General features: G+C 54.5%; 17 protein-coding genes, 1 long non-coding RNA gene and 2 other non-coding genes across 39 annotated transcripts; 11 read left to right on the forward strand and 9 right to left on the reverse strand.

Moving 5' to 3' along the window:
* Positions 1-5,053: 5,053 nt before the first annotated feature.
* Positions 5,054-6,447, reverse strand: LOC126648176 (uncharacterized). The gene is made up of 2 exons (XR_007630756.1): positions 6,306-6,447; positions 5,054-5,842 (listed from the first exon to the last, which is right to left on the reverse strand). It is a non-coding gene; the product is annotated as an uncharacterized LOC126648176 (long non-coding RNA).
* Positions 6,448-12,755: 6,308 nt separating this feature from the next.
* On the reverse strand, positions 12,756-25,904 carry GPN1 (GPN-loop GTPase 1). 2 transcript variants are annotated; one of them, XR_007630754.1, is made up of 14 exons: positions 25,739-25,904; positions 25,560-25,653; positions 24,743-24,782; positions 23,407-23,473; positions 22,635-22,672; positions 22,059-22,137; positions 21,864-21,958; positions 20,158-20,203; positions 17,975-18,121; positions 15,769-15,851; positions 15,245-15,284; positions 14,444-14,548; positions 13,864-13,974; positions 12,756-13,251 (listed from the first exon to the last, which is right to left on the reverse strand). XR_007630754.1 is itself a non-coding variant. In XM_050330890.1 (14 exons), exons 1-14 carry the CDS (start codon positions 25,826-25,828, stop codon positions 13,160-13,162), a joined length of 1,113 nt encoding a protein of 370 aa, XP_050186847.1. In that variant the 5' UTR covers positions 25,829-25,904; the 3' UTR covers positions 12,756-13,159. The 2 variants fall into 2 exon arrangements, 1 of the variants encoding a protein (XP_050186847.1); XM_050330890.1 differs by having other exon boundaries at positions 14,444-14,534.
* A 48-nt stretch (positions 25,905-25,952) lies between these two features.
* On the forward strand, positions 25,953-48,331 carry ZNF512 (zinc finger protein 512). The gene is made up of 15 exons (XM_050330889.1): positions 25,953-26,101; positions 28,946-29,004; positions 30,411-30,619; positions 32,014-32,103; positions 32,847-32,933; positions 35,631-35,714; positions 36,904-37,028; positions 37,394-37,480; positions 39,133-39,231; positions 39,607-39,774; positions 40,410-40,604; positions 41,266-41,367; positions 42,888-42,950; positions 43,454-43,552; positions 44,021-48,331. Exons 1-15 carry the CDS (start codon positions 26,081-26,083, stop codon positions 44,342-44,344), a joined length of 1,812 nt encoding a protein of 603 aa, XP_050186846.1. The 5' UTR covers positions 25,953-26,080; the 3' UTR covers positions 44,345-48,331.
* A 10,028-nt stretch (positions 48,332-58,359) lies between these two features.
* FNDC4 (fibronectin type III domain containing 4) lies at positions 58,360-69,430 on the forward strand. Of its 4 annotated transcripts, none has more exons than XM_050330931.1 (6): positions 58,360-58,528; positions 63,769-63,884; positions 64,388-64,592; positions 65,756-65,845; positions 67,060-67,193; positions 67,901-68,129. In XM_050330931.1, the coding sequence occupies exons 1-6, from the start codon at positions 58,456-58,458 to the stop codon at positions 68,093-68,095; spliced, it is 813 nt and encodes a 270-aa protein (XP_050186888.1). In that variant the 5' UTR covers positions 58,360-58,455; the 3' UTR covers positions 68,096-68,129. The 4 variants fall into 4 exon arrangements, with proteins under 4 accessions (XP_050186888.1, XP_050186885.1, XP_050186886.1 ...); XM_050330928.1 differs by lacking the exon at positions 67,901-68,129 and adding an exon at positions 68,146-69,430 and having other exon boundaries at positions 58,369-58,528; XM_050330929.1 differs by lacking the exon at positions 67,901-68,129 and adding an exon at positions 68,149-69,430 and having other exon boundaries at positions 58,369-58,528.
* A 1,455-nt stretch (positions 69,431-70,885) lies between these two features.
* LOC126648192 (low density lipoprotein receptor adapter protein 1-like) lies at positions 70,886-78,142 on the reverse strand. 3 transcript variants are annotated; one of them, XM_050330925.1, is made up of 9 exons: positions 77,959-78,142; positions 76,235-76,377; positions 75,615-75,727; positions 74,584-74,698; positions 74,128-74,200; positions 73,595-73,707; positions 72,595-72,644; positions 71,643-71,683; positions 70,886-71,483 (listed from the first exon to the last, which is right to left on the reverse strand). In XM_050330925.1, the coding sequence occupies exons 1-9, from the start codon at positions 78,041-78,043 to the stop codon at positions 71,326-71,328; spliced, it is 891 nt and encodes a 296-aa protein (XP_050186882.1). In that variant the 5' UTR covers positions 78,044-78,142; the 3' UTR covers positions 70,886-71,325. The 3 variants fall into 3 exon arrangements, with proteins under 3 accessions (XP_050186882.1, XP_050186880.1, XP_050186881.1); XM_050330923.1 differs by lacking the exon at positions 77,959-78,142 and having other exon boundaries at positions 76,235-77,543; XM_050330924.1 differs by lacking the exon at positions 77,959-78,142 and having other exon boundaries at positions 71,643-71,680; positions 76,235-77,540.
* Positions 78,143-78,205: 63 nt separating this feature from the next.
* Positions 78,206-113,460, forward strand: IFT172 (intraflagellar transport 172). 5 transcript variants are annotated; one of them, XM_050330917.1, is made up of 48 exons: positions 78,207-78,351; positions 78,469-78,612; positions 78,683-78,795; positions 79,283-79,322; positions 81,886-81,951; positions 82,330-82,409; positions 83,449-83,536; positions 84,373-84,587; positions 84,682-84,805; positions 85,982-86,077; positions 86,666-86,827; positions 88,411-88,464; positions 88,987-89,090; positions 89,743-89,828; positions 90,332-90,444; positions 92,730-92,897; positions 93,234-93,370; positions 94,185-94,292; positions 94,803-94,887; positions 95,216-95,308; positions 95,623-95,700; positions 96,088-96,336; positions 97,639-97,717; positions 98,116-98,236; positions 98,621-98,765; positions 98,840-98,929; positions 99,341-99,438; positions 99,666-99,801; positions 99,881-99,997; positions 100,558-100,700; positions 100,976-101,069; positions 101,321-101,385; positions 101,513-101,693; positions 102,210-102,319; positions 102,767-102,896; positions 103,453-103,551; positions 103,877-103,986; positions 104,445-104,508; positions 105,113-105,199; positions 107,034-107,150; positions 107,609-107,719; positions 108,481-108,600; positions 109,974-110,069; positions 110,749-110,808; positions 111,567-111,665; positions 112,009-112,162; positions 112,978-113,066; positions 113,298-113,460. In XM_050330917.1, exons 1-48 carry the CDS (start codon positions 78,313-78,315, stop codon positions 113,385-113,387), a joined length of 5,247 nt encoding a protein of 1,748 aa, XP_050186874.1. In that variant the 5' UTR covers positions 78,207-78,312; the 3' UTR covers positions 113,388-113,460. The 5 variants fall into 5 exon arrangements, 4 of the variants coding, with proteins under 4 accessions (XP_050186874.1, XP_050186875.1, XP_050186876.1 ...); XM_050330918.1 differs by having other exon boundaries at positions 102,767-102,848; XR_007630757.1 differs by lacking the exons at positions 112,978-113,066; positions 113,298-113,460 and having other exon boundaries at positions 78,206-78,351; positions 110,753-110,808; positions 112,009-112,056.
* A 240-nt stretch (positions 113,461-113,700) lies between these two features.
* Positions 113,701-116,154, reverse strand: KRTCAP3 (keratinocyte associated protein 3). 2 transcript variants are annotated; one of them, XR_007630758.1, is made up of 6 exons: positions 115,945-116,119; positions 115,813-115,872; positions 114,997-115,197; positions 114,706-114,886; positions 114,300-114,391; positions 113,701-114,120 (listed from the first exon to the last, which is right to left on the reverse strand). XR_007630758.1 is itself a non-coding variant. In XM_050330927.1 (6 exons), exons 1-5 carry the CDS (start codon positions 116,152-116,154, stop codon positions 114,308-114,310), a joined length of 690 nt encoding a protein of 229 aa, XP_050186884.1. In that variant the 3' UTR covers positions 113,701-114,120; positions 114,300-114,307. The 2 variants fall into 2 exon arrangements, 1 of the variants encoding a protein (XP_050186884.1); XM_050330927.1 differs by having other exon boundaries at positions 114,706-114,840; positions 115,945-116,154.
* Positions 116,155-116,241: 87 nt separating this feature from the next.
* On the reverse strand, positions 116,242-149,628 carry NRBP1 (nuclear receptor binding protein 1). 2 transcript variants are annotated; one of them, XM_050330921.1, is made up of 19 exons: positions 149,570-149,628; positions 149,147-149,369; positions 138,252-138,374; positions 137,759-137,860; positions 137,579-137,668; positions 137,076-137,116; positions 135,926-136,020; positions 132,075-132,098; positions 122,670-122,753; positions 122,352-122,410; positions 121,126-121,224; positions 120,919-121,051; positions 120,537-120,639; positions 118,271-118,321; positions 118,043-118,178; positions 117,904-117,957; positions 117,469-117,532; positions 117,311-117,366; positions 116,242-117,124 (listed from the first exon to the last, which is right to left on the reverse strand). In XM_050330921.1, exons 2-19 carry the CDS (start codon positions 149,351-149,353, stop codon positions 117,026-117,028), a joined length of 1,620 nt encoding a protein of 539 aa, XP_050186878.1. In that variant the 5' UTR covers positions 149,354-149,369; positions 149,570-149,628; the 3' UTR covers positions 116,242-117,025. The 2 variants fall into 2 exon arrangements, with proteins under 2 accessions (XP_050186878.1, XP_050186879.1); XM_050330922.1 differs by lacking the exon at positions 132,075-132,098.
* Positions 149,629-150,085: 457 nt separating this feature from the next.
* On the forward strand, positions 150,086-165,193 carry PPM1G (protein phosphatase, Mg2+/Mn2+ dependent 1G). Its single transcript, XM_050330894.1, has 10 exons — positions 150,086-150,326; positions 153,809-153,878; positions 158,795-158,880; positions 159,217-159,349; positions 160,677-161,146; positions 161,570-161,707; positions 162,478-162,712; positions 163,743-163,872; positions 163,987-164,089; positions 164,514-165,193. The coding sequence occupies exons 1-10, from the start codon at positions 150,207-150,209 to the stop codon at positions 164,706-164,708; spliced, it is 1,680 nt and encodes a 559-aa protein (XP_050186851.1). The 5' UTR covers positions 150,086-150,206; the 3' UTR covers positions 164,709-165,193.
* A 36-nt stretch (positions 165,194-165,229) lies between these two features.
* Positions 165,230-171,325, reverse strand: LOC126648175 (E3 ubiquitin-protein ligase RNF19B-like). 3 transcript variants are annotated; one of them, XR_007630755.1, is made up of 12 exons: positions 171,079-171,325; positions 170,779-170,867; positions 169,464-170,053; positions 168,919-169,109; positions 168,535-168,685; positions 168,078-168,240; positions 167,522-167,636; positions 167,264-167,398; positions 166,973-167,168; positions 166,592-166,857; positions 165,515-165,616; positions 165,230-165,377 (listed from the first exon to the last, which is right to left on the reverse strand). XR_007630755.1 is itself a non-coding variant. In XM_050330895.1 (10 exons), exons 3-10 carry the CDS (start codon positions 169,898-169,900, stop codon positions 166,698-166,700), a joined length of 1,548 nt encoding a protein of 515 aa, XP_050186852.1. In that variant the 5' UTR covers positions 169,901-170,053; positions 170,779-170,867; positions 171,079-171,325; the 3' UTR covers positions 166,499-166,697. The 3 variants fall into 3 exon arrangements, 2 of the variants coding, with proteins under 2 accessions (XP_050186852.1, XP_050186853.1); XM_050330895.1 differs by lacking the exons at positions 165,230-165,377; positions 165,515-165,616 and having other exon boundaries at positions 166,499-166,857; XM_050330896.1 differs by lacking the exons at positions 165,230-165,377; positions 165,515-165,616; positions 170,779-170,867; positions 171,079-171,325 and adding an exon at positions 170,513-170,574 and having other exon boundaries at positions 166,499-166,857.
* Positions 171,326-171,489: 164 nt separating this feature from the next.
* On the forward strand, positions 171,490-175,572 carry ZNF513 (zinc finger protein 513). Of its 3 annotated transcripts, none has more exons than XM_050330904.1 (3): positions 171,490-171,578; positions 173,677-174,270; positions 174,454-175,572. In XM_050330904.1, exons 1-3 carry the CDS (start codon positions 171,539-171,541, stop codon positions 175,203-175,205), a joined length of 1,386 nt encoding a protein of 461 aa, XP_050186861.1. In that variant the 5' UTR covers positions 171,490-171,538; the 3' UTR covers positions 175,206-175,572. The 3 variants fall into 3 exon arrangements, with proteins under 3 accessions (XP_050186861.1, XP_050186862.1, XP_050186859.1); XM_050330905.1 differs by having other exon boundaries at positions 171,524-171,740; XM_050330902.1 differs by having other exon boundaries at positions 171,527-171,740; positions 173,680-174,270.
* A 102-nt stretch (positions 175,573-175,674) lies between these two features.
* On the reverse strand, positions 175,675-182,142 carry SNX17 (sorting nexin 17). 2 transcript variants are annotated; one of them, XM_050330906.1, is made up of 15 exons: positions 181,982-182,142; positions 180,260-180,334; positions 179,934-180,051; positions 179,574-179,638; positions 179,388-179,498; positions 178,911-179,001; positions 178,649-178,736; positions 178,246-178,315; positions 178,036-178,128; positions 177,696-177,899; positions 177,267-177,389; positions 177,070-177,147; positions 176,802-176,876; positions 176,451-176,492; positions 175,675-176,362 (listed from the first exon to the last, which is right to left on the reverse strand). In XM_050330906.1, exons 1-15 carry the CDS (start codon positions 182,042-182,044, stop codon positions 176,243-176,245), a joined length of 1,416 nt encoding a protein of 471 aa, XP_050186863.1. In that variant the 5' UTR covers positions 182,045-182,142; the 3' UTR covers positions 175,675-176,242. The 2 variants fall into 2 exon arrangements, with proteins under 2 accessions (XP_050186863.1, XP_050186864.1); XM_050330907.1 differs by lacking the exon at positions 181,982-182,142 and having other exon boundaries at positions 180,160-180,279.
* A 261-nt stretch (positions 182,143-182,403) lies between these two features.
* On the forward strand, positions 182,404-187,046 carry EIF2B4 (eukaryotic translation initiation factor 2B subunit delta). 2 transcript variants are annotated; one of them, XM_050330913.1, is made up of 12 exons: positions 182,404-182,495; positions 182,596-182,835; positions 183,218-183,421; positions 183,619-183,701; positions 183,904-183,995; positions 184,326-184,440; positions 184,763-184,839; positions 185,012-185,114; positions 185,339-185,466; positions 186,138-186,318; positions 186,403-186,583; positions 186,800-187,046. In XM_050330913.1, exons 1-12 carry the CDS (start codon positions 182,480-182,482, stop codon positions 186,997-186,999), a joined length of 1,620 nt encoding a protein of 539 aa, XP_050186870.1. In that variant the 5' UTR covers positions 182,404-182,479; the 3' UTR covers positions 187,000-187,046. The 2 variants fall into 2 exon arrangements, with proteins under 2 accessions (XP_050186870.1, XP_050186871.1); XM_050330914.1 differs by having other exon boundaries at positions 183,221-183,421.
* Positions 187,047-187,758: 712 nt separating this feature from the next.
* Positions 187,759-187,922, forward strand: LOC126648195 (U1 spliceosomal RNA). Its single transcript, XR_007630759.1, has one exon. It is a non-coding gene; the product is annotated as a U1 spliceosomal RNA (small nuclear RNA).
* A 1,249-nt stretch (positions 187,923-189,171) lies between these two features.
* On the reverse strand, positions 189,172-189,335 carry LOC126648200 (U1 spliceosomal RNA). Its single transcript, XR_007630763.1, has one exon. It is a non-coding gene; the product is annotated as a U1 spliceosomal RNA (small nuclear RNA).
* Positions 189,336-189,658: 323 nt separating this feature from the next.
* On the forward strand, positions 189,659-198,766 carry GTF3C2 (general transcription factor IIIC subunit 2). The gene is given in 19 exon segments (XM_050330900.1): positions 189,659-189,844; positions 189,985-190,300; positions 191,031-191,334; positions 191,733-191,827; positions 192,158-192,235; positions 192,478-192,576; positions 192,721-192,948; positions 193,197-193,308; positions 193,395-193,512; positions 195,217-195,248; positions 195,462-195,591; positions 196,158-196,302; positions 196,522-196,683; positions 197,111-197,198; positions 197,342-197,470; positions 197,653-197,784; positions 197,987-198,094; positions 198,206-198,239; positions 198,242-198,766. Coding segments are annotated over 19 exon segments (2,559 nt in total). The 5' UTR covers positions 189,659-189,711; the 3' UTR covers positions 198,358-198,766.
* A 284-nt stretch (positions 198,767-199,050) lies between these two features.
* On the reverse strand, positions 199,051-202,856 carry SLC30A3 (solute carrier family 30 member 3). Its single transcript, XM_050330901.1, is given in 9 exon segments — positions 199,051-199,604; positions 199,682-199,816; positions 200,109-200,225; positions 200,228-200,330; positions 200,332-200,554; positions 201,003-201,156; positions 201,253-201,399; positions 201,469-201,638; positions 202,774-202,856. Coding segments are annotated over 9 exon segments (1,278 nt in total). The 3' UTR covers positions 199,051-199,458.
* Positions 202,857-204,226: 1,370 nt separating this feature from the next.
* LOC126648184 (uridine-cytidine kinase-like 1) lies at positions 204,227-214,210 on the forward strand. The gene is given in 15 exon segments (XM_050330908.1): positions 204,227-204,253; positions 204,256-204,478; positions 204,667-204,773; positions 204,980-205,150; positions 205,594-205,665; positions 205,922-206,111; positions 206,207-206,268; positions 206,548-206,564; positions 207,277-207,375; positions 212,270-212,363; positions 212,478-212,540; positions 212,628-212,750; positions 212,826-212,933; positions 213,012-213,168; positions 213,306-214,210. Coding segments are annotated over 15 exon segments (1,587 nt in total). The 3' UTR covers positions 213,380-214,210.
* A 486-nt stretch (positions 214,211-214,696) lies between these two features.
* DNAJC5G (DnaJ heat shock protein family (Hsp40) member C5 gamma) lies at positions 214,697-217,055 on the forward strand. Of its 2 annotated transcripts, none has more exons than XM_050330910.1 (4): positions 214,697-214,869; positions 215,133-215,346; positions 215,530-215,683; positions 216,924-217,055. In XM_050330910.1, exons 1-4 carry the CDS (start codon positions 214,757-214,759, stop codon positions 216,968-216,970), a joined length of 528 nt encoding a protein of 175 aa, XP_050186867.1. In that variant the 5' UTR covers positions 214,697-214,756; the 3' UTR covers positions 216,971-217,055. The 2 variants fall into 2 exon arrangements, with proteins under 2 accessions (XP_050186867.1, XP_050186866.1); XM_050330909.1 differs by lacking the exon at positions 216,924-217,055 and adding an exon at positions 216,254-216,876.
* Positions 217,056-217,834: 779 nt separating this feature from the next.
* Positions 217,835-221,426, forward strand: TRIM54 (tripartite motif containing 54). Its single transcript, XM_050330911.1, has 10 exons — positions 217,835-218,187; positions 218,591-218,763; positions 219,200-219,371; positions 219,449-219,544; positions 219,670-219,903; positions 220,143-220,165; positions 220,299-220,423; positions 220,745-220,846; positions 220,990-221,028; positions 221,240-221,426. The coding sequence occupies exons 1-10, from the start codon at positions 218,020-218,022 to the stop codon at positions 221,248-221,250; spliced, it is 1,143 nt and encodes a 380-aa protein (XP_050186868.1). The 5' UTR covers positions 217,835-218,019; the 3' UTR covers positions 221,251-221,426.
* The last annotated feature ends 1,206 nt before the right edge of the window (positions 221,427-222,632 follow it).

Below are 222,632 nucleotides of genomic sequence, written 5' to 3' on the forward strand. Positions count from 1 at the left end.
GACGGGTAGACCTGGTCTCCCTTTTTTTGACGGGTAGACCTGGTCTCTTTTTGCTCAGTGTCGCCGTCTTGTGGTTACCCTTGGTAATGCACCTCTGCAGGCCAAAAGGGACATCTTTTGGGCACGGAATGGACACTTTGGGGGCAAAAACCAGACCAATCGCTGCTCGACACCTAGGAAATTCCCAGCCTGGACAAAAGGCATTTCAAAACACACCTGCCAAATCAGCACCTTTTCTGCTTATTGCTCCCTTCATCTTTTCCCTACTTTCTGCTTTTTGGAGAGGACTATGCTTTGGCATGGCACACTTGGGCAATGTTGTCACTTTTCCCTAAGTGGGCAGAGACGTCAGGATCTGGCATTCCCTGGGGAATGGCCTCAGCTGCCCTTTGGCTCCTGCACACCCTCCTCTGCTGCAGCCTCCATGGGCTCTCATCCTGTGCTGCTCCTTGCACCCTCCTCCCTCCTCACGGACTCCAGCAGATTGAATTTAAGAAGGGTTGAATTTAAACTTCAAAAAGATGGAAGTGCCTTCTATCTCCTTACTGATCTCTATTTCCCCTCTTCTCCCAAAGTGGAGAAGAAAAAGGGCCCAGCTGACAGGGAGCAGTTGGCTTGATGGACAAGAGGCCATCAAAGTGCAGCCTGGGCTAAAGCAGTTGGACTGAAAAAACCTCCCTTCACTGCATAGTAGAGCAATATTTTGAGAGCCATCTTTTGTTGTCTAGTGACTTAACAGACCTATGGAGCAACAGTTAAGAGGCTGTTCTTTACTCCCACTGCAAAGTGACTGAATGTATTGCCCTGTTTTTTGAGGGGTAGACCTGTTCTCCTTTTTCTAGGTGGGTAGACCTGTTCTCCTTTTTCAATGGGTAGACCTGGTCTCCTTTTTTCAATGGGTAGACCTGTTCTCCTTTTTTAAACGGGTAGACCTGGTCTCCTTTTTCTATGGGTAGACCTGGTCTCCTTTTTTCAATGGGTAGACCTGGTCTCCTTTTTTTCAGCGGGTAGACCTGGTCTCCTTTTTTTCAGCGGGTAGACCTGGTCTCTAAGGCTTAGGTGTTTTTAAAACTTCTCTTGTGCCACCAAACCTGCTTCCCATCTCTCCTAGCTTTTGCCTCGCCTTGCCTTTAAAAAGCACACCCTCTCTTCCATCTTGCAACAGCAAAAACACTAAATGCTCCTCAACCACAATGCAATCCTAACGATGGCCACCGCCACCTCGCTATTCTGACACACCCAGCCAGCACCCCCAAGCCACCCATCGCATCTCAGTAGAGCACCACGGCCAGGACAATGCCAAGAGTGGCAACGGTAGCCCCACTGATGGCATTCATGCAGAGGGAGACATGCACAGAGGGACACCTTTGGCCTCATACAACCCATACTGAATTTCCTCCAAATCTCTTCCCCAACACCATCCGCTCGCTACACTGCACCAAACAACAGGCAGCAATAAACTTTGATGCCTTCAAAACAGCCAAGTTCTTGGACGCTTGCTATTTCCTTCCTCTTACTGTTCTTCTTCCTTCAGAAATTCTGCTCCTAGCCCAGTTATCACTACTGCCTCAAGCATGTCCCTCCCTGCTATTACCAGCACATTTACACAGGCAAGGAACTTAACAGCTCTTCTAAAGTTATCCAGGTGCCAATTACAGCCACAAAAGAAAAGCAAAAGGAAAAGAGGGCTCAGGCAGTCAGAGAGCTCTGCAGGTGGCACCAGGCAACATCACACTTGCTGAAACATGTCCTTTTGCACAGAGAAGGAAACAGGCCAATATTATGGCAAGTTGTGCCCTTCCCATAGTGCTGAAAAAAATCACACGCAGCATCGAGTAAGGCTCGAAGATAAGCTGGGATAAAAAATGGCAAAAGCACGCACACCAGGACATTCTCTTGCTTCCAAGGTAAGACCAATCATCCCTCTAGGAAAAGGGAAAGAGACAAGGGTTTATCAAGCAATGCATAACTTTGCAAGTCAGTTTAACAAGTACCAGCAGGGTTTGGGAACAGAGAAAACAAAACTCAGTGGGTTTAGTAGTTAAAAACTCAGTGTAAACCACTGTCTGGTTACAGCAGTAAGCTTCCCCCAGCAGTTTCAGGTGCTTTCCTTTGTAGCCCAGTCCCAAAGTAGAAACCCCTCTCGACTGCTCCTGAGAAAGGCAATTAATTGGAACTTTTGGTGCTCAGGAAAGCTAGTCCCTCCCCTAAGTCCTGGCTCACCCGCCCGAGCAACTATAGTGCTTATAACCCACCTCACTCCCTGCTTTGCATGTTCATCTCAATAAAAGAAACCTCCAAGCTCTTCCTCCAGTCCCAGTTGTATCTTCTCTGTACTCCCCCACCTGTTCATGTGCGCTGCTCCCCTCTCCTGCGCTGCTTCCCAGCACACAGCTCATCCCTCAGCCCCTTCCTTGAGCGATGATCCAGGGACCTCAGGTGCTTGCCCCGGCGAGACGCCCTCACCGCTACTCCTTGAAAGACTGCTCCCCCGCAGAAGCTCCCTACAAAAAGTGGCCCAGATAACCACTCAGCAGGGTCCACCCCTCGTCATCCTCACTGCCCACACCTGGGGCTGTCCCGCTCCTTTGTCATCCTCGCTGCCCACACCTGGGGCTGTCCCGCCCCTTTGTCATCCTCACTGTCCACAGCTGGGGCTGTCTCGCATAGGAGAGGACAGAAGGGTGCATGGAACCACAGGCGGCCGCGCGAGCCGGGGAAAGGGGCCGGCGCCAGCCGAGGGGCGCTGCCGGAGCGAGCAGGAGGCAGGGGCTGTTCTAAGCCGGGGCCCGGGACCTCCGCTGGCTCGTGGTGCTTCGCTCTGGGCTCTAGGGTTCTTCTGAGCTGGAGTTGGGTGCGGGTTTTGGGAGACTGCGCACACCCTCCCCTGAGTCACAGCTCCGCCCCAGCTCGCTGCACCCTGCTGCACTCCCCGCAGCCCTTGCTCACCTGCGTGGGGATTAGTGCCTCCTCTGCAGGTGGCAAATGTCTGTAAAGTGAATCGGGAAGCCACTGCCAGTCTTTCTTTTCCAGCCTTTTCTGCCCAGCACCGCAGTGGTTGAAAAGGAAACCAGAAAAACAGGACCCACCCTCCCCCCCCAAATCGCACCATGCCAAGTCCCAGCTTCTCCCTCTAAGCCCAGGCAGAGCCCGCCCACCGCCAGGCCCCGAGATCTGCAGCCCTCGGGCCCCACCGCGCCATCCGTGAGGTCACCCGGCCCCCCTGCACCGCCCTGGAACGCCCTCCCACTGCCGCACTCGAACACAAGGACCAAAGCCCTTTCCCCCCAGCACAGCCCGGTCCCTCCCCGGCAGCCTCGGCAGCGCGGGAAGGGCCGGGGGCTGCGGCAGCCCCCAACGACGGGCGGGGCGCACCGGGAGGGGCAGCGCAGGGCGGGGGCGGGTCCCGTGGCTGCGACCCCCACGGTGGAAGGAACTCCCAGGGCAGCCCCGTCCGGCACCGCCGCTGGCCCTGCTCAGCCACCGCCCCTCGCCTCGCCCACAGCTTTAACATTAAGCCAAGATTTAGTACAGAGCACCACAAGATGCTATCTGACCAACCTGATCTCCTTTTATGATCAGCTGACCTGCCTGGTGGACAAGGGGAAGGCTGTAGGTGTGGTCTATCTGGACTTCAGCAAAGCCTTTCACGCTGTCTCCCATAATATACTCCTGGAAAAGCTGGCAGCCCACGGCTTGGCCAGGTGCACTCTCTGCTGGGTTAAGAGCTGGCTGGAGGGCTGGGCCCAGAGAGTGTTGGTGGACGGGGCTGCATCCAGCTGGTGGCCGGACACCAGTGGTGTGCCCCAGGGATAAGTGCTGGGCCCAGTCCTGTTTAACATCTTTATGGATGATTTAGATGAGGGGATTGAGGCCATCATTAGCAAATTTGCAGATGACACTAAGTTAGGAGGGAGTGTCAATCTGCTGGAAGGCAGGAGGGCTCTGCAGAGGGATCTGGATAGACTGGAGAGTTGGGCTGATTCCAATGGGATGAAGTTCCACAAGGCCAAGGGCCGGGTCCTGCACTTTGGCCACAACAACCCCCTGCAGCGCTACAGGCTGGGCACAGAGTGGCTGGAGAGCAGCCAGGTAGAAAGGGATCTGTGGGTGCTGATCGACAGGAGGCTGAACATGAGCCAGCAGTGTGCCCAGGTGGCCAAGAAGGCCAATGGCATCCTGGCCTGCATCAAGAACAGTGCAGCCAGCAGGATGTGGGAAGTGATTCTTCCCCTGTACTCAGCACTGGTGAAGGGACTCGGGCACAAGTCCTATGAGGAGAGGCTGAGGGAGCTGGGGCTGCTTAGTCTGGAAAAGAGGAGGCTCAGGGGTGACCTCACCCCAATTCTGTCCCACCTCCCCGAGCTGGGCAGCTGAGGCCAAGGCTCACCTTCCTCCTGCCAATCACTGTCTCAGCACACCAAGGCCCATGCAGGGCAGCACTTGGGAAAACTTGGGAAAGGCAACAGGAAAATGGCAGTGCCTGTCAGAAAACGAGTGCCCACAAACACACCTTTCGGACAAATGAAATAACATCACTCTCCTCCAAGAAACACAGGCCAGGCAGGGCTCTCCAGCCCAGGGGAGAACAGGCACGAGAACTGCAGGGAACACAGGGAGACACAGGCAGGCATTGCCACTTATTCCCTGCAGCCCTTTCTGCACTTGGGGCTCCTGGCTCTTGATTTAGAAAGAACTGGGGGGGGAACAGCAGAGCAGGAGTGCCCCTCAAAAACAGGGGCCTTGGCACCTGGAGCATCAGAGGAGGGGAGACATGGAGGGGAGACATGGAGAGAGAACAGGAAAGGGGTTTGTTCAGGAACGGGCTGTATGTCCAGCAGTGATGGCAACTGCAAACACGGGATGCTGTGGGAATGCAGGGGGGGAGCACGGGCCTGGCTTGGATGGATCCCTTTGCCCTTTGCTCAGGGGCCTCAGCTCCACCCTCTGAGAGCAGCAGAGATCTGCTGCAGGGCAAGAGTTCATTTAGGCACAAGTCAGTGATGCAGCTGCTGGGCAAGGGGAGAGGAATGGAGAGGAACTGACACCAAAATCACACAATCACCACTTTATTGGGACATGATTGAGCTGCAACACAAATACATTCACAGCAGGCCAGGGCAAGAGGTGCACACAGGATCCCCAACACAGCAGCTGGGCTTGCAGGAACACCCTCTCCTCAAGTTATGGAGCCGGGGGCTGACAGTTGGGATCCATCCTGGGGGACTGGAGAGCACTCAGACATCAGGGCCGAGTCCTACCTGGGCACTGCAAGCAGTTCAGCCCCAGCAGCAGTGGGAGTTTCTGCCTCTCCCTCCAAGAGTATTTGGGACCCAACAGCTCAGTACAGTAGAATTTTATCTTCATGAATATTTTACAAAGTTGAGCTTCAGGAGAACTGAGGCACTTTTCCTTATTCCGTACTCTTCCAGTGCTGCACTTGCCCGGATCCTTTAGGCACGAGGAACCTTCTAGACTGCTCCAAACCTTCAGGGCCCACTTGTTCTTCTTGCCACAGTTAGACCAGCTCAGTGCGCCTGCAGAAAGAGAAAATTCAATGATTCTCTCTGAAACCAGAACCTCCCCTGCTTTGCTTCCCCATTCCATGTTTTGTTCCCTACACAACTGAGGCCACGTGGCAGCCAAGGAATCCAACCCAAGAACCTGCCAGGGAGCAGCCTCTGTGCCACAGCAACAGCATTCCAGGCCTGTCACTGCCAACCCTCCGCTTCTCCCAACAGCTCCAGTGGCACCAGAACTTGTCCTGAAGGCAGAAAGGCTCCTTTTGGGATCACGATGAGCTACCTATACTGTAGCACTGGAATTCCATCTCCTGGACAAGCTGGGAAAAGAAGGGAAGAAACCAGGACCTTAAAGGCAAATTAGGAGCACCTGTTCATCCAGCAGCAGCTCCAATAAAGGTACGGAGTCAACACCTCACCAAAGACACAGGACAGCAAGGGCCAACACGTTGTCTATCACTTCAGTTTTTAATTTATAAAGCCAAATTAAAGCAAAGCTTTTCAGACACTTGGGAAGACTCAATCCCCTTGTAACCAATTTGTGGGACTCATTCCCAGCCTCCTGAGGTTCATTTCCCACCTCACTTGTGGCTGCACTAGACCTGGTTACACACACACACACACACACACACACACACAGAGAAGGAGCTGCTGCAACTTGTCCAGTTTCCTGCTTCTCCTTGAAACTCCTCCAGCTCTTTGCCCAGCTCTCCAGGGTCCATTCCTTTGCCCACTGGACTTGTTCTCAGCCCCAGGGCTGCCAGGGCCACCCTGGGCTCTCACCTGCCCTCACACTGAGTGACCTTTCCCAGTCCCGAGTCCATCCGGCACTGACCGAGCTGCTGGGGGCTGCAGTTCTCCCTGCTCCTTCCCTCCCTCTGCTCCAGCGTTTTTTCCTGTGGGAAGAGGTGAATTAGTCTTTTTAACGACCCAACGGCCAGAGGTGGGGGAAAAACTATCAGCATTCCCTAAACACCTCCAGCACTTCCATATTCATCTGCGACCAGGGGCAACCTGAGCTAGGGGAAGGTGTCCCTGCTCAGGGAGTGGGGCTGGATGAGCTTTAAGGTCCCTTGCAACCCGAACCACTGCAGGATTCCATCACGATTCCACCATTTCTCCCTGCATTTGTTGTGCATCGCTTCCTCTCTAATTCAAATTCTCCAGTTTGGTCAGTCTGTTAAAGGAATAATTTTAAGGTTATTCTGGGAATAAAAAGGAAAGTGTAAAACCCACACGAATCATTCCTGCACCCATCAAATCCTTATTCATTGGGAGCACATTCCTTCCTCTCTGTCCTTGTTTTTTTTTTTCTCTTGGGAAACCTTATGGTCATAGATTTTTCCAAGAGAGACCTGGGATTACCAGGTTTACTCTGTAAGAAGCTAAGAACACGCGACGTCACGCATGTGGGTTCCAACATGCTAAGAACACGCAAGGTCATGGGTGTGACTTGAAGACGCTAAGAAAACGCCACGTCACGCGTGTGGGGTCTAACACGCTAAGAATGCGCAACATCACGCATGTCGGTCAAACACACTAAGAACACTCGACATCACGCGTGTGTATCAAACACAATAAGGACATGCAACGTCACGCGTCTGGGGTCAAACACGCTAATAGCACACGACGTCACGCGTGTGGCTCCAAAAGACTAAGAACACGCAACGTCACACGTGTGGGTCCAACGCACTAAGAACACGTGACATCACGCATGTGACTAAAACACGTTAAGAACACGCGACGTCACGCGTGTTATTTCAACACACTAAGAACATGCGACATCACGCATGTGGGTCCAGCACGCTAAGAACATGTGACGTCACGTGTGTAGCTAAAACACGCTAATAACACGCGACGTCATGCGTGGGACTGAAACACAGTAACAACACGCGACGTCACGCCTGTGGGTCCAACATGCTAAGAACACGCAACGTCATGCTTGTGGGCCCAGCATGTTAAGAATATGCAACGTCACGCGTGTTGTTCCAACACACTAAGAACACGTGACATCACGCGTGTGGGCATAACACGCTAAGAACACGCGACGTCACGCGTGTAACTCGAACACGCTAAGAACACGCGATGTGATGCGTGTGGCTCGAACACGCTAAGAACACGCGACGTCACACGTGTAGGTCCAACACGCTAAGAACACGCAACGTCACGCGTGTGCCTGAAACACACTAAGAACACATGACGTCACACGTGTGGCTCCAGCACGCTAAGAACATGCGACGTCACACGTGTGGCTCAACATGCTAAGAACGCGTGACGTCACACGTGTGGCTCGAACACCCTGAGAACACGCGGCATCACGCGTTTGGCTAAACACGCTAAGAACACGTGACGTGACGTGTGTGGTTTGAAGACGCTAAGAACACGCGACGTCACGCATGTGGGCCCAACACGCTAAGAACACACGATGTCACGCCAGTGGGCTAAACACACTAAGAACACGCGACGTCACGCGTGTGGCTCCAACACGCTAAGAACACGCGACGAGACGCGTGTGGGCCTAACACGCTAAGAACACACGACGTAACACGTGTGGCTCAAACACGCTAGGAAGACGCGACGTCACGCGTGTGGGCATAATACACTAAGAACACGTGACGTCAAGTGTGAGGCTCCAACATGCTATGAACCCATAACGTCACGTGTGAGGCTGAAACACGCTAAGAACACGCGACATCATGCGTGTGACTGAAATAAGCTAAGAACACGCGACATCACGCGTGTGGGTCCAACACGCTAAGAACACGCGACGTAACGCCTGTGACTGAATCACGCTAAGAACACGCGACATTATGCGTGTGTGTTTAACACACTAAGAACACGTGACGTCACGCGTTTGAATTAACACGCTAAGAACACGCAACGTCACGCGTGTGGGCATAACACGTTAAGAACACGTGACGTCACGCGTGTGGCTCCAACACGCTAAGAACACGCGACGTCACGCGTGTGGACCCAACACGCGACGTCACGCATGTGGGTCCAACACGCTAAGAACACGCGACGTCACGCGTGTGGGTCCAACAGGCTAAGAACACGCGACGTCACGCGTGAGGCTGAAACAAGCTAAGAACATGTGACGTCACGCGTGTAACTGAGACACGCAAAGAACAACCGACGTCACGCGGGTGGTTCAAACACGCTGAGAACACGCGGCGTCACGCGTGTGAGTCCAACAGGCTACGAGCACGTGTCGTCACGCATGTGGCTGAAACACGCTAAGAACATGCGACATCACATGTGTGATTCCAACACGTTAAGAACACGCGACGTCACGTGTGTGGCTCTAATACACTATGAACACGCAATGTCACGCGTGTGGTTCAAACATGCTAGGAACACGCGACGTCACGCGTGTGAGCTCAACACGCTAAGAACACGAGACATCATGCCTGTGGCTTTAACATGCTAAGAACACGCGACGTCACGCATTTGGGTCCAACACGCTAAGAACACGTGATGTCACGCATTTGAATTAACACGCTAAGAAGACGCAACGTCACACTTGTGGACATAACACGCTAAGAACACGCGACGTCACGCGTGTGGACCCAACACGCTAAGAACACGCAACATCACACGTGTGGGTCCAACACGCTAAGAACATGCGACATTACGCGTGTGCGCATAACATGCTAAGAACACGTGACGTCACAAGTGTGCCTCGAACACGCTAAGAACACGCGATGTCACGCGTGTGGACCCAACACGCTAAGAACACGCAACGTCACACGTGTGGGTCCAACACGCTAAGAACACGCGACGTCACGAGTGTGGCTCCAACACGCGAAGAAGTATTGCCAGCCAGTAGAAAGCATGGCGCCCGGAGTCGGAAGTGGGCGGGCCCGAACCGGAAGTGGTCACCGCAGCCCCCGCATACCCGGAAGTGGCCCCAGGAAGCCAAAAACCTGCTTTGTTTCCAACCGGAAGTGGTGCCAGCCGGCAGAAAGCATGGCGCCCGGAGCCGGAAGTGGGCGGGTCGGAGCCCCAGTGGGCGGGCCCGAACCGGAAGTGGCCCCCGATGCCCCCCCATACCCGGAAGTGGCCCCAGGGGGCCAAAAACCTGCTTGGTTTCCAACCGGAAGTGGTGCCAGCCGGCAGAAAGTATGGCGCCCAGAGCCAGAAGTGGGCGGGCTGGAGCCAGGAGTGGGCGGGACTGAACCGGAAGTGGCCCCCGCCGCCCCCCCATACTAGGAAGTGGCCCCAGGGGGTCAAAAACCGCATTGGTTTCCAACCGGAAGTGGTGCCAGCCGGCAGAAAGCATGGCGCCCAGCGTTTGAAATGGTCGGGGCAGAGCCGGAAGTGGGCGGGTCCGAACCGGAAGTGACCCCCGCCGCCCCCCCATACCCCGAAGTGGCCTCGGGGGGGCAAAAACCTGGGGTTTTTCCAACCGGAAGTGGTGCCAGCCGGCAGAAAGCATGGCGCCCGGAGCCGGAAATAGGCGGGCAGAAGCCGGAACCCCAGTGGGCGGACCCAAACCGGAAGTGGCCCCCGCGGCCCCCTCATACCCGGAAGTTGCCCCAGGGGGCCAAACACCTGCTTGGTTTCCAACCAGAAGTGGTGCCAGCCGGTAGAAAGCATGGCGCCCGGAGCCAGAAGTGGGCAGGCCGGAGCCAAAAGTGGGCGGGCCCGAACCGCAAGTGGCCCCCGCCGCCCCTCCATACCCGGAAGTGACCCCAGGGGGCCAAAAACCTGGGGTTTTTCCAACCGGAAGTGGTGCCAGCCGGCAGAAAGCATGGCGCCCGGAGCCGGAAGTGGGCGGGCCGGAGCCGGAAGTGGGCGGGCCTGAACCGGAAGTGGCCACCGCCGCCCCCTCATACCCAGAAGTGGTTCCAAGGGGCATAAAACCTGCTTTGTTTCCAACCGGAAGTGGTGCCAGCCAGCAGAAAGCATGGCGCCCAGAGCCAGAAGTGGGCGGGCCAGAGCTGGAAGTATGCGGGCCCAAACCGGAAGTGGCCCCCGCCGCCCCCCCATACCCAGAAGTGGCCCCAGGAGGCCAAAAACCTGGGTTTTTTCCAACCGGTAGTGGTGCCAGTTGGCAGAAAGCATGGCGCTCGGAGCCAGAAGTAGGTGCGCTCGAACTGGAAGTAACCCCCGCCACCCCCCCATACCCAGAAGAGGCCCCAGGGGTCCAAAAACCTGGGTTTTTTCCAACCGGAACTGGTGCCAGCCAGCAGAAAGCATGGCGCCCGGAGCCGGATGTGGCCCCAGGGGGCATAAAACCTGCTTTGTTTCCAACCGGAAGTGGTGCCAGCCAGCAGAAAGCATGGTTCCCAGAGCCGGAAGTGGGCGGGCCGGAGCCAGAAGTATGCGTGCTACTTCTCACCTAAACCTAAGCATAAAGCAGAGGCTAAGCCTAACTGTAACACAACCCTAAGCCTAAAGCCTAAGCCTAATCAAAACCCTAACCTTTAATTAATTAGGTAATTAAATAACTAAATAATCTGTGTACAGATGGGATTTGTTGGGGGCAGGTACAAAGACTTAATTAGGTAATTGATGACTAATTAATGCGTTATTAAGTAGTACTGCAGAGTGGAATGGGGTGTGGGTCATCTGCAATTGATTAGTTGCTGAAATGTGGAGCAGTAATTAGGTAATTAATTAGGCAATTACCTTGTTGCTTCATTGCTTCAACTGGTTAAATAGTAGGTTAATTTGTTATTTACTTATTTAGTTTATTAGTTAATGGGTCAATCAGTTAATTTCTTAATTGGCTAATTGGTTAAATACCTGATTGGTTAGATGGTTAATTGCTTATTTGGTTAATTGGTTAAGGACTTCATTGGTTAATTGGTTAATGATGTAACTGGATAATCGGTCAAGTACAGAATTGGATACTTATTTTATTGCTTGGCTAGTTATCTAGGTAATTAATTTCCATATAATTGCTTAGTAATTAGTTATTTGTCATTGTTGGTGTAGTTCTCTGGTTGTCCACAAGGTGGTGGGCTTTCACTGATTTTTCCTTTGCAGTTGGTTTTGTTTGCTAGGTGCACTGGCGCCCGTTGTTTTTTGTGTTGTAGGTCTCCCATTTTGTCGGTAGGTGGCAGTGTTCACCCCAAAATTTTCCTGCCGTTCCTATGTTTGGTCACTAGGTGGTAGTGCTGTTTGACAAAAAGTAATTCCATAATTACTGGGGGGAAAAAAACCCTCATTTGTTAATTGGGTAAGCAAGGTTAATTACTTCATTAGTGGAAAAAAATTCATTTGTCATTTAATTGATGAGTGAAAAACAATCAATTATTGGAAAATGTCATTAATTAATTGTTTGGTTGCACAATTGTCATTTTCTAGTGGATCTGTGTACAGTTGGGGTTTGTTGTGGGCAGGTGAAAAAATTATTAGTTAAATAAAGACTAATTAATAGGTTCCTAATTAGTACTGCAGAGCGGAAGGGGGTGTGGGCCACCTGCAATTGATTAGTTGCTGCCCTATGGAGCAGTTGTTAGGTAATTAATTAGGTAATTACTTAGTTGCTTCATTGCTTTAATTGGTTAATTCATCGGTTACTTACTAATTTACTCAGTTATTTAGTTCCCTAGTTAATTGGTTAATCAACATCCCAGTCTCGTATCAGGCCCACTCTCCAGTCCCATCACCGTCTCTTTGCAGTACGTCTCCAATACTTCCCCAGGTCCTCCCCAGTCCTATTCCAGACCCTGCAGTCCCTTTCCCAGTCCCAGCCCTCAGTCCCATCCCAGTTTCCTCCCCCGTGCCCCAGACCCCCCATGCCAGTGCCCTCAGTCCCTCCTCCAGGGCCATCCCAGTCCTTTTCCCAGTGCATTCCAGTCCCACTCGCCAGTCCCCTCCCCTATCCAGTCACAGTCCCCTCGCACTCCCTCCTCGGTCCCTCCAAAGGCCCTCCCCAGACCTATCCCGGTCCCTGCAGTCCCTTTCCCAGCGTCCCCAGTCCCATCCCAGTTCCTCTGTGTCCTCTTTCCTTGGCAGTAGCCTTTGGAGAAGATAGAAGAGGCATCCTGTAGGACAGCAAGGCCAGAGTGAGTGAGCAGAGGAGTGGCCTCAGGCTGGAGAGGGGCAAGAGAAAGGCTATGTGGGCAAAGGGACCTCCCTGTTTTCACCACGTAAGCTGCAGGATTGGAATATAATTAAGATGCATTTGCTGTGCATCCATATGGATAGGCTGCAAGCACAGGGGAAAAGTCTCACCTTAGAATGGTGACATGAAATCTCCTTCTATTAACCATCACGCAATTGTTAGTACATAAAATATATTTAATGAAAACCAAAACATCAAACAGTAGATCGATCAAGTTGTGCCCTGGCTGCAGCAGATGCCTGACTGCACTCGGTGAACAGAAGGTGCCACTGGGGACCAGCAAGTACTCTGGATGCTAATGCTGTCAGAGCTCAAAATCTAAGCTCTAAACAGATAGATCTGAAGAATTTGCAGGAAAAGGAACTGCTATCTGGTTCCTTCAGCTTCAGGAAGCCACAGTGGCAGATGGCCAAACGTGCAGTCGGCTATCAGAGGACTATCAGAGGAAGTTGTTCACAGATGAAAATCCTCATGCATGGTTCCATGCAAGTTTCTTTATGCTGTTCCTTCAGTTTAAACTCCATCACAAGTGATTCCAAACCTTCTGTTTCTGAAGGTCTCATTCATTCGGGTTGCTTCTCCTCTGGCATTTCATCCGCATGTCCTGCATAAAGTTTCTGAAGGCTGGTTCTTCATGACTCTCCTCAGTCACTGGGGGAAAAAAACGACAGTTCAGCACTATTGCAGTACTTGTTCTACTTGTGTTACTGAAAAAAAGCTAGAATCAGGATAGCCAAAGCAACATAGCAAGTCTATTTGATCTTCAACTACATTACAGGGCAAAGGAAATAGGTAATCCTACCTATCAATTGAACAGGGAAAGAATGAAGATTAAGTCTGTGAGCTATGTAAGAGAAAAATCACACTGTAAGAACTTAGAAGATTGCTCCAAGACCACAGTCACAGGAAAAGGGAAGAGAGCCAGGGGCAGAAACTGTAAGGCCAAAAAGATGATGAACACATCTGTGCATCAGTCAGGTTCAGAGGTCACTGCATGCCCCAAGCCTAAAAAGTTCTCTGGTTTATGTATGTTATACACCTATTAATTACTTGATTAGAAAATTTACAATTGAACTTTCACAAAGGTTACAGAGTGATATCCCTGGACTGATCATTGCAGCTGAGCTTCTGCTACAGATTCTGACATGTCAGGTGACTGAATGTTTGCTTGTTTTCTAGGCTCTCCTTACGGTCTGTCCAGGTAATGAAATATAGAGGGGATTTCTTGACTAGACAGGCAGCTTTTAGACCTCATTCCCTTACCTTCATGGTCAATGTCATCAGTATCACTCTCCCTCTCTTCTTCCTCTTCATCGAGAGTTCCTCGCGTTAGTATTAGCTCAGAGGGACCCATTGCAGAAGCATCAGCAGGTCCTTGAAGGGAACAGAAACGGCTGTACACAAACTAGCTTGCTAAAGGTAAGGAAGTGGGTGTACTGACAACTTCTATCTGCGTATAAACACAGCAATTAACACCTGCTCTAAAGGGACAGAAAGCTGCCTGTGGATCCCAGACACAGGAGAGACTCCATCAGCAAATACTCGCCTCGTATAGCCAACAGCAGAGCTTTCTCATATTCTGACTGTTTCACCTTTTCTAAAGTATTTCATTATTTCCAGTAGGTCCACTTTAGCTTTAGCTACACAGCAGGGTTTTTTCCAAACCTGTGACTGACACAGGAAGACCTAAGCGTGACCAATCCCACGGGAACTAAAGCCCCACTCCTCTAACATGGAGCTGCTTTCACACTTCAGCTATGAGGATGAAGCAGCACTGTATTACTTCACAAGGCAAACTCTTCAGAAAACTTCTGCAGTAAATTTTATCATCCTGGTGATGTACCTGCCAGTGTGCTGCCCTGCACACACACACTGCCCATGTCCTTCCACAAGTGTTCCAGCTGCTCTCTCTTTTGTTTATTTTGAGCTTCCTCCTGTAGATAAAGATCTACATGTGGATTTTGAGAACATGTAAAACATGAGTAGAAGAGAAACCTCACCCAAACCCAGCAGTCTGTCCCCCAGTCAGAGAGCAGAAGTCACTATGCAGGTCTTACATTTCAACTAAGGTTACACAGAACTTCTGACTAAGCATGGAAAGCAACCTCCAAGTATGATGGAATTCTAGGACATTTTCAGCAGCGCCAAGAAGCCAAACTCTGTGTAGCTGTGCCTGCAGAGATCTGTCATTTGGACAGCCAGGACTCAAGGTGAGCAGAGCTACTGATTTTGGCACTGCAATTCAGTCTTTGTTACTAAGTCAAATTAGTACTCTTCACTGGTGCAGGAAGATACAGGGATAGTCTCAACAAATCACTCTGGAAATTTATTTTTAAGAACTCTCTATCCATCTTAATGGAAGACACAATCTTATTTCCCAATCATTTTCTCACAATTAGCTCAAATATTAGCACTAAAACAGTGAATAACATCCGTTTTACAAAATCTTTATTTTTGTAAAGATATGCTCCACCACATCTAGAGGGAAAAAGGGAAATGGTGGACTCCTTCAGGACAGGAGTTTTCCCACAATGAGTACGACTAATAAAAGAAATGTTAGACCCTCTCAACATAAATGCAATTGTGTGCACAAAAGTGACTCCAAGACACACTGTTCAGGTGTACAGTGGCTAAAAACACTTACCAGCGTTTTTCTCAGGCGCTCGTATTCTGGACGATACTCTCTGAAAAGGTAAATAAAGAGAGTGCATTCAGTCTGAAAAACACATGATTAGTATTACATAAGGATCATCTTGGAGGCTTCTCTGTACCCCAAAAAAAGTTTTCTCTAGGCTTTCAGGTTTGAGAGACAGATCAGAAAGACTAACAGTACTTTTTCCCCCATATTTGGATTCTGAAACCAATGGATGCAAAATAAATGAACATACTTCATTAAAACAGCAACAATTCAAACCTTGGTATGGAATTACAAGAAAAAAATTACTTCACAGATCTGCTGGCACAGATAGCTTTTGCTTTTTCATGGAACAGCACAAAAATTCATTTCTGAATTTTCCTTTTTACTGCTGCTTTTTATGCTGATACTAAAAAGGTTAAACTACCTTGGCTATGGAAACTGTACAGTCCTTCAAATCAAAGGAGCAGACTCATGAATCAGTACCTTCAGGAAGTGGTCACTGGGTCAGGGACCAAAAGTTATCCCCTTACCTCTCATATTCATCTACAGCTTTAGAAAGCTGGATAAAAAACTCATCCAGTCCTGTGCCAAGCACTGCAGAAACACCAACCACCTGTAAAAGAAAACACACCAGAACTAGAAAGTAACTGAGCCAGGTTTTTAAAATAGAAAAAAAAAACAAAATGAAAACGAACAAACAATTCCCCACAACAACAATAAAAAATCAACACCACAAAAAAACCCACCACCAACAAATAACAACAAATCTAAATCTAACAATACCCATTTAACCAGCACAGTGGCCTAAGAGTGTGCAGTAACACTTCTGCTTCTGTCCATCCTGCTTTCAAATTCTTCCTCTACTTGCTGTTCACGTTTGTTACTTCTGGTTTTGGTTGTTGGTGATTTTCTGTTTGGTGAGTTGTTGGGGTATTTTGGGGGGTTTCTTTGGGGAAGGAGGTTTGTTTGGTATTTTTTAACACTACAGGGCAATTCAAAAGAAAGGTCAAGTCTTTCTGCTGTTTACTTGTTTATTGTTAACAACCCAAGTTCTCACTCTGCATCTAGGGTTATAAGTGGTTAGCAAGTATCAGTGTACTAGAATTAAAGAGCAAAACTGACAATAAGAACTGACCTTTTGGCTCCAAAATTGTCTTAATACTTTTTATTTAGCCAAAGCATGTTTAAAAGGTCCCCAGAACAGCAAGAGATGGAGAATTTAATCAGTTGCTATAATTCAAAATGCACATCTACTTTCTAATTTGAACTTATCTATCATTACATTTCAGGCCATTTGTTCTGCTTGTGTTAAATCAATTATCTAAAAATACCTTTAATTAAGACTATTACCAGCCAGAATCATATATCATCTAATGAAAATTCTCCCTCTTTTTCATATGCAAGAGAGTCTCAACTACTGACTTCCAAATGGAAGACCTTTCCCAACACAGCCTTGCATCTGATCATTAACACAGTAAATATGCAGACAGCTCTCCAAAGGATTTTAAGCATTAAGGCTAAGCACTGTGCCAATATATATAAATATTTATACTTTCCCTGCACTTAAGTACAAGCTGCCTTTTACTCTGTAATCCTCTTCATATGACCTGCTCTCCATCCAGTGCTCTAACAGTTCTGAGAGGCAGATAACTATGACCTGATCAGCATTTAAGGAACAGGAAGTACATAAGTTCTGTATAGGGGACCACTACAATCCCTTTTGAAATTCTGTGTATCACTCCACATAGAACACTTAGAATATTTTACAATACTTTTGGCTAAACTATCATTATCCAAATGAACGGAATCAATTCGTCCTTGTAATATCCACACAGCCAAGAAGGCCTGCTTTTTCTTTAGTAAAAGCTGATGACAAACAATCAGCTAAAACCTTCAGCACAGACTATGGGATCATTAACGGCCTCCAATGCATAGTGTTTTCAGAGCAACAATTAATTTGTCCTCTCAAAACCTGGTTGAGCGGAAGAACAATCTTCTTCTTGCACAAGCAAATCTAAAGGGTTTTTTTGTTCCTTTAATTGTTTTTGAGATTCTTTCCCTTCTTCCTATGTAGTAAATTGCCCAACTGTACTTGACACTTTCAGAACAAGGAAAATTACCTCAGATGGGAAATGCTGCAGCAAAGAACACTGCCTCTTACCAGCCTATCTTAGCCTTCACCTCACAATTAATCACAGTTCAATATTAGATTATTCAGGCTGCCACTCAGTGTGACAAGCCACTACAGTTCTTGTATGTTCAAATCAGCAAATCCTCAACACGGGTCATCAACAGATTACAGTTCAAAAGGGCAGTGCAAAGTCCCTTTACAGAAGGACAGAATGGTGGGGCTTGGACAATACCTCTGGAGATCATCTAGTCCAGTCTCTCCTGCTCAAAAAGCAGGATTAGGTAGAACAGGTTGCTCACGACTTCGCCTGAGCAAAAGGGTTTTAAGCATCTCCAAGGATGGAGACTCCACAATTTCTCTGGACCATCTGTTGCAGCGCAGAATTAGTAAAATTAATTTTTTTTCTCTTCTGTTTAAACATAGTTTCCTGTATTTCACCTTGTGTCTATTGCCTCTTATCCTTTCCCCATGCACCAGTGAACAGAGTCTGCCGCTCGCCTTCCTTACACCCTCCTACCGGGCATTTATACACACCAAAAATATTCTCCTTGAACTTTCTGTTCTCCAGGTTTTTATGAGAGGTAATAAAAAAGGAAGACATTTACCTTCAGTGAACTGTAAAATTCATCCAACACTAAACTCATAGAACGAGTCAGGTTACTGACATAGGAGGTCTCTTGATTCAGGGCATCCTGAAAAGTCTCAAAGTCCTGCATCCATTCCACTGCAAAGCTGTGGTCAATTATGTCAGTCTGGAAGGAGAAGGGAAAATATTCAGAAATAATAATCTTACCCTTAGGCTGTTAAGTAGACAAATAATTAAAAAAATCCATGTTAAATGTATTTTTGAAATGTTGATCTTTTAAAAATATTCAGCTCTGGTCTGAAGTTTTGCAAGTTCACTTTTTATCAAATCAACTATGTGAATACAGGAAGAGAAGACAAACAACCGCTACTCCAGATTTAGGAAAGCAACAGTTGTTTAAGGAAACAAGTGAAAGTCTAAAGCCTCCTATGGTTTTACTGGAAAGGGGCATCCAAAAATTGCATACTGTACAATGAAATTTAAGGTGTAAATAGTAGATCATATGATTGAGGCCAGACAAGAACAACCCTCATTGAAGATCCCAAGCTTTCCTGATTGCCTGGGGGCCAGGGGAGCGAGGGCCACTTCCATGCTGGGTAACAGCCCACGGGATCTTTATGAAAGTGAGCTGTGTTCTGGCCCAAAGAAGTTATAATCTAAACTCAGTGCAAGACAACTGAAACAAACAGGTGAGATGGTTCCACAATTTTACATGGATTCATATGAAAACAGTCTATTACAGAGTTTCATAAACATCTTGCCACGTGCATATCCACTCTTAGCACAATATGAGGTGCCTGAAACTCTGATATATTTCATTTCCCTCACCAATGGGAAGGAGGAAGATAAACTATTACCTAGCATTACTCAAGAGATTTGAGACAGAATTGAATCCACCAAGGGTCAAAGCCTGACTACTTAGAGTTACCTTGATTAAAGTCTGTAAATAAAATGAAATCCCCTCTACAAATGACTCTTTTTTCCCTCTCCAAATCTTAAAATTCTTTACGCCTATGGGTTTGTCACTGCACGTATATCCCAGTTCCCTGGAATTCTTCCATTCTTATCAAGAGTCAATTTTAAAAAATTAAATTTAACTAAATTTTGTTAAAAATTCTTCCAATGCTATTGGCTTTACTTTTTAGCAAAGGCTAAACCCGAGATCAAAATGAAGTTTAAAATTATGAATCCTAAGCCTCAGGCCTACCTTTCCTTACACACACAGTGCCACTTCTTTTAGTCTTTCAAAAAGTGTATTTTCTTAAGAGAGAATTGTTTTCCTACTTCATGCCTTTTTCTACATGAAAAAAAAGCTAGACAGCTTATTCTAATATTACTGTCTAGAGTTAGAAAGAAAACAGTGTAAAAGAACTTGCTCAGTAAGCAAGCAGATACCAAATATATGCATGGTTTGGGTCACTGGGCGGATGGGTGGAGCTGGAGCACAACAGACACTGATCCTACTCGGTTGGTGTGAGGAAAAATAGCCCAGTCAAGGCATGGCATATGTGTGCACACACAAAGCTTGCTTAGTTGGGGATACAAATACAGAGGATGCCTGTGGAGAGCAGTAACTCATACCAAAAATCTAATGGGATTCTTTTAATATCTGAAATTATTATGTTTAAAGATATAGCTGTTAAGCTCAAAAGCATTAAGGCTACAAGTTCCTTACACAACACTGGATGTGTATCCTTAGACTAGGTATCTGCTCTCTAGCAAATACTGCACCAAACATCTTTTTTAAGTTTTGCCTGCTACAACAGGTGGGACTCCACAGTCAAAACAGGCAGGTGTTACACCATTCCCACTGTGAGTCATTAGCCTGCTGTTGAGTGGAAATAATAAAGATAAGTATTCTGGGGAAACAGGGCACATAAGAGTAGATTGTGTCATGACCTTACCCTTTTTTTACAGAGTTACCTTTCCCCATAATCCAGGCTTAAGTTGCAAAACATGTTTCAAATTGTTAGCACACTTTCTGACTTGAATATTTGGGTGCAATTGCCCATCCCTGATTATTCTTGTTCATTTGGATACCAGATTAAAGACCCTTTTTAGATTCAGTTATCAGCCTGCAGCTCCCTCCCAGCCTCTCTTTTCTAGAAAAATCTATTATTGTGGTAAGACAAAGACACCACAGCAAAGAAGCTAAACAGAACAATGTCCCATGAGGACACAGAAACCAGAGCTTTAACTTACTTTGTTCATGACTACAATGAAAGGTAGCTTTGTCTTGTACAGGATACTGGGGGGAGACACAAAATACAAGTTTAATTTAAAATTTCCTAGAATAGAAAGCAATTTAAACATAAGGCAGACAATACTTGTGCAAAACTGAATACATTTGACTTCAAAAGATAATTATTTTCTTCTGCACCAAATAGAATGTAATTTTCCCCCAGGTCCTGCTTACAATCGTTGAACAAAATATTCTCCTCCAAGATGTAAGATATAAAATCTCCTACACATCCAGTTGAGTTTGGTTACCATTTTCTATGATGCTAAGATCACAGTTTTTAACTCTCTGTGCATTCTGCATTTGACTCAAACCTTAGGTTCTGAGAGATTATTTGTGAACTGAGTAATGAATTCACATAACACAGAACATCTATAAAGCAAAATTACTTTGACACAGGAGCTCACATATTCATTTCACTGTATATATTCTATGATCTTTTGCTCAAACTAATGTCAGAAAATGCAATATGTAGTAAAACACAGTTTGCACACTCCTTTCACAGTGATACAGCTCTTGACCTTGGTACAAGGTTTGGGAGGTTTTTTGAAAACAACATTTACCATGAATTATGACAACTCTAGCTATGTTGATGGTTCCATAGGTATTTAGTCTCTGGTGAAAGACATCAAAGAAAACAGATAAATTCATGTACGAAGAAGAAGACAATAAATCAAGAGCTCCATGCTATGCTGAACTCCAAGCAAATCTTGAAGAATTGCTTAAAAGTATCAACATTAAAAAAAAAAATACTTTGTATTTACAAGAAGGAGCTTAAACTAGCCTATCTTGATTCATCTTAGATAACTGGTTTTATGAGCAATAGGCAATATGTTAGAGCTAATATAACCAGCCTTCCTCAAGCAAAGGTCTCATGGATTATTTAATGCTTTCAGTGGAAGTTTTGACCCAATGGCCTCCAGATGTCCATTGGCACCTAAATTATTCTGCTTCTCCAATGGGAAAACCACTAAGAGAATAACCAAACCAGCAGACTAAGTGGATATGAGGCATCCAAGTCCACTCGCAAGCACACATCCAACCATACCCTGGGCTGCATCAAAGCCAGTGTGGGCAACAGGGTGAGGAAGATGATTCTCCCTTTGTACTCTGCTCTCATCCCACCCGGGGCACTGCGTCCACCTCTGGGAACCGCAGTAGATATGGACCTGTCAGAGTGGGCTCAGAGGAGGTCACGAAAACCATCACAGAACTAGAAGGCTTCTCCTATGGAGACAGGTCAGAGAGTTGGGGCTGTTCAGCCTGGAGAAGACTTCAGGGAAGTTTTACTGCAGCTTTCCAGTAAACAAAGGGGTTTATAAGAAAAATGGAGAGAGACTTTTTACCAAGGTTTGTAGTGATAGGACAAGGGATAATGGTTTTAAACTGAAAGGGACATACTGACAAAATTTTTCATGATGATAGTGGAGAGATACTAGAGCACACTGCACAGGGAAGCTGAGGTTGCCCCATCCCTGGAAGTGTTCAAGGCCAGGCTGGATGGGACTTGGAGCAACCTGGGATAGTGGAAGGTATCCCTGCCCACAGAAGAGAGGGTGCCCTTTAAAGGTCCCTTTCAAACCAAATCATTCTATGATTCCCCTCCAAAATAACTACCAAAGAGACACAGCAGTCAGAGCAGATGGACTGCATTTCCAACTTTTCCTACCTGCAGGCATACAGCATGTTGGACATAAAAGTGATAGGGTTAGTACTGCGAGAGGTGTCCATCACATAGACAACAACCGAAGGAAAAGAAGAAGCCTGGGAACACAAAGTAAAAGACAGTTTAATTAGGAGTACACTGATCAATAGCCAGGTCATTCACACAGCTTCACTGTTCAGTCATGTAAAAAGCACTTACCAAGGCCTCAGTTATGATGGTTCCTGATGCTGACCAGGTGAATACCTCAATTTGCCCTGGTGTGTCAATAATAACATACCTGGTAAGAAGTCACCCCAAACAACAAAAAGGGAAAATTAGTTAAGCATATGGGCCTGTTCTGACTAGATTACCACCAGCATTCAATAGCAAATTACATAACTATTCTGTTACAGAAAGAAAAGCTTCTCCCAAACAATGATTAGATTTATGGGCACACCTAAAGTTTCCTGTGAGAAATTTGTAATTAAGAAGTATGTACTATCTTGAGTTGAAGGCATCTTCAGAAGAACTAATTGCTGCCTATTTGAACAGTATGTGACAGAAAATGATAGTCTAATGGAAGACAAGAAAAGCAGAACTCTAATCAGCAGACTTTTCTTTGATCTATCCAAAGAAAGTCTAGTTTATCTGTTCTAATTCTATGCCCTTTTCTACACAAAACTTCTACCAAGGCTGAAAAAAACAACTAAAAAACATGGAGAGAAGCTTTTTAGAATTTCACATGATTTTCCCACGCTTATCCCAGAAAAGTAGAACTTGGTAGAATGTACTCACTTGGATGCATTTTGTCTTTTTTCAATAAACTTCATCACCTGATTGAGAAAGCAAAGTATACTTGGTATCTAGGCTCACAACAGGAAACCTTCATCTTCATTTCATAACAGAAACTACATTAACTTGCACAGCTGCAGGTGTGTATCAAAACATTAAAGTCTTTAAGCTTTTCAGAGTGTGAGAATGAGCTACTAAGGAAGGGTGAAAAATGCTCAGACTCTGCACAGGTCAAAGACAACCTTGATTTTGTCTGTGTTCTAGTACCTGGCTAAAGAAATGGTAGAACAACGGCAGTTGTTCCTTGCCTTTTCACTAAGAGATTATCTAGGTATGTGACATCAGTCCCCATACCAGAGCTGCTTTACTTTTATAATTTAGGAGGGCTGTCAATTGTCAAACTGAAATCAGGAAAACTTAGCCTGTTTCCAGAAGTGAGCTTCCCTGCTTCAAAACCAGAGCATTCATATGAAAGACTTTATAGTGAACATAGTGCAACAACAGTCCTATACAAAGACTAAAGAATGTTCTGTACATGTGACTGCTGAATTTTACTTTTAAAAAAAAGCTGAAAAACTGAAATCTCTCAAATGAAAGCTAATGTATTCTGACTGCATTGTTAGATGCAGGGTTCTGTAAGGAGAATAACTCCCCAGAAATATTAGAAGGCTAACCAAACACAGTGCCCTCTGAGAGTCCAGACAGACAAAACTGCACAGTCATCATAAGCACCCAGCACAGATCATAGGAACAGCACACAGAAACAACCTTGTACCTGGTCAAATCTTGTAGCAAAGAGATTGAGAGAGGTCACTATTCCACCATTTGGGCCTAGCCCATATCTGATGCTTCATTTAGGAAAGCAGATGGTTATGCAGACCCCAGAGGGCTTCTTTTTCAACTCTGACAACACCTGGCCATGTGCAATGCACACTGGATACCTTGAAGCAAGACACAAAACCCCCTAATAAAAAATTAAATCTTCTAAGTGATGCAGCAGCATAACAAATACAAAGTGTCTCTCTCTTACCCAAACAGGTGTCATTTACAGAAGGAAAAGGGGCTACATGGCTTCCCCTTGGCATTTTTGGTTTAACTGTGCAAGAACCAGCACTGACTCATCTGTACACACCGATTTATCAATCATTACTCTCAATATCCAGACATGAGGCCAGACCCTCCTTAGGCACTATTTAATGAAATACCAAAACTCCAGTAATGGTTAACAGACACAGTGAAACAAACAATGCACCTACATATCAATTAGAAACTTATATTTAGGATGTTTTGCTGGTAACCCCAAATCAAACAACAGCCAAAATCAAGAATCCTATTCCCCACCACCTTTATTCTTGTCTAAAATACTAAACTTAAGAGTCATACTTGTAAGTCAAATCCAAGCACTATGTTTTGTCTCCATCTGCACAAGCTATTACTTAGGATACCAAGGAGCTCCACAGCCCTCTGGAAGTGCAGTCACTCTAGTGTAATGTTACTGCGCTACAGTCATCGACCCTCTGTGAACAAGAGCCAATGTTCCAATGTCTCTGAGATTCAGAGAGACAACAGTGCTTCGATTACAGTCAGAATAGGCAAATAGGAATGTCCATATTTGCTAATAACATATAAAATGTGTCTTGTTAGAACATGGGAAAAGGCTGCTGGCTTCCACAAAAAATAAACAATACAAGTTCTCTGAAGGAACAAAAAAGAAAAAAAAAAGAAAAAAGAAAAAAAGAAAAAAAAAAAGGAAAAATATGTGGGCCGAGTACCTATTATTTGTAAAAACTTACTGTTAGGCAGAATAATTTTTAGCACAGGAGAAAATGACCTAAGGAGTATTAAATCTTGTTAAACACACGTTCCTAATGTCACATGTAAGAAATAGTCAAAACCTTTTGATCTTCATGCAACATTCTGCATTACTGCAACCCCCTCCACATCCTGAGATGGTTCTGTGCAGGGCCCAGAGTCAGACTCCATGATGCTTGTGGGTCCCTTCCAATTTGGTAGATTCTGTGATTCTGTGATTCATCGCAGTGTGCAGATAACAGACTATTTTCACAAAACTTGAGATTTCAAATATCATTATTTAGACACAAAAAGGATACTGTTTCATGACTTCTTTGTACTTCACGGTGTCCCTGATATCTAAGGGAGAAAGACACATAAGCAGTTTTCCAAACCCCAACTGGTCACCATCAGCTAACAAAGCACACCTATCTATCCGCATTACTAGAAACCCAGCACTGGAACAGATATTCCAATTATTACTCTGACATCAGTGAAACAACTTGCGTACCCACGCAGCTTTTCTTAGCCTCTGGAGAGGCAGGCTGACATACTTCACAAAATGTAATACATAGGATTGTGACAAACCTAGGAATTGGTATGCCCGGTGGAATAGCTAAACATAAGGTCTATTCTATTACTAAGATATTTTCCCTCAAATTTGTGTCTGTTAAAGTGCTTTAAAGCTGTTAGTTGGTAGCATATATGGCTACCACTATTGTGGATGTAGGGAACCGGATCAAATCTGCTAATACTTTCATCACTGACAAAGAAAAAACCTCCAGAACCCAAACACATCAAATCAGAGCAGATGATGTAAAAAACCATACAAATGTGAAGGAAGAACGCCTTTAATTCTAAAAATTCCCATGTTAAAGACTGTTTCAAGAAAGAAGTTAACACTAAAAAAAAAAAAAGCCCACAACCAAAAAAAACCACCACCATCTTCTTGTGTTAGAACTTGGAACGTCTTAAGGGCAACCCAGCCACACAGCTCACGTACCCGGCCCCGGTCCCTGGGACAGGAGCCAGTTCTGCCGCTACTGATGGCACTTGCTCTCTCTCGGAGGACTCCAGGCACACGCCGCCCCTCTGGCCGGGCCCACCCGCCCCCGCCCGGCCGGGCCCAGCGCTCACCGATGTTGGCGGGGAAGGGCAGGTCGTGCACGGCGGGGTCCAGATTGATCACGTACGGAGGGCAGCGCTGCCCGTGCAGGTGGGCGGCCAGGCACTGCGGGAACACGGGAGGTGTCAGGCCCGGCTGGGCAGACCCGGGGACCGCCGGCAGCTCCCCGCAGCCCCGCCCCGCCCCTCACCTGCACGAAGGTGGTTTTCCCGGAGCCGGCCATGCCCAGCACTAGCACACACACCGAGCTTCCCTCCGGGCCTCCCGGTGCCGCCGCCATCTTCCCAGCTCCCACGTGTGCTTCCGGGGCGCGGGGCGGTCGCTCCCCGGCCGTGACGCGCGGCCCCGGCTGTGGGCCTGCCGTGCGGTCCCGCGCAGCCTCCTGGCACTGCACGGCGCGGCGGGGCCTGGGGCGGGCGGCAGCACCGCGGCGGCGCTCGGGACGGCCGCGCCGCTCGGGAGGGCCGGCCGGAAGCGGCGAGCGGGATCGCGCGGGCGGGCGCAGCGCTGACGTGGCGGCGGCACCGGCACCATGCGGGGCGGCGGTGACTCGGTGAGTGCCTGCGGTTCTCCCGCAGGGGCCGCCGCCGGCTGCCTCGGAGAGTGCGGCCGGGCCGCGGGCCAGGGGCTGCCGCGAGATGGGCTCCGCCGCCAGGATGGCGGGAGCGGGCCGGCGCCCCCGAGGGTCTCGCTGGGCCCGGCTCTGGAGGGAGAGCGGCCCGGCCTGGCGCGAGGAGCGGCCCCGCTCTGTTCGCGGGCGGGCGGCGAGCGGGACCCGCTCCGGGCTGCCGGGGAGCGGCGGCGGCAGCGGCCCCTGTCCGCCCCAAGGCCGGGCCGCCCGGCCGGGCTCTGCTCGGCTCGGGGCTGACGCGGACTCGCAGCAGGGCGCTGCTGGTGCCAGGGCTCGCGCTGGGGCCCAAAGGCCTTCGCTGCAGGACAGTGCAGTTCAGGGAGCGTGCGGGTGGCGGTGGCAACGTGGCGCTGGACACTGAGCCCTCCCGCGCGTCCCGGGGACACTCGGGGCCCGCAGGACGCCCGGGGCTCCCACTGGCACCTCAGGACCCGCAGTTCCCGTGTTAGAATCCTCCCGTCGGGCAGTTCCTGTGCTGGGCTTAAGCACCGTCTGCCTGGGCTGGATGCTGGAGAGCAGCCCGTCTTCAGCAGCAACCGTGATCCAGCGCACTGGAAGGGCCCACAGCCCGAGGGCAGGCAGAGATCGCCACTCTCCAGCTTTCAGGCTCTGAGTCGCTGTTTCTCTTCCTCACCTGTGTAGGGGAGGTGGCTTTTTTGTTTTCCTTTTGTCCAGCCCTTGGGCATTCCTGCATATGTATTAGGTCTCTCTTAAGTGGAAAGTACACAGTATAAATGAAAAAACTTTCAGAACTGAATTTAAACACCAGTTTCTGTAGGTGTTTCCTTCATGGTTGCTGCTATCAGCTTCTCAGAAAGGAATGTCTGACAGATCGTCTGTACTCTCCTTTTTTATTGCAGATCCTTAACTGCCTCCAAAGTTCTGTGTACTAATCTTCACTTTTATGCAAATTTTTTTAGTTCTAAAAATCCCATGAATCTTAAAACATGTGCCACATTTCGGTCAATTTGGCTTTTCTAATGGTAGAATAGACCAGCTAATTTCAGCAGACTCTGCCTGCCTGTTTCTTCATTTTTATTGTTGTAACTTCATAGCCCTGATTTTTTCTGTCTGCTCCTCAGTGAGATTTCTCCACATTTCTCATTTCCATAACCTTTCCACGAGGAGCCTCTGGGGCTGGAGGCCCAAGGAGAGTCTGACACTCCATAGACACAGTTTTAAAAATTCCTCTAAATGTTTGTGTCAGTGCATGCTACTGAATTTGCTCGCTGGCAGTTGGAGTGTTGATCACATGCATCGCCTTTTTCCATAAAGAAGACATGTAATTTAGCAATATTTTCTTTTTCTTTTTTTTTTTTTTTTTATTCTTTTATTTTTGTTCTTCCAGTTTCTTAACCAGTTCATGTACATGGCAAAATACTACCTCTGTTCAGTAAATTACAGTTTCGGTTTTCATATGGTTCCATTGAGCAATGATTTTTAGTTTTTTAGTCTGTATAACCAAGATTTTTGTCCTGGGTTTCCAAATCAAGAATGACATTGAGTCATTATTAGCATTTGGAAGAATCTGATGATTAAATGCAAAGGGCAGCAGTGAATGGGGTGACATCAGATTGGCAACCTGTCACTGTTTTAAATTTAAACATAAATTAAAAAAAAAATAAAAATAAAACAAAAAATAACTGGGAGGGGCTGTTGACTCCCTCGAAGGCAGGGAAGCCCCACAGAGAGACCTCAACAAATTAGAGGGCTGGGCAATCTGAGGGCACTTTGTGTGTTCAGCTGGAGGAGACTGAGGGGAGACCTCATTGCAGTTACAACTTTCTTGGGAGGGGCAGGCACTGAGCTGTGCTCTGTGGGGACCAGGGACAGGACTCCAGGGAACGGCTGGAGCTGTTCCGGGAAGGTTTAGGTTGGATATTAGAAAAAGGTTCTTCACCCGGAGGGTGGTTGATCACTGGAACGGGCTCCCCAGGGCAGTGGGCACAGCACCAAGGCTGAGAGAGTTCAAGAGGCATTTGGAAAATATTCTCGGGCACATGGTGTGACTCTTGGGGAATGTCCTGTGCAGGCCTAGGAGTTGGACTCAATGATCCTTGTGGGTCCCTTCCAACTCGGCATATTCTGGGATTCTGGGAAACGATTGTCCACGCACTAGGAGCAACATAGAGCAAATAAGTTGTTCGCACTGAATTGGGAATGTGCATTTAGATAGGTCTATTAAATTACATGTCTTAATAGGAGCGTAACAAGTGGTAAGTGACAAAAAAAATCTTTGTTAAATAAGAAGGAGTCTGTGATGTGGATAAAGTGAACATCGGTGCAGCTGATGGAGTGTGGCAAAGTGAGATCAATGAAAAGAGCATGAAGGAGACTAGAGACAACATTTTTGGCAACATCCATGGTAAATGCAAGAATTAATTAAGGAAAAAATAAGCACTGTGTAAAAACTAACAAGTTAGGATCTAAAATGTCATCGTGTGATAGTCTAAGCAGAAAGTATGTGTGGCTGAATGTACTGGAGACAAAGAGCACTTCACCATGTGACACTGGAAGAGGAGGAATTGGCTTTCATATGAGAAGGGTGGAAGGGCTCATCCCTTCCAGTTCTAATTTAATTCCAGTTCTAATTCAGATGGATTTAGAAATATTAAGCACTTCCACTGTTGTGGAAAACAGTGGTTTCCTTTTCGAAGGATGGTATATACACATCTTCGATGTGCAGGTGATTGTGTTTGACTGGAAAGTTAAACATGCTGAAAGAAGACAATGATGATGCTCATGTGAATTGTTCTGTTTTGTTAGAATGCCAGAACTGGACATCACAGACAGCAGAAGGTCAAGAAGTCCTTGGAAAATAAAAAGTATGTGAATATTTCTTGTCTAGTTTGACTGAGGGCAAGAAAAAAACGAAGAGATTCTTACTGAAAAACTGTATCTGGTCTTTATATAACATTGTGAATTTTAAGAGCTGCAGCAGTTTTAGTTTGTGTGATATGAGTCTCAACTGACTCTGCTGTTTGGTTTATGGGAAAAGTGCTTTTCTGACACTTCAGTGTGTTTGTTTGGGTTTTTTTAAGGATTTTAATACTGTGAAGATAAATATTTTAAGTCCAAGGCCACATGGTCTTTCAAAATCTATATATTTTGGGTGTGATTGTAACTGAAAGGCTTTAATTTGAGAATTCGTCTCCCCATGCTTCTGCATTACCTCCTTAAATATAGTATATATTGATCTGACCTGGTACTGTCAGTGTCCCCCACTTAGTAATTCCTGAATTGATGGGTTAAAAGGTGAGCTCCACAGCTCAGGGAGAGTATTAATTGAATGGCCACCACAGTCATCACTCAAGTGATCTACTTATTTCAGTTTGTGAATTGTAGTAGCAAAGTGTTTCTGTTCTCTATTCTTTTGTCTTTACATTAATGGTATTTGCCCAGAGAATAGATACTCTGTGTTTCTTTACCACCTCATCAGTTTGCTGTTATGTACAGGAGTATAAATGTCCAGGCATGTCAAACCTGAGAAATATTTGAGAACAGTGAAACAAAGTTCTGTTTGATGTCTAGGAAAAAAATTCAATGCCACTGATTAATCTGAATTAGTCTTAATGTAGTTTGATTTGTGGGATATACTAGAAGGTTGTCTTCATTGCTGAAAAGTCTTGCTAGTTAAAATTCTTACTAGCATTAAGGCTTGTAATGGTGTAGTGACAGCCTTGACTCTGAGAACAGAGACTGAAGGAGATCTTGCCCTTTGTGGGATGAAAAATGTCTCTTTTGTAATGATGAGTTGCAGAAAAATTCTTATATTCTACATTGGTTGCTTAAAGATAAATGCATATTTTTAAATTGCGATTCACTTATGCCTGCTTCTAAAGTCGAAGGTTTGAGGTAGAAGGAATGTTTTTTCTGCTCCTCTGGAGCACTTACTAATGTCATTATCTAAAAGATGTACTTTAAAAAAATACCTTAAAGGTGTACTTTAGATTAAATTTAGATTATTAAAAAATACTTTAAAGATGTATTTTTTAAAGTACATAAAGATGTACTTAAAAAAAAAAAACAAAAACATTGAAGATGGTTTATCTTGGTGGTATTTTTCAGTTCCCAAAACACAGGAGATTCAATGAACTATGGGATGAATTTTTAGAATACTTGGGAAGATGAAAGGGGTGTTGTCTTTCAAGTTATTGTGATTGTGTGTGTGTATATGTCTGTATACAGATATGCGTTCATATACATAGGATTTCAACTTGGTGTTTTCCAGGTCTAAGCAATTTGAGGAGGTGGAAACTACTGCTCTGGGAGTGAACAGGAACTGTGATGACACAGGGAGCAACATTTCTTCTGCCTCACCGAAGGGCCCAGTGAATGGGAGCAGAGAGTCCAGAAGCAAGCGGACCATTCGCAGACCTGCTTACTGGCTGGAAATGAGAGGAGTGAAAAACAGTGTAAGCAAATCTCCAGGAAAAAAAGGTACTTATCACTGTTGGTTCAATATAAAATGTTCTCTCTGGTTCTTTTGTGAGAGATTAGTTTGCTTCTGAAAGATATGCTGCAGTTCAACCACAAATTCCAAGTTTCTTAGTGCTGCTCATGTATTAGAAGAAATTAACTTCTTCCGCTGCAGAAATATGGGTACAGTTGTCTGACATTACACAGTTCCTTTTGAGTGACTTGTCTATTAAAACTGATGATTCTGTGGCTAAACTCAATTTTATCTGTAGAAGAAGTATGTGAAAGAGTTATGCCAATCATGTCAGAAAAATGCTTTGAGAGATTTGAAAATAGAACCATCAACACTGATGTGCCAAAGGGGACCATTCAGCAGTAGCTGGGATTAGACACAGCTTTTGTGTTTTGTAGGCTGTTATTTTTTAAGGGTGTCTTTATTTCTTTTATTTCCTTCTGTCATTTATGATTTTCTGACTGGGAGTTGGGTCTTAAGTTGTTGTAGTATCATTCAGATTTCCTGGCCTAGGAGCTGTTTTCCAAACTTACTGTATGGCAGAGAGCCAAAACTTTGATCTGTTTTATTATTCATTCTTCTTATCTCTAAGTCAGAATCTGTATTCCATCCTGTTGCGGGGAGAGGCAAATCTGGTAGCTTGACAGAAACAAGATTGCTGCAGCTCCAGACCCCCAGGTCCAGCTGGTGGTGAGACTGAGCTTGTATCCTTGTAGGAATAAACGCAGACATAAAACATACATATACAGCAGCCACACAGATCAGCATTCACACAGACAGCACCAACAGCCTCCATCCTGTTCCCTCTCTGGCTGATCAGGATGAAGATGTGTTAGTGAGAGAAAAAGAAGGATATAAAAAAGTACATATAAAACAAGTACACATATATATGTGTATGTTTGTGTGTGCACACATGTGCAATGTGGATCTCTCCTGCAGCTGGACTTAAACGCTCAGTCTGCTCAGTACCTGGCCTTTGGATCCCGGTCTCCTCAGTTGCTGGTACATGGAGGTACTAGCCCCTGAGGCCCGCAGAGCTGTGCCAGGGGCGGGTGTAGACCTCGTTACAGACAGACTCACTCACAGAGTGGAGGTGAGGTTTTTATGACGTAACCTAGCACCTTCAGGGTCTCATCCCAAGGAGGCTTATTTTCCCAGACCATGCTGTGGCACTGCTTCTTCCGTATCTTCTGCGTCAGAGAATTGCAGGCTGTGGAGTGCCTAAATGTTGCTAAGTTAGAAGACTCTAACTCAATAGTTAGAGTCTAACTCACTGGTGTCCAAGTGCCTTACAAGAACTACTCTTTTTTTTAATCAAGTATTGAATCCAAGGGTAAGCTGGGGCAGCGTAGACTCAAAGGTTGAATACTGAGTCTGAAGCGTTTCTGTTCTTACTTATCAGGAGAAGTACTATTGAAAGGCAAGAGGAAATCTGAGCAAGGGGAAGGTGAAGATGTTGAAGAGTCTCCCAAGAAGAAGCAAAAACTTTGTGGTAATACAAATAACTTCTAATTCCTAACTACAAGCCTCCAGGTACTTCACACTTCTTTGCCCAAATGTCATCTTCTACAGTCTTCAAACTTTATTTTGAATTCTGGACTTTTTGTTCTAGGAGACTGTTGACTAGTGTCTGCTTTATGGTGAGAGATGATTGTTCTAATTTTAGTCTGTCTTAGAAGTCCAGCAAAGGGAGGGAGGAAGGCAAACAGGGGAAGTGTAGGCTTGGCTGCATCATTTCAGTTTCCCAAAAGATTATAGACTAAATAATCAGACAGATTACTTGTAAACATCTGGAGATTAGTGAGTAGATGACGACAGCAATATGGGTTTGTTAAGAAATCAAACCCAAACACTTTTCTTTTGCCACAGAGACGGAGGGGAGAAGTGCTTGATATCATAGGTCTTTCGTTCCTTCAAAAGGTTTGTCAATCAGTGGTTAGGTGCAAAAGGAGGTGTACAAGTGGTGAAAGTAGGAGCAGGTGACACAGGAGAAGTGTACATTTGCTGTCCAGTCATGCACGGATGAGATTAGGAAAGCCAAGGCCAACCTGTAGTTGAATCTTGGAAGGCATGTGAAAGGCAACAAGAAAGGGTTCTACAAGAACATGAACAGCAAAGGGAAGACTGGGGAAGCATGAGTGCGCTGCTCAGCAGAGCAGGAGAGCTGGTGACAAAGGACATGGAAAAAGCTGAGGTACTCAATGCTTCCTGTGCTTCAATCTTTATCTGTTACAGGAATCCTTCAGGAATCCCAAGAGCCTGAGACCAGACAGAGGGAAAGTCTGGAACAAGGAAGCCTTACACTCAGCAAAGGAGGACAAGGTTAGAGCACTTAAACTGGATTTATCAAATCATTTGCTGGCAGCCCTGGTTAAGGGGGATGGTCCCAGAGGGCTGGAGATCAGCCAGTGTGACACCCATCTACAGGAAGGGTCAGAAGGAGGATCCAGGGAACTACAGGCCTGTTGCTCTGATCTTAGTGTCAGGGAAGGTCATGGAGCAGATTATCTTGGGTACCATTATGTGGCACATCTGGGACAACCTGGTGATCAGGCCCAGACAGCATAGGTTTAGGAAAGGCAGGTCCTGCTTGACTAACCTGATGTGACAGGTTAAATAACCTGCTTGACTAACCTTCTGTGACAAGGTGATGCACTTCATAGATAAGGGAAAGACTGTGGACGTTATTTACCTGGACTTTATTAGACACCATTTCCCACATCATTCTTCTGGAGATGCTCATGGAGATGCAAACTGGCTACTCATGGCTTGGACAGGGACGCTCTTTGCTGGGTAGAAGGCTGGATGGACGGCCAGGCCCAGAGAGTCGTGGGGAATGGAGTGACATCCAGCTGGGGCTGGTCACCAGTGCTGTCCCCAGGGCTCAGGATTGGTCCAATGCGGTTTGATATCTTTATTGATGATCTGGACAAGGGGATTGAGTGCACCTTCAGCGAGTTCACAGATAACACCAAGAGGGCTCTGCAGAGGGATCTCAACAGGCTGGATCAATGGGCTGAGACTAACAGTGTGAGGTTCAATAAGGTAAGGTGCCGGGTCCTGCCCTTGAATCACCACAACTCCATGCAGCACTACAGGTTTGTGGCAGAGTGGTTGGAAAAGGACCTTGAGATATTGGTCAGCAGTAACTCAACATGATCCCAGGTGTGCCCAGGTGGGCATGAGGCCAGTGGCCCCTGGGCTGTCCCAACACTGCTGTGGCAGGAGAGCCAGGGCAGTGCCCATTCCTGTGCTGGCACTGCTGGGGCACCTCCAGTGCTGGGGCAGTTCTGGGCCCCTCAGACAAGAAACACATTGAAGGGCTGGAGTGTGTCCAGGGAAGGGAATGGAGCTGGGGGAGGGGCTGGAGCAGCTTGGGGGGGGGGCTCAGCCTGGAGAAAAGGAGGCTCAGGGGGGACCTTCTCACTCTCTGCAACTCCCTGACAGGAGTGGGGAGCCAGGGGGGATCGGACTCTGCTCCCAGGGAACAAGGGACAGGATGAGAGGGAACGGCATCAAGTTGCACCAGGCTTAGATGTGATATTTGGAACAGTTTTTTCCCCAAAAGGGCTGTCCAGGCCTGGCACAGCTGCCCAGGGCAGTGAAGGAGCCCTCATCCTTGGGCTTGAAAGCGGTGTGGATGAGGCACTTGGGGACATGGATTAGTGGTGGCCTTGGCAGTGCTGGGGAATAGTGGTCTTAAAGGGATTTTCCAACCTAAACAATTTATGATTCTAAGTCCCGTGGGGCCTGACAGGTTGCACTGAATGCTGAGAGCTGGCTGATGCCATCGTGAGGCCACTCTTGGCTGTCTTTGAAAGGTCGTGGTGACTGGGAGAGGTTCCTGAAGACTGGAAGAGAGCAAATATCACCCGTATCTTCAAGGACAGAAAGAAGGAAGATCTGGGGAACTACAGACCAGGCAACTTCACCACAGTTCCTGGGAAGGTGATGGAGAGATTCATCCTGGAAAGCATTTCCAAACACATGAAGGACAAGATGGGGATTTGAAGTAGTCAACATGGATTCGTGCTGGGCAAATCCTGTTTAATCAACCTGATAGCCATCTACAGTGAGGTCACTAGTGAAATAGTAGTATAAATTGATGGTTCTTTGTCACTGTAGAAGTGGAATCTGTCCCTAGATTCAGTTCTAACTATTGATTTTGTCACCAAGGACTTGAAACTATGTAGGCAGCACAAAGCTGAAAGAGGTGGCAAGTGTATCAGAGAAAAGGCTGAAAGTGAAAGTAGTCTTGAGATTAGGGAAACAATAAAAATAGAACAGAGAAGAGTGTGTAAAATTAAAGATTCTGTAGTTTGAGAAGAAATGCTATCATAGCTGTAAACCAAAGAACAGCCTCCCAGGAGTCAGTGCTTCAGAAGAGGATTTGAGATTTATAACAGATCAAAAGCTGAATAGGGAGCAGCAGTGTCATACTTGTTTTTAAAAAGGCAGATGTTAGACTGAGAACTTTGAGAGGAATATAGAGTTCTCAGACATGTGAAGTAATTCTGTTGCTCTACTGCAGGGTCACACATAGAGTGCTGTTTCCAGCAGCAGGCACTTCAGTTCAGGAAATGTGTGGTCCAGCTGAAGAGGTCAGGGAGATGAGAGTAAAAGGCATAACCCATGAGAAAATACTGAAACAGTAAGAGTTGAATCAGTAGAGAAATGGGACTTTCCGCTTGGTTGTCATTAGATGGGCTCAGTCAAACTGTGCACAGAGGATGTTTCAGTGTGAAGAGTTCCAATCTCCTGAGCTAGGTGTATGAAAAACCATACACCTACAAATATCTGGATGGGACTAATGCCTACCACTGTAAATAGCCATGGATTTAGAAGGGGAGTAGGAAACATAATCTTGAAATTCCTTTAAAAAAAAAAAATTGAACATTTCTGAATGAGTAACTTTGAGACAGCAAGCTAAATAGCAACCTTCCAGCAAAAAGATCTGCTTTTTTGTAACAAAACTAGCAGAACTAAGTCTTCTGGCCTGTTCTGTTTGTGTTAAAACAGGAGAAAAACAGCAAGCTGGAAGAAAACAAAACTCCAAAAGGAAAGGCCACTGTGTTCAGAAAGAGACAGAAACCTATGGCACAGGTAAGAACAAGAGACAGTTGCTCAGAATTGTTTGTAAAACAGCTGTGATTCTAGGATTTGAATCTGAGCAACAGCTTGTGTTTCTGGTGTTTGGTTCTTTGCTTTACTGTTGACAAGGAAGAGCTGGCTGCTGTCCTTCTGGCACCATGTCAGTACTGCAGAGCAGGACTGGAGGGACCGCACGCTGCCTGAGTGTAGTTCCACATGCTTTTGCCACTGCATAATGGATCAATGAATGGGGAATCATTTTTTTGAACTGAAGAAAAACCTGTTAAGATAGTTGCATTTAAAAACTCATAAAAATATCTATATTTTTTACTCAGCAGAATATGTTTGCAGGAAAAGGTCTGTAGCTGTTGCTGCCAGATCACCTTTTCCAGGAACCAGAGAGTCAAGCAGTCTGTCCTAGAAAAATAAAACTAGCCTTGACTCAGTGAGTGGAGACACTCAGTATCTGTAGTTCACAGCACTCATTAAACACCCCAGTTTTTTGCCAAGTGCTGTTTGATTCACAAACTTTTTGCTCCAGCCACCTGTGGAGGAACAGCCTTGGGCTGTTATTACTGGGAAAAGAGGAAAGCCTTTGAATCTTGTAATGGTATGAATTCAGGCGGATGGTGCTAAGACACTTTCTTCCCAGAACCAATTTCAGTAATTTATAATCCTTGTGGATTATGCCAAACTTTTGCTTGGCATTTCACAAAGAGGCCAGGAACTGGAAACCATGCCACACAGGGTGCTTTTCCCTGGCTGTTGACCTGGTGGTGCAGCTAAACATTCATAAAGATCCAGTTAGTAGAGAGAAACCATGGACTTTGCCTGAGACTGTTCAGTCACATCTGTGACTGCTTTTAGTGGGAAAACCCTTTTGCCAAAAGACAAGCTTACTCAGCATGCTAAAGTAATTGTGTAACAGAAATGAACAAATGAAAAATCTACCAGACAAGTGGAAGAACACTCCTAACAAGGGACTGGTAGGATTAAAGAGTTTTGTAAAATGCTCTTCCAGAAGGAGTGATGTATGCCTTGTCACATGACATACTTAAAGCTGCAGATGAGCTCCACCTACTGAAGCGTAACTGAGTTTGGTAGCATGTGACCTATTTCTTTCTAGAGTTCATTGTGCACATTGAAGGGAAAAAAAAAAATCTTGTGTTAACAGTTACATTCCAAATGGTGTGTTTGACAGGTAGTATGGAAGAGCAGTGGTCTTTGGAGATTCAGGACAAAGGCCGAGTTACCTGTCCCACATGCCGGGCTGTGGTGAGAAAGACTGTAGAAGGACTGAAGAAACATATGGCAAACTGCAGGCAGGTAAGAACACGAGAGATGAGCAATCGTTTCTTTACTGCTCTTTAGCTTACCAATAGAAATGCCTGCACACTGTTTTGTGTTGAATTTAAAACCAGTTTCATCTCATCATCATGTCCCTAAGCAAGAGTCCTTTATATATCTGTAAGAGGCTGTGCTTGGTGCTTCTTGCCCAGCCTTTTGCTGGAGGTTTATGGTAGTGACCAAAGGTGTAACTATTTCATTGTTCCACTAAATTTTAGACTCTGTAAAATCTGTTCTTAGAGGGCAGTTACTAGGTCCAAATAAATGTTATGCTCTCCTTCTCCCTTTCCCCAAAGTTTCCCACTGCTTTGATTAATTTCCGCAGTGTCCTTTTTTATTTCTAGGAAATGTTCACGTGTCATCAATGCGGGAAGCAGCTGAAGTCTTCAGCAGGGATGAAATACCATGTCATGGCAGACCATAACAATCAGGTAACACAACTGCTGTGCATCTGAAACTCCTACAGGAAGAACAGGCTTTTGTTCCTTCCCTGGTGCACACACAGAAACAGAACATGAGGTGTTTTTTTTTTTCAAATGTTGTAGCTATTCAAATCATCTGCCTATTATTTTTCCTGTGAGACTTGATATCTGAAAAACAGTAAAGTAGGGATGCCATATCGTAAAAAGAGGGGATGAGTTTCTCTTGTGGCTGGTAATAAGTCACGCATAAAAGGCATTCTCACTCAGAAAGGAAAAGATTGCTCATTAGGCTGCAGTTTTCAGTCCTTTGCTAGAAAGCAGGAGGTGTTGTTTTTTTTTTTACATCCAGAGCAGAGCAGACTAGATTTGAGTTCTTTACAACTTCAAAGGTAGAAGAGAAGAACTAGAAATTAATTCTTGTCTCTCTTTACTGTAAAAATACTAATGCTACAAACTACTTTTCCTCTTTGCTATTACTTTAAAGAAGGCAGTGTCTCCTGTTGTAGTAGTGAAGAATTAGAACTTTTGAAACAGTCGTTTGAAAGTTTAGATAAGGTTCAGATAATTCACAACTGTAATTTTTTATACAGTTTGCAGTACTACAGTTTCTGAACCTACAGCTGTATTAGTAAATGGTACAGGCCAGGGATCATATTCTGCATCTGAGGATTAGGTCTGTTGCTCAGTTCTAACTTTCTATTCAGTCTAAGTGTAATACTGGGTAGTGTAAGAAATAATATACAATAACCATCAGAGGAGAGAATGAAGAGCTTGAGCTGTAGTTTAGCACAGATGAATAAGTGTTACAAGCAGGCTTTAGTCAGGCTAAGTGGAAATACTAGGGTGAGTAAATGTTAAAGATGCATGATTTTCAGTCAGTTTACTCCTTTTAAAGATAATTCAGGTTTGGTTTAATCCCAGCCAGCAGCAAAGCCCCATGCAGCCATGAGCTCACTCCTCCACCTGCAGGATGGGGAAGATAATTAAAGAGTAAAAGTGACAAAACTCACGGGCTGAGATAAAAACAGTTCAATTGGTAAAGCAAAAGCCATGTACACAAGCAACGCAAAACAGGGAATTCATTCACCACTAGCCACAGGCACACAGGTGTTCAGCCGCCTCCAGGACCACGGGACTCCATCCCACGTCATAATGGCTTGGGACAACCAATGACATCGCTTCAAACACTGCTCCCCTTCCTCCTTACCCCAGTTTTATGTGCTGGGCATCATACCATGTGGTCTGGAATATCGTTGTGGCCAGCTGGGGTCAGCTGTTCCAGCTGTGTCCCTTCCGCTGCTTATGCACCCCTAGGCCGCTCACTGTCAGGGAGGTATGAGAAGCAGAAAAGACCTTGATGCTGTGCAATTGCTGCTCGGCACTGACAAAACCATTTCTACACTATCAGCCCTATTCTCAGCACAGATTCGAAACAGCCCCATACCAGGTGCTGCAAAGAAAACTCCATCCCAGCTGAAACTAGAACAGATATGGAAAGTGATCATTATAATAAATGCACGTCCATAAAATCTTAAGTTGCAGAGATTTAATTATTTTAGAAGCTTTCCTTCAGTAGAGTGTTTAGTAGTGAATTCCCTGTGAGAAGAACTGTAAATGGTGAGTATCATGTGTTTTCCATTCATTTTTCTGCTGTGCTTTAGCCAGTTGTGAAGGAGGGAGAGGAAGTGGATGAGCAGCTTGAGCGAGATCGCCTTCGGAAGGTTTTGAAGTGTATGGGAAAACTGAAGTGTACAAGGGAGGTAAGCTGCATTGTGCAAAGTGTGAATTAAACAGCAGTGGAGGCATGAACATAGAACAGGAGAGTGCTGTTGGGTATGCTTTGGTGCTGGCCAAAGCAAGATTTGTTTCAAGATCACAGCGATGCTTTTAGGACAGAGTGGCATAGAATCATAGAATAATTTGGATTAAAAGAGACCTTTAATGGTCACTTCAATGCCAATTCTTTGTTGCAGATTTTTTCTGTCTGAATAGACTAACATTAAAGTTTTCTACCTGCTTGTCTCTGTTCTGTCAGGAAAAGTGGTAGTACTTTGGTCAGTAAACTGTGTATACACTGGCCTTGTGGTCACTTGGAGAACGATATTCTTCCATGTATCTTTCTTCTGTGTTGACAGGGCTGCACAGGCACCTTCACTAGCATAATGGGATACCTGTATCATGTTAAAAAATGTGGGAAGGCTGCTTCCGAGCTGGAAAAAATGGCTATGAAGTGCCATCACTGTGAAAAAGCATACAGATCAAAGGCAGGACTTGTCTACCACCTCCGCTCTAAGCATGGGCCGGTGAGTGCATCTGCCCTGGTTATCAGGGGGCTGTGGGAGGACCTCAGACTTGAGACACACGTAAGCTTTTTTTTGTTCTTCTACTACTTTGGTGGGTAATTAACAGATCAAAAACCTTTGCATTTTCCTGTCTCTCTGGAGTACTTTGTCCTTTATACTTTCCTTCTACCAGCAGCTGTTGCTTTTCTGTGACTAGGATGAAGCTTTTAATAGTAAATTGGTGTGGCAGCAGTAAACTTTCCCTGACCTGACTTTTGCTCCATGGAAGAGTGATGCTAACATAACTTGTGAGATGCTTTTCTTTTGCTCTTAAAAAACCCACCATTGGAGCAGAACAGGCAGTGCTGTGCTTGTTGTCTGTGAGGGTTTTACAGTGAATGATGGGATACCTTTAAGACCAGTGACTGCATGAAACTTTCTGCTTGAACCTCACCACTGTGACCCCACTGTGACCCCCCTGAGCACATCTGGGGCTCTGTCTCACTAGTGGGATGCACTTCTGTCCTACATCTGTGACAGTGAACCACAGTTGCTGCAGCATTTTTATGAGGAATTGTTCAGAATATTCCCAGTGTTTAGTGTAACTGAAATAGGAACTAGTGTAGGAGGCTCATCTTTTTTGGCCTTCATTGCAGGTCACTTTCCTCCATGAGGAGAGTAGAACAGGGAACCTGATAGAAACGAAACAGGAACAAAACAACACAGGCAGAGTTCAGAGGAGATCTGCAAAGGTGGCAATCTACTATCTCCATGAACTGGCTGGAGAAGAGCTGGCCAAAGAGTGGCCCAAAAGGAAAGTTCTGCAGGACTTGATTCCAGATGACCGGAAGGTACAAGGCCTTAAAAATGTTTTATAGATTTGAGTTTTTACCTTCATGTCAGATGAGTCTTGTACTGGCTCCTGTCCAGTGTTTAGTGGTCCATGGAAAGCAGTGTATGTTGTGGGAGGGATTTGGTTTTGCTCTCTCTCATCTTAGATTACAGTACTGGTGCAGCAGCAATTACTGTGGTGTGTTTTGTCCAGGCAGGCTGTAATGACTGTAAAATCCTATTGCTGGAATTTTCAGTGGACACAAGGAACATGGGCATGATGTTGCTCATAAGTCGTAGGCTGCAGATCACTCCGACTGTGCTGTGATATTTCTACTTCAGCATTTCAGACTTCAGAATTTCCAGGATCATCTTTTAGGCTGCAAAGGAAACCTGAGGGAAAATGATGCTTTATGATTTCAGTGGGATAAGTACATTTAGAGGAATTGTTGTAGTCAAGGCTATGGGAAGTTTCAGATTCTGGTATTGGGGGGGGGGGGTTCCAGTTTCAGTTATGTTTCTAGGCAACCAGTGAGACAGGAAAACATTGGTTATTGAGATTTTGACAACTAGAGTAGAAGAAATAGCACTTCTGTCTCACAGTCTGGGAGAGGAAGAGGCATACCTGGCACTCTGTGTAGCCAGCATTGCTTCCAGCTCTCGATTCTGTCTCTATCTCAGCTGAAATACACTCGTCCTGGACTGCCCACGTTTAGTCAAGATGTGCTGTGCAAATGGAAAGCAGAGATAAAAATGTACCGAAGAGTCCACTGCCCAAATCAGGTAACCCTTAAGTGTTTCTGAAGCCTCAAAGGGGACAGATTTCAGGTCTCTGAGCCAACAGGCTTTCCACAACCTCGAAACTGCAGTTTGTCTCTCTATGGGAGACAAATCCTGCTCCATCTCAATATGATTGTTTAGTATAAACGCGACACTTGGGGATGTCAGGGCATGCTCTTTTTGCCCTTTGTATCCAAATGCCCTGTGAATGATCTTTTGGGAGTGTGTGCATTCACTTCAGAGCCAGTAAGCCAGTGTCAAACTGGTACAGCTTTTGCATCCAGCTGGGAGCTGGTCCATATGGAGGTTTGAGCATTGGAAAAAATGACAGGCCCCTGCCTTTCTAGCTAAATCTAACTGTAGAAGGGAGGAGTAGAGGGACTTTGTCTGGCACAACACTTAAGCTTTCTTCATTCCATTAGACCAGCTCTAGGCCCCATCCAGCCTGGCCTTGGACACTTCCAGGAATGGGCCAATCACAGCTTCTCTGAGCAACCTGTGCCAGGGCCTCATCACCCTCACAGGGAAGAATTTCTTCCCCATATCCCATCTAACCCTGCCCTCTGGCAGTGGGGAAACCATCCCCCCTTCTCCTGGCACTCCAAGCCCTTGTCCAAAGTCCCTCTCCAGTTCTCTTGGAGCCCTCTAGGCACTGGAAGGCTTAGTTTTTTACAAAACCATGCAGTAATCACCAGTCAGATCCCATGAGAACAAATGGCCCAGCTGGTGGAGGTGATGGTGGATGTGACTCTGTGATGCATGCTGTCGGAGAGCCAAAGGTCAGTGACAACTGCCCTCTGGGTTTGGTGTAGGGATGATGCCTTCCCCTTGCCCTACCCCACCCCAGCACTCTCTTCCCAATTATTAGGCTTGCATCCTTTCCAAGTATCAGAATTGCAGCACTATGTTGTGTGTGGAGCTGTCTCCAGAGAGCTGCTGTCCTGTATCACCAACCAGTAACTCAGTAGCTTGTCTTGCTCGTGCCTCCTGTTCAAGGACCTGGGCTGAGGGCTGAGCACAGTCTGGTACCCTAAGACTGATGCCTGAAACTCCCCATGGGACAGGCCTGTAAAGCTGCCCTTGAACTGAGACTGGCGATGTTGAGTGCTGTGCCCCTACTCTGTGCCACTAGAGACATAAGCAGCATGGGAGAGAGTACCTGCTCCTGTCTTGCACCTACCCCTCTTCTTTGTTTGAAATTGATCTCTGTTGCACTTTAGGCAAAAAGCAAACTTTCATTTTAGTCAAGCCTTTGATAGAGAGTGAGTGTAACTGTCACAGGAGTCTCTTTATTACGTCCAAAGGTGCTCAGAAACTGGAAAAACAAATATTAAGTTTACTGAAAACTTAACTCTTTCAATGGCCTTTTTGCCAGAAGCTTTCTGGCTTTGTAGGACTCCCTATCTCCCTTCCTTTACCTCTCTTAGCCCTTTTGGAATTATCTTCCAAACAATAAGACCTTGTGTAGGAAGTAGTGATTTCTTACTAGAATGTTGCTGATATGCTTTTTTTTATTGTTTCAGGGTTGTGAATCTGTGTACGGCAGCGTCTCAGGACTCAAATCTCACCTCGGCACATGTACCTTGGTTGGTAGCCTTCCTGTAACAGCCCTACTGTCCCTGTCCTTCTGATATATTGTTCAAGCTGTTGTCCTGCCATCTGCTAATCTGAGATCCTCACAAGTTCATAAAATCACAGAATGGTTTGGGTTGGAAGGGACCTTAAAGATCACCTCATTCCAACCCCAATTTGAGTGCTCCCCTATGTGCTAAGGAGGCTGCCATGGCAAACACCGCTTGGAAGCACCTTAATGGCATCCCTTGCAATGAAACGGCTGTCCTACCTGTAGATGCACAGCTGCAAGAGCTGTTTATCCAGATGCAGTGCTGGAGACCTTATGACATGTGCTTTGTGGGCACAGCGGGTCAATCATGTCAGTGTTCCTGGAGCTAAAGCTTTGTCTGGTATGAATGAGAGTTTCTAGTTTTAATTGGGTTCTATCTGAGCAAGATTCAAATGCAATATAGAGTTGTATCAGCTTCCTGGTCAGCAATAGTTGATGGGTTTTTTTGTTTTGTTTTGATGCCAGGGAGACTTTGTGGCTGGTAAATACAAGTGTCTGCTGTGTGAGAAGGAGTTCATTTCAGAGAGTGGGGTCAAGTACCACATCAACTCTGTGCATGCTGAGGTAAGGCAGGTGGAGTGGAACTTCAGACCCCAGGCTGTTGCAGGTGGGGAGAGTGTCTTGGAAAGGAAAAGCTCGGGGAGTGCCCTGTTTTATTTCTTTCCTTATTTAGTGTTGGGAACAGGATCCTAGACTGGAGTGGCCTTTGCTTAAACACAGCTGGTCTTATGTTCTGGGGAGCAGCTCTTGTGTTATGTCACATGCCTTGTCCCAGGCTGCTGCTGCTCACTTCAGCTCCACAGCACTTTCCAAGCCTTTAACCAGGCAATTGCCAAATCAAATCTGCATCCTTGAGACAGAGTGACACTTGAGACACATCAAAGAACACAGTGTTGTTAGGCAGCTGCCTTTCCAGATCTCACACTTCAGGAAAACTTGTCCCACAAGACAACTTTATTATAAGCCCTGATAGGCTTTATTTGGTATTTCCACCACCATCAGTACCAACCTGTTGCCTTCTAAACCCTGCAGGACTGGTTTGATATGAACACAATGACCACCAAAAGCTTTGAGAAGCTAATGAAAATCCGCCAAAGGGAAGAGCAGAGGAAGCAACGGAAGAAACGTCCTTTGACCAGGGGCAAAAAGAAGAAAGCTGGGACCCTGGCTACCAAGATGCTCCCCACTGCTGGAGTTGAAAAAATGAGGAAAAATAAGAGAGGTCGTCCACGGCGGGTGGACAATGAGAGTGCGAGCAGTGAGGAAGGGGCACCCCAAGTTGCACAGAGAGCTGAATTTCCGAAAACCAGCCGCAAGCGAAGTCGAAGCAAATCCCTAGAAGATGAGAAGGTGTAATTCTAAAGCTTTTCAATTACAAGCCCCACTTCTGTCCAGCTCATAACTCACAGCACTAATATAAGCAACTGGATGTCTTTGGGACTTGTGACTCAATTCTACTCGGTGACTTTGATATTGAAACTTTTGCCTCTGCTCAGTTGAGGGATTCAAACCAAAGCTGTGGTGCAGGGGCTGCCTCTTCTGGTGTAGCTCCCTTGGACAGTGGCACTAGCAGTGTGCCCGGTGTGATTCCTGCTCTGGTTACATCCCAGTCTCGGATTGGTCACATTAGTTGCTTGTTTAGTGGTTTCCAGTACAGCAGATGTCTGTTTTGTCATTTTCCTCAGATGGGTGAGATCAGGGTTCTTTTTCAGCTGTTCTCTCCATAAGGGACTGACTAGCACAATGTTTAGGTCTCTTCAAGGGGGAAATCCTTTGTTGCACACAATGCACACAAACTAAGCAGTGCTGTACAGAATGCAAAGGCTTTGGCTTGCCCTATCACTGTCCTGTCGTCAGCAAGGCTGCCACAAAAGAGCAGAGACCTTCCCAGTGTCTGCTGTAGCCTGTTGCACAAGGCTGTAATTCATGCACTGGTGTTTAGGCTCAGCACCAAACAGCAGCAGATGAGCACAGGTCTGCTTGGAAGGGATGGAACATCATTATTACCCTTGTCAGGTGCCCACTGTTCCGCTGGCATCTGTCTGCTATAATGCTGGGCATTAAAGATACGTAGAGAGTCTTCTAGTGCAGTGAGGAATAATTGCTCTCCAGCCCTTTAGAGATTCACTGGCCTTTCAGAGTCCCCAGTAAGTAATATCTTGAGATGGCCTTTGTGTGCCCTCTGAAGCCAACTTGTTTCAGACTCACCTGAGAAATGTACTCTAAGTCAATGCATACCTGCATGAGCAGCCTGCTAATGCTGGAACCAGGTTCCATGGAGCTGCCTTGCCAACGTGTGGTTCTTTGTTGTGCCCGTGCTTCCACAGTGTCCTTTTTTGCTACACTGCATATGCCACCTCCATTGTCTTAGATCACCTGTTTCTTTTCAGTACCACTTCCTCTGTGCTAATGAGGTATATTAGCAGTGGCTTCCCTGTGTAGAAGAGGCTAATAGAAGAAGGATCATCATTTTAAGTCATGTGTTGGCATTAACTCTGTATCATAAGGAATAATATCTTCCTGTGCTCCATAAATCATAGAATCATAGAGTGTTAAGGGATTGGAATGGACCTTAAAAATCATTTTATCTCCACCCACCCCAGCATGGTCAGGGACACCTCCCACTAGACTAGGTTGCTCAAGGCCTTATCCAGCCTGGCTTTGAACACTTTCAGGGTTGGGGCATCCACAGCCTCCCTGGGCAACCTGTTCCACTGTCTAAATGCAGCAGATGTCATAGAAGCTACCAAGAAGCAGCAGCACAGGCAGTGCTATTCTTTTTCAAAGAATGGATTCTCTAGAATTTCTGTTATCCAAAGACCCACTGTACCAGGAAATTGCAAAATGTGCACTGTCTGACAAAGTTGCTGCTGCTGAAATTCACAGAGAAGCAGGAAGCAGGTTTGTACATGTGTATTATTACCAGCATGATCACAGTGGCCCTTACGGGGGGGAGTGCTGTATGGCCGGGGTGGTCTCTAGAACTGCCTTTGGAACCAGATGCCACTGTGTTCAAGTGCTGCCCTGAAAGCAGACATGGCTGGACTCCGCAGGATGTGTAAGGTCTGCAGTGAGATGGGCAAGATCAGACGACAACAAAATAAAATGTCACCAGAATGCGGTTTCTTGTCTCTTTGGTGTGCGGTGGTCTTGGAACCGAACCTCCCTGCACAACCCACCCCACCCTGCCCCCGGGTTGTCCTGCATGCTGTGGTGCTGTTTGATTGTCTGCAGTTTCTCCTCAGAACTCCACGCATCCGTACTTTGAGCAAACATTCACTACTTTCCCACCCAGTACAATAAAGCTAGGAATTAAAGTAGGTTTTTCTTAGTGAATTTCAGTCTAGACTCCTATTTCCTGTCATTTGTAAGTGACTGACAAGGCCTCTCTAGACATGGATAATTCATGACCACCGGGATTTTGTAGTTAATTCAGTCACATATTCTCCTGCGTAATGTGGCATTTGGAAGAAAATCATTCTCCGACAATCCATCCGAGTCCATCAGCATTCCAACAGATTGTTTGCCGGATTGGCTCAGGCTGGTGTGAGGGGATGACATTGCTGTGCAGGACAGCCCGCTGCTTGTGAGGAGTGAGATCTGTCCAGGAGCACCTGTGTCCTGCCAGAGGGAGGCTAAGGCAGAGACCCAGGGAGACTGTGGCTATGATCCACTGCTCTGAGGACAAGCGATAAGTTACCAGAATCCCCTCCCTCATCTGCTGCCCAAGCTGTGGGAGATGCAGCCCAGGACACAGGGGTTTCTGGGCTGCTAGGGCATGTGGCCAGGTGATGTCCAATTTCGTTATCCCTAGGTCCTTGTCCGTCAGGCTGCTCTCTATCCATGGATTCCCCAGGTTCCTCTGGGTGACATCCTTTCCCTCCAGCAAATCAACGCCCCACGCAGCTTGGATGAAGACATTACATAAAGTGGGTAACACAGACACTGGAGGAAGACTGTCCACTGACCCAGCAAACTGGGCCTTGCTCTTACCAAAGAGATCCAACTCTGAGGGAGTCAGAAGTGATAAAAGGGACCAGCTAGTCACTCAATACTTGTTGCAGTGATTAATTGCACTAGAAATGCTGTGTCTTCTCATTTGAACTTGTTTTAATTTCAGCCTCTGTATCTGCCTGTACCACTCAGTTCTGGTAACTGAAATAATTTTATGGTATCAGAAATTTCTTCTTGCATATTTGTAGTCATAATTAACTCCATACATAATTTGCTGTATGAGCTTGAGAGGCTTGCTAGTCTCAGTCAAAAGAGGTTTTTCTCTTTTTCAATTTTTTTTTAATTGTTTATTGTTCTTTGCTGGCATTTTATATATTGATTGGTGCATTTTTGGCTTTTTAAGTCCAGAGACAGGAACCAGTTGCAGTATTCCGTAGCAATCTGGTTTATGTAAAATACAATGATAACATTGCTCTGCTCTCAGCAACCTCTTTTTGTCCTCCGCTCTCTCACTACACCACTTATATTCAGTTTTACCCTCTTAAATGCATTCTTCAGTTGTTCTGAAAATGCCTCTGGAGACCCATTTCTGTTGTTCCTAGAAACTCAAGTTAACAGGGTTTAAGGACCGCCACGATGAACTCATTCTGAAACACTGTGATGTACTGGAAGTGCTGAGGCCTGGACAAGAGGCCCTGACCCAGAGTTGACCTATAAGTGAACCTTCCAATCTAATGTTATATTTGGCCATGTATCTGCTTATTAGCCAAAATTCTGTATAACCCTTAGTAAAATATATAAGACTACACCTGTGTAAACATCTGTGCTTGTTATTAAGATATATTGCTATTTGCTTATTAGTGAAGATTTGCATCTGTTAATGAGATGTGAAGGTATCTACCTGTATTTAGAGACTAGTCAAGGCCACGGAAGTAGATAACTGGCCTCGTTCGACAGTAGATGGTCCAAACTGACTCCCTTGATTTCCTTTGAGCCCTGGCCAGGCTTTAGGTGAAAACCAAGGAATGAAGAGAGCCAGATATTTTCCACACTGAATAGTGACATCAGCTTGGTTGTTTACCAGTAAAAAAGCTGGACCCTCTCACAGCACAGAGAGAGCCCTCACCTGCGAATGGACGCGGTGCACAGGATTTCCCAGTTCCTGGGAGGGGTTCCCCAGCCCTTTGCTGCGCTCGGGGCTCCCCAGCGGATGATGCCGATTGTGGTAATGTATTAAAGGGTAACTGGTGAGGTGTCTTTCTTAATCACTATAGACACTCTATAGTGATGATTAGGTGCATTGCTAAGCTTGTCTTTTTATAATTCTTTGCTTCTTTTGTAATTTTTTGCTGTGTTGCACTGTAGTAAATTTATACAGTTATTTTTAAAGTTGGTGTCTCTGTTTCTTGTACTGACCCTTGTCCCCTGGCAAAACAGTACTTCACAGAATTACTCTAGCAGATGCCTTAATAACTGTATGTTCTGTAGAGCAACTTTTCCAGAAAGCTTGGTTACATAATCAATCTTTTCATTCTTTAATTTATCATCAGCTTTAATCTGCAGATTTTCTTTGCAATTGTTATATAATTTCATTAACATTCTTGATAAAGATGCCAAATAGCTGCAGACTCTGGGATTCTCTAGGACAAATCCTTATTTACAGTTATTTAATAACAAGCATTTAATGTGTTCCAGTGATGTTTGTTAACACATGGGGCCAAGAACAGGCCTTACAGAAATTTATGATGTCAACAGCTACTCTTACTAACATGGACTTGTAATTAATTTTAAAATAATGTTTACAGAAAACTGTTCTCTATGAAACCACATTGGTCAGTTCTTACTTACGATGTCCTTTAATGTCAATGGTTGGTGTGTCTGGGAGATATCAAAGTGATAAGCTGTACTTACACATCACACAGCTTGTAATTTTTAAAATACGGGCACAGTAGTTTTGCTTTGGGGTGTTGGGTTTTTGGGGTTTGTGGGTTTGGTTTTGGTTTTTTGAAGAGGAGAGAGAATACATTGTGGTTTTGGAGTTGTTTGGTGGTTTTGTTTTTTCTTAATCCTCAAGGATTTCCCCATTTTTCCAAGAATTGTTAAAAGTCATTAATAATTCAATAATTTTCGGGAAAGTACTTGCCATCCTTCCCTGCAAATTATGCAGTGCTGTAGCTTTAGAGATGTTTAAGCTGTTTTAATAATGAATTAAGAAGAAGAAGAATGTCCAAGAAAACGGAGCTGTTCTGTCAAGAGGAAACTGTGAAATAGGGTGCACCTTATGCAGAAACATCCACTGCAGTTTGTCATTCCTGCCTGCATGGAAAAGGGTGATGCTGAGCATGGCACCTGAGAATGAAATCAATGTACACCATGCAGTCAGCTCTATCGCTGTGTCGGGGTGGGGTACATCCCATTTGGTTTGGCATTCTCCTTTGGTAAGGGCACCACATCTGTGCCAGGCAAGCTCTTTCACTGCTTTGCTTCCCTTGCAGTGACATTACACGTAAGTGGGGTGTTTCCCTGTGCAGCTGCAGCTGTTTGGGAGCCTGGGACCAGCTCCTGGAGCAGTCTGGTCCTCGGTGCTTGCTCAGTGACCTCCATGGCGAGTGGAGGGTTAATGTCACACTGGGATGTTGTGTGACTGTGATGCTGATAATGAAACCAGCACTAAGCATGATGCTATTTCTCGAAGTGTTGCTTGACTCTGAAGGCTCTCTGTCTTCAAAATTAAGTAGGTCAATCTCATAATTAAAATACAGCAGGATTGACAATGGCATTGGGGGTTGGTGGTTATATTGGGAAGCTCTGCTGAGACATTAATTAGTACAGTGTCCCTTTTTATGCATGTTGTATCAGGTCCAAAACCCCATCTGAATTGTGCTCAAAGGTCGTCTAAATCAGAGGCTTTTGATTTCAAGTTGCATTTCAGAAGGTAACAAAAGCCAGGTAGTTATTCTTCAAACATAGCCTGCATTGAGCCACAGAGCCACCATAATCAGGACACAGTTCCAGTGATTGCTTGGGGAGACAGAGCCAAATTAAAGGTTAGGAAAATCACAGCCAGTGCTGTCAGCTTTCCCTCCAGCTCTTCCGCAAGGCCAGGGAGGCTCTTGTTCCTCTGCATGCTGCAGCAGGGTCCAGTCCCTGGATGTGCTGGGGTGGACAGAAGGGCCTGTCCCTCACCTGCCCTGGGCTGGCCCTGCTCCCTCTGGGGCAGCTACGGCCCAGGGCACTGCCACAGCCAGTCAGTGTTCCCTGCTGGCCTGGGCAAGGACAGGTGGTGCCTGTGGTGCCATTTTTGTGGACAGCTGCTTCACCTCATGGAAAGCAGAGAGTAGTCCATGCAGCAATAAGGGTTATAGGAAAGAAAAGGACTAATGTGCAAAGGAAGGACGTGAAAGGGCGACAGTCTTCATCTGTTTTAAGTACTTGGTAAACAGGTAAACCTCAAAAGAAGACATTTCTACGCATAGAATCATAGAATGGTTTGGGTTGGAAGGGACCTTAAATGTCACCTAGTCCAAGCCCTCACCATGAGCAGAGTCATCTTCTACTAGATCACATTGCTAAGAGCCCCATCCAACCTGATCTTGAATGCTTCCACGGACAGGGCACTCGCCTCTTCTCTGGGTAGCCTGTGTCAGTGTCTGACCACTCTCATTACAAAACACTTCTTCTTTATATCTAATCTAAATCAGCTCTGCTTCAGTTTAAACCATCATCCCTCGTTCTGTTGCAACATACCCTACTAAAAAGTCCCTCCCCACCTTTCTTGTAAGCTTCCTTTAGGCACTGGAAGGGGCTCTAAGGTCTCCCCAGAGCCCTCTCTTCTCCAGGCTACATGACCCCAGCTCTTGCAGCCTGTGTCCAGGATAGAGGGGTTCCAGCCCTCGGAGCATCTCCCTGGCCTCCTCTGGACTCGCTCCAGCAGCTCCACATCCTCAGTATTTCTCTTCATGCTGAGAACCTCGGAGCTGAATATCTTCGACCATTTTTTGCCAGAGCTAGAATTTCTAAAAGATTTTGAGAAGGTCCCACACCTCTTTAAAAAGTGAGCCTGCCATGCATTAAACAGGATAGTTGTCATGTTGGCATTTAGATGAAGCATTTGGAGGAGATGTTTGGATTTTCAGGGGAGTGAGGCCACTGGGGGAATCCCACAGGGATCCACATTAACGGTGGACTCTTCAAAATGTTACCCCCCATGATATAGGAAGCAAATGGGCAGGGACCAAGGCCAGGTTTGAGGATTACACTGAGCAGTAAAAATTAAAAGGTAATCACAAAGAAATGCTGAAGCATCTTAAAATGTTAAGTGGTTGGGAGGTGGAACTGCAGATGAATTTCAGTAGTATAAAATGAAAGGGCCCTGATATCCTCTGTATATTGCCCTTGCAGCCTTTCAAAGACGGATTGAATTGGTGTTTGAAATGGCGATATCCTGAAAGCCTACAGGAATACTTCATAACTTCTTATGCTGAAGTGAAGTCTTTCCTCTTCAAAACACCTTGCTGTCCTGCATCAAACACCATCCTTCGGGATAGACTCCAACCACCCTGGCCCTGGCCCCTGCCTCGGGACTGCTTCTATGCAGAGCAGAGGCAAATCAGGGAGGACACTTCCAGCCTACCAGCACTGGCCTCAGGCACTGCATCAGAGCCCACTGCCTGCTGTAGGGACACATCACATCCCTGACACAAGTGGGTGGCTCAAAGATCCAAGGCCAACCCACAGAGCCTCGTAAATCCTGCTCTTTCCAGACAGGGTGACTGGGTCCCTGACACCCAGCAAGGGAGTCTGGTCCCTGATGTCCTTGGCCAGCTCTCATCACCAGCTACTTTCATGCAAGGGCTACTCTAAGGCAGTCCCTGAGCAGGAGATGGAGGTTCTGTGGCACCACACCACTGCCATGCCTGGCACTTGCAGGTAGCCTCTCCACCGCATGGGCTGCCCAGTCAGCGCCTTGTCTCACTGTCCAATGTCCCTGACAGCTCCCTGCCCTAAACCAGGGAGATCCAGGCTTCGCACAGGTTTCCCCTCCTTCCTCGCCACCCTGGCTCTGCACGTGTCCCTGTGGAGCACTGCACAGAGGTGCAGGCAGATTCAGCACTGCGCTGAGCAGAGCTGTGTGGCAGAGCCAGGATGGTTGGCAGCCATGTACTCTCTCCTTTCTCTGGGAACTTCACCTCTGCTCCCAGATTACGGAAACAGCTGCGCAATCAGTGCAAGCAAACACAGAGAGCAGATCCCAGCATCAGCGATGTGTATGGTAAATTATTTTGGCCCTGTCAGAAGCAATGCCAGGGAGGATGTGTCAGGGGAAAGGTACCAGGACAGCCCTCAAGGTGGAGGGAGGAGGCTGGAAACCAAATTAGCATCCCCCAGTCTTGCACTGAGAGGAGCAACCAGCGCTGTTGTCCACGTGGGCCAGGCCAACACAGGCTCAAGTCCTACCCCAGACACAGAACAGACCATTCTGGTCTCTGCAGCAGCCATGCTGCATGCTTGGCAGCTGCCAGGCATTTAAAAAGAAGCTGTCAGCAGATCCCCCTCAGTCTCATAGTTTCTAGGCTACACAACCCAGGCTAATTTAGGCTTTCACCATAAGCTGCTTTTCCCGAAACTCCCTCTTAAGGATTGTGTATTGGGTTTGTGTGGCAAGGTTTTAGTAGGGGGGGGGGGGGGGGTGTTGCAGGGATGGCTTCTGTGAGAAGCTTCTAGAAGCGTCCCCATGTCTGAGAGAGCCAATGCCGACCAACCCCAAGATGAACCCACCACTGCAGCAGCCAGAAAGAGGAGTAAGAGTATGTAAGAGCAACAGCCCTGTAGCCCCCCAGGTCAGTGCAGAAAGAGTGGGAGGAGATGCTCCAAATGCCAGAACTGGGATGCCCTTGCAGCCCCTGGGGCAGCACATGGTGAGGCAGATGTGCCCCTGCAGCCCATGAGGGTCCAGGGGTAGAAGAGACCCACCTACAGCCCCTGGGGGTCTATGTGGGAGCAGAGACCACCTTCAACCCATGGAGAAGGTTGTGCAAGAGCAGAGGACCCTCCCCCTCAGGAGGAAGGAGCAGCAGAGACAAGGTATGATGAATTGACCCCATTCACTGTCCCCTGCACCACTGAGGGGGAGGAGGGAGAGAATTCAGGAGTGAAGTTAAGCCTGGGAAGGAGGGAGGGGTGTTGGGAAGATTTTAAGATTTGGTTTTACTTCTCATTACCCTACTTGATTTGATTGGTAATAAATTAAACTAATTTACCCAAATTCAGTCTGTTTTGCCCATGACAATAATTGGTGAGTGAGCTCTCCCCGTCCTTACCGCAACCCATAAGCGTTTCATTACATCTTGCCTCCCCCACTCTGTTGAGGGGGGAGCGAAGGGGCGGCTTTGATGGGCAGCCGGTGTCCAGCCAGGGTCACACCAGCACAGACTCCCAGGTGAATTTTCTCCCTCCCTGAAGCCCAAGCCCCTGGCTGGACACTGTTGCCTAAATGGCTGTGGGGAAAAAAAGACTCCAAGCCAAATTAGGTAGGAGATAAGATAAGGATACAAAAGTTTTAATGAGCCCCCAGGCTTTCTGGAATACCCCCAGCGCGCGCTCGGAATACAGATGTCCACAGTTTTTATAATGATTTTTGCCCAATCCCCGTCCTGTTACCACCCAGGTTCTGCCCCTGCCACGCCTCTTGGGAATTGGGTCTGGGGGCGTTTCGGGACCCCCTCTTCTTCATCTTCATCTTCCTCAGAGCACGTAATGTCCTTGGAGGCCTTCCAGAATTCTAGGCCTGAAGGTTGTTGGGTCTATGGCTATATCTTGTTCCGTAGGGTTAGGGTGTTCTTCTACAATTCTACCTTGAAAAAGAGACTAAACAGGCTATGGAATTTAGGGAATTGACAGGGGAATGGGTAACAGGGGTTTGAGCTGGTGTGTTAAGGGTAAAGGGATAATATGCTGCTACTCTAAAATCTACATTTACTACATAACTACTTCTAAGGTCTACAAAAATAAAAAAAAATTAAAACATCAAAACTCCAAGGTATCAACACCAAGCCCCAGAAGAGATACCAGCACTACCAGGAAGAATGTCAGGCATCAGAAGCAGACCAGGATTCTGGCAGGCTGTGTGCCCATTACAGAGGTCTATGACACTTCCTTTTGCGTGGCAGCTGGTCAATGCAGAGCAGCATTCACTTTGAGGTGCAGTGTTTGCCCAGTGCTCCTCATTGTCTTGCTGATGGGTGTTAGCTTTTCTGCCCCACATTCAGTGCGCTGTGCATTTATCTGAGCAGTAACAAATAAACTTCTTCCCCGGGGGTGGGCTTCGATATTGCCGCTCAGGAACTTCTATCAGTTGTGTGTTCACTAACCATGACAGTAATGGATACTTTTGCTACTGATAAACCTGTTAGATCCCTTTTCAGCTTCACCAGACTGAAAAGGTACAGCTTCGCTGCTTTCATGTAGTGTAAATGATCTGGGAAAGGGCTGAGTGGTAACACTGTTATCAATACATTGACACACAGGAAACCCACATTTCAAACACCAGATGGTGTCTAGTTGTCCCGTCTTAAAAGGATATAAAGAAATGATCAGCTGTGAAGGATGACCAGAGTCTGCCGTGTCGCAGATGGTGCAGTGCAGATACACAGCAAACTGTTATTAACTGTTTCTTACAATAGAAACTAGGAAGCGCCAGAAGAAATAATTGGGCATCTGGTCTAAATGCAACAGAATAAATTACTTTTCACGTTGCACATAATTACATGGCAGAACTCTCGACTTCACAATACCCTGTGATAATAAAAAATATAAATGTCACTTCTTGGGTGTACTGAATTCTCCAAATCCAATTTCGCAGCAGATGGTAAAAAAAATGCAATCACAAAATAAACACAAAAGGAGGATCAGGAATTATTAATGATTAGTGGACATTAATGATTAGCAGAGTGACTCTCAACATTTTATAAAGTTCATAAAGTCTCAAAGTGCTCATATCCGCAGCCTGGTCATGGGTCTGAGACCATTCCTAGGGCAACCGAGGACTTTCTTGTAGCAGCTTTATAGGAAATATCTGTGATTTGCTGTACCTTTGCCCTCCATTATTATTATCGCAGGGAATTAATGAATTCATTCCACCTCCACGGGGGAGAAATAGGATACAGAAGCCAGCACATGCACATGGCTGAGTAGACAGGATTGAACCCTCACAAAAACCCTGGATGTTTTCTTCCAGTGAACATGGCAACAGTTGATGTGGAGCAGCAGCCACGGCAACCCTGATGAGAAGACATGGTAGACAAGCATGGGACTGGTTGGGAGACAGGCTCTGGCAGCACCAGGGCAGGTCTCGCATGTGCACTCTCCCCAGCCCTCCTTTAGACCAGCCAGCAGCAAGCTGAAGGACAAAAGGCCACCTGAGTCACGGCAGCAGTTGCCAGCTGCTTCCATAGGCACAACCAGGTCACAGCTGGCCATGGGAGGCTCTGCAGCAGGAAAAGGGAACAGCCAGGATTTCAACCGGGACAGCACTGTTCTGCCACTCTCTAGGGGTAGACACAGGCAGAACTGGACCCATGTAGACTTGCTGTGTCAGAGAGAAGAATGGAGGACACAGAGATTTGCACAGACATTCCATAAACTTGCTGGTTTGGGGAAAATAATTCCACGAGTGTTGTGTCTCGTGAGAGGAACAGTCACAGAGGTCCAGGACCCAGCTATTGCAGGCCACGTCATGTTAATTCCTTTCATAAATCTGTGAATGCCACCTCACGCTAGTTAAAAGCTGACTAAAGTTCAGATTAGGGACAAAAAATCCACGCATACTTTGTGGGTTTCATTTAATCAATAACATTCATACACTACAAAGTATGGGGCAGATTCTGCACAGGCATATCATCAATCCAAACCTTTCCCAGCTCCAGAGTACCACGGACATAAACACAGAAGTCAATTCCAGAGGTGCTGGAAGCCCTTGCCAGTGTATTCAGTACTGGGCAGAGGAAGATGACAGCAGGGTGATGTGATGCAGATACAGGAGACTCCTGCACTGTGGTCAGGACATTCCCTTGCTGTCAGCACTTCTCCAAGAACCTCACATTTGCCTGGGGCAGGTTGGGACTCTGGGGCCTGCAGCCCAGGCTGAAGAGCTGAGGATGAGATCTCAAGCCCGCTGCTGGATTTCCCCACTGAATTCCAAGTACAAGGCACTGCACGACATATAATACAATTTAGATGTTTTAGTTCCTGGTTTGTGATTGCAAATTGAATTTTGCCCAGCCAAAACCCCAAACACTCAAATGATAATTGTGTATGGAAAGTTTGCTCTCTCAGCATTTATTATTAATAGACTGAACCCACAAATACAAATGTGTGTCCCCTTCTCCCAAAGCAGACCAGGCTTCTCCCTGTGCACACTTGCTGGGCTCACAGAATTGTCCTGAGTGGCACAAAATATCCTTCCCTGTGTCCAGCACAACTGATCCAGGGTGTGTGAAGCCCGGGAATGCCACTCAGCAAACACTGGTTGCCCAGGGGGGTCAGACACAAAATTTCTCAATCACAACATAATTCTCCTCCTGTCTGAGGAACAGGGCTACAGCCTGGAACCTGTCCTGTCCTAGGGAAAGGACATAAGAAACCAAAGCCCTTGGAAGTGGCTTTTGGGGGATGCAGAATAAACTGTCCCACAGTGCTAATGGACACCTGTTTCTGCTGTCAAAAAAACATCATTACCCACTGATACTTAAAATTGACAGTACTGAGCTTCCCAAATAACATCTTTTAAAAGTTGTCACGTCCTCTTTATCTGAGCACTCCTGTGCAGGCCAGAGCAATGCTGGGCAAGCCAGGGATCCTTGGTTGGTAGGAAAGGCAAGCCACAGAGCAGTTAACATTAACACCAACAGCTAACTCTGCATTAACCACGTGGTTCTCAGAGTGACCAAGTGAGAATGGGTCTTGCAGAGAAGGAACAACTGGCAATCTGTTCCTGTAAAACCTCTTGCAGTCACAATCTTGCAGTTGCCAGGTCTACTCTGGCTTTCCTGAAGTTCCCTCCCTAGCATGCAGATAGAGGGAGAAGGAGCCTTCCAACAGGATTCTACCAGGAAAGCAATAGCTGGCTCACCCTGCACCCTACCACTGTAGACTGCAGCAGCAGTGAAGTTCAGCACAGGAAGGGGGCAGGCTCCCGATGCATGACGAGTGTCTGATAAGCAGCATTAAACAACCTAAACGGGGCCATTTTGACCATTCAACCTTCCATGCAGCTGCAGAGTTAACATAAATCCTGCCAGGCTTCAATGTGCACTTGGTTGGAACTTGTCCATTGCACAAAGACACTGCAGATTAAATCCTTCCTCCAAGTACCCTGGTCTTCCACAGCTCTCCCCATAGCACAGACTGATTCTCCTATATCTAGGAAAGACCTCCTGAAGTAACCCGGATAGACTTTTAGGAGCCCCAGTGCACTGAACTATGCGTGTATGTGCCCACATCTACACACATGCAAGCACGGATGTACCTTTGCTGTGGGCTGACCTCATCCAGAGCATGGTCTAAGCTGCCATTCGGCTCCAGCTATGCTACGTGACCAGGACATTGCAGGCTGCAGCCAAGGACATCAGCTGGGCAGGGAGGAGTCTCAGGAGCCCCCAGGTCTGCCCAAAGCCACAGCTAGGCTGAGCCACCTTAGCAACCCCTTGGAACCATAGATTCCCACCAAGATTCTCTTTCCAGTCTGCGTTGCTCACAGAAAGTAGTAAATTACTTCTGCGAAGCAACAGAGGATGGTTTGAGTTCGTTTTCTTATTTCCCTACCACTTCACTAACCCAGCGCTGCCTCTCCTGGGAATGGGACACAGCCCATGCCTGTGCCTTCATGTGTGCATGGAGCAGCACCCCGGAGGGGCCAGAGCACCCCCAGCTGCAGAGGAGCTGTGGGACTGTGCTGCGGCACCAGATCTCATGTCGGCAGCTGTCAGTGCCCAGCAGCCGTGACGCCTGTGAGCCGATGGTGCTCACTAGGTGTGACCACGGCCCCACGGCGCAGGACACGTGCCTGACTGTGGAGCCTCCCGTGCTGAGGAGAGCGGCTGTTGGGAACTACTGGGAGTCCGGCACGGGGAGAGTGGGAGCTGGAAGTTACTGGGGGTGCAGCATGCAGCGGGGCACTGGGGGTTACTGGAGAACGATACCGGGAGCGGCGCTGGTGGCTCCGGGGCTCCGGCACGGGGTGCGGGCGCTACTGGCGGTCTGGGGAGGCAGCTCGGGGGGCGCTGCTGGTGATTTGGAGGTACGGCTCGGGGGGCCGGGGCGGCGCCGGCCGCTCGGGGGCACGGCTGGGAGGCGGCGCCGGAGTCGCTGCGGTGCCGCTCGGGGGCGGGCCGGGCCGGGCGGCCGTTCCGCCCCCCCGGCGCTGCGGCCGGGGCTCGGCCCCGCTCCGTCCCGCGGCGCAGGGAGCCGGGCCGGTGCCAGGGCTGCTGCCCGGCCCGGCCGCAGTCCCCACCGCCATGGCGCGCGTCTCGGCGCTGCTCAGCCCCGTCCTGGTGCTCTTCGGCTGCGACCTCTGCCTCGTGCGAGCCAGTAAGTGCGGCCGGGCCGGGAGGGCACCGGGACCACGCGTCGCTGCGGACCTGGCGCCCCCCGGGCGGGGGAAGCCTGCTGGGCGCCCGCCCCTACCGTGGGCTACGGCCCTCCCGGACTCTCCCGCCGGCCTTCCCCCAGTCCCCGGCGTGGCCTTGGCTGCGGACCCCAGGCACCCCTCGGGCACTCCCGTGACGCCGCGGCCCCCGAGTCCCCCGTGCCTTCGGCCGTGTCGTGTCCCCTCCCCGCGGGACGGCTGCGGCCGTGCTGCCCTTCCCGGGGGCTTCCGCCGCGGGCGCTCCGTGCCCCGGGGAGCGCGGCCCCCGCGTTCCATCCTGCCCCGAGGGAGCTCCTGCTCCGGGAGGAGACGCTCTGGGCTGCGGCCGGCCCCTCCTGACAGGGATCCTGTCCCTTCCTGCCGGTGTTCGCCGGGACACTGAGCTCAGTGCACCCGGGGCACCGCTGTCCTTGTGTCCCTTGACTCGCCGAAATGACTCGCTGTCAGCAGCCGCCTCCTGCTGTCAGTTTGCCCCTCGTCAGGTTACTGAGATATTAAATCGAATTGCGAGTGCCAGACGTGCTCTGCTACATTCTGCTGTGTTTTCCGTCTCCTTGCAAAATACGTGCTGACGGATTCAGGAAGAGATGCAGTCAGGGGTGTTAAAAAGGGGCCACTTATTTTTAGATGTGCAGTCTGGTGCTTACTCCCTGCTGCAGCAGTAAGTTGAGCAAACATCTGGGTGCCCTTGAGCAGTAGCCCCAAGGGCACGGACCGAGGGGCAGGGATGGTCCCCTCTCCGTGTCACAGCAGGATGGGGAGGGTGCCAGTGGAGCTGTGCCCCGTTCCTCTGCAGCACCACATCTGCCAGCATCCCTCATCAGGAGTATCTGTCCAGCCCCTTTGCTAACCCATGGAGCTGGGCTGTGTGGCAGATCTGGTCCCGTGCCCAGCTACCGACTGACCATCCCTCCCACTGCCCACCGGCCATCCCTCCCACTGTCCACCAGTCATCCCTCCCACTGCCCTCTAGCAATCCATCCCGGTGCCCAAATGTGGCTTCTGCACACAACCCAGGTCTTCCCACCCCTTAATCAGGCCCAAAAGGAGCACACTACTTGTACAGGCAGGACAACACCTGCACCAGGCTTTAAGTAAGTGACTGTGCTTTCTGTAGAATGCCCCTTTTGTAATACAGCTTTAATAGAAAGTGAAGCTGGACAACTTATAAATGATGCAGAATCATTAGTGGTTAATGCACTGAGCAAGGCTAAATAGTGGCACACTTTTCCCAGAGAGCCCAGCAGCATCTTGGCTTTATAGCCAGAATGTGGTTATCAGAGAGCATGTCTTTTTCGAGCCCTTGCATTCACAGATCTTTATGGCAACAGCTCTGGCATGAAGTTGCTCTGACCTCAGCTGCAGAGCTGGCTGGATGATGTTAGATGCCATGTGGGGATCATACACAAAGCTTTGTCCTTTGGAGGTCTTGTTGTAACACCTTTCAGTGAGGTCTCATCTTGCATATCATAGAATCCTGGAATGGTTTGGGTTGGAAAGGACCTTAAAGACTGTCTAATTCCACCCTCTCTGCCGTGAGCAAGGACACCTTCCATTAGACCAGGTTGTTCCAAGCCCCATCCAACCTGGCCTTCCTGGTCAGGGGCAGCCATAGCTTCTATGGGCAACCTGTGCCAGGGCCTCACCACCCTCACAGGCAAGTCTTTCTTCCCCATATCCCATCTCACCCTGCTCTCTGTCAGTGTGAAGCCATTCCCCTTTGTTCTGTCCCTCCAGGTAGGTCCTTGTCCAAAGTCCCTCTCCAGCTCTCCTGGAATCTTTAGGCAGTGGAAGGGGCTCTGAGGTTTCCCCAGAGCCTTCTCTCCAGGCTGAACAACTACAGCTCTCCCAGCCTGGCTGCAGAGCAGAGGTCATTTGGATCAAGCATTGCCCCATGTATCTAGGCTTAACTTCTCAGAATTTTCGACTTCTGAGGCTTCCTGTCTTGTCTTTTCCTGCCTGGAGTGCAGATCCTGTGTGCTCAGAAATGTATTTTCTGCAGTTCGCTCAGTCTCAAACTGACGAAGGAACACGGGTTTTTCCAACGCAGAACTGCAGCCTGGACACCAGGTCTCCTGTCACACAGGTTCAGGGCTGCTGGCCTGGAGGCTGCACCAGATGTGTTTGGGATGCATGAGGTGTGTCACACTGAGCCGTGTGCACTTTGGCTCTGCTGTGCCCCTGGTCCTCTCACCCTCCTGCTGCCAGTGAGTGATGTCCCTGCACAGGGCATGTGCAAGCTCTGGCTAAGTACAGCTGGAGCAGTTCTGTCAGCCCCAGGTGGACCCAGCAGCATGGCTTTTGGATCAGTGCAGTGCCTTTGTTCTCAAATAATCGAGTGACGGTTCCAGGGCTGTGTCTCAGCATCCCCAGCCTAAAAACCTGGGCTGGGCAGGCTGGCCTCCCTGCAGAAGCCTAGAAAATTCTTGTGCAGTGCTGGGAGCCTACTACAAGCTCCATCCACAAACTTCTGTGTCACAGAGATGTCAGACCCTGTCTTTAATTTCCTTACATACACTTAAAGGTTGAGAGTCCAGTTGCCCTCACTGCACATGTTCAGGACTTTTTTAATTCTGTTAGATGTAACAAGCCACCTAATTTATTGCTGTAGATGTATCCTGTGGAGCACCGTGTTCTGTTCTTGTCCCAAGGCCAGCTGGCAGGGTCTGGTCACATCCGTAGTATTAAGCTCACAAGTTCCAAAGAGGGGGATGCATCAGTGCTACCTGCCAGGAATGGTTTCTGGCTTGTGCTAGCTCCCAGGCCGCGCCCACGAGTCGTTTGGGCACATGCTGGCTCGTGTAGATCAGATCAGTTCTCAGATCAATCTCCACCACTAGATTCTTGAGCTGTTCTGACCCCACTATGTTTGCTAGCACAATGGTGCCAAAGGACAACTGTTCTTATGCCTGAAGGCCAGCAGAACCGTGCAGCCCCTCATACTCCCACACTTGGAAATGCCTGTGCTTGGTATAGCATGAGGGAGCATTTGTTTGCCAACTAACAGGATGCTGCCACAGCTGGGCTGTGAGCTGTGCAACTGACCTGACACTGGCCATGGCTGGGGTGGAAAACCAGACCAGGCCCAGCAGAAAAGGACTTGGGGGTGCTGGTCGACAGCAGCTGAACATGAGCCAACATGTCCCCAGGTGGGCAAGAAGGCCAAGGGCACACAGGCTTGTGTCAGCAATACTGTGGCCAGCAGGACCAGGGCAGTGACTGTCCCCCTGTGCTAGGCACTGGTGAGGCACCTTCAGTCCTGGGGATAGTTTTGGGCCCCTCACAACAAGAAAGAAAAGAAGTGTGTCCAAAGAAAGGCAATGGAGCTGGGAAAGGGCCTGGAGCACAAGTCTGATGAGGGAGCTGAGGGGGCTCAGCCTGGAGAAAAGGAGGCTCAGGGAGGACCTTCTTGCTCTCTACAATTCCCTGACAGGAGGGTGAAGCTAGGCCAGGGTCAGGATCTTCTCCCAGATAACTAGTGATAGGATAACAGAAAATGGCCTCAAGTTGCATCAGTTGGAGGTTCAGGTTGGATGTTAGGAACAATTTCTTCATTGAAAGAGTGGTTAAGCATTGGAACAGGGGGCACAGCGCAGTGATGAAGTCACCACCCCCAGAAGTGTTGAAGAAATGACCGGACATGGCACTTTGCAATACAGTTTAGTGGGCATGGGGTTATTTGGTCAAAAGTTGGAGTTGATGATCTTGGAGGTCTTTTTCAGCCTTAACGATTCTATGATTCCATCTGCAGGGAGCTCAGCTCCTGTGCCCACATACACCCTGGGCAGTGGCCAAGCCTGGGGCTGTGGCTTTGGTCAGCCTGTTTTGCCAATGGCGTGTGGGAAAGCAGAGTGCACAGATACAGACATGGCTCAGGGACTCCCTCTCATAGGCTAGTGATAAACCAGATCCCTGCTGGCAAAACTACAGAGAGGCATTCTTTGTGGGATAAAGGATGTTTGAGTGTATCTTTGAATCTTTTCCAGTTTTCCAGACTCCTGTTCTGAAAGAGAATCACAGGATCCTGTGATGTCCTTGTTCATGTTGTCTCCAGTGACCCTCTCTCCTGATGATGTGTCAAACTTCTGGAGACACACTCAGTCCCACGGTCTCTCTGAGAACAATTTTTCATGTTTTCTGTCTGTTTTAATTGCCCTTGGCAGACCACAATCCTGAATTTCTCAGAGTGGGAACCACACCCTTCTCCTGGTTTGATCTGGAGCTAGGTATTTTCAGATGTGAATGAATGCACTTAAATAGCTGACCTGCAGAAAACACCTTTCCTTGTCACTCTAACTGGGGTTGTTGGTGGTGTCACAGCTGACCTTTCTCTTGTTCTCAGGTGCCCTCTGGGGCACTTTTTCTATCTGTATGAATCACAGCCCTGACTTTGTGCTACACAGGCAGCTTGTAGAAGGACACTGACTTGTTTACGGGAGTGAGGACACACGAACAGCAGCCACAGTGTCTTTCATGTGCTGCTGTGTCTAATTTCAAGACAAAATTTGGCTTTGTGTGCAGGACTGTGTAGGATCCTACCGTGCTCTTAGTGCTGTGAAATCTCAAAAGTGATGATGGTCAGTCGGGTGTCAGGTCAGCTTTGTGCAGAACAGCAACGTCTGAGTGTTGCTGCCAGCTTTGCAGCCAGTGGCACTGCACTGCTGGGACAGCCAGCTCTGCCTTCAGCACTGGCCTTTCCTCCACACCCTGGAGCAAGGAGTAATGCCAGGCAGGGGAAATGGCCAGATTGAGTTGCAGAGTGTGTTTATTCCAAGCAGCCCCATTTTTCTGTCACAGTCAGTATATCATTGCTGTGTCTGGGCTGCTTCCTACGCAGTTCTGGGTGGTGTGCCAGGATTCGTGATGTGCCCATCCACAGGGCAGTCCCAGATCTCTGTGCCTGCACACTCCTCACACACCCAGTGGGCAGCTGCTTGCCAGCCCAGGGAGCACACGCATGTGTTGCTGCTGGCAGGGCTCAGCCTCATGCACCTGCTGTGCCACTCCTCTCCTGGGGACAGATTCACCAGGGAAGCTGCTCCTTGTAGCCCTGGCCAACATGTTGCCACAGGCAGGTGTTGGAGAGGCCCAATGGTGGTGTGCAGGGATGAGTGCCTGTTCTAAGACATCTTCCTTTGCCTCTTTTCTGTGCCTCGCCTTGCTCTGTGCCTGGCTCACCCAGACAGGCCACCGTCCCCTGTCAACGTGACTGTGACGCAGCTGAAGGCAAACTCTGCCACAGTCTCCTGGGACGTCCCAGAAGGAGACATGGTCATCGGCTATGCCATCCTACAGCAGGTATCCAGGCTCTGTCCCCAGGGGGCTGGGAACACTGATTACCAGCATGCTCCTATGTCAGCCCTTTTTCCGCAGCCTGAGGCTCCTCTGGTACCTGCCCAAGGGCACCTCTGCTGCTGAGCTGCCCTTGCCAGGGCACCCCATCTGAGCCATCCATCCTGGTGGAAGGCAGCAGACCGCAGGCTGCACGGGGGGTAGTCCCTCCAATGGCTTCCCTGTGATTTCTCTGGATAAAGATGTTGCTTCAGCCATGATATAACCCTTCTTTGCTTACTTGCTCCACCTGTGCCACCCTGGGTGATAGTGGCTTCTCCAGAGAGACACCTGGCCCTCAAACCATGCAGGGATGCTGCCTAACACAGTGCTGGCCAGCCTGGCCCACCCCAGGGTGGATGGTTGCCTGGGGAGGGAGGAGTGAGGGCAGCACAGCCCTGCAGCCAGGGGCCTGTGCCTGGTGCAGCCGGGAGCAGCCTCCAGAGGGTGACAGCTCTTCCCTCTGGCAGCGGCAGGACGGGCAGATGCAGCGCTTCATCCGGGAGGTGAACACCACCAACCGTGCCTGCGTGCTGTGGGACTTGGCAGAGGATGCCGACTACATCATCCAGGTGCAGAGCATCGGCCTGTACGGGGAGAGCCAGGCCAGCAAGCGAGTCCACTTCCGCACCCTGAAGGAGACCGACCGCCTGCCTTCCAACAGCTCCAACCAAGGTGAGCTCCTTCCGGCTTGTCCAGGCGCTGCTGGTGGGGCCACACCTAGAGGTCTCTACAGCAAACAAGCAGGGATTCAGCAGCCAGTGAGGAAGGTGCTGCCCTGAGCAGCAGGCTGGGGACACACAGGGTGTTACAGGCTGCTGCTGTGTCCGCTGTGGCCCTGATAATGTCCCCAAGCCCTGATTTGCAGCCCTCCTGTCCCAGGTCTTGGCACCTATTCAGCTCAGCAGACTGTGGCCAGCACAACTGCTGCCTGTAGGAAGCCAATACTGAGTGGGCTCTCAGATCATCCAGCCTGCAGGCAACCAAAGCAGAAATGACAGAGCCCCACGGTCTTCTTTCCAACTCATATCCCTGTTGCCTTGGAGTTGCCTACATGCTGGCCCATGAGAGATAATCCAAGAGATACCCAGAGAGGTCACAAGAGTCTGTCTCCAGCACTAAGTATGAGAGGGGGTCTTGAGTATGGTAGGGCAAGCAGATGGGTGACTTTCCTCAGAACTTTTCTGTTCAGCTGAGAGCCTTCCTGACCTGCCCTGACCCCTACATAGGGAGTGATCTCAGTGATTACTGGCATACATTGTGCAGTCCCTGGAGCCCCTGGTGGTCTAGTGGTAAGGGCGCAGCGCTGTCACCGCCGAGACCTGGGTTCGATTCCCGGTCAGGGCCACTCCCGGGCAGGTGGAGCTCGTTAGCCTTAAAGGCAACCCATCTACGTCCTAAGGACCTCGCTGCCATTGTCCAAGCTCGCTTGGCCCCGGCAGATGAACCTTAGGATTAAAGGGTGGGCTCAGTTCCGCGCACACTGTGTCTCACCTAAAAAATCCAATGCGCAGGCTGGAAGGTGTAAAGAGCTTCCCCGGATCTTCGCTCGCGAAGACTGGCCATTATTATTATTATTATTATATTTATTGTGCAGTCCCTATGTGAACCCAAACAAACTGTTGGAATGACTGACTGCCTTTGTAGCCAGGATAGTTTATCTGACACAGGAAAGCCATAGGATGTATGTCCTCTCCCCAGCCAGGATGCTATCTCACACCCATCCTTGTTTGGGGGAAGTGGGTTTCTCTCCTTTGGAGTTCCTCAGATCCTCAGATCCGTGTTGCTATGTGTGAGGGTATCTGTTGCCAGCCCTGCCTAGGATCTCTCCTCTGCAGGTGACATCACCATGGAAGGGCTGGACAAAGACCGGCAGCTGCAGACAGGCGAGATTATCATCATCGTGGCTGTGCTGCTCATGTGGGCAGGTGAGTGCCACAAGCAGCATTCTGGTGGGCTGGGGCAGAGGTGCAATCCAGGATACACAAAGAGGATGTGGCTCAAGACAGTGCAGAGGCACATTGATGTGGGTCTGGCATTCTTTCCAGTAAGTCCGCTGAGTCTCTGTAGGAAATGGAGCCAGTGGGGTAAAAGGAGCAACCACAGCCACTGCTCAGCTATCACGGCCTGAAGTATGTGGAAGAAGAGGAGACAGTGTGGGACACAGAATTACAGGGTGGGAGCATCGCACATGATGGTAACGAGAGTGTGTGTTGCTTGGGCCTTAGCTAGTGTGTCTGACATCTGATAACACTGCTGCACTGGCTGGTGCAGCTGTAAGGTAGGTGATGTGCTCCTGTACAGCATGATTAAAGATAGTGATCCAGCAGACAGCAGGTTGCCCTGGAAGCACGGGAGCCTAGGATGTAAGTCAGCTCCTGACTAGTCACATGCAGCTGCTGTGAATGGGAAGTCATTGGTCCCCTATTTCCTTCCCAGGAAAAGTGGATTTTGTAGTGGTATCTTGCAGGAATCTCTCCTTTTCCTGGCCTTGACACTTTTCTAGTGCACTGGAAGAAAATACAAGACAATATGGCACAGGTTGCTGTGTTAGAGTGCCAACATGGAGGAGCCCGGCCCACTCTGTGTGTGCCTGCATGTTATCACACACGCTGGAGTTTGACCAGCGCAGTCACAGCTGGGGGCATCGCTCCATACTCCTGTGTCCAGGGTCCCCAGGTGTGGGACATGCTGTGTGAGATGGGTGCTGCGAAACCATGGCAGGGTGACTGACTCCACAGACAGTTTGCATAGACAAAGCCAAGGGCTGTTTTTTGTGGGAGTCACAAGCACCGGCCCCGTAACTTTAGTGCCTTGCTGGAGATACTCCAAAACCCAGCCAGCTGCTCACTGACCTCACTGTCCCTCTCCAAGTGCCTGAGCATCTGCCCTTGCTGAGCACTGAGCATGTCCCATGTGCCCCAGTGGCCTCAGCCACTTCCATGCTTGTCTGCCCGAGGAGACTGGCCCAGCCCCACGTGCAGAGGTGCCTTGGGTGGTGGAGGCTGATACATGAGGGGTGTGGGTGTGCAGCACCCAGGGGAGCCCTGGGTGCCACTGCTCTACAGCTGGGATGCTGTAGGGAGGGGAGGCAGGCATGGCCAGTGCGAGGGAGTCCTTCATCCCATCTGTCTTTCGGCAGCGGTGATTGCCCTGTTCTGCAGACAGTATGACATCATCAAGGATAACGACTCCAACAACAACAAGGAGAAGACAAAGCCGTCCTCAGAGCACAGCACACCAGAGCGACCAAGCGGAGGGCTGCTGCGGAGCAAGGTGAGTGGGGAGGGCTAGCAGGAGGGATGGCGTGTGATGTCTGCTGGGGCTTGCGGCCTCCACAGGTTCTGAATCTCTCCAGAAACAGAAACACCCCAGCTTACGCTCTCACCCTGAAGACTGAGGGGTTTTAGGGTGCAGTGACTCCTGGTCTCTCTGGGGCACTGTGTGTGCCCCATGGGTGACTGTAGGAGAAACACTGGAAGAGACGACAGGATATGTCAGCTGGGATGGCTCTTACCTGCTCTGTTCTCTCACTGTAACAGACCCTTCACCATGCGCCTCCAAGGCTGCACCTCCCTGCACCAATGGACTGCTCTGGCTCCTGCCTGTTCAGGCAGGAGTGGACAGGCTGGGCAGCTGTTCCTGGGTTCCTGCACTGGTCTGTCACTGATTACTTTCTGCCTTCACCACAGCTTACTCCACATTATCACCACACGAGTCATTCCAGAGCCCCTTCCCCACCCTGATGGAGATGTGCCAGGCTGTGGATGGGAAGGGAGGAGTACCTTCATCTGGCTGTTCCCTCAGCACCTGACACTTCTCCCTTTGTTACCTACCAAAGACAGGGATTTATAACCCTGATGCTCTAATGGGACTGTGCATTAGGTTTTTGCTTGTGTTTCATCTGCCGCCTCCGTCAATGGTGGGAACTCCCTTCACTGTGTTGTCTGACTGCCCCACTGATTCCACATCTTGATTTCCAGCATATGTCAGAAGCAGAACCTTCCTGTTGGGATTTCAAGGCCCCAGTTCCCCTCCTCCAGATTTTCCAGCTTCTTGATTACTCCTTGCCAGAGATCCCTCCTCTTGGATCCCTACTGCAAACTGACCCTGTTCTGCTGAGTTCTGCTGGTCTTGGTGCCTGCTGTGGGCTTGGGGGGCTCTGCCAAGGGGTCTGATCCCAGAGGCACAGCAAAGCAGGGCCTTAAAGCAGATTTTTCTCTCATAGAAGAAATCTCCTTCGGTCAATATCATCGAGGTGTAAGTGCAGCACCAGCTCTGCGTCTGGGGTCCTGAGCGTCCTGCTAGAGCCAAAGCAGGCCTTGGAAGAAGAGGCAGCACCAGGCGCCCGGCCTGGAACTCAGCATGCAATGATCCACGTATCAGAACTCCCACTTTCCCGAGGGCACCTGTCTGGGGATGTGCATGGAGCCAGCTCCCAGCTGTGCATGCAGAGCATGGCTCTGCCCACCCCGCACGCCTGGCGCCGCTCCCTTGCCACTGCGGAGCACGAAGCTGAGAGCGGGTGGGGGGCCACACCACCGGCTGTGGGGGGAGCCGAGGGGGCAGTGCACTGGCCTGAGGGGTGGCCTCGTCCCTGTGCCCCGGCTCGGCCGAAGCCCTGGGTGCAGTCATGGCACCGGATGCCTGCCTGGTGTCAACCTGGGACAGACCTTGCTCTCAGCTGCCTGTCTGGGCTTGGGGGGCTGCCTGTGGGAGCTGCTCCCCTCTGGGCCCCAAGGCTGAGGGGATGGGGCAGTGCAGGCATTGCCCCAGTGCTGCCAGGGGAGCTGTGGCCAGGTGGCAGGAGTGTTTGTCTATGGGGCTGGGCCCAGTCAGCACAGGGGAAGAAGAGTGGATTGCTGCTGGAGAACAGGGCTCCACTGCACCCTGTCATGGTCATGCAGGGACTTTGAAGCCTCTCTACTACAGAGGACAAAGACACAAATGAGGATGAGAAGTGAGTGCTGGCTCAGTGCCTGGCCAGCCCGCAGAGCCTGCAGCCAGGGCAGGGATTGCTGGTGGGAGCCCCACAGAGCTGGGGGAGTGGGCAGTGCCAGGGCATGGCTGTGGCTGCCCTGTGTCCCCAGTAAGGGCTCAGTGCTGGCACATTCAGGCTGTTTATGGGAAGCTGCTGAGCACTCTGTGAGCAGCACAGTGCCTGTGCTGCCTGGAGGAGGCAATGTGGTGAGACCTGCAAGGTCTCAGTTGGAGGGAACAGGATGATACAAGGAGGCTATCTGCTGCCCTGGCTGCTGCTCTCCCTCCATGCCCTGCTCTGCAGCCTGCCATGTGCTGGCTCTGCAGCCCTGGACTCAAGCATCACAGGATCCAGCGTCTTCCAGGAATAAACCTCCCAATAAAAGCACTTTCAGGACTCTTCCTTCCAGGTGCTGCTCAGCTCCTGCTGTAGGACTAGGTGGGGAAGGGATGGGATAAGCGACTCCTGCGGCAGGGTCTTTTCAATAAAAGCATCCTGGCTCAAAGGCAGCATTGTACCTGCAAAGCTGCAAGTCCTGTGTGTGTCTGTGCACGTGTATGTGTACCAGTAGTTTTTGAATGCATGTGCCTGGCCCTTAGGAGAAGACCTCTTCCTACCCAAGGTCACCTTGCACCCCTCTGGCCCTTGAGGGAGAGCCAGCGCTGCATGCTGGGCCATGTCATGCTTCTGGACCAGTGGCAGACTGTCCCACTGAGGATGGCATCACAGCTGTGTCTCTGCAGAGAGCAGAGACATGCCGGCAGCAGGGCCAAGAAGGGGACAAGACCTGACCCTGACAGGCTGCTGGCTGGAGGGGCCTGTGCTGCTTCCTGCTCAGGTGAGGAAGGGGCAGTAGTGATGGGATGCAACTGCTGCTGGGCTGTACCCTGGGCTGCAGGGAGCATGGTCGCAGCTTCAGAGAGACAAACACCTTCTTTTGCCCACTGGCTTGTTTTTTAGGGTACATTAAAAAAATTAGGGCTGTCAGGGAAATACAAGAGTAGGCACACAAGAATCAAAGGATCATACTGCAGCTGAGATAAGGAGCCAGGGAAGGCACAAAACAATTGTCAAAATGCACTGGTTGGGGCCAAATAATAAAAGGAACACAAAGGTCTGACACTGAATGTAAAATCAGTGATGTGGTGGTGAAGCAAAAAAGACTTCCCCCATGTAAAAAAACTCCAAACCCCAAGCCACCTCTTCTTTCTCAGACCATGGCAGTGCAGGGAGGCAGGGAACTGCAGACATGAGTGCTGGAAGCAGAGGGCCTGACAATGACCTGCTGACTCTAACTACAGTTAGAGGTTGCTGTGTGCCCTCAGCTGAGGGAGGAAAGGCATGAGACCAGATTCAATATGCAAAACCCCAAGTGAGAAAAACAGCACACAGCTCCTGACTGACTCATGGCACCCCAAGCTTCCAAAGTGCCAGCCTTCCCATGGCACTCCAGGCCTCCCCAGTGCCAGCCTTCTCATGGTACCTGCCTGTGGCACTTGCTGGGAGACTGGCCCTGCCACCACGGCTGCAGCCAGTGATTGCTGCTTGACTGGGCTGTCAGTGCCAGCAGCCTGAGAAGGGGAGCAGTGTGTAGATGTGACAGGAACCCAGCAGTGAGGGCCTCAGCCAGAACATAGCTGCATGCTGTTACTTGACAGAGAGACCAGATGTCCTGATGGCTGCAGCCTCCTCTGCTCTGTCTGGGGAAGGAAACCAAGTGCATGGCTTGCCTGTGCAGAGCGCAGCTCGGGTACAGCATTCACAGCTGCTCAAGACACCAGAACAGCACAGCCTGGACAGCTCCTCTCAGGTCACAAGGGCACCCTCGGCCCCAGTGGACCTCAGCACAGGGGGAACAGCTCCCTCACGGCTTGCAGCTGAGGAAGACATGGGAGCTCCAGGCTCCATGAGCTTGGGGCACAGTGAGCCTCAACACACACAGTGCAGCAGACACATGGCACCTATCCAGCACTCAAACCTAAACAACAACAGTAAAAAACTCAGTTTATTTCTCTATAAAGGCAGAGCTTTTCTTTAAAAACCAGCTCGTTTCACTCACGAGAGGGTGTGGGGCTGAACTGCAGGGGCAAGGCCTTCCTCACACACTGCTCCAGGCCAAGAGCTATTGCTCCCTGAGGATGTGCACTGGTTGCATCCAGCAGGCTCAGAGCACTGTGTGGCCTGGGAGCAGGCAGAGTGAGGAGCACAGGTCCCCCAGCCTGAGCTGGGAGCACCTGCAGCTTTAGGCGGTTCATGCAGGCAGAGCAGGACAAGGAGCGGGTGTCACAGCCTGTGCATTCCATGGCAGTGGTGCCGGCAGCCCCCGTGCCCAGAGGGCAGTGCCAGGGCAGGGGCAGGCACTGGCTGGCCCGGGTGCAGGCACAGGGTGAATCCTGAGTGGCTGGTCCATTGTCGCAGAGATTTGGCTTAGCCCAGGGGAGTCTTGGGGCCAGCAGTCCTGGGGCCAGAGGTGGGGAGGTCTCCAACCCCTCCCAGCCCTGTCCAGCCGTCTGAGGAGTGCCCCAGGTGATAGCACAGTAGCTGCGCTGTAGGAGAGCGTGCTCGGGGCACAAGAGGTGTTAATTCTGAAAAGCAAGAGGAAGACATGGCGAACTGTGAGACATGAGGCTGGGAGCCCAGCACAGCCTGGGAGGGGAAGCAGACCTTCCCAGGTGAGCATCAACCCCCTCCCCCTGCAGAGGACATGTTGGGGGATGAGCCAGTGCAGCACTGAAGGAACTTACCTGCTGGGCTATGGGCTCCCCTCCCCAGCTCCTCCATGCTGCTTTGGAAGAAAACACAGCACCTATCATATCCCAGGCGTGGCCTCCCGAGAGACACTGCATGCTCCTGACCCCGCCAAGGCAGGCAGCATCAGGCACTGGGAGTGCAGAAGGCCTTAAGCCCATTTGCTACCAAACTCCCTCCCCAGACCTGCCTGTCCTGAGACTGCATAGCCACATCTCCTTCCCATTAGGAGCCCCCTGTCCAAAGGGCTGCCATTTCCTCAGGTTGCACACACAGCTCCCATCTGTGCATGCGCTGGTTCCTGGCTGGCACTAGCTCAGCCCAGGCTCAGCCATGTGGCACTGCCAGATCCCAGCTGGCTGGCACTGCCATGCACATGGAGAACAGCCACGATGAAACAGGCCTCTCACACTGCACTTCTGCAAAGACCTGCAGATTAATAGTCCACTGCTAGACTGGTTCCATCAGCTCCTCCCCAGCACAGGACGGACACCATCAAGCTCAGCCCACAGCCCCAGTCCATGCAAAAGTCAGCATGACCAAGCCTCCATCCTGGTCCAAGCCCCAGGGAAATCAGTCAGAGGAAGGGGACAATTCTGAGTCCCATCTGAGAGTCATGTATGGACAGGCTGGCATCAACAAAGAGTGGCAGAAACAGAACAAGAAACATCTCTGGGTGCACCCCGGGGGTCACCATCTGACCCCCATAGCTCCACTGCAAAAGCTGGACTGCAAGGTCTGTCCCTCCACAGCTCAGCCCCCTGTTCACTTGAGCTCTCAACTGACAGAGGCAGAGTGTGAAGCTTCTGCTTGGTCCCATTCAGCTCTCCTCCATGATCCCACCATGTCCATGGCCCCAGCAGCTCCCCTTGCATGGAGGAGAGAAAAGGAAACAAGACAGGGTGCATCAGAGAGATGTCTGAAAGGAAGAAGCAGCTCACCACCTACCCAGATAAGGTTTCACCGACATTATCATCTTCCTCCTCCTCTTCCTCCTCCTGGCAAGCAAACAAACAAAAAAAATATCGTGACACCTCCCTGCATGGGCAGGTCTCTGCCAGAAGTGAGGCTGGGCTGCTCAGAGCCTGTCTGGAGCAGCAGGGCAGTGCCTAGCCCCTTCACAAGACAGTCACTCACTCCCCCAGACACGGCACAAAAGATTCCCACAGTGGGAAAGACTTGGGAGTGCTGGACTGCCAGAACCCTCTGGGTTCAAGCACACAGGCACACAAGGAACAGACAGACCATGGCTCATCCCACATGCCCTCCAGCAGCAATGCCCCAGGTGCAGGTGGTGAGTAGGGACTACACTGACACAGCTGCTGACACAGCACACCTCTGCCCAGGGACAGTGGTGGGTGGGCACACCTTGCAGTGGGAGGGCAGGCAGAGACCACCGTGAGCAGGCTGCAAGTAGGTACAACCCCAAGCACTGCCAGGCTGGGCCTGCTCTGGAAGCATGAGGCCAAGGACCAAGCATCCAGAGTCTCCTGGGCAGGGACATAGTGAGACTGGCAACATGGCAATGCTGCAATTGCTGTGGCCATGAAGGAGATGCTGTGCAGATGGGCAGGGCTGAGCCTTAGCCCAGGCTGGCAGGATGGTGACCCAAGGGTCCTCTCGTTTAGAGGCAGCTCTCCCCCCTAACCATGACACCAGATGTGCAGCACGGGTCCAGCTCCCTGTGTGACAGGGCCAGCAGAACAGGGATGAGGCTGCAGCAGCGCTGTGCCTGACAGCAGAGCTTCTGGAGCAAAGAGCCCAAGGAACCGCACCTGCTGTGCGAGCACAGTGCTCTTCCTCACGTCACGCTGCCATGTGTGATGGGGGCTGTTCAGGTATCAACAGGGCCCTGGGAGGGCAGGAGGAAGGAGCTGCATAAGGATCACTCTGCTCCTGCCCTAATTCCAAACATCCTGGGCATGGGCCAGACTTGCACATACTGTACCCCAAACTGGTGTCTGAAGGGAGGGCTCCCCCGGGGGGCTGGCTCACGGGGTCTGCCGGGCTCACTGTTCTCCATGACACATGAAGGGAGAAAGGGCTGATCCTGCCTAGAGCCTGGGACAGGGCAAAAGCAGCAGAGTTAGTGCCTGTAACCTGGAAAAAGCCCAGCTGGGGATGTACAGGCAGGACTCTGGGTAAAGGACAGGGAATCCCCACTGTGCTGTGGGGAGGGTGCAAACAAGGGTGGGGGAATCACTGCTCAGGGCAAGTACCACTGGGCCCTGAGAAGGGCTACAGCTCAGCGATGCAGAGCAGTTCAGCATGAGGAGCAGGGATGCCTCCCACCCCACCCCAGCCAGAGATGGGGCAGTGGCAGAGAAACACAACCACAGGGACAACACTCTCCCTGCCTGGTGTATTTTACCAGCCAGGCAGCGAGCCAGCTCCCCTCCACACAGCCCAGGACAGGGTCCCAGAGCAGGGACCTTGATCCCAGGGTTATGCAGAGGGATACATTCGAGAAATTCCTCCTACCTGCATGTGTTGCTTCCCAGAGATCCAGAGCCATCTGGAAGGCCTGGGCCACAGTCAGAGTCACAGCCTGTGCCTAAATACATGAAGGAGAGGGAATGTCTGCTTCCATCTGGGCCCTCAAGCCAGGACAACCCCACTGCCATGAAATCCCAGACCCCCCCCAGCATCCCTCGCTGCCTTTTCCTGCAGAACATACAGATGAAAGGCCAGAGCTCACTGCTGTGTCTGTCTTCTCCTGGGGGACAGCCACTCCCAAGAGGAGACCCCCAGGAGCTGGGACAGGAAACTACCCTTTGCTCACTCCCTGTCACTGCAGCGCATGAGCACACCTGCTCCCTGGCTCCAAATCCAGCTGAGGTGCACAGAGGGAAGGGCCTTCCCTCACCAAAGGAGGAGAGGCAGGGCCTTGTTCCCACCCTTACCTCACAGAGCCAAGAGCAGAAGGGAAGTGCTTACAATCTTCTTCTTGGGTGAGAGGAAGGCATGGCACTCCAGTGCCCCACTCTCCTGGCTCTGGGCAACATAAGCGAAGACTTTGTTCTGCAGTTTGTCTGTTGTGCAGTAGGAGATCCTGTGGAGAGAGGAGCTGTCAGGGCACTCTGGGGCCCCAGCACTTCTGTTGCACTCCCAGCACATCAGCAAGCACTGCTGACAACCTGAGGCAGTCACCTGTCCGAGCTGGCCAGGCAGCCCAATCCCCTAGTAAGGGCCTAAGACTGCTTGGCACCTGCAGCAGGTAAGAGATCGCTGGATCCACAGGCATTCTCTCCTGCACCCACCTAACTGTGCTCCGTGGTCCTCTGATGCCCAGATCAGCCCAATGTGTGAACTCAAGCATTGAGACAAGGGGAGCACAGAAGGGTGGGTGACTGCTTCCAAGGACACAACTGGAGGCAAGGCAGAGGGATGGTCTGACCTGGCACATCAGTTCTGGTGCTGAGACCCAAATTTTACAGCAAAATGTACTGTCTCTGTTTCCCATCTAGTCACCAGCCTGCAGCCACCCTTCCCTCACACCCAGCACCCACAAACACCCAACCCAGCCAAAGGACAGCTGGCAGCAGGAAAAATCAACATCAGCTCTCACAGCAATTGCTTTTAGGCAGCCCAAATAAGCTGCAGTTTCTGGCATTCTGCAGCCAGAAGGGTAGTCCCAGCAGTGGTGGCAGACATACAGTCCTGTCCTAACTGTGAGGCTTTCCAACCACCAGCTTCGGCATCCTGCTGAATGCCAGAAGAGACATGTGGGGTGCAAGGAGATGACAGATAGGCAGATGAACTCAAGGCCATCCAGGACCCTGCCTACACTCAGGCCCCAGGCAGTGCTAGGAGCACAGCAGGGAGAGGGCACAGGCCTCAGGGAGCCAAAGGAAGACCTAAGCTTAAAGGTATTGCTGACAGAAGGCCTAGCCCTCCCTGGCTGCCCAACGTCCCATCAGTCTCCAGTTGGCAGCTGGCTGCTGGCTGTCCCCCCATGCCATGCCCACCTGTAGATAGAGACGTTCTCCACCATTTCCTTTGTGTCTGCATCCTGCAGTGAGATGCCCCTCGGAGACACTGTCAGAATCACCTTCTGGAACTTGCGAGCTCCCACCCGTGCCTGGCAGTGGAAAGACACTGGTAATCTCTGCAAACCTGGCAAGGGTCTTTACCTCACCTCCTTGCTGGAAGGAGTCCCCCACACTCTGTACAGTGTCACCCACTTGGACCCTTGCTGCAAAGGCTCCAGCAGTAGGGATGGGATAGCAGAGCCTGGAGATCAGGCGTGCCCTGCACAGAACACTCTTGGAATCTCTTCACACTGCTGCCATGCACATAGGAAGGGATAGATCCCATCTCCCCCAGTGCTTCACCCTCTCCTCCGTGCTGTGACAGGCACAGCTCTGTTCCCAGCTGAGTTCAGGTGTGGGAGCAGGTGGTGGGGGCTGTCCTACAGGAAGGCAGCTTCTCCACAGCACACAGGCAGAGACCAGCAGCCTCCTGCACACCACCCTGCTCCTGGGAAGGGCACAATGCCTGCAGCTCAGGGCTAGGACACGGACACTTCGGGGCATCCAGGGGCTGAGCTCTGACCCTGGAATAGCAGGGCCCCAGGGCTGGGTCTCACCGTGGCCACAATCCTGCGAATGGCGGCGGCAGCCATGTCTTCTCCTTTTGGTTTTTCTACCAGAGTCATGCCTAGATACTTCAGGGTGAAGCACATCCCCTCAAGCAGTGGCTCCTGCATATCGGCCCAGCTCTCAGGAAGCTCTGCAAAGACAAAATGCCATGGAAGCCATGTGCCAGCAGCCTCACAGCTAGTGCCTGCAGGGCCACCCCACCTTGTTGAAGCTTCAGAGCTCCCCACAGCAGTGCTGCTCCCTGATCTCAGCAGGACACTCTCCTGGCTCTGTGACACTCTCATAAGAGGAACAGAAGAAGAAGACAGTTCACCCTCAAAGCTTTAGTCCTCCAGCCCTGGACATGCAGGCTTTATCAGCACAGACAGACAGCTCCTGCATATCTGCACACAACTGAGGATGCTACAGTGCTCACTGCTGTCTGCACAAACCTTGTGTTCCTGGTTCTCATCTGTTTCGTTACAAATGAAATGTTCTCAGCGGTGCATTCATCTCACCCACCTGAGCTGCTGGCACACCTCAGAAGCAGCAGCAGTCACTGCCACTCAGATCAAAAACCCCAGGTTGCCCCAGTGTAAGCAAGCCAAACCCACTGGCAGCAGCAGGCTGCCAGGGCAGGGGCAGCTTGGCCAGCACTCGGGATCCAAGCTGCAGTAACTGGGAAACAACTGCACTTCAGAGATGCTGTGTTAAGAAAGAGCTGGGAATTGCCTCGGTATGTAATGTTCATGCTAAGCTAATACTTTTCAGGGTTATTTTCACCTCTTCCCTGGGATTAGCTCCCTGAGCATTACTGGCACACTTGCAGAAGGGTCCAATTCATAATTGGAATAATCTGAACCCACAGGGAAATCAGGAGACCTTATTTGCACAGCATATTCCTTCACAGGTGACAACTGCCAGGGAGCCTGCCTGGTGTCATGCAGGCACCGGTGACCTACACCCCAGTCAGAAAAGCCCTGTGTCACTCTGAACTCTGAGGACAGTCCATGCGTGCCAGGGTCAGCACTGCTGCTCCTGCAAAGTCTTTGGGCAGCTGTGACTGAGAACAGCCAGACACAGCCCCCCCTTGGCACGGGGCGCCTGAGGGGTCATGAAATCATGGAGTGGTTTGGGTGGGAAAGGACCTTAAAGCTCATCCAGTTCCACCCCCTGCCATGGGCAGGGACACCTTCCACTATCACAGGTTGCTCCAAGCCCCGTCCATCCTGGCCTCGAACACTTCCAGGGATGGGTCGGTGGCTCGGACAGCACGGACAGGCCTGGCACACTCGCTGCAGGCCGGGGAGGGCTCCGGTGCAGCCCAGCGCGTTCCAGCGCCTGCCGCGGCTGCCTGGGCCCGTCAGCCCCCGGCGCGGCAGCCTCGGTTGATAAGTGGCGGCAGTCAGGGGAGCGGGGTGGGGAGAGCTCGGCGAGCGGCCATAGCACTGCTGTGGCCCCGGCCCCGGCCCCGGGCTCTCCCGGCCCTCCAGCCCCTCGCCCCGCGGCTCCGCGTCCCGGCGCAGCCGCACCCGCACCGCTCCCTTCGGAGGGCAGCGGCCGCATCCGAGACCGACCTCGCCGAGCTGCGAGCTCCCCTCCCGGAGGGATGCCCGGTCCCTGCCCGCTCCCCCCCGAGCGGAGCGATGCCCGGCCCCTGTCCGCTCCGCTCCCGGAGCGATGCCCGCTCCCTGCCCGCTCCCTGCCCGGAGCGATGCCCTCCTGCACTCACTGCGCCGTCGGCGGAGCCCCAGGCCGTGCCGGGCGAGGCGCGGGCTCCGCAGCACGGCGCGCCCCGCCGCCCGCAGCGCCTCCATGGCGGAGCCCGAGCCCGAGCCCGAACCGGAGCCGGAGCCGGAGCCGGAGCCGAAGCCCGAGCCAAGCCCGAGCCCAGCCCAGCCCAGCCTTGCCGCTGTCGGTGGGGGGGTCGGTCCCCGCGGGCTCGGCGCGCTCGCGTCAGCGCGGCGCTGGCGCCGGGGTTGCGCGGCAACGGGGGTGGGCCGAAGCGGAGCCGGCGGCGGTAGCGGCAGCCAGGAGGGCCCGTGGGATCCTCCTGGCCCCGGCTTCGTTCCTGGAGTAGGGCGCGATGCAGCTGCGGCACGTGCGGACCCTGCTGGTCCCCCAGGTCGGGCTGGGCCGGCCGGGTCGGGCCAGGGGGAGCGGGCCGGGCCGGGCTGGGGAGGGCCGGGGGAGCGTGCCGGGCCCTCCGGCTGTGTGCCCGCTGAGCTGTGTGTGCCCGCAGGACGGGACGGCTCGGGTGACCTGCATGGCCTGGTCCGCCAGCAGCGCCCGGTTCGCCGTGTGCACCGCGGAGCGCGTGGTGCTGCTCTACGACGAGCAGGGCGAGCGGCGCGACAAGTTCTCCACCAAGCCGGCCGACGCCAAGGTGAGGGACCCGAGGCCGGACGGCGTCGGGGCTGCCGACCTTCCCCGGTTCACACCGACTCTCTCTGCAGTACGGCAGGAAGAGCTACGTGGTCAAGGGCATGGCCTTCTCCCCAGACTCCACTAAACTGGCCATCGGGCAGACGGACAACATTGTTTACGTGTACAGGATCGGCGAGGAGTGGTGAGTCTGTGGTGAGGTCCAGCACGCTCTGTCCCGCCCTGCTGTGTGCTCCCCGGGCCTGATCCTCTCCCTGGCACACTCAGCTGACTCGCAGGGAGTCATGCAGCCACGCTGTCCGTGGGGAACAACCGGTGAGGTTTCCTTGGCTCAGCCCCTCTGGAGCCCTGTCAGTGCACGCAGCCAGATGGCTGTCTTCCCCCGTGTCACAGATGTGTAGCTGTGGCACACACCTGCCCCATTGCAGCTCCATTTGCTGGCGTGAGTTGTGCTAAAGACACGGAAACGCAGATCACCAGAATTTTGGAAGCTCAAAAGTTTGGGTTCTTTTTGATGTTCTACCTAAAGTTGTGATACACAAGCAGCACGCAAAACTTCAGCAGCTTGTGTTGGCAGTACCAAAGCAGACTGCATACAAGCGGTGGAGTGACCAGAATGGGCAGTATTAACAGCCTTGCTGATAGTAATTTTTGTCTACCTTTTTCTGCAGGGGTGACAAGAAGGTGATATGCAACAAGTTCATCCAAACGGTGAGACCCAGGCTCCTGTTTGACTCCATTTTCTCCAGCATATGTAGGAAAAGACAAACTTGGCCAAACTGTACTTGATCTCCAAAAAATGCAGGTAGATCCTAAGAGAATCTCTACATTTTGAGGCATGTATTGCTTACCAAGCTTCAGAGGCTTCCTAATTCCTGGGTACAACACCACAGTTAATTGTTGAACGATCCGTGCAGTCAGTTACAAAACTTTGGGGACTACTTTAGGCATCAGCGGACAGAATATTTTAGGGGAATTGAAAGGGAAAACTGGAAAAGACTCAGCATCCAACTATTTTTCACAGGTTAGGAACTCTAAACCCCAGGAGTCCTTTTTAAACAAAATGTAAAGTGTACAGAATTCAAACTGTGCAGTTTCCACATGTTCAAGGACCTCAGGTTTGTGATTTCAGTCAAATTTGCTCCTTGACCACCTTCACGTTCTGCTGCTCTGGCTCTGCCTACCTCTGTTAGAGAGCAGTCTGCCCAGTTAGTGTGCCAAGGGTTGCCCTAAGTTCGGTCTGGAGAAGGCAAAGGTATTATGAAGTCCTTGCACAGAAAGCCATCTGACTACTTTTATGTTCAGAGGCAAAAGTCCAGCAGCTGCCTAAGGCTTTCCAGGCAAGTACCACCACACCAAGACACCCACATTCTTCGTGTCACCAAGGAAGTTCTCTGTTAGGTAGCAGGAATCCTTCTTGTCCAGATCCTCAGGAACATAGAGCTGCTCCTGGTGGAATTGCTGGCATTTCTGTGCCAGGCTTTCTCAAGCTGTCTCTCAGGAGAAGGACAGCCTCAGCCTGTGGGTTGAAAGCCTACATCTTGGAGTTGAGCCATGGCCCAGCTCTGTGGCCACTTTTAGGGTGTCTCAGGAGGCCCCCCAGCCTCTCTGAGTGCTCTCTTCTGGCTGTGGGAGGGGAGCTCTTGGAACTCTGTGGCTCGAGCAATAAGAAAGCTGCTGGTCAGCCTCTGTTTCTCTCTGGTTGAGCTTCTGAACTGGTTGGTCATGACACTGGAATAGAGTGTCATGAGGAAAAGAGAGCAAGAGGGGCTTGGTGTCCTTTTGTCCCTCTCCCGAACAGGGTGGTTATCGCAGGTGTGGACACCTGTAGCCTCTCTGGAGAGCCCTTTCCTTGTGTACTGCTGGCTGCCTGCTCTTCTGTCTAACAGCCTGGTGGGAGCCTGCTTGCCTCTCACAAGCTTGAATGCTGTGCACAGCATGCATACAAGTTTTTGTATTTTTAATGCAGCAATTCAGTGATTTTTTTTTCCTCTCATTCTCTCATTTCTCCATGCCTTTTCTACCATTTCTAACAAAATAAATCCTTTATTTTTTCTTGTGCTATATGTGTGGTTTTTTACCACTGTGTCCAGCTTTCTCCTGTTATTTCCAAATTTTTCATGTGTTCAGCCAATATGAGACATCATTTATTGTTCCCTTTCCCTCTTCTGCCACTAGGCATTCTTACACACCCAGTGATCATTGTGGCACTATTCAGCCCTGCTGGCAAGTCAGGCCTCCTGCTTGAGGGCTGGGACAAATGTGTGCAAGTGTGACTGCTTTGCAGAAGCAGAGAGTAAATTCCCACTTGTGAGACTTTTTCCCAAACTTTTGTTGTGTTAGACTGAAAACAAGAGTCTGCCAGATAATGAAGGAAATATACAGATTCCTGGGAAACAGTGGTAATGAAAATGGGTTTGGTCATTGGTTGTACCTCTTAATTATGAGCAGTTTGGGTACCATGGGACATTTTGTTGCCTGATTGTAGCTGTGTTTGCTGATATGAATGATCTGAGTGGGGATAGAAGGTGAAATGAGTACATGAGGGTGTAAATGTATCTAAAGCAGCCCCAGATGCTTAAGATGGGACAGAGGAGCCAGTGAGGCTGGTGCTAGTGGCACAGTGACGAACACCAGCCTTCTTACTGACTGGAGTTGTGCAGGGTAAATGTGAAGGGCTTTCGTTAGCTCTCTTGGCCCTCTCTTACAGTTGGGTTTTGCGGTTGGCTTTATTTATCCTGATCCCACCTCAGATTTTGGGAATACCTTTGGTTTGGATTTAGTAGTGTCTAATAACCATATTGCTTGTCAATGAAAAAATAAAGGCTATTTCTGATTCATCAAATGACGATCCAGCGTGCAAGTATTCTCATAGCTATTAGAGAAGCTGGCAGAGTCACATTATTTTTATGTTTTATACTTCTTGCAAAAAACCTTTTGAAACAGTAATGATTTTGTACGTTCAGCCACAGCACGTGGAAAACCACAGCCCCTGTTCAGTAAGTAATGCTCTCAGAAGAGCTCCATTCTGAACACATCGTATCACTTCGTTGCCCTCCCTTAACCCTCCTGAGCCCATTACTTTGCCCTAGCTCACTATTATGTAGTTAAGCTTCAGCGTGCAGGGCCTCAACCCTGCTGTAAGGTCTGCCAAATGCCCCATCTCTCCTGGTCTGAGTGGTGTCAGTGTTCATGAGCTGTCTTAGGTGGAAATGGGGCAGGAAGCTGAGTAGGATGGAGTTCCTAACCTCTCTTTTTACCTCCTCCTTGGCAGAGTGCCGTAACCTGCTTATTGTGGCCAGCGGAGAATGTCATTGTCTTTGGTCTTGCTGAAGGAAAGGTAGAGAAACTTGTTATTTGCCTGGGTTTTTTTTCCATACTGAGATTGCCAGGGCGTGCAAGCACCTGAGCTGTGCAGGCAAGAGCCATCAACATGTGGCACTGAGCATGGAATAGCAACAAAGAGATTACACTGTGCACTTGAATTTTCTGGTTCCCAGCTAGTCCTTGGAGGTTCTATTGGATCACTTGGTTCTTTTCCCAAGCCTTTCTAGAAATGTGGAAGTGTGACTCCAACTTTTCCACTTCTCCAACCTCCCAGAAGGCTTCCTGTGATTCCTGGTGCTGGTCATGGACTGGGAAACCTCTGGGAACGTTACACTGGGGAGGATCCACCTTCTGCAGACAGAAGCAACATTGATCAGATTCTCTCTCTCAGGTTCGTTTAGCAAATACAAAGAACAACAAGTCTTCCACCATTTATGGGACAGATTCCTACGTGGTCTCGCTAACTTCCAAGTGAGTATGGCATTGCTTTGGCTTGCCCTGCTTTGGCTTAGTGTCCTACCTGCTGCTGGCCTGGCATAACTGGTACCAGTATGGGAGGCTGCCAGTGTCCTTCTGCTGTCAGTTACTTGTCAAGATAATAACATCCTGTGCTCTCCAGAAGGAATCCCTTCCTAAAGTCTGGTATCTGGTTGTGCCACAGTGGCCTGTGCAGTTTGATTGCCCCTCAGGCACAGTTCAGGATGAAAGTCTCCCATCAGTTTCCTTACATACATTGATGTATTTTAATCTGTGACTTTATAAGGATTGCATTCATCAACTTCATCTATCTAATTACAAATGTTAATCAAGTTTAAGGGCTAAAAGAAAGGTAAAAATATTCCACCAGATAAAACTGTGATGGGACTGTAATTAGGAAAATATCCATGAAGTACATTAGGAATTAGGAAAATCCTCTAGCAGTGGGATTTTCACTAAATGGTGTCATTCTGGTGACAGATGTGTGATTTCTGGATTGTCACAGTGTCCATAGTGTTTGTATTTTGTCCTTGAATCTTGGAATCATCAAATACAAGACATTAACACTACAAATAATGGACTTAGGCATGTAGTGTTTGTCCAGATGTTTTTTTTCTATGCTATGTTTCTTTTCGGGGTTCCCAGTGTCACAATATACAGCCTCACTTCTGGAGCAGTTCCAGTGCAAGGGCTGTTTGATACACCTTGCTTCAAGAACTTGTGTGCAGAGTCACTATTCCACTTGAAGGTCACTCAGCCTCTCTGGGTTTTAGTAATACAGAAAGTTGGTTACTGTGATTTTACGTGATAAAGATACTTAACTGGCCAGTCTCCACTCTCTGTACTTTTGTCTGCTTTGTTTTTACAGACACTGGTACAGGTACTTGATATATGTTCTTCTTGTCTTTGGGGATGGTTCCTTTGATGAGGAACGTCAGCAGTGACCATGGGACTGGCTCCTATGGGCAGGGATATGAAAATAAAGGTGCAAATCTTACTGCAGCATTGCATCATCCTGTCTGTTTCTCTGCAGTGTGTCAGGGAAGGGAATCCTGTCTGGCCATGCAGATGGAACCATAGTGCGCTTCTTCTTTGATGATGAGGGCTCAGGTGAATCACAGGTATCAAAGATCCTTCTTCAATGAACAAAGTTCCTGTTTGCACAGCCTGCTCCCCAGCTTGAGAGCTCTGGAAAGGGATCAGGCTGTGGAGGGAGTGCAAGGCTGGAGAGGAACTACAGGCTGTGCTTGCTAGCAGAGGTTTTGGGAAGCACTGAAGGAGGCAGAACAGTGACTAGATGCTTTGGAATACACTGAAGGTGGTGGTAAGAGGGTGGTAAGTTACACTTTTGTGTATGAGGCATAAGGCTGTCCAGGTGTCTGAAAAGATCTGATGTTAAGTATCCAGGAGAACAATGCTTGAATAGGTAGGGTTCCAGGGAATAGCTATTGTCATCTCCATGCTGAGCAGTGTGTAGTTATTCCAGTTAACCCTGAATCTCAGCCTCACACTTTGTCTTTGGACACCCAGCATTCTGCTGAGCCTCCTGCTCCTCTGCCGAGAATCTCTCTGTGCTTCAAGTTGTGGTGAAGGGAATACTGTTCTCAGATCTCTTCTCTCCACCTGAAGCAATTTGAGCATGACTGCTTGCTGCTGTGATATGCTGAAGGCCCATCTATGCTCAGCTATTTTGGGAGTTCAATTCCAGTTTGGTTAATGGTATTGTTGTTCTTACTGATATCAGGAACCTTCTCTCACAGTTATATGAATGGCATAGTTGATACATCACTCGGTTCTGGTTTCTGTCTTCCTGCAGACTGGGGCAAGCGGACAAAGCTGCCCTCAAGAACTGGGCTTTACAGAAGGGCCCATACTGGTCTCACTGGGATAGCTGAGTACAGAGGCCAGGTTGGGGCTGGGGCCATTCAGGTATTCAGAGTGTTTTTGTCTGTTGTAGGGTAAGTTGGTGGTGCATCCCTGTCCTCCTTATGCCCTCGCCTGGGCTTCCAACAGCATTGTGGCTGCAGGATGTGACAAGAAGATTGTTGCTTATGGGAAGGAAGGCAATGTGATTCAAACCTTTGACTACAGCCGGGATTTGTCGGAGAAGGAATTCACCACTGCAGCCACCAGTCCTGGTGGTCAGTCCGTTGTCATTGGCAGCTATGACAGGTACCATGTACCTGATGGGGAAGTCTCCCCTTTATAATGCTTCTTTTGTCAGCTGTACACAGTTTACACCTCTGCTGTCTCCTTTCTCTCACAGGTTACGGGTTCTGAACTGGAGCCCACGCCGCAGTGCCTGGGAGGAAGGCAAGCCCAAAGAAATAGCTCACCTGTACACTATCACAGCTTTGGCGTGGAAGAGGGACGGCTCACGGATCTGTGCGGTTTGTACCATCAGTCAGCAACCCTGAGCCGTGAAGTCCCATACCAGGGACATCCCTGCAGCCTTACATGTGCTCATGCATGGAACAAAGTGGTGTGGTACTTTGTGGTGGGGAGGGCTTTGAGCAGGGTCATACTGTCACCTGAGGATGCAGTGCAGGTGATTGTGGTCACACCGTGTCCGGGGGTGCAAAACAGGTGATTTGGTCACACCGTGTCCAGGGGGTGCAGAGCAGGTGATGTGGTCACACCATGGCCTGGACAGAGACCAAGGCCTTGTGCCAGGGAACTGCTACAGTCAGGTGTGCAGACTGCAAAGCTGTGGAACCTCGTGGCCATTGATGTGATGGCTTACTGGCCACAACAGCCCTCCTCTTTTCCCATAAGTATGGTGAGGTCAACATATCTTCTCCAGAGCAGTCTCAGGAGCATTCTTTCCTCTGAGCACCTGTGAGATGCAGTATAAAGATGGAGCTGCTAATTACACTCTATGTTTCTGTGCTATGATTTCAGCTCAGTGTTGTCTTTCTTCTACTTTCAGCCATTGAGCCTTGATATGCCTTTCTCTACTAAGTTAAATAATTCTTTAAAACTCTTAATCTTTCTGCAAATTTTTCCTAAACACTTAAAATACTTTTCTCTAGTAGTTTTTGCATATTTTTGTGTTCAACAATCAAAAATCCTTGAAATATTTTTAGACCAAGAATTTTTGAATATGTGAATGAATACTTGTAGAAAAGGGAAGGGGGCTAAGGGATAGGAGATCAGTGAAAGGAATGGAGATGTTATGAAGAAAGAGATAAAGGTGAAAGGGGTCTGCTGGAAGGGAGGAGAGATTGGGAGGCTAGAGGAGGGACAAGTGGGAAACTGAGAAGGATAATGGGGAAAATGAGGATAAAGTTGATTTTTAACCCCTCCTTTCCCACATTCATGCCAGTGCTTGGTAATCTCTGTTTCCCTGAGAATGGATCAATCTTTCTGTTGTCTCAAGAAAGTCAGGGCTGATCCTCCTGCATCTGGGGGCTTGAGAAATGTTTCCCAGGACAGCCAGAACTCTTGGGTTTGTGTCTCTGATTTGTGTCTCTGATTTGTGTCTCTGATTCTCTTCATGTAAGCAGGGTCTGGAATATCTCTCCTTCACAGAGTTCACTGACCACGCAGTGTGTTTGTGTCCTCAGGGCACGCTGTGTGGAGGAGTTGAACAGTTTGACTGCTGCCTTCGCAGAAGCATTTACAAAAATAAATTTGAAATTACATATGTGGGACCAAGCCAGGTAAGAGAATATCAAATGAGGTATGAAATTCCTGATGGAAACTGGATGCTTGCTAGAACTAGACATGTTTAGAGTTCTGCACCTTCAGTCTGTTCATAGCTACTTGTTAGGATATTCCAGGCACAGGGCCAAGGCTGGCTGGGAATTGGCTAGGATCAAAGACCATGGAGTTTATTTCCTAGCTTGTGAATTTGTGTGAGGTACCTCCATGCCAAATGCAGACTTCTGAAGTGGTTTAATTTCAACCAAATTTACCTTGTTCAAAATGAGGCAGTAAGGGTGAGCTGGCAGCCTGGGCACCCCTCTGCAGTCAGGGGAGAGAGTGCAGGACTCTCCGAGGGGATCTTGTCCTTGGGGACCTGTGTAGGCCTCCAAGGTAGGCTAGTAACTTGTAAATGGCAGAAGTGAGAGTCCCACATTACTACAGCTGTCAAAGGAATGGTAAGGTTTCTTTGAAAAAGCAGAGTGAAATGATGTGAGGAGACATTTAAATATCCCAAGTATCATCTGCCTAATCTTTCATGGGACAAGAAGTCTGTGTTCTCCCTGGGTGTATGGCCTTATACTGCTTTTCTCCACTTTCTCTAGGTCATCGTGAAGAACCTCTCAACAGGAACTCGAGTTGTGCTGAAATCGCAGTATGGTTATGAGATCGATGAGGTGAAGATATTAGGAAAGGACAGGTATCTGGTGGCCCATACCTCAGATACATTGCTGCTGGGTGACATCAGCTCCAACAAGCTCAGTGAGGTATTGGGAAATCTGTGGCATTTCTTGAGTGTCCAGTGCTTGATTTCATAATTCAGAGGGTATGATTTCTTCATGGGAACAATACCTCTGTTTTCAAAGAATTGTAGAATCATTCAGTTTGGTGTTCTGATGCTTTACTATCCTCATGGAGAAGAGGCTTTTTCTCAAGTCTTGTTGGAATTTTGACTGCTGTTGTATGACCATTTCTCACCGTTTCATGGTGCATCTGCCAGAAAAAGCCTGGCATCATCTTATTAGAGGTTCCTTAAGCCTTCCCTTCTCTAGGCTGAAGAAGCCAAATTCCTTCAGCCTCTCTTTGCAGTGTAAGTACTTCAACCCTAAGCATCTTGATGGCAGTCTGGTGAACTTTCTCCAGTTTATCAGTCTTTCTTGTACAGGGAGGCCCCAAACTGGATGTTGTACATATGTACATTCCAGATGTGAATGTATGAATCTTACTGTGTTTTAAAAAATCAAAATAAAAAATCCCCTAGAATACCATTTGCACCTGCAGTCCCTGCAACTTTTGCCAGTGTCATTTCTGGTACCAAACAATTCAGACAAAGTTGTTCCTCCCCTGAACCTCACAGTGCACAGAGTACTGGGCCCCTGTGCCAACTCTGGAGAATGTGGGCAGTAGGCTAGTATCTGATAAAAGTAGTAAATAGGCTTCAAGGACATATTTGCTTTGTTCAGAGGTATCATATACTTTTAGTCAGACTACTGGTGTGCTAATCAGTCTCCCTGGGAGCAGAAGCTCTGACTACAGACTTGAGCTGGAGAATGTTGATACTTGGTAATGGAACGGAGATTCTGGACAGACTGAAACTTCCAGGTTTCTCAACATCTTACTACACAGAGTTTTTCTTTCAGTTGCACAGCTATACTCACTTCTCAGAAGGAACAGGATTCTGAGGTGTCCATTTGCCATCTTGCTGTTCACTGGAGTTTTGTTGGAGCAGTGGCTTGGAGCTCTTACTCCAGGAGGGAAGAGGGCAGCTGTAACTTTGGCTTTCAGTTTTCTGCTTCTCTGACCACTTGGCTGTTGTCATTACAGTACCAATTGTATTTTCCAGTGCTTTTCTCAAATTCTCAATCAGTTGTTCTCCCGCTGGCACAATACTGATCAGTCACTTCTTGCATGACCCCAAAAAAGAAAGGTTTCAGATACCTGTAGTGTGGAGATTCTGCTCCCACCAGAAGTAGCACTGATTCTGTGGAGAAGAATAATGGAGGCAAAGGGGCTGTTTTGCTCTTTTCTATAATAAAGATGATCTGGGGAAGGTGGAGAAGTGCCTGTGAAGGAGTGGGATAGAATTCCTCAGTCGCATAAAGGCCTCTTGTCCAGAAGGCATTAAGATACTACACAGAGAACTGGAGTTTGAAGCTGAAGTTAAAGAAAGGAGAGGAAAGTGTGGAATTTGCATGACTGACTGTGTTGACAGCTGAAGTGCTGGAACACGATCCCTTCTGCAGTGTTGCTGTTTGTTTTGGGAGGAAGGACAGTGCACCCCAGTGCCTGCAGCCTGGTCCTGGCCAGAGCTGCCAGCCTGTCAGCCTCACCCTGTGCCATTGCTTTGCAGGTGGCCTGGCAAGGATCTGGAGGGAATGAGAAGTTCTTCTTTGACAATGAGAACGTAAGTAGGATGGGACAGAATGTTCCTCGTGAAGGATGAGTAAAGCTGTATGTGCACTGGCTAGAGAACTGTCAACTGCATTTCTGGAAAACCCTGTTTCTCGGAAGTTTCCTGGACTTGTCCTCTCCATGCAGATCCCAGTCTGCTTCCTCCCTTGTAGTTGCATTTTTCTCATGCTAAGTACAGAACAAACTCCGTGTGTGGACTGACATGTTATATAAGTCATAACCCTGAAGGAGAGAGGAACAATAAAAGCAACAGCCGGAAAGGGTGTTAGGGATACAGAATACAGCTGTCAGGGGGCAGCTTGGCTCCTGCAGGACTGATAGGTCCAGAACTAAAATCCCCAGCCTTGAGAAAAAGCTGGCAGTTGCAACAGGAAGCCAAGGGCAGTTCCTTATACATCCCAGAGGGTTTGAATTTAGATGTGTGTTCCGCAGAGTTCTTTTCTACACTTCTCACTGGCAGGTGTGAGTCTTTACATGGCTTTTCTGTGAGAGTGTATTCCCCTCTCACTGTCAGGTCTGCATGATCTTTAACGCTGGAGAGCTGACGCTGGTGGAATATGGAAGCAATGACATGCTGGGGTCTGTCCGCACAGAGTTTGTGAACCCTCATCTTGTCAGGTAAGGGTTACACCTGCCTGTGTAGGCAGCACAGGAGTTGACTGAGGGTGAGCTCAGATATATAACCTTGGAAGTGTCCCACCGTAGAATGCAACCTCCAGACACTGGGAGCTGAGTAACCCATTTCTGACAGTGACCAGTCATGGGTTTAGTTGTCTGGCTATTGGTTGTCAAGTTTTAGAAGCATAAGAGGCTCTTTTCCTCTGATCCATACTTAGTGCATGGCTGTTGCTGAAGAGGGATGTCCTGTGCACATTCTCAGGCAGTTCTGCATCCAGCTGGTCCTGATACAGCATCATCAGGGACTCAGTTGCCAGCAGGACCTCCTCTGTCCCTCTGAAATTCCATACCCTGTTTTCTGATTTGGGAGGAGGGTGGGTCATGGGCTGGTCAGAGGTGCAAGCAATATTACTAATTTGCTGTTGGGGACCCCTGTTCCGGAGGGGCAGCCTCTAGGGGAAAGCCATGGGTCTGAAAAGTTTGTGCTCACTTGAGGCAGCTGTAGGTACTGGGCAAGAGTCACAGGTCAAGGAACTACCAGAGGCTCCATGTGCTTGGGGGAACTGTGGGGAAGTGTGGGAGGATCTGTGTGATTCAGATGTGAATTTTGAGAGTAGTGATGGTAATAGTCACCATTCCCTTGAAATTACAGTGTCCGTATCAACGAGAGGCGGCAGAGAGGCGTGGAGGAGAACAAGAGACTGGCTTACCTGATAGACATGAAGACTATAGCAACAGGTGATTGTAACTCTCCCTCACCTCCCCTTTATTTTACCAGCCTTCCTGATCCCTTTGCATTTCCTGTGCCACGCAGCGTATCCCTGAGGGTCCTCTGCATATTCCCTCTCCCAAGCAGCAGATGCCTGAAGTTCCCCTTTGCATTCCTTCTGCCTGGCAGCAGCCCACTGGAGACCAGGCTGTTCTGCTTTCGGCTGTAAGGACACAGCCGTGGGTATCCGTGGCTATGACCTGGACCCAGACTCTGCTCAGCGTGGCGAGCTTGCTGTGCTGCCTGCACTGCCCATGAGCTGTGTGTGCTCACAGACAGCGGGAGAGAGTTGCTGTTGAGAGGGCATCGAGATAAAATGTCACTGCTGTCCGGTTTTCATGTCACAGTGTGTTTGCCGGGGGTTTTCCCCTAATTAGGTCCCAGGTACCTGATTCCCACTGGACAGCATTGAATTTTCAACACTTTGGGGTACGTCAGGTACTTACACTGTTTCCTTTTCTTCCTTCCCAAGTGGACCTTGTTGGTGGCTACAGCACTGGCATGATCAGCCACGACAGCAAGATCGATTGGCTGGAGCTGAATGAAACAGGCCACAAACTGCTCTTCAGGGACAAGAAGATGAGGGTGAGGCGGGCACCTTGGGCCATGTGGCAGGATGGCGTGTCTGGGGAGAGGTAGAGACAGACATGCCTGAATGGAGGGAGGGAGGTGAGAAACACACCTGAAGTACTCGTGATTTTTTGACTGCTCCTTTGAGAAGGATTGGCTGTGTCCAGAGTGCGTGAGCTGGCAGTGTTGCATGTTTGGTCTTGAGTCATAGCTAATACTGAACTTAGTTGCTAGACATCTTGCTTCATCTCATCACAGCTGAAAAATGAAAATTGTAGATTCCTCTGCTGAACATATGTCTATGATATTCAAAAAGTCATGTCACTCGGGGGAAGCCCCAGGTGACTAGAAGAAGGGAAACATAGCGCCCATCTTTAAAAGGAGTGGAAAGGACTACTCTGGGAACTACTGATGTGGCAGCTTCACCCCTGTGCCTGGCAAGATCATGGAACAGACCCTCCTAGAAGCTGTAGTAAGGCACATGGAGAATAGGGAGGGGATTCTGGTCAGCCAGCACAGCCTCACCAGGGGCATGTCCTGTCTGACCAAACCAGTGGCCTTCTTTGATGGAGTGACTCCATCAGTGGACAAGGGAGAGGCTACAGATGTCACTTATCTGGACTTCTCTAAAGACTTTCACACGGTCCCCCGCGACATTCTTCTCCCCAAACTGAAGACAGACCATTAGACAGGCAAGGAACTGGGTGAACAGTGACATGCAGAAGGTGATGGCCAATGGCACAGAGTCACAAGCAGCATCACTGACCAGTGGTGCCCTCAGGGGTCCCTACTGGGACCAGTGTTATTGAATATCTTCATTAATGATGTAGACAAAGGGATTGAGTGCACCCTCAACAGATTTGCAGGTGACACCAAGCAGGTGCAGGTGACACTCCTGAAGGACGGGGCCATCCAGAGGGACTTGGACAAGCTGCAGACCTGGGCCCATGGGAATCTCATGAGATGTAACAAGGCCAAGTGCTGGTGCTGCACCTGGGCTTATCCCACAGCATGAGTAGCAGAGGAGGGGGGGGATCCTGCCCCTCTGCCCCTCAGCTGAGACTCCCCTGCAGAGCTGCCTCCAGCCCTGGGGAGCAACAGCACAAGGATGTGGAGCTGCTAGAGGGAGTCCAGAGGAGGCCACGGAGATACTCAGAGAGTTGGAACACCTCTTTTGTGAGGAAAGGCTGAGAGAATTGTGATTGTTCATCCTGGAGAAGAGAAGGCTCTGGAGAGACCGCAGAGCCCCTTCCAGTGCCTAAAGGGGCTCCAAGAGAGCTGGAGAGGGACTTTGTACAAGAGCCTGGACAGACAGGACAAGGGGGAATGGCTTCCCCCTGACAGAGTGCAGGGTTAGATGGGATATTTGGAAGAAATTCTTCTCTGTGAGGGTAGTGAGACCCTGGCACAGGTTGCCCAGAGAAGCTGTGGCTGCTCCATCCCTGGAAGTGTCCAAGACCAGGTTGGATGCGGCTTGGAGCAGCCTGGGATAGTGGAAAGTGTCCCTGCCTGTGGCAAGGGGTTAGAACAAGATGATCTTTAAGGTTCCTTCCAACCCAAACCATTCTAGGATTCTATGATTTCTCCAACCGTTTGGGAAAAACTGAAACAGGGACTTTATTGTTTTCTTTTGACAGGTGTGTCATAAGACTAGCAGAGTTCTGTCTTCTTTTTCTCATCTTTGCTAGATGAGGACAGTTATGACAAGGAACAGAGACATCCTATAGGACTTCTAAGTCACAAGACATCATATATCTTTGTTATGTCATGTGTCAGGTTACACCTTCCAAACTGTCAGGTTTGTTTCTGGGCAGTATATTCTACAAATAACCAACCTCTCACCTTACTGGCAGCAGTCCTTGCAATAAGACCATGCCTGGGATGGACAGTTCAGAGGAAGACCAAAAACCTCAGAGGAAGACCCTTCTTGGTCCCTCTGTTTCCATGAAGGACTTAGGAGCCCATCCTCCTGTCCCAGTTCTGCAGCTGAGAAGGAACTGAAGTAGCACGAGGCATATTCTGGTTTATATACATCTGTCCATGCCCTTACCTGGACATGTAAGGGAGGCAGGATCTGAGCATGCTGCTTAAAATGCTGCAAGGCTTTAAAAAGGTCTTAATTCCTGGCTAGAAATGTGTAAATAAGTATGGGATTTTAGGCTGCATGTCTTGGAGAAAGTCTGTTTCCTGATGGGTAGTGTGTGTCTACAAGATGCCTGCTCAGATGTTCCTGCAATGTTTGTGTGAGCTGGCAGCCAAGCCACGAGCCCAGTTGATCTGTTCTCCTCTGCCCCCTCCAGCTCCAGCTCTATGACATTGAAAGCAGCACCAAGACGACCATTCTGAACTATTGCTCCTACGTGCAGTGGGTCCCGGGTAGTGATGTGGTGGTGGCTCAGAACAGAAACAGCCTCTGCATTTGGTACAACATCGATGCTCCAGAGCGAGTCACCATGTTTCCTCTAAAGGTAAAACTTTGGAGGTTTTGATTGCCTCCTGCAGTTTCTGTTTCTTCTTGCTCATGTGTGTGGGATTAGTCAGGGTGGTATGGCAGGGGGAGACAGAAGGGAACTGCTAGATTCTCCTGGACAGAATATGAGCTCATGGATCAACTGCAGACATTCCTGGCAGAAGGTGGAGGCAGTTAATATAACAAGGAGCTGCTTCATGGTTCAGTCTGCTCAGTGTGAGCTCATTCAGCAGAACTGTGACTGGCAGTGCTGTGGTGGTGCTGCCCTCCCATCCCTGCTACCCCATGTACTTCAGGAGAGCACAGGAATACTGACAGCTGATACTCTTTCCAGGGGGATATCGTAGACTTGGAACGGAATGATGGAAAGACTGAAGTGATAGTATCTGAAGGGGTGAACACTGTGTCATACACCCTGGATGAAGGCCTCATAGAGTTTGGAACTGCTGTTGATGATGGGGATTATCACAGGTAAGGGCTACGTACACCAATGGGAATGGCAGGTAGCTCACGTCACATTCCACCTGGGAATCGGTAATCCACGAGTGGCAGCAGCATACAGCTTTCCATACAGAGCTGAACTCTAGGCTCTGAGAATGATGTTAGTGCCATGTCTGACTATAAAGAACGTCAGAGTCCTTCAGGAGTATGCATTCAATATTTACCTTCTCACAGCTTTGTGGTTTCAAACTCAGGGAGAGACTGATCCCATAGACACTGACAGGGATTTGCTGAAGGCAGTTGTCAGTTAACTGCAGTGAATAAGTGTGTCTGCAGAGCAGCCAGATGTGAAGTGGTGCTTGAGTGCTTCTATTACTGCCCTTCCAGGGATGGTGGCAGTGTCATGGAAACAGCCAGAAGCTGTGCAGAGTAAAAACTGACTGCCTGAAGCAGTGATGGCAGCCACCTGGGCCTTGCTGACACTTGTTATGTGGCTTTTAAAAGTGATCAGGGGAGAAACCTTCATGTGTTCCTAGCATTGTTACTGCTTGAGAGACTTCTTCACCAGGGACTTGCATCAGGCACAACATTTTGGACTTGTCCCACACTGCTACAGCCTTCTGCTGGTCATCTGTCTTAAGTATCTTAGCCCAGGTAGGGACCACCTAGGTCTCTAAATTTTCCTCTGCTCTGTCAGGCACTGTATTACACTGTTCTCTTCCGAACTGAGCACACCCAGCTTGCTTTGTCTTCAGTGCAGCTGTGGTTAGGAAGCTCCTGTCACAGCCTGGGATTTTCATCAGAGAGCTCTTCTGTAACTGAAAGTCTGCAACTCTGTCTCAAGGGCTACTGCATTTTTGGAGACACTGGAAATGTCGACAGAGACTGAAGCCATGTGGAAGACTCTCAGCAGACTGGCTTTGGAAGCGAGACAGCTGCACATTGCAGAGAGGTACATCACATCTTCCTGGCTTAAACACTGTCTTTGCTGAATCCCTCATAGAAACCAGAGTCCAACTAAAGATGTGACTCTGTGTGTGGCATGGAAGATTCACTGTGTTAGAGAGTTAAGTGTTGTCTATGCCAGGCCATGACTTGCCCTGTCATCCCAGACAGTAATGCCAGAACAGAGAGCGGGAAGACATCACTCCGTATCAGAAATGTTTGTTGATGTATATAAAGCAGTGTATAGCAAGGCCTCGGGGAGCTCAAAGAGATGAACAAACTCGAGGCAGCTCTGAAGCCTGCAGAGGTGAAACATGAGCCTTGGTCACGCCCATGGATTCTCCCATGGAGCAGGGCTAGAGGCCACATCTGAACATGAGTCTTGGCAAAATCCTTCTCTTGAAGCAGGGGTATCCCACCTCTCCCTGAGTCTGCTGCCCACGTTCTGATTTTCTCTTCTTGGTCCAAAAGTGGGCAACAAAACTCAGTTACTGACTAACTTTTTTGTCTTTTCCAGGTGTTTTGCAGCTCTGGGAAACATGGCAAAGGCTCGATTTCTGCATGAAACCAATGCCATTGCTGACAGGGCAGCTCAAGAGCATGTAAGTCAAGCTTTTCCTTCTCTCTAGGGCTGCAGTTTTCCTGAAAAAACTCGCATGCACAATATCTTCTGTGTCCATGCTCCCCAGTGTCATGCTACAGACTAGTACCTGGTCATGTAGAAACTCCTGACATCCTTCATCCATGCCCGCCAGGTCCCTCTCAGGGCTGGCCATTTCATGCTGCTCCTGGATTGTCACTGCTGGGATTCTCAGCTGTCTTTCATTTCCCTAATGACCCAGCCCTCACCTGCAGTGCAGTGCCCTCCATGTTCTATTCCAGAGCTTGTTCTTTCCCTCAGCAAACTGAGCTCGCTGCTGTTGTCTGCAGGGTGGGGATGGCACAGATTATTACCTGGTGCGGGCCCGCTTGGCCATGCTAGACAAGAACTACAAGCTGGCCGAGATGATCTTCCTGGAACAAGTGAGTAAAGGAACCAGGAGTAGAAAAGATTTAATTTTTTTTCTGAGCAGAGGGGGTTGTGTCCTGCTCTGTAAGAGGAACGGGAGATGTTGCTTGTTTCTGCAGTTTTTTGCCATGAAGTAGAGGGAGGTATTCCTTTTTCTAAGGTGTAGGATTACACTGAGATGCATGAGGAGGGTGAGGGAGGATGTATATCCATGTAAAGGAGATGGGACAATTTTTCAAGTGTTTTCTGCACATCTAACCCTGCCCACTTGGAGAGCTCTGAGGCAGTGTGTCTACTCCTAACCTGGATCCTTTACTTTGTGACACAGAATGCCACGGAGGAGGCCATGGACATGTACCAGGAGCTGCACATGTGGGATGAATGCATTGTGGTGGCCAAGGCCAAGGTACGGAATGTTGCTGCACTGGGCTGTGGGCTGAGATTGCTTGGTAAATCTTCTGTATGGGAGTCCATTCAGGTCTGGGTTCTCTTCACCTGCCCTACCTGGCTTCTGCTTAGAAGGGCTCCAAGTAGAAGGGAAGGTTGCCCTGGTGTAAGTACAGACCTGCGTGAATAATGAGGGAGAGAAGCTACTGAAATTGGTTTAGGAGTATCTGTGGCTTCAAAAAAGAACAGATATTGCCATGGTACACAGGCACTATCGTATTGTGGTTTCTGCTAACTGGGCAGCAAGGGGCCAGGTGCTATGACCAGATGTTCAGAACCTGCAGGACAAGCTGGACAGCACCTCCCCTTGCACAGGTCAACCAACCAGTGCTGCATTTCTCCACAGGGACACCCGATGCTGGAGAAGTTGCGTCGGGGTTACTACCAGTGGCTGCTGGATACCCAGCAGGAAGAGAAGGCTGGAGAGGTCCAAGAGGGACAGGGTGACTACCTGGCAGCCATCGGCTTATATCTGCGGGCAGGGCTGCCAGCCAAAGCAGCACGGCTGGCCATGAGTAGGGATGAGCTGCTCACCAATGAGGATGTCATTGATAGGATCTCCACGGCACTGATCAGAGGGGAACTGTATGAACAGGTGAGTGGCCCCTTCTCATTGGCTTCCTTCTTAGGGGCATCAGGGACAGTACCCCATCCTCTGCATCTGTGAGACACGGGGGGACTGGAAGGCAGCAGAACTAAATCTATCGATAAGTTTGCAGTTAACATTTATGAGGAAATCCTCACTGCATCCATTGTACATGGGTGAGGTCTAGAATCAGTGTTACTGATCAGGAAGAAGATCGCATCTCATGGGCAACATCTCTAGAATATCCTCTGAGCATTAGTAATTGTCAGGGAGGCCCCGGGAAGATGGGAACCAACAGGAACAGAGTTGTGAATCAAACAGAAAACTTGATATCAATGTGGAAATGTCAGTGCTTCCTCATAGCAGAATAAAAAATGATGGGGTAAGGGTAATCTAAATGGAAAACCTAAGGGAGGAAAACAGAGGAGGTTGAACACTATCTATAGAGCCATAAATATCATAAAGAAGGGACGTGATTATTCTCTGTGTCTAATAACACCAAAAATTGGTTAACTGCTTATTATTAGGGACCAGTTTTAAAACCAAGAGGTGTTTTTCCCACAGCACATAATCATGTTAATGTAAGAAAACAGTGCTGAGTCTGCCCAGTGTACAGCTCAGTATCCTGGCTAATGCCTCTGGCAGTGCTTAAGAAAGGAAAATGAAGAACAGAGCAGGCAAAATACAGGGTGGCATTTCCCCTAGGGTGCTTTCCTGGGGTCCAGCCGTTTGCAGGCTACAGTGTACCTGAACATTTTTATTTTTACGTGTCACCTTTTCTTAAACCTTCAGTTGAAAGAATAACTGTGGAGCTTGTAGCTACTCGGTGTCTGGTTACCAAAAGTATAAATGGTCCAGAAGTGATTAGATGAATCATGGAGGTAGAGTCTGTCAAAAGCCATTAAATATGGTGTTGTGAGGGCATCACAACACAAACTCAGGAAACTTCTACTGTGCAGGCTGTCAGAGATGGACAGATATAACGGAGGAAAGGGTGCTGTATGCTCACTGTGTTATTACAGTCTTTCTCTAGAGGTGTGCTCTTGCCACCATTCAAATTCTAAAGGGGATGAGCCTCTGGTCTGCCAGGATGTCTGTGCTGGGGTGGATTGGGAGAGAGGACAATGGTCTTAGCACCCATGCTCTTTCCTAGAAGTTCCTTAATCCCCATGCTCTTATTTAGTGGACAAGGCAAAGCTGGTGGGAGTGTCTGTGTGGTAGGACTGAAAAGCTCTGTATATGGGACTGGTAGGGCACGAAGGTGTGGGGAGGTGGTGGCTCTGGAAACTGGCAGCTTGTATTTGTCATTAGGCTGGAGACCTGTTCGAGAAGGTCAGGAACCTGCGCAAGGCTCTGGAATGCTACGGCAAGGGCAGTGCCTTCCTGAAAGGTACTGTGCTCAGTATGTTCCTCCCCTCCATCTCCAGCAGGAGCCTGGGTACTCTGGCCTGGTGGCAACATGAACTATTGCCCTGGAGCCCAGAGATGCCTGAATACTCTGAAGCTTCCACCTATCATTCTCTTCACTATGTGTATTTTCACATAGTTGTACTTGCACATGCAGTCCCAGAACAGTGTCCTGTTCCCAAGCCTTTGACCATACTGATTGCACCAGCATGGATTTGGTGCAGTTCTCCACAGGTCACGTTGCTGGATCACCCGTTGGAGCTGGAGTGGCTTAGACAGTCACCATTCCCCTCTCTCTGTGCCCCATCCAAGGCCCATGTTTGCCCCACAGTTCTGCTTCCTTGCTGGCCTGAGGGTGACAGCTCTCCTGTCCTCTTACAGCCGTGGAGCTGGCTCGCCTGGCATTCCCTGCAGAAGTTGTGAAGCTGGAGGAGGCCTGGGGAGACCATCTGGTGCAGCAGAAACAGCTGGATGCTGCTATTAACCATTACATCGAAGCCAGGTGGGGGCAGGGGAAGGCTATATAAGCAGCAGGATACTGGTAGGGGATGAAGTTGATATTGTTTGCCTCTATCAGCAGGGGGTTTGCCTGACTGAGCCCCCACTACGCTGCTTTGTAGTGCCCCCAGTGCTTGTGTGCACTCTGTGCTGGCACCAGCCATGGATATCTTCCCACATCCCTTCCAAGGTCTTTCAGCCCTGATTGCTCGTCCCTGCTGTCCTAGTTCGTTCATCCCCCTTAGCATTGCCACTTACTCAGACCCTTTTTGCTACTCTGAGCCAGGAAGCTGAGTCAAGCAGCAGAGCACTCTTGTTCTCCCTGGCAGAGCACAGCTGGAGGAGGTGGCTGCTGCCTGGCTCTAAAGAGTGATGGGTTTGATACTAGGTGCTCAGTTAAGGCCGTCGAGGCAGCCTTGGGAGCCCGGCAGTGGAAGAAGGCCATCTACATTTTGGACTTGCAGGACAAACAGACAGCAGCCAAATATTACCTCAAGATTGCCGAGCACTATGCAGCTTTACAGGAGTATCAGGTGAGGCCACAGACCACAGTTACCAGTACTCTGTGTGTCCTTTGAGAATGCTGAGTGTGGTCTTTTCCTGACAGGTTGCAGAGGAGCTGTACATTAAAGGAGGCCAGACCAAGGATGCCATTGACATGTACACGCAGGCTGGGCTCTGGGAACAGGCTCACAAGGTAGAGTCAGAAGCCAAAGCTTCTGGGGACCACACCCCACTTGGTGAGACGTGTCTTCTGTCAGGAGGTGGTGGTGCACAAGGCACCACCACCCGATCAACCAGCACTCTTCCCAAAGGATGCACGCAAGGCCATCCAGTAGCCAGCAAGAAAACTGTTCCCAGTATTCACATGTTGACCTTCTCTGTCTCACAGCCCCATGTGGGTGCACCTGTGACACAAATGGCCCTCTCCAAGAGCTGATCCTATGTGCTTTGATCAGAGTGACAAGTGACTACCCATTCTCTGCAGAGCATATAGCATGGATACCTGTTTGTCAGATGGGAAGGAAATTGGTTTTCTCCTTCTCCTTCATTGCCATATGTCAGGAAATTGCTGTGCAGTGTATTCCCTGTGTGTTCTTTTTGGCAGCTGGCAATCAAGTGTATGAGCCAGGAGGATGTGACTGTGCTGTACATAACTCAGGCCCAGGAGATGGAGAAGCAGGGCAAGTACAAAGAAGCAGAGAGGTGAGTGTCTTCCTTGGTACCTGTCTAGGACTGAGCCCTGAAAAAAAGGGTGTAATGAGGAGGAGCACTTTCCCAGGCTTGGAGTAGAATTTGGGACTGGGGTTTGGAAAGACCAGAGGAACTCTCTCCACACACAGAGACCTAAAGCTGATATTTCAGGATGCAGAGAGATTTCAGAGACTGGTCATGTCCTTGGCTGAGCCATTTGGATGTGCTTGTGTCCCCAGGCTGTACATCACTGTGAATGAACCTGATTTGGCCATCACCATGTACAAGAAGTGTAAGATGTACGATGAGATGGTTTGCCTAGTAGCCAAGTACCACAAGGACTTACTTGGAGATACTCACCTGCACCTGGGCAAGGTGAGTGCATCTCATGGCAGGGGATCAGCTAGGCCAAGCCCTGGCAAGAGCATCACGATCTCATTGCCTCTGACTGCAGGAACTGGAAGCAGAAGGGCGCTTGCAGGAGGCTGAGTATCACTACCTGGAAGCCAAGGACTGGAAGGCTACAGTGAACATGTACAGAGTGAATGACATGTGGGAAGAGGCATACAGGGTAATGATCATTCAGAGTTCCCCATCGGTGCAGGGGTCAGACTCTGGTTGCAGGATCCTGGTGGGAACTGCTTTGTGTCTCTTCACTGCAAGATCAGAACACTACCCAACCTCAGCACTGCCCCAGCCCTGGAGGCCTGTGGGCCTCCTGCTCTGCAGCATTGAAGCCCAAAAGCAGGGCTTGACCCTGGGCTCTGCAGCAGTGCCTTCTTCCAGGCACTGCTCTGCCCCTGACCACTGCATCTCCTTGTACCTCAGAGGTGTTGTTCTGGCTACAGCCGCCCTCAGCACTGCTCCCCTCGGTGTGGACATGGAGTGTGTCTGCTGCCCAAACAGTGGTGTGGGCTGTGCTGAGAAGGCAGCAGCTATTCTGCTCTGCCCTATATGCCTTTGTCTCACTCTCCCACTCGCCAGTCCAGTGGTGGCCACAGAAGGGTTCCTCCGGAGGGAACAGATGGTTTTGGTGCTCTCTCGTGTCAACAGGCATCACATGAGAGAGGCTCAGTCTGCTGAAGGTGAAATCGATGCACGTGACTCTTCCACTTCTTTTTCTTTGGACAGGTGGCCAAGGCACATGGGGGAGCAAACTCCCATAAGCATGTGGCCTATCTGTGGGCGAAGAGCCTGGGTGGAGAAGCAGCTGTGAAACTCCTCAGCAAATTTGGGCTTCTGGAAATGGCCATTGACCATGCAACTGACAGTGGGTATGCAGGTGCCTCTGCCCAACACTTCCCTGCCCTCTGCCTGACCTCAGGAAAAATGAGTGGCCCAAGATAACTCTGTGCACATGGTAGCTGCAGGGCCGGGATATGGCATGTCTTCTCACCCCACTATGCTTCACACAGGCATTCCAATCTCTTGACATATCCCACTTCCCATCCTCATACCAGTCTTGTGCTCTACTTGATGTCTTGCTCCTGATGAAGGCATGACCTCAGAGCAGAGTCCTGCCCTCACCCCATTTTCTCTTTCATTACAGGGTCTTTGAATTTGCTTTTGAACTGGCCCGCCTCTCCATGAAGCAGAAGATGCCAGACATCCACTTAAAGTATGCCATGTTCCTAGAAGATGAGGTAATTTCCCCCTTGAAATAGATGGGAGTTCTCTGGTCCCTCAGGTAACTGAGCAGCTGTCCCTGGACTGCTGCAGCTGGCACAGTTCTGGCTGCAGTCACTGCACATCCAAAGGGCTCCACAATGACAACCTCAAGTTCCACACACATCTTTGCTTCATAAACCCTTCCTGCCTCATGGTAAGTAGAGGAGGTCGTGTAATTGTATCAGGACAGGAAGGGCATGCAAGCAAATTCCTTCTTCTCTCCTAGGGCAAATTTGAGGAGGCTGAAGGAGAATTTATTAAAGCTGGGAAGCCCAAGGAAGCCGTGCTGATGTATGTGTCCTTCCACATCCTGGCCTACTGCATCTGCTCTCCCCACGTGATGCCAGCCTAGGTGCCTCTCCAGCATCGGGCTGCTCCGTGTCATGCCCCTTGTTACAGCTCATGTCGGTTCCCCCAGGTTTGTGCATAACCAGGACTGGGACGCGGCGCAGAGAGTGGCTGAGGCCCATGACCCAGACAGCGTGGCTGATGTGCTTGTTGGACAGGCGCAGTTTGCCTTTGAGCAGAGAGAGTTCCAGAAGGCAGAGGCCTTCCTCCTGCGAGCACAGAGACCTGAGCTGGCCATAAAGTACTACAAGGTGAGTGTAGTCTGTAGCAACATCATTGCCTTCCTCACTGGACAACAACATAGTTTGGATGGAGGAGTGAAATCCACCTCCCAGCTCTCTCTGTCAGCTCAGTAGCCAAAGAAAAACCATTTACTCGGGGTTCCTAGAGGAACTTATTTCTGGTCTGAAGACTGAACCAGTGGATTTCACAGCATAGCTTTGCTCTCTCACAGTTCCTATAAGAGGTGTCCTGCCAGAATGTGGGTGGTCCTCAGGGACAGCACAAGTGGGTGCATTCAGCGTCTAAGTACTCATTCCACAGAGATAGCTGGAACAGATGAACATGTTCCCCTGAGGTGTTTTGGATGAGTGGATAGACATAGGTGCCATTTTGGGGGAAGAAAGAATTGGATGGTGCTGCTGTGGTGGTTTCTTCCAGTGGGTTGTCTGATAAGATGACATAAGGAGCTAGATATGTTGTGTAATGCAGGAGTGTGGGGGATCCTGGTGAACTGGTGAAAACTTCTCCCCACTGTGCTTGTGCAGGAGGCCGGCATGTGGAGCGAGGCCCTGCGGATCTGCAAGGAATACATGCCTGGTCGGCTGGGAGAGCTGCAGGAGGAGTGTGGCAGGGAAGCTGGCAAGAAGGGCTCTAGGTAAGGAATACTGTGGTCAGGCTGCAGGAAACAGCCAGGCAGCTCTTCCTCGTGGCCGTAGTGCTGATGCCTTACAGCCTGATGGGATCTCTGATGGGAACCCTGATCCCCTTGTTTCCCTCTTGAGGGCTCTAGACTTCTTACTGCAGAGGTTTCCTATCATCCTTCCTCCCTGCTCTGGAGGTTTATTGCTGCTGTTTAAGGTCTCCCAGATGGCCTCTTGCCACATAGATATCTCCACGGTGTCCAGCCCTGCCAGTGCATCTCCCAGGGGTCCGCAGTCAGTTCTCTCCTCAGCACTCTGTGCGCTCTGCCACGTGCTCCGTTCTTGTCTGAGGGCCCTGGCTTACCTGTGCCATGCACGTCCCTGCCCACACCCTTACACACTGTCTAGAGGATCTCTGGCAGCATCCCAGCCCTGCTCACAGCCTGCATTCCTCCCTGCAGCGGAACCAAAGGGCTGCTGGAGCAGGCCCGGGAGTGGGAGCAGACTGGGGAATACGCCAGGGCAGTGGACTGCTACCTGAAGGTGCGGGATCCCAGCAACAGTGTCCTGGTGGAGAAGTGCTTGCTGAAGGTACCATCAGGGCCTGTGATTCCCTTCACTTGCTCTGCTGCCTGGGAGCTCTCCCACAGCCTGAGAGCACCTTACAGATTCCAATCACTGCAGGGCTGAAAGCCTTCCTAGCTTTCAGCTAGGAGCCATGATGGGCTGTGCTTACCCTGCACAGCGCTGACCCCCTTGCTCTGGCACCACTGCCTATGGCAGGCCAGTGCCTGTCTGTGCCCCCACAGCTTCCTGCACTGAAGAGCTGTACTTTATGCCTCAGCCCTTGCTAGAGGAGCACCTTCTTGCTCTGTCCCACCACTTTTTGTTGTGTTCATACTTCTCAAGCACATCTGTGTCCTCGTACCAACTTCAACAATTATGCCCTTGTTTGATCTTCTGTGTGTGAAAGTAGCTGGACTTTGCTTCTCTGACTTGCTGAAGTGAGCTGCCATTTCTTCTCCCCTTCCTCATAGTTCCAGTGCTCCCAACTTTCAGTCTTTTAGCTGGGACTGAGAACTTCCCCACTTTATGCCACTCTCCCATAGCTTTTATCATTTGTGCTGCTGACAGTTTCTCTTCACAGGCTGCTGAGTTGGCTGTGAAATTCTTGGGTCAGTCACAGAGCATGGAGGTGACACGGACTGTGGCTCCTCAGCTGGTGGCCATGAAGAAATACAGCATGGTGAGGGCTGGCTCTTGCCCCCAAACTGCTGGAGAAGTAGTGACTGACATAGGAAGGGAGAGCTCTATCCAAGGGAAGGAAGCCAAGTCACATCCTGGGGTGATGGGTGGATGGCTCTATCTGGAGTTAGGCAGTGCAGAGTCATGAAGGAGGGGAAGGAATGAAGTCCTGGAATAGTGTGAGAGAGGCACGCCTTGGGAGGAGGCAGGAAGGAGTGGGTTATCTTTTGGGAAGAGACTTTCTGTTGTGGCTGTGTGCTGGTCAGCACCAGCTTCAGCCTGGAATGCATGGACTGTCTCCCATGGGACTGTCTCTGACCCTCCAGGCAGCTGAACTCTACCTAAACTTGGACCTCATCCGAGAAGCTATTGATGCCTTCATTGAAGGGGAGGAATGGAGCAAAGCCAAGCATGTGGCCAAGGAGTTGGACCCCAAGTATGTCCTGAACTTTGCAAATTATACTCTTCCTGCTCCCTCTCCCACTCCCAGATGATCCCTTGTCCTGACTTTTCCTGTCCTACTGTCCCTAGCTTTCCTGAATTCTCCCCTCAGTGGTCTTCCCAGGCTCAACAGGGCACATTTTCCACAGCTAGCGTTCCCAAACCATGTACCATTCTGGCACTTTCCCATTGTCACACTTCCCGTGTTTCATCCCTATCCCTATCTCCCTTTCCCTTGTCATAATCCTGTGCATGCAGTTTCTTCCGAAAGCCCTGTGATCCCTTGTTCTCACACGTTATACTGTGAAGAGCTGCCTCGGCCCTTTCCTCCCCCTTCTACCTGTGTGCCAGCAACCCACCAGCAAGACACAGCACAGCTGGAAGTCCTCTGGTTCCAAGGCTGGATCCAGCCTCTGCACTGATGCAAGGTACAAGGATTCTTTCTACCCACAGGTCAGAGGAATATGTGGACCAGTGTTATAAAGAGTATTTAAAGAACCAAGGAAAGGTGGATTCGGTACGTATTTGGGATGGCTAGGGAGTGATGTCAGGACCTGTGCAGATCCTTGGGGCCTTTCTCATGGGGCTTTTGCCTGACTATGCCCACAGATGAGAAATCTGTATGTGCCTGTGAGCCATGGCTATTGCATACCAGACCATGGAATCACAGAAGGGTTTGGGTGGGAAGGGACCTTAATGCTCATCTCTTTCCACCTCCCTGCCATGGGCAGGGACACCTTGCCCTAGACCAGGTTGCTCCAGGCACACATTGCTGGATCATGTCCAGTCTTTTGCCCACCAGTACCCCCAAGTCCTTCTCCTCTGGGCTGCTCTCAGCCATTCTTCACCCAGGCTGTATCTGTGTGTGGGGTTGCTCTGACCCAAGTGCAACACCTTCACTTGGCCTTGTTGACCTTCATGAGGTTTGCACAGGCCCACCTCTGCAGCCTGTCCAGGTCTCTCTGGGCAGCAGATGGGTCACACTGGCTCTGTAAGTTCATGCCATGGAGGGGGAGGGATGCTGTGTCTGGGAAAAAAAGACACAGGTGAGCTGATGCCTGCCTGGATGTGAGCAGGAAGCCTGGCCTGCACAGTGAATTTACAGTTGTTTCCATCCCCAGCTGGTGGGAATCGATGTCATGGCTGCTCTGGATATATATGCAAAGCAGGAGCAGTGGGAGAAGTGCCTGGAAGTCGCAGCTAAGCAGGTGAGTGCCTGTGTGAACCCTCGGGGACAGGCCCAGGGCCCTGGCACCTTGGAGCAGGGACAGCTGGAGCGGGTGGGCAGTGGGTGGTGTGGAAGCACCACACCACTGTTCCCAACGTGGCCAGCCAGTCTGAATGGGGAAGTGTTAGAACCCAAAAGCATATTGTGTTTAAATTTTGTGATTAATGGAGCATTGGAAGAAGCTAAATGAGTTGTTTGGACTGGAAGTAATTGGTACCATGGAAACAGGAATTGTAGAAGAAAGCCTTCTTTCTCCATGTTCTGGAGAGCCCTGGTGTCAGTCAGAATGAGACATCTTTTTCAAGAAAGCAAATTTGACATTTTTTTTTCAGTTTTTCTGACCTAAAAGTAACAAAATTACCTGAGCAGGGTAATAAAAATGAAGAAAAGCAAAATGAAACTGTTTTACAGTACTCTTCCATGTCAGTAACAGGAGGAGAAAGCTCTCAACTACCCGGGATCTCCTCCAAGGGATGGTTTGTATTCAGTAGCTATTGATTGGTGATTGGTGATTGATTGGTTATTGATTCAATGGTTGTTGATAATGGACATAACCAAAGGGAGATGTTGATTCTTTGGAATGGGGTATTGGTTCAGATTGAATAACAGAGCGACCCTGGCAACGGCACCTGCCATTAGTAGAGACACCACAGTTTATCACTTGGGCCAGCACCGATGCCTTGGAAAAGCACTGGGAATGTCTGCGACTGTGGTTTTATAACTGTGGTTCCAGCAACCTGAGTTTGGATTCTACTAGAGCCAACTTGATTTCGCTTAGGCTTGGGCTTCTCTATGATGCAGATGGTCCCTATTGTAATTATTGTTCTCTTGGAGGCTCCTGTACTGATGTTCTGTTTATCAGGAGCGACAGGTGTTGATCTTTGTCCGCAAAAAATAACAGCACACCCCATTCCCTGAGAAAGGCTCCATCAGGTTATTTGTTGGCCAGGCAGCCCATGGTCACACTGAGCCCAAGGAGACGTTGGTCTGCTCTTAAGAGCATTAGCACCACCCTACTCTGTAACCCATTCAGAATATTATCACTTTGACTCAGCTGATCTACAGTGATCGTACAGCAATAATGTTACATTTATCAAAACAGCTCACATACCAGACTGAATCTTTACCCCAAATTGTGCTGAGCCTGGGTGTTCAAGTTCTAGCCATCTACTGGGGCACTGGTCTCTCTTCTGCACAGTATACTTGCTTCCATTGCTCAGTTTTTAACAGGGTTGCACATCTTGTGCCATTTTCTTCCTTACACTATATTTAAGCATGTATGAAGCAGGTCTTTCCTCACTTGAATTTCTGTGAGGCCAAGAGCAGTCCTCAGAAGTGTCTGTGGGGTCAGCACAAGTATGAGCAGTGCTCCAAGGATAGCTGGAGTCCTGGAGCTGTGACATTCTGTGAAAAATGGACTAGAACAGCCTTGTAAATGACAAACATCTGCACCAAGGGTTTTAGATAATTCTTCACTAGACTCAGGGCTGGCTTACAGTCAGTACCCATGGTGCCACACATAGAGTGCTGCATCCTTAAGGTGTTTGGCAGTATTTCTTTGGCAAGTGCTGAACAGCTGGAAAACAGCTGTATTTGCATGTGTGGGGGATCATCACAGCATCAGCTAGACAGGATTAAGGTGTCAGTAGGGTCCAAATCAAAACCCAGATGTGCTGTGGGCAGTCTGGCTCTGATTACCTGTCTCGCCCTTTGGGACTCAGGTGTGTGAGTGGATGCACACAGGGCTGAATCCGTCTCCACCAAGTCTTCAGTTCACGAGTCTCATGCTGCTGCTGTCTGTGTGTCTTCTCCAGAACTATAAAGTCCTGCACAAGTACGTCGCTCTCTATGCAACACACCTGATCCGGGAGGGCAGCTGGGATAAGGCCCTGCGCCTGTATGTCCACCATGGAGCACCTGCCAATCCACAGGTAATGAGGACAGCACAACATCCCAGTGTGAGCTGCCCCAGTGTGCTGGGATCTGCCACCTGAGTCAGGCTTCCAGTCAGAACTGGGACTGCCAACTGTTCAGCATGTCCAAGTCACTCCAGCCCTGTGGTGGATTCTTCCAGAGGGCTAAAGGCAATCTTCTGGCACATTCTCGACTTGAAGCATCTGGGGGGACTTGAGTGTTCGTGTTTGTTTTAAACACCTTGAGCACCAAGTTCAGAACGAAAGGAACCATTTGCCTCTCAGAGAGCACTGGCTGCAGGAAGCATCCTTCCATCCTTCCCATTCCCTGCCTTGTCCCCAGCACTCCTTGCAGCCAGCAACCTGCAATACTGCCACATCAGGAGCCATTCCCTCAGTCTGTGCCTGGCAGCAGGAGAGCTCCAGAGACACTGACTCCTGGTCTGGCTCCATCCACACTTCACTCTTTGTCGCAGAATTTCAACATTTACAAGCGTCTCTTTGTGGAGATGGTGAATGCCTCTGGCATGAACTGTGCCGAGGCGTACTCCAGCTGGGCTGACCTGCGGGATGTGCTCCTCAGTCTGGTGAGTGTGGCCATGACCAGTGCTGCCCATTCAGCTCCAGCCCTGGGGACTCCTGAGGGGTCAGGAAGAAGAATCGGTCTCTCACCGGGTGGCAAGGGCAGTGTTTTTAGAACACAAGCTCAGGGGAAAGAGATGGCAGTGTGGAGAGTAGGACAACAGGATCCTATGAAATGAACATGGCTGAGCAAGAGAAGGCAGAGAAGAAGGCAACCCTGCACTCAAGAGCAAATCTTGGCCCTTGCAGAGCTCTCTGTGTCACTGCATCATGGGAGCCTGTCATGACACGTCCAGTTCTCATCCTACACCCACATTCACCAGGCTGCGTGGGGAAAGCACAGAGCTACTGAGTCTGGAAAATACAAGTCTTCCCCATCTCCCCAGGGATGCTTAGAGCCTTCTACTCCTCATTCCTGTCCCAGAACACCTCAGCCAGAGCTCATGATTGCCTCATCTCTGTTTCTGTCCCACAAATACCCACCTCTAGCACAAACAAAATCAACAAATCCCCCGTTGTCCATCCAGACTCACCCCTGCTTCCAGTGCTGGCTGTTGTTGCAGTACTGATGACTATCCCTGGCTCCCACAGCCTCCTTCCTTCAACATGCTGTGGAACACAGAGCATCCAAGGCCCAGCCCTTTCCCAGTTCTAGAGGTGCCTGAATATTTCAGATCCCTCTCTCCCTGGGCTTCCCTGGTCTCAAGTGGATAAAGAATGCCCTTGTGTTCTCATGCCCTCAGTTACTCTCGTTTTCTCTTCTCAGTGTGAGAACTTAGTGAAGTCCAGCGAGGCAAACAGTTCAGCACACGAGGAGTTCGAGAGAATGCTGCTGATCTCCCACTACTGTGCCACCCGCTCTGCTGCGCAGAGCCTGAAGCAGCTGGTGAGGCTTTGAAGTTCCTTTGCCAGGTCACCACCCTGAGTGGGGAACCCTGAGGGGATGTGCAGGTTCAGGGATATCCATAGATTACTATTCCACTTAATGGAGCACTTATATATATCATGGATGCATGGGAATGGGACTGCAGCGATCTGGGAGCACACCACCAGCAGGTGAAACTGGAGATGGCCTTGTCTGCTTATAGTGGGAACTGCCCCAGCCATTGAGGCTGAGCTGTAAACTAGGGGAAAGTTGATCCATGTGTTTGGCATGACTTGTGAGAGCAAAGGCACCATAGAAAGTTAGGGATTCACAATAAATCTGGTCTTCCCACGAGAGGGATTGCTTCCTCTCTGCTTCCTGGGCTGTGAGAGCTGCTGGGCTTCACACGGTCTTGAGAGCAGCTCGTCTGCCCAGGGCTTTGGCAGGTACTGGCCCTGTGTGCTGGGCCTCTCAGAGGGCTTTGGGAGCTCACAAGCCTGGGGTGGAGGCCTCAAAAGTCTATTTTGGAGTCTTTTGTGGACTAGGATTTGTTGTGGACCACAACATGTAGCAGCCTTCCTGCTGAAGTCTTGATCCATGTGGGAGTGTGGAATTGTGCTAGAGGTCTGTATCAGTGTGGGTCTGGAGCTGTGATGGAGAAGGCTGTGAAAAGGAAAGGTTGTCACAGATAGGACCCCAGTGAAAGTCACAGGAGGAACTGGGGCCTCCCCATGGTTGTATGTGTGGATGTTGGGAGTCCAGAACCATGGTAGAAGCAAGAGCCAAGTCTGTACAGACCCCCCCAGCTGTGGAATGCTGAGGTGCTGGGCAGCATATTTGGGACCATGGAGGAGGGGTGGCCTTGATAGTTCTGGTGTGATTATGTGTATCTGGCAAGCAGTAAAGTGAAATCCCCCTTTAATTCCTCACCCCCACTCCAAAATTCTTACATAACTGAATACAAGAAAAAGCTAACTGGGACTGTGGCTGGAATAGGCTTCCTGGAGAGGCTGTAAAGTCTCCATCCCTTGAGACAATCAAAACCTGGCAGGCATGTTCCTGCCTCTGCTTTGACCAGGGCTGCGGCAGGACTTGTCAATCACCAGCAATCCCTTCCAACCTCACCTGTTCTGTGACTCAGATGAGGGGAATTTGGGGTTGGCTTCTACTGAAAAATAGGAATGTTCATCAACAGAAGAATTTCACCGTCAGGTGACAGTCCCATGTGTTCAGTAGTGAGGAAGTTGGGGTCAGAACTGAAGCTTTTGACCTGTTTCTTTCCTGTAGGGCACATGTGGATGCAGAGCCCCTGCCGTGAGTCTGGGGTGTTTTTTTTCTGGTCTGTTTTTTTCTGTGCCTAATTGTTGTGTCTTTCCTGTCCTCTGTGTCCACAGGACACCATGGCTGCCCAGCTGTCCATTTCCCTGCTGCGCTACACGGATCTGCTCCCTGCAGACAAGGCTTTCTATGAGGCTGGGGTAGCTGCCAAGGTAAGAGCTACCTGCCAGGAGAGCAGAGGAGGAGGCAGGGCACCCTGGGTTCAGAGATTCTCAGCTTTATCTTCCCAAATTCCCCCCTGGTTGCACTGGCAGCCAGATTCCAGCAGCTGTCCAGCCTCAGGCAGGGAGGACAGACCTCAGGCAGCCAACAGGACCTGCAGAGCCAGGGGTGGACAGAGGCCACGTTATGGCTCTGTTAGTGTGGCTGTGAGACTGCTCAGCTCTGCTCTGGGTCACCCAAGTGTCTGACAGTCTGCCCAGGTGACACATGGCGAGGACAGCAGCATGCCCTCACAGCCTGGACCTGGCTGTGCAATAATGGAATCATGGAATGGTTTGGGTGGGAAGGGACCTTAAAGCTCATCTCATCCCAACCTCTGCCATGGGTAGGGACACCTTTCACTAGACTAGGTTGCTCCAAGCCTCATCCAGCCTGTCCATAATGCCTGGCTGCATTGCCTGGGACAGCCTGTGGCCACGGGGCTGGTTGTCCCAGGGATGCATTCCTTGGGTATGGCGACCTGGGATGTGCAGTCTGTCCACTTCCTGTGCTGCAAGGGGGATGCTATCACACAAAGAGAGCCATGTCCTTCCCAGGCATGGCTCTGGGAGGAGAGCTGTGGCTGCGAGAATGAGCTGCCCAGTCTCACTCGGGGTTCCTCTGTACCAGGCAGTCAGCTGGGAGAACATGGCATTCATCTTCCTGAACCGCTTCCTGGACCTCTCAGACGTGCGTATGGTCTGCAGGGGGAGGGCTGTCCCACTAAAATGACAGTGAGCTGTAGGCCCACCACATACCCCCAGCCTGGGCAGGGCACTCCTGAGGCTCTTGTGTGGCAGCACGTTGGAGTTCATGCTGATGGAGAGCCTCAAACCCCACTCAGTGTGTGTGTGTGTGCACAGCACTGGGCACCCTCACACCACCTGTGGAAGGACCTGCCCTGGAGGGCACCTGCACAGCCCTGGGCATGCCAATGCCACCATGCACGTGGCAGCAAAGAGCATGGTGGCCTGACAGTTTAGGCCTGAAGTCCTTATGGCTGCAGGTGCTGTTACGGCTTTCAGGATGAGCTCACCTGAGTTGTTCCAAAGGAAAGAAAACTACCTAGGGGGTGGAGGCCACTGCCCAGTGCCTTGGCCACTGTGATATGAGACTTGGAACTTCCCTCAGCCCCTTCTTTGACCAGCAGATTGGTCATCAGAAACACCAAACCCAAGGGAGCAGACAGACCTCACTGTGCCACACTCCCAAGTGCTGTTGGCAGCTGCTAGGGGGAAACAAAAGCCCTGGATTACATCTTTCCTTTCTTTGAGGCCACCTGACAAGTTTGAGTAGGAGAGTGTCTGAGGGGCACTGCAGAGGGTGCCATGGATGCCAGGAGGGCCTGGTCAACAAAGTACAAACAGACAGGGGCATCCTCACCATGAATTGTACTGTGAGCTCTACAACTGGCATTGCCCAGTGCTCCACCACTTCTCCTTTCCCAGGCCATTGAAGAAGGGAACCTGGATTCCCTGGACCACTCCGATTTCCAGGGAACAGACATTCCTTTTGAAGTGCCACTTCCAGCCCAACAGCATGTGCCTGTGAGTGTCACCTGCATTCTCCAGCTCCTCTGAGCAGTGATGGTACTTCAGGGCCCTCTGAACAGGGACTGGAATGAGGCTGGGACAGTAGGGACTACTGGGGATGGAAACAGAGCCAGTCCTGGCCCTGCTCTGTGCCCCCCACCCCACTGCAAGCACACACACACACATTCTTTCCCATGCTCCCCAACATCCACACATGCACTCACCCTCTGCTGTGCAGCACCCATGTGTGTGTACATACCTGTGCACATCCTGCTATCCCCTGTGCTCCCTGGTGCTGCAGGGCTGCAGTCAGCAGCAGTGCAGCAATTCCAGGCCATGCACTGGCCTGTGCCTGCAGGAGGAGCAGCGGGAGGAGGTCAAGGACTGGGTGCTCACCATGTCCATGGACCAGCGGCTGGAGCAGGTGCTGCCACAGGACGAGCGCAACACGTATGAAGCCTCGCTGGTGGCAGCAGGAACCGGGGTGCATTCCCTGCCCTGCCTGCTCACAGGTAAGCTCCAGACCAGCTCACTCAGACAGGGGATGACGGTGCCATGCAGGGAGTAGCAACATGCTGCAGGGCAGGTCTGGGGGAGGATCCGGGCTGTGCTGTAGGAGGAGTGTGGCTGTGAGGAACCAGCTCTGCTGGAGGAGATAGAAGGACCCTTTAGTTACTGTGAGGGTGACTGAGCACTGGAACAGGTTGCACAGAAATTGTGGCATCTCCATCCTTTCCGACAGTCAAAAACCATCTGGACACAGTCCTGGGGTGGGGTGGCCCTGTCTGAGCAGTGGGTTGGACCGTACAGACCCCAGAGCCCTTCTGACCTCAGCCACTGTGTGTGATTCTGTGATGGCTCAGGCTGGCACAGCTCGCTGCCTGGGGACTCCAAGTATCCACAGATTCTTGTGCCCGGGTAGCACCTGGCCCTGCTCGGCCCTGATCTACAAAAGCTGTCACTTCTGGCAAGTTCTGTGCACTCTTCAGACAGCACTGGACTACAGTGCAGGATTTAAAAAAGGATCAGGGAAGGGAGAGCAGGGGTAAGCCACCAGGAACAGGCTTTAAAAATCAGGAGCTGGGTGCCATTGTTTGACCTACTCACTTGGGTGTCCTTGGCCAAGGGCAGTTCAGCCTTCATCTTCATTTGATCCTGCCACTTTAAGCACCCCTTCTTCATTCTGGTCTCTTGAAGCCTGAGGCAGTATCATCCCCCTCCACACTGTGCCATGGGGTAGCCCCAGCCATGGCAGAGGGAATGGATGCACCAGGTGGGGGTCTGCTGTGGGGCTCAGCTTGTTCTGAATGTGTCACTTTGTGCCCAGGATACCCTGTACTAAGAAACAAGATCGAGTTGAAGCCAGGCCGAGAAGTCAACAAGGATGCGTGGTACAAGTTCATGATGGCTGTCAAGGTGAGCCAGGACCCCGTGGGGCAGGGAGACAGGCTGTGGGTGTGGGTTCAACCCCTCTTGCTGATGATAGTCCTGCTAGGTGAGTCACTGTCCGGGGAAGGTTTATTGCACTCTCCCAATGTGCTGTTGGGTGGGGGTTAACAGCCCCAGCCCTGCCAGCCCCCAGGGTACTCTCGGGGCCCCCCAGGAGAGGGTCCCCTTGCCAGTGCCAAGACCTCTCTTATTCTGCAGACATCCCACAGCCCTGCTGGCCAGAATGTGATTGAGTTCCTCCGACGGTGGTGTGGGGGACTCCCGAGCACCAGCTTCTCATTCCAGTGAGCAGGACTACAGAAACTTTCAGGGCAGTTCTTCAGCACCCTCTCCTTCCACCCCCAATAAACGTGTATCTCAACCCTGCTGTGCTCCTGTTTGCCAGGATACTGAGCCCACAACACAGGCAGCTTCTGGGGCACAGGGCCATAAACCCTGTACATGACTCTAAACCTCCAGACCATGGCTCTGTCAACAATCCCTGTGTCTAGGGAGTGGCGAGCAGGGACACCGACTCTCCCAGCTGCTGCACAGTCCTTCCCTCAGCAGGCCAAGCTCCCAGCCAGCACTTGCCCAGAAGAGCCACTCACAGAAGCCAGTGTGGAAAGGAAAAGTTTATTTACTCAAGAAAGCCAGAGGCTCACACCAAAGGGATTCTTCACCTTCCCTGCCCTGCCTGAGCAAGGGCACAGCCAGCTGAGCTGCCCGCAGTGCCACCAGGACTTGGGCCCCAGCACCTCTGCTCACCCCAGTCACTGCTGACAGACGTGACTGCCGACAGAGCCTTCAGCATGCCAGGAAGGGCCTGGCAGCTTGGGGAAAGAAGGGGAGAGCGTCTGGGGCCCAAAGCATTTTCTGACCTGCAGTATCTGTGCCAAGTGGGGTGGTGGGGCTGGAGGAGAAGGAAGGCACACCCCTCGTCCCTGCAGCCCACCTTACCCACACCAACACCACAGCAGGGGCATGGTGCAGGTGTGATGTCACCTTGCTCTGGATCACAGCAGCTTCCCTGCAGCACCACCTAGGAAGGAAGGAGCACATGTAAGTGCAAGGCTATGCTGCAGGGCCCAGTATCACACTGATACCACTGGCCATGTGCTTGGGCAGAGGTGTTTTGAAAGGCTGGTGTGGGCAGGGGCCCTTTTGATGGCAGAGCCTGCACCCTGCTGTCCCCAAACACGGCCCATGCACTGCGCTCACCTCTCTAGCTAGGCACGAGACTCAGCCAGCCCTGCCAGGAGCTGCTGCCTCTCTCGGGGTGACCTCTCCATCACTGCACTTGGCCTGGCCAGCTACAGAGAAAAAAAAAAGGGGAAAAAAAAGAAGGGGAGGGTGGCAAGGGTGTGTGATGGGCAGTTTACACAAGGAAAGAACAAGACTGGTTCTCAGGGGCATGAAGAAGAGGGTCTGTCCACAACTACACAAGATGAAGGGGTACCGGTCTGGCACCCAGGCTGGCCAGAAAAGGTTCCAAGTCAGCGTGCCCCCTCCCCACTGCTGCACAGCCTGCTTGTTCCCAGCAGAACCCAGCACCTTCAAAATGCAGCACAAAGGCAGCAGCTGTGGGGCAGATAAAGGGAGACTGATCTGGCTCGATGGGGCCTACCTGCTCTTTGTCACAGCTGCGTGTACAGGGCCCAATGCCCCGGAAGACCAGGGCAACCAAACAGCACCTGCCCGAGAGCACGGCTTCCGCAGCTGCCAGCAGCAGGGAAGGGAACCAGAGGGCCAGGGCTGTGTCCTGTGGAGCAGGGTGTCATCAGAACGAGGGCACCACACCAGGCTGCCTGCATGCCAGGCAGCACAGGAGAGAAGAGGGAGAAATAAAATGAGAAGAAGCAGCAAGAGAAAGAGGCTGGATGGGAGGAGCGGGGTGTGTGGCAGCCCACAGACTCACATAGATGCGAGTGGTGTTGAAGGGACAGTCGTTGGTTGCGATGGCTGTGCGGGCGTCCGCAGGCAGCGCAGAACTGTTGCAGCCTCTGACCAGGTGTGTGCCCCGGCCGTGCACCGTGAGGGCAATGGCCAGTGCCAGCCCCACGCTACACGCGGTGGACAGGAGGCAGTTCAGCAGGGACACGCTCAGGAGGGTCCAGTGCTGCGGGCAGCAAGAACACCCGACTGGGGCTCGCCCAAGCTGGGGCAAATGCCAGGGCCGGGCACCCCCATCTCTGCAGAGCTGCTCCACAGGGTCACGGGCGTGCTGGGAACCCAGCAGACATTAGCTCCGAGAGAGCGCACACCATCCCTCTTGCCTCTTCCAGGACGGCTCATTGCCCGCGGATGAGCGTCTCTCACCTTTCACATCCTTCAGACCCTGTGAGCTCGGCGCCACCGGACGCCCCCTCCCACGGGCTCCGAGGGGGGCCCCGCACAGGCCCCGCTCGGCAGAGCGCTGGGACCCCTCCGCCGCAGCCCAACCCCGCGCCCCCCGCTCCGTGTCCGGCCACCCTGCGAGCCCATGACGGACCCCGACGCGGCTGCAGCTTCACCCACCGAGGCGCTCCTGCCCGAGGACGGTGCCCCCGCTTCTCCCGCCCTCCCCGGGCCGCCGGCGGGGCCGAGCCTGGCAGAGGCGACGCCCGCAGCCCCGGCAGCCGCCGCCGCCGAGGCGGAAGGAGCCCGCGGGGCCAAGGTCCAGGGGAGCGGCTGCCGACGAGGCAGGGCCGCGCCGAGGTCCCCAGCCCGCTCGGCCCCCCAGCCCCGCACTCACCAGGGCCGCCCGGGACAGGTTGTGCGACACCAGGATGGCGACGATGCCCGCGGCGATGCTCTGCGGGGAGACGCGCGCTCAACAGGGGCCGGGCAGGGCTCGCCGCCCCCCGCCCGGCCCGGCCGCGCTCACCAGCAGTCCCGAGCACACCGACACCACGTTGGCCGCCGCGTACTCGGGGGTGACGGCGCGGCGGGCGCCGGCCACGTGCCGCAGGACCGAGCCGTGCACGATGGCGCCCAGCACCAGGCTGCCGTGGCCCAGCACGATCAGCCCCAGCCCCGAGCGCATCAGGCGCCGCGGCTCCGCCAACACCCCCGGCCCCCGCCGTCCCCCGGCCATGGCCGCCGCCACCGCCGCCCTCGCGCCGCCCCGGGGCAGGGACGGGCGGCCCCGGCCCGCCCCGCCCGGAAAGAGGCGGCACTCGCGTATTTACAAAACAGTTTATTAAAAATAGGAAATGATAGAAATGAGATGCAGGAGCCGCCCTTCAGCCCCGCCACGCGCCGGGACGGGACGGGGCGACGAGGCTTTTGCAGCCCCCGCAGCCCCGGGAGCCCGCGGGGAGAGGGGGGAGGGCTGCAAGGGCCACGGGGCCGTCGCCCGGGGCCGACTCACGCCGCGGCCCGGGGCGGGCGCGAACCAGTAAACAAAGTGCAGCCGGGGCCGGGAGCGAAGCGCCGGGCAGCGTGGGGAGCCCAGCCACCCCCGGGCCCCGCGGCCCGGAAACGGGGAGAGTGACGGGGGGAGCAGAGGGGTGTGGGGCATAGGGGCTCACCCCTGCTTACCTTTAAATTAAAAAAAGGGGGAAAAAAACGGAAAAAAAAGAAAAAAAATGGAAAAAAAACCCCACAACAAAACAAAACAAAAAAACCCCCAAAACATTTCGGTGCTGTGCAAAAGACACTTTGTACAATTCAAACAGAACAAACTCCATGCACATGAGTGGGGCTGCAGAACACCCCGAGCCAGACCTCAGCTCTGCAGCATGATCTGGGCAAAATCCCAACAAAAACAGGGCTGGAAATAATACTGATGCGCAAAGTCCCCTTTAGAGGCGGGCAGGGAGGACTGTCACTGAGCCCAGCCACGGCACATGCAGGATGAGCTTCCAAGCACTGCAGCTGGGGTCTTGCGGATGCCCGACAGCGGTGGGCAGACACAGAGGGGTCGCAGGCAGCGAGGCCGCGCTGGCCGCCCGGGAGCCGTGGGGCTAAGATGACACAGTCACTGCCGTCAGGGATCCGTTCCGAGTGTAGTAGAACTTGCTAAACGCTTCTTCAAGTAAACAGGTGAGTCTGCTCTGGTCAGCCTGGGAAGAACAAGGACAAGGAGTAGGCCCAGTCCACTGCAAGCTGAGAGCTTGGCTGGAGCCCCCCAGGGCAGGGACATTGCTTATTCCTCCTGCCTCCCCCTCAGAAAAGGATTGATCTGGCATAAATCATTGAACTTTGAGAAATGAATACAGGCCTATAGCTCTATCTGAGCCCCTGCTTACCTCGCTGATGAATCCAAGCTGGACCAGTTCAGCCGCCAGCTCCTGGATGTTGTCATCTGCAACACAAGGAAGGGTGTCAGTCCTTGGTCCGAGCACACTGCTGGCCCCAGAGCACCTCACCATGGTCAGAAGGCTATTTACTGGGCTAAGGTACTTACTGGGCTGCAGGTCACAGCTCAAGTGTCGATTCAACTTGTCTTCCAGTTTCAGCAGCAGTGTCAGCTGCAGAGCACAGAAGTTCTCATGAAGGACTGCAGTCCTGCAGGCTGCCACAGCCAGCCCAAAGCATCCCCAGAAATGCCCCCCAGGATGGGATCCACCCCTCCAGAGCCCCACGGAGGGCTGACAGAGCAGCCTCAGCCAGTTTCGTCCTGAACCACAGCTGGCAGCACCATCCCACACAGGAAACCTGGGCCTGGGGGTGGGCTGAAGTCACAGGTCAGTGGCAGGCACAGCCCGAGTCAGGTTCTGGGTCCCAGCAGTGGCAGCTGCGGCAGCACAGGGTCCTCCCAGGTACCAGCAGCACATCAGAGCCATGAGCTCTGCACCGCTGCCCTGGTCCCCCCCCAGCTCAGCTAGAAGTGGGAACATACGTGGTGCTTCACCCCCTCCTCCACGGACTCAATGTTGCACTGCATCAGCACCACCTGGAACAGAGGCACAGACGCAGTGAGTGGCTGCCTGGCTCCCGTGCCTGGGGATGGGCCGGGGAATGGAGCCCCCAGCACTCACCTTGCGCGTCTCCACCTCGGCGGGCTCTGGGGTTGGGGTTTTCACTGATGGGGGAGCAATGGGAGATTTCGCCACAACCTGCTGAGGCTGCTGGGGCCGCGGCATCCCAAAAGCCGTGAGGGGGTAGATTCCATTCCTACAAGAAAGGAGCAGGGTCTGAGGTTATGGCTCTCTGAAATTTTTCCAGTCACACACAGTTAAAGGTGCCCTTTAAAAAAACCCTCTTACCTCACATCCTCCAGGAACTTGTCCAGCTCCAACGCCGGAGATTGTGAGAAGCTGCAAAACAAAACAAAACATCCTGAGAAGTTATCATAGAATCATAGAATTAACTGGGTTGGAAGAGACCTCCGAGATCATCAAGTCCAACCCTTGATCCAACCCCACTGTGATTACCAGATCATGGCACTCAGTGCCCCATCCAGCCTCATCTTAAAAACCTCCAGGGATGGTGAATCCACCACCTCTCTGGGCAGGCCATTCCAATGCCCGATCACTCTCTCTGTAAAGAACTTCTTTCTAATATCCAACCTAAACCTCCCATGGCAGAGCTTAAGCCTGTGCCCTCTTGTCCTACTGCTGATTGCCTGGGAGAAGAGACCGACCCCCACCCGGCTACAACCTCCTCTCAGGGAGTTGTAGAGAATGATGAGGTCACCTCTGAGCCTCCTCTTCTCCAGACTAAACAACCCCAGCTCCCTCAGCCTCTCCTCATAGGACTTGTGCTCGAGTCCCTTCCCCAGCCTCGTTGCTCTTCTCTGGACCTGCTCCAGCACCTCAATATCCTTCCTGAACTGAGGGGCCCAGAACTGAACACAATACTCAAGGTGTGGCCTCATCAGCGCTGATGTTATCTCACAATAACATCCACTCAGGTCTCTTGGGGTGCAGTTCCAAATCCCCATGTCCTGGGCTGTGTCTGTGGGCAGGATGGGTACGGACAGAGGCAGCCACACAATGGGACAGGCTCCAATCTTACCATAAGGACACAACTACCCATAGGAGCTAAAGACGAGGCGTTGGTTAGGGCAGAGCGGTCTCACTTCCTTGCAGAGCTGTCCAATGCACAGTTATTTGGAAGATGGCTTAGTGACACTGTTCCTGGCGAGGTGTTTCACAGACACCTGCCACACAGGCCCCTGGTTGCAATAAATACTTTGAATAGCCAAACCCCTGCCTCAAGGCTGCTCTGAAGCATTCCAGAGATGAGGCAGGGACTGCAAAGCTGCTCAAACACTGGCAGGATATCCACAGGCGCTTTGCTGTCCCACAGGTCTGGTGTGGGCTGCATACCTGTCTTGGCTCCCTGACCACTCTCCAGCCCTTCCCACACCCCCAGCAGCTGGGATTGTCCCATCCTCTAACATAGCAGTAGTTTTCAACAAAAGTTTTTTTCTGGCAGCTTGGGTTGCATGGCAGTCTGATGAACCACTCAGAAGTGATGCTCTCTGACATTTCAAGTCGTTGTGCTTCCTTTCCCTTTTCCAGCATCTCGGAGGTATGGCACTACCAAAAGCAAGTCCCAGGCTTGTCTACAGACAGCCAAACACACACAGACTGACATCCCATGTATGTAAAGGATCTCTCTTGCACAGCTTTGGTTGTTCATTTGTTGTCCTCCATTCTGAACCTTTATCAAAAACATTCCAAAGGGAATTCCATACTATGATTTCCTAGCACTACGACAACTGAAAGGTCAGTTTTTAGAAGGATCTCTACGGCTCAGAGAGGTGCTCAAACAGACAGAGCCGTTCTTCCTTGTCACCTCGGTTACTCTTGTTCAGCAGCTTAAGCATCCCAGAACTCTGGGCTCCCGTGGAAGTAGCCTGGGCTTTTCTTGGGAACACAGCACTCACATCTGAGCCTTTTCAGATAATCCCTCAACTTTGGGCTTTGTTGCCTAACAAAGGCAACATTGAGGTTTTGTTATCTAAAATCACTTTTTGGCACCCTACTGGCTCCATATGCACTGCAGTCACTTCCTCAGAGAGCCACCCCTACAGTGTAAGTGGTGCTGTGTGTCACTGACAGCTGCCCAAACTGTCTTTCCCTGTGCAGAGTGTGGAATAGGTTGCTCTGTTAGGAAAAAGCAGAGGAGCTCTTCCTCCAAGGTATTAAGACTTCATCTGACAAGGCTGTGATTGGTCTGAGCACCTTCCCCAACGGTTCAGCCGTGTTTCACTGAGGACTGTTCCAACTGCAGCATATTCACTTCCCACCCCTCCACTTGGGAAAAGATTCACACCTCAGCTGCATGGAATCTGCTCCCAGGACACAGGTGCAAGGTCTCCTCCCACCCAGGAGTCTCCCCAGAACTGTGTGTGCCCAGAGAGGCAGAGACTGCTCCTTCACCTCCAGCTCCCATTGGCTCCCTCAGTGGTGAAACACCACCCCTGAAGTGATGGGCAGAGTCCCAGGCAGACCCAGTGGGCTCAGCCCAGTGCCCCAGCAGTGCTGCCCTCAGCAGCCCCCAGAGCACAGCACAGGGACTCACATCATCTTGACTCCTTCCCTGTCCTCATGATTGATCTCTGCCAACACCGCGTTCATGTCGAGGTTTTTGGTCATTTCTTCTAAAGCATTTTCAGGAATCATATCTATTTTTTTTTAAAAAAGGAAAAAGAACAATTGCACTTCTGTTCCAGACTCAGAAAAGTAATGAAAAGCAGAGAGGTCTTGAGCTCTCTGATGCTCCTGGAGCAGGCTGGGCACCACAGTCCTCCCGGCCCTGCAGTGGCCACCACCGCACCCCACGGCTGGGTCCCTGCCCATGCAGAGCAGCAGGGAGGTGGGTTCCCAGCTGCACTGACAGCTTGGCAAAGCTCTGCAGGACACAGACTGATGAGGGGATGTGGCTCCCAGCGCTCTGTACTCACGCTGGTGCCCGATGATGCAGTGAGCAGCTAACAGCTTCAGCGACGGCACCTCGAACAGCGCCTGGTGGAACAGGAGCTCTCGGGCTGTGGGGCGCCTGCCAGGGTCCTGTTCCAGACACTTCTGAATGAACTCCTAAAGACAAAACCAGCATGAGACCACAAGCAATGCCTCCAGAGCAATGCAGGGCACCGACCCCCCTCACTCACCCGCTGCAGGGGGTCCTCCAACAGTTGGATGGCACTGTTGATGGCCTCCTGCGGCACATACGATGACTCCCCGTTCCCCTGGATCTCCAGCACCGCCATCTGCAAACAGAGCAGAGCATCAGACTCCACTAGGAATGACAGACTGCAGGGAAGAGAGCTCAAGGAGACCACTGTCAAGCATGAGATCACCACAGTCAAGCTGTTTGGGGCTATTTAAGGTCACAGTTTTGGAGAGAGAGAGCGAGTGGTACCTCATTATGACAGCTCGCTCCTAGCACCCCGACAGACTGCCAGGGAAACCCGAGAACTCTGACAGCAGCACCCTGGACACTAAGCGTCCCCATCCTGAACCTCATGATCCACTGGCCTGTCATTCTACTTGATAATTCCATCCTCTAATGAAGCAGTGCTGGATCACTGCCAGGATCTGACAGTGTCTCTCCTGGCTATGTGAATAACTCCATAGCACAGAACAAAAGCAACCACACAGCACATCCAGAACAGGCTCCAGCCAACACAGACAAGAATTCCCAGCTAGGAAAGGCTGGAAATTATTGCAGAGAAGGTCTTTAGACTCAAGTTTTGTTTCCCGAAAGTTGCGTCTTTCCACAGTTCTCTTCCTGCTTAGTTTATGAAATGTGCAGCGCAGGTTGAAAGTTCTTCGTGTTAGCTCTTTCTGACAATTCTTTCCAGAAAATATTCCTAGCAACAATTCCCATTTCCTGGACTTGGGCCTACTTACTGCAAGGACGGAGAAACCACAAAGCTGCTACAACCAGGTGTGTAGACTCACACTGACTACAACCAGCATCTCTATCAGATGGGCACAGGCTGGCCCAGAAAAAGGGATGGACTACAGCTGTCCTCTGCTCTGGACATCCCAGTAGGAACAGGCACTTCCCAGCTGGGAGCATTCATGGACATTATTTATATACAATTGGCAACAGTGACTGTTCCCACCAGCCAGTGGGTCAGACCTCAGGACTAGCCAAGACCCATATTCATTACCCGTTAGGAATTTCGGGAAGAACTACACATCACTGAGCCATTTACTTCTCAGTGAGGCACTTGGGGGAGCCTCCACAGGGATCCCTCCAAGGCAAAGTGCACTTGGTTCTGAAAACAACTTGTTACCAAGCTAACCCACCCATGGCCGCAGCTTCTCCAGAGCCATCTCCTTCCTCATATTTATCCTCTCTGTCCCACAGACCATGCTCCACACTCACCTCCAGTGCACACATCCCAAAGGAGTAGATGTCCACAGCAGTGGTGACGTTGGCAACTTCTGTAACACAGAAACAGTGCTGTTATCACTCAGTCCTGCACGCAGCAGCACCGCTCTGTGCCAGGCTGGGACAGTCCTGGAGCTTCTCTCTGCTCTGCTACCAAAGGACACAGGAGCTGAAACACTTCAGCAGGTAAATGGCTCAGAACTGTTAATGTGACACACAACAGGAGCCTGGAGCTGAGAACAAGGTGCAGAACTGCTTGGAAGCATCAGTAAAGCCAACAAACCCAGGCTTGCGGCCACAGCCGTGCCATACCTCCGTATTCCGGGGCAAAGAAGTGCAGGTTCTTCTGCTCCTCACGACAGGTCTTCACATGGTTGTTAATTGTGTCCGGTGCCACTAGAAGAAAGTCAGGAATGCTTAGGATACAGGAAACCATAGCCCATCCCTCATGAGATCCCAGGGAACACCTGCAACTCCAGGGATGTTGATGCCCAAAGAGGCAGGGCAGTGAAGTTAAGGTGGCTCTTCACAGCCCTCCTCTCCGACCACGTGCCCCAATACATTCCTGCACTGTCTCCTTGGGAGCTTAGCGTCACCCTCCAAGGGCAAACCAGGAGACCACAGCTGCTGCCTAGTGAGAAGACAAGCTGGGAACAACTCCCAGTTGAAGTGCCAAACTTCAATCAGATCTATAACATTTGTCATGAGCAACTCATCCAGAACAGCAGCCCGAGGAACATCTAGAGATGCCAAAGTCACTGTAATCAGTCCCCACCTCAGGGTTTTGGGAGGACAGATCTGCCAGGCAACTCTTACACTTATCAGAAAGACACTGGTGCCAGAGTGCCTCCAGACAAGACTTAAGCCAAGCTGCTGAAGTGGAGGGAGGTGGCCATCCTGACAGCAGAGGCCTCCCTGCAGCCAGCACCTCCACAAACCACTCAGAGCTATGGGGAGGGAATAACTTGCAGCCACAAGAACAGTGAGCAGAGCACAAGTATGGACCCCCACAAGAGATAAGCCTTGCGACAGGCACCTCTGCAGAGACTGCAAATAACCCTCTCAAACTAAGCAGCTGTCTCTGCCAGGGAGAAACACTGAGGTGGGCAGGGAGCACAGAGCCATCACCCATTTGAAGCTCTACTGTCACACTGGAATGTGCCCAGTCCCACAGTTTCAGGCCCATCTCCCACCTGGTCACCCTCTTGGGCAATCACAGTCAGTCCTGGTCTGTTACTGGTACAATGTGGGCTCACCCAGGACATGCCAAACTGCTTGTATTTTTCCACACCAAAGAGGATTCCCAGCTGAATGCGACCAGACTAGTTCCCAGTCTCAGAGGAAAGATTTTCTTTGGGCTGTAGTCAGACAAGAAGGACCACCCTCAGTAATTCAGCTCTGCCTTGCTGCAGGGCTCATACAAATCATCGTATCTGATTTGAGCACTGGAAGCAGAGCTTGCTCCAGTGGCCAGCCACTTCTTTCCCAAACAACCATTCACAAGTAGCTTACTGCTTTTTGTCCTTGTGCTAGCTCTGATTCTGGGAGCCCAGCAAGATGACTTAATTCCTAGTGCTCACCTGTTCCCAGACACCAGCAGGTCCTCTCACCTTCACATCCCCAAGCAGTGTAAGCTACGTTGTCTTTCTCCTAAGACCTGATCTGTTTTCCCAGTGACACTGACTGCTTTAGACAAGCTCTAGCCAGGGCCATGCACAATTACACCAGTTCTCTCTACTGGGGACTCTGTCTCAATGGATCCCAACACCCCCAACGTGGCAAGTAGCTCAAAACCCTCCCTCGAGTGGCCAGCAAACACCTGAACCTCCTCAGTTCTCAAATGATGAGCTCTGGACTTCTTTGCAGCTTTGTATTTCACACTCCTAAGTTACAACTGGAGTTTGTCCAGTCCTCTAATGTGTTCCTGTGCTGCTGGAGCCAACCCCTCCATGGGGCAGCCCCTACCCCATCACAACGCATCCGTTCAGCACCACCTTTAGTTCATGGAGCAAAGCACCCGTGGCTTGTCCAGCACACTGGGTTCTCATAGCAGGCCTTTTAAAGAGAGTATTTAAGGTTTCAGAAACCATTCTGTTCTAACATCAGATTTATACTGTTGTTTATGGGAATCCCTGATGTCTCTGTGAAGGATGCAGTGTACAGGAACTATCACACAGGTGTTTGTGATCCCTGCAGACATGGCAGAGGGACTCATGGGGGTGAAACACACAGTCTGGGGAGAATAAATAACCTATTTTCTGGATCTTCTACTCATTCTGCATTTCTTATCTGTACAATGGATTGTAAGAGGAAACACAAACCCAAACCTGACAACCCCATCCTGCCAAACGCAGAGCAGAACCAACCAAGGATAAAGTCTCCTTCCATGAGATGTTGTGATCAGTTTCATTTTTCAGTGTGCCTTTAAATCCTGTTACAAACATGTGTTGGATGGCAAGAGCCAGTCCACTATGCAGCCACTCTGTTCTTGGCTCCTGAGCCCATTTTAGGAGAGGGATGAAGCAGTAATCAGTCATAGACCAGAGTATCAACAGAAACCTCAGAGGTGATGGTGTGGTAACCGAGACACTCCCGTACCAGACAGGCAGGTAGAGTGGAAGCCCAGCAGCCTCCATCTATAATGGCTGGCTGGTCCTCATTAAGGACTTCATAACAAGCTCCTCTGCATCCAAGTCCTTCAGACCCTCTGCAGCAGCAGCAGCATTTCTGGAAAGAGCCAGGCTCACACTGTCTGTGGGAACCTCCAACTTGGACACATAGACAAGTAGCTCTGAATTTGCTGCCATGGGTCAGCCAGGGACCTGTCACCTCTGGTAGTCTGGTCCTTGTGCCTCCCAACTTGCTGATTCCCAGGGGACTGTTTTTCTGTCTGCCTTGTAGAGATTGGGTGCAGCTGGGTTTGATCAGCCACACTTGGCAAGGAATCTGTCTGTTCCAGAAGTTTTCCCAGCTCACGTGCTGATTGACTGAAGTGACAGGCATCACCTTGCTCTGTTATTGCAGAGCTGAGGCAGGGCAAGAGCAGAGCAATGGCATCAGACCCCCAAAATCTCCTGTGTGCCTCCGAGCCGAACAGGGACAGCCCTGCTCCATGTCACTGACAGCACAACTTGCTTCTGAGGTCAGCTGTGAAAAACTCCCTGCAGGCACGTTCAACACAGCAGGCAGAAGTGCTGATACACCTGTGACAGGATTTTAGATCCCAAAGAAACTTTGGGTCCAGTCTGGTCACTGTGGTATTGCAGGTCCATCACCTTAGTGCACAGGCCACTTAGCACTGACAAGGCTTTAGAGCTTCACCTAAGCCTACATTTTAAACCAGGCTCCTGACTGTACAAGGTAAGAACACACATCTGAAGGGACCTTTGACACAAGCTCTCCTACCTGACTCACCCACGGCTGCTACCTGTCACCTGCTGCTGGTCCACACTGTGAGAGATCAGATGGACCAGAGCTGAGGTTGGTTATGTTAAGCAAGACAAACAGTGAAGGTCACAAAGGAAAGCCATATCACCAACATTAACAACAAACATGTCTTTCTCAGCCACAAGAAGGTGATAAGGGGCAGACTGCAAGACGCACCCCCTTGGGACTGACCAGCCTGGTGGGGAATTAGCAAAAATGAATTTTAGAAAAAGGTTCAGCCAAATACGGTGTCTGTGCATGGGAGGTGTAGGAAGAGCACAGCAGAAGGCTGGACAAGCAACCTGCCTTTGGCAACCTGAACTCAGTCTGACAACAAAAGCATGAAGAAATATAATCATCATTCCTACAGGAACATGGAGAGCTGGTCAGACTTCTCAAATCCTCAAGGACAGGCAGAACTGGCCAGTGTGAGTGGATGGCTCGTCAGAGCACCCAGTAGTCGTCAGCAGTGCCAGGCAAGGACGCAGTGGTGGCATTCCTTCCCAGCTGTCCCCACGGCAGGTTTAGCAGAGTGCCTGGGGAACACAGCCCCTGGCCCTCCAGAACACTCCCCGCTGCAGAGGAGATTTCTCTCTTGTGTGGTGTCCAACTCACACCCGCCTTTGTTCTGCATTCAGCACTTCCTCCTTGCAGGCAGGAAAGACAGCCTGTGCCTCAGTTCTCCCCACAGCCCTCCCCACGGCTCTGCCTCATGGCCTGTCCCACAATCCCCCCCTACAGCTCTGCCTCATGGCCTGTCCCACAATCCCCCCCTACAGCTCTGCCTCATGGCCTGCAGCAGCCACTGAGCTGCTCAGGCTCCTTCAAGCGTGTGAGCTTGCTCCAAAGCAGAACACGATTCCACTCCTCAGCAAAGGGCTCAGTGCCCCGTCCAACAGACCTCAGCAGGCTCAGAAAGCACAGGGAGACCAGGTAACAGCAAGAAGGATCAACAAGTGACCTCTAAGATTGCCCCAGGCTTGCTGTACAATCCAGCACTAGTACGATTAACCACTGCAGTAGCATCACAGGCACTCCGAAATTATCAAGTGAACCCAAGACCATCTCTTTGCTTCTATAAAGGGGTGGCCACAAGGCCAGGAGAGGTACAAGGCCACATTATTATCCCCTGCACTCATATGCTTGAGACACTTTCACTCCTGCAAAAGGGTACAAGACTGCACAGCCCCATGACATTTCACAGCTCGCTTCCTCGGCACACAACAACGGCAAAAGCTTTTTTATTAGGGAGGGCAAGGCCTAGAAAATAAGGAACTAGGAAGCTGTTTGGAATAAAAAGAATCATACAGCCATCAGACAGAGAGTCCAACAGGAAAAGCAGTAGCAGATTTAAGCTGATCACAGAATACAAGCACCCTACAACCCTCAGATCTGTATCAGGGATTGCAAAATACTTGCAACACTGAGTCACCAGAAGCAACAGGATTTCATTACTTTTAACAGTTGAGTGTCATGAGCTGAAAGGGCAAATAGGTACAGCACATGAAAAGTTCACTACATACTGTTTCCAGAGCCAGGCAAATCCCCCCAAGCTGCTAACACACATGTCCACCCCTGCCACATCCACTGACACTGCTTCCCAGCAGGATAACCAACCTCTGTTGGTTCACTCCAGAGAAAACACTGCTGGAGCAGAACCACTGGTGCTGGCAACAGACAGCAGATGTCATACAAAACCTGGAGGATACCTCTCCATAGAAATTAATACAGAATCATAAAACAATGGCGTAGCTCATATGGGAAGGGATCTGTGGAGGTCACCTTGTCCAACCTCCCTGTTCCAGCAGGGACACCCAGAGCTGGTTGCTAAGAACCATGGTCTAGATGGCTTTTGGTAGCTCCAAGGATGGAGACTCCATCACTACCTTGGGTAACCCGTGCTTGTGCCACCACCACACTGAAGGGGGTGTCCCTGGTCCAGAAGGACCCTCTGGAATCCAGTCCATGCCATGGCCTCTGGTCCTGTCCCTGGGCACCCCTGGCTCACCTCCGGGCACCTCCCTGCAGGTGCCACAGCCACGGATCCCCCGAGCCCGCTCTGCTCCCGGCTGAGCAGCCCCGGCTGCCGCAGCCTTTGCCCAGCACAGACACTCCTGCCCTGCAGCACCACCGGGCCCTCCCAGCCCGTCTCTGTCCCTCGTGCCCTGGGGAGCCACAGCTGGGCCTGGTGCTCTGGGGTGGCCTCACCGGTGCCGAACAGAGGGCCAGGACCATCCCCTCCCTCCTCTGGCAATGCTTTGCCTAACACAGCCCAGGGCATCAGCAGCCACCACTGGGGCCAAGGCACATTCACTTGTGTGACTGTGCCACAAAGGGACATGATCACACTGTGCCATGTCTTGTGAAGCAGTGGGTGCTATTTTTATATTCAAGTAAAAGAGCACTCAGAGTTTTAACCTGACACGTTTGAATACATCCATTACCTGGAAGCAGAAAGTGGAAGTAGGCAGAGCAGAAAACACAAGAACAGATAAAGAGGAGCTGTAGGATTAGTACCTGTCAATCCTGGCTGCATGCAGGCTCTTAAGCAGGGACTTAAGAGCTTATTGGCATTTTATCTGGAAGAGTCCACAATACAACTTCATCCCAAAGTAGATCTGGAGATCTGAAATCTGCACCCAAAACCAAGTTTCATGTTCTACACCAGAGGAATGAAGGTCCCACCGACCATTCGAACCCTTGCTTGGGTTGCACCATCTGACTGCAATGTAGTATTGATACCAAAAAGATAAAAATCTTCACAAGAATAACATGTAATCAGAAAAACAAGAACTGACGTTCACTGAAATGCTACAGACTGAGCTACTCTGGAGGATTCCTCTATTCCCAAAAGACAGACATATACACTGTAAAACAAAGTCCTCAGAAACATAACTCTGAAAATGATCTTCTGTTGTGAGCAGCTCTGCTCCCCCAGAAATGGGGACTGAACCAGTATAAATGGCATTGCACTAAAATGCAACTAGAGCCCTCGAGTTTTAGAACTTCCAATTCAACTTTCCCAAGTTTCAAACTCCACGTCTGTGATTACTGTTGTTCCACAACATGCCAAAGGGACCTTGGGAGACTTAACCCACAGCAAAGCTCATCCCCGGAAGCAGGAGCCAGAGAACAAACACTGCTTGGCCCACACAGTTCCAGGCCTAAATCACAAACCTGCCCTGGTTGGGAGGGACCCCTTGAGAAGCCCCTGCTCAGGCAGGGTCAGCCACCACAGGCCACCTTTGCTCAGTTTGTGTTCAAAGTGATCTTTCCAGAACGGGCACAAAGAAGCCTCAAACTGCTGAGGTTCCCGAAGCCTTCAATCCAACTCCAAAAGGAGCAAACACCTGCAACTGCTGTGCTAATACCAAAATGGGTGAATGAAGACCTGGATGACTATAATCCGCGTCTCCTGACCCACTGGGAAAGCCACATAAAGGCAGAGAAAAAACAGAGCCCAGCAAAGCTGAGGCAGCAGTGCCTTGAATGCAACATAAAATTAACACTGACCTCAGAAAAGGGATGTTCCATAGCCTGGAGCACTAAACCGACACATTTAAACCTTTTAAAGTGTCCTATTTAACTGAAAATTACAACCAGTCTAGAAGATCATAGTTTCTGGTGTTTTCATGAGTGAGGTGACTCACAGCAGCACACAGAGCAAAGGAGGTAAGCACACAGAGCAAGAGCCAGCTTTTACACCTTCTGCAAAATAAAAATGAGTTTATTACCATCACAGCATAGTAGGAGGAACATCTTTGTAACAAGGCCATCAAGGCCACCAGCTCTTACCACTAAATCTGACTTTAAAAGCCCATCACTCCCCCAAACACACACTGAATCAGAGCATAGCAGTTAGTCAGGGGCAGCTGCAACTTCCAACACAAACCACAGACAGAACCCACAGGCTATCACTTACCCACGGCTGCTCCTCCTGCCCTGAGCTCTGTGCTTACACAGAAATCCAGGGCAGGTCTCTGGAACTGCTTCTGCCACTCCAGTAATCACAGCAGCAGCTAGAGCAGGAGATGCCTGTCCATTACAATTGAAATCAATCTCATTCTATTCCACCCAGTTTGTTCAACAGTTTCCCAAGAACAACACAAATGAGAAGCATCTTCATTTGGTGAGAGGCTTTTACACCACTGAGTCTCAAAGACAACACAGACCCACGGCAGATAAAGCCTTTAAATAAGAGAAAGCCCCCCCCAAAAAAGTAACCCGGATCCCACCTTGGACTTTCTGAAGCATTCTGGGCAAAAAAGCTCCACCTCAAACTATTTACCTGCCCAGTCTCATTCCCAGCAGCATCTATAGTCACAGACAAGCCTTGGGAACTGCCTTAGTTTGTCAAGTTTCCAAGGAACTGAAAATGTTCAGCTCGGAAGAGACATGCTTGATTCACACAGAAAACTGTACAGTAAAAAACTAAACTACATCAATTCATGTTACATCTTCCTAAATCAATGCCATCATGAGTGAAAAACTTTTCCATTTTTATGACAGATTTTTCTATGTCTGATGGTTTCAATTATCCATTATTTTTTCTCTAAACCACATGTCCCATAGTTGAAAAAATAAAAAAGCCAGATCTGAGATATCCCAGTAATCTCTTATTTCTACATTACCTAAGTGCCTCAGGTGTCTGTTAAGGATGTGGAAACCAGCATGACAAGTCTTTAAACACCAGGCAAGAAAATCCAAGGGAGTGAAGCGATGACTGAAATAAGCTTAGTTGTGAAAGCATGTCACTCACAGTCTCATTAGCTCGACGCTCAAGTGAAACAGGAGCCTTATATCCTACATTTAGTGTTTTCAAACCTAAATCACTGTTCAACGTCTAAGGCTTAAACAATGCCCAGCTCTCATATCAACAGTACGTTTGTGGTACAACAGTTAGAACAAGTTCACAAGGAACCAGCCAGGAAAGCTCAGTATTCCAAGGCCATCTGATGCTCAGTGTTCCAAGGTCAGCTCAGGGGAAGTACCACAGCGTCTCCTGGCACCTGCAGAGCGCTGGCTCAGGCTCCTCCTACCCTGCAAGAACCAGGGCCTTTGGTTCTGCTCTCAGAGGTGGCTTGATTTCAAAGGAATGGCTACCAGCCTTAAGCCTTGCTGCCCTCAGCATGACTGAACCCAGGCTCAGTCACATTCCCACTCCACAGGTTCGTTCCCAGATCAGTCTGCCTGCTGCTGCTCTGCCATCTTGCCTAGCCTGCAGCCATGCCCAGGAACACCTGCCCTCCTCAGGACTCAAGCAAGCCCTGACTACATCACCATCACCCTCAGCTACACAAGATCCCAGGTTCAGCTTTTTGGGGATCTGCTTTGCTGGGGATGCAGATGGCACGCCACGTTCTCCTGCCAACATGTGGAAGGCACAGAGCCCATCCGGTCAGGCCCTTCCCTCTCCAATGCTTCCAGCTGATGGTTGGTGGTTCCCAACTCAGTAGAAACAAACTCTAACATTGAGAACAACCCTGATGGCAAAAAATAAAATAATTATTTTACATGTAAACACAGTATTCTATGCAATAAGGGTACATATTGCAGCACTCGAATCCTTCTCTGGCCCCCACCAGCCCAATTCCCTCCTCATATGCACATATCTCCCCAAAACCAGAGCTTTATCTGGGATAACATCAATAGCCAAGCTTACTTCAACCGAGGGACTCGTTTGAGGTGGGAGGGCTCTGGCCATCAGGAGCCAGACACATTCACTGAAACATTCATCTTAAAACCAACACATCTAAGGAGTTCAAACTACAAGCAAGCAGTTGGACAGCCAAGCATACAGCGGGGCTAGTCCAGGGCTGGGGGCCAGCCAAGGCCAGCAGAGCAGCAGCAGGGAAGAGCCTAATGGACGTGGGAAGTTTAGCTGGGAAGAGCTCAGAACAAGGCATGGCTTGTTGACATGCGGGAGCCAGCATGCACAGGGCCCGTGGACTAGCACACGCTAAGAACATGGAGAGGGAGAGAACTAACCAACCAGGAGACTTCACAAAGGGCAGTGCTCCCTCTCTGTAAGGCTCTGGCCAAGAGCACAGGAACAGTTTGCATCCTGGCACAGAACACAAGCTCTCCAAGCAGGATGCACCTAAGCCAAACAGTTTTACATACAGCCTTATAGCAAGGGAACACTGTAAATAGATCAGTGTGTATGTTTGTGTGTAGATATACACACACACATATATATATATAAATATATATATACAGATACACACACAGATAAAATCATGTACATGACAAAAGTGGAGTCACATCACAGGAGTGGAGAAGTTTGCTCACCATTAGCAAATATCCTATGAAAGACTGTTGTAACAGAGCAGCCCGTGAGCGGGAAGTAAAACGAGATAAAGTCAATGAGTTGATGAACAGCAAAGCACTTACATCCATAGAGACAGCTGGGTCAGAGTCAGGGCACACAGGGACAGGACTGAGCACTGGGCCCTGCCTCCAGCCACCTCTTCAAAAGAAATTTACCTAAGGAACATCAGGGTTTCTACCTAAAAACCAGACTGGGCAGGAGAGACAAGGCACCTCTGACCAAGCAGAAGACTGTGGCTGACTCTGAGGCCAACAAGCTGGAAATTCTGTTCTTTCTGTGAGTGTCCTACAGTCCCTTAGCAAGCCCCACCCCACCCTTTCAGCATCTACATCCCAGCAGCTTCTCCTGGTCGTGGATCTCGGCAGCAGAACCCACCCTTATGCACCTGGCCATGCAATGCCACAGCAGAGCTAACACCCAGTAAGAGTCCTCGCCTCCTGGCCTGGAACTGAGGGCAGGCTCTGAGCAGACACAATGACATACTGAATGAGCCCTAGGTCAGGTGCAATGCAGACAGGAGACACACGCATTACCAGTGCCTGGAGGAGGCATGGGTGGGAAATCTGCACTGCACCCCACACAGTTCCCACTATGCTACACTGAGGTTTAACTCAGCACACGCTGATGCATTGCTGTGTCTCAGGGGCACCAGAGGACTCTCCAGTTTGAGGCCTCCCTTCTGCTGGGGCACTCCAAGAGCTGCTCAAAAGGGTTTTTAATTCAAACCCATCGCTTCTTTCCACCTGTGAATGGTTCTTACATTGCCAGTGAGAATTCCAGGAACACTTCCCAGCAATGCCAACACAAGCAGGCAGCAGCACTGGGCACCCTGTCTGAACACAGTGTTCTCCTCCCACTCAGAGCACCAGCAGCCCGTCCCACGAACACACCTGGCAGCATGTCCCCTCGTGAGACAGCACAGATACTCACAGAGGCACCATGGTGTTGCATGTGGGTTCTGTGGAAGAGAACATAGGACACAACCTGGACCTCTCACAAGGAATGTTTTCATCTGACCACAGCTCCACAAAGCAGCTGTCACATTCCAGTCTCTGGGAACACCAGTGGCAAGTTTAAGAGCCTTAGGTGTCTTTCCTATTCTCATCACAAGTTCTCCAAAGCTCCCCATTCATTTGAAGCTCTCCCTCCTTGAATCTATTAACTCTGCGCTTTATGGCACTGGAAAAAAAAGGTTAGTAAATGAATGGATTACGGATGGCTTTCGCATTTAAGCAGGATGCAAAATCTTCCCTCCTTCCCACTCCCTTTTTCTTCCCTAGCTGACCCTCACCACATAGAGATTTACACATAAAACAGAGAAACAGTGATCAGTCCAGCCAGCGTAGGTGCTACTGCATCCCAGGGAGCAGCAAGGAGCAAAGGGCTGCTCCCACACCTGAACAGGTGTCACAGCAACCAGTACCAATCATTTCCAACACGACACTGCTCCCCTGGCACTGCCTTCCCTAGAAGACAGCAGGATGTCCTGCAGTGCACACCAGCAGCTCCCTTAGCCCGGGTTTGTGCCCTGTATTCAGCAAGTATTCTCTCTTTGCCAAAGTCAAGGGGAGAGCAGCTTTGGGAGCAGCAGCCAGCATGGTGCTGGGGACAGAGCACCAAAGCGCAGATCACAGCGCATCAAATCCTTGTTCCCCGTAAATCCAGGGGAACTACTGCCCCACTGCAAACACAGGGAAGTGCTCAGATATCAGCCTGCTGTACAGAACAAGGACAGGAAGCAGCAAACATGGGCCTGGCATCATCAGTGACCCTGGAGTGACTGTCGCTCCAGGGCTTTAACACGAACCCAGCCTGTCTGGCACTGTGCAGGCAGCAGTGCTGGAGAGGAAAGCTCAAGCTCCAACACAACCACCATTGCTGGGGACACAGCTTTGCCTTTCCTGGTTGGGTAGGAATAGGAGTGCATCCTGCAGCATTGCCAACTCTAATTGCAGCCTCCACTGGAAATACAGCTTTACCATCTGGAGAATTCGTCTTCTGACCACAAGTCCAGTCGCCCTCACTTCCTTTTTTATTTAGGAAACCAGAATCTCCCAGATAAATCACTTCACTTCTGAACATGAGGTGAACCAGGCAGCCCAAAGCTGTGGAACAGAGGGGTTTGCTCAGGAACAGCTGTGCTTGAGCACTGCTGCAGCACAGTCACACTCCAGCACGTCCTACAGTTGTGACTACAGACACCCATTACTCCTGGCATGAGCCCACTGGGGTGACTGCCGGTCCCTCCCACTGTGCCTGATAGAACCAAAACTCTGTGGAACTGCAGTGAGCAAAGGTGTAACTGTGCTGAGGTCACCATTTGTGCCCCACACTCAAAGAGCCATCTTCCTTCTAGGCAGCCTCTGAACGGCACCGCTGGAGCCACACACTCGGTGAATGGCTCTCGTCTGACCTGTAGGACCTCCCTCTGGTGAAAGCCATGGCTCCAACACCAGCTCCATGGGTTTGGCTTTACACACAGTGCCAGCTGCCCCGCAGAATGAGGGCACCTGGATGATACTTCTAAACTAAGCTAGAAAAAGAAGATTTCTTGTGTCCTCAAGTCTACAGCAGACTTCCCATAAGCGGCCTGAACTGAATGCCAAGGAGCCAGCTGGGTTTGCCAGCATACAGGTACCAGATGTACACACTCTTGGAAATCTCTTCCACCTGGACAAAGTCAGGAAAAGACAATAAAGTGAATCCCATTATGACATCAGCCTGTGCAAAGGGCAAGTCCCCAAGTTCACAGGCAGGTTGGGAGGTGAGTGTGCCTCCTGCCATGACCCTGTCTCTCAGGTACAAGCAAGAATCTGAGGTTTGCTATGGAGAACAGAGACCCCGGTTCTGGAACAAAGGGATAACACAAGAGTTCTTTGATGGGAAGAAAAGTCAGAGGTCTGCAGCTGATGGAGAGGCTATTTTTGGATGACAAGTGAGGCAAATCATCCCTTCCCTGTACACTGCCCCATCAAACCAAAACTCATATAGAGAAAGGCTCCAGGAAGGCAAAGACCCACTCCTCAGGTCGAGAATACTTGCAGAAGTCAAACAACAGGTAGCAAAGCTGTCCCTTGAAAGGTCACGTCAAAGTGTGACACAACACATCCTGACTGCAGACAGATTTTTAGAGACATGGGCATAGAAAAGGTGGAAAAAACAGAGCATGCAAGGATGCACTGCACTGCCAGGAACATCACTGCTTATTTATGAAATAAACCATTTCATCACAGCATGGCTGCCTAAGCAGGGCATGTCTCTGCCAGCCAGGCTCAGGGTAGCCCAGCAGTCTGAAGCCAGGCCCAAGGGAGGGAGGATGCTGGGTGAGGATGCACGGACAAGCCACTCACTGCAGCCAGAGTCTGTCAGCTTGATTATAAACGTGGGTTGCTACAAGCAGCACTTGTCTGGCCTTAGTGGGCAGACAGCTACCCAGACAGCTCCCAAAGCTCCACAATGCTGGGAAGAGAACTCTGTGTGTATTAACATGAAAGACTGAGGAGCAGACGAACCCATGGATACTGTGCCTACAAAACTTCCAAGTTTCAGCACCATTTCCTGGGTCAGTCCCTTGAGACAAAAAGTTAAGGAAGGGGCTAAAACACAAACAGTACCTAATATCAGTCCTTCCTGCACCTGACAGGAGTTCAATCACCAGTAAATTCTACTCCCAGTCTCTGGCACACCTGATGTGGAGGCAGAGGAGTACATGTACACACATGCCTATCATGCCAGGGAACCTGGAAAGGAGTAGCCTTTTTCAGTCTGGGCAGTCTGTCTGATAGGCAGGGGCACCCCCAGCAAGCCTTACCTGACCCAATTTTGATCAGTCCGTTGTGCTGGATGAAGATGGTGTCGCAGGTCAGGTTTCCATGGATGATGGGGGGATCACAAGAGTGGAGGTAGCTGGACATGGAGAAGAGACCATTGGTCAAGAACTGCCAAGGCCTGGAATCCCCCCTTGACCCCTTCCCAATCTCAAGCAACATCAGAAGAGAATAGGAGAGCAAAGGGCACATGCCAGGGATTTACAACAGGGGGGGGGATATAATTCAGTGACTGTACATCAGCCTCTAGCTAGGAGAGAATCAGGAATATTGAGTAATTGTCTCTAACAATCAATCTTCAGAACATGGGAGAAAAAAGAAACCTTTCTCTGATCAGTTTCCAAGAAACTCAGGGTACCAGAGGTAAAGACACTATTTCATACACCTCAGTACTGCCAGGTGGGTGCTAAAAGGGTCACAATTATATATCAGAAATATCAGAGCCTTATTCTGGCCCTACTCACGGAGCACCAAAGAGGCACTTAGTGCTATATACACAGGACTGGGCATATCTGCCAGCAGGCACAAATAGCTTTTCAGAGATGAGGTCCCAGGTACACCCTGTTTTTGCACCTCATTCTGCCTCCGTTTAAGTTAGCAGCCAGCACAAATGAGGACGCTCAGCTCCCAGAAGTGTATTAGAACCCCAACTATTCACCAGCTGCTGTAATTTCACAAAACGGCACCAGAGTTTTGTCTACGGAGTGCAAGATGTGCTCTGCCATCTGGGTTATTGTTTTTCCAAGGCTCTTATTAGCTACTCACCAACTCTGGCTCAGGTGGAGGTTTTAAAACCCAAAACACATTCTACTCAGCTGCACTGCACTGAGATGGCTGCAGAAGATCTGCATCATCAAGAAATGTACAGACCCACACACACATCTAACACTATGCCTCAATATCCAGGAATCCACTGCCTGCCACAGGGCTGCAGCCTGCCAACGCTATGGAAGGTTTCCTCAGTCCTCTCACATGGAATTTCATTTCTCTGTCATCTCTGCAACATCCTCCTGGCTGTGGTGACACCTGGGTTATAAAGCTGGATACTCTGGAGAGCTCCCTGATGCTCAGCTCCCACACTCACTACCACATCATTCACAACTGCCGGGATCTCAAGGTCAGTACCCCACGTACCTGAGAGCAGAGAGGATCTGGGTACACCATCGCTTCCAGGCCTGCAGACACAGGAGGAAAAGGATAAAAATCATCCACAAGGAGCTGATCTGTAGTTCTGTGATTAATAGCCTGCTCATAGGAGGGAATACACGCTTCATTCTGTGGCACCTGAGCTTTAACCCAGTGCAGGTGTAAAGGATCAGCTCTCTCATGCTCAGCTTCGTTTCTACATATTCCCATAGGTCCAGAAACACACCTGTCCTCCTGAGTCCTCCCCTGCACAGACACCTTCCCTCTTTCCTGTGAGAGCCCATGGAGAGGGACATGCCTGTCACACCACATGTACGAAGCTGCAGAGCTGCTTGCAGCAAAGAACCGGCACAGAACTGCTGTCCCAGAGAATCTGCAGCTGAACTAGGCCACAGGGACACCAAGGAACTGCAGGCACGCTCTGCTGAAAGAGCTTTCCAGGAGCTGATGGCTTTCAGAGAATATGGGCATACACAAAAATAAAGAGTTACCTTTTCATTCATAGTTTTGTGGTTTTTCTTCGTCTTCTTCAGGAACTGTTTCAAACTCCCTGAAGACATGTACTCAGTGATGAAGATCACCTGTGGGGCAGCGTGAGACATTACCCTCTGCTTCACTAATTACCTACACAACACACAATGAGAACCCAACAGCCTGTTTGCTGCTCTTACCCTGGCCTTGTTCTCCTTCACATCAGCCCAGTATTTGTGGAACTTCACAATGTTCAGATGATCCAGCTGAATTAAGTTGTCAAACACCGCTTTAACTTTTTCCTTAACATCAGAAAGACAAAGACATGTCACATCAGAGACCACATCAACCCATATCACTCTTTCTCCTTGGGTCTTGATCCCCTTAAACGGAAATGTACATGTCAAGCTCCTATGCTAAGGATAGATGGAATCTCATTTCCTTCTGCACTGCACCTCAGCAGAGCGTGGTTTGATCATCAAATCTAAACAAACACAAGAGCCCATGGAAACAGCACAACAGTTTTCCAGTACATTTCCTGGACAGGCCAGGCTTCAGCCAAATTGGCTACACTAGGGCAGCACAGCACTCCAAACCCAGCCAATCATCCACACAAAAGGTCACCAGTACTCATAATCCCCACCTTGGTGCAAGATACGTTTCCACATTCTGCTGAGAAACACATCAACTTACTTCTTGAAGCTTAAAGTTCTTCCGCTCAGAAAACTGAACTTCATTCCAAACAACTTCCACACCTTCCTCCGTATCCATGGCCAGGTAGGCACTGTCGATCCCTGGGACATTACGCTGGTTCACCTGGAGGGGGGAAGGATGGAGAGAGGTGTGAGCTCTAAGCCAGCAAGACCAGACCACTGCCATGCCACCCTCGTGGGAGAATTATGAACTCTGGTCATTAGCTTTTAACTAAATGAGCATTCCAGGACAGGACTGTGCACATGTATCTCAGGATGGGGCATACCCAAAATGAGCCACCGTAGGCTGTGTGAGCAGCAAGTCCTGGGCATACCTGAGGGAAACCCTCTTGTGCACAAAAGCTGTTACTGGAGCAAAGCTGCGTTCTGCCAACAATACATTAGATTTTCATGTTTTAGGATACCTGTAGTTTATTCCACCACAAAAAACAACTCCAACCATAAAAAAGGGATACAGAAATGTCTCAAGAACTCAGATACAGCTTCACAGAGGAATCTTCTGAAAGGTGATGATATATGAAACTCAATCAAAGCAGAGAGGAACAAAGGGAAAGCTGCAGGTTCAGAACAGACATGGGAATCAATGACACAGTGGAAAATGCTACAGTAACTTCTTTAATTAATAAATGCAAACTCTGACCCAGCACAAGTACATCCACACCCAATACTAAATACAAAGATGAGCACTAAGAGAGCAGCAAGGTAAGGGGAGGGGATCAAGAGTTTAGAGCCCAGCATGAGAATGGTAATGGCTTTGGGAGGACATAATGCTGAAGGACTTGCAGAGATCTGAGATGAACCACATTCCCAACAGCAAATTTTCCATAACATCGTTTTTCCTCAGATATGTTGCAGCATCCAAAGATGTGCGCGGGCTCTCTCCTCCAACACCCAGAGCATTTGCTGTTCTGTGATGTGTTTGACAGGCACAGTCACAGACATAGTGAATGTCCCACTGCACCAGGCAATGTGTGGTGATAGAAGTGGATTCCCATCCCAAAGCACTTAGAGAGGACAAGAGGGTAGAATTTACCTTCTAATGGTCAAACAGCAACAATTACTGGTCCCATCCACTGGCCACACACCTAGAATCACTTCATAGAATCATATCCTGAGTTGGAAGGGACCCACAAGGATCATTGAAGTCCAGCTCCTGGCGCTGCACAGGACAAGCCCAAGAATCCCACCATGTGCTTGAGAGCAATGTCCAAATGCTCCTTGAACTCTGGCAGCCTTGGTGCTCATTACCAGGCTTGGCAGCTTTCAGCTGATCCAATTTCCCCCATGAGGTAACAGCTAACACAGAGATTTGCATGGCAAATCCCGACTCATTTTCCACTTCTATCACCTCTAAGTCCAGGTCATTTCACAGCTCTTCCTTCTCATACTGTTACCTTCTCTTCCCTCACTAGGGACCCCACCAGCATCCCATTTGATGGAAGCTTCTCACCATATATAAGAGATTCCTCAAAAACCCCTTCTCCCTTGGCAGCCACTTTCACACGATCAAATTTACCCAATTTCATCGTTCCAGCTGAACTGCTCTACCCCGTTCTACTCCTTCAGCAGCCCTACAACAAAGAGTGACAACCCACCAATACAAGTGAGGCTCTTTATGATCTCCCTGGGGAATCCAAAGAAGCCCGATGACATTCAATGCTCTGACACTGCAGGTGACACACTCCAGTGACAAATGACATTGAGCACGGTAAAACCAGAGTGATGCAGATTTCTTCAGCAACTGAGCAGTAAATGAGTATGACACAACCAGCTGCAAGGTGTGGCACAGGCAGGAATAAGGAATACAGGCCATAATTATATAAGGAGAGCCTGGGCTATGGAAAATAACTATTGAAAACCATCACAGGAGATGACAGCTATATATGAACCACCCTGCTCCCTTCCACCTGAGCCACCTGCATAACTGAGGGGTGAAAGAACTGAGTTTTGGTTTAATATGATGTTCACATTGATCTTAAAAACTTGATTTTTATATATATATATATATATACATACATATACACTGACACCAACATCTAAATACCAGGCCAGGCCTCTTATGTTTCATCATTAAAGAAAGTTGAAGGAATAGAGATAATTAAGGATAGAATACTTTTCCTTCAAACTGTAGTATAAGCAATATCTTAGGGATGACAGCAGTATAAATATGCTCACTACAATTACTAAAGCTGAATGACAAAAGGCTTTCACTTCAGCAATTTTAAACAAGCCCCAGGCAGCAGAAAGACAGGTGCGTGTGAGCCAGTGCAGGGAACAAGGAAACAGCCACCACACTGACACCCAGTGCCAGTTCATCCCTCTGGATTCTCTTCTTTCATCACGCTTGCTGCTTATTCACAGAAACATTAAGATTGGAAAAGACCTCCAAATCCCCAGTCCAACCATTAAAGGCCCTCTATTGAAAGGCCCCCAGCTTTACTGGATTAACTAAGTCCTCAGCTACTGGCAGCTAATCAAAATCTGCCCTGATAACACAGCCAGGGGCTGAGGACTCGCCACATCTCCCACTTCTGGCCAAGCTCAACAAGCGTAAGTTATTTCCATGACTCATAGGCAATATTCCAGGGCACCAGATATGACTCAAGACACCAAACCCAGCTGACATCACCGATGGCAATTCTCAGTTTCCGAGGAGATTCGACAGCTTGGGCAGAAGAGTAAAAGGGGAAAAATGCAGACAGACAACTGAAAGGCAATAACTGATTCCTCCTGGGTTCAGGTTGCCAAATCCCTGTTCCACATCCTCGTCCACATCCACATCCACATGCTCGGCGAAGCAGAATCCTAAGCCCTCACAAAAGCATGAAGATAATGTATCGCTCTGGTGTTTGTCCCAGACAGCCCACAGGCTAGGCAGCTTTTATACTCTGAGGGAGGAAGTGACCTGAGCCCAGCTTAGCCTGAATTTCCACAGCACGGCAAAGGAAGCAGCTCCATACCACAGAGGTACTAACACAGCTCTGTGTCTGTGTAAGCAAGAGGCAAGGAAACTCAAGAGAAATTCAAGTGAATTTAATTACTTAAAGGGGAGTGGGGAAAGTGGCATAACAGCTCTAAGGGGAAAAAGTCTGGAAGCTAAATCTCCCTTTGGCAGGTTATTTCAATTGTCCAATGCGTATGTTTTCTATAGCTCTCAAACATCTGGATATCTGTCACTGAAAGAACACATAGTTCACATGATCTGTCAATTAAACAATAAAACAAATACAGCCTAAGCCACAGGTGACAGTGATTATTTATAATCTAGAAAGAAAAGGTATAAAACCTGGAAAAAAGCCCACAATAACTAAAATATCAGTAAGGAATGGAATTGCACATTGAAGAGATGGGGAGTGGCAGCACATCAGGCTAGACCCTCACAAGAAGCCCCAGATCTGGTTCAGAGTAGCATGAATATGTTAATGAGTTTCCCTGGCCACCTGTTAAGGCCAGAGAAAAGGATCAAAGCTCTGTCCAACCAGCTGGAAAACTCCTTGGACCAGAGATAAGAGAACCCCAGAGCCAGCAGCTGGGCCATGTGGAGCTCAGCTTCTCCCTGAGCTGTGGGGAAACAAAAAGCAGCAAATTTACCATCAGCAACAGAACAAAAAGGGCTCTCTGGGATCTGAGGCTAATTCAGAGTGTAACACAATAAAGAATGCCAGATCCACTGCAGGAAAATGGAAAAGAAATCCAACAGAGCAAAGAAGCAATCCTACTTCAAGTTTTAATTAAACTCACACACTGGCCTTGGCAATTATAGTAGCAAAATGCTTGAAAGGCGTTAATTCAACAAGAAAATTAAAATAACCAGTGTAATATAATAGTGGCAAGGAAAGGAAGGTATTGATTATTACCACGGCTGTACAAACCAACTCACACAGCAACTAAAGTGTAAGGAGAAGACAATGTGACCATCAGCAATATAATAACTGGTTCTTCCAGACATGCTGCAACAAGTAACAAGATCAAACACATCTGCAAGAAGTTCATCTGTTAACAAAACAGGCACATCTGGACTATTTAAAGACAAGGTTAAAAGTCCTCCATGTGTTAGAGTTTGCCCTCGCTTGTAACATCACTGCCCTGCGCCAGCTCAGCAGATATCGTGCTGAGAGAAGAATCAGAACCTGACACACCTCTTCAGCACAGGCAGTGTGTGTCCCTGTCACCTCCCGCCGGTCCTGCTCCGCACTGGCCCACCCAGCTGGACCCCACTGGGAGCCAGGACATTCTGCACAGAGCCCAGGAGGGAGCCACAGCTCCTCTGCAGCAAAGGGGTGAGTTTTGAACCACAGCACTGTGTCACACAGACCACGCCAGGCCACCGTCCCGGAGGCTGTCGCCCAGTGGCCATCCAGCCTCTCCAAAAGCACTTGAACAGTTCTGGCTAAACAACACACCACAGCGCAGACCTCACTACAAATTCCCCCCCAGGCAGAAGATCAACAACTTTAAAAAACCACAAATGTATGACAGGAGTCAAGGTGCTCTGAACAGCAGCAGCAGTGCTCTGGATACAGAGTCCCTGAGGTTGGAAAAGCCCTCTCAGACCATCGAGTCCAACTGCTTCCCCAGCACTGCCAAGGCCACCACTAATCCATGTCCCCAAGGGCCACATCCACATGGCTTTTAAGTCCCTCCAGGGATGGGGACTGCAACCCCGCCATTGGCAGCTGTGCCATGGCCGCACAGCCCTTTTAAGGGAAGGAATTTTTCCTAATACCCAACCTGACCCTTCCCTGGCACACCTTGAGGCTGTTCCCTTTCCTCCTGTCCCTTGTTTCCCGGCAGCAGAGCCCAACCCCGCCCAGCTCCCCCCTCCTGTCAGGGAGTTGCAGAAAGCCAGAAGTCCCCCCTGAGCCTCCTTTTCTCCAGGCTGAGCCCCCCCAGCTCCCTCAGCCCCTCCTGCTGCTCCAGCCCCTTAACATCTCTCTTGTCATGAGGGGCCAGAACTGCATCCAGGATTTGAGGTGGGGTCCCACCAGTGCCGAGTATCCCACAGGAAGACAAGCATCATTCCTATCTAATGGATACCAGAAATGAACACAAATTGCCTACTGCAAGCCCAAAGGGAAGAGTACTCAGTTTCACTTGGTGCTTCAAAATAAACAAGCAATCCAGACAGGATAAACACCAAGTGAGCTATTCCCATTCTGCTCTAGTCCATCCTGCTCTTTTGTGAGACAGGCACTGAAGACCTGAAATGGGATTTTTCCTGAACACTGATAAGTAGAAACAGGATACAGCCATTTCTGTCATCCATGTTGCCATGGGATGCTTGAAAAAGCACCATGTTCCCATGGCTAACTTCGGTCTGTCTGTGCCTTTGTCCATCAGGATTTGCTGTGCAGCCTCCCCGCAGGCAGGACCTGGAGTCAGAGGCAGCACACGGCCTCTCCCCTCTGGTGGCCCAGCAGGAAGCCTCTTCCCAAGCCCGAGCCCCACCAAACCCATGGCAGCTCCCACGATACCTTGATCTCTGCCTGGGCTTCCCGAGGCAGGGCTGAGAGGCAGAGGGCCAACAAGGGAAGGTTTCAGTGCTGCTGCACAGGCCATGGTATTTTTAGAACAGCTCTGTAAGGAATGCAGAGCGAACCCCATCCCTCGGTCGCAGGCAGCTAGAGGGTGACCAGCACCTCCAGCCTCCCTGGAGCTCTGGGAAAGTGGCAGCCAGCTGCCCCTGCTCCCGCCACAGCCACACGGAGCGAGTGCCAGCTGTCTGTCACAGTCTGTGAGCAAGGACAGAACAGGGCTGTGACAAAGGCTCAGTCCCCTCTGCACCCTTAAGTGCCCCTCAGCTCATTCAGGCGCATCCCAAGGGTTCATTCCTTCCAGAAAGCCCCAACACAAGCCAATAAAAATGTTAAAAGGCTGCACATACTCCCTCTTCTGAGTATCTTCCCTATGGTCAAGAAACACCATAAAAACTACAGCATGGCATTAGTTTTCTCCACCAGCTGGAAAAAACCCAGGTCCATTGCCAAAGCCTGTCAGGGAGCTGGCACCTCTCCGAGCACCAGCTTGCTTGGAGAGTCTCTGCAGCCCATCTTCCTTCTAGCAGCAGAACCCAACACTCAGAGCACCTCAAAAGCCACCTTTCCCAAGAACAATGCCTCCCCTTCCCACACACAGAAACTCAGATGTGTGACAGGAAAAGACAAACTGGTGCTTATCTTCTACTATCTCAGTAAGTTACTGTCCAAGCACTGAAATCCAGCTGTAACACCCAGCCATCAACAGCTGGGAAGTGCCAATCCAAATGACAGCCAGGTCCTTCATAGGAAAAGAGAAGCAAACTAATGGCAGTGGTGCTACCTAAATTAATTTTCTGAACTTCCAGTAACAGTACCCAATGAAGAACAGCAAGACTGGACTAGGACACACTCACAGGCACAGCACATACTGCCTCAAACTCCGCTCCCCAAGTTTTGTACCTGATGTGACACCCAGGGCCACATGGAACTCCATCACCCTGTCCTAGTCCACACATCCCTGTAAGGGAAGCTTGGAAGGACTGCAGCTTTAATCTAGCTACTTGACAGTGGAAAACCCCAGAGACAAACCCAAGAATTAATTAGCATGGCAACCACTGCATGCACAGCCACACTGACACATGAGGTGTGTCCCCAGGGATGAGGCAGAAAGGAACCTCCTGATCTCAGCAGTCACTGCAGTGGTGCAGAACATGGAAAGTGCTCCAGCAGCTGAGCTTCCAAAGAGTCAATAACACATCAGGCACAGGACAAGACAGCCATGAGGTCACTGATGGCTATCAAGAACTGACACATCACCTACAGCCATCCCAAAAATGCCCCTCAACACTTTAGAATCTGTGGGACAGAAGCACAATCCCTGTACCCACTCTCAGCACAGGACGGTACAATCAACACCAGGGCAAGTTTCCAGGGAATGACACAAGGTTCTCCCGCTGTTCTTGAGCAGCCTGACATATCCTCTGGGAAAGGGCAAAAGTATTTAAGCAGAGACCAGTGCTCTTTCTCCCATTATCTTCCTTTTCTGCTCTACGTGCCAGGCTTCACATCCATGCAAAAACCCCTGTGCTGGGGAGCACAGCAGCACTTGAGGACAGCGACACCACTCCAGGCTGTGCCTCACGAGGAGCCTGTGGAAGGGGCAGCCAGGCCCACCCAGGCCTGTCCAGCCTTTTCCTGCTTCACCATGACAGACACGCTCACACACACCTCCAAAAGGGGATCCACTTGTGCCCACATCCACAGTGCAACGCAGATTCCCTCAACAGTACTGAAAGGGTTATTTACCAAAGCACATTACAAAGATGTCAGCAAAGTATTTCTTATAAAGTCTTGGCTCGTGCAGTCACATGGTATCTTCCTACGTAGAAAAGGTACAGAAAGAAGTGTGGTCAATAGGCAGCTATCACATCCAGGAGATTCCCACCTGGGAAAGGTTGAGCCTCTCCTGCTCACATGAGCTTGCCAAGCCAAACACCATAACACTGGGCTAAAAATAAAGATTCTGCTGTAGCAGAGCACAACTTTTCCTACAGTTATGTTGGGCCACTGTTGCATGTGACCTGTGTAGCTCCCAGGGACAGCAGTCACCAAGCTCTCAATTTCAGGTTCCCCATGAGCCAGCTGCAGGAAGCTAAACCTGACCTGTCAGTGTGGTGCTGCAATCCAGCTCTGTTAGGAAGTTTCTGTTCCTAAGAGGCACAGCAGATAATTCTGATGATATTTGGACAACCCAAGAAAAATAAGTTATGCGTGTATGCTGCCTACAAGAAGGGCATGGAGTGTCACAGGAGGACAACAGAAACAGAGAAGATGGTTTCTCAGGGAGAGTAGCCAGAAGGGAGCCAGGTGAGCACAGGCTGGAAGAGCCCATCAGCCTTGCGACCGCCCTGCCCTCGCGCCACGGAGCCTTGCCCTGTGCTTCTGCCATGGGACAAGATCCCCCTGTAAGGCCTCACTCGTGTGTGTGTCAGGACAGCAACCTGGGCCGTGGGCAAAATTCCAGAACGGGATTCGGCTCGGAATCCCAGGATGGGCTTTGCTCTCTCAGTACCCAGGCACACGCTCGCATTGGCCAAACTGCTGCCGACCAGCACTCGAGTCACTTTGGTCTCTTTCCTGCGTGTCGCGCCCCAGCTGCTCCTCTCCCCGGGCAGCCTTGTGCGCAGCACCACGTCCCCTTGGGGACCCCGTGTTTTAGGTTTATCAGAGGGCACGGTTCGGCCCAGGGCTGGCGCTAAACCGTGACCCTAAGGTGGCTGCGGCAGCTGCCGCTCGGCGGAGCCCGACACCGGCACGAGGGCGTGGCCAGCGCGGGCCGCAGCCAATGGGCGCCGCCGCCGGTGATGTAACGCTCCTCGCCACCTGCCATTGGCCGGCTCGGCGGCCCAGCAGGCCCCGCCCCGCCCCGCCCGCCCGGCACCGCCCCGGTCCCAATCCCAATCCCAGTCCCGGTCCCGGTCCCAGTCCCGGTCCCGGTCTTGGGGCGCTCGGGAGGGCCTGAGGCCGCTTTCCCCGGACCAGGAGCAGGCGGCCGGAACGTGTAGGGCCGGCACGGCCAGCGTAGGCCATCCCGCCGCCCCAAGACCGTTCCGGGACCGCCGGCGGGGTCTGCTGGTTTCGGTAAACAGACACCGACACTCTCCGGCTCACAGTCAGCTCGCTTCCCCCGGCTCACGAGCCCTCTCCGCACTGCCTGCACAGCCCCACCTCTGCTGCAGCGAGGTCATCACAAACAGTCGATGAGTAGTAAAATACAGTCTATTTTTTTTTTAAAGCGAGAAAAGGCCACTGCATTCCCAAGCACCGTGCTCAGGGCAAAGCGGGAAAGGGTACCCAGGGAGCAGCAGAGCACAGGCAGCACACAGTCACTCCGCGACCACACGCGCCCGTTCCTCTCCACGTTATCACATCTCGATGCTTCCATGGTGCCACCTAATCCAGCATCCAGGAGATACCGCCAGGGTAAAGGATGAGGATTGCATCACTGAGGAGAGGTCAGCACCTCCCTTTTCCACCCCCTCCCTGCGAGGGGTATCGAGTAAGAGCCTGTCCATGTGCTGCGCTGACCAGAAAAACCAGTGCAGAGAGGGCTGTCACACCTTCCTGGGATAAGGGGCACTTTGCTCTGGGATGCTCAGAAAGTAAAGCTGTTATTCAAATAAATTTCATGCTGGGACATCAGCAGTGGGAGAGTTTACTCCAGGGAGCAGATCAGTCCAAACGCTGGAGATGGCAAAGAGAGTCTGATGTCAGGCAGTTCAGGGAACAAAAGCCTCTCCGCAAGCTCAGGGCTCATCGAGCCACAAATTCACATGTGGAATCCTGAGACACACCAGGATTTCAGTGCAGGGTCACAGCAGTGTGTGTTGCTCACTCCCTGTCAGAGAGCAGTTGGTGCAGCCCTCACTGGTGAGCAGCAGCCCCGAGCTCACCCAGATCACCCAACAACGTATTCTGTGTCCCCAGCACCCATCCCTCAATCTACGGGTGGAGCAGAGCTCGGACCTCTATGGCAGCCTAAAGCCAAAAGCCGGTCATTTAGCCATGCCGAAATTTCAATGAACTTCTTGTGTCTGGCCCCTAATTTGTCTGCAGAGAGGGGAAGTGAAATCCAAAGAAAATACTAGAACCTCTCAAATCTTACCTGTCATTTAGGAGAGCACAGAAAAGTCTGGAAGGAAATTTCTCTTTCTGTGTCAAAATGATCGGTACCAGATAAAACACACTGAAATGACGACACAAACAAACCAGCTTTGTTCTCCAGCATGTACCAGTTCAGCACAGAGCACAAGATAAAGCACTTCAGGTAAGGAATATATTGTGAAGGGCAGAACCAGAGCTTCACATTGACACCCTCCCCTTGTAACTAATCTGCACAGCCTCACCAGAAAAGGTACACTCTGACTACACCATGCCAGGGCTCGGCTCACATTAACCCAAACCAGGACAGCCCTCAGCAAGCAAAGGTGAAAAACTGTGGGGAATCCCCGACCTTACTTTGACCTCCAAATTCACACTGGAACAAATGACTCTAGCCACCACCAGCGTTTGCACTGCCCATGTCTGCAGCGAGGGACAAAGAAGACAAACGCCCGTGCTCAGCACTTGTGCTGCAGCATGCTGTCTGTCAGAACCTGCCAGGGCTGCACAGCCTGCCCAGCCAGGGCAGGGGCACTGTGCCAGCACAGAGCAGCAACCAGTCTGTGCAGACAGCCCCCAGTAAGAAAAACAGGACCCAGCAACGAGTGGACAAAGGGAGAGGTCCCAAACAACGCGATCTAATCTCCTCGTGCCTTCACAGAGCACACTGCCAGCGCAAGCACCAAGCAGTGGGTGCAAGCAGGACAGGCCAAGAAATGAGCCTGTGTGAGCTGACTGTGCTTTATCCTCACTGCACAAGCCAAGGCAAACCAAAAGCAAGGATTCAAAAGCTGATAAGCCCGGGTAACTGGCTGCCTCGGCAGCAGGTACTGTCCACGCTGCCCAGCAAGTACCAAGGACTACGCAGCTATTGCTCTTCGCCATTCCCAGAGGGAAACATCCACGAAACGCGACGCACGCTGGAGTGCCGGAGCCACTCCCTACTCCACAGCAGCAACAGCTGGCCGCGCCACCGGCCTAGGCAGGCAAAGGCAGTACCAGCTGCGCTCCAGCCGGGACACTCCGGGCCCTAGGAACGGTGGCCCCTCGGCTGCCAAAGGGTCACCCACCTCCCTGCCTCCCGGAAGCGTGACGGACCCCCGACCCTGGGCCCGGCTGAGGCGGGGACAGGCGGCAGGAGGACCTGGCGGGGCGGGACAAGCGGCTGCCCGGGCCCGCGCGGCCCGGCCCGGTCCAACCCGCACTCCCGCCTCGGGAACCGGCCCCCGGCACTGACCTCCTCGCGCCGCTTCTGCCAGCGGCCGCACGGCGACTCTTCCAGAATCTCGGACTCGTCTTCGCTCTCCTCCTCCTCCTCCTCCTCCGGGGGCGCCGCGGAAGTCACCGGCGCAGACACCGAGGTCATCCCCGGGCCAGACGACGCGGGCTCCGGCTTGGGGTCGGAGCCGCTGCTCGGCACCTGCTTGGACTCGCCCTCCGACATGCTGCGGTCGCACACCCTGCGGGAAAGGCGCGGTCCGTGAGGCGCGGCGGGAGGCCAGGCCGGGCCCACCGGGCCGGACCGGGCCGGGCCGCGCCCGCCGGGCCTGTCAGCCAAGGCCACACCCCGGGCCCGCTGGCAGCACCCGGCCGAGCTGGCGGCGGGCGCGGCGGGGGGCAAAGGGCGGGGGCCGCGCACTTACGGGGGCCGCGCACTTACCGGGCCCGCGGCACCTCCCGGCCCCGAGCGCGTCCCCGCCGCAACCGCCGCGCTGCGTAACGCGCCGGGCGGGGCGGGGCCTCCGCGCAGCCAATCAGCGCCCGGAGCGCCGCGTCAGCGCCCGCCAATGGCCGGCGGGCGAGGCCCCTCGAGGAGCCGCACGGCAGGGGGCGCTCTGCGGGCCGGGCCGGGCAGCACCGCGAGGGGGCGGGGCCTGCCCGTGCGGCAGCCAATGGGAGCGCGAGGAAGGGCCGGCAGCGCCGCTGATTGATCGGAGGGCTCGGCCGAGCGCAGATAACGCGCCAGGTGCGCGCGAGCCCCTCGGGGGGGGAAAGGACGGGTCTGGCACCGGCCCCTGGGAGGCCGCGCGGCTTCAGCCGGTACCGAGTCCCTTATTCCCCTGAAGGAGCCGCAAGGCAGCTCGAAGCCAGCGGCGACCCGTGTGGGCTGTCCCGAGGCGGAGCGGGCCGCGGCGCCGCTCTGGCTGCGTCTCTATGGTTCGCGCTTCCGGCCGCCGCGCTTCCGGCCGCGCGACTTCCGGTCGCCGCCCGCCGGTGCGAGGTCCCGCCGCCCCCGCGCTCCGCCCGCGCCCCCGGGTCCGGTCCGGCCGCCGCCGACCGAGGCCGCCGCGGCCGCAATGGGCGCCTACTTGTCGCAGCCCAACACGGTGAAGAGCTCCGGGGACGGCGCCGGGCTCGGGCCGCGCCCGCTGCACTTCGGGTTCAGCGCCATGCAGGGATGGCGCGTCTCCATGGAGGTAAGGGGCTGAGGGCGCCGGGGCTGGCGGGGCGGCGGCATTCACCCCAGGGCCTCCTCAGGGGCCTGCGCCAACGGGCCCCGACGGTGAGGGGGCCTGGGGGCTGCCGGTCCCCCCCTCCCCCCGAGGGCGGGATTCTGCCTCTCCTGGTGCCGCCCCAGCCTTCCCCAAATGCCCCACGGCAGTCCCGGCTCCCGCGGGGAGAGCCCCCCCGCTTCGCGAGGGCAGGTACAGCTGGAGAAATCCCCTCGAGGAGTGAGGAATTCAGGGTAGAAAGCCGAGGGAAGGAGCGTTTAGTGCTTAGGGCAAAACACGGACTGAAAGCAAGGGGGAAATCCTGAGGGGAAATATCTGGGTTTCTCTTCTGAAAGAAATGTCAGTGTCTTGCTGTGCTCCTTCCCTGTTTTTATCTTTTTCTAGGAAGATTTGTAGGAGGAATTCTGCTGGCTGCTCTCAGTCTCCTGTAGCCAGTCCTGGCTTTGGTGGCCTTGGTGTGGGTGGAGGAGTTGCCCCCAAGCCCACCTGGCTGAGGATCCAGGCGCGTGCCCGCACTCCCCCATGCAGGAGGCTGCAGGAGCTGCCCTGTAAAGCTGCTGGTTGGTGCGAGGGCAGCGTGGGGCTGCCGACCTTGCAGGGCTGCGAGCCTCACACCCTCTGGGAGTACCTGCAGTGTGCTGGCTCGTTTTCCCTTCTGGGCAGCCAGCACACAGCTGAATTCAGTCAGGATTAACCCTGGTCTCTGCAGCCCCCCAAGTCTCCCCTCTCAGTGTCTGGTTCATGACCCTGTGGCTGCTCTCGGGGGTTCCTGAGCCTGTTGTCAGACATTTCCCCACTGCTGGAGTGGGGCAGCAGTACAGGTGACAAAACACTGACCAGATGTTTCCTCCCTTCTGCATGTGAACCCCTGAGCTCTGGTTCTCGGGGTAGAAGGTGCAGAACTGGTGCTTGTGCTCCTGGGAGACACTCAGAGTAGGTGTAGGTGTGTGCTGAGCAGGATGACAGCATAGATGCACTTGGCTGAGCTGGTCCCCTCCCAGTGACCCCTGCAGGGGGCAACTGGCGGCACAGGGACGTTCCTGGAGCACTGAGATGTAATCTCAAAAGCGATTAGTGCGTGTGCAAGCAGCTGAACACTGGCATGGCTCTGGCGTCCCCATGCCCAGAGCTGCAGCGTGTTCAGGAGCCAGCCTGGGATGAGGTTCTGACCTCACTTGCTCCAGGGCTGTGGCTGATACCTGTGCAGAGGCTGGACAGGGGCCTGGGCTGCAGCTGTGGATTCTACACTACCCAGTATCCCTGGCTTATCCCTGCTGGCAGAGGCAGTGCTGAGGCCCTTAGAGTGGTTCAGCTGAGTTGTCCCAAAAAATGAGCGGATGGCAGGAGCTGAACACACAACAGCTGAGCCGTCCTGCTGCGTTCTCTTGCATTCCAGTGCTCTGCGTTCCGCTCTCTGTCGCGTCTTGGTTTGTGTTTTTTCCTTTTCTTCACGTTTATTTACGCTTTTGCTTTTCTGCAAGGCTTGCAGAAAGTTCTACGCAAATGTTTGCGCTTAGGACTCTGGTTCTGTGTGTCAGTGAAGGCAGCCAGAGTGTGCAGGCGGGAGGGTACGGGCATTTTGGGTGGCAGAAACTCTGTAAAGGAACTTTTTGTTGCCTCTTAAGTTTTAGGAACTGCCAGTTGAGGCGGGTATACAGGACTCTGAAGAAATGCTATAACTTAATCCAGAGAGGTTGCTTTGGGAAGTTCTGTGAGCTCTTTCTCGCCCTGAAGTGCACAAGATCACGGTCACTCAGTCGCTGCAGTGAGCTGACCAGGGCTGGAGGCTGGGCTGGAGGCTGGTAACGGGCAGCAAACGTTGGTCTCGGTGCTCAGGGACGTTGGCAGTGCCAGGGCCTGGCTGTGCCCCACATGCAGAGCCACCAGCAGCTGTGCTTGGAGCAGGGCAGACGGGCAGGGCCAAGCTCCTGTGCCATGCATGGGACTCGCACAGGGCGGGGGCTGCTGCAGGGAGGGCTCACTGAGGGGGCAGAGCAGGCTGCAGTGGGGGCTTAGCAAGGGCAGCACGGATTGTTTTTGGTGCCACTGCTGGGTTTCCTACCCAGCAGCATTTGCATCTCTTTAATTACACCATTGTTTGGTCACCTGGGACTCATCCCAGTCACTGTGCTGTGAGTTTACAGTCTCACTGGCTTCTGTGGATGCTCAGAAAAGTGAGTATGGAAATGCTGGTTCTTGGTTTATCCTTGTTTTCTTTCGTGCTCTCTCCAGTGAGCTCTGCATTACCGTTCAGAGTAATTTTTTCATTTTGAACTCAGGTTGTCACTTGCCTGTTCAGACACTTTTCATTCCAGTGCCAGCAATCCATGCTGCATAAACCCAGACCCTCTGTGTTCCCATTTTCCTGAGCAGGGAATAGAGTTCTCTTTTTACAAGATTGTGGGACTCTGGAGGGCAAAGAGCCCTTATCCAAGAATTCCTGTATAAAAAACTAGAGGAGTTCAGTGGTTGCTGGGCTGTGATTGAGTGTAGCTCAGTGTGTGTGTAAATTCTGAGATACAGAGGGCAGTATGGACACATTCAGAGATTTAAGCCAGATGTTGGAGTGAGTACAGTGTTTTGGGACAGCTGTAGCACATTTAAGGTGATGAACCATCTCAAAGATCACACTGCTGAACATATCACAGGATGGTTCCTGAACACAAGGGTGGTGAGGTGGTGGGTGAGGGTTGGACTTGAAGGAGTGTCATGAGATGAGCTGGGCAGGCAGAAGGCTTAGGAGAAAGGTTCAGCCCATCTGTCTGTTCCAGGCTCTGCACTGAAATAGCCAAGGTGGGTTTGCTGATGTGTAGGTGAAGAGGCCAAGCACCTCTTCTGACTGTGAAATCGGTGTGCTGCCTCTCTCAAAGCCAGCTGTTCCACAGAGACCTTGTGGGGAGAAGGACTGAGCAGTGCCTGTGGCTCATGTGTGGTTGGCCTTTTGTGCTGGAGTGTCTGGAGATGGTAACAGAGCTGGGGAAGGGTCTGGAGGACAAGCCTGATGAGGAGCACCTGGAGGGTCTCAGTCTGGAGAAAAGGAGGCTCAGGGGGGACCTTCTCGCTCTCTGCAACTCCCTGACAGGACGGGGGAGCCGGGGAGGTTGGGCTCTGCTCCCAGGGAACAGGGACATGATGAGAGGGAATGGCCTCAAGCTGTGCTAGGGGAGGATGTCCGCAGGTTGGATATTGGGAACAGTTTCTTCATGGAAAGGTTTGTCTGGCTCTGGCCAGGCAGTGGTGGGGTCTCCATTCCTGGAGGGATTTAAAAGCCATGCAGATGGGGCACCTGGGGACGTGGGACAGCACTGTGGCCTTGGCAATGCTGGGGGAATGTTGGACTCAATGATCTCAGAGGGCTTTTCCAGCCCAAACAAATCTGTGGTTCAATGATTTTCTGTGGGTCTAATGCAATCCTTGTCATTCCAGACCTTTTCTCTCTCTTTCAGGATGCCCACAACTGCATTCCCGAGCTGGACAGTGAAACAGCCATGTTCTCCGTCTACGATGGACACGGAGGTAACTGTGCCTGCTCTGCTCTCTCCTGTCCTTCAGGGTGACCCCTCGGGGCTGTCCGTGCCTGCTGGGGCATCCATCTATCTCTAGGAATCCTACTCCTTCCTGGGAAGCGTTTTCTTTGAGAGAGATTGTCAGTGGAGGTTCTGACTGTTTCTTAGGGAGTCCTAGAAGGAGGGTCAGGGGCTGATCTGAAATTGAAATTAGATTTGCACTTCATCCTCTATGACTTTGGCTGTTTTCATGGTGGATATGCTGGGCAGGAGGGTCACAGAAGGAAAGGTGGTGAGAAAAACCACCTGAGATTGGACCAGAGGTTGAATGTAGGCAGTGTATTCTGGTGGTTGCCTCAGGAAAAAGTGGAAATCAGAACTGGAAGATCCATTCCCTGCTGAACCTGCCCAGCTCCCACTCCCCAGGTAAGGGTTCCCAAGCTGGAAGTTGCAGCCATTCCATCCTGGAGACATGTTGGAGCCTTCTTGATGAACTATCTCTTCATGAATTTGTTTAATTGCATTTTAAACAAGTTTCTATTTTTGGTGATTGTTTGCGTTGTGCATTTTGTATAGAATTATTTGAAAAAGATGTGATTAAATCTGCTGCCTGGTAATTTTGCTGCAATATCTCCAGCACATATGAGGAATGAGTGAGTAATCACTCCCTAAGCACTTTTCACTTTTACCATTTTGGACTTCAGGTCCTTTATTCCAGTCAGAGAAGCCTTGGGCTTGTCTCTGCTCATACAGCTGAATATTGCTATTAAATATCATTGCTAATATTACAGAATTCCTGCTGTTAAATCTTGCAAATTATTTTAGTTTGGATCATCCTAAGTGATCCATCGCATTTTAATAACCTCTTTTCCTGATAATTTATGTAGATGTTGGTCAACATCTCTTCAAGGAGCTCTCCCAGTGGCCCTCCTCCGTTCTGAAAACTGCTCCTGTCCAACCTCACTGCTTTTCCCGTGGCAGCAGTATGGGAAACATTTGATGATTTATTTGAAAGCCTTTTGAAAATCTGTATGGAGTAGATGAACTAAACTTCCTGTTTCCTCCTGGTCATTTACTCTGAAACACACTGGCCAGTTAGTGACCGTCCCTGCTGTGTATGTGTCCCTGAGCATTTAAAAGCCGTTGTAATACAATTTGTCCTGTTTGCTGTGTTCCCATGACAGCTCTGCTGCTCTGGAGTGTTGTGAGCCCAGTTCTCCCACTCTGAGGCACTTTAATGTGTTTTTGGTGTGGTTTAGTCTCATTTTTCTGATATGAAGCAGATTTCAGTGGAAGGTTACGCAGTGCTGTTCCATAATTTCCACTTGCCTTTAGACCTGAGATATCTAAAATTGCCAATTTGCAAGTTACAGCTTACGACCTTTTTTTGCAATAGTCCTTACTAAAAAGCTCAGCCTGAGTAGGCTGCTGGTGAGTAGCTCCTCCAAAGATGCTGTCTCAGGCTGTAGAATATATTTAATGCTCTTAAATTATTTTCCTCCTGAACTTCATCTTAGAGTGTGCAGAGATTAGGGTGGAGCAGTTACTGATATCCTGGAGAGCATGTTTGAGAACATGGGGGTGATGGGTTGGTGCTGAGAGGCAGAGAGTGACAAGGAAACACGATGTAGGGATTCAGCAGCTACTCACCTCAGTGCAGAAACTCAGAAACCGTTTGTGTATGTCAGGCAAAAATAAAGGTAAGGAATATCTACCATAAACAGGTCAAGAATGAGTAGTGTCAAACCCTCTGTTCTCCTCTGAGCTCAGTGTGTTGTTTTTTCAGCTGCCGAGAAGGTCTGTTCCATATGTGGGGTTTTAGAGAGCCTTTGGACACTCATGACATGTTAGTGTAGGACATGAAGGGGTGCGTTTGAGGATTTTAAATACAATAGGGAAGATTCAAGAGAGACATTAGGGAAAGGCATGGACTGGCATAGCATAGGCATGGCTTTCTAACTCGTATTTTAGGTTTCTAGTGGTTGAATCTCTATAACTCTTCCTGGACAAACCTTATCAGGAAAGATATGGATGTAGTTGAACCTGACTCTGAAGAACAGCTTTTGCACATCCCTACTGTTGTATGAGTTTATTGATATGTTAGTTATTTAAACAATTTCTCAGATCTCATGTACATTTTTTTGGGTGGGAACCTTGCTGAACTTTATTAGCTGCCAGTGCAAAAACTGAATTTAACTTCTCTTATATACCTTGCTTATCTCTCAGCTGAAACTCTCCAGTAAGCTTCCTGCTTCAAATGGGTTGGGAAAAGTTTTTATGATTGTGTTTTATTTGAAAAAAGGGTGAGTTCGAGTTTTTTTTTTTTTTCCTGTTAACTTTTTCCATTTCACTCAACAGTTTTTCTCTTACATTTCCCCACTGTGGACAAGCCTTCTAGTGTTTGAAAGATGCTGCTGGGTTGGTTTTTGCTTTCCCCTGCTTCCTTTTTATGTGCCCTGGTCTCTCTTCGCCCAGATCCTGCAGAATGATATTCGGGCACTCTGCCCCTTCAGTGGGGTTTCTGATCATTCTCTGTCACTGTCTCCTTTAAACTCTTCCTTCTAATAACTGTTTTCATTGACACTTTTCTTTGCATTGCTTCTGTGTCTTGGGCTTTATTTCTCTCTCTTTGCTATTTTCCATTTCACTATTTTTTTTAATAATTATTGTTATTATTACAGTTTTAACCTCCTCTGAACTCAAGACTTTCCTTCCTTTTGCCCTTCCAATCCTCTCTGCCGTACCATGAGGAGAGGTGTGTGGGCAAGTGGCTGGGCAGTGCTTAGTTGCCATCTGGGGTTAAACCATGAGAGTCCTTTCTTGGCACCCACCGTGGATCTGGAAGGGTTGGAGCTAATAGCGGATTCACCAGAGCATGTTAGAGGGGATTTATAGCTGGTAGCAGCTGCAGGTCACCAGAGTGGTTCAGCTGTTCCTGCTGTCAGTTTATCTGACCCTCACTGCGCTCTCTTTACCTGACCCACACTGTGATCTTTTTTGTGGTGTACGTGCTAAAGGCTGGTGTTGGCTCCTGCCTGTTGCTGAGCTGTGCAGTGATTAGTGGTGTTTGCCTGAGAGATCTGTTATTCAAACACTGACCTTGGGCCTAATCTGGCATTTGGGCTCTGAGGCCATCTCTGTCCTTCAGACCCATCTTATGGAGACAATTAACAATTATTTACCTTCCTCCAAAACGTTTTTGTGGAGGAAACACAGAATGGCCAAGGCCTCGCCACCCTCACAGAGGCAAGACTTTCTTCCTAATATCCCATTTAGCCCTCCCCTCTGTCAGTGTGAAGCCCTTCATCCTTGTCCTGTTGGTTGTCACAGGTCCTTTCCAGCATTCCTAGGTCAGACCCAGTCTGTGTTCCCTGGGTCTGTATCGTGGAATGTTTTGCAGTGCTTGTGTAGCAGCAGACATTTTGCTGTTTCTGTTCTCTGTCAATGACCACTTGATCCCTTTTCTGCAGGCACATTGGAAAAGTTCCTTGTCTGCTGTTTCTTTCTTTCTACCAAATCTCCCTGCCTCTCCGCTTCCCACTGTGTTCCCTCTGCCTCTCCCTTTGCTGAGCTGATACGGCTGCTGCTGCTGCTTTGCCCTCAATTCCCCTGCTCACCATTCCTTCACAGAGCCTTGCTCCTGCCTGCACAACTCCTCGTCATGCCCAGCTGCCTGCACAGCCTCTGCTGGGCTGGGAGAAGGGCAGGGAGTTGGGATATGCAGCGGCTGGTCCATCCTGTGAAAAACTGTGTGAAAACCATCTGTAACCTGAAGGAAAGCAGTACACGTGGCTCTGGCTGTACCCACATCCTCAGGGAAGCCCCAGGTGCAGGGAGGCTCTGTGGTGCTGTGTCCAGCCACTCATACTGCTGCTTCTTTGCCCTGTGACAGGGAAGGGCTGGTCCAGCACAGCCTCAAGGATGCCACTGGACCCTGTGGCGGGACCTGCAGCCTGCCCCGCTCCCCTCCCTCCTGTGTTGTCATTTCATTTGTTTCTCAGTTTCTAGCTCTTAACTTTTCTTTCTTGTGAATGTGAGCCATGTTCCTCTGTCCTACATCGTTCTTTGCCTCATATAAAAACCTCAGTGACTGGTTCAATCTCATACAACTCACACTACTCTTTCTGGTCCCCATTCAAGATAAAATAGAGACAGTCATGATCCCTCACTGTTGACTCTTTCTCCTCTCTTAGTAGCACCTCCATGAAGACAACAAATGCCTCCATGCCCTGTTCTCTATGTGAAACCATTAATTACTGAGCTGCAGAGGAAATTCTGGCTTTTAAAAATCTCTCAGCTGCTCTAGGGTGGGCACTTGGCTTGAGTTGTTGTTCCTCAGTCCCAGTTTATCCCTTGTGCTCTTGGCATGGTGTTCCTTCCAACTGCTGTTTGTTGTGCCGTGAACACACACACCCCTTCCTGTACCAAGGTGGCTGCCCCATCTCCTGAAAGGCTTATCTCAAGCTGTGGGATCCCATTGCTGTTGGTGTGGAACACACACTAGAGCACAGAGCACTTTTTACGTGCTCATTACATGTTGGTAACGCTCTGAGAGAGCCTACATTGATCAAAAGCTTCCCTTTTCTTCTGCTTGCACTGACGTGTGAAAATAGAGGTTTCCAGGTAGCCTGGGCCTAAAGAGTCGTTCTGAATATCACATTGGGCCTAAGCTCGCTCTCGGGAAGCTCACAGCATTGGCCACACCTGGTGGTTTGGAGCTCACTGAGGGTTGCCAGGGCCATCAGCATATTCCGCTGCCCCTGGGAAGGTGTGAGTGGGACCCCCAGAGTCAACTGCTGTGTTACTGTTCTGTGTCTGGGGCAGCTCTGGTTTGTGTCCTGGGATTTGCTTCCATAGTTCAGTTGCTCAAGAGCATGCTGTATCTGGGAGGATCAGCCTCTTTAAATGGTTTCTGCTCTTTTTCAGGAGAAGAAGTTGCCCTGTACTGTGCCAAGTACCTCCCTGAGATCATCAAAGATCAGAAGGCCTACAAGGAAGGCAAATTGCAAAAGGTAAGGAGCCAATTCTGCCCTGGAACGAGTGAGCACCAATGTGGGGAAAAGCCCTTGTGTCGGTACCCGATGCCGCTGTGCAGGTTGTCCGGGGAAGCGATGGAGGCTCCATCCTTGGAGCTGTTCAGAATCTGTCTGGATATGATCCTGGGCAATCAGCTCTGGGCGTCTCTGCTGGAGCAGGGGGTTGGATCAGCAGAATCCCAGAGGTCCCTGGCAGCTGCAGCCATGCTGTGATTCCATATGGTGTGCATGCTGGAGGAGACTGGATTGCACAGCATGGCAACGCTTCCATAGGGAAGCGGGGGCTGCCCACTCACGTCTGTTCACACGCAGGCCCTGGAAGATGCGTTCTTGGCCATTGATGCCAAGCTCACCACTGAGGAGGTGATTAAGGAGCTCTCCCAAATGGCCGGGCGGCCCCAAGATGATGAAGATGAGAAAGAGAAAGTTGCTGATGAAGATGATGGTGAGTAAGTCAGATGCCACTGAGCAGACAAGGCTGCAGCTCCAGGACAGGGACTGAGAGCAGCAGGGCCAGGTCTCCTTTGGCACAAGGTGTTCTGTCCCAGTTTCTCAGTTAAGTTTTGGCTGAGCTGACCTGCTGCCCCTCGGCACTGTCCATGGCTTTGGGCTGGTGCTGGGGGAGCCCAGATCCATTTGGGAGCTTAATGCTATATGGATAACAAACCAGCTTGTCACCATTTTCCATAGACCTTCCTCCACAGGGTGCAGGGTTGCAGGATGTGTAAGGAAGTCTGAACTGGGAAGTGGGCTTAGTTGTGGAAGGGAAATAACGTGGTGTGCAGCACTTGGTTTTCTCAGGCTGGTGGTAGCAGGTAGGACTGAAGTAGATTCTGGTCTCTTCACAAAAAAGGCAAGTGTTCCACCAGCAAGTGGTAGCCAGTCCCCAGAGCCAGGCAGGAGGTGATTCCTGGGGTGGAATCCTGTGCTGCTCTCGCTGAGTACCTTGTGACCAGCCTTGAGGCAGATGTAAGGCAATACCATCACCATGAACACTGTGTTGGTCTGGAAACACTGAGTTTGTTGAGCGTCATTCTCCAGCTGACAGAGATGAAGTAGGTGGTTGGTTGGGTTTTCTTTATTGTCCTGTGTTTTCAGGAGATTTTGGGATATGAGTATGTGTTTTCCTTTTGGGATTAAATAGCAAAGCAAACTATAACCAAGGGGATGTCAGTAGGGAAGTGGTGGTTATTGGCTTATGGTTAAGGGAAAGTCATCGCATTTTCTGCCTAGTCCCACTTGGGAGATGCTGTGGTAACTGCCCAAAGCTGTGCTTTCACCTGTTGCACCTGTCCAGGTAACAGCTGATGGATGGGGATCCCTGCAGTGTTTCTGGCCCATGGAGCAACTACTCTCTTCTTGTCCTGCAGCATTACTGACCAAACCTGCATGTGGAGGCAGCAAGTCTGCCTCCCCATGGCTCCCCAGGAGCCCGTGCTCGGGAAAGCGAGGCTCTACCCCCAGCCATGCAGCTGATGTAAAGGTTCTGTGCTGCTGTCAGTCAGCCAGCCAGGGAGCCCAGAGGCTGGGGCACTGGGAGGACTGCCAGGCTGCGCCGTGGTCAGAACTGTGGCCCTGCTGTTTTCATCCTGCTCACCTGCAGCACCTGGGACAGCACAGGCCTGGCTGTGTGCTCACAGTCAGCCTGGGGAGCCCTGCTGGAACTCTGCAGCAGCAGCCTTAGCCAGGGCAGCTCATCACTGGACCCAGCGTGGTGGGTATCCTGCTCTCTGAGCCTCTCTGTTCTCACCTCCTCTCCTTTCCATTTGCAGTGGATAATGAGGAAGCTGCTCTTCTGCACGAAGAAGCCACAATGACCATTGAGGAGCTTCTCACACGTTATGGACAAAACTGCACCAAGAACCTCAAAGCCAAGTCTGTAGCTGCAGCTGGGGATAACACTGCGGAGGGGACAGGCAAGCAGCATGACGGGGAGTCAAATATGAACGGAGAGGCTGACCCAGGGGAGCTTCCTGACCACAAGGAGAGGAAGAACGGGAAGCCAGATGAAGAAATCACGGGTATTTCCTCCACCTCAGACAAAGCCAGCGCTGGAGGCAACAGCCCTGCTCTGCAGAAGCCTGAACTAGGCAAAGGTGACGAGGCCGTCACCTCTTCTACTGGGGAGGCCGGGCCCTCCTGCTCCTCCACGGGAAAGCCCCAGCGCACAACCAAATCCAAATTTTTTGAGGACAGTGAGGATGAGTCAGATGAGGTTGAGGAAGAGGAGGAAGACAGTGAGGTAGGAAACAGCACTGGGACAGAGTGGCCTTCTGGCTGGGCAGAATGTATTGCTTACGGTGGTACTTGAGAAGAGCCCCTCACTCATCCTGGGTGTGTCCTAGGAGCAGGTGTTTCAGGCTGATCCTTTCAGGCCATCCCATGGGAATGTTTGGGATTGTTGAGATAACCCTGAAGGACACACACTCTCATCCTGCAGCAGCCATAGCCAATAGCCCTGGGTCCTGCTGCATGCACCATCCCTTCATCCACTGCTGTAGTGACACCAGCTGCTCTGGTTGTAGCCATCAGGTGTGGGGGACATGTGCCAGGTCACCTCACACCTCTGGGGGACCTGACCATCGGTCCCCAGGATGGAGAGACCTGTGGGGGGAGGGCACTGAGTGTCCTGTGCGACTCCTGTGGTATCACTCCTTTCTTGTAGGAGTGCAGTGAGGATGAGGATGGTTACAGCAGCGAAGAAGTAGAGAATGAAGATGATGAAGATGACACTGAAGAATTAGAGGAGGATGAGGATGAAGAGGAGGAAATGTTGTTACCAGGCATGGAGGGGAAAGAGGAGGTACACCCTGTTCTTGTGTTCTGCAGTGTAGTGTGGAGCCAGGGGCACTTGGGAGACTCAGTAAGAGGTTGTTCCTGCTCAGGTGGGGATAGAACACCCCATGTGCTCTCCTGGGGCTGAGAGAGCTGCCGACAGCCTGGGTTTGTGCAAAGGCTGAGGGAAGGGCCTGGATCCAGGCAGAAGGCTGAGGTAGATGAGGCTGATCCTGCTTCTGAGTGTGGGGTATGTGGAATTGCTGTGGGGCTGGTGTGGAGGGAGACCACGGGGCAGGAACAGATGGGCTCCACTGGCACTGCTGCTCCAGGGCACAGCATCGCTCCTCGCCAGGTCAGGGCTGCAGCTCCTTAGCCTGTGACAGTGCAGGCAGATGGGCCAGGGACCCAGAGGTCATGTAAAGGGGATGTGGCTTCCATGGTGCCAATTTCTCCCTTTGGGGAGATGGTCTGGCTTCCAGTGACAATCTGCTTGAGCTGGGCTGGGGCTGGATTCAGCATGTTAGAGTGGGGGGTATGGCAGGACATGTGGAACACCAGGCAATCCTCATCCACTGAGCTGCATGAAGCTGGAATGGAGTTGTTGGCTGACCCTGCCCCTCAGTGAACACCCTCCTGGTGTTTCACACTCCCTTGGGCTTTCTCCATCACTCTGTGTGTGCTCATGGGGTGAGATGCAGCACCCTGGGGTCTGGGACACAGCTGGAGCTGGCTCCCTTAGTGACCCAACATGGAGCCAGAGAAAGGAATCCCACCAAAATCCTGTGTCTCTTACAGCCCGGCTCGGACAGCGGGACCACCGCTGTCGTGGCGCTGATCCGGGGCAAGCAGCTGATCGTGGCCAACGCCGGGGACTCGCGCTGCGTCGTGTCGGAGGGCGGCAAGGCCGTCGACATGTCGTATGACCACAAGCCAGAGGATGAGGTGGAGCTGGCCAGGATAAAGAATGCTGGCGGCAAGGTCACCATGGACGGGAGGGTGAACGGCGGCCTCAACCTCTCCAGGGCCATCGGTGAGCAGGAGGGGGGATGCTGGCAGGCCTGGCCTCAGACAGCCGTGCTTCCAGCACTGCCAGCCACCAAGGTTATACAACAGTTTTTACCAGATGAGTAGAGTCTATTCTTTATAATTTCATGGGAGATTTCATGGGAGAAAATGGCCATGAAGCAATTGGACACCAGTGGAAAGCAGCACCTGGCACCTCCCAGGCTATTGTGCCAATAGCTGGGTTGTCAGAAACCAGCTCATGTAAACTGTCCCAAAACCAGACTGCTGTCTTTGGAAACAGGACTTTTCCTGCTCTCTGTCTGTTGAGGGACCTTGGTGTGTTGCTTCCTGGGGACCTGGCTTCGAGGCAGTTTAAACCACTTGGTCACCTGTACTTCTGCAGAAGGACCCAAACCACTGAAATTGTTATCCCAGGGTAAAGAGATAATAACATCTTTAGGATAGAGACATTATCTAGGGAGACACTGGCATTCCCACCTGCTATTTTGCAGTGGCCCCGGAAGTCCCTTTATAGGCTCTGATTTCCTGATAAACTGCTAGCTAGAGCTGAGGGTCAGTTTTCTCAAGTGAGCTTTGAATCAGAGTGAACCCTGGGATGGTTTGGATGGGATGGAACTTAAAGATCATCTTGTTCCAATCCCCACTGCCATGGGCAGTGACACCTTCCACTAGACCGGGTTGCTCCAAGCCCCATCCAGCCTGGTCCAGAACACTTCCAGGGCTGGGGCAGCCACAGCCTCTCCAGAGGTGACAGGTGCTGTGTGCTATTGGCCTGGTGTTGCCCCAGGAGGTGGGGAAGCAGCACTCGATTTGTGGTGAAGAGAGGCTGAGCTGGCCAAGGCCCGTCTTCCCTGGGCTAGCCAGAGCTGACACCTGGAACCTGGGGTGGTTCCTCTGCCTCATGGCCCACAGTGTGATCCTAGGCTGTGGGAGCACTGGCTGGATCCCACTGGGGCCTTGTGACAGGGCAGTGCTGCTCGCTGTGCAGGGCAGGCAGCACTGCCCGATCCCAGACATCCTCCTCCTCACTGCAGGGGATCACTTCTACAAGCGGAACAAGAACCTCCCTCCGGAAGAGCAGATGATCTCTGCCTTGCCTGACATCAAAGTGCTGACAATAAATGATGACCACGACTTCATGGTCATTGCCTGTGATGGAATCTGGTGAGTGTTGTGCCTCTGGGGTATCGCTTCTCTGGTCTTTCTCTGGAGCTGGGCCTGGGGAAGGCCTGTTGGACACTGGCATGTGTGCTCCCTTCTCACCTCTCTGCTCTGCAGGAATGTGATGAGCAGCCAGGAAGTGGTGGATTTCATCCAGTCCAAGATCACTCAAAAGGATGAGAACGGAGTCCTGCGGCCGCTCTCCTCCATTGTAGAAGAGGTAAAATCTGGAGCTCTGCTGTCTGTGCAGCAACACAGCATTTCTGTGTCCCAGGTCAGGGCCTGGCTCTGCCCTCCTGCTCCCTCACATGGGCTCATCCAGGACTGAGGGGTCTGCAGCTCATGGGCTACAATGGGCAGGAGCAGAAACACCTCTGCAATGGGACCCAGTTCCCTGAGCACCTGGGCCAGTGTCTGACCTCAGGGGTGCTGTCCAGCCGAAGGAGTTGCTGCCCACATTCAGAACCCTGGGGCTGCTGAGGTTATTTCTGTCCCTTCTCTGGTGGGAACAGCATTTAACCCATCCCACACAGCCCTGGCCTGGCAAACCTGAGCCACTGTCAGGTATTGGAGTGGGCCCGGTGCCTCGGAGTGGTCCCAGTGTGTGTCTGTGCTCTCTGCTGACCTGCCCCTTCCCTCCCCAGCTGCTGGATCAGTGCTTGGCTCCAGACACCTCAGGGGATGGCACCGGCTGCGATAACATGACCTGCATCATCATCAGCTTCAAACCCCGTAACACACACCCACCTGCTGAGAGCGGGAAGCGGAAACTGGGGGAGGCGGCAGCACCAGTGGAGGAGAACGGCGGGGACAGCACCAAGAAGGCCAAGCTGGAGTAGCAGGGCCTGCCCAGGGACTGGGCTGTGCTCACCAGACTCTCATTTCTTACCCATGCTGAACTCAAGACTCCAAGTCTTGTCCTTTTTTTAGCCTTAGCAGAGGCCTTGTTTGTCCGTGTCCTGGGTGGGGGGTGGGGGGCGGGTCTGGTTAGCGAGGGCATGTCGCACTGTTCATCCGTAACCATTCCAAAGAGGGAGCGAGGATGGAGCTGCGCCCGGGAGCACCACAGCACAGAGCCTTGTGGTGAGGAGGAGGATGTCCCCCCATTGTCTCCATATGGTTGTTGCCATTTCTGTGCCTGTGAATTTCTGTTTGGAGGGAAGAACTTTTTCACTGTTGAGATTTTTTTAATCTGCACCCAATTATTTAAGGCCCTTTCTGTTTTTATTTGTGAAACAATCTGGCGGTGGTGCTGCGGCCATGCCGTGTTCAGTTGTACACTTTCAATCAATACTTTTTTCAAACTAAAAGACTGGAAAACACAGCTGTGCTCCTGGTCCTTGGTTCTTTCCTGGAAGGGGAGATGAGGAAGGTGGGGGGGAAGGACATTTGTCCTTGGGGTCTTGGAGCACTGCCGGGCTTTGGCCTGTGGTTCCCGGTTCCCCCAGGATGAGGGATCCTGCTGAGGATTCTCAGAGCAGACACGAGCCTCTGGAGACAGTCTGTGTCTGAAGGAACAGGGGCACCAGTCACCCTACTGAGCTCACCTGCCCTCAGCAGGCAGCACCCATTGAGCTGCACCTTCTGACAAGGTGCAGCAAGGGACACCTCCCTGATGCACAGCTCGTACAAGGTGTGTCGATACCTGTGGCTGCTCCTGCAGGAGTGAAGTCCCTGGGCTGCAAAACACAGATGGAAAGGTGGGCTCTCCCTGTGCAGCAGAAAGAGCCACAGACCCGGCAAGCCACTGGAAAAGAAGAGCATCTGTGGTGAGCTGTTATTTTTTTTTTTTCTTTTTTCTTTTACACACAACTGGCCCCTTGGTGTCTGTTTCCTACACTGGCTCTTCCCCCTAGTCCCTCCTTCCCACAAAGCCTAGAGCAGTCCCACCTGCCCCAGGATCCCACAGGGAGCCACAAGCCCTGTGGGCAGCAGTCTGTTGCTGCTGGGGGGGCCCCCTGGTCTTCAGGGGCTCTGACCATCCTAAGGGCCCTGTGGCAGCTGGACTGGTGCCTCTGCTGGCTCTGCAGAGGTGATCAGGGCCCCTCCCTGCACAGCTCCTGGAAACCTGTGCTCTTCCATGTGACCTCCTCCTGGTGAGCTGCCAGGACAGAACCTGCCAGGCAGTCACAGCAAAACCCTGGAGTCTGTTCCCTGAGCAGCTGCAGCAGGTTAATGCAAACACCTGCAGCTCTAAGGGCCTTTGATGTGGCACAGGACCCACTACAGAGGGCAGAATTAGGATGTCGGGAAGAAATTGTTCCCTGTGAGGATGGTGAGGCCATTAGCAGTTTGCCCAGAGAAGCTGTGCCTGCCCCATCCCTGGAAGTGTCTAAGGCCAGGTTGGACAGGGCTTGGAGCAACCTGGGATAATGGAAGGTGTCACTGCCCATGGCAGGATGGCATAGATGAGCTTTAAGGTCCCTTCCAACCCAAACCCTTCTGGCATTCTGTTACTGCCCAACTTTGAGCAGTAAAATGTCCAGAAGCAGCTTTTTCTCCCCAGGATGCTGCAATGGGGTCAGAGTGGCCACAGGCAGGACCCCACTGCCTGAGACTCCACACCCCATGTGCTGGGTCCCCACCCACGGCCTGTGGCATTACCCCACTGTGCTGCAGGAGACAGACAAACCCTTGGAAAGCAGCTTTATTTCCCAGTGGTGCCTCTGGGGAGGGGGCAGTTGGGGCTGGCGCAGCAGTGCAGGATGTGGTCCACACTTACCAGGGACCCACCTCTTGGGGCTGGGAGTGCCCGCAGAGGGGGACTGGCTCTGCCACAGGAGAGCACTGGGCTTGTGTGCGGATCGAGGCTCTTCCTCTCAACCCTCTCACTCCACAGGGACACCCACAGAGCTACCCCTGTCACTGGTAGCTCCCAGGGAGTCCCCAGAGAGACTCTGTCCAGACAGGGCGCTGCTCAGGCTCTGCTGCCGGGCAGGACGCGGCACCGCTTCAACCGACACCTCCACCTCGATGGTGATGCCTTCCCTGTGGATGGACACCAGCCTGAGGGCAGCAGCCGGGAGGGGGACGGCACCTGTCCCTGCATGGGGCGGCTGTTCACAAGGGATGTGGCAGCCCCCAGTATGGCCACCCTGCTCACCTGTCGGAGGTGTCCTGGCCCTCGCTCAGCATGCTCCCCGCCAGTGCCACCGTGCTGGCTGACTGGCTGTCCCATGCTGGCCTGGGGCGCTGGCTGTGGCTGCTGCTGGGGAGGGAGGCGGTGGGGTCTGGGGTTCCGTCCTCACCTGGCCTGTGGCTGCGGTTTGGGCTGGGCAGCACCGACCACAGCTCATTCACTGAAGGAGGGAGACAGCACTGAGCACCCTGTTCCCAAGGACTGCTCCCTGCTGGAGCAGGGAGGGCATGGGCCAGGGCCAGGCATGGGACTCACACTTGGCCAGGTTCTCCAGCTCTACCATGCCAACGTCTCCAGATGTGCGGCCACCCCCACAGCCCCAGCGGCTCCGGCACAGTGACAGCACCACGGTCCCGTACACGTAGGTGAGCATCAGGGGCACACCGATACCTGGGGGTGGACAGGTAGTCACTGTCCAGCCCCAGTGCCCCTGGTCCCAGACATCCCCTGAGGCCACTCCCCAGCCCCACTGCTCAGTGCAGGGCAGCACCCTCGGCCCCAGCCTGCACTCACCCACGGTGATGGCTGTTATGATGGGGGACACAAAGAGAGAGAGAAGGACACTGCTGGTGACAGAGAGGCACTGCTGGCACCCTGACAGGCTGCTCCGCCGGCTCTGGCCCAGCACCTGCAGGGTAAGATAGATGAAGGGCTCTACAAAGACCTTGTGGCCTCTTCCCAGCCTGGCAGAGCTCTAGCTGCAACCTCAGCCACCCAGACACTCCTCCCTCTCCTCAGGGACAGGCAGCCATGACAGTATTGCCACCACAGCTCAGGTGTCCTTGCAAACCCTCCCTAGGCCCCCAGACCTCTTCTCCATTTCACCCACCCCAAACCCAACTCCCCACACTGAGCACACCTGCACGGGCGGAGAGTGCTGGGGAAAGCGGAGGGCCGTGGCAAGGAGGGGTTGTGGCCAGTCAGGGGTGGCATAGGGACGTGCTGAGGGCAGTTAGGGATGTGCTATGGGCAGCGGGGAGCACTGCAGGTCTGTCTAGGCCAGGGGCCATGGACTGCCAGGCTCGGCAGGGAGCAGGACCACAGCGATTCCTAGACCTCCTGCCAGTACCTTCCTACCCATGTAGATGGGGATCCCAATGGTAATGACAGGGACAGCAACGCCTGCGACGAGGGAGATGACCATGGGTGCACCCAGCACCATGCCCAGCTGCCACAGGATCCTCCGGGTCCGCGACCATGGCCTCTTCCCCCAGAAAGTACAGCCAGAGGGGCTGTGGGGACAGAGCAGGGCTGGGCCAAGGCGGAGACCAGCACAGCCCAGCCCTGTGCCGGGGGACACCCGTGGGCCCACGGGGGAGCAGACAGCCAGGTTCCCCCAACCCTGAGCTCCAGGTGCCTCCTGGGAATGCCAACAGCTGGCCTCAGCCCTGCCAGACCGAGTGGCACAGACCACCCTGCTCCCCCCAGCCAGCCCCAAACCTGGGGCCAGGCCTGCCTGCCCCCAGCCCAGTCCCCGAGCTCCTGGCAGGGCCCCCACTTGGGGCAGCCCCACAGCCCGCACTGACCTCAGGAAGTGCACGTCAGAGATCTCCCGCAGGCAGAGCCAGCAGAAGAGGCACCCGCAGACCGTGCAGTTCATGCGGTTGCAGCTCCCATCGTTGATCTTCATGATGAAGGCGCTGCAGCGGGGACAGACCTTGATGTCCTCAGCCTCAGCTGGGGGGGGGAGATGAGACAGGATGGGGGAGCAGGACAGGACACGCCCTGTCCCAGGCTCCCCAAGTCCCACGAGTGCCAGAGTGCCACACACCAGCCCGACTGGCACAGGGTCTACAACCCTGAGGCAGCCAGCAGCCCCGGCTCCAGCAGACCCGGAGGCAGGAGGCACAGAGGCACCCAACAGTGCCAGATCCCGGCCCTGCTGCTCCCATCCTGGGCCGGGGCCTCACCGTGGGCTGAGTCCTCGGGCTGGGTCAGCTGTGCTGTGGGGGTGGCCAGGCCAGAGGCCGGTGGCGCTGGCACACAGGGGCCATCGGGATGCCAGGGCTGCCGGCAGTGGTAGCAGAACTCGGTGCCACAGCCCTCGCGCCCGCAGGTGAGGCGGGGACACTCGGCACAGCCGTGGGCGAGGACAGCATAGCTGCGGGGAGAAGGGTCGGAGCTGGCACAGTGGCGGGGCAGTGGCAGGTCCCGGCCCCGCGCTGAGCTGGAGACACAGCCCCAGCTCGGGGGAGCCGGGACACGCCCTCATCAGCACGGACGGCTCCGCCCCGTCCAGCACCCGCAGCCCCGCGGTTCACGAGCTGCCCGGTGCAGCCAAGGACACCAGCCCTGGCAGACAGGCTCTGGGGCCCGACAGGGACCCGACACGTCCCTGCACAGCCCAGACCCACACGGGACCGAGTGACAAGGGACTGAGCCTGGGAAGGGCTCACAGGACGCCGCTGCAGTGGGCAGGGGGCCCACGCCGCTCCCTCACCGGGCCCGGCGGTACCTGCAGTCGGGCGCGGGGCACCAGCGGGTGCCGGGGTCGGCCACCAGCAGCCGCCGCAGCAGGAACTCCTCGTACTTGTCGCGGAGGGCGGGCTCCGGCAGCAGCCGGCGCACGTCGGCGGGGGGGAGCGCGGCGGGGCAGTGCGGGCACGACACCAGCACGCGGCTCTCGGTGATGGCCAGGCGCAGGTACTGCTCCAGGCAGGCCCGGCACGAGCGGTGGGCGCAGCAGGCCAGAGTGGGAAAGGCCTCGGGGGGCTGGGACAGCAGGCACAACGGACACTCCTCCAGCGAGCGGCCCTCGCCCGGGGACAGCGCCACGCGCGTCTCCTCGGCTTCCTCCGGCTCCGGCAGCGTCTCCTCCCGCACGGCCTGTGGCTCCCGCCTGAAGCAGCCCAGGAGCCAGCGGGGCCCGGGCACACGCGGGGGCCGCTCCATGGTGGCCCTCAGAGTGGCTGCCGGCTGCTGTCGGGCTACGGAGGGCAGCGGGGACGTGCCGGCCCCGGCGTGGCCCCCATGGCCTGGCTCCTACCTGGGCCTCCCCGCAGTTAGTGGTGGAACCATCCCCGGCTGCAGTCGGTGCCGCTCAGCCTGTAGAGGAACCGCTCCTGAGGGCAAGGCCCTGGGAACGGGTCCTCGGCACCCACGAGACCCCGACAGTGCCCCGCCGACGGGCCCCGGCCCGCCCTGCCCCACCCTGTCTCCTTCAGGTCAGCACCAAAGTGCAGAGGCACAGGACTCCCAAATCCCCGGGGTGGGGAAGACAGCAGCGCCACTGTGACAGCCAGATCCTGCAGGAGCAGTGACACACACCCCTCCCCGGCCCGGGGCTCTTCCCCAGCGTGACACACGGCTTTCCCCTGCAGTGCCAAGGGACCCAAAACCCCGTTCGGTGACCAGGAGCTAAGTTCCAGCAGGGAACCGAGCCTGCTTTCCCTCACTTGGAGCTCGGAGTCCATGGCCACACCACAACCCCTCCGCCAGCAGTGCCCGTCCCTCCCCTCGCTCCTTCCTCCTCTACACCCCAAAGCTGCCCCCTGCCCTCCCCACCTGGGCAGCATCGCTGCCTCCTCAGCGCTCCCGCAGCTCAGCCAGACGCGGAAGCGCCGGCACGGGAAGAGGGAGGGACCAGTGACCTCGGGGAAGACCAAGGAGTCCGATCACACCTGCCCTGCTGGCCCGAGCGCGGGGCTGCTCCTCCTCCCCCCCAGGGGATACAGCGATGCCCGGGAGCGGGCGAGGGCGGAGCTCGGAGAAACCGGGCTGACACGGGAGTTAAGTGGGGGAGAAGAGCGGGAGGCCGGCCGAGGCTGTACCTGTCAGCGGGGAATCATCGCTGGCGGCGCGGCACGGCCACGGCTCTCCCGGGACGGCCACAGCCCGACACATCCAGCGCCCCCGGGACCTGCAAAGGACCCCAGGGGTCCGTGAGGGGGCCGAGCCGCGGCTCACACAGCCGGGGCCAGTGCTGCGGGCGCGGACCGGGCACACCCACGGGGCCTCCGGGGCCGGTCGGAGCACGGCGGCACCGGGCACCCAGCGGCCCTTCGCCGCACGGGGCGAGACACAAAGCTCTGACCGCTCTGACCTCCCGGGGACACTGGCACGGGACTCACCAGGCTCTGCGCTCGGCGGCCAGCGGAGGAGGAGACGCAGCCGCCCTCGGCGGGGCACAGACACCGTCACCGCCCGCCTCGGACCCGGTCCCGGTCTCGGAGGCGCCCCCGCCTCCCGCCGCCCGGAAGGGGCGGAGCCGCCGCTGTCGCGCCCCGGTGCCCGCCCCCAGGGCCTCCCCGGCGGTCCCGCGGCCCGGCCCGGCGGTGCCGGTGCCGTTTGTGCCGTGCCCGCCAGGCCGGGACGGGACGGGACGGGGGGGACGGTGGCGGCTCCGCGCACGCGCCCGCCCTGCTTCCGGGTCGCGCGGCCGCTTCCGGCTCCGCCCCGCGCTCCCGAGGAAGCGGAAGCGGAAGTGTCCGGTCGAGGCGGGGCGGCGGTGGCCGCCCGGGCTGGCGGGGGCGGCTGGCGGGCCGCGGGCGGGCGGGCGGCGGGGCCGGGCCGGCGCCGGGGCCCGCCACGATGCCCCGGCGGAAGCAGAGCCACCCGCAGCCGGTGAAGGGTGAGTGCGCGGCGGGCCCGGGGGGCGGCGGCGGCCCGGCGGGGACCCGCGGCGCTCGGGGCGCTGCAGCGGACGCCGAGGACGGCACCGAGGAGACGGCGGGAGCGGCGCTGGTGCTGTCCGGGGACCTGCTGCTGGGCCGTGGCCAGAAGGGACCGCCAGGTGCGTGCGGCCCCCGCGGAGACGCGGCCCCGCTCCGGCAGCGCCGCCGGCGGGGATGCGGCCCGGCCCGGCCGCACCGGCCCCGCGTTCGGCGCATCCGGCAGCGCTCGCCCTGGCGGGGGCCCGCCCGGCGCGGACTCCGGCCGCGCTTCCCCTACAACGAGACGAGGCCCGGCCCCCGGCGGGGCCCTGGGTGGGCTCTGCCCTCTCGGCACCGACCCCCGAGCGCTCCCTACCGGAAAGGGTCCCGGGCACTGCGTGTCCCCGCGGCCGCTCTGGGGCCGGGCTCCTCCAGATGCGCTCCCCGCCCAGCCCCAGGCTCGGCTCTGCTGCCCACCCGGGAGCTGGGCCCGACCGCAGGGTCCCGTCCCGCCGCCCCCCTCAGCCCTGTGTGGGGCGCGGGGCGCTCCCAGCCCCGGGACCCCCGACCCGGTGCCCCGGGTTCGGGGCAGCCCCGGCCGAGGCAGCTGGAGGAGCGAGCGCTGCTCAGCTCCATGTAGCTGCCTCGCAGGGAGCAGCGGGAGCCTCACTCCTTGCCCCTGGCAGTGAGCGATGTGGGGACAGAACGGCAGGAGAAGGGAGTGTGGTGTGCCCAGCCCCGTGGCTGACCCCTTGCTTCCCCGAGGGCTGGGCCCTGCTCCCTGTGGCCGTGCCGAGCTCCCGCGCTGCTGCTGGTGGACGGGGGCTGTGCTTCCCTGCGCCGGGACAGCCGCTCGGCTGCTCTGGAGATGGGTGTTGCCAGGGCCCAAAGCTGCCGGGAATCCCTGTCCTCCCGCTCAGCCCCAGCCGGGAGCGGGAGCAGGACCTCAGGGCACACAGGCTGGACAGGCTGTCCCGCCTGGGCAGCACTGACACGGCTGCTTGGGAAGGTGCTCCAGGGATGCTGTGGCACTGCTGGGCTGAGGGGGCAGGGGGCTCCCTGGTGTGGGGCTGAGTTGAAGGGACAGGGGGGCCCTTGGCAAAGGGCTTGAGGCAGGGCTGAGGGTTCCCTGGCGGGATGCCCTGTTCTGGAGTCTGTTCTCCAGGCAGTCCTTGTGGAAGGGTCCCAGAGCCTGGAGGGACCGCCCATTCCACAGCATGGGTCAGCCTAACTTCTCTGCCTGCCTGGGGCTCTGGGAGCTTGACCCAGCAGGATGGGCAGCAGCAAGGGGATGGCCTAGGCCGCTTTCCAGGGCACAGGCAGCTGCTGGGTCTGACAGGCCCCAGGGCTGCAGGTCAGGAACAGGACAGGGCCAGCAGGACACGGCTTGTGGCTGGTAGTGGTGAGGCTTGGGCTGCATGTTGCTGCCCCTCCGGCCGTGAGCACCACTCTGGGGGTACATCTGGGACACAGGAGCTGCAGGAGGATGAGTCTGTCCCCAGCTGGGAAGTGCCCCCTGAAAGCCTGGCACAGCCTTTCCCCCCACTGCCATTGGACAGCAGTGCTGTGTGGGGCTGGAGAAGGCACTGCTTGGAGCATGGAGGGGGCTGGTGTTGGAGCCCCGTGGTGTCGGCCATGGGAGCATGACCAGCTGCCAACTGCGGGGCTGGGGCAGGGGCACAGCGAGGGGGGCACAGCTGGGGGCACCAGCTTTATAGGCACCCGGCTCTCCTACCTGGGTCGGGCTGCACCCACCACCTTCCCACCCACCAGGCCCAGCAGTGCCAGTGGGTGCTTGATCCACCACTGTCCCCTTGCCCTTTCTGGTGCCAGGGTCTTGGCCAGCCATGCAGAAGTGTCAGGGTTTCCTGAGGTGCCCAGGACAAGCCCTCAGCAGGGTGTTGGGGCAGACTGTGGCCATGAGGCTTCTCACTGCAGTGCGCAGTGCAGTGGGCTCCCACTGGGTGCCACAGGGTAGGTATAGCTGCCCAGACCCTTCTGAGACCAGGGCACAGGTGGAGGGGCTGTGCCCAGGCCAGCCTGGCTGACACCGCCCTATCCCCACGGTGTTCTCAGCAGACACGCTGGTGGGGAAGATCGCCATCCCAGCATACGCCCTGAGTGACGACGACTGCTCCTCCGGGTACCAGCAGCTGAGTGTGGAGAGCGACCCTGAGGAGGGGGGCGAGCCCGGCCCCGCCGCGCTGCCCTGCCGCCAGTGCGGGCTGCAGCTGGCTGCCAGCCTGGGCCAGAGCTGCCTGCAGTGCGCCGGCGCCGAGGGCGGCCGCAGCCAGCGCATCGTCTACTCCTGCCAGCTCTGCCCCTTCGCCTCCCACTACTCCAGCCACCTCAAGCGCCACATGAAGACACACAACGGGGAGAAGCCCTTCGCCTGCCCGCAGTGTGCCTACGCCTCTGCCCAGCTGGTGAACCTGACGCGGCACCTGCGCACGCACACCGGGGAGAAGCCGTACCGCTGTACGGGCTGCAGCTTCGCCTGCAGCAGCCTGGGCAACCTCAAACGCCACGAGCGGGTCCACAGCCAGGACAAGCCCTTCCAGTGCGCTGCCTGTGACTACCGCTGCAACCAGAGCCGCAACCTGAAGCGGCACATGCTTAGCCACCGCCTGCCCGAGGGCGAGGGTCCGCATCGGCGGGACAAGGACCCAGGTAAAAGTGGAGGGAAATGGGGATGGGGGGAGAGCAGCTGGGAGGACCCTGGGGCTGGGGCAGGGCACCAGTCCTGCCATCGAGCTGATGTCACATACTGCCAGGCTCCCCGGGGCTCCTCACAGAGCCAGTCTGCGCTGGTGCTGTGCCACCCTGCTCACAGCCCTGTCTGTCTGTCCACAGAGCCGCTGCTGCCGGAGCTGAGCCTGCACGTGGGCAGCGGCAGCGGCCCCTTCCTGCCTGGCTGTGCGCGGCTGCGGGGCGAGGAGGCAGCTGCGCTGCCCGAGCTGCTCTTCCCTTTCACGTGCCGCATGTGCGGGCTGGTGCTGGACGACGGCTTCGCGCAGGATGAGGGCCTGGCTGAGCAGGTCTGCGGGCGCTGCAGCCTGGCAGTGCTGGGCACCGAGCCGGGCGCCAGCCCCCGCAAGGGTGCCGGGGACAAGGGCTTTGCCTGCAGCCTCTGCCCCTTTGTCACCCATTACCCCAACCACTTGGCGCGGCACATGAAGACGCACAGCGGGGAGAAGCCCTTCGCCTGCCCGCTCTGCCCCTACGCCTCCGCCCACCTGGACAACCTGAAGCGGCACCAGCGTGTGCACACGGGCGAGAAGCCCTACAAGTGCCAGCTCTGCGACTACGCCTGTGGCAACCTGGCCAACCTCAAGCGTCATGGGCGCATCCACTCAGGCGACAAGCCCTTCCAGTGCAGCCTCTGCAGCTACAGCTGCAACCAGAGCATGAACCTGAAGCGGCACATGCTGCGGCACACGGGCGAGAAGCCCTTCCAGTGCCGAAACTGCTCCTACACCACTGGCCACTGGGACAATTACAAGCGCCACCAGAAGATCCACGGCCACACGGCCGAGAGCTGGGTGAACCCACGCAATGCCAAAGCCCTCCTGGCTCCCCCAGCTGTGGGCACGGCCCTGCCTTGAGACAGCACTTAGCCCAGTGGTAGGCCCGGGCTGCCTCTTCCCCTGCCCTCCCTGGGGGAGGGAGGACGGGCAGGAGACTGCAGGGGCGCAGGGCTGCCTTACGCCAGGGCCTCCAGCAGCTCTGTCCTGCCTGAGGAGGGTGAAGAGGACAGTGAAGCCACAACCGGCAGCTCAGGCGCCTGCCCCCACGGCAGCACTGCCATGCCCCCACCCACCCCACCTGCCTGTTCCTGCCTGCCGGAGCCTTCCTCTGCTGGGGTCTGGGGAAAGGGGGGGAGGGGAGGACAGGACTGGTTCCATGGCTGTTGCCATGCTGGTCGGTGTAATTTATATTGTGTATAAAAGCATTAAACAGTCACTTTTGTTATCTGCTCTTCTCCCTGGGGGCCTTGTTCTGTCACAGGGAAGGCAGCACAGGGCTGGCACGGGGAGGGTTGGGACAGCGGGCACCCCCCAACAAACAGCTCAGTACCAATCAGGATCCATTTTAATCATCGTTGCAGTGTGTAAACATCAGTTACTGTCCATTAATGCTCTGTCGGGCTGAGCAGCAGGAGATACGTGGTTACAAGCCTAGATTACACTGGCGTCTATGAGCGGGTTAGAGCGGGGGGCACGGCACGGAGCCCCCCGAGACAGCTTACTGCACTCTGTCTCGGAGCACAAACCTAAACGCTAATTTGGCATGGAGCCTGCCTGGGGCCGCTCAGAGCAGCCGCCCCCAGGCTGGGCCAGGCCCTCCCGGCTGGGGAAGGGTCAGCTCTCCCCCCTCCCATGCTGAGCCAGGCCCCACACCGCTGCTCCAGGGCTCTGCCCAGGTGTGCTGCTCGGGTCTCCCAGCTGGAGCCAGCAGTGGGAGGAGTTCAGCTGCCCCCACCCCAAAGGCAACTGTGGGCTGGGGGTGAGCTCCCAGCCCCAGGGAGCAGGGGAAGGTGGATGTAGCAGGTGAGAGGCACGTTGATTGCAACCTGGCTGCAGGTCGTACATTCCTCAGCAAAGGCCCTCACTCGGGCGGGGCTGTCCTGGGAAGGGGGTCACTACAGATCCTCATCGCCAATGCCCTCAAAGGCATAATTGCCGTGGAAGTCGTTAGCACCCACATCGTTAGCAGAGCTGGAGTGGCTGATCCCACGCAGGCTGACAGAGGTGAGCTTGCTCTGTGGAGAGGGGAGATGTTACAGAGGACCCTCCTAACTCCCCTTCCTGCTCAGCCTGAGGGCACTGGCACACTCACACACAACTCACCGAGAGTTTGGCCATGGGCTCCCGGGAGGCGTCGGGCGAGTCCTGTGGGGACGTGACAGTCAGGAGCTTAGGGCTGTAGGACACAGCATCCACCCATCCCACTACCCACCCTCCTGGGATGAGGCCAGGCCACTCCCCAGGGAGTCAGGCTCCCCCGATGTGAGTCCAGGACCTCCTTCCCTTCCCAGTCCTCTGGGAGCAGGGTACCACAGCCCTGCTGTCCTCTGGGTTTACCCTAGCCCTGCCAAGGGGACAGTGGCTTCTCTGGGGGCAGTGGACTCTGTTATCCAACACACGGCAGAGCCCATGGTCACACATGTGCTCTGCCCAGGCCCACGGGGCCCCACTCACCAGCAGAGGGGGCGACTTCACAGCTTGCTGGCTGTCGGAGCGCCTCAGGGCTCCGTTCACCCGCCGCCGAAACATCTGCAGGGAGGAGCTCGGTTCAGCTGCAGGGTCCCTGACCCTGGAGGCAGCTCCGGGGCTTAAAAGTGGCCCTGGGAATCTGTCTGCTGGCCCCATCCTGAGGGGAGCACTTGGGGCCCAGCCCAGACCCCAAAAAGTCACAGGGGCAGGTTGGGATCCCACCCTGGAAACACCATGCAGCCCCAGCTCTCACCTTGCGGATGCTGCCTCCAGACTTCTTCACCATTAGCTCATCCACCATGGACTGCAGGCAGATGCTCAGCATGATGGCCTGCAAGGGAGAGGTGTCACAGGGCTCCACACACCCCACACACTTCCCACACCCACACGAGGCCCAGACCGACCCTCTTCCCCACAGCCACTGCCAGACCAGCATCCAGGCAGTCCTACCTGTGGGCTGGTGATGGTGACCCACTGCAACCGGTCCTTGCTCATCAGGTACTCAAAGGCCAATTCCAGCTTCACCTCGGACTTCCCCGGGCTGCTCCCCGAGGGACCATTGCTCATCGGCACCTGCAAGGGCAAACGCTGAGGCTGGGAGCCTCCAGAGGGGAAGTGGCAGCTCCCTGGGCCCCAGTGCAGACCGAGGGCAGTGCTCAGTCAGGTGCCGACCAGCCTTCCACCACCATCAGCTCCCCTCTTGCCCCTTGAACGTCCTCACACCAATGATCCCCTCAGCCCCAAGGCACAACTCAGACCCTCCCCAGGCCTGCTGGGCTGGAAGCCGCCATCAGAGCCAGCACCTTTCCTGAGGAGAGGTGGCACAGCCACATCCCTCCAGCCCCCCCAGCCCCCCCCCGCTCCCCAAGCGTCACTTACCGAGGATGTGACCCGCCAGCAACGCATGCGCGTGACCTTGAAGCTGCCCTCCTTGATCTGCTCGTTCGGCAGCCGCACCTGGAAGTTGAGCTCATTGTTGCCGGCGCTGACGACGACATGGCAGCCCTTCTCTGGGAAGTCAGTGATGCAGGGGTCAAACTTGAGATAGCCGTAGTACTTGAGAGTCTGCGCCAGGCGGATGAACTGTGGGTAGATCCGGGGATGCTCAGCAGCCACCCGGGCCAGGAGCAGGTGACCAACCTGCCACCACACGTCACACGGGAGCGGGGCTGATGCAGCACCAGGACCGCTCCAGTCATGGCATCCTGCCCTCCCCTACCTCCTTCTTGGAGACTTTCTCCTGCAAGGACTTCAGCTGCCGGTGCTGTTCCTTGTTGACCACGATCCATCCGTGCTCGATGTCCGACACCGTCTACCAAGCAGCAGAGGCTGGTGAGCGGCTGGGCTCAGAGCCACCCGAGCCCACACACAGCCGTGGCTGAGGGGTGCAGTGCCCCTTGTCACCTGGCCGGGCCACACCGACCCTCACCTGCGCATAAAGCAAGTTCAACCCCACACGATGCTCCATCACATCATCATCATAGGCTGAGTCCCAGTAGCTGGAAGGGAACCACATGGATCAACCTATTCCCCAGCTCCTAACAGCGATGGGGAGAAAATCATCCTCCTGTGGGACGAGGCACTGGGCTGACTGTCTGGCCAGCTCCCCTGTAAGCATCGGTCACCGCACCCTGCTCCCCTCTAAACAGGCTGCCATGGGAAAGCAGAAATGGGCTGAGCCAAGCAGGGCAGCCCATGCCCCGGTGTAATAGCCAGGTGCGTCCCCGGAGGCCAAAGCACCCGTGGGCAGAAGTGGCAGGAGAGCAGGGTCCCTCTGCTGAACAGGGAGCCTCAGACAGCACCCCACTGCTGCCCCCCAGCCCCCCACTCACCTCTTGCGCAGGATGATCCGGAACTCGGGGTTGTGCAGGCTCGTGACTGACACGTACGGCAGCTCAAACTCCTGCAGCTTCCGCACGACTGTGGGGAAACACCAGCTCAGGAGTGGCTCAGGGCAGCAGTGCCTCCCAGACCCTTCAGCCAGGGCACCTGGCACAACCCGCTGGGCCTCCCACCCAGGGCAGGGTCCAAGCACACAGCCCTCACTTCGGGCAGGGCGCAGGGCAGACGTCCACTGCAGTGGGCTCTACTCACAGGAGAAAGCTCCATCCTTGGTCTCTCTCACTAGGAAGAGGCTGAAGTAGCCGACCAGGTCATCTGGCAGATCCAGCTTGGAGGCTACAGCCTGGGAGTGAGAGCAAGAGGTCACCACTTCCCGAGAGAGGTGGCACTCCTACATCCTGACCCTGCAGCTGGACCCAGCCCATGTGCTTTCTGGGGCCTCTCAACAGCAGGAAACCCGCACCTCTGCTGCCCTGAGGCCAGGCCTGGGGTGTCACTGCCACCAGGAAACAGCTGGGGGCCCCCTCAACATCAGTCTGGCCCCAGAGACACCCATCAACACATCCTTTCCAGCTCCTAGCTCTTCAGTCCCACCAAGTCAACCCTGCTCTGGGGTGGGGATGTGGCAGGGAGGGCCAGGGGGCTGCTGGGCTGCGAGAACCGCACACGTGGGAAACCACAGAATCCAGCAGGAGGAGCTGGTCACACCCAGCATGAGAGCTCTGGCACCTCAAGGACGTCCTCCGTCTGGTCCGAGGTGAGGATGGTGACCTTGACCTTCTGCCCATTGGAGAGCAGCACTTCCAGCACCACCTCCTCCGTAGGGATCTGCTGTGTCTCCTGAAGAGAGAAGCAGGAATGGCACCCCGGCCCCTTGGTGCAGCCTGAGGGCCTCGGCCCTGGCCCCACCCTCACCTGCTGGGCCTTGCGCAGGAAGCTGTTAAAGGTCTCGCTGCCTCCCAGCATTGGGTCCTGCCGCACTGTGGGAAGGGGAGCGAGGAATCAGGACTCCCATGAGAAGGGACAGGGACCCTCACCAGTGCCCAGCCCCTCTGCGCTCCTCGGTTTGCCCCCAGACTGTGCTGGGGCAGCCGGGGACCCCGTGCAGGGCAGGGGCTGGGACAGCAGCTGGCATCCCGAGGACAAGGCCAGCTAATGCCAGCGTGAGACACTGGGAGTGCCAAGATGGGCCCTGGTGAATGGAGCAGTTCAGGAGGAAGCCATGGGCAGTTCCCCAGTGCCCTGCACGACTGGGCTGGGGCAGGCCCAGCTTACCAGCCTGCATGTACTTCTCCAGCTGCTCCCGTCGCTGCTCCACCTCCGCCGGGGTGAGCGTGAAGATCTTCTTTGGGGGAAAGGCTGGGACCACGTTGGCGCCATACTCCTTCCTCAACTGGGAAAAGAGAAGAGTGCTGCGAGAACCTCCCTGGACGTGGTGGCTGCCCTGAGCCCCCACTACAGCTGATTCCCAGGGACCCAGCAAGGGGAGCAGAGAGCTCACCAGCATCCCTTATCCATGTGAGCAACCAGCAGTGTGCAAGAACCCAGCCTGGACATCACAGAGCAGGAGTGGGCAGAGCAGCTCCCCCCCTCTTCCCTACCTGCTCATGCAGCCCCAGGAGCTGGCTGTAGCGCACCCGGCAGTGCAACACCCCGTTCACGTGGATGTTGTAGGCCTGCAGGGAGAGATGCCAGTCAGATCCCAGCACATGCCGGATGGAGGGGGGCCAGGGTCTGCCCAGCTCGGGACACCTCAGGGAGCACCCACGAAGAGGTGATGCCCCTGAGGACCCTGCCGAGGGACAGATGGTCAAAACCATTCAGAAAGAATGAGGATATCCAAGAGATGTGTGTGCTGGACACCAGAAAGGCCCAACCCTCTGACTTCCCAGCTACAGGGAGTACAGAGCCATGCTGCAGCCCCACAGACATGAGTGTCCCCAAGCCAGCAGGCAAGGCCACCCCTCCTGGCTCCCAGGGCACCCCATGGAGCTGATCCCTGGCTGTGCCCCCTGGTGCCGCCTCTGCCCTGCTTCAGCTCCCTCTGACGCCACAGGCAGAGCAGAGTTCTGGCTGCAAAGCGCTCTGGGCCCAGCAACTCTGCAGCCCAGCTTCTGGCACCCCAGGCAACGTCCTCCCAGGGGACAGCACTGTCCCCTCAGCTCTTGCCGTCCCCAGAGCAGTGTTTGGGAGGATGAGAGGATGAACCTCCAGCAAGCCATGGCAGCCCAGCCTCCTGTGGCTACCCCCAGCGCCCTCCTGACTCTGAGTGCTGGGGCTGCCCAGGCTCACCAGAGGCACTGGCACAGCCACACTGTAGCTCACACTGGCACCTCCCAGCCCAAAGGCACCAGCTCGGTGGCTCAGGGTCCCTACCTGCACAGAGATCAGGGGAGACACTGGCAGTCCAGGCAGCACTCTCGCCTGCCCGACTCAGGGCCTTCTGCAGGGTCACAGCTCCTGCCCAGTCCCCAGTCTGCCCAAGAGGAGACCTCTCCCTGAGGTCTCCCCCTGCCTGAGAAGTCACAGTGACTGCCGAGGGCAAAGTGCAGGGGGTCATGGGGCCAAAACGCCTCGGGGGCTGCCTGGTCCTCCAGCCCTTGGGCAACCGCAGCTCTTGGATCGCCAAGTCCCTCAGTCACTGCTCACCACCGCGTCCGTGCCCTGACACCCCAACTCAGGCTCCCAAGGGGAATCCTCTGGAGAGGGATCTCGGCACCGGAGGGTCCCCGCAGGGCCGCGGAGCCCAGGGCTGCTGCCCACCTTGACGCCGAGAGCAGCGGCCAGGAGCCGCCGCCCACCCCCGGGGCTCTGTCCGCTATCGCCGGCCCCGGAGGGCGTCCAGGCACCCCGTGGCCGCCACCGCCCCGCAGCAGCGTACCCCGGCCCTGCTCCCGAGGTGCTCACGGCGCAGGGCAAGGAGCAAAACAGGAAGCCTGGACGGACGAGCGGGCGGGCCAGGATGAGCCTGGGCCGGGGATGGGACCGGACGGGGCCCGTGCGCGCTGCCGCCCCCACCCGCGGCGCCCCGGGCACGGCAAGGGCCGGGCACCGCCGGGGCGGCCCCAGGGACCCCCACACCCGATCCCGGGGCGCGGCGGGGCCCGATCCTCTCCCGGCCCCGGCACGGGGCGCAGGCCGGGGATGGCGGCGGGCCGGGGACTGCCCGCCTCGCCCGGCCCCGGCCCCGGTCCCGGTCCTGATGCCGAACCGCCACCGCGCCGGGACTGAGGGGTCGCACGGCCCCACCGGGGCCGCACCACACCCGGGCACGCCACCCGCTCTGCTCCGAGGCACGGCTCCGCTCCCCCGTCCCCGCTCACCACGTAGGCGGCGGCGCCGCCGTCCGCGGCGCGGGTCTCGGTCTCGGGGATGGAGAAGTGCATGGCCGGGCCGAGCGCGCCCCTTCTACCCGCCTCCCGCCGCCGCCATCTCGGGCCGGCGCTCCCCGCGATGGCGCGGCCGGCGGCACCGCCCGCCCCGGGGCCGCCCCGCTCCGCCCGCCCGGGGCCGCCCCGCCCGGCCCGCTCCGCCCCGCTCCGCCCGCCCGGGGCGGCCCCGCCGCGCCCCAGCGGCCGCGGAGCGCCCCCGCCGCGCGGGGCTGAGCGCGGGCCCGAAGGGGCCGAGCCCGCCGCGGGAGCCGCGGGGGCAGGACCGGGGGCGGGGCCGCAGGAGGGACCCCCGGGACCGAACCCGGGACCGACCGGCACCGCCCCGGCCGCGCAGTGGCGTCAGCGCGCGTCACGCGGGGGCGATGACGTCACGGGCGTCAGGCGGAGCAGCCTCCGGCCGGCAGGGGGCGCTGAGGGCGGAGACGCGCCATGGCGGAGCGGGAGTGTGAGTGCGGGACGGGGGCCGGAACCCTGGGACCGGCACCGGCACCTGGGACCGGCACCGGCACCTGGGGCCGGCAGCGCTCACGCTCTCCTCCTTCCAGGTGCGGGCCCCGAGGGAGCCCCGCCAGTGCCGGCGGGACCGGAGATGAGCCGGGCCGGGGCCGGTGCGGAGCCGGGGCCGCCTGACGGTGTGTGCCCTCAGGCCCCGGAGCTCTCCCGGGAGGAGAAGCTGCAGCTGCGGAAGGAGAAGAAGCAGCAGAAGAAGAAAAAGAGGAGTGAGAAGGGGCCGTCGGCCGAGCCCGCGGAGCTAGGGCCGTCCCCCGAGCCGGGGCAGCCGCGGGGTGAGCGCCGCTGTCCCCGCAGAGCCCCGGGCGGGGCTGCGCCGGGCCGGACCCGGTGGTCTCCCGGGCTGGCAGAGCCCTGGGTCCCGAGCGTCCTCCAGCGGGACCCTCGGGGCGTCTCCCCGCGCCGCAGCCCAGTCCCGGCCCTCGCGCCCCCGCACACCCGCGTTCCCGCAGGGACTGCGGGGCAGAGAGCCCCGTCCCCTCCCCGCGGGAGCGCGGGGCTGCCCGGCGGGCCCGTGTCGGCTGCGCGGGACTGCGAGGTGCTTGAGGGGCCTCTCCCAGGGCAGCCTCTGGCACAGAGGGCTCTCCCTGCCTCGCACTGGGCTGCGTCTCCCGGCGATGGAGGCTGGGCACAGACTCCCCCTTCCCTCTCCCGCAGCAGCCGCTCACCCCGCGTCCCCCTCGGCCGATGGCCCTAGCGACGGCAACAAGTCCGCGGCAGGCAAGAGCAAAGCGGAGCTGCGAGCAGAGCGCCGGGCCAAGCAGGAGGCTGAGCGGGCCCAGAAGCAGGCTAGGAAGGCAGAGCTGAGCCAGGCAGCCACTGCAGCCAAGCCCCGGCCAAGCCCCACCGAGCCCCAGTCCAGTAAGGCTGTGGTCACCACAGGGTGCAGAGCATGGGTGAGAGGGGAGGGAGGGTCTGGAGTGGGCACAGGCTGGGGCTGCCTGTGCAATCGGTATGTGGTGTGGGTCCTGCCTGTCCCTGGATGCTGCCCTGCCCTGCCTTCCCTGAATTTGGGGGTGCTCCAGGGCAATTTGGCCTCACCCCGGCTTTCCTCTCAGTGGTGAAGCGGCTGCCGGAGCATGTGCAGGTAGATGACCCCGCTGCCCAGAGGAAACTGGCGAAGAAGCTCGAGCGGCAGCAGGTAGGAGTAGGGCTGGGTGACAGGCTGCTTGCCTGGGGCAGCCGTGCTGTGGGGGCCAGGGGCGCACGTGGTGAGACTGGGACCTGCTCTCTGAGGGTAGAGGGGATCTCAGCGTGCCTTGAGCAAGTGCTGGGTGTGACTGGTGGCCCTGGAGTGAGCAGGGCTCTGGTGACACTGGCTGAGCCATCACACTGGGCTGCAGGTACCTCTGAGGCAGGACTATGGCACCAAAGTCAACCTGTTCTCCCACCTGCACCAGTACAGCAGGAAGAAGCCGTTGACGCAGCAGATGAGGTATGAGGCCTCCACAGCCCAGGCCCCTGGCAATGTTGGGCTCTGCTCTTACTGGCCTATTGGCCTGGCCTCAGAGAGATGGGGTGTCTTGGTCCTGCATGTGGGATAGGCCTGATAGGGTGGTGGGGGACTCTTTCACTTGCTTTGGGGAGTGGTGGCAGGGGCAGCCTGATGTCCTCCCTGTATAGTGAGTTTGGCCACAGGAAAAGGGGCCTGGCTCCTCAGGTCACTGCCAGCTCCCTTCCTTGGCTCTCCCTTGGGTGGTTGGGCTGGGGCCCAGCAATGGGTTGGTTATTTTGGGCTGCAGCTCCCTCCCACTGGTCCCTGCAGCATCCCGTCCACGGTGATCCACCCAGCAGTGGTGCGCCTCGGCCTCCAGTACTCCCAGGGCATCATCAATGGCTCCAATGCCCGTTGCATTGCGCTGCTGGAAGTCTTCAAACAGGTATGTGACCAGATACCTGTGCCTGCCACAATGCCCCTGCTGACCAGGTGTGTGTTCCTGTTCCCTGGCTGCTGAGGTTGTATTTGTACTCAGTCGTCATCAGCCTCTTCCTCTGGGTCGTGCCAGGGTTGGGCCCTGCTGGGGTCCTGTTCTAACACTGCTACTGCAGATTTGAGTTGCTGGGACACCCTTTGCTCCGCCGTGGCAGAGTGTCAGGCTATGCAGGACACACACACGTTTGGGCTGCAGCCCCTTGGGCAGGGTGGTCGTGTGCCCTACCCTGAGGTGCCCTGAGCTCATGCCCCCTTCCTTCTTGTGCCAGCTGATCCGGGATTACTCCACTCCCCCCAACGAGGAGCTGTCCCGGGACTTGGTGGCGAAGCTGAAGCCGCATATCAGGTGAGGGCTCCAGGTGCCAAAGCTCCACACTGTGGTCCATCAGTCACCTCTCTGGATAGGTGTCCATCCAAACTTCGGGTGACTTCCCAGCAGTTCTGCCTCCCTGCCCACCCTCCCTGTCCCTGTCTTAGCCCTCCAGGCTGCTCTGTAGCTAAGCCAGTTTCCTCTGCAGTTTCCTGAACCAGTGCCGGCCGCTCTCAGCCAGCATGGGCAACGCCATCAAGTTCCTTAAGAAGGAGATCTCGTGCCTGCCTGACACCCTGCGAGAGGAGGAGGTGAGTGGCCCTGATGAGCAGCAGGCTCTAGGCTTGGGATGGAGAGGCTGAATGGGGAGTGGGGTGGCATGCAGACTGGGAGCATGGGTGGGATGCAGACTGGGAATGGTGCTTCAGTGGAGTTGGAAGCTTGTTACTTTGGAGAAGAGACCAACCCCCACCTGGCTCCAACAGGGAGCTGCAGAGAGCAAGAAGGTCTGTATGAGATGTCTGTGTCTCCCCAGGCAAAGGAGAAGCTGCAGGACACAATTGACAAATACCTGCGGGAGAAGATTGTCCTGGCAGCTGAAGCCATCTCAAGGTCTGCCTTTGAGAAGATCAATGACAATGATGTGATCCTGGTGTACGGATGGTGAGCACAGAGCACGAGCAGCCAGGCCAGTGGGTGGGAGGAGGGAATGGAACAGCACGGAAGCGAGCATGAAAAGTGAGGCTGTGCTAGTCCTATGCAGGGCTTGGCTCTGTCCCATATGGTGCATCCAGAGTTGGGTTCCAAGAACCCCAGAGTCGCAGCTCCCTCCACCCAGGGCATTTGCAGAGCAGCTGTGGCTGTTCACTGGATTTTAAACGAACTGTAGCAAAGTCAAATCTTAGAAAGCAAAAATATGGGAGCTTATTCTTCCTTTGGGAGCCTGTGTCCCAGAAGTAGAGGTGGGAAAAGGAGCCAGAGACTGCTGGGGAAAGAGTCCAGGTGTGATGTGTGTCCTGGATGGAGGAAAGAGCGGAGGCAGGAGGCCAATGTGTGTGCCTGGAGCATTGGGAGAGGGAAATTGGGAGAGAGTTTGGAGAGGCAGAGGCTTCATGGTGGTCACAGATGGGGAGGTCAGCGCTGCTTCAGGGAGGGCTGAGACATCGCCTTTCCCAGGGATGGTTCCTTGTACAGAGGCAGGGAGAGGGGCCCTGGGAGCCATCGTGGCAGGAAGGTTCTGGATGGGGCAGCACTTGTGAGGGCGAGGGTGGATGTTGTGGCCAGGTGAGAGCCTGTCCTGGCGTGAGGGGGCAGCTCCTGATGGCGCCCATCAGCTCCTCCCTGGTGAACCGCACGCTGTGCGACGCCCACGCAAAGAAGGGCCGCGCGTTCCGCGTGGTCGTGGTGGACAGTCGGCCGCGCCTGGAGGGCCGGGAGACGCTGCGCCGGCTGGTGCGCCAGGGCATCCACTGCACCTACGTGATGATCAACGCCATCTCCTATGTGCTGCCTGAGGTGAGGGGTCGGGCTGCGGCCGGGCGCGGAGCGGGCTGCGGCACGATCAGAGGTACTGACAGATGCCCTGTGCTGCCCTGGCAGGTGTCCAAAGTGCTGCTGGGAGCCCATGCGCTCCTGGCCAATGGCTCTGTCATGTCCCGGGTGGGGACGTCACAGATTGCGCTGGTCTCCAAGGCCTACAACGTGCCCGTCCTGGTCTGCTGCGAGACCTACAAGTTCTGTGAGCGAGTGCAGACGGACTCTTTTGTCTCCAATGAGCTGGGTATGGCTTGTATCCCCTTCCTCCCACCTGGGACATCATCCCACTCCTTGCTGTGGACCACGACAGGCTGCTCTGCCTTGCCATTCCGCTTCCCGGGCGCGGGAACACCGCTCGTAGTCGGGGGGCCTGGCAGGCAGCAGCGGTGTGTGCTCCCAGGGCAAGATGGAGAGGTGCTATCCTTCCCCCTGATCCTGCAAGTTGCTTCTCTGTCCACAGATGACCCTGACGACCTGATTGTGCTCCGGAAGGGCCAGGCCCAGCTGGGGGGCTGGGCAGAGAACAAGGCGCTGCGCCTCCTCAACCTGGTCTATGACGTGACACCCCCAGACCTGGTGGATCTGGTCATCACGGACTTGGGCATGATCCCCTGCACCTCAGTGCCTGTGGTCCTGCGTGTCAAGAACGTGGATCAGTAGCCAGGGCAGCTGCATGGACAGTAATAAACCAGGCCCACAGTACCCTATGTATGCTGTTTGTTGTGGTGTGGCAGAGAGAGCCCTGGCACCGGTGTCATCACTGGGATAGCTCAGCTCCTTCCTTGGGGTGTGCTGGCCCCAGCCCTTTTCTTCCTGCTCCAGGCTGCAGCGCGGAAGGGTCTTTTTTGTCCCTGGGGCCCTCCTCTGGGAACTGGGAAAACAGGGACACTGTGGTGATGGCCCCTGGCTCAGCCTCCTCAGCTTTTGGCAGCCCGTCCGAGCTGGGCTACAGTGGAAGAGTCTGGGCCCCTCCTGCCGTGGCCAGTGGGGTCTTCACGCGGGGGGCCGGCGCGGCGGCGGACAATGCTCGGAGTAGTGAGGCCTTGGGGACCCTCGGTCGGTGCTGCCCCGGCACCGGGCACGGACCGCGTCCCGCCGGCAGCGGGGCCCGCGGCACCTCGGGGGCGGGGCCTGGCGGGGGGCGGGGCCATGCAAATCGCGTCTCAAACGGCGGAGCGGCTACGAGCGGCTTTCGGCGTGGGGCGTGTCCATGCAAATCAGTCCTGCCGCACGGGACGCCGGGACGCGGCCCCCTCTAAGACTCCGCGGCCACGCGCGTCCGCGGGCGCTGCGAGGGGCGGAGCCGTGCGGGCCGGTGGGGAACGCGAGGCTGGACGGGTGCGAGGCCGGGTCGGCGGTGAGCGTGTGTTAGGGGTGGGTGCGCGGTGCGGGGCCGGTGGGGGTTGGGTTGGACAACTCATACTTACCTGGCAGGGGAGACACCATGATCAGGCAGGTGGTTTTCCCAGGGCGAGGCTCATCCCTTGCACTCCGGGTGTGCTGACCCCTGCGATTTCCCCAAATGCGGGAAACTCGACTGCATAATTTGTGGTAGTGGGGGACTGCGTTCGCGCTCTCCCCTGATAATCGCGGTTCAAAGATAGTTTCATGGTTGAGGAAGGAGCAGCAGATTCCTGTCTCCGCAGTTCTCAGCGTTGATGTTCTCATATTGATTCCCCAGGTTACGAGGTCAACTTCGAGTCCTCGCGTCCCGGTTCGGCTCAGGCCAGCTCCGGCTCTCCCGGCCCCTCTCAACCATTCCGCACGAACCCGCGGTCGGGCCGTGGATCGCTGCTCTCCTTCCCGGTTCAAAGATAGATGTTACATCGCGGCAGGTAACGGGTGACCTGTCAATCTGTCGGTGTTCCAAGGTAGTACTCGGTTCCTGAGTGGAACTGAAGGGGACTCGTGCGGCCGCGGGGAGACAGCCGAGAGCCCGGTGCTGGACCGGGACGGGGCGAGGGACAGGGGAGCAGCAGGACTTGGGACCGCGAGTGTCAGGGGTGAAATCCGAAGGGGTGTGGGACCCTCTGGAAGGGCGGGAAGGCAGCGAGGGGAACCCAGTCCCGCTCCCGGTGTGAGGCTCGGGGTCCTGGGGCATCCCGGAATGCTCTCTCCGAACAGGCACTGCCGATGCCCGGGAGACGCATCCACATTCCCGGCTGGAACTGGCCAGCGGATCCCTAAGGGCGGGCTCTGGGCTGCCGCGTCTGGAGCCAGGATGATACCGGCCTGTCCCACCCCGTGTCTGCACATCCCGGGAACCACCCGCGGGAGTGAGTCCGCGCAGGGGGCGCGGCAATGCCGGTGCCGCTCCGTGAGCCCCGTCCGGATCACACCCGTCGGGTCCGTGAGCGCAAACGGACTTCCCGGGGGCGGGAATTGGACGCATCTTGTCCAAACACAAGTCGGACAAAGTCTCTCCCCCGCTCCGTCGCACTCGGGGGATCGACCCCAGTACTGCCGTCCGCCGCAGCCCGAGCGCGGGGTAGAGCCGGCGCCGCTTCTCGGTGGGAGAGGCGAGACCGTTCCAGTCCCGCAGGCTCCGCTTTCCTACCGCTCCCGCACGGAAAGAGCCCCGATCGGGACGGGCGGGTCCCTACGCCGGGGGCGAGACTTGCCCGGCGGGGCAGAGCCCGAATCCATCAGAGGGATCCCCAGGGTAGCACCTGGTCCTACAAGTGCCGGGACTGCGGAGTACGGGGGCTTCACGCGGTTTTGGGGGTAAGAAATCATCCGGGAATCTGCGGCCCCGGCCAAGAGCGGAGACAATAATACAGAGTAACTTTCGGTTACGACCTTTTCATGAATCTATCTTTGAACCGCGATTATCAGGGGAGAGCGCGAACGCAGTCCCCCACTACCACAAATTATGCAGTCGAGTTTCCCGCATTTGGGGAAATCGCAGGGGTCAGCACACCCGGAGTGCAAGGGATGAGCCTCGCCCTGGGAAAACCACCTGCCTGATCATGGTGTCTCCCCTGCCAGGTAAGTATGAGTTGTCCAACCCAACCCCCACCGGCCCCGCACCGCGCACCCACCCCTAACACACGCTCACCGCCGACCCGGCCTCGCACCCGTCCGGCCTCGCGTTCCCCACCGTCCCGCACGGCCCCGCCCCTCGCAGCGCCCGCGGACGCGCGTGGCCGCGGAGTCTTAGAGGGGGCCGCGTCCCGGCGTCCCGTGCGGCAGGGCTGATTTGCATGGACACGCCCCACAACGAACACCGCCCCTTCTGCTGCTCTAGAGATCTCCGTGGCCCCGCCCCGTTAGGGCACAGCTCCGTTACGTCATCATCCAGCGCCACTGGCGGTTCCGGTTCGGTGCTGGCGGCGCGGCCCCTCAGCGGGGCGGCGGCTCCGGGAGCCCCTGATGGCGTCAAGCGCCGCCCGCGGGCCGCGCTGCCGGGAGCGGAGCCGCCGAGGGCGGCTGCGACGGGCATTGAGCTCCGCCGGGCGCAGCCGGAGCCGTAGTGGGGAGCGGGAGGGTGAACAGCGAGCGCTCCGTATGTATCGGGGGTGGCGGGGCAGGGCGGCTCCTCGGGGCACGAAGCGGTGCCGCCGCGCCCGGTGCTGCGGGGCGTGCACCGAGACGTGCCGGGGAGTCCTGCAGGGGGTTGGCGCTGATTCCGGTGTTTCTGGACAGGGCAAGAGTCGCCGCCGGGAGATCCGGACTGTGACGGTGGAGGAGAAGCTGCCAAATCCCCGAAAAAACCCGTGCGGCCCCGAATCAACCGCGATGGGGCGGCGGAGGGGCGCGGCGAGACCTCTGCTAACGGGGCGGTGCCGTCCCCGGGGACTCCCGGGAAGCGCGGCGGGACAGGCAAGGCCGAGGTGCTGCTGCTGGAGCTGTCCCAGCCCCGGGAGCCCATCCGGGTGCAGAAGATGCTGGGGAGCAGCGAGGAGGGGGCCGGCCTGGATACCCCCCAGGGCGGGCGGCCCAAGAGGAGGGCAGCCAAAGTGTAAGTTGGGGTGGCAGTGGGGGTCGGGCACCTGGGGGAGAGCTGGGAGTGCTCACCTGGGGAAGAGAAGGCTCCAGGACACCTGAGAGCTCCTTCCAGGGCCTAAAGCAGCTCCAGGAGAGCTGGAGAGGGTCTTGGGACAAGGGCCTGGAGGGACAGGACAAGGGGAATGGCTTCCCACTGCCAGAGGACAGAGTTAGATGGGATTTTGGGAAGGAATTCTTGGCTGTGAGGGTGGTGAGGCCTTGGCTCAGGTTGCCCAGAGAAGCTGTGGCTGCCCCATCCCTGGAAGTGTCCAAGGCCACATTGGACAGAGCTTGGAGCAACCTGGGATGGTGGAAGGTGTTCCTGCCCATGGCAGGGTGTGGGATAAGAAGGTCTTTTCCAACCCAAACCATCCCCTGAATCCATGATTCCACAGCCTCTGCCTCCCCCAAGGGGTCTCGGTGTCTTCCCCGTGGGGCGTTGTCCTGCTTTGGTGGCCTGAACTGATTCCCCACAGGATGATCACTTCCCACTTTAAGGAATGTGTTTGCACCCAGGAGCACTGGCTCCAGGGCGTTGGGAGATTCCTTGGTTCCTGAGGAAGCAGGAGGAGGTTGCTGGGGGGCCCTGTGCTGGTGGGATGTGATTCAGCTGGAGCAGATTCCCCCCCAGCCCAGGGGCCGGAGGGGCAGGGCTGTCCCTGTGCTGCCCCGTGCTCAGCTCTGGACACTGTCCTGGCTCCCAGGGCTCTGCTGTACCTGCAGGAGCTGGCGGCGGAGCTGATGTCCGTGTGCCAGCCCTCTGCTCCCACTGAGGAGGCCCCAGAGCCAGAGCCCGAGCGCGTCCAGGGGAAGCGCCGGAGCCGGCGGAGGAAGGAGGAGGACACAGACAGCGACGACCCTGCCCGAGATGCCGACTTCGTGCCCTCGCAGGAGGTGCTGCAGGCGGAGGAGGAGGAGGAGGAAGGCAGTGATGTGATGCTCAGTGAGGCATCAGAGCCGGAGCTGGAGGCGTCCCGAGGGCACAGCGGGAGGACAGCGGCTGCAGGGGTGAGGGCAGGGGCTCTGCCTGGGCCCCTCAGCTGTGTCCCAGCACGAACAGCTCCGGGTGTGACAGCAGTGACAGGGGCAGGACAGCCCTGGGGCAGGACATGGGTGCCACAGGGCCACAGGCAATGGGGATGGGAGCAGGGACAGGTAATTTGGGAGAGGGAGCGGAGCCTGGGCTCCTGCTGGAGCACTGAGAGGTGGAGGTGGATCCTGGAGGGGTCCTGGCATCCTGGAAGTCCCTGCAGTGGGTCTCTGTGTCTTTAGCCCAGCATGGCATGGTGACAGTGGCTGGGGAGAGCCCTGTTCTTAGGGGCTGAGATGGTACTCTTTGGGATAGGTGGGTCCCCCCAGGCTCAGGGGACATCTGGGGCCTGCTCTGAGTCTGCTCTTGTTTCCAGAGATCCAAGTCCCAGTACCGAGGCCTCGCTCCCAACGGCTTCCCCAACTCCATCATGGCCCCAGTGGAGAAGAGCTCCAGCCTCACCTGCAGCCTGTGAGCAGGGGGTTGGGGGGCCCAGGGGGCCACGGGATGATCATTGGTGCCCTGGTACCGTCACTGGCACGGGCCCAAGGGCAGAGAAACCTTTGGGTGTTCCACTGGGATGGGGCAGGGCTGGGCCAGGGGCTGTGGGCAAGGGCAGGGGCTGTGCCACAGGCAGGGGGTGCTGGCTGTGCCGTGGGAGGGTGAGGGCAGGGGGTGCTGGCTGTGCCGTGGGGGAGGGTGAGGGCAGGGGGTGCTGGCTGTGCCGTGGGGAGGGTGAGGGCAGGGGGTGCTGGCTGTGCCAGGCAGGGGGCCGTGGTTGAGGCCTGTCACACACTGCAGGCGGGAGCAGAAGCACTCGCACTGGGAGTTCCCAGACTGGATCCCAGTGGCACACAGGTGGATGTGTCTCTCTGACAGGTACCGTTGGAGCAGAAGGAGAGGGAGTGGGACTGGGGGGAAGTGGGGCAGGTCCCAGCAGTGTGCAGAGTGAGTGAGCAAGTGGCCAAACCTTTGCTCCCACACCTCTCTGCTGTGGGCTTTGGGGGTCTCTTGGATTTGCCTGTGAAGCCTCCATAGCTGTGGGGGTCACACAGAGGCTGGGACAGTGCTGGGGTGACTCGGTGAGGGGCAGGGACGTGTCTCACCTTCTGCCTACACAGTGAGGCTGCCCCATACCTGCCAGCAGAGGAGGAGTCTCCCCTCTTCTCCATCCAGCGTGAGGGCATTGAGGACGATGGTGCCTTGTATAGGATAAACAGGTATGTGACAGTCCCCAGGCCCTGTGGGGCGGTGGCTGACCTGCCCAGGACTGGCAGTGGCCCCCAGGTTCATCCATGGGGCGGGCAGCTGGTCTGTGCTGCGCCCTGGGGTCCCAGCAGCCCTCATCCCTCTCCCGCTGTCAGGTTCAGCTCCCTGCAGCCCCACCCAGAGCGCCTGGACATCTCCTTCTTTGTGGGTGGCCCGGTGTGGGCGATGGAGTGGTGTCCGACCCCCGAGGGCTCGGCAGCCCCACAGTACGTGGCCGTGTCCTGCCACAGGAGCATGGAGGAGACGCACAGCGTGGCTGGGCTGCACACAGGCCCCACGCTCCTGCAGCTCTGGGACCTGGGTGCGCTGCAGCCAGAGCAGGGGTGAGTGGCAGGGCCTGGGGAAGGGGCCTGGGGAAGGGGCCAGGGGCTGCCCAGGGATGGGGCAGGGCCTGGACCTTGTGTCTCTCCATGGCTGAGTGGGTGGTGAGGCTGATCCTCTCCCAGAGCTGTGGCCTGAACCCCATGGGGGCTGTGCTGGTGGCCAGCTCTGCTACTGGCATGCACTTGTGTCTACTGGAGTTGCTGGGCAACAGCTGTCGTGTTCCTCATGGCCAGACCTGTGCCCGCAGCTCTCCTGACAAAGCCAGGCTGGCCTACGCCATCGCTGCTGACCACGGCTGTGTCTGGGACATGAAGTTCTGCCCCAGCGGGGCCTGGGAGCCGCCCACCACGGCCCGGATGGTGAGTGCTGCCCAAAGCACTCACCTTGGGTTCCCTGAGGGTCCTGAGGGGTGGCCTGAGGGCTGAGCCTGTCTGTCCTTCTCCAGCACCCGCAGATGAGCCGGCTGGGCCTGCTGGCTGCCGCCTTCTCAGACGGCAGGGTGGTGGTGTACGCCCTGCCCCACCCCGGGGCCCTGCACCGCGCCAAGGCAACCCAGGTAAAAGGTAGGAAGAGCTGCGCCGCCCAGTAGGGGCATCCTGGCCCTCCTCCCACTGTGCTGGGGTGGGCCTGCAAACCCTGGGGCTGGAGCTCCCCTGCCCACAGTAGCCCACTGTGCTGGGGAACTGCCGAGCAGGACCGTGTCCCAGCCCAGGAGCTGCATGATGGGGCAGTGAGCCCACCTTACCTCCAGGATTGGGGCCCTGCTGCCCCCAGCCTGGCATCTGGCACAGGGCACAGTGTGGGGGTCCAAGGCTGCTTTTTGGTGTCAGAGGATGTACAGTGCTGCTTTGGTTCAGTCCTGGGGACGCTGCAGCAGGCTGACTGGGACAGGGTTCGCAGGCAGCCCCCAAAGCTGGGGGCTCTTGGCAGTGTCGCTGTGGCTGTGGTGGGATGCAGCATATTGTGCAGCCACACAACGTCTCCCCAGCTATTCTCCACATCCCTGCTGGCCGCAGGGAGCATGTCCTGCTGCTGGAGCTGCTCCCTCCAGCCTGGCTGGGCCGGCTCAGACTAATGGTGCCTGTAATAGGCTGTGCCGGAGCCGGGCGGGATTGATGGCCAGCGCGTGCTGGCGGTGGGCGCTCAGCCGTGGCCGACAGCCTGCACGTCCACACTGACAGTGGGAAATGGGCTCCTGGTGCAGCTCCCAGCCCCCGCGGCACGTTGGCTCTGCCTGTGTCAGCCGCGGGCGGATGGGCCTCTGCCGCAGCGCCTGTGTGGCACCTCGTGGCAGGGGGGCCCCCCGGCTCCTGCCACCGGCTGGGGCCCAGCACATCGATAGCTGCAGCTGCACACACCATCCCTGTGCCTCACAGGCAGACTGGCGCTGATGCCCGGCCACGGGATCGGCGCCAGACTGCGGTGCTGAGCCCTGCCGGCAGCATCCAGGCTGGCGTGGCTATGCTGGCTGTCCCTGGGGCACCAGGGACCCACACCCGGTGTTCCTGCCTGGCAGAGCCCGGGACTGGTCTCTGCACCGTGTCCCAGCTGTCACAGCTGTGCTGGGGAAGGGGCATGGCTCCTCCATGCCTCCACCCACAGCTGCCACGCTCTGGGCTAGGACATGCCTGTCTGCTGCTTGCTGTGCCAAGGGACAGCCCCAGGCTTGGGGCAGGGGGACTGCAGGCCTGAGGGGTGTGGGACAGGGTCCTCACAGCATGCATGTCAGGTGTTGCTGGTGGGGGGGATTTTCTGGCAGATGGAGCTGGTGTGTGGGGGTCCCGTGGGCACCTCACTCTGAGCCGTTGGGCACAGGGTCTCTGCAGCCTTCCTTCCCCAGGAGTTCTGCCTGCTTCAGCCCCATCACCCCATGGAGCAGATGTCCTGCCTACATAGCCATTCCTTCCCTCCCCAGGGTGGTCACAGTCAGGTCTGGCCCTTGCATATTACCGTGTGCCCTTGACTTTGGTGCCAGTCATGGTGGGGTGGGGGCATGTCAGCCCTACCTCACCTTTGCCTGCAGTGCCTTTCAGTGGGCTGCTTCCTCCTGCACAGGCAAGCCTGGCTGGGGTCCTACCCCTGCTGGCTCTTGGGTTTGGTGCTCCATGTGCTCTGGTGCCTGCTGTGCTGAGGACACTGCTCTGGGTGGGTGGCAGGACAGGAACCAGGAGTCCTGGCCAAGGCCGTGGGGAGCTGCAATCCAGGCTCCAGGCAGGGAGCTCCCAGAAAACTGGTGCCTGCCCTGACCCCACTCTGCTCTCTTCTAGATGGGCCCCTCCACAAGCACCTTATCTGCAAGGTCAGTGTCCCCCACCATGGTGGTCCCTGTCGGGGCCAGCACCCAGCAAGCCCTCTGGCTGGTGCAGGTGGGAGAGTTGGGGGGGAGCCGGGGCACCTGCAGAGCATTGGATGGGCAGAGCAGAGCTGTGCTCCCACCCTGCCCATCCCAGCTCTCAGAGCATGGATGGCCTCAGTGCCAGGCTGTGACCCAGGGCTGTCCTTTGGCCCCCAGGTGCAGTGCATTGCCACGCTCCAGGTGGGCTCCATCCGGGCAGGGAATGCATCTGAGTGTGGGCAGTGCTTCAGCCTCTCCTGGATGCCCTCCAAGCCCCACCATCACCTGGCAGCAGGGTTTTATGACGGTGAGTCTTTCCTGCGTCCCACAGCAGCACTCGGAGAGCAGCCCTCGCCCTGGCAGACTCTGGAGCTCCCTCATCCTTGTCTGGGGCAGGGAACGGGGACCCCAGGGGTGAGGGATGGGGGGAGCAGCAGCCAGCAGTGGGCACTGTGCTGGAACCCCTGCCCATCCCTAGGGTGGGGGAAGGCTTCTCTGGGCTGACCACCGTCACCCTCACATACCTGTCAGCTCCAGAATATGGCTCTGGCCTAATCCACATCTGTTCAACTTACCTGGATGGAATTTTCTGCCAGCCTTCCAGTGATCTGCAGCTCTGTGCTGTCCTGCCAGGTCCTGCTGCCATTCTGTCCTGCTCTGAGCCCTGGTCCCAGCTCCCACCTGGCTGCTGTGTTCCACAGCTCCCACAGCCCTGCCCGTGCTGCTGCCAGGTCCTGCTACCATCCTGTCCTGCTTGGAGCCATAGCTCCAGCCTGGCTGGCGTATTCCACAGTCCTGCCTGTGCCACTGTCCATCCCACACTGCAGCACCTGTGCTCTCAGCAGCACCTCAGGGACACGGGTCTCTCCACAGGCACTGTGGCCATCTGGAACCTGCTCACCAAGTCCCTGCTGCAGTGTGTGCACCAGCCCGATGCCTCTGTCAAGCTTTACCCTTTCCAGTGCTTCCTGGCCCACGACCACGCGGTCCGGAGCATCGAGTGGTGCAAGGCCAACAGGTGAGGTGCTGCTAGGAGAGTGGCTCCCTCCTTCAGCGGGGCTTAGGAGGCCATGGTGCCAATGACTCTTGGCCCTCTGCAGCACTGGAGGGATTGGGTTGGGCTTTTTGTGGTGAGGGCAGTAGAGCCACTGGGGGACCCGGGCCACCTGGAGCCTGCACCAGGACAGGCCACCGCTCTGCGCTGGGCTCTCAGTGCTACCTTTCTCCTGCTTCTCAGCAACTTCCTGGTCACAGCAGGCAGTGACCGCAAGATCAAGTTCTGGGACCTGCGGCGGCTCTACGAGCCCATCAATAGCATCAAGCGGTTCCTGAGCACTGAGGTGGCCTGGCTGCTGCCCTACAACGGCATCACTGTGGCCCAGGACAACTGCTATGCCTCGTGAGTGCCGGGGTCCAACTCCACTGCTGGGGCCTGATTCAACCCCCCATGGGCCCCTCTGGCCTCCCCCTTCCTGGGACTGTCCAACTGTGCCGTGGCAAGGGCAGGCTCTGCTCGTGCTGGGTCACACCACAGCGGCACAGTGTGACGTCCCCTCTCCCATGCCATCCTGGGGCACAGGCAGGGTGGGCCAGGGGATAGCTAGCCCCTGGGCAGGGCAGCAGGGGTCCTGCTGAAAGGGTCTGGGGTCTTGGTGAGTTCTCAGTCTCCAGGAGCTGCCCTGAGCTGCCTCGTCACCCTGTGACATGCTGCTAGAGTAAGGGCGGCTCCCCGCCACCAGCATCTGGGGGGAGATGGGCTGTGCCTGGCTTGTGCAGTCCTGGTGGCAGCACAGAGCTCTGTCCTTAACCTGTCCCTTTCACCGCAGGTATGGGCTCTGCGGGATCCACTTCATCGACGCCGGGTACCTGGGCTTCAAGGCTTATTTCGTGGCCCCTCGCAAGGGCACTGTGTGGGTAAGGGCTGGTGTGGGGCCATTATGTCCCCGGGGGCAAGGTCAGCAGCAGCTGGGACCCAGGGCTCGTAGGTGGGGGTGGGTGACACTGCCTGGCTGGGGGTGGTGGGGACCCCCACACCCTCCAGCCCTCTGTCCCTGCAGAGCGTCTCTGGCTCGGACTGGCTGAACACAGTGGCTGCGGGTGACATCACCGGCGAGCTGGTGGCTGCGGTGCTGCCTGACCTGGCCATCAGCCCCCTTAATGTCAAGCGCTCCTTGGACCGCAGATTTGTAAGAGGCTGTTGTGTTTTGGGGTAGGGAGGGAGCCTGGCCCAGCACACGGGGAGCCAGGGAGGGAGGGGGCATGGGGAGAGCGTCCTGGGCCCCCCACACTGCTGATCCCTTGTGGCCCCTGCCTGCAGAGGAGCAGCAGGACCCCTACCCTGCCCTGAGCCCCTCTCTACACTACACAGCCAGTGTACAAAGCCAACCTGCTACCCTGCAGCCCTACCGGGCCCAAGGGCACTGAGCAGGCGCTGCCCAGGACCCGGTGCTACAGCGAGATGGTGGCCAGGAGCTACATCCAATTCCAGGACACAGACCTGGTAGGAGAGGGCAGGGTGCAGCTGGTGGTCCAGCCACATGAGTGGGGCCTGTGGGGCTGTGGCTGGGCTTTGGGGGTGGCAGGACCAAGAGACGCTGCTGGGGCATTGGGGCAGCACCTCACCTCTGGCAGAGCTGGGACCATGGTGCCTGCAGTGCTCCTGCCCCGGGCCCGCAGCCCAAGGTGGTGCCACCACTTTCCAGCGCAGCTTTCAGAACTTCCTGAGCCGGGAGCCCATGCGCAGGATGCACACACAGGAGGTGAAGGCAGAGCTGAGCCTCGACCGCCTGCAGCTGGAGGCCCTGCACAAGGTGAGGGGGCCAGGCCCAGCCCCAGCCCTAGCCCTGCAGCAGCAGCACTGCTGGGGGGCCCAAGATCCCGGTGCCTCAGCCCCTGCCTCCCAAATCCCCCTCTTCCCACAGGTGCGCTTCAGCCCCAACCTGGACTCGCAGGGCTGGCCTCCGGCGTGGACCACCGGCTGCTCCCAGAGTGCCAGGCCCGCTTCGCTTCCCTCTACAGGGATGTGCCTGGCAGCCCCAGCCCCCCCGAGTGCTCCCCACTGCCAGTGGAGTAGGGGGGTTGGTCCCTTGTGGTGCTCACCCTAGGCAGGGCCTGGGGCCAGCTGTGCTGGCCAGGGACTGTGGCCCCTCTTGGGGCTGCCTTCCTGCTGGGCCCCTGCTGTGGGAGGGCCGGCTGCTCCCAGCTGCTCCTGGGATCCTCCAGACACGTCTTCCGGACCCGGAAGGATTTGTCTGCACTGTTTGGCCTGAGCTGGGTGGGGGTGGTGGGACTGCCGCATGTACTGGGGTCGAGCTGTGGGTCTGACCCCACAGAAGTGCCCGTGGGCCCCACTGGCGTGGGGCTGTGCTTGCGCTCGCCTCTGGCCCCGCTCTGCTCCAAGGGGCAGGAAGCGGGCTGGGAGCTTTGGAATTGCTCACATTGAGCCTGTGTTCAGCTGTGCAGTAAAGGTGGTTGATTTTGTACAGCTGTGGAGGTGCCAGCAGTAGGGCAGCTGTGGCTGTGGCCATGACTGGGGGGGTCCAGTGCCAACCCCACCGTCCCCTTCCCTGTGCCCCTCTGGCTCCTGCGCCACTGCTGCTTCTCCAACACATTTATTGGCAGTGCTGACACTGCTGCTGGCACAGACAGGCAGATGGACACCAGCGGCACAGACACAACTCAGCAAGGGGGATGGATCAGGCCCTGGCACAGCAGCCAGCGGCGGGCTGAGCTCTGGGCTCTGGCTGCCCCAGCCCCCCGCACCTGGGGGTTGCAGCAGCTCCTCTGGCCTGCCCTCCCCAAGCCTGGGCAGCTGCAAAGGGGGTGATGGGGGCACAAGCATCTGGGTCCAAGGCGACATCTAGGGTCCCCCACAGGGGACACCTGTTCCTGCCAGGACAGCAGGGCTCCGTGGGGGTGGGTGGTGGGGCAGGATCCCCTTTCTTCAGAGGCTGTGGCACAGCGGTGAGTGGAGGATCCCAGGGAGCCCCTGTGCTGCTGGAGCCAGGCCATGTGTTCGTCCCACCCAGGACCGTGCACCGAGGGCATTGTTGCACTCCAGGGCTACACAGCAGTGGGGTGGGGACAGCAGGGGACAGCACCCCAAGCACTGGCCTGCTCCAGGGCAGGGGCGGCCAAGGCTAGGCCAGGCCCAGTGCAGCGGCAGGCAGGGGTCTCAAGCATGGGGGTCCTGGCAGTGGGGACAGGCTGCTGTCTCCTCCCGGTGCTGCTCTACTTGCACGGTGCAAGATGCGAAGCCAAACCTGCTCTGGAGCCGGGCAGTGACATCCCAGAGCACCATCTCAGGGTCGGCGCCAGCCTCTGGGGGCAGCAGGGCAGGGGTTCAGCCCAGGCATGGCCAGGGGGACCCCCGGCCGTGCCCTGTGCAGGTCACTCACCCACAGCTACGTGCACTGACACAGCAGGGTGGCTCGGCGTCAGCGCCCAGAGGTGCAGGTCATGGGCACTCTGCACCCCGCTGGCCTCCAGCAGCACCTCCTTCACCGCATCGAACTCGGTGCCCCGTGGTGTCCCTGCCAGCACCACCTGGTCACTGGGGGCCACCCTTGGCCTCCAGCCACAGCCCCCACCTGGACCAGGGCTCCTGGTGGGAGCTGCCAAGGCTGGGGACTTCCCCAGGGGGACTAAGCTGGGCACAGTGGGGCCAGCGTACCTGGAATGGGGAGGAAGGGCTGGGGATATTTGAGGGGCAAGGGAAGGACGGAGGAGTGGACTGGGGTGAGCAGAGGTGAGCTGCCTCATGGGCAAAGTGTTGCAGCAGCTGCAGCCCTGGGAGCCTCTGTGCCCCCCTCATTCACCACTCACCTTCCATGAGGACCCTGAAGACATCCCTGAGGATGGTGAAGGTGGAACCGAGGACAAAGACCGAGAAGAAAAGAGTGCTGATGGGGTCTGCAATCTTGCACTGAGGCTGCAGAGTGGGGTCAGTGTTAGGCTGGGGGGCAGAGCTGAGCTGGGCCCCTGGGGGTGTGGTCCCCAGGGCACCCTGCATGGGGCTGTGGGAGTTGCTCCTGCAGACAGTGCAGGTGGAGTCCAGCCTGGGCACCTTGAAGTAGATGATAGTGGCAGCCACGAGGACACCGACGCTCTGCAGCAGGTCACCAACCACGTGGACGAAGGCTGCCCGCACGCTGGTGCTGCCAGGCAGGGGGGCACGGCTGGGCTGGCACCCCCCAGAGCTCTCCAGCTGCTCATAGCCCACTGTGCCGTGGCCATGGCCGGCGGGGGACTGGTGCAGGATGTAGGCCATGCTGGGGAGAGCAGGGCTGGCTCAGTGCCGCATTGGCATGGGGCTCCACTGGTCCTGCCTTGCCCTGCACGGGCAAAGGGGGCACAGGCAGGCACAGCTGGGTCCCAGGACGGTGGAGGGGAGGGGGGCTGGAGGTACAGCACAGCCAAGGAAGCTGCAGCACTCCTGGGAGGTGCGTGGGACTGGGCAGGGATTTGGGCCCGGGGCTTGTGCCAGGGCTCAGAAGGTGCTGCTTGGGCGGCCAGGGGATGTGGGGCATGGGGATGTAAGCACGTGGACTTCAAGCTGCAAGCATAGGGAGGTAACAGAGAAGAGGAGGAGGCAGAACTTGGGGACGTAAGGCTGGCGCACAGGGGCAGAAGGGGACCAGGCTGGGGGTCTGGGGGTACCAGGGGCACGCATGGGGCAGGGCTCAGGCTGAAGGTGCGCAGGGGCCACGTGGGACATACACCAGGTTGACGCCAACGGCACAGGCGGATGTGGCCAGCATGGCTCGCGCCTCAATCTCGTAGTCGTTGCTGATGATGCGGGCGGCCGCCAGGTAGACGAGGGCCGCGGTCACAACCCAGATGGAGAGGACAGAGGCCAGCGCACCCAACACCTCTGTGGGACAGGAGCCCTAAGTGTCCACGCTGCCATGGGGGTGCCATGGAGCTGTGCCTCCCGTGGAGCCCGGCAGGGCTGTGCCCCTCGGCTCACCTGAGCGGTGCCAGCCGAAGGTCATGGTCTTGGTGGGTGGGCGGGTGGAGACCCAAAGGGAGAAGAGGCTCACGGACATACTGCCCACGTCCGTCAGCAGGTGGGCCGCGTCCGTCATGATGGCCAGGCTGTGCGCCAAGTACCCACCTGCGGGCAAAGAGCAGCTGGCACCCCTCGCCCTGCCGGCAGCCACCCGCCCCGCCTCGGCCCCCTTACCTATCACCTCCCCGACCATGAAGAGGCAGCAGACGGCGCAGGCGACTCTCAGCTGCCGGCTAGGGAGCCTGTCCCGCCCGGGGCTGGGGGCCGGGAGGCTGCAGCGGCAGTGGAGAGCTGAAGCCGGGTGAGGCGCCAGTGCAGGGTGGTCCTGGGAGCCTGTGAACAGACTGGGGGCGGGAGTCGCTGTTGGCCACACCGTCTCCCGTGCCCCTGCCTGGCACGCCGAGGGTCCCGCTACCACCCTGGGGTCCGCAGCCAGGCAATCGATGGGACACTGGCTGAACCCCCCCCCGGCGGGATGGGTAGCAAAGGGGCCGGCGGCGGCAGCAGGAGGCGGCGGCACGGGGCTCCCGCCGGGACTGGAGCCGGGGGCGGCGCGGGTACCCGCGGGGAGGTGCCAGCGGGACCGAGGTGTTGCGCCTGGAGCCGGACTATGGGACAGGGCATCGGTGCGGAGACGTGAGGCGTGGTAAAGGAGGCGGGGGCCGGGGCGCTGGTGCGTGGGGCAGCCGTGCGGGAGTGGCGACGGACAGCGAACCGGGCTAGGGGGGGTGATGAATGGACGGTACCGGTGTGGGCGGGTGATGGATGGACGGTACCGGTGTGCGTCGGTGACGTTTGGGCCCCGGTAGCTGCCGGACGGACATCCGAGGGGGGAGCGGGGCTGGCGCACGGAAGGGACTGGCTCCGCTTTAGCGGAGGTACCGGGAGCAAGGAGGGCGCGGGTGCCGGTGGCGGGGTGAGGGTGCCGGTGGCGGACGGTCAGGGCTGGCGCGGGGGCTGCGGAGGTGCTGATGTCCGTGTCGGATATATGAAGACACGGGGGCGGGCGGAGAGGGACGTGCCGAGGGTACCGGTGCCGGGAGGGAGGGAGCCGTGGGCTTGCGGGTGCCAAGGGAGCTGGGGACGACGGAGATGCAGGGGGTAATGGGGGAGCCGGTGCCGGCAGTGCGGGTGTGGGGGGACCCGGGGTTGCAACTGGGGGGGGATGATGGAGCTGGCGGTGCGAGGAATTGCCGGGAGCCCTGGGAGCTGATGGGGTGGCAGTGCCGGGGTGACGGGGGTGCCGGTGATGAAGGTGCTAGTGCCGGTCATGGGGATGTCGGGGCGCTGAGGTGCCGGTGGTGATGGAAGTGCCGGTGGTGACTGCGGTGCCGGACGTGCCGGAGCAATGAGGGTGCCAGTGATGGGGGTGCCGGTGATGCAGGTGCCGATGCCGGCGGTGCCGGAGGTAACAGTGATGGAATGACGGTGGTGAGGGTGATGGGGTACCGGGGCGATGGGTGCCGATGCCGGCAGTACCTCTTGAGGCGCAGGCTGCCGTCGGCGTGGCCGCCTCGCGGGCTGACCAGGCGGGCGTTCTCGGTGCCGGTCGGGGGCTCCATCCCGGGCGCGAGCGGCGCCGTGGGCACCGGGAACCGGCACCGTGGGCACCGGGCACTGGCACCGGCACAGCTGGGCCCCGCCCCCCGCCGTGGCCCCGCCCCCCCGCGGGGCTGCAGGACAGGGGGGGTCTTGCCCGCCGGTGCCGCCGTTCCGAACACCGGGGAGGGGCGTCCGGGGCGGGGTGCAGGGGGTTCTCGGGTGTGGGAGTCCAATGGATCTCCAGGCATATCCATATGCTGAGATACGTGGGAGCCGTGTGTAAGGGCGGGCTGCCTTCACGGGGGGGCTTTTGGGGGTAGGGCTCGGCCTCGCTTCTGTCCCTGGGCAGGTGGTGACACAACTGATCCCGGGAATCTTCTGAGCACGAGAGGGACAGGAAGGGCGCTGTCGTGCCTGACCACCCCATCACCTTCCGCGGTGAAATGCCGGAGCTGGTGCTCAAGGGGAACGAAGGGGACAGTGCCCACCCAGGCTTCAGGAATGCATTTGACGCTGCATCCCGTGGGATCCTCTGAGAGAAGCTGTGGGAGCGTGGGCTGGATGAGCCGCGAGGAGCAGTGAACACGGGCTGCACGGCTGAGACCAGAACAGGGTGGTCAGTGGCCGGTAATGACCAATGTATCGCAGGGTCAGTACTGGGTCCAGTCCCGTCTAACGCTGTCATTAGGGACCTGGAGGCCGGGCAGAGCACCCTGAGCACGGTGACAGGTGACACCCAGCAAGGAGGGGCGACTGCACCCGGCGGGGTGTTCTGCTCCATAGTGTGGAAGCACCGGAACGAGCTGGAGCGACTGCGGGCAGGAGCCTGGGGAGGGTCAGCACGGGGCAGTGGCCGGTCCTGCCCTGGGAGGAACCACTCCAGGACGGGCCGGGGACGCACGGCTGGGAAGCAGCTCCACAAAAAAGGCCCCGGGAGTCCTGCTGAACACCGAACTGACCACAAAACAGCAACAAGCCTTTGCTGCGAAGGCGTCGAGGGGCGTCCTGGGCTGATTTAGGCAAAATATTGCCAGAGACACGGGCAGGGGCTGGACCCTGGAACCTTTCCCGGGGCGGGGGTGCCACGGGCAGGGGCTGGACCTCGGCCCCCGGCGCGGGGGTGTCGCGGGTGGCGGGGGCGGGGATGGGGGTGCAGCCCCGGCGCGGGAGTGTCGCGGGTGGCCGGGGAAGGGGTGCAGCCCCGGCGCGGGGGTGTCGCGGGTGGCCGGGGCGGGGATGGAGATGCAGTCCCCGGCGCGGGGGTGTCGCGGGGGTGTCGCGGGTGGCCGGGGCGGGGTGTGTCCGTCCCAGGGCAGGGCCAGGGGCGGGGCCAGCCCGCGGGGCCGTGTGCAGCGCGGCCCGTCCGGCAGCCCCACGGCCCCGCGCGGCGATGGCGGCGGCGGGAGCGGAGGAGCGGCGGGGGCGCGGGGGGCGGCGGGGCCCGAGCGCAGCCCCGGCCCGCTGGGCTCGCTGCTCAGCCGGCTGCCGCTGGCGCCCGCCCCGGCCCCGCGGCGCCGCACCGCCAGCCAGTGCAAGCCGGAGCCGCCGCTGCTGCGCACCAGCAAGCGGACCATCTACACGGCCGGGCGGCCGCCCTGGTACAGCGAGACCGGCGCGCCCGTGGACGAGGCCTTTGTCATCGGTGAGCGGCGGGAGCGGGATGGGGAGGGGATACAGCCGGGGCCGGGGAGGGGATCGAGCTGCAGTCGGAAATTCTGGAGCTGGGCCCCGAGGCACGGCCGGGGAGGGGCTGGGACAGGGACAGAGCTGGAGCCGGATCCGGGGCCGTGACGGATCCGCGGCCCGGGCGGTGCCCCCCGTTCTCCGCAGGCCTGTGCGGCGGCAGCGCCTCGGGCAAGACCACGGTGGCGACTCGGATCATCGAGGCGCTGGACGTGCCCTGGGTCGTGCTTCTCTCCATGGACTCCTTCTACAAGGTGAGGGTGGGGGGTCCGGCGCGGCGCTGAGCGGTGCTGGGGCTCAGGGGTACAGCGTGGTGCTGAGAGCGGTGGTCGGGGCTCCAGTGCGGCCGTGGGCAGTTCTGGTTCCGGGGGTCCGGCGCGGCGCTGAGCGGCGCCCGTGCCTGGGGGTTGCACAGTGCTCAGGGATCCAGCGTGGCACTGAGTGGTGCTGATGCCTGCAGGTGCTGGATGAGGGGCAGCAGGCGCTGGCAGCCCGCAGCGACTACAACTTTGACCACCCCGATGCCTTCGACTTCGAGCTGCTCATCAGCGTCCTGCGCAAGCTGAAGAAGGGAAAGAGCGTGAAGGTGCCAGTGTATGACTTCACCACGCACAGCCGGCGCCGTGAGTGGGTGGGTGTCTTAGGGCCAGGCTGGGCCTGGGGGTCAGAGCCCCAGGCAGGGGAGCACCTCTGGGAGCTGGGAGAGTTAAGGGAGGGAGGGGCTGGGGATCATCAGGTGTGGGGGGCTCGTTCCAGGCTCATACTGGATGTGTAGAGACTGCAGGAGCATGGGAATGGATCTCAGAACAGGCTAGCAAAGAGTTTAGGGAGAGGCTCAGTGTGGAGGAAGGATGAGGCCTGAGGGGAAGGCATTGGGCAGAGGTTTGGGGTCTGGAGCCAGGCTCAGAGTCTGTGCTGGGCTGGAGTGTGGTGTGCAGGTGTGAGCAGGGACCCTGAGAGGTTGAGTAGTCCAGGATAGTTACGGAGAGTCCAGGGGTGTGAGGGAGTGCCTGTACTGGTGCTCCTGTGATGTATGAAGGGGACAGGATGAGCACAGCTCCTGTCTGCCTGCAGAAAACGGTGTACGGTGCCAATGTCATCGTGTTCGAAGGGATCCTGGCCTTCGCCAACAAGGAGCTGCTCAAGGTATTGCTGCCTGAGGCAGCCACTGGCCCAGCTCTGTGCTGGAGGGGACCTGTGGAGATGGGACAGGCTCTTGCCCTGGGTGCCACTGCAGCGGTGGGGGCTGTGGAGGGAGAGGTCACCGCGCTCGTTGGCAGAACACCCTGTGCCAGAAGCCCCGGGGGAGGTGACGCTGGGTGCCGTGGCTGGGCAGCCAAGGGGAACGAGGCAGGTGTGACCGGGGCTGCATAGGGCGTGCTCACCCCTCCCAGTTTTCTAGCTCCTGGACATGAAAGTGTTTGTGGACACGGACTCTGACATCCGGCTGGTGCGGCGACTGCAGCGCGACATCATGGAGCGCGGGCGTGACGTCGCGGGGGTCATCAAGCAGTACAACAAGTTTGTGAAGCCGGCCTTCGAGCAGTACATCGAGCCCACCGTGCAGGTCGCTGACATCGTGGTGCCCAGGGGTGAGGCCAGAGCTGATCCCACTGTTGAGAACGGGTGTCTTGGGGCAGGGGTGGGTCAGCATCTGTCCCACCTGGCTCCTCTGCTCCCCTCTCAGGTGGGGAAAACTTTGTGGCACTGGACCTCATCGTGCAGCACGTGCACAGCCAGCTGGAGAAGGTGAGCTGGGGCAAGGATCAGAAGAGTCCTGCATGTAGAGGGCAGGAGGGGGCTGTGCACAGCCCTGTGATCCTGGAGCACCGAGGGGGGCTCCGTGTCACGTCTCTCTTCTCAAAAGGCCTCAGCGCAGCTCTCAGGGCAGCAGAGCTGTGAGACGGGCACTGGGGAAGAGGGTGGGAGCTGGCCAGGCTGCCCATGGTGGCTGTGCTGGCCTGTGAGTGACTGACTGGGTGTCCTTGTGTCCCCCTGTGCTGCGCCGATGACCGTTCCACCACCCAGCGTGAGATCACAGTCAGGTACGTGGGACCTGCTGCACAGAGGGGCTGGTTCCGGGCTGGGGTGGGGGGCTGCTGGCACCTGCTGGATCCTGAATCCTGCCGCCTCCCCATCACCACTGGCAGACCTTTGCTGAGGTGCCCAAGTGTAGCTGCTCCTCGATGCTGCAGTGGCTGCTCTCAGCTCCCTGGGGCTTGTGTGGCCACAGCTGCGGGCTCTACATGAGCTGTCTCACACTGCGCCTGATGTATGCAGTCAGCTCTCCACCCTGCTCCTATCCCTGTCTGGAGAGGGGCTCCTGCCCCCAGTGCTGGGTTATCCTGGGCTGTTCGCTTCCACAGAAAGTGCCCTGCGTGCTCCATGTTCCCTGGGAGTTCATGTCTTCTCTCGATGGGACAGCCCTTGTCCCTTGGCACAGCCTGGTCCCAGGGTGTGTGGGATGGTCCTGCCACTGCAGAGCTGCTGCTTCTCGCACTGGCTGAGGCTGGTGCTGTGGAGGCTGCAGCAGCAGCATGTGTGATCTGGGAGATTCGCCCGGGTCTCTCTCTGCTACCTGGTACCAGACGTGGGTCATTCCTCAGGATCCAGGCGGGAAGACCATGTGCTTCCTGGTGACCAACCTGTGTAGAGAGGTCTTCTGAAGCCTTCTTTCAGCGGGGCCGTGTCCCTCAGAGGGCCCAGCGTGGTGGCTCTGCTTGTGCTACATGGCTCTGACCCGCTTTCTCTCTGCAGGGCAGCCCTGGCCTCTGCCCACCAAGGGCAGCCACTGCCGAAGACACTGAGCGTCCTGGAGAGCACACCGCAGGTGCGGGGCATGCACACCATCATCAGGTACGTCTCTGCCCCTCCTCCAGGCTGCTAGGTGGCATCACATCACAAGGCCTGAGGGGAATTTTCCTTCCCTTTGCTGCGGGAGGGTGTTGGCCTGGAGCAGAACAGCTGAGCTGGCCTTGGCCCACAGGCACATTTGCCCTGGGTGATGCCTGAGGCAAGGGCTGCCTTTTGCTACAAAGAGGGGACTGTTTGGCTCTTTCCTCACTGGAACACAGGCTGGTGACACAGGGCAGGGTGCCTCCTACCCCTCTCCCAGGGCACTTGAGTTTACACCTAGCTTACAGAAGGAATCTGGGCTGCTGCTTCCATGACTTCACCACCCCCTTGATCTTTTCATTCCTCTCTGATGCTCTTTTTCTCCAGGTGATAGTAGTGTTAGTGCAGGGTCAGGGCCTGGGTTCCATGGAACCACTGAGGGATTCCCTGTTGTTGTTGCTGCAGAATCTGGCAGTCCCAGTGTGTGTTTCTGCACAGCAGAGAGGAAATGCTGAGCTCAGCCGGGCCCTCCTGTGCACGCTGTGGTGGTGTGGCACCTTTGTGTTGGTTTGGAACCTCGTGTCCTTGTCAGAGATCTGGAGGTGATTGAGTGCACCTTCGTACATTCACAGATGAGACCAAGATGAGCGTGAGTGTGGATCTGCTGGAGGGCAGGAAGGCCCTGCAGAGGGATCTGGACAGGCTGGACTGATTGACTAAGAGCAGTGGTGTGAGGGTCAACAACGCAAAGTGCCAGGTCCTATAGTCCCTTAGGTCACCATAACCCCATGGAATGCTCCAGGCTGGGACAGAGGGGCTGGAAAGCTGGAAAAGGCCCTGGGGGTGCTGGTGGCAGCGGCTGGACACGATCCCGGCTGTGCCCAGGGGGGCACGAGGCCAATGGGGCACTGCTGTGTCACAGGGCCAGGGCAGTGCCCTCCCTGTGCTGGCACTGCTGGGGCACCCCCAGTGCTGGGGCAGGGCTGGCCCCTCACACCAGAGACACAGGGAGGGGCTGGAGAGTGGGCAGGGAAGGGAACGGAGCTGGGAAGGGGCTGGAGCAGCAGGAGTGGCTGAGGGAGCTGGGGGGGCTCAGCCTGGAGAAAAGGAGGCTCAGAGGAGACTGTGTCACTCTCTGCAACTCCCTGCCAGGAGGGGGGAGTCAGGGTCAGGCTCTGCTCCCAGGGAACAAGGGACAGGAGGAGAGGGAATACCCTCAAGCTCTGCCAGGGGAGGGTCAGGTTGGAAGTTAAGGAATATTTCCTCATGGAAAGGGCTGTCCAGCCCTGGCACAGCTGCTCAGGGCAGGGGTGGAGTCCCCATCCCTGGAGGGATTTAAAAGCCGTGTGGATGTGGCACCTGGGGACATGGTCAGTGGTAGCCTTTGCAGTGCTGAGGGAGTGTTTGGACTTGATGGTCGCAGAGAGCTTTTCCAACCCAAACAATTTATGCTGTTGTGATTCTTATGACCACATGCAGGCTGGGCACCGCCTTGTACATTCCTCTCCCTGCTCCTCCCTCCTGAGGGAAGCGCAGGCTCTGAGGTGGGTCACAGCAGTAGAACAGGTGATGTGGCACCACAAGCTGTGCCAGGCACAGCCCTGGCCAGGGCCCATGTCCCTCCCCCAGGCTGTGCCTCTGCCTTGTGCCACAACTGCCTGATGACCTTAATCTGCTGAGGCTCAGGGCTGTGTTGAGCTGCCTGGCAGGGGTTGGGCTGTTCCTGGGGCCTGTGGCACCGCTGGCCTCGAGTTCCTGTGCCGATGCCATGTGAGTGGAGCTGAGGGTGATGGTCTGAGCCCCTTCCAGATGGTAACTGAGAAAGGCTGTGTTTTCTGAGGGGTGTCAGTTTGGCCCATCCACTGCCTCCTCAGATCCTACTGGGGCTGGGGCAGTGCCATTCCCAAATCCCTGAGCCAAGGAGTTCTGCTGGGAGAAGTGCTTGTGCTAGGGGACAGGGAGGCAGCTCGTGTGAGACTTGTCAGCACTTGCTGGCCTCTGCATGACTTGGGTGCAGTGTAGGGCTGTGTCTGGTCCCCACGTGGGACTCTCTGCTCCCAAGCTGCTGCTCTTACCTGCTGCCCTTCTCCCGGTCTCCCGGAGAGTTGCAGGCTGGCGGGGACCAAACACACTTTTTGCCACACTTCCTGCAGCTCTGTGTGCAAGGTTACTGCATCCCAGCAGTCTTTATGCATCAAATCACACTATGGTTTGGGTGGGAGGGACCTTTAAGGGCCCCCTAGTCCAGCCCCTGCCATGGGCAGGGAACCTTCCACTAGACCAGGTTCCATCTGCCATGGTGCCACCGTCCCCACTCGCAGTGCTCGTGGAGTGCTGCTGCTCCCACCAGCACAGCCTTTCCGAGCGCCTTGAGGTGCCAAACCTGGGCCTGGATCACTGCAGAGTTGCGAGCCAGGATTCCCCTCCCTCCTTTTCCCATCCTGCCTTTCCCAGCGCATCTCCGTGAGACGCAGCCGGTCGATCCTGGCGTGCCAGGCTGCTGCCAGCCAGCACCGTTCCCTCTTGTTCCACACCAGAGGCTACTCGTGCTCCACCCGTCTGTCTGCTGGGAGGGTGTTGGTGGCAGCAGATGAGCAGCATCACAGCAGATCCAGGCTGGCATCCTGGGGGAGGTGCTTTCCAGAGCGATTTTCTGTTGTTGTGGAGGGGTGGAAACTGAAAATGAGCCTCGCACTAGGATAGCTGCACAGTTTGAGTCATGAGGCTGAGGATGGATGAGGTACGAAGGATGCGATGACAGGACAAGGGGCAATGGCTTTCCACTGCCAGAGGGCAGGTTAGAGGGGATATTGGGAAGAGATTCTTCCCTGTGAGGGTGATGAGGCTCTGGCACAGGTTGCTCAGAGAAGCTGCCCCATCCCTGGAAGTGTTCAAGGCAAGGTTGGATGGGATGTGGAGCAACCTGCGATAGTGGAAGGTGTCCCTGCCCACAGCAGGGGGCTGGAGCAAGATGACCTTTAAGGTCCCTCCTGACCCATACCATTCTGGGACTCTAGCCCATCCATGCCCAGGTTTCCTGGTGCCTGGCTGGGCCAGTTGGCTCTTGGCTGCAGACAATCCTGTTTGTGAGTGGAGCCAACTCAAGCTCCAGGCAGATGCTCCCAGTCCCTCTAGGCCATCCAGTGCCCTCCTGCTATCTCCTGAGTATGCCTGGGAAGGCTGAGGTCCTCAGGAGTGCCAGCTGTGGTGCTGCCATGCCCAGCTGCAGGCTCCCTGTGTGCCACAGTTCTTGTGCCCCCTCCACAGATGGGAGCAGTGTGTGCCCTCAGTGGGTGAGTGGACTGGTGTTGGGACAATGGTGTCCCCTTTGGGAATGCTCTGCCAGCTGAGGGGGTGGAATGGTGGCATTGGTGGAGTGATCCTGGTCCCCTGCTGCTGCCAGGGGTGTCTGGCTGCCCTCCCTCGCATGCCCCTTCCCCCTGTGTCACCGAAGCTGCTCGTGCCCTGGCTGAGGAGAATTTTCATAGTTGTCTGTGCCTCCACAGGAAAAGCAGCACGGTGGGGCCAGGGGTGCTCCCCCATCCCCAGAGGGACCTGTCTCTGCAGGAGCACTCTGGGTCCTGTCCCACCCAGTCAGGGCCGGCACAGCCGGTGCGGGGCTCAGCAGGGGCAGCTGCCTGTGACAGGAGAGGCTGCGTTGGAGGCAGGGCAGCTGCCAGGCTCGTGCTGCTCCCGAGTTGCTGTGGGTGTGTGTGTGGGTGCAGCCCATGCGTGAGTGCGTGCTGACAGCCCGTGCTGGGAGCCGTAGGCAGGGCGCCTGTTCCTTCCAGACCACAAGTTATTTTCTGCCTTCCAGCGGGGTGCCAGCTATGCCTGGGGATTTGGGAATGTCTGTGTCCATGGGCTGCCGTGGTCACTGCAGGTGCTTGCCCATGAGTGTCCCCGGAATGGCTGCAGGAACACCCGGGGACAGCAGTGACTGTTGGTCCTCCTTCGAGCGCCTCGGTGGGGCTGTCTGTCAGCCAGTGTCTGTCAGCTGTCTGTCACACCTTCTCAGAGGTGTGAGAAGCGGCAGATGATGTCTTAAAATGTAGAGTAAAAATATTCAATATCCTTCTGCCTTTTCTGGAGCATTGCCAGCTCCACCTCTTCCATCTGGGAACAAGCACATGTCTGTGGAGCTCCTTTGTCCTCACGTTCCCCTCAAGGCTGGTGGCCAAAGCGCTCCGGGTAGGAAAAGCCAGGTGCTTTCCCTCTGCTGTGGGATCGGTGCCCTGCACACAGGGCTGACTTAACCCCTCCTGAGGGAGGGGAGAGGTTTCCTGGGAATTGCAGCTCTGTGGCAGCTTTGTTCTAGTTTATGTTTGTTTTACTTCTCACTGCCCTCAGCTCATCCGGGCTGTGAGCAGGGCATGCCGGGTATGTCCATATCACCTGGTTCCTGGCAGTGCTTTATCTCTGACTTGGTACATAGAGGGAGGGGCTGGGGATGTGTTTAACCTTTTCCCGTCATCCAGCATGCCCAGCCACGGTGCACTCTGGTCTCTTCCTTGGTGAGATCCTGATCCATCCTGGCTCTGCTCCTGTTCCCCCCTGGACTCCCCAACACTCACGCATTGCTCCTGAGTTTCTGCTGCCCCAGGACCGCTGGTGCTGCCTGACCTGCTCCCATCCCTCATTCTCTCCCAGCTCTCTCCACTGTCTGTAGACAGTGTTGTGTCCCACTCCCAGGAGAACTGAGCCCCTCTCTTACTCCGTGGTCCCATCTAAGATAACAGCCAAGGCCTCTGAGTCCTGAAATGCTGGTGATCACTGACTGTGTCACCCCGAGAGGGCTCTGGTTCCCACAGACGGGGACTGCTCTCTCTGACGGATGGCCTCTGGAGCCCTACATGCCATCTGCAGGGAAATAGTGGTGTCTCTGCTCCCATCTCATGCATGTTCTTCCTCCCAGGAACAAGGACACAACCAGGGATGAATTCATCTTCTACTCCAAGCGCCTGATGCGGCTGCTGATTGAACATGCCCTGTCCTTCCTCCCACTTAAGGTAAGTGGCTGCTCTTGGGTGCAGCCACAGCCCCATCCCTGTTCCTCCTCCTGAGCCCCTGGGCCACGTGAGGCCTGGTTTCCCTCGCACTCCCTTGTGCTCCCCTTTCTGCAGTCGGTCACTGTGGAGACGCCCCAGGGCACAACATACGAGGGGAAACGGTTCCACAGGCAGCGGGTGAGACACGGTCCTGGCCCCCTGCTCCACATGAGCACACATCTGCACTGGGAGCGCCCAGCACATGTGTCGCTGCTCCTTCCCCAGATCACCGGCGTGTCCATCCTGCGAGCAGGAGAGACCATGGAGCAAGCCCTGACTGCCGTCTGCAAGGACATCCGCCTGGGCAAGATCCTCATCCAGACCAACCTGGACACAGGGGAGCCCGAGGTGAGCCCCGCTGCACTCTGGTACGTGGCCACACAGCACCAACGGGTCACCAACCGCCCCTCCTTCCCCCCCCAGCTCCACTACCTGCGCCTGCCCAAGGAGATCAGCGAGGACTACGTCATCCTCATGGACAGCACTGTATCCACGGGGGCTGCGGCCATGATGGCCGTGCGTGTCCTGCTGGTGAGGGGCCGGGGTGGCGGTGCGGGGATGTGGGACCCTCTGTGCCCAGCCAGGCTCTCAGAGTTCCGTGTGCCGCAGGATCACGACGTGCAGGAGGACAGGATCTTCCTGCTGTCACTGCTGATGGCAGAGATGGGGGTGCACTCTGTGGCCTATGCCTTTCCCCGTGTCCGCATCATCACCACCGCCGTGGACAAGCGGGTCAACGAGGAGTTCCACATCATCCCGGGCATCGGTGAGGGGGATGAGGGTGTGCTGTGCCTCACAGCCAGGCCCAGCACCCTGGAGGGAGCCCCACGGCCACACTGAGGGGACTCTATTGCATTGGGGCCGGTGCTACCATCCCCCTCACTCTGTCCCCTCCTCCTCCAGGTAACTTTGGGGACAGATACTTCGGCACTGATGGCCCCTCAGGCTGGTGTGAGAGTGACGGCGTGAACTGCTGAGCTGGTCAGCCACGGGGCCACTGGCCAGGCTGGCTGCAGGGCCGGCCCCTACCCCTGCCCCCTGTAGGGGCTCCATCCTGCCAGCCTGTGCCCATCTGGCTCTCAGGACCTGCAAAACAAGCGCCTCGCTGCTGGCCTCCCTCCACCCCAAAGGACCAATCCTCCCCAGGGAGGAGGAAGAGGAGGAGGAGGGAGGGATGACCTCTCATGCAGCCCAGGGAGAGGGGGCATTTCAGCACATTCCTTGCTCTCTGAGCCCTGCCTCTGGGACTCTGGTCAGCCGTGCCTCCAGAGGGAGTGGTGGTCTCCCCACAGCTGTGCCTGAGGGGCTGCTTACCCTCTCCCCAGGGGAGTGGGGGGACAGGGCCTGGTCCCCACTGAGCACTGGGTGAGCTTCGTGCCTGGAATCCGTATTTATTTGTATTTATTGTGGGCAGCCCCAGGCTCTCCAGCAGGACCCCCAACATCAGGGACTGGGACCTCATGGACCCACTCTCTCCCCGCCGATCCACACTCCATCCCTGCCAGTCCGCACTCCATCCCCACCCTGCGGCCTCGGGAGTAGGGGGGGTTGGCAACCAGCTGCTCTCCCGGTGGAGTCCCAGCCCCGGGGCGCAGAGCAGAGACGCTGTCCTGGGGGCAGCGAGGCATCCCCGGTGCTGCCCTTGTTGCTCAGGTTCTTCTTCCAAACGGCAGCGGCAGCCTCGCCCCACCCCGGCGGCAGCAGGAGGCTCCGGGGCCCTGGGGTCTGCCCGTGACCCCCAGCACGGTCCTGGGGCCCGGCCGTGCCGTTACCCCCCGCCTTCCTCCCTCCCGCTGCCCCAGCCGCCGTTTTGTATCAATAAAGGAGCAGCGCGACCCTCGTGTGCCGCCTCCTGCCGCCGCGGGGCCGTGAGCGGTGCACCGGTCTCCCCGTACCGGGCCAGGGGCAGTACAGGCGTCCCGGAGCCGGGCGGTGCGGGGTGTCTGGGGCCGAGGTGTCCGGGGCCGGGCCCGTGTCCCCGGTGCGGGGTATCCGGGGCCGGGGTGTCCGGATTCAGCCACAGCCACCACCGTGTCCCCGGTGCGGGGTATCCGGGGCCAGGGTGTCCGGATTCAGCCACAGCCACCACCGTGTCCCCGGTGCGGGGTGTCCGGGGCCGAGGTGTCCGGATTCAGCCACAGCCACCACCGTGTCCCCGGTGCGGGGTGTCCGGATTCAGCCACAGCCACCACCGTGTCCCCGGTGCGGGGTGTCCGGCCCGACCCTTGCCCTTCGTCCCGGGGCGCGGGCGGCGCCTGCGCAGAGCGGGCGGAAGCGGCGGCGGGCGCGGGCAGGGCTGGTGCGGGGCAGTCGGTGTCGCGTCCACTTCGACCCCCGGGGCCCTCGGCGCGGCCATGGCGGAGCCTCCGCGGCCGCAGCGGAAGCTGTCCCGGGTCGGGGAGAGCCTGTACCGCGTGCTGGGGCTGCAGAAGGGCAGCTCCCCCGAGGAGATCAAGAAGGCCTATCGGTACGGGGGGTATCCGGTGGGGTCTGGGGGAGGGGACCGGCCGGGGAGTCGTTCCGCGAGCCCCGGCGTGCGGGTCCGTCCCGGGAACGCGGCCGGGATCCCGCCCTGGTGGCCCTGGTCCCAGCCCGGGGGCCTGGGTCTGTCCCGGGGAGCGAGGCTGTGCTCCTGTCCCGGGGGTCCTGCTACCATCCCCGGGTTCTGGGTCTGTCCCGGGGAGCGAGGCCGTGACCCCATGCCGGGGGTCCCCCCGCCGCGCCCCGCAGGAAGCTGGCCCTGAAGTACCACCCGGACAAGAACCCCGATGACCCCGCGGCGGCCGAGCGGTTCAAGGAGATCAACAGCGCCCACGCCACGCTGAGCGACGCGGACAAGCGCCGCCTCTACGACCAGTACGGCTCCCTCGGCCTCTATGTGGCCGAGCAGTTCGGTGACGATGCCGTCCGGCACTACTTCCTCATGTCCAAGTGGTGGTTCCAGGTGAGCCAGCGTCATCCGGATCCATGGGCTCAGTGGGCCACCGTCTCTTCCAGCATGCCAGGGGCTCGGGTGGGCTCACAGGACCAGCATGTCAGGGACCAGGGGCTCAGGTGAGCTCACAGGACCAGCATGTCAGGGACCAGGGGCTCAGGTGAGCTCACGGTGCCTCTGTCCCTCCTGCAGGCGCTGGCACTGTGCTGCGGTGTCCTCACCTGCTGCTGCTGCTGCTGCTGCTGCTTCTTCTGCTGTGGGACATGCTGCCCGCCCAAGGAGGAAGAGTCCTACAAGTACGTGGACCCCAAGGACCTGGAGGCGCAGATGCGCGCAGAGGACAGTGGTGAGTCGGGCTGGGTTAGGCTGGAGCCCCAGTTGCTGGGACTGCCTGCATTTGATTTGTTGGGGACTCTAGGGTCTCCCCCTGTCACATCTCCCATGAGGGATGGAGCTTTGGCTCAGGGCTTGGGTCGGATTTAGCCACAGCCAGCCAGTCCTCGGTGTTTTCTGTGTGGGCTAGAGCAGGTGACAGTGACAGAGGGAGCCACTGCATGGCCCATGGGGATGCCTTCTCCTTCCCCATTTGCCCCTGGGCAAAGGCTCCCCTGAATAGGCCTGAGACTCAGAGACCCTACCTGTGCTCTCTGGGGCATGGAGCATGGGAAGAGCGGCCATGCTCCAGGCTGGCTCCGTTCTCTGGCACTGGCAATGCTGGTGTCGATGGGGCTGATGCTGGGTGACTGCCACAGGTTTCTGTGGGGTGGGGGCACTGCCACAGGGCTCTGTGCTGGCCACGGGTGTGGGAACTCTGGGCTGTGGGAGCCCTCGCAGGGGTGTGGGGACATCCCAGATTCCTACTTGCTGGCACCACGAGGTGGGGCTGAGCCACTGATCTGCAGCTCTTCCTTTCCAGATCCGCAAATCCCTGTTGTGGCACAGCCCCCGCCTGCCAGCACAGAGCCACTGCCAGCTGCCAGCACCAGGACTGATGCCTGAGGCTGACCCTGTCCCACTGGCTTCCCCAGGACTCAGGGCATGGATCCTTCTTTAGGACTGTCACTTTCTGGGACCCCAGTCCCGCCCGCTGGGCTTGCTCTCCAGCCCCAGCAGGGATAGAATCTCAGGTTAATTTGGCCAGCATCAATGCAGAGGCTCCTGGGCCCCTGCTCGAGCTCCGGGGTGATGCCCCTGCATCCCAGCACTGGTGGTGGTGGTGGCCCAGAGCCCGCACTGCTGCGACCCCCCCAGTGCCTCGCCTGCTGCCGTGCCCTGCCCGGCACTGAGCACAAGCAGAGAGCGCTCTGGGCCCGGCTCCGTAGCTCACGCAGGGCAGCCGAGCGTGTCGGAGACCATTAGCACTGTAACCTCTGGGGCTGGGCTGAGCCCGCTCCCCGCCCACAGGACCCTCCCAATGGCTGCTGGGTGCCAAACACTGCTGTGGGGTCAGAGTGCTGTTGTCTGTACCCCTTTCCTCTGCCCTCTGGGCTCATCTTCTGGGTTTTGTGGGCACCATTAAAGACTGACGGGAGGGGAGTACGCGTCTGCCTGGGCTAATCTGGGACTGCTGGAATGCTCCTCAACAGGATATGCCTCTGCCTGGCCCTGCCTGTGCTGGGTGCTGTGCCCATGAGTCCCATGGGGTGGTGAGCTGAATGGGGTATGGAGTAGGCAGGTCATGTCCTGAGTGGGGTGAGTGTCAGTTGTGTCCTGCCACCCACCTGTCCTACCTCGAAGCACTCTGTGTGCCCTGCTGCTGGCTCCCATAGGCTTTTCTCTTCCCTCTCCTTGCTGCTGTAGTCCTGGAGCCCTGCTCCCCACTGCCTGGCCAGGCCCCCTGCTCCTACCCTGACCTCTGGGGAGCTGTGACAGCCGTGGAGGTCCAGGGCTGTCAGGGAGGGGGCTGAGGGGGACACAGTGAGCCCCTCGCCCTTTCCTCCTACTCTGGTCACCACCTCTATCTGCAGCTGCATGGGCTCTGTCTCACCCCCTAAATATAGCCAGGGTTCCAGGGTGAGTGCAGACGGAGGGGCCCTGGCACCAGCATTGCCACTCTGCTGACACTGGGCCTGAGCTGTGGGGTCTGGGGGATCCCAACCTCCCCTGGCCCAGCCGCTTGCAGGAGGGGGCACCCCCACACACACTGACATGACTCCCAGTCCCACTCTGCCTGGACCCTGCTCCCCTCCATCTCTGTGGCCCCAGCACCAGCCAGCCCTGGTCCCCTGGGACCTCATCCTCCCCAGGTGGGAGGCAGCAGGGGAGGCCCTGCTGCTCACCCAGCGCACTTGGAGTTGCCTGGGCTGAGGGCTCTGGGATGGGATGGGGTGGGATGGGCACGGTGGAGAGGGTTGCTGGTCCCTGGGGTTCAACCAGTCCGGAGCTCAGCCCATCCCAGGACCTCAGCTGGTCCCCGGGGATCAGCCGGTTCCGGGGTCAGCCGGTGCCGGGACCAGCCGGTCCCTGGTGGGCTCAGGTGGTCCCAGGGGCCGGGCAGGGCCGGTGGCCCCCGCCGTGGCGCCGTGACTCAGTGTCACCCGACGCCGCCGACAGCTGCGGCCTCGGCGGGGCGGGGGCGGCTAAAATTAGCGCCGGGGGCCGGGACCGGGAGAGAGTGGGTAACCGGCGGCCAGAGCGGAGAGGAGTGGGGCTGCGGGGCAGAGCCGGGCCGGGGTCGCGGCCATGAACTTCGCGGTGGGGCTGAAGCCGCTGCTGGCGGAGGCGCGGAGCATGGAGAGCCTGGAGAAGCAGCTCATCTGCCCCATCTGCCTGGAGATGTTCTCCAAGCCCGTGGTCATCCTGCCTTGCCAGCACAACCTCTGCCGCAAGTGCGCCAACGACGTCTTCCAGGTGGGACCCGCCGGTGGGGCGGGGAGGGCACCGGGACCCCCGGCCGGCCTGTGGCAGCACCAGGAGCCCCGGAACCCCAGGACAGGGATGCGGGAGTGCGAGCGGCGCCAGGAACACTGGGCCCCCTTGTCGAGGGAGTCTTGGCCTGGCTCCGGCCCCGGGACCGGCCACCGGGACCTCCGGCTGTGCGGAGCTCAGGGCCGCTCCCGGCCGGCGGGGGTGGGAAGCTGGGCCCGTGTCTGTGTTCCCACCTGTGCCCATACCCGTGCCCGGGGGGTGCGGGGCGCCCACCGGCGGGGTCTCGCTCCCTGGATGGGGGTTGCGGGAGGCCGCCAGGGTCTGCCGGGTGTACCGGGGATGCGGGGTGCCGCCGTCGTGACCCCCGCGTGCCCCCCCGCCCCAGGCTTCCAATCCACTGTGGCAGTCGCGGGGCTCCAGCGCGGTGCCATCGGGAGGACGGTTCCGGTGCCCGTCGTGCCGGCACGAGGTGGTGCTGGACCGGCACGGGGTCTACGGGCTGCAGCGGAACCTGCTCGTGGAGAACATCATCGACATCTACAAGCAGGAGTCGGCCCGGTGCGGGGGCGCAGCAGGGCAAGACCCCGCAGAAAAGGAGCCCGGGGGGGCACTGGGGATCCTCACGGGAGGGCAAGAACAGCGGGGTAAAGGGAGCCCATGGAAGACTGGGGATGCAGAGCTGGGGGCGGCAGCCCAGCTGGAGCTGGAGGGGTCATGGGGCTCATATGGTGCTAGGGTGTCCCTGGCGCTGGGAGTGACTCTGGGAGTAAGGGTGTTACTGGGGCTGGGGCATCCCTGAGGCCAGGACTGTCGCTGGGAGCTGAGGGGCACCCCTGGGGTTGGAGGGTCCCTGGGGAACAGAAGTATCTCTGGGGCCAGGGTGTCTCTGGAGATGGGAAGGAGAGTCCCTCAGAACTGGGGTATCTCTGGATTGGAGATGTTCCTTGGGGCTGGGGATGTCTGAGTGAACCCCCTCCCACCTGACCCTCCTCAGACCCCTGCACAACAAGGCCGAGCAGCACCTCATGTGCGAGGAGCACGAGGACGAGCGGATCAACATCTACTGCCTGCGCTGTGAGGTGCCCACCTGCTCCCTCTGCAAGGTGTTCGGAGCACACAAGGACTGCGAGGTGGCCCCGCTGCCGGCTGTCTACCAACGCCAGAAGGTGGGGGGCCTTGGGAGCCCTTGGGGCGTCGGGGGTACCCATGCAGCTGCACTCAAGCCCGTCCCCTCCCTTCCCAGAGCGAGCTCAGTGACGGCATCGCCATGCTGGTGGCGGGGAATGACCGGATCCAGGCCATCATCACACAGATGGAGGAGATCTGCCACACCATTGAGGTGGGGGCCGGGGGTCCAGCCCTGGGGCTATGCCAGTGGGGGGAACCTGGTGGGGCTAGAATGGTCCAGCCCCAGGGCTGTGCAGGGGGGGGGACACGGTGCAGCCCCTGAACCCTGTCCCGCAGGAGAATGGTCGGCGGCAGAAGCAGCACGTAGGGCTGCGGTTCGACGCTCTGTATGGGATCCTGGAGGAGAGGAAGAAGGAGCTGCTGCAGAGCATCACGGCCGAGCAGGAGGCCAAGCTGCAGCGCGTCCGTGGGCTCATCCGCCAGTACGGAGACCACCTGGAGGCCTCCTCCAAACTGGTGGAGTCGGCCATCCAGGCCATGGAGGAGCCCCAGATGGCCGTGTACCTGCAGGTCCAGCCAGGGCACAGGGTGGGAGGGGGGGCAGAAGCTTCCAGGGGCCAGGGCTGCCCTGGGACTGTGTGGTGGGGCCACAGGTCCCCGTGGGATCTGGGGCTGCCTCGCAGGGCTCTACAGGGGGAGGGCTGTGGTTACCCCAAAGGATCTGGGAATGCCCCTGGGATGTGCTGGGGTGGGGTTGTGGTGGGGGTGATGTCTGGGAGATACTGATTCCTCCTCGCTTTCCTTCACAGCACTCCAAGGAACTCCTGAAAAAGTGAGTGGTGGGAGCGGGGCTGGGGGCACAGGGGGCAGGTGGGGGTCACAGCTGTGTCTGTCCCTGCTGGGCTGTGGCTGAAGGCCCCATGGGTGCTGGACCCCACAGCTCCCACGGTCTGCCTGCCCTGCAGGATCACGGACATGTCCAAGGCATCAATGAGCAGCCGCCCTGAGCCGGGCTATGAGAACATGGACCATTTCTCCATCAACGTGGACTACGTGGCCGAGATGCTGAGGACCATCGAGTTCCAGACAGGTGCCAGCACCACAACAAGAGTGCCCAGTCCTCAGACAAGCAGAGCCTCCTACCACTGGACACCCTGTGAGGGGCTCACACACAGGAACGGGGATGTGACACCCCCCTGCCCAGCATTGCCCAGGGACCTTTCAGGGTCAACCCTGTTCCAGGCCCTTTCCCAGCTCCTGTGCTGGGCTGGTGAAATCCCTCTATAGATGTTCTGGGCTGGTCACTTCCCTTCTGAGGTGTCTTGGGCTGGTCATGTCCCTTCTGGTGTGTCCTGGGATGTCCCCATGCTGCAAGGGGGAGGGTCCCAGCTGAGCTGTCCCCTGTCTGCAGAGCCGCTGGGTGAGGATGAGGGTGACGGACCCGGGGAGGGCAGCGAGGCTGTGACAGATGAGGATCGGCTGGACAGCCTGGAGGCACCTGAAGCTGCTGAAGGTGAGTGTCTGCTGTGCCATGCCCTGCCATGCAGTGCCCAGTGCCATGCCTGTAGCTGTGCCATGGCCTGCATGCAGATATGTGGATCCTGCACGGTGCCAGGGCATCCTTGTGTCCATCTTGTTCCCTTTTTCCCTCTGCAGATGTGGGGCCGAGACAGAAGCCAGTGAGCTCCCCTCATGGTGAGACCCTCGTGGGGATTGAGATGGGCAGAGTCATGGAGTGCTGTGGAGGAGAGGAGATGCCTCCTTGTGGGGGGTGGGGGTGGAGATGGGGATCGGAGGGGTCACATCTTGGGTGCTCCCCAGGCCACCCCTGTTTCCTTGCTTCAGGGGCTGAGGCAGGGGCCCTGCAGTCTCCACTTTGCAGGGCTGAAGCCACTTTTCCACACAGGTCAGCACTGAGGTGACACCGTGGGGCAATGTTGGCAACCCCCAGCTATGGCTGTCCCTGTCACCCCCTGGCTATAGCCATCCCTGGCACCCCTGGCTCATGGCCATCCCTGGCACTCCCAGTCGAGCTCCATCCCTGCTGCAGGAATTTCTCAAATGGGGGCTGCCCCTCTCCAACATTAAACGTGTGTGAGGACATCATCTCTGGTGTGGTGTGTGGGTGGGGTGGACACAGAGGCCGCCCCCCTGGTGGCTCCACACTGGTCCCATGGGGTCCAGCCCAGTGCAGCCCCTGCTCCTCCACCCAGTGGTGCCCCCAGAACCCCACACAATGGGCCGTGACCCCAGAGCCCAAGTGCAGCTCAGGAGCTTCACACCTCGGACCCTGCAAAGGGGGCTCTGCCCCCTACCCACAGCCCTGCCTGGGACCGAGGATCCACAGGCACCCCCAGCCCCACCAGCTCGGGCTGTGCGCCCGCAGCGGCTCCGTCCCCTGGGTGCTCCGAGCAAACACTGCCGGGATGAGCTGGCTGAGTACACACAGTGCCACAGCAGCGCCGGATGGGGGCCCGTGCCCCCCGCACTCTGGCCGGGCCCCCTGGGAGGGCTGCAGCAGTGCTGCCTGCGTCACCCGCTCCGTCCCGCCACCCTGGCGTCAGGGCTGATGTGGCCGATGATGCACATGAGGCCAGTGGTCCTCGGGCCGGGTAGGTCCCCGGGGGCTGGACTCCACGGGGGGCTCCCCACTACCACCCCCTGCTCAGCTGAGGGCAAGGGCTGGATCCTCAGCCCCCGGCTCCCAGTAGACCAGGAGCACATCTGGTGGCCCTGTGCTGGCCAGGGGCTGAGGAGCAGTGTGCCAGGTGACAGGGTAAGGGACATCTCTGCTCTCCTGCATGCCCAAGCTGTCCCTCATGGCAGAGGCAATGTGGGTTGTGGGGACTGACCCTGGGGCCCATTCTGGCTGGTCCCCATCACCATCTGCTCCCTCACACATCAGGAACACATGTGGGAGGGTTAGGGTGGTCCCTGAGGACTTGAGAGCACCTTGAGCCTCTCCACCCCCACACCAGCCGTTTGAGGGTGCAGCATTTGCCTCTCCCTGCCCTTGGGGATGTCACCCTGTCCCCATCACCCTGTAGAGATGACAGAAAGGGACTCACAAGCACTCAGCAGCCCAGCAGCACCCATGGGTGCTCCCCCATTCTCAGGAGAGCCCCACCTGGGTTTTTCTCCAATTTGGGCAGTTTTCTTCCTTGTGTCCTGTCTCCAGAGGCTTGTCACTTGTTGCTGCCCTCCCTGCCCAGCCTCGGGCAACCACCTGGCATTTGCTGATCCCTGAGCTTGTCCAGTGAAACTGTAACCCCACACAGGTTTTGGGAAGAGGGGATCTT

Source organism: Myiozetetes cayanensis, unplaced genomic scaffold (assembly GCF_022539395.1).
Source record: "Myiozetetes cayanensis isolate MyiCay16 unplaced genomic scaffold, myiCay2020 scf45, whole genome shotgun sequence".
NCBI classification, from domain to species: domain Eukaryota; kingdom Metazoa; phylum Chordata; class Aves; order Passeriformes; family Tyrannidae; genus Myiozetetes; species Myiozetetes cayanensis.

Bases quoted from the DNA above. Each gene is read 5' to 3' on its own strand.
- IFT172 (XM_050330917.1), top strand. From the start codon at position 78,313: ATGCAGCTGCGGCACGTGCGGACCCTGCTGGTCCCCCAG. The intron at 100,701-100,975 runs GTATGCAGGTGC...CTTTCATTACAG, and splicing joins GACCATGCAACTGACAGTGG to GGTCTTTGAATTTGCTTTTG. The intron at 108,601-109,973 runs GTGAGGCTTTGA...CTGTGTCCACAG, and splicing joins CGCAGAGCCTGAAGCAGCTG to GACACCATGGCTGCCCAGCT.
- NRBP1 (XM_050330921.1), bottom strand. From the start codon at position 149,353: ATGTCGGAGGGCGAGTCCAAGCAGGTGCCGAGCAGCGGCTCCGACCCC. The intron at 138,375-149,146 runs GTCAGTGCCGGG...TCCCCCCTCCAG, and splicing joins GGCAGAAGCGGCGCGAGGAG to GTGAACCAGCGTAATGTCCC. The intron at 137,669-137,758 runs GTAAGAGCAGCA...GCTGCCCCACAG, and splicing joins TGAAGGAGAACAAGGCCAGG to GTGATCTTCATCACTGAGTA.
- LOC126648192 (XM_050330923.1), bottom strand. From the start codon at position 76,531: ATGAGAGTGTCACAGAGCCAGGAGAGTGTCCTGCTGAGATCAGGGAGC. The intron at 71,684-72,594 runs GTAGGTGGTGAG...TTTCTTCCAAAG, and splicing joins GTCGGTGAAACCTTATCTGG to CAGCATGGAGGAGCTGGGGA. The intron at 71,484-71,642 runs GTAAGTTCCTTC...CTTGCTTTTCAG, and splicing joins GGGAGCCCATAGCCCAGCAG to AATTAACACCTCTTGTGCCC.
- ZNF512 (XM_050330889.1), top strand. From the start codon at position 26,081: ATGCGGGGCGGCGGTGACTCG. The intron at 32,104-32,846 runs GTAATACAAATA...TATCTGTTACAG, and splicing joins GAAGAAGCAAAAACTTTGTG to GAATCCTTCAGGAATCCCAA. The intron at 42,951-43,453 runs GTTGGTAGCCTT...TTTTGATGCCAG, and splicing joins ACCTCGGCACATGTACCTTG to GGAGACTTTGTGGCTGGTAA.
- PPM1G (XM_050330894.1), top strand. From the start codon at position 150,207: ATGGGCGCCTACTTGTCGCAGCCCAACACGGTGAAGAGCTCCGGGGAC. The intron at 150,327-153,808 runs GTAAGGGGCTGA...TCTCTCTTTCAG, and splicing joins GATGGCGCGTCTCCATGGAG to GATGCCCACAACTGCATTCC. The intron at 159,350-160,676 runs GTGAGTAAGTCA...TTCCATTTGCAG, and splicing joins AGTTGCTGATGAAGATGATG to TGGATAATGAGGAAGCTGCT.
- TRIM54 (XM_050330911.1), top strand. From the start codon at position 218,020: ATGAACTTCGCGGTGGGGCTGAAGCCGCTGCTGGCGGAGGCGCGGAGC. The intron at 219,904-220,142 runs GTCCAGCCAGGG...TTTCCTTCACAG, and splicing joins AGATGGCCGTGTACCTGCAG to CACTCCAAGGAACTCCTGAA. The intron at 220,424-220,744 runs GTGCCAGCACCA...CCCTGTCTGCAG, and splicing joins GACCATCGAGTTCCAGACAG to AGCCGCTGGGTGAGGATGAG.
- ZNF513 (XM_050330905.1), top strand. From the start codon at position 171,539: ATGCCCCGGCGGAAGCAGAGCCACCCGCAGCCGGTGAAGGGTGAGTGC. The intron at 171,741-173,676 runs GTGCGTGCGGCC...CGGTGTTCTCAG, and splicing joins TGGCCAGAAGGGACCGCCAG to CAGACACGCTGGTGGGGAAG. The intron at 174,271-174,453 runs GTAAAAGTGGAG...GTCTGTCCACAG, and splicing joins TCGGCGGGACAAGGACCCAG to AGCCGCTGCTGCCGGAGCTG.
- SNX17 (XM_050330906.1), bottom strand. From the start codon at position 182,044: ATGCACTTCTCCATCCCCGAGACCGAGACCCGCGCCGCGGACGGCGGC. The intron at 177,148-177,266 runs GTAGGACTGCCT...TCTCCCTTGCAG, and splicing joins TCACCATCACCAGCCCACAG to GCCATCATGCTGAGCATCTG. The intron at 176,877-177,069 runs GTGAGAGCTGGG...TCCTCCCTGCAG, and splicing joins CTGGAGGCAGCATCCGCAAG to ATGTTTCGGCGGCGGGTGAA.
- KRTCAP3 (XM_050330927.1), bottom strand. From the start codon at position 116,154: ATGGCCGGGGGACGGCGGGGGCCGGGGGTGTTGGCGGAGCCGCGGCGC. The intron at 115,198-115,812 runs GTGAGTGCGGGG...TGCTGCCCGCAG, and splicing joins ACCTGTCCCGGGCGGCCCTG to CACTGGACCCTCCTGAGCGT. The intron at 114,392-114,705 runs GTAGGCCCCATC...TTTTCTCTGTAG, and splicing joins GCAGCTGTGACAAAGAGCAG to CTGGCCAGGCCAAGTGCAGT.
- EIF2B4 (XM_050330913.1), top strand. The intron at 184,840-185,011 runs GTGAGGGCTCCA...TTTCCTCTGCAG, and splicing joins AAGCTGAAGCCGCATATCAG to TTTCCTGAACCAGTGCCGGC. The intron at 185,467-186,137 runs GTGAGCACAGAG...GGCGCCCATCAG, and splicing joins GTGATCCTGGTGTACGGATG to CTCCTCCCTGGTGAACCGCA.
- LOC126648175 (XM_050330895.1), bottom strand. From the start codon at position 169,900: ATGGAGCGGCCCCCGCGTGTGCCCGGGCCCCGCTGGCTCCTGGGCTGC. The intron at 168,241-168,534 runs GTCAGTGCGGGC...CTGTCCCCACAG, and splicing joins TCTGACGTGCACTTCCTGAG to CCCCTCTGGCTGTACTTTCT. The intron at 167,169-167,263 runs GTGAGTCCCATG...TCCCTCCTTCAG, and splicing joins GCTGGAGAACCTGGCCAAGT to TGAATGAGCTGTGGTCGGTG.
- DNAJC5G (XM_050330909.1), top strand. From the start codon at position 214,757: ATGGCGGAGCCTCCGCGGCCGCAGCGGAAGCTGTCCCGGGTCGGGGAG. The intron at 214,870-215,132 runs GTACGGGGGGTA...CGCGCCCCGCAG, and splicing joins GAGATCAAGAAGGCCTATCG to GAAGCTGGCCCTGAAGTACC. The intron at 215,684-216,253 runs GTGAGTCGGGCT...CTTCCTTTCCAG, and splicing joins GATGCGCGCAGAGGACAGTG to ATCCGCAAATCCCTGTTGTG.
- GPN1 (XM_050330890.1), bottom strand. From the start codon at position 25,828: ATGGCGGCGGCACCGGGAGGCCCGGAGGGAAGCTCGGTGTGTGTGCTA. The intron at 15,285-15,768 runs GTAAGGGGATAA...TTACCTTTTCAG, and splicing joins GCTGTAGATGAATATGAGAG to AGAGTATCGTCCAGAATACG. The intron at 14,535-15,244 runs GTAAGTGTTTTT...CTTTATCTACAG, and splicing joins AGCGCCTGAGAAAAACGCTG to GAGGAAGCTCAAAATAAACA.
- FNDC4 (XM_050330931.1), top strand. From the start codon at position 58,456: ATGGCGCGCGTCTCGGCGCTGCTCAGCCCCGTCCTGGTGCTCTTCGGC. The intron at 63,885-64,387 runs GTATCCAGGCTC...TCCCTCTGGCAG, and splicing joins GCTATGCCATCCTACAGCAG to CGGCAGGACGGGCAGATGCA. The intron at 65,846-67,059 runs GTGAGTGCCACA...GTCTTTCGGCAG, and splicing joins TGTGCTGCTCATGTGGGCAG to CGGTGATTGCCCTGTTCTGC.